The following is a 235949-nucleotide window of genomic DNA, read 5'->3' as shown; positions in this document are numbered from 1 at the left end:
TTGTCCAAATAGGTCTACTTTTTTAAAATAAGCCAATTTACATAGGCCTTCTTTTACTTAACACTTTTAAATGTAATGGAGTGTTATTACAGTGTGATATTGCCATTTCTACTTAAGTAAAATGATCTGGATGCTTCTACCACTACTTGCTTGCCATCTGTATGATTAGGAATCAGTCACCATAATGCAGCATTCACTTCAAGCAATAGGTTTAACTTGCTTTACTTTTTCTCACACATATTCACTAAAAACAGCTGAGGGTGTTGTAGTAAAACCCCCAGTTAGATGCAAACTGGTGTTATTCACAGAGAAGGTGTAAGTCAGTATTTGAATGAATGGAGCAGGAGCTAAAAAGTTGTGATATATTGGCATTTCCTAACACACTTCTTACAAAAAGCTGGAGGCATGCCACAATGTGCATGGCCCAAGATACATTTGAGCAAGTTACATAAAGCAGTCTCTATGATTGTCTTTCTGATTTCAAACTTAAAACTGTATATAATGCAATTACTTCCTGTAATATCTCCTGGTGGTAGTTAAAGGTTGATTCAAACATGTTGTAACAACAGGAGATTTGGAAAACTTGAGATCATTTGGTTTCTCCAATTACGTTAATTGGACCATTTGTGTCATTAGCGCCTCTATAAAGGCAAACAAATTATAATGATACAGAGAGTAAATTTATTTTCCAGTATTCAAACGCTCAGTTATGTCAGTTGTATTTATCTCAGAGAGCTATACAATCTGCAAAACAAACAACACCCTCTATCCTTAGACTGCTGATTTGGAGCTGGTTTGTTATAATGAAGATTTGCATAAAAGCATATGCAATTGCAAAATTGAGTCAAATACAAATAGGGCAGCAGCTGTTGGCTTTTACTTTGAAGCAGCTGCAGTACTGTGTGCTAAGGGCTTGCCAACATATGTTCTGGATGGATAGAAATGGATGGATTCAACAGCTCTGGCAGATAAGAAGAGTGCATGAGAAAATAATTGCCCACACCTATAGGTTACTTTTATACAACTTTATCTACAGTCAGGACTACATACAGTTTATGCAAACATAAATATATACATTGAGACAGATGTGAGTGTTCTTGTGGACAGCATTGGACACACAAATAAATTAATACTTTTGGCAAGTGTGGTGCCTTCACATACATGCCAAAAGTTCAGCTTTATTCCCAAAACAATAAAAGGACTAGTGAAAACCTGCTTATACAATGAGCTCAAACACAAAAAAAAATCCACAGATGACCAAATTACCAGCCTTGAGGTCAGCCTTCAAGATAATGAGCTGTGGCATTACTGCGTCCCCCTGTGAGAACACACAGCCCAGTCCAGGGACCCAACTGGTGCAATGGAGGGTGACTGTGACTGCTGTGCACTCCACCCTTCTTTTTTTACCAACAGAGTTTCTCAGGATAAAGGGAAGTGATTTTCTTCAACTTGTCAAAGAGAATTCATGCTGTACATGTCCTGTGTAAGAAGGACGACAACTGTAGTCTGAAGAGAAAGTGAGTCATAGTTGAATTCTGTTGCCTATTCAATAATCCTAGTCGTCATGGAAACTGCAGAGCTGACAAAAAGTGTTAAATGACTCCAGGGGTTGTTGGTGACAACATTAATTATTAGAAGAAATGCATCAGTTCAGCTCAGAACTCATTTTGCTGAAAACACAGTTCAGAATTATCCTACTTATCTATTTATTCAATTGTGTGGTAACTTCACTCTGGGAGGCGTTTCCTGGCATTTCTGCCAGTCACCTAAAATGACTACAATGTTGCTCTTTTCAATGACTCTGCAACTTCAGCTTATTGTTCAGGCCAGATCAGGTTCAGACCCGTTCATTAGCTGGTGTTACTAGCAAGTAGAGCGGACAGGAAGGTGTGAAATACTGCAGTAATGACACAAAAAGAGGAAGAGATCAGGGGACAAAATGCACCGCTATCTTTGTCTAGTACTCACACAACCACTTTGTTTCTTTGCTATGGCAGCATCTGGTTGAGATCAAATTCACAGAATCTGAGACAATACAGAGAATTACACACAGTGTTGGCTTTGCTCCCCTCCTCTTATTCCTGGTTTCTCTTCCTGTTATTCTCTCTCCTGTGAGCCTTTTCCTGTCACCTGATGGTCAGAGATAGAGCATAGAAAAATGGAAAAAAGGTTACGGGGATCAGTGAGGAATGCTGTTTTTCCCTCTGTCTGCACCTTTTATTCATGTTTTAAAAACAAACCCTCTATTACCTTACATAACGTGATACAGCATGATTTTATCAGTCACAAGCTGACCATCTGATTCTATAAAAATAAAACCACTTGCTCAAATGGAAGCTGACCTTGCAAAACCCACACATGTATCTCACTTTTCAAAGAGATCACATTCCTTCTTGTTCATTCAAACACTGATACCAGACAAAATCGGAGGCTTTTGTTAAGCAGCTACTGAAAATCTTGGTTTACAGGTGACGTGGGCACTGCGAGTGCTTGTACATATCAAATAAGTGCTTACTCACCAAACCTTTAAAGAAAGGCCAGTGGGTGTACACACATGGATACATTTCAGTGCTGCTGCTGCTCTGCCAAGACAGCGCTGATGGCTGAGTCATGTTAGCCCACTGCTGAGACAGAGACACCGAGTTGATGAATAGGCACAGTGCAGCAATGGACAACCATGATATGGTGGTAATTTGAAAAATCCCCAACCACATCAGGCTCTTCAGTGACCTCCAATAAACCTTTTGATGGCAACAGTGTTCACAGAGCACAGTGGCATGGCCAGAAGTCAAACGTGTATCCGTGTGTGGTGCAGAAGAGATCTGCAGCTAAAAGCAGCAGCAGAGATAGAGAAATACAATACAATAAGGCAGATCTAGACTGCGTTCAGCCGAGACGCCAAGCAGACAGGCAGATGGAGACGTGTGCAGTTGTGGTCCTGGCTGTGATGCTGAAAGTACTGATACGGGAGAAAATGGGAATCTGAAGGATGACTGGAATCTGAAGTGGTGTTTGTGCTCATGTGTGATTGTCAAGAGGCTCTAACTAAACGGGAGGATGATCTGAAACAGACAGAAATAGGTGCTAAATCTACCTTTTTTTTAAAGAGACTAGAAACCCAACTGCTTCTTGAATCTTTTATTAAAAAACAGGAATATATAAATAAAATATCTTTAGACATTTAAATTGACAGTAAACATACTTTTATCCCATCACTTTGTCTTAATTTATATAAAAGTCCACCTCTTTTGTCTCTCTCTCCGTGCTGAGTCACTGATTGACAGGCATTCACCATTGTCTAGCAGTTACGAAAGTAGCGGTGAATGCCCAAACATCACTCATCAATGAGGAAGTTGATGAGGGCGGTCCTGGGGGAGAGGATGGCTCTCTTGATGCTGCGCTCGCCAAGAAGCTTCTGTCCGAACGGGCTCTTCACAATGAACTGCTGCACCCGCTCCGGATCTTTGGACACCTGCAGTGGCACGTTCACTGTCCCACAGGCCTTGTTGTTTATCTGATGGTAAAAAGAATTAAGAAATAAATAGATGGGATAAGTTACTGTTCTGACAAATGTTGCCCATTCAACAAGTCTCCATCTGAAAGCAGTTCTGCCCTGGCAGACTGTACCCAAACTCTTCCTTCCTGGCATAAAAGGCCCAAAATAACAGACTCCACCTCTCTCCACATATACGGTGAACCCTTAAAACACATACTTAGTGGTAGGTATGGGAAGGGCACTCAGTCTTGTAATGTTTAGAAGCAAGTGCATGTGTACACACGGTGAATGTGATCATGTCTCTGGAAGTGGTTAAAAAATACTGTGCGTGTGTGTGTGTGTGTGTGTGTGTGTGTGTGTGTGTGTGTGTGTGTGTGTGTGTGTGTGTGTGTGTGTGTGTGTGTGTGTGTGCGCGTGCGTGTGTGCACGTATCTGAGGCCACTCAGCCATGGCCTCCATTCTGGGACAAACCCAAGTACGTGATTAGAGGACAGAGAGAGTGAGGTTGCCTCCACAGAGCTGAGGAAGCCCACAACAGAGAGCTAGGTCTGAAGTAAAACCAACAGAACATCATCATCGAGCTCTGGGAGCTCAATTATATGTACTGTGTGTGTTTAAAGGGAGATGGGGTGTATAGAATGTATGGCTTGTGTATGAGGGATGAACAGGAAGGGAACAAGGATGCAAAAATTAGTAACTGAGCATTATTTTCACTCCCAGACAGAGCAAATATGATTATGGAGAGAACAGAGTTGTACACACACACACACACACACACACACACACACACACACACACACACACACACACACACACACACACACACACACACACACACACACACACACACACACACACACACACACACACACACACACACACACACACACACACACACACACACGGTTTCTTTCATTTAGTGCTTTCTTGTCTCTATTTGTCAGAGCACAGAGGGAGAATCCAAACAGTAAAAGACAGGTGCTGTTAGTCAGCTGACTGTGTGCTATCATCACTTATCACGTGTGTGTGTGTGTGCGCATGAGGGGATTACCATTTTAGAGAGAAAACAGTCAGATTAAAGCAGTTTCAGCGTTGATCTATTAACGGAGTCAATATTCAGGACACTGTGAAGACTGACACGTGTGTTCATGTGTGTATGCGTGTTCATTCATGTGCCAGTGTTAGTTGTGAGGAACCTTCCCATCACAGCTGGATATTCTCTCTGATTGTCTTCATGCCTTTAAAAGTGCACACAAAAACACACACATTCCCAATGATGACATATGTTGCCAAACCGAGGGCTTTCGCTATTTGTGTGATTGAGCTCATGGGCAGAAAAAGGGCACAAGAAATGAGAGTGAGAGAGTAGCAGTGAGTCAGAAAAAAAGGTGGCTCTCTTGCTGGCTTTTAATTAACACACACACACACACACACACACACACACACACACACACACACACACACACACACACACACACACACACAGTAATCATAGGCTCTCTTGAAAATTACAGACTATGAATGTAATCATGGAACTTTAGATCTAAGTGTGGAGATTGAGTGAAAATGGTAGTGGATGCAAGAGCAAATGTGTGCGTATATACTGATTAATAAAGTTATGTATAAATGAGCAAAGGGCTGAGTGAAAACCATTTATGTTCAAAACCAAAAAATAAGACAACCATGTTTTTAGAGTTAGTTGAAAAAGTTGCATGAGCAAAACTGTGACAGAGTAAAAGTGATATTCCAGACAAGAAAAGGAAAAAAAAGAGATTGTGTGTGTGTGTGTGTGTGTGTGTGTGTGTGTGTGTGTGTGTGTGTGTGTGTGTGTGTGTGTGTGTGTGTGTGTGTACGTACCAAATTCGTGGGATTTTTCCCTTTAAGAAATTGTCCACATATTTCACCACCTTCCACTGCAAGGTAGGACTCTGCCGCTTTCTTCCGACTTTTGGTACCGCCACGATGCCAGGCGAGGGGCATGGACTATGTTGTGTTCAATTTAACATGGAATGTCGGAATTTCTGGGTTACCAGTCGGAAACTCTATGTCTATGGCATAGACTGTATAAAACAGCTCTATGGTCGTAAATGTCAACTCTGAAAGAGATAACGTTATTTGCTCTATGAAAGACATTGACAAAGACGAAAACTAAGGACATTTACTTGATTATTTTATTTTAGTTAGTTTTGCAAACAGACATTACAGTTTTAGTTAGTTATAATTTTTTTGTAATGCCTCATTTTCTATTTGTACTTAAGTTAACAACAATGTTTTTTTCCCCACCTAGTTTTCGTTAACGATTATAACCTTGGTGTGTGTGTGTGAGATCCTACCAGTACAGACAGCTCCACTAAGTCAGGGACTTTCAGGTACTCGGGGTCCACAGTCGGCCAGAACTGTTGCAGGACATCTCCGCCCCGCTGGAGGAGGGGGCTGAGGGGGTTTTTCACCTGGCAAAGACCTGGGAGAGGCCCGGGAGGAAACGCAGGAAAACAGAATTGAATGAAAATAGACCAGAACAAAGTAAATGGGTTATCTTTATTTGAACCGAGCCAGAGAAACTGCTGGGGATGACTTTTATGTTGCTTTTTTACCAGATTTGTTTTCCTGGTATGTAGAGAAAAAGTATTTTGTGAGGGGTCAAACAACAACCCACAACCCCTTGTCCTGACTCTTAATTAAACCAGCAAGAGTACACCTCCCTGGAGGCACAACGGAAGGATGTGAACTTTCCTCATCCTGAACTCTGTGTGTGAGACTTACAAACTACAAGCAAGAGTGAAAAATACAATGTGACTGAGTGCAGCAGGGGTTTCTCACTTGCATGTCCTGTTTATAAAACCACATACGTGAGCATAAACAAAATGCACACAGCCACTCATTAAAAACATACACGCCTCTTCCTCCCAGAGGTCATCTGACAGGTTTTCCTCACCGCGGCTATCAGCTGGACAATATGTTTTTTCCGGAACCTCTTTTCTCTCAGCTGTGTGCAGGGAGCTTGTGTACGTGTGTCATCGACAATAAGGGGATGTCCTCCAAGCCAGCGCGGGGGCAAGCTTTCACGAGGCCCGAAAAGTGGCACTAGACCTTCCCTTGTATCGTTTGGTTTCTACACTTGGCCAAGAGATCCCAGCACTGCTTTCAGTTATAATACATAGCAATACAGTATTTCAGGTGTTGTATGGCTTGGTTCGTCTAGGATGTATAACAGTAGTGTCACCGACTTAACAGTAGTTGATTACATCACTGCTGGGTGCTGGTATTAGATAAATAAATAGTACGTTTATCTGAGGCAACTTCTTCTTACAGACATTAGAATTAGTGACTAATTTGCATGCCACCAACCTGCCCAAAGTTCAGAAGCCAGGTGAGGGGCCATGGGTGCGGTCATCATAACCATCGCAGCCAGAGCTTCCTCAAACTCCACACTGTGCTGCACCACCCTGACCGTTGCACTCTGAACACACACACAGTGGTAAAAATGTAATTTTCCAAAGTGTTTCATTATAAACAATAAAATGTGACACCTTTACTTCAAGGTGCCAGAGGGAACACTCACACTTAGTGTATTGGTAAGTCCCATCAGCCGAGAAATGGCTGCGTTGAAGAGGAAGTCCTCTGTGAAGTGAGATGTCACCTGAAAATACCAAAAAAAAACAAAAAAACAAACAATAGGTCATCACATGACACAGTCAGTTAGTAACAACTATAAAGTCTGAGGCTTTACATTCTGTTTTGGTTACTGGACATGCGGTTGCTTCCAGATGGATTGAATATTTTTTGAATTTGACTTTAAAGAATTATGAGAAAACAATGATAAGCGGCCAAAAGAGGAGCCTCCTTCCCGGTATCACCATGTGAACTGGCTAAAGGCACACAGCATGTTAACATTGCCCTGCTTAGCCTTCTGGGAAGAAGAACCCATTTGGGAAGGGCCTCAGGGAAAAGGAGGTCGATCACCGAGGCTTTTCTGAGGGACAGATCAAAGGACAGCCTCGGCTTTGGGGGCTTATGGCAAACAGCCTGAGGTCCTTTAAAAGCACCAGCCCTGAGGGGTGGAAAGAGAGAATCAAACCTGGCAGCCGAAGGAGGCTATTTATAAAGTGTGAAAGGAGACAGATTGGATTTAAAATCAATTTCCATCCCCTTTTGCTTTTACACTTTACTCTGGGAGTTTCAGGTTGCGATGGATGTTCAGCATTGGATGGAAAGACTGGAACTCAGGACTATGTACTGTTGGCCTGTGTAATGACATGACATATTAACTTGGACCATGCCATGATACGGTACCCTGTAACTGAGAAAAGACAGCTTACCATGCCTTCTATTGCAGTGTAAAAAAGTCTAATGAAGTTAATGATTTATTTAATGCAGCACATTAAAAACAAAATCCACAGATAATATACAGAAACAAATGAATTAAAAATAGACCAATGTAACAATGTACAATCTTATTGAAGGAAGATTGGGAGGAACGTTGTGATTTCAAATGTGGGCCCATTACTGACCCCTACTGGTAACGACTGTAGCAATATCTAATTGTTGTCACCATGAGACATTTTCAGCCATTTATTCAAAACCATAGCCAGTCTGAGGCTATACCTCTTGAATAGCGTAGTTCTTGTTCTCCCAGATCTTCTTGGTCTCTGCTAGCTCTTTCTTTTTCAGCAGGGAGGGGCTGGGGACGTCTCCAAGTTGCCGAGCCCCCCTCAGCTTGGTCACCAGTTGCCAGAGCCGAGACTGCCATCGCAGAACACCAGGGAGGGCATCCGCTGACGTGGTGAACACACACAGAAACAGAAAAAAGGATATTACAATATGACATGCTTTGGAAAATGTATTCCATTTGAAATCAACTGATACAGTTTTCTTTGAGGCAACAATTTATGGCATATAGATAAAGCTAAATCTCATAAAACTAACGTGCTCTGGCATCATTCTGAATTCATAATGCTAAATAATAACTTTAAGGTCTCAGTGTAATTTTGCAGTGGCGTCACGGCTCACTCTTGACATTCCAGAGGATGTCCTGTTCAGGTGGTGCGGCGTAAAGGATGTAGAGTCGAACTGTGTCCACGCCGTACTGCTGCACCACCTCTTGGGGGTCCAGACCATTGTGTTTAGACTTGCTCATCTTCTCCCACGTCACCTCAATACGACCACCGCCACGCACCACCGGCTCCTTTTCTGGAAGAGGCAGTTTAGGAGTCAGAGAGGATATAGCTAGACAAAGTGACATACTCTTGCCAACCTTTTCTTTTACGTTAAGAACTTGCAAACCACATTTTTATCTCACTGTGTGTTTTTATTTTGTTTTACTTTTATTGTTTCCTACTGGCTCTTGCTCAATCACAAGTAGTAAAAGACAGAAGAAAGAAAAATATGTAAGGCCTACTTAATAATATATATCACCAGGATCTTCTATTTATACCGTTACCAAGCAATAGATAGAGGCTGAAGATCCTTGGGCGTGAAGCCAATTGTAAGAGACCTATTACATCTCTTCAAAGGATTTTGTCAAAAGTAGCTTGTTAACTTGTCATTCAATTGGGTAAATCTGTAAAGCACAAAACAGAGAGGGAGTGCTATTTGCAGCAGAAAAGGGTTATTGATGTCAATACATACTATGATAAAAAAAACGAAATTGCTTTTTGTTTTTTTTCCTGGCAGAGCGAGGAGAGCCCTCTCCTCTTCCATCTGTTAGAGATATGTCACACTGACAAACACCCTGCAAATTCAGGTAGTGTATACCTGAGAAGTCTATTTCTTCTCTCTTTAGGTACTGGCCACTGTCTGCCTGTTTGAAAGTCTGGCCCTTGATCAGACCCTGGACCAGCAGTTTCCAAAAAGGCTCCCTGAAAGACAGAAAGAGGATGGATTAACATACACACGTGTATGTGCACAGCAAAAGCAGATGTGCAGCACTGTGTACGGTACCTGTGAGCAACAAGACCTTGATCCTTGCAGAAGTGACAGAGGAAGCGAGCGTAGTACAAGTGCATGACAGCGTGCTCTTTCCCTCCGATGTACACATCCACAGGGAGCCAATGATCCGCTAGGCGGCGCTCAAAAGGCCTGGAGAGGAAGAGCAAGTTTGGGGGAGCTGTGTTATGAAGCTGTTTTTGAATTTATGGTATTAAGAGATATGTTAACAATAAAAACATGAAAAAAAAGGAACCCAGTCTAAATGTGCAAGACTACAAGTTATTTTTAAGATGGTTAATGCTTAGTTTAAATTGCCATTTCTGTAGTCTTGTTTTTTTGCACTACACTCCAATACATTGTTTTTCTTACTTGTCCTACTGTTGATGAAGTTTATGTAGAAGTATTCTCTTTTCTAATTTACTACTCCAACTTCTTGTTCCACGGAGAATCTTTTTCTTTCCAGGACACACAACACAACATGTTTAGAGCAGCGTATGTGAGAGCTTTGGTGACCTAAATATAATCTTGCTATATGGAGTGAGATTATTAGTCTTTCACTAATGTAGTTTTATTATTCCAGTTCTACTATGTTTTATTTGTTCATTTCACTCTTTTTTTAATCTTTATCTATTGTCGTGCATTTGATTTAATTTTTTTATTTAATTTGCCTGACCTTATCTGATTATGGTGCTAAAATGTTTAATATAGATTTTACAGCGTAAAGCTCTTTGTAACTTTGTTTTGAAAGGTGATGTACAGTATAAATAAAGTTTACTGTTAGATGAATCAGCAGTACAGTAGCAAAGCAGACTTTTGCCTATAGAAAATGTTCTTAGAAAACATGTCACATAGCACTGGTTGTTATGTACACTTCCTCCAGGGAGCAGGCTGAATCTGATACACAAGGATCCAGGGATGAAGTGAACAGAAGCCTCCTGAAGCCTCCTCTACTGTATCGCACTGGCTTCATGTGTTTCAAATTTGGCTCTGACGACTTCCTCTAAATTCAGCTTCTTATGTTAACAGTCAGGTATTTGTGGAGAAAAATCTATCTGAGATGAACTGAGACGGGGCTGTTCCTTTCAGATTTCGAGCTGCATGTGGTTAGCCTGACTAGCATGATGGTCAGCAGAGGCAGGGATTCCACCTAATGATGGTTTTTAGGGCAGACGGCTATCTCTGTGTGTTACCTTTCACACCAGTCATTACTCTCCTTGACTCTTCTCTGCCTCTCTCTCGCCCTCACTCTCTGGTTGATGGTGTCTCCGGATAATTGAACCAGGGAAAAAAGTTATGAACTCACAAGGCTGAAAATAATTTAGCCAGTTCGTTGGCATCCGTCCAGGGAACTCTAATACATAACCACACATACACATTTCTATATAACACCATTTTCCTATTTGCTCCATCTTATACTTGCTATTTTCAACATCTCTTGCTTCCTATTTTCATTATTTCCCCTAGTGCACATAAGGCTCAGCAGGCTAACTGTAATGCACAAATAGTGTAATTGCTTTTTCTGTTGTGCCATAATCTGTCCCGCTAAGAAAAGTGATGGGGAAAGCAGCCCCCTTCTTTTAAAGCAGCTTTACAGCTAGGTCAGGGCACTGGGAAATTAATCTCTTTTGTTGAGCTCAGGGTATCGCCACCATCCCAGCAGGTGACAGCAATAGCTCCATAATCTCTATCGGCAGGAAATACAACTTCTAGTCAAGTGTGTGAGAGTGTGTGTGTGTGTGTGTGTGTGTGTGTGTGTGTGTGTGTGTGTGTGTGTGTGAGAGGCAAGAGAGGAAATCAAGTTCTGTCTGACATAGCAGAGATTACAAAGTTTGTTTTTTAAATATCTAAAAACAGACAGATATGCTTATCCACCCACACAGCTTTCCCTTCTTTTCATTTGTAAGATGAGAGCATAAATAAGACCTGGACAATTTGTGCTAAAATCTATAAGAGCGTGAGAAAACAGATGCAAGAGGAACAAATACAAAGCTTGCATTTCGGTGCCTTGATTGATGGTCAAAAATGGTTGGAAAAACAGCTAATGTAATCTCAGGAGGAGGCGGTTTGTACCTGTCTGGGTTATGGGGGTCTGTGTATCTGAAGTAATACCAGGCGGAGTCCACAAATGTGTCCATGGTGTCAGTCTCCCTCCTCGCTGGGCCCTTACATCTGAATGAGGAGACACAGAGACAAAGAAAGTCAATATTAGGCTGACAAATTAGAACGCGAACAAATGAACAATCTCTGTTTGTATACTTAGTTAAATGGCACATCATGTGATTTGTGTGTGTGTGTGTGTGTGTGTGTGTGTGTGTGTGTGTGTGTGTGTGTGTGTGTGTGTGTGTGTGTGTGTGTATAAAGCTAGCTCCATCTGGCTGTGGGGGTCATGTCCCTGTAGAGAAGCACAGCTGAAGCCAGCCTGGCACCAGCGCTCTGATTCTGTGCCCTGACTAACAGGCTGTGCTAATAGGAAGCCAACTAGCAGGCCAAACACATGATCGTGTGTTTGTGTTGGAAATGCCACCTTGTGCCCCTTTCTATCCAAGCCAAACAGCACATGGGTATGTGATGCGAATCTGCCAACATCACTTTTACAGCGATGAGAGGACATTTGCAAAGACACAGGAAATAAGAGTTTTTTTGATTTAAAGCACTTAATGGAACAGTGAAAGCGTCTGCCTTTTACTTTATAATGAGTCTCAATAGAGTTAAAATCAGTGTGCCAGAAAGCTAAACAGAAGCAAAGCTCTGAGCTTTACTATGTGCAACAGAGCAGGTATAGTGTCCTGGATCTTATGGGATGTCTCGGTTTAGTCTAACCGTCTCTTTGTTGTCTACTCACCGTCAATATTTTTTTAATATCACACTCACTAACACAGACATGGAGAAACAAAACCCCTCAACCTCCTACCATACTGGTCTATAATAAGGCAGTGATGATAAAGGATGAGCTGAAGGTTGCCTAGCAACAATAATAAGGTGTAGCATAATATTTGGAAGTCAGGTGTTATTTCATATAATAAAAACCCAGCAGTACAACGAAGCACCTATCATCACAAAAGAATACAAAAATAGAAACTTCACAAAATAGAGAAAATTTGTACACATTTGCTTAAGCAAGTGAGATTTGTCACCGCCTCTGTCACACAAGACTGGCCAATCAGAGGCCAAATTGTGTTCATTTGACAGACAGCTGGAAGCGGCTACAGTCAGACCAGATTAGACAGCCCACAGAGGTAGTCTCTGGAGATGGCCCTTCTCTAAGCTATGAAAGGAGCCTAACAGCAGCAGTAGGTAACTAAATCTGAAGCCACCTGTATGCATGAGTGTTTAAAGTGTGTTTGCAGGATGAGCCAGAAAGAGCCAAAAGGCGCTCAAACAGATGAGGCAAGAGAGGCAGCTGCCCACTCCACGAAGGCTCTCTTCCCATTGAAAACAGCCCCCCATCTGCTGCCTGTCTGCCAATGTGCGTGTGCTGCGCTAACTAGGTGGTCTCTCTCTTTACCTGTGAATTCATGGAACAACACACACTTGCACGCACACCTTCCTAGCCAGGCTAAGCCGAGGAAAGGGTTCAGTTGGCAGGCCAATTTACAGTGCCGCAGAGGGTCGGAGACAAGATGAGCACACAGGAAATTACTTCCTCAAGGACAAATAAAACTCCATTTCTGCCGCCCATCTCTCATCACACTGCTTGACTGTGTTCTACTCAAACTTTAATTGGACATGGTCGACGAGTGAAGAGAACAAATTTCCACAGACACTTAACAACGGAGGGGAGATGGGAAGAGAGGAGATAACGGCGTCTTGGTGATTATAGCTATCAATCACCGCTGATGGGAGGAATTATAGTAGCTTTTTGGAAGTGACTGAACACAATCTGATGACTTGTGCCATCTGCGACTGAGTGAGCCATTGTTTTAATCAACATGGTGACGTGATGGTGAACTTGTTCACTGAGAAGACTTGCTGGAGAGTGGTGTTTGTGTGTGTGTGTGGTGTGTGTGTGTGTGTGTGTGTGTGTGTGTGTGTGTGTGTGTGTGTGTGTGATTACACCTGTGTACAAAAGGTTAATGTGTGTGCGTACATGTACAGTATTCGTGTGTCTCTCCAGGCACAGCTGGCTTATGCAACCTCCATCATCATCTCATGCTGCTCCTGTCACAGATGCCACTCATTACATAACCCAGTCAGAGCAAAAGTATTAATCACACAATTCACAAGCTCGCTCTCAATGCTCTGTGTTCTTGTAAAGCTGTCAATCCTCTCAGCCTGCGCTGACAACAGCAGGCTCATTTGTTCGGGGCTGGTCTCCCGAGGAAATACAGGAAGTACGGAGGAGAGGCGTCTCACTGGTGAAGGTTTACACATAATTCAATTCTCACTCCAGACACCATAATGAACAGGATGATTTCCACATCTTATGTCGTGTCAAAAAAACATTACCTGGGACATTTGCAGTTGACCCAGTCATGAGCAGCCTCCAGTGGCGACACACCCTTTCCTTTGAGAGACGGAAGCTTTGGTAATGTAACTGGTAACTGCTCCTCAGGGACAGCAACTGGACCACAAGACCCACAATGCACCACAGGGATGGGTGTGCCCCAGTACCGCTGCCTTGATATCAACCAGTCCCTGAGCTTGGAGCTGGTAAGGTGGCCGCCGATCTTCTGCTCTCTGGCCTTCTGGGTAATGGAGTCAAATGCCTGCTCTTTGGTGAGGCCTGAGAACTAGAGAGAGAAAAGGATTAAAAAAAAAATTTCTATAGAATTTAAAGAGAGTTGTGCTTGACTTATGCAGCAAAATAATTATTATAATTTAATAATCATCAGTCACTGAATTTTATCAACGCCATTGTCAACGGTGCGAACCTCCTCAGAGTTGATCAGAGTTTGTGTCCCGTCTTCGGCACTTTTAAGCACTGTGGTCCACCTCAGATTCAGAGCTTTGGCTACAGACAAATCCTCCACACTACAGTCTGGGATACCTGCGGAGCATGAACATTTAACACAGTGAATAAAAAAAACATGTTGTGACTAATGGTTAACAATCCCTTGGGTTCCACCTCCACACACTGTGAGACAAACACCCACTGGTTTTACATCATTACGACATCCACAATACGGCATGGCAAAGACATATATAGTAAAAGGGTCACTTTCAAAATGCAGCATTTTTTGCACAATCAAATCCACTAAAGTTGAATACTTTTTCCATTTCTCTTTTTTAATTACATCATTCACCTTATCAATTAGCCTTGTGTAGAGGACAAGTGTTCCTGTTTGTTCATAGATTCAACCTCTCTGTCTATTATATCGGCTCACAGATGAATACAAATTACCTTCTTACTCACCAGTTACGATTTCTAGGTGATTGCGAAAACCACCCACACATGAACACATCAATAACTCACCGATCACAGTATCCAGATAGCCATCAAACGCCTCCTTGTGTGAGATGACCAGGGGAACCTCGTGGCCGGTGAACAGGTTGCAAGCGGTGACCTTTGTAAGGGTGTCTGGAGAGCAAAGGGTAGGAGGTGTATCAACAATCATTCACCGCTGAGACAGAGAGGGAATCAAGAGAATCCCAATTAGCATATACTCAGTCCACTGCAGTGACTACATCCATAACTTGACAGGATTAAATAAACATAATAACATTAGTAAAGTTCCAAACATGCATCCATACTGGTGATATGAAATATATGTAGACAAATACAGTAAAAATCTTTAAGAAAAGGCCCGAAAGAAATTTTGTTCCTTCGTCATATGAGGATGAGGATTGTTTTTTCACTATTAGCACGTCATTTTCTTAATCGGGGCACTGCTCAATAAAGAACGCAAATAAGATGCAAAGAATCACAACCTTTTCAAGCGCTGACAGCATGCAGGTGTAGAGTAGTAATCTATCTTACAAAAAAGTAATGAATGATGAAACATTTAAATATGTCTTTCCTGGGCGCCTGGGTAGCTCACCTGATAGAGCAGGCGCCCATATATAGAGGTTTACTCCTTGACACAGCAGCTGTGGGTTCTACTCCGACCTGTGGCCCTTTGCTGCATGTCATTCCCCCTCTCTCTACTTTTTTATGTCTTCATCTGTCCTATGAAAATAAAGGCCTAAAATGCCCAAAAAAGAATCTAAGAAAGAAAAAAAAAAAACTTCTTTCCCCCACTTAGTGTATAAATAAAATCATGCACCTTGACAGACCCAACACAGACTGGGATCAGTGCGGAGATGCTCACCTCTGCCTGGCTGAAAGGCTTTCTCCAGGGCCGAGCGGACTGAGCTGCTCCCATGCAGCAGTCTGTGGGAGGGCAGAATGGCCAGGTAAGCCGCTCCGAACACCGTCTCTGGGGAGGAGCAGTAGGCTGACAGGGTCTCCCCTGTGTCCTCCCCGTCCACCTGGGAGATAAGACATAAGCATGTGAACTCCTGGAATTGTCCCTGGTGACAGGTTTAAGTCCAGTGCATGTAAGTCCAGCGCGGACGAGGAATGGTGTGTAGACTGCTAGCTGGAGAGGTGCCAGTTCAGCTCCTGGGCACTGCAGAGGTGCCCCAAACTGCCAACTCTCCACAACAACAATGCATGTTTATAGTGTGTGCATGGAGTGAAAAAACGGAATTTCCCCAGAGGGATTAATAAAGTATGTCATCTTCTTCCACCATGTAGGTCAAACACATTACAGGGTAAGACGTATTGTACTACACTTTTATGCACAGAAGCATCTTGGTTTTGTAATTGATTAATGCATTATAGTGCTGAAAAACTCCAATCATGAATTAGTCAGTGGAGAGAAAGTAACATTTTTAATAATTTATTAATAGTTTGATGTATTTATCAGTAAAAACCTCATATATTTGCCAAGCAGGTATACCATCATAAATTCAAGGACAAAATTTCAGCACCAATCTTAATAACTTTGTGAGCCCGTTTTCCTCTAGCGCCACCATGAGGTTCATATGTGCCGTTTTGAGTGAATTTTGGTGTTACAATGCTAACATGCTAAACTTAGATGTTGAACATGGTACATGGTGTCAGTTGGAGCATCAATTTAATACCTAGAGTCTTGGGACTGTGAGATGCAACATGTTCTGTCCATAGCTCTTTGATACATAATGAGGCTACAATGTCCCTTAATCCTATAATTATTTATAGATGACACACTCATTCTAGGGGGTTCTGGGATAATTAGTATATGTCATGTTGTAGAAGAGATACTAATACATATCTTCAGCCCCCTGGGGAGATAATTCAGTGAAGAGTTCCTGTGTATAATGATAAAATATAAGACAAGAAGCCATTCAATTAACTGACAGCCCCTGGTTTTAACTTTAATTATGCATTCTGCCAGAGAATCCCCTCCCATATGCAAACAAAAAGACACAAAAACACAAAAGCACTCTCACATCCTCTAACATCTTTCCTCTATAAAATCCAAAAACTTTTTAAATCAAGGGATTGACTTGAGTAAACATTTTTCTGATTCTTTTTCAAGAGAGCGGTTTAATAGGGGTGCTCATGGGGCTCCCAGTGGGCTTTTTGCCACCTCTCAGTTTGAACCGACAGACGCGTGAAAAACTGTAAATATGGCTTTTTGAAAACTCAATAGAAACTAATCTTTGAGATCATCTGTTTGGGTAAATTGCCACTTGCAGATGGAAGCACCCGCTGAACGCAAACAACAGAGTGAAGATTTTAATGTTTTGGTACATGGTTTTTAATAGAAATATATAAATAAAAAGAGGAATCCAAAATAAAGCAAGCAATCAGTGCTTGGGGAGAAAGAGATGAAAAAGCGAGGATGGAAAAGGGGGAGCAACAGGGAAACACTTGGTGGAAAAAGGCAGAGAAATTGAAAGGAAGTGAGAATGATGAATGAATAAAAAGTGAGCTAAGATTCACCTTGAGTTTAAAATCTAAGTAGCAGCCGGTGCACTCTCCAATCCAGTTTCCCTGCATGGCTTTGACACCATACCACTCTGGAAGGTCTTCCAGGGCGTCAAGGAGAGGCTGGAGGAGGGAGACAGAAAGAAAGACACAAGTTTACTACTTTGTACAAGTTTAAAAAAGGAGCTTATTTTCCACATCACTGTGAAAAATTGATAATTTTTAAAAGGAGGGGCAACCAGTTCCTCATAAATGTATGGCTGTCTATGGTAATGCAATTGACTTCAACTCAGTGTGGGTTCTTTCAAAGCCTAGCCAATTTATTTTTGACAAAGCAGCAGAGCAGCCCAGGTCACATTATGCAGACAAAGAGGGATTTTCAAAAATCCTGACCTCCACTCGCCCTACTTTCTTTGATATCACAAAGCAATCGCCTATAACACACACACACACACACACACACACACACACACACACACACACACACACACACACACACACACACACACACACACACACACACACACACACACACACACACACACACACACACACACACACACACACACACACACACACACACACACCACCACACCACACCACACACACACCACACACACACGTTATTCTGCATTATTAGAGGAAGCTATGCATATCAACGAGGCTCAGGCCAAAAAGCCACAGCTGGGCTGAGGCCAGAGATGTTCGAACTCTCCATTTCCTTTTCAGTCTGTCACAATCTATTACCCACAATCCTCCTCACTGTGCCGCTCAGCATGCAGTAGCTCATCACAGCGAAATCAATACAAACATAAACACTGGTAATAGTCATCACCAGCATGGCTGCAGAGTGTGTCAGTTATGGATTTGCTGCGGACAAGGAGAAAAGAGACATTAATCCAGCAAATCCGTATCAGCATGACGGAAAGACTCTTGGAGGAGACGCAGCAAACAGAGATGTTACCAGCAACATACATGGAGAAAAAAATCAGGAAAGTGATGAGAGACAACTAATGATGGCTTTAAAGAGAGAGGCAGTAAAAGCCTTTCATATAGTTTGGCACAGAAACAGGAGTAACGGAAATATGTACAGCAAGGACAGGAGTCTCCATGGCAACTAAGCAAAGCTTGAGAGAAAAAGAATGGTATAGCAATAACCAAAGATTGTAAGTGTGTCTGTGTGTGTCTCTGAGAAATAGGCATCAAGTCCACTTCTGATTAAAAAAAAGAAACGTGCTTGCTCAGGCAGCACACATGAAAAATTGGAATCAATACAGAGAAGATTAGCATGGCCCCTCTGAAAAAGAATACGACACACGCAAAATATTACGCAAAGCAGCAATACAAATGGTTCAGGGATTTGAACCAGCAACCTCCAAGTCACAAGTTGTTGACACACAACACCTCTAGAAGCTATGGTCATATTTGAGCAATATTATAGCTGAACGACACACTGAGCTTCAAGTCGTGAATAATCTAAATGTCAGTGCATGTCCGATAGGCAGGAAGCATGTGTGCTTGAGTGCAACAAGTGTGATTATGCATGAAATTGAAAACTCTGCTATAGCCACGTGCTCATTTTTCTATGCTGCATGCTCCACTTCTAAAAAATCCATCTTAGTAATAATATGCAGTGATCTGTGTCCTGGAACAAACAATATGGTTACGATTCATGAGGAAACTCTTTCAGTACAACGTGGAACAAACTCACAGCTAAACTGATGACTGCTGAATAAATATTGTCTGTAGCTAATGTTGTCTAACAGACTCGAACATGTGTACAGGCGTGCTGAGAAACACACAAGTGGGAAATCACAGTCCAATTACAGCACTTTGGATTTGGCAAGCTGCCGCATCACACGGTTCTCTTTCGCTCCATCTGTCTTTCTCACTTCTGTTCCTTAACACCTTCTTCCTTCCCACTTCTTTATTCATCAGAGAAAATTCAGGAACACATTGTCACAGTAAGCTGCTTCCACCTCCTCTCACACCTCTGACATGGACACGCATGGGCACCTTCAGCGCTGCGGCTAAAACTGGGCGACGCCTGACTGAGGACAAATTGATGTTTTAATCAAAATGACAAAATTGGCAAAGGAATTAACAAACCCTCAAAGGTCAAACTACTGTTTTTGCATGTTTTAACCCATTTATAAGAAATCATATGTAATTTCCATTATTGCCAAAGCATAGAGGACGTTTTTCACACTGATTTCACACCTCGCAGGCAGGCTTTGTTTTCCATTATATTTCAGTACGGTATGAAAATCCACTCACACAAATTTGCTAATGCCATACCTTACTCTGCCTTTCCTTCTCATTGCATCAGTTTGACTCACTATTTTGTGTTCTGCCCTGGCTTGTCTATATCCTTGATGTTCAACTTCCGGGATTGCTCTGTTGCCACCGGAAAATCCACCGGATTTCACTCATTTAGACCGGATATCCGTTGCCTTGGGCTTCCTACTATGGTTAACCTTTGCTCAGATCTCTGCAGGGTAAATCCATCTGTCCAATCTGAGTTTTCTGTTGCACGACTTAAACAACTTTTAAACGTACACATGTTCCACCAAAACAAGTTCCTTTCGAGCCTATTTTGCAGCGGCACCGCAGCTTTTCTCCGGTGCTTAGCACCGCCCAAGACAATTGTGATTGGTTTAAAGAAATGCCAATAAACCAGAGCACGTTTTCCTCCCATCCCCAAATGCAATGTGGAGTAGCCAGACTCTCCTCCAGCGCACTTTGGAGGAGGGTTTGGCAGAGCGAGACTATGCCCTGGCTGACACAGTAATCAGTGTCCTCTGAGTCAGAAGCCAGTGAAGCTCCGCTAAATTCTCCTGTCCTGTCTCATCTGGGCACAAATACTATGCCCATTAGTTAGCTAGACTGAAGATCGCTAAACTCCCTGGCTAGTATTGCTGAACCAGAGAGGAGGGGAACAACTTTGAATGTTGTGTTTACAAACCGCAAAGGACAAATCCTACTCATTCTGCCTTTAAATATCCACGTCTGCAAGTCAAGGGTCTGAGAAAATGTGCCAAAGATATGCTTTCCACATCCTCATAAAACAAAAGCACTTTTCTCCTCAAGGACTACTCTGTGCAGTGTGTGTGTGTGTGTTAGCACACGCACACCTAAATGTCTAACAATGCACATGTGTGTTCTGCACGTACAATGCACGGACTGTCTTTCCTGTGGGTAATTCACATCACAAGTCCCCGGCGGGTCATTTTGCCCTGCAGCAGGCCTGTGCTGTGCAGAAAAGGTGGAGGTTTCTCATCAGTCGGCCAGGCCGCCTGGGGGCATCACTCGGACTCGGCAGGGTCTCTCTCTACTTGGTCGGGAGACGCAAGGCTACAAATGAAGGTGTCCAGGGGTCTGATTGCACAACGAGAGAGGCAGGGCTGAAGCTGCTGCTACTGAAGTGTCAGCCATGATTGCTATCAGAGGGGTTCGCTGCTCATTTTGGTTCGCATGAAGCTGCTGGCCAGATGCCACTTGTCACGTACACACACACACCAAAGCCGTACCTTGGCATAGTTTGTAGTCTTGATGAACCATTGTGTGAGCAGCTTCTGCTCCACCAGGGCGCCAGACCTCCAGGAGCGACCATTTTCATCCACCTGCTCATCGGCCAGCACTGTCTGATCAACAGGGTCCCAGTTCACCACAGCCTGGAGAACACACACACACACACACACACACACACACACACACACACACACACACACACACACACACACACACACACACACACACACACACACACACACACACACACACACACACACACACACACACACACACACAAAGACAATATGGTTAAAATGAAAAAGCAGAGCTTAGGAAGTAACTTGGATTTAATAGAGAGACCAAAGGCTTATTTCAAGGTTGTCCCATTTCATTAAACATAATAAAAGGGCTTCTACCAAGCTCTCCTCCGAGTAATGGGTGAGCTGCTTCAATCAACCGCCAGCGACCTAAACCAATCATATTATTTCTTTCAAAAGAAAACCGGGATAAGCACTTCAGTGAAAAGGCCATTCCTACCTCTTTCTGATATGCCAGTCCTGCTTCAAAGAGCTTGATAAACAGATACTGCGTCCACCTGTAGTAGTCTGGAAGGCAAGTGGTTACTTCCTGTCAGGAAAAAGCCAGAGTAATGTCAGCAGTGTGCGGTGTGACGCACACACACACACACAAGAGGGCAAACAAGACCTAAAACCTGCCAAAGTCTCTGTTTGAAGATCAGTTCTTCTTCAGTTCCGACTCACCCGGTCCCAGTTGAAGCAAAGGCCGAGGCTGTCCAGCTGCTCCCGCATGGACTGGATATTACTGAGGAGACGACATCGAACAGCAACGTTAAAGTACAGTATGCATTAACAATGAACGCTCAGACGAAAAGATGCGATATATCAGGTACCTTTTAGTCCACTCCTCTGGGTCGAGACCTCTCTCAATGGCTGCATTTTCGGCTGGAAGTCCAAAAGCATCCCAACCCATCGGATTCAACACCTGTGGGTGCAGTTAGGAGCTCTGTATTAGTGGTTAAACCATTTGTGTTTAACAGCGATTTTGATGGATTCATTTTAAGTAACTTAACATGCAAAAATACCAAAGATTCTCTGTTTTCAGCTTCTTAAATGTGAAGATTTCCTGCTTTCCTGTTTTTCTTATAATTGCACATTAAATATGTTGGCAAAAAAGCTATTTCGACATTTCATAGACTAATGATCAAATGGAAAAATAACCTAAAGATTAACCCTGTTTCAAGTCAATTTTAAGTTCACAACAGTGTTTACAGCACCGTCTACTTAAATTTAAAGATCAGCTCCACGTTTCAAGACACTGTATGAAAATACTAAATAATAATTGAAAAAAGTACCTAAATATTGTTAAAATTACATCTACTCCTTCTCCCTCATTGAAAAGTCCAGAATCAATGAATATGCAAATATTTTTCTTTTCAGAAGTTTATCTGCTGGACACAAGATGTCTCCTTCTTCACTGAAAAGTCTGTGTATGTATGTACTTGAGGCTTAAAGTTGCCTGACGGACCATGACTGGCTGCCAAACTATTGTGATGTCACTAAATCAGACTGATACATAAACATATTAATGTGTAATGTCTCTGCTGTGATCTCGACTCCATTACATATCGTGGTTAATGCACGCAGACTAACCACAATTTTCAAGGGTTAGGCTTAGAATGGAAGATCAGGATGTGACAGCTTTATTCACGCAAGTACCTAGTATAATACCTAGTAAGCCATTTTACACACAACTTTCTAAACAACATCACAATCTACTGTCACCTGCCCACTCTGTCTGCTTTCTCCCTCTATCCTTTTGTACTTTGTATCCACGTCGCCATCTAGCATACGCCCTCCTTAAAGTAAATGCTTATCGACTAAAGACAAGGTCTCTTTCACCCATCTCTTTTTCCCTTTAGCGCTTCGGCTGTGATTTTCTGCTCACTGAGAGAGAAACGACATGAAAGCACAGGAGTGGAAGGCGTAAGTAAAGTAGAAGAGAAGCAGAGTGACAAGGAGTCGAGGACTGGAGAGGATCATCGCACGGCCTCTAACGGGTCTGATGTTTCACACAAATTGGTATCCTTGGTAACGGCATGGGCCTCATTTGTAAAGCCGAGTGCTGGATGGTATTAGGCTTTAAGAGCACTCAGCACAGCAGACCACTGAGACTGCTTAGGAGGAGAGTGAGGCACAAGCTAAAGATAACCAATGTAAATAACCAAGCAGAAAAAAAAACATGCACCTCATTAGGATGGATACGTTACTACGTTGTCTATTCAGTGTAAATACTATATATCTACACACACACACAAACACACACACACACACACACACACACACACACACACACACACACACACACACACATAAAGTGAGACAGTATTCATGAGGGGATGTTACAGGGACCGGCTGTGATGGACAGGCTACGTTAGTGAGCTCAATCCTCAAAGTTCAAAGACGGCGGCAAATAATCTTTTCACTGCTAATAGCTTCAGCTCCACTCCACTTATCATGTCCACACAAAGCGTGTGAATGCTAGTCCGACTCTTGACCAACTTGTTATCATTGAGACTCTCAGTACATTTCAGAGCTTGAGTAACAAGAGGCAGTAAAAGGCAGTGATTGGACGACACCCAATTATACTTATCAATCAAACCAGACGAAACAAGTCAGTTAGCTAAACTTCAAGCATGTATTAAAGATATAAAATCCTGGACGACCTATCATTTTCTGATGTTAAACTGTAACAAAACTGAAGTTATTGTGCTGGGCCCTAAACACCTCCGAACTTCATTATCTAAAGATATAGCTACTCTGGATGGTGTTGTCCTGGCCTCCAGCACTACTGTCAGAAATCTAGGAGTTATTTTTGATCAGGATATATCCTTTAACGCCCATCTAAAACAATCATCGAGAACAGCCTTTTTTCATCTTCATAACATTGCCAAAATTAGGAATATCATGTCTCAAAACGATGCTGAAAAACTAGTCCATGCATTCGTTACTTCCAGGCTGGACTATTGTAATTCCTTACTGTCAGGTTGCTCAAATAAGTCCCTTAAGACTTTCCAGCTGATCCAGAATGCTGCAGCACGTGTTCTGAAGAGAACTAAGAAAAGAGATCATATTTCTCCTGTTTTAGCTACTCTGCATTGGCTTCCTGTAAAATACAGGATTGACTTTAAAGTCCTTCTCCTGACCTACAAAGCCCTAAATGGTCAAGCACCATCCTATCTAGAACAGCTCTTAGTACCTTATTGTCCCACTAGAGCACTGCGCTCCCAGAAAGCAGAGTTACTTGTGGTTCCTAGAGTCTCCAAAAGTAGAATGGGAGCCAGAGCCTTCAGCTACCAGGCTCCTCTCCTGTGGAACCAGCTCCCAGTCTGGGTAAGGGGGGCAGACACCATCACCTCATTTAAGAATAAACTGAAAACTCTCCTCTTTGATAAAGCTTATAGTTAAGAAGTGAGGAGTTGCAGCGTCCGCCTAACCCGGCCCACCTGCTTCTCTTCGTAGTCATCAGATTTATTGATCATATAATCAATAATATAGTGAGAGTAGAGGGAGGCAGGCCAGTACAGCCTCTCATCAATGTTTTCATTTGTTTCCTTTTATATGCATCTTGTCCCAGAACTGCTTGTTACTAACCTAGCTCTGGGGCCCGGCCCGGCCGCGTCCTGCTGCGTCTGCTGCACCCACCCATGCTCTGCAGCGCCACGTTTCATCCCGCAACGTCCTGCTGTGACATGAACTACAACGATTACCTTCAAAGTCACTGTTCCACTATCTTTAATGCGACTATTATCATCATCACACCCCCAACCGGCCCCGTCAGACACCGCCTACCAAGAGTCTGGGTCTGCCGAGGTTTCTTCCTAAAAGGGAGTTTTTCCTCACCACTGTCTCAACAGCCACTGCTAATGCTTGCTCTTGAGGGAATTACTGTAATTGTTGGGGCTTTGTAAATTATAGAGTGTGGTCTAGACCTACTCTATCTGTAAAGTGTCTCGAGATAACTCTGTTATGATTTGATACTATAAATAAAATTGAATTGAATTGAATTGAAAGACAGATGTGGGAGTCAGTGTAGGCACATTTCAAGACTGTCCACTGTAATGTGGAGCAAGTCAGTGCTGAGCTGAGACAGATACACCGCAGCTCCAGGCCCCTCACGCCGACAACAACAGGGAGTGTTTGGTGACCGATTTTGTAAATAAGAGGCCACTCTGCAACAGCACATGCAAGTGTCCACCCACACAGTTCCAGCTAGAAGCTTTACTGCATCTGTGGTAGCTTTTGAAATGCAACTCCAGCCTTTGTCTTCTCATCACACTTATCGATTCTAACCAGACTCTGGGAATTGCTTCAATATTAAACTCTTATGTATTGTTATTTTACACAGGAGCCCATGTGCACAAGCAACTACAGAGCAAAGGACAATAAGTTAGAGAGCATGACAGTTATTATTTACATCTATATGTATATACTGTAAAGGTTTCTTTTACCTAAATTATGAAAATAGATTTTCTCATTTACTGCAGCTTTAGTGGTATCTAACCATGCAAATAGCTGTGGTTTAGAGGAATAGTTTGACATTTTGGGAAACGCACATTCACTTTTATGAGAAGATTGATACCACTCTCATGTCTGTACGGTAAATATTCAGCTACTGCTGGGAGGTGGTTAGCTTACCATAAAGACTGGAAACAGGGGGAAACAGTTAGCCTGACTATGCCAGATTATTTATACACAGTACTCTTTGGTTTTTTGCACCGATTAAACAAACCAGTTATTGGTGAGCTTTAGAGCTGCTGGTAGGTGGATTTAGTCATCTTTGGAAAAAGCCAAGCTAGCCGTTTCCCCTGTTTCCAGTCTTTATGATAGGCTAAGCTAACCGTCTCTTGGCTCCATCTTCATATTTACCGTAGAGACGTGACAGTACAATCTCTTCATATAACTCGCAGCAAGAAAGCTAATAAGCGTATTTCCCAACATTTACTTTTTCTTAAATTTCTTTCAAATTAAAGAAAAAGTAAATGGGATTCAGTTTGCTCTTTTCACATTGAAAAACAGGAACACCAATGTGTCTTTCTAGAATCAAAGTACCCATTCCTCTGGATAATCCACAGACCACGCTGTCATCGGCTTTCATAGGTACTACTTCAGTATAAAAATAAATAAATAATAAAAAATAGAGGACCTTTTGTGTTCATCCAGCCCTTGGCAGAGCCTTTGTGAGCCGTGGACACTTCTTTGGACTATTTATTCAGTAGAAAGTAGTCCCTTTCTCATTTTAGAGTGATCCAATTACAGAATGCACATTCTGCCAGTGAACTCATTAGAAACACTATCATTAAGACACTGATGAGTATTGACATGATCAACATGAACATTGAGTCTGGGTATAAAAAAATTGTATACAGGATTTCTTTTTTTTAAAGCAGTTTCACACTAAACTAGAAATCTAGACGCACCCTAGCGGCAGCAAATTTATTTTGCAGCCAGGGGGGTCTAGGCACTCTCTGTTGGCTTTCGAGCTAGAAAAACCAAACTCTGGTCAGGCCAATCACATCGTGTATAAAGTTGGTGGGCGGGCTTATGGCTGCTGGGAACAGTGGACTTCTGGAAGATTCGGAGTTAAGCTTTTCTTTGAGAAAAGAACGGCACTGAAGTCATTCTTAAAAAAAGGAAGATGTGTTTGGAGTTTTGCTGACCGGAAACTGCAAAAGTTTAATCTATCAACTAGCTTCGCTACCTTCTTCGTTGCTCTGCCTGGTTGTAGCGCTATCCTATTACGTGCAGAGGGAATTTGAAAGATAACCGTTTATCCCGCACCTCGGATTGAGCCCTGTCAATGGTGAGTTCCCAGACCCAACATCTTGATGTGGGTCTGGGTTTTCAGGCTAGTTTCACACATGAAATACCCATTACAAGCCAGAAAATAGCTTTAGGGTGTGACAATTGACACAATGTACCTTCCTTAATTAACTAGTGAATAGAGAAGATGTGTGCATGCAGCGGAACAAGGTTCGCTTTCTGACAGATGCTGAGGTAAAGTACACTACTGGGCAGGAAGGAGTTTCCAGTCATGTGAAACTAGGTTTCTTTTCGGGGAGAGACCAGACAGAAACACAAAGGAAAATCCAGCAGGAAAAGCAAAAGCAAAAGGAGGGGTTTGTGAGGCTAAGGACAGGGACGGATGACGTGGGGACAAAGACTTACCAAAGAACTGAACATAGGTTGTCACCGTCACGTCAGAAGGTGTGTGTAACTGCAGTCTGACAGAAACTAGTCACAGCTTCTTCAACAGCAGCTGTTTACTAGACCTAAACAGATTGCTGAATATCAACTGCAACGCTTTGATGTGAAACTGAGACAAGTATGGATTTGACCTTACCTTTATCGCAGCAGGTTTAAAAACTGCTATTTTCCCCAATTGTCAATTTAAAAGAACTAGGACAACTTGCTTTTAAGATTCCTTAATTTTCATATTTATCTGATAATTGTTTTTGAAAAAGGTAAATAGGTCCAAGTGTCATAAATATTTTCAGCTCACAGAGGATCATGGAATCATTCAATCTGAGTAAAAACACCCAAAATCAGTGGTTTCAATGTTTTCACCCAGCAACATAAAAGGATGACACATCTAATAATTATCTCTTTGTAGCAGAAAAACATGTTCATAAGAGGACAAATAGTGTCAGCTTTATAAAAACATTAATGAAAAATTACCAAAAACGTAAGTACAAATTACACAAATCATTTCTACTAAAGAAATGTACACAACATGCAAATGTGCACAGTATAGGTAGATATCAATAGAGCACAGTTGAAGTACAACGACCACAGAGAAATCTAATTACGTACTCCCAGGACAGTGTAAACCTTGTTGTGTAATTGAAAGATAGTGGTGCCAGGAGGTATTATTATGCTACTAATGGTACTTATGTTCTGCTTGCACAGTGCACATAATATAATGTACTAACTATAACATTAATATGAGTAAGGAGACATGTAGCATCACAGTTAAGTGCAAGTGTAAACAGAGGCTTCAGCAGGGTAAAGAGAGCTGGTATTAATGATATTCTTCATAAACGGTTGTATACACGGAGGGATGTAGAGCAGGAATAAACAGATGAGATTTGGGTAACAGTGCAAGTGTGTGAAAGCAGATATAACTACTGTATAATGTTATGTACCAAATACGGAGATCTCCATTATCTCTAAAGGAAACACTCTCCTGTTCCTGTACAGAAAGGTAGTTCGTGGAAACATGCCACAATCTAATCATTTGAAAACCATTTAACCCAGACAGGAAAGAAGATGTCTCACAATTATGGCAGTTTGCTACAATAAAATATGCTCCTTAAGTGCCTCTGAGGATGAAACATTCTTTGTGATTTTAGAAAGAAGAGTCAGTAGAGTATAATGTATGTCTGAACGAAAACAGGGACAGTTAAGCCACAGAAAAGGCCTTGTGGTGAGGGGCTGATAACGAACAATAGAGCAAACCCAGGCATACCTTAATATTTAAAAGCTTTGAGTCATAATTGGCTAAATCTCAAAGAGTAGCCACCTATTGTGAGACATACATGTTCAAGAACAGATGAGTCAATATGTGTGACTGTACACAACTCTTTGCTTAATTTAGAAACTGGAAAGGACTCTTACACTTGTGATATCACTGATTAGAAATCTCTATAGACAATAAATGGTAAATTAGATCTGTTGATCCATAATATATCTGTGAGTTTTTACATCCAAATAGGACCTCCACCTAGCAGCTGAATGCACCATTCATTAAACCAGCCCTTGGTTTTTCATGTTGCATTACAGTATTATCATACATTCCACATTTTTGACTGCAAAGTGAATTATTAAAATGCCTTTAACATTTAATCTCTTTTCTAATGAAAGGAGGCTATTGGTAACATTTGGACATTAACGATGGCTCTGTTGCATTCCAGTGTCCTAGTAGAAATAGGCCATGACAGTTACAGTGAGCCAGCATGCACAATACCAGGACCCTGAAACTGAAGCAGCTAAATGGAATTCAGCCATCATTCATTTTCTTATTTACACCTGTGCTTTTCCTACTGTGACATGTCAAAATGTCTTCCATCAAAAAGGCCTTTTGTACTTTCCGTTCTAAGCACTTGAGCCAAAATAATTAAACGTTCTCAACTTATTTTACATATAATGCCCGTGCATAGTGTGTTGACCTTGTTTGTAGCAGGGAGGATAGTAAGAAATGATAAAAACCCATTTACTAAAAACAGACATACCTGATGGCCTCTCATTCTCTGGAAGTGGCCGATGGTGTCACTGATGGTATACACTCGCACGTGGCCCATGTGCAGTCGCCCCGAGGGGTACGGAAACATGGAGAGGACATAAAACTTCTTCCTGTTGGAACTCTGGGGAAAACAACAGTCAACATAATGTACAGAGCTGTAAGAAAACCTTATGGGATGTGGAAAAGACCGTAAAACTTGACTTTAATCCTGAGAGACTATAACAACAGTGCACAGGTTCTTTCCTCCATCATCAGTCTGGCTTTTTGAGTGAGTCTTGTATTAAAGACTCTGCATTAACCTGACGAGGTCAAGGCAGGAATAATAACTCATCACATACAGAGCGCGAGCACTGACTGACTTCGGTATGAGGCTCTAACAGCGTCTGATTACAGTGTCAGAACACGAAATGCGGCAGCGTTGATTATGGATGGATTACACTCACAACACGGTTACTACGGCAACACAGTAAGTACTGGTTACACCCGGCTATACATGATTACAGGAAACCTGAGTCATGAATTTTGCAATAAATTAATTAGGGACCAGGGCTGTCATGAATGCACTTGATCACTGTCAGCCTGTCCCAGACAGCTGCACGGTCGGACCATTAGGGTAATAATCAGCCGGCGCTCCGGGACTCAAGGGCCAGTAATAGCTGGGAATCATGTACAAGGACGCTTAATGACCTATTAATCAATTAATCTTAAAGAAAAGTCTAAAGGGGTTTCCACTGTATACATATACAGATTTTTCAATTTCAATATTTATTTTCACCCATTCAACAGTATTGACAGCTGTGTGATGTTGAAAAAGGGGGCAGATCAAAAGGCCAGCACTTAAAAAAAAAAAACTTACTACACGCACATAAGGATCCTGGTTCTAATCATATTTGGGATATGATGTTTACATTGAAAAAAAAAAACTGGTTATTCATATCCCTATACACACGATCATAACAGTCCCCAGGTTTCTGATCGTCTGTGTGCAGGTGTGTCTTGATTCCTTAACATGTGTCAGCCACTGCTTTCTGTAATGAAGACATGTTTCGGTTCCTGGGTGCCTGACCTCTGATGCATGTAGCTCGACAAAAAAATTATCTACAACCATTTTGAAAACCTCATAATCGTTTAAGTCATTCTTTTTGGCAGTAATGCTTAACATTTGGTGATTCCAGCTCAAATATGAGGATTTTTTTTTTGCATGCCAGACAATGATCAAGAACTTGGATAAGGTGTACTGTTTACATGCAACAGTAGCCAGGTTTCTATCAGAGTATCTATCCAAGTTTCTCAAAACTGGGATAAGGGCTTATCCAGGTTTCTGAAACCAGTATATGATGTACACACACACACACACACACACACACACACACACACACACACACACACACACACACACACACACACACACACACACACACACACACACACACACACACACACACACACACACACACACATCATGATTTATTTGGATGATCATGATGTCACAAGGCTAAACACTGTAAGAAAAAGTAAAGGCCTCCTTACCTCCTCCAGTGCATCCTTCCGCCACTGTGCCATAATTCGTGGGTGCCACCATTCTTCCACTCTGCGTCGGGTCTCTGTTTTATAGTCCTTCTCCCATACTCCCGTCTCACTAAACAGGGTGCGGGTGCTGGGGGACCGGAGGCGGGCTCTTGGGTTCAGGAGAGCAGCATTGATTTGGCCAGAGCGGGCAACACCCAGTGGATACAAAGCCAGCCTTCTCACTGACACCTGCATGGTTCTGTCACCTAAAACAGGGACACACAGTAAACTGGCAGGCAGATGGACAGGGTGGTGGTGCTGTTGGTAAGTTAATATAATAATCTAGAGGTGGGTTATCTACTCTACACCATCAGATTCACTTGTAACTGCCTGGACAAAATGAACCAATCATTATAAAATAAATGGCCAACTGTTTAGATAATCAATTTATCGTTTATGTTGCAACATTTCAAAACATTATCTGATTTTAGCTTCTCAAATGTGAGGATTTGCTGCTTTTCTCCGTTTTTTTATATATATATATATATATATATATATATATATATATATATATATATATATATATATATATATCTGTAAATTGAATATTTTGGGATTTGGAGCGGTTAGTCCCAAAAAAATAAATAAACAAGTAATGTAGTCCCTTTGGACAGCACATTCTTTGCTGGCATCCTGGATTAAAAGATCAATTGATTAATTGTAAAAAGTATTCAGCAGACTGTCTCAGCACTAAATTAATTATCAAAGCAATGAACTGTGCTCCACTGTCATACATTACACACAAACCTAAACTTGATTTGATTACAACTTTCTAGGAATCAACAGAATTTTGTCAAATTGACATGATACAATTCCACTGAAAGTATAAAAAACAAAATGGAATTACAATAATACGGAATCATTGTCCACCACTAAGTTACTGTATTTTCAAGTTTGTTTTGCAGTGTCTCATCAGACATCAGGACCACTGTCATTCACCATTATCACTTTCAAGTTTCCATTCAGAATCTTTAAACTTGAGAGATACATTTTGCATCCATGTTTTTACAAGAGTCTCCACCCAAAGAAAACAACACACAGGCTAAAAAGGCTAAATGAAAACAAGATGACACTCCTTTAACATTCACCACAATACGGGTTCAGACGTTTATACTATGGAACTGAACAGAACATGTGATTCCACAGAGCGACTGATAGCTCTGCAGCTCTCCGCCTGATTTTCTCTCACATTCTGTGTTTTTAGCACCGCGTCACTCACACAACAGTCTGACTTTGTGAAATAAGAGGTTTATTCAGCGTGATGTGATTATGCTCTGCTCTGGATGGCCGTTCTCCGCCTGCCTGCTCAGATGTGAGAATTACATTTTCAATCAACTGATTTACAATAATTCACGATGCATCTGCTTCTTATCTGCCCTGCAGTTTGATACTTTTTTTTTTTTTTTGCATTGCAGGATGCTAACTGCTCTAACAGCCTTAGGACATCACCTGGATGGACGTTCCTGCTTCCAGAACATGTTTGTAATTACTTGTAGGTAGAAAGGATTAAATGCTGCATTACAGGAATTCAGAAGATTTCTGGATAATAAATGTCTCATTTTAGTACTACAATTAACAGCTAAAATTTGTTTACTGTGGGCTACTTTAAAAGTAGTTTTACTCTCTTATGCATGAGCACCGTAGTGTGGCTGGACTTCCCGATCTATGGCTTGATGTAGGTCAGACAGTCAACTGTATGTAAGAAAAAACAATTTGACCTACATTTGTCTTTTACGCAACACACACACACACACACACACACACACACACACACACACACACACACACACACACACACACACACACACACACACACACACACACACACACACACACACACACACACACACACACACACACACACACACACACAGTATCCAAGGTAACCTATAAGATATCATTACAGTCTCTGCCTCCTTGGCAGCAGAGGATAGCTGCTGCTAGCCTGACCCATCAAGAGAATATTTTCACAGCAATGACGCATCTGGATCTCAGACAGCGAGACCTTTATAGCTGCTGAGTGGAAGAAGTGATAACGCCTGACACCATAGATAAAAATGGAAATGAGGTAAATAAAAAATTAGGACTGTTTATCTAAAGCTGTGGGAGAGTCATCATCAAAAAGGTTATGTGATAATGTTATGAAAATACAAGATTGCTGTAGAGAATTAGCTCAGTGCAGAGGCTGGAAAGTAAATTTAATTAATTATTAAGAGAGTGGCCTGTGTGGTTAAATCAGTAAAAACTGAAATTAAATCATTTTCATGAGCAGATCAAAAGACACATCATGAAAGAGGATTCCAGCAACGAAACAGCACACGGTTTGAAAGAAAGGAGTGTCACTCAAATGCAAGAAACCTTCCACATCATTTAGTAAGAATCTGACCAGCCTGAAGGATTTAGTGTCCAGGTTGGACAAATCTTTTGGGGATAACTCTCCTCTCCTCTCCTCTCCTCTCCTCTCCTCTCCTCTCCTCTCCTCTCCTCTCCTCTCCTCTCCGACACCCACCTGCTGTGGTAATATGTTTTTTTCACTAAATTCTCTTGAGTATAACCTAAGCTTCGCAGCAGCCAACGCTTCTCCCTCAGGCTGCAGCTGGGAGAGCAGAGAACTCAAGGTTGTGTGCATCTCTGAAGGTGCAATTGAGTGGGCTGAGGCGAGAGACGGAGAAAATGTTTCTATGGTGACTAGGCTCAACCATTCTGGTGTCTCCTATAAAGAAAACTTCTGCAAACAACAAGCTGGTTCACTACAGCAGATGAAGGCACTGCTGAACCTCTGTATTATTAGCGGCCATGTCTAAAGCCTGGTATTGTACTTTAATACTTTTTGGTCACCAACTGAAATATGTCAAAAACTGTCATGTACTGACAGTTGGAATCGATATTCAGTCAAATTCTTGGTGTTGCTAAATTAACTTTAATATTATATAATATAATTTTGCTCATTTTAGACTGTATTCTATTCAGGCAAAAAATATTGTATGGCTGCTTTGTATTAAGACAACATTAAACACTAATGTATTTTGATAAATAGAAAGAGGGATTTGGAGAAAAACTTGTATTTTCCTCTACATTTTAAGTAAGTACAAGTATGGTTTTGGTATCAGTACAAAAAAGGTGATGACAAATGATATTTGTGCCGAGCTGGGCAATATAATGATGTAGGCCTACTGTGATATCCTAATATGTGACTAATGTAATTGTCTGGGATTTTGGTTATTGTCATTTTGTAAAAGAGCTAGACTGTTCTAGTTGAGTGAAAGTGAAATCAGTCATGAATGACTGTATGGCACATGGTCTCAAATTAAAAATATTAATTGTTTTAAAGAACAAATATGTTTACTTATATATTTATACTTCCTACAATTTTCTGACATTTTAAAGACCATATATAACATGTAACGAAAAGTAATCAACAGAAAGTGAAAATAATTGTTAGTTGCAGCCCTAATGAATACAACCTGAAGGCACCAATGGTTATCACGGCAATATCAATGTTGACATATTTAGTCCAAAATATTGGTATATTTGGTTTTCTCAAAATAGCCTAGCAGCTCCTCTTCCACAGCCCACGGTTAGGACTGGACACTAAGTTTATGTAATTGTTTACGGTTAATTAATTTACCTCTCACTCATGATAATACTGTAAATGCTGTGACCAAAACTGCAGTTTTAAATAAAACTGACCTGTTATCATGATAACAGTTTTATTTTAAATGAGGTGTAAAGTATTTAAGGGTAACTCACTTCTTGTTCACATCTTACCACGTGACCATCAATTAAATGCAAAGTAGATTTAACTTCTCAACACTTGATTTTAACGTTAGGTCCTCAACACGCTCTTTTGATTTACAGGGGAACCATTTTTTTTTAAATAGCCTTTATGCTAGCATGACATTGATTTAATTATAAATGTATACTGCAGGTCTCTCCACACAGCAGAGCAGCCGGTCTTATGTGAGCTACAAATAAAAGTTCCAGCTGCTGTTTTAAGACTTTAATATTCTGCGTGTTGTAACGTTATGTTGTAACGTTATGTTGTAACGTTATGCTGTAACGTTATGTTGTAACGTTATGCTGTAACGTTAGGTCGTGTTTCCTGGTGAACTCTCAGTCTGTCTGCTGCTTGCACTTACATGAAGATGAAACAGAGGGAGGCTACATTTTAGAAAAAACATCAGTTTAAAGGTTCTTACTGTTTTATTTCCAGGTCCTTTATTTCGGCGTTATGGTCGTAATGACATAATTCCAATATTCCATGTCATGAATGTCATAGCCAGCTTTTAAATACACTGTAAATGACCTGTTTCTCTGGATCACGACTTCGCCATAGGCGCCGCCATCTTGGATTCAAATCAACTTTATCAACACGGTGTACGTCGACAAAACCCATTTCGTTAAAAAAAAAAAAAATAGATGAGATGCGTTTTATGAAAACCTTGCTTATGTAACACTATTGTGTCTACTTTACCTCTAAATTTTCAACTTTTTGATTTTGTATACATAAACAGTGTGTGTGTGTGTGTGTGTGTGTGTGTGTGTGTGTGTGTGTGTGTGTGTGCGTGCGTGCGTGCATAAATGTTTGATTGCCAGAGCGTCATCATCATTAGCAACCCTGTAATCTCCCTCCTGTTATCTATTATTTTTCATTAAAATCCAATCTAATTTTGATTCCAGTAATTACTAGTATTACTGCCCCCCAGATATAGAGAATTGTTTTCCAGCTAAAACAACTTGAACTTGCAAATTTGACAGGACAAATTACATCTATTGTCAAGAGTCTCATTTTCATTTGTTATTCTGTTTAATGGTGCCATAACGAACCATTTATTAAAAGGTTAATGGGTTTAACTATTGCCTTTAATAATGATAAATAGATTATTTACTGATGATTTACAGATCAGTTATTAATACGAACTACATTTGGGTTGCCAGATTGTGAAGAATCTCTGTAGATGGTGTCCTTCCTATTAGGTAACATTGCAGCAGTTAAATGTTTTTTTTCTTATTGATGAACTTTAAAGCAGTAGTAAAAATCAATCATTAATAAAGCAATTTGTTTACACTTAACCCCTTTATAAAGGGTATCTTATAAGAAGCATTATTTAAAATGCAAAGTACACACCATGGATGTATTATATACACACTAGTTTCAATGACATTTTTTGTTTTACATTAAAAACCTTTACTTTATCTTTCATCTTGGGAAGTGGAAATAGATTTAAAACTATTTTTGCAACTTTCTTGTTTAACCACTGGTTTGTTATTTTAAAGTTTCTTTTATCGTTTGGGGTCAAATGTACATCATTTATTTTTGTATTTACCAATGTAAATCAATTCAAATCATAGTCCCACTGTAAGGAGAACATGACTGAAATAATTCCATGACACAAATTTACTGCCAGCAGCACTACAAAGGCTTTCAATATACGTGATTTTTGAGAGGAGCACTATTTCTTTGATGCCAACTTCCAGCGTAAAGTGATTGCTGACTGAGAGAGCACCACCACTCCCTTTCATCTTCATCACATAGCAGAGGGGTTCTGAAGAGGAAGATGAGGAGGAGGCAGTGTCTTATCAGAGCCTCTGTTCTACGAGCGCTCCCTGTGGCTCTCACCTTTGATCTGACGTGCAGAGAGAAGCAGTGAAGGAGGGAAGAAGCCAGAGCCGGCGAGGGAAGAGAAAAAGGAGGGTGGGGTATCATTAGCAGGAGAATAGAGTTCCTCAACCTGACGTCAGAGAGCTAAACCTTGGGCTCTGCTCTGGCCTGCTGCCGTCGTACGTCAGAGTTAAGTGGGCGCCTCTGCTCAGGGCACAACAGGATGTAGCTGAAGAGGAGGAATGAAGGAGGGAAATGGGTTTTTGACACAGTTGAGACACTAACTCTCATAGAGCTAAAGATCTGTCTGCAGATACAGAGGGTGGCTCCCGGATGAATTAATCTAATATTCACTTCCTCATCATTACACTATTTCACATGAGGACTGCAGATGCTGGTGAATGGTCTTTTATCATTTGTTCAGAATTGGACAAATTTGCTCCTCCAGCTCCGTTTCATTTTAATGCTCCATTCTAAAATGTATTGATAACTTTTTCTGTTTCACAAAGCAAGGAAATCCATTGTGCCCACATGACGGATGAAAAAGTTGTACTAAGGTTAGCTTGAAGGTCAGCTTAGATGTACACTAGACCAGATCTAAAGCAGTGGAAGACGTGAATATGACGGATGTTACCTTTACTCATTTGATAACACAGTGACATTTCAAAGCTTACAGATTTAATTTTATAGCAAGTATTCCGATGACCAATAGGAACAACATACATTCAGTCTCTTTGTGAATGAGGACTACATACATGAAAAACACAAAGAGTAGTTAACTGGGTCACACATCTTGGTAATTCAAGCCCATAGACTGTAAAAACTAGTTCAAAAACTTGGTTTTAAATCAAATGTTTTTCTCAATAAGGTGACATATTTATGACATCATAGTTAGCAACTAAAGTTAAAGATTGGGGTAAAAAAAGGTATTTTTTAACATTCAAGAATAGTAAAAAATGAATGAAAAAACAAATGTTTTCAGGGTAATCAACATAAACATACAGTAAGAACAAAAGTTATCTCCTCGTCAGATGCTGTGAGGTCTGTACTCAGTGAAATGTGTCCTCCGGTCAATATTCTTTTCAAAGTAATGATCCCCTGACAGCGCAACATATAAGGAAAAATGATAGGTATCATATAACTGGAGCAGATGGAGGCACAGTGTCCTCAGGGAGCGTCTGAGTGAGCAAAGCCAATTTATTGCTGGAAATCTGTGGAGAAAGAACACACTGAAACAAAACATGGAAGCAGTTCTGTGAAAGTCTCATCCTCTTTCCAGCTGCCAGCTTTGTCTGTGTTCCACTTCTTTGTATTTCGTTGTAATTAACAGTAGAAAAAAAAAACTATATGGCATCATTTCTCATGGCAAAGTCTATAGTTTAATGGCAAAGTATTTTAATCATTTATTTTTTCGTTGCATTAAAGTTGTGAATTTTTTGGACTGCTACATAGCCTTTGAGTCTCAGGTACAAGCAGCCTGTGTTGTTTTTCAAACAAATCACTTTTGAAAGCAACCAATCATCCTCCTTCTCCACCCACATCCGCCTCCCCGTTCCCACCATGACAAACAACCCATGGTAATCACCCCCTCTCTGCCGGTTTCGGAGGACGATTGCATTTCACCAGCAGAGAACCAGATGACAAACGACCACACAGAGCAGAATGCGTTAGGTAGAAAGCAGATGAGGGGAAATGGGGGCTGACTCACCTGTCCAAGATGACCTTTCGTGGACGTGTGTGTGTGATTCACAATCCACATCCGCTTCGATGAGAAGTAGGCTGTTGGTGCAAGAGAGAAGCAATCTCACACCATCTCAGCTCCCCGAGACCAGCAAGGAGCAGGCTGATGGGTCTCTGCATGCCTCTGACCGTGGTTCAGAGAGCCTGATAAGTATGTGATGTTATTTTCAGGGCCGGTTTCACAATGACGGCCCCTAGTGTCCTTCACATATCTGTTCTCATCGAGGGCTGAGGAAGTTTGGATCTGGAACAAGATCTTAAATAATCTGTTAAGAAGTGTCTGGCAGCCTCACTCTCCCTCCTGATCTTTCCTGTTCTCATTTTCTTGCACTGCTGCACGACTTCCACTCATTTAAGATGAAAAATGCAGATTCTGCAACAGACATTTGTTATGACTTCCCTCTGACTCCCCATCCACTTTGCCTGATGTCAGCTCCTTGGCAATTAATGTAGCTAATTAGTGTACAACTCCTCAGATCCCTCTGCACTCTCCTAGATGCAGTCACCCCGGCTGCAATAGAGGCTCTTATAAACGTTTCCAGTTTGTGCTATACTTTATATTTCTACTCCACTACATTTAACACTGTACTTTTTAATTCACTACATTTATTTGACATCTTGTTCAATTTCATACAATTTACCTTATTTCACAAAAATAATAATTGTGTTTTCTACTTTTGAAAAATAATACATCTGTATTTTTACTCAAGTATATTTTTATTGCAGGAGTTTAATTATGTAGTTTTACATTGTAAGATTGCTAATTTTCCACAGCGATTTAGCATTGCACTTCCATAAAGCTGGTACTCACAAAGAGAAAAAAAGACATCGCCATCGGAGCAGCAGAGGCCAATCCTGGCATTTTTTCCCCCAGTATGGGTAAAGCTCCAAAAATGCTGGATCCTACAAATAATGTACGGTAACTCAGTAGCATATTTCGTTAGACCCTCCATGGCTGGTAAACCCATCAATTTTGAACTCCATGTGCCAAGTCTGTAACAGGCTAACACAAGTCTCAAACCTGATCCAAGATAATCAGACTTTAGAAACCTCTCAACTGCCCAAGACAAATCTTTCCTATAGGAGACAATAAAGGCTTATTTTATTTTATCTCAAAACTCCTTTCTCCTCCTGATGAGTAAACTAAACCTAATGTGTAAAATAGGTAAAAGAAAGGATAAATACTCACTTTTTGTGAGTGGTATGATTTGATTTGCAGGTGTTGATGAGGCCCTTTTCAAAATGTTTGGTACACTTAGCTTTAAGGCCTGAATTTATTATCACATCTTCTATATTTTATGATCACTGTGTGCTACAGTGCTGCCTGGACTTGTTGGTCTCCAACTCTTTGCCAGCTGAGCGGGTCATACTCTGACTCAGCACAACATGGTTATGAATACATTGGGCCTGCAATATTCTTGGCACTGACACCAAACAACAATGACGTTGTTATTAGTTGTATTATTGTTCATCAACTAAACATAATACTTCCTCGACACCCCATTTCTCCTCCTTTTCTATAGAGACCAAACTGTTATGTTGCCGTGGCGATGAGTCCTGTCAGTGATTGGATATATGACAGGATGGAGACAGACAGGGGATTCACCAGGTTCAGATGTAAAAAGAGGAGCTTGAACATTGTGTCTCTGAGGATGTGTGTGTACCCGAATCCTCAACCTCTAATTATGTCAGTTGTCGGTGTGAGCCGGTGGGTCAGACTAATGGTGTCTGATCCGGCACAGAGTCAGCCAGGAGCCACTAACAGGTCTTCCTTTTGGTTTCCTGAATAAAGAGCCACATTTTGAGAAAATGAATCTTTCATACGTTCTCTTTTCTTTGGCACAAGAGACTTTTATCTTAATCCCATTTGCATTTCTGTCACCAAAGCAATTTACATTTTTATAGCATAATTAATGAACAAGAAAGTCATTTACATTTCCTTGCTCTGTTCACCAGTATGTTGTCTAGACTAGAGCATATCTGATGCGAGGAGACCAGCATTTTAAAAAAAAACAATAAGTGGGAGTGTTTGTAAGAGGGATGTCTGAGTGTGCAGAAAGAGAACGGCGACAAGGGGACGAGGGCTTTAAGGTGCAAATTGACACCACAGCTTCAGCTGGCCCTCACATCAAATACATGGAGGCAGGCTTCTGGAGCAAATCACAGTATTTAAACAGAACCGAAGAAAACAATTTATACAACTGGCATTCATATTTCCTAGCCTGCAAAGATGAAAGAGAATAATTCATCCCGATTTCGCTTCTGGTCAATGACCTAATTCTGTTAATAGCTTATTATCTTTCCTGATGCATTATGTATACAATGTTAGGAAGAGTATACTGGTTAAAGGCAGAACTGTTTCCTCATTGAAAGTCATATCAACCTTTAATAAGTGGTTACCAGAAACACGATGCATAAACAATGAATTGATTGACATCTTTTCTAAGAGGAGGGGATAGTTTTCAGGTGGGTGGACACGGTGAGAGCAACACCTATAAAATATAAAAATAGACTTGTTGTTTAAAAAATGCTGTTGTTGTATTGAATAGCACTATGTTCCATGGCATGCCTAATCCTGCAACACACAAGGTGAGGTCAAGAGAACATTTTGTGCAAAAATTGCAAATATTGGTTATCATAAAAAAGGCAGTAAAAAGTGAAACAACTCTGACACTGTAGATCACCACACACTCTTTACTGTACATGTGTATTATTATTCATACCTGTATGTTTTTAAAGATGATAATATAATAATAAAATTGTCACTGTGGGTAGTCCTGTCATGGCGAAAAGGTCAGTCCTACCTCGCAGTCATTTTTTCTAGCATCAGGTTATGTCAAATTCAACTCTAACGTAATTTTTTTAGGAGGCTGGGTTGACTCTGAGCTCAGTGTGATTCGGGCCAATGCTGGCTCACATGGTGACCGCAGCTTGAAACCTCTTCTTGCCAAAATGGACCAGGTGTTCAACCACTGGTCCTAATATTTAACTCTTATTACAACTCCACAAAACTGAGATTAACTACAGCTGTGTCCCCCTGTAAATGTAATCAGCTGTTTGTGATAATTTGTTGGGTCCAAAACACAAATAGGGGAAGATAAGGGACGGGAGGGATGGTGGTGAGTGTGTCCTCTTCGGCATCAGATACAGCAGCCAGGTGATACACACTGTGTGCAAAACCCCTGCTGCTGCAGCACAGTGGAGGCCCATGTTTATTGATGTGTCTGGCTGCCCCTAAGTTCACAATATGGCTTAGAGAAACAAACACCAATGTACAGAAAGCTCTCAGAGCAAAGAACAGATGAACAAACAAGCAAACAGATTACGGACTGTTGGGTTTACCCTCTCAGAGATGTTTTCCTACCAGCTAGGCACATACTGTATGTATATACAACACAGTCTGTTTACCTGCAGTTCGTCACTATGGGTAACCATAGTAACTAGTCATTTATTAGTAATGAATATACTTTATATATCTTTCCTTATATCTGGGGCTGTAGCACCCACTGTGGACACTGAGCTTTTGTCCTCTGCAGCAACATTGGGGGGTAGTTCATTATTTAATTGGATGATTCCAATTTAATAAATACATTTGACTCATTTTAAGCCAATAAATAAATAAATAAATAAATACACAGATGAAGGATCCACTGCTTTCCCACCAGACTTCTATTCCTGGCAGTGCAGAGATGGTTTGAAAGGGCATTTAGACCTTTATGAAGGTAGAACTTATTTACAGAAAATATAAGCTCAGATAGCCTAAATACATACATATGAAAAATACAAACTAATACTATTACAAACTATTAAACGTGTCGCAGGTTGTTCTCTACAGGCTGTCTGAATGCAGTGTACCACTTATGTTTGTTCACCTTATCCACAGTCTTTTTTTCTCATATTGCACAGTTGGAGAGAAGTCGCAGATCAACAGAGACAGCGAGAATAAGACAGGGTTGTGTTTTCAAATAATTTCATTTCATTGAGAAAGTTGCATTGAGCATAGGCTACGTGAGGACTGCTCTTTGGAAGATGTGTGTTGAACTTGGCGCGTCTGTCCCTGCGCACTGGAGGCTCTCCCCTCACCACTCCTCTGTGTCTCTGTGCTCAGCAGCAGCGCTCACACCTGAAGTGACAGAAGAGGGGGGGAGGAGGGGGGGTGACGCTCAGAGAAGCTCAGAGAAGCTGTGATGAAGGCAGCGCACGGTGCTGCTCAGCCTGCTTTCACTGTAAAGCGATTGCGGGGCACATTTGGGGAAAAAGTCAGAAGGAAAATATTCATAGGGCGTGCGTGTGACAGGCTGTGGACGTTTCCTTTTACACCAGTCGGGCAGGGAATTGAACCTCTCCATCGGGAGCTGCGTTATTAGAACAAAAATCACTGGCGAGTGGCATTTTCTAACATTGCACGCCTCGTCCGTCGCCTGCGGATCGCCACAGCACCATGCGAGCAGGAGAGACGCGCCCTAGTGTGCCATGCTGAACGACTCTCCGACGCTCCTGCTGGCTCTCACCGCGGTGGCCGGACTTCTCCAGCGATGCCAAGGCTGGAGCGACGAAGACCTCCTCCTGCCGCCCATCAACTCCTCCAACAGGTTCCTGGCCAATCTGGAGGTGGACGTGCGCTTCTCCAAGAGGTCTGTGGAGGAGAGCGAAGCCTCGCCCGACGCCTCCTCGCTGCAGACCCTGTCCCAGTGCAACGTGAGCGTCCAGAGACTCCTGCCCACCTCGCTGGTGGCCCGCTGGGACAGCACCTTCGGCTTCCAATGTGATGTGCTCATCTACACCACCAACAACCACGGAAGGGCTTTTTTCTCCGCGTCGATCAACAGGGCGATCTCGCCTGTCGTCATCGAGCACCTCGGGGTCGCCGGGGGTCAGCAGGAGTTGCGGCTGTGCGTGGGCTGCGGGATGTCCAGGTACCGGAGGTTTGGTCAGGGCAGGTCGAGGGGCCAGCAGACCGGGGATCAGGTCACTTTCTGCTGCGTGGATTTCAGCCTCGACGAGCTAAAGGGCGACAAAAGTTGGAGGCTGAACAGAAAGCCCATCGAGTCGACACTTGTGGCTTGTTTCATGACTTTGGTCATCATTGTGTGGAGTGTTGCTGCTCTCATATGGCCAGTCCCGATCATTGCAGGGTTTCTGCCGAATGGGATGGAGCAGAGGAGACCGAGATAATTGAAATTATCTTTATTATAATTAGCCTGTGCTGCCTATACTATAACTGTAGCCATCCAACTGTTTACCTGAATGAATGGTCGAGGAGCTTTGGAGACATTCTTGATCAAATGCTTTAGTTTTTGGGTGTTCTTTAACCCTTATTAGAGCTCCTCCTCATTAGGACAACCAAGGTAATGTATGATGGATTATACTATCCAATAGTAATCTATACACCAATGTGTTTTGTATTCCCTTGTAGGACTTCCCATAGATTATGTCAGCACAAACCGTGCAAACTTTTTCTCTTTAAACAGTGTTTGTATAGTTTTTAATCTTTCAAGTTGTTGCCTTATCCCATGTTTAGGACTTTTGCACTGAAAACTGAACTTTAAAGTGTGCCGTCGCATATGTAACCTAGTCATGTTCAAAGTAAATGTATTAGCATCCCCCCATACGTTCTGAAAAAAGATGTTGTTTCTGATTGACATAGAGAGGGTTTCAATAATTATATTGTTATAGATTTATAATGTCAAGTTCAATATGCGTGCTTATTTGTATTCATGTTCCAATGGTTTCAATGAAAAATAAAATTGATTATAGGCTATATCTCAGATTCTCTCTGACCTGCTCTCTAGCCTAAATCAATTTATCAAGTTATTTCAAGTGAACACAGCATGTGATCCAAATTTCACAGAAACAGACTTTAAGCTAACACTGTCAAAGATTTTGGAAAATATACACTCAGTTGCCAGTTTATTAGGTACACAAATCTAAATGCAGTCTGACACAACAGTCCTGCAATAAAATCTACCTCTATAATTGGTCATAATGTTCCGTTTTTATTGAAAATGTTTTAGAGAGGTGTTGTGTGATCATTTTGGAGGATGTAGTTTGTGGTGCTGTTGAGCTGTAGCTACTGTTGTTGTTGTTTCTGGTATGTAGCCTCATTTAAATAAATTGACAAAATAATAGAAACACCTGTCAGTATTCAATTCAATAGGACCACAAGCTGAACCCTTCAAAATGATCAAGTTCATCGTATGGTAACATGGATGAGGTGCAGCTGCCTAAACAAAGGAGCTATTGACACTGATATTTTATTATCTGAAATGTTTAAAGGTCCCATGGCATGAAAATTTCACTTTATGAGGTTTTTTAACATTAATATGCGTTCCCCCAGCCTGCCTATGGTCCCCCAGTGGCTAGAAATGGCGATAGGTGTAAACCGAGCCCTGGGTATCCTGCTCTGCCTTTGAGAAAATGAAAGCTCAGATGGGCCGATCTGGAATCTTGCTCCTTATGAGTTCACAAGGAGCAAGATTACCTCCCCTTTCTCTGTTTTGCCCACCCAGAGAATTTGGCCCACCCATGAGAGAGAGACATCATGGCTTTCAAACAAGCAAAGTGGCAGTTGGTCAAAGCCACACCCCCACCCTCTACCTTGCCCTCCCCCCCCCTGGCTGTAATTCTGCACCAAGGCTGAATTTCGGGAAAGAGACTTCAGATACAGTATTAGGGGACCACTAAGGTCTATATAAAAGCATCCAAAGAGCACCATGTCATGGGACCTTTAAAAAAGCTCTGGCAATATTACTTAATAGAACTTTAATTACACATTTAGCTAAATTTTGGGTGGTTTTTTTTTGTGTTAACTGTAGATGTGGAATCATAACCAGTAATTCAATATCAAACCTTTTGACAATGGCTCCTTTCAGAGTGTTAGATTATTAGCAGCATTTAAATTGTTTAGCTGGTTCAGGTAATGTAGTACTGTTTTGTATTTTAATCTACAGCTCATCATTCTGCAAAATGTGTACAATCTGCATAAGTAAAATATGTCAGGGTTAGGTCATCTCTCTGCCCTCCCCCCAAAACCAGTCATGGTCTGTGTAGATAAGGATTTGGAGACTTACCCTTTATCTATTACAAATGGTTGTTTTGGTGTATATGTTGACATTTTCAGACACAACAGAGTTGCTTTGCCCCCCAGAACTACAGTTCCACCACATATAACCTGGCCTTTTCTAATTTTTTAAAAGGAGTTTAAATGTGGTAATTTAACTCTTTCTGTGCATGTTATGCTGCCCAGTCAAAAGAGACTTCATAAGCCTGATCTAGCAACAAAACAGTTTGTATCCAGCTGAGCTGAAAAATGTAATCAAAATCTAGTTATTATTATTATCTAATACAACAGCCCTGAATAAAGCCTCCCTTCATTTGGGTTGTAGGCTAAGTGGCGCGGACAAAATAACAGAAACACGTCTCAGTATAGTTCAACAGCAGCACAAGTTAAAACCTCCAAAAGGATGACACAGTTGAAACAACATCTCTCTAAAACAGTTTCACAGTATAGGCTAACCGTCAATGATTTATTGCTGGACTGTTGTATTCTGCATTATTTTTAGCAGGATATTAGCCTGTAATAATCTGACTCTGAAATGGAGTGTATCATCTCGATAAAGAAACATTACAAAAACATGTCTTTAATATTTGTACGGGAATCTATTCAGCTATGAGTTCATGTTGACTTTGACTGGTACTGTATACCACTGGGCTATATAGGCTATAATAAAGTATAATATAATAGTAGTAGGCTATATATTTGTTTGGTCTTTCAAACTTTAATTGTATTTTTAATTGTAAATAATTATTTGTCGACATTAATTTGCAGAAATAACTTAACTCTAGAGATTTTTTTTTAATCATGGATGTTACAGCCAGTTTTATAATACATCCATAGTTACAACGCATTCCCGAGCTTTACCTGCCAAAATGGCCGATCCTCGGCCACGCCTTCACATTACCTGTGCCTGGCTGTACGCACGCACAAAAAGAGGAAGTGGGGAGATGTGTCTCATCAACAACTACGAGCTGAACTTCACGTCAACGAGAGAAAAATGTGGCGCATGAAGGTCGCAGCTCTGGACGAGAAGCAATGAAATATGCGCAGATCTCCACTGATTTCCCTGCGGATCAAGTAGAAGTTGACTGTAGCACAGCATGTCCTCATCAAGAGTCACGCTTCATCTTTTACTTCTTACATTCGTCCCCTTCACTGTCACACTATCAGGTAAGTTACAGCTTCATTATTAACCATGATGACGGACGGCATTATTACTAAGTATTTCAAGGCTGTTGGATGTTGAGAGTTGTTGGGACCTGAATGGCTTTAATGAGTGCATTGATTAGTTGGGTCAGAGTAAATAAAGTTAGGCAGGAGGATTAGGACGAGGACAAAATAATAATAAAAAGGCTCTGTGGTCAGTGTGGAGCTTTTGTTGTTGACTGAACTGTTGTTTATATATATATATATATATATATATATATATAAAGATAATTAATACAGTGTAAAGCAGGATATATGAAACAACAGAGGGTTGATTCAAGCTGCACATCAGTGGCTGTTGTGTGTGAACATGGCTCTGTTTGTACAGGCCTGGTTAGTCACAGAGAGGGAGTGAAGCTAAGTTGTAGGCCTCATCTGTCAACACAGTTGGTCAGTGGGACTTTGTTAACGATAAAAGAAGTAACTTACTTAGCAAGACTTCTTTATATTCTGATTTTCAGTGACCTGTAAGCGGTGATTATATTGTTATTTAGCACTGGACATCTGGTGTTTTTAATCACTATTTCTCTCTGTTTTGGTTTTCAAGCCCACAACTCTAATGTTTTCGTTCTCAGTCAGCTGTACACGACCTCCGGAAACAGCAGACAGACACAGTTTGAGACTAGCTGGTAAACATAGTGGAGCATTTAGCAGCTAAAGAGCCAGATATTTCCCTCAGGAGCTGGTAGAGACCAAAAACAGAGCTAAAAGAGAGTGAATATTAGATTCATCATGTGGCCATGAACTCGACTCCAAATGGATAGTTATGTTGCTTTCTGTCTGCTGGACGTATAATCGGGCAACTTTTTGCTAACATATTTGCCATATCAACTTTATAAGGTGATCATGTCAGTGTTTACAGCGTGTTCTGCTGTCGCCAAGTGGACAAGAAATCAAAAATTGCTTTAAAGTATCAAGTCAAATAAGTATTAGTTACCAACTACAGTTCAACCCACGAAACTGTTCAGTCTGTTAGTGCCAAATTATTTATTTCATAATGTTATGAAATGAAATAAGAAAGCTAATTGTATAATATTTTTAAAGCTGCAAATGTATCACGTTTGAAAAGTAAAATAGATAGAAATCTGTCTATCAAATATTCAATTTATTAATCTGTAAATGAAAGCAGTTTTGGGGCACAGGAGCAGCATGGAGTTCAGTGTTGGTGGAGGTTTTGCTGTTCAGAAAATAGTTAAGAGGATGAATGATGTCTCCTTTACATGTTGCAGCAGGCATGCAGTTACTAAATATAAGCAATCCTTATTTCCTAATTCTTTATTTCCAGTTTTCTTATCATGTTACAACTAGGGTGCAGTTTCATTAGTCAGGACTGTAACAGAAATGTCCCTGTTTTTTGAGACCGCTATTATAGCGGTCTCAAAATGAGTAATAAAACAGAGAGTGGACCGCATGGCGTTTTATCTGCACACTCAGGTCTGAGGTTAGGGGAACTCTGAGATGGCCTAATCGCTGGGTCATGAATGACAGCAGTGGCTCATTATTGGGAAACACTTCCTTCAATGATCAAGGAATCCCGTTCTGCTCTATCAGTCAAATCAAAATAAAATTTCCTGTTCAACATTGGTGTGATTTGAAATGCACGTGCCCACCCATTTATGTTCTTTAGTGTGAGAAAAGACGGTAAGCAGAAGAAATGCTAATATCTTATTGTACTGTGTTCTGTAGGGTCGTGTAAAGTGGATCCGAGCAAAATGGAGGGCCTTTCTCTTCACATCAAGAAGTTGAGGCCTGCCTCTGAGTGCAAGATGAAAATAAACTCTGTGCCGAAGGAGAAGATCACAGTCACATCAAGCAGTGAGCTGACTTTTCAGGACTGCCTTCCTGAAGACGTACAAGTCACCGCCACGAAAGTCATAGGTAAATCCAGATTTGATCGTTAAGTGCAAATAAGCCTTGAATCATTTGTATAACTCTCCATAATGGATTTATATATCCCATCCTAACAGTCAACATTGCTTTACGGAAACGGTGTCCCTCTTAATCTGGATAACTCAGTGTTAACAGTTCTCATAGATACTATTTCTTGCAAAAATGCTTTTTTTTTTTTTTTATTTTGGTGAGCTTACCCTTTCATGGCTGTAGCTCCGGAAGGCTAATTTCCCTTTTGATTCAAACTACCTGTACTTTTATGTCAGAGTGTAGTCAACTCAAAGACTGCCAGAAGACTCCGACTCCTCTGTCGGTGCCTGTTTTGCCGACCTGCCTCCCCGCCCCTCTGAGCAATGTGACCTGGACTCTCCGTCCTCCTCAGTCTGGTTCTGTGGAGCTGACCTCTCCCACTGGGCCCCTCAAGCAATCCCTACCTGGGCAGCAATGCAACGACAGCATCATTATCAAAGTGGTCGGAGACGATGGCTCTACTATCGGACACTTCTGCCATCAAGGAGCCATACAGAATGTCCAAATCCACACCAAGGTGTCTGTCACTGTGTCTGGCATGGGGGGTAAAGCACTAAAGGCGCCTTTCAAGCATGTGCTGAATGTTGTTTTAAAAGAGGAGATATCGGGTAAGAAGCAGCGTTAACTTTAGCTTTAAATATTTGAAATGCATGTATTTCAGTGATATTTAATATTCCTTTCTTTCTAATCATATTCAGAAAGATATATATTCACTGTATCTCCAATGAGAGACACTCCTGTCCTTTTGGCAACTCCTGGTTGGCCAATAGGAATGAAGGCTTACTCTACCGTCTCCTGGATCGTTTCTGTTCCCCCGAAGATGGAGGCTCAACTGATGTTTGTCAACCTCAGCCAGCCAAAGTGCAGCAACCGCCACACCGACATCAGGGTGCACAGAGTCGGCTGCCCAGAGGAGGACTACAGCCGCAGGGAGGACGAGGAGGCCAAGAGTGAGATCACCGTCTCCGATACCTTCTACCTCAACATGTCCAACTGTATGCCTGAACGAGGAGACTTCAGGGTCCTCACCAAGATCACCCTGCAGGAGAGCAAGAGTAAGAGTTCATGTTCCTCAGGATTAGTTGTAACAACTTAATTAGTCCTCAAATTAAAATTAATAATGTGTAATTGTCCAATACTCTGGTTGATGACCAGGAACACTTCAAAGTAATAGCATTCCCATCAGCCTTAGCTGAACTTTGTGTTCAGTGTCAATAAGCAAATATTAGCATTAGCACTAAACTAAGATTAAAGTAGCATTTGCAGCCTTATTTGCTAGCATGGCTTTAGAGTGTTCTTGTTCAATGACTGACATATGCCCAAATACAGTCTCGCATTGCCAGACCTTCCCCCACAGCGTGGCGGAGGAGGGTCTGGGGAGTCCACACAGCATTCCGGGATGGGAGAGAAACATGCTCTGGTTTATTGGCATTTCTTTAAACCAATCACAGTCGTCATGGGTCGTGCTAAGCGCCGTACGGAGCAAAATAGCCTCAGGGAGGAACTTGTTTTGGTGGAACATGTGTACGCTTAAAAGTTGTTTTAGTCGTGCAACAGAAAACTCTGATCGAACAGATATTCTAGCTAGCTGTCTGGATTTACCTTGCAGAGATCCGAGGAGCAGTTCACCATAGTCCTCATAAATCCATGCCAACACAAAGGAAGCCCAGGGCAATGGATATCTGGCCTAATTGTGTGAAATCTGGGGGAATTTCTGTCGGCAACGGAGCAATCCCGGAAGTGGAATGTTGTGGATATAGACTATCCCAAATATAACCAAGAAACAGAGCTATTACCCCCCCCTTTTTTTTTTTTGTGTGAATCATAAGAAGTTAATCAATATTTGTTAATCTTCAGGTTTCAGAAGCTTTTATTTTTGTATTTTAGAGACCATATCAAATTTTCATTACAATTGATTATACACTTAATTTAATGTAGCATACAGCAGGAAGTATTAATGAAGAATTGTATTTGTTTTCTTTCATTTAGACTTTCTACAGACTACAATCCTGAGTGTGGTGTCTGCTCTGTTGGTCATTTTTGCCGTTGTGCTGGTAGTGGTCTGTGTGGTGATTAGGTGAGTGCAACTGCTTCATGTTTTATTCTTCAATGTTATAATGTCTGGTATTTTTTAAATTGCTTACTTTAGGTAATATAGTAAAGAAGTGTCTTACTAAACCTCAAACTGCTCTTCATTTAAAATGTTCTTAGTTAACAGGTCAACTGATAGTTTGATGCTGTATATAACTCTAAAGCTCTCATCGTCTTGTCTCTCCTGCCAAACAGGAAGAAGAAGAAGAAACTGAATCCTGAAGTGTCCATCTACAATCCAAACGGCATCAGCTTCCTGCCACCACACAACGGCTTCCCCAAAACACGTGAGGATAACGAGTCCCATGTGTACGCCTCCATTGAGGACACGCTGGTCTACACAGACCTGCTGAGACAGGGGGCAGAGATAGGGGTCTACGGAGAGTTTGACACATACCGGCCCTTCACAGGGCAAACAGACTCAAATAATCCATTGGTCTCTGAAGACGCTGGTGCAGACAACATGCCAGTCGGGGCTTACCAGCAGTTTCAGGCTCCTCCGCTTCCCATCAGGCCCAAGAGCCACGTCCAACCCCTGGTGGACAATGAGATTTACCAGACTGATGACCAAAGTGAAGAGGAACACTCTCCGGATCTGGGGCCCCGGCTGGAGCCAGAGGGAGGGAACTGAGGAGAAGATTGGATTCAGCTTTGTGCTTTTCTCTTGACCTACTTGAACTTTGAGATATTCATTCCCTGGCATCTTTGTGATTACCAGCCTTGCAAGAAGCCTTTGTTTTTTCTCTTGAGTGTGGTTTTGCACCCAAGCCAGGCGCACAAAATAACCCTGTTGAAACCTGCCTGTAGCTGTTACCTTGTTTTATCTCAGATAAAGGCAGTACATAATCATCCTCTTTATACCAGGCTTGCAATTATAAAGAGATCCTGCAATGCTTTTAGGCAATGAAAAACATTTTTGTGCTTTTGTATTTTTGGACCCATACTTTTGTGATACTCAAGACTGGTCTGCTGCTGGTTAAGTGATCTGTTTTTCTGGTCATACAAGGACTTTTTTTTGTTTGTTTTCTATTTGTGTTTAATAATGAATGAAAATCACTAGTCAGAGGCCATATTTCCCTATTTGTTTTAAGGACCAGTCCTTATACACTTGATTGCAGTCTGTGAGCAAAAAGTTGCTCACCACCAAACAGTATCTTTGTCAGTATCTGTGTTGGTTGACTGAATTTAATATATTAATTATTAAGATATTAATAATGGGTAGTTTTTAAAAGAGAGACTTGAATGTAATTTAACATAAGATGAGTGTGATGAGTGTTCATGAGTTGTAAAGACAGACTCAGTTGTTTGATATGGGTCAATAAACCAATCTAAAAGGTCATGGTACAGACCAAGTCCTAACTAAGATGCAGTCAAGTACAGTTTTTTTGTTTTCTAAAATTCAACAGGTTATTCATTAACTGGGATAGAAAGCAATAACACAGCATATTAAAATCTTTATTCAGTGTTTTGATTTTGACATTAGGCTGACCTACATGAACATGCCAGAATATTAACTTGAATATTAAAATATGATTCCAGTTTTACAGTGAAACTGGTGAAAAAGATAGAATAAATTGTGTTGTATGTAAAGCCTCCTGCAGTCCAGAAAGTGAACAGCAGGAGGGAAACACATTTTAGAGTTGCCATAAATTTGTTCTCACTTCAGAGGAAATAAAGTGTCCGCTGTAAAACAATGCAAAAACTCTCTGAATATGAAGTTATTTTGGTTAAAAGCCATGTAAAATATAACCATAAACACTTTACAGTCTGATTGACTAAAGGGACATTCTCTCTACTAACATGCTGCTGCCGACATCAGTGGACGTCCAATGGAGACATCCACACATGTTGATCTGATGTAACCCTTCTTTGGGTGAGTAAACAAGTAAGAGTGCCAATACAGAAACTAGGTTTGCATGATGGAAAAAATTGTAGGTAGGGGTGGAGACACATTAAGAAACCTTTGGAAATTTGAAAAGGTTTCATGGTTTTTATGGGAGGGAACGTTGACATTTTCCATTGAAAATAATCCCTGCACACTTTTCCACCTGCACATCCTCCTCTCTGCTTATAATATATATCTTTCTGACTTTGAACATAGATTATTGAAAGTGGTGACAATGTCATCCTCATTGTACTCGTTATCTTAGTCCTGGCCGTCTTGTTGAAGTTCACCATTTCTTTTGTCCAGTGTTTTTGAGTCTTATTTTGAAAGGAAAACTTTGGCTGGGTGTGACCCTTTTAACCCATTTGGCCCTGTTGGAAAAAAGACCGCAACCTAAAACCAAGAGTTTGTTTTGTTATTATTACTTTTGGTTGAAACCTTCCTTTTTCATGTTGGTACATAAACATTTTTTAAGCAAGCATGTCTTCCTTCTGATAAGCAAATATTCCCTTTTATATCTACTGAATTTGTGAGCAAGAAGACAATGAGAAGGCTACAACAGAGAGGACACGTGTTGATTAACATTTTATAACGTAATATAAGCAGCATAACTTCAGAATAAAGAAAGTGCCTCATTAAAGGCACTCATGATGATTGCTCTTCAGTAAAAACGTGTTCTTGCATTGATTAGCAGATGACATAAAATACATGTAACAAATACAAGCCATCCAGTGGTGTTTACCTTGATGAATAACTAAAATGCTGAAGTGTTTGAGAACACAAGTTTATTGAATGTATGCAAAATGTGTAGCTTATACAATGACATACTGTATCCCAGACCACTGTTTGAGGTCAGTGCACATCTGAATGGCTTGGTCAAGAAAAGTGTGCTTAACAAAAAATGATGTACCTATGTTTCAATGCGTTGCATATCTGATACTCTACATGATTCATTCTTTTCTGCAAGCAGCATTTGATGTTTACATGCATGTTTTTCTGCCCAGATTGATGTTAATGTCAGACAGCAGCTCTCAGACGATATTGAACTCACACACAGAAGCCTTTTGAGCTCGGCAGCTCTCATCAAACCACTTCCCGTTGGCTGTGGTGGAGAGGATGCCACAGTTCTGGCTGCGCCCTCCGTCTGGCTGCAGGGTGATCTCTGTCTCCCAGTTCTTGAAGCGCACGCTGGAGCCTGATTGGTCCACCCACTGGCCTTCGGTCACCATGTCATTGATGCCCAGCCAGATGTGCTCCTCGGGGCTGATGCTCTGACGTACGTAGCTGTAGAGCTGGTCGTTCTCATCTCCTGTCAGAGGAGTGCTCAGACTGCCTCCCTTGGCGATGCAGTCATCACTGGCGGCGTGGAAGGTCTTCTTCACTGGGTCAGCCAGGAAACACTTGCCGAGGATCTTAGTGCCTCGCAGACAAACTTAGGTGGAAATTAGGAGAAGGTCAGTGTGGGTCAGGTGTTATTTTTGTCTATTTTTGGCTCTCCATCACTGGAAAGCTGTTCAATTCTGTTCTATGTTACACACAGCATGTTGGTACTTTAATGGATTATTGAGCTGTTGGACAGCATTCTATTGTGATCCATAAACTGAGCAACACATTCTTTAAAAAAAAATTATTTGTGTGGTATTTATGACACTTTTTGCAGTACAAACCTGTGTGTAAAGCTTGCTGCTCTTTCAGCACATTCAGCTCTTGAAAAATGTCAGTAATCTGTTTCTTCAGCTCCTCAATCGCAGCACTGTTTGCAGAGTCTGTTGAAAACAATGTTCAAAAAATGAAGAATTTATTCCAAAGCACAATGTATTCAGTCAGTATTATTGATGAACTCCCATACAGTAGTTCAGTGGTGTTATTCTCAACACAAATTTAACAACAAGACATTTCCAATGTCAAGTTACAGTAGCCTACCTTTCTTGCCATTTCTTTTCGGTGAGGAGGTCTGCTGTAACGTGCGGCGTGCCAGCAGGAGAAGGCAAAACATCAAAAAAACTCCTCGAGTATCCATGATACTTGGAGAAATACTTTAAATCCACCGCAAAGAAACTGTTTTGGTGCAACAGCACAAAAGAAGCTCCTCACAGCACTGAGTGACTGTTTTGTTTTACACGCCCAGGGTGGCGGCACAGAGTTGAATGAGGAAATCTTATGTGAGAGAGAACAAATGTTTTACAGATGTTTAACAGAGGTTTGTGGGACAAGCGTGACTTGAGTTCCATATGTTTTTAGGTTACTTATAAATTACAGCAGGGCCATGTGTGTGTGTGTGCGTGTGTGTGTGCGTGTGTGTGTGTGTGTGTCACATTTATTACATAAACTGAATTTTAATTATTTAATCTTTACGTCTGTGCTATCAAGAGCAACAAACATTAGGCTACAAACAGGTTTGCCTTTTCATAGTGGCTTGCTCATTGAATTATGGATGAAGGATCTGTTGTGTTTCTGTTTGCTGAGGGCTCCAACAGGCCAGAGGTTGGATGTATTCTTTTATTTATTTTTTATCCACAGCACTGCATCTGGATCTCCTCAGTGAGCTGGACGAGGTGCAGCTGACACGTGGCAGAGACTTATATAATGAAGAAAGAGTGTTATGAATTTAACATTTGTTAATATTCATCAATCTCTTTTCTGTAAGAGGCTGTTCTTCACCAGAGTTTCAGTGACCTCAGGCAGCAACAAGAAAGCTGAATGTCCACGCCTCTAAATGATGAATGGTCTTACATTTCACTCTCTGAATACACACACACGCACACACACCTCACAGCCAAATAACACATTAAAGTGATGCAATGAAAACTCTATTTCCAAACATGAGCAAATAAACCTGCAAATAACTATAAAAACTGGAGAATAATACACATTTCACCTTATAATATTCAAAGACAAACAGCTGATTATAAAGACCACCTCCATTTTTGTCATCAATATTTACAGTATTGATACATCTGAATTTAAACCTTGGGAGAAAGCTTTGTTGCTTGCTTTTTTTAAACATTTATATTGTTTGGTTGTAGAAAATGAAATATTATTATTAGGGATTATTATTATATGTTTCATTATTTCATTGTTTTACTTATCTATAAAATGGGGCTTAAAGTCACTTCTTGTATTCACTCATTTTGCATTTATATTACTTGATGTTTTGTATGAAATTAATAAAATACATTCAACAGAGGTTGTGATTTTTTTCGATATATTTGAAACAAAATATTTACAAAACAAATTAACAATGAAGCAGGTTCTAAAAGTAGTCCAGCAGTTTGACATTCATTGAAAATAAGTTATTTATAATGTACAAAAGTTCAGGCAAAGACCAAAAGGCATGTGTGTACATATACAAAAATACATACAGAGTAACAGGCTGCCCTGTGCGCAGCAGGCACGTCGACGCTCGCGATTCAAAGTTCCAGTCAGCGTCACAAAAGTACAGACAGTGCATGGGTCATAATTAAGTATTCAATCAAATGCATAGTTAGTAAATTGGTTCATTTCAACTCGACCATCAACACTTTATCTTCCACAGAATAATAATGATGTATGTATGCAGTGTGCTGCTGAGATGAAAGCAGATAACACACTTTGCTGCTACATGGAAGGCTGTGTTGAATTATATGATGGTTTTACAATATGTTTATGCACACAGGTTTAAGGTAACTAACTATATTATTTATTTTCATTACATTATGTCCTATGTGTCTGTATCCCATCCCTTTCTGCTTCTCTGATGTGCCTCATGTGCTGCTGTGATACATATTGATGTCTCTGTGTACGCTTTACAGTTTTGATGCTTGAAAAGCTCTTTTTATAATCCTCTATTACTGCAACTTTAACATGCTTTGTGAATTTGTTCATTGCTCAGTGAATAGTTAAGCACTTCAGATAAATACAAAGCCCTTTGCATTGTAGCTCAGCTATTACTTCTAACCAACAAGCAGAGCTCAGTTTCCAAACAGTTCAGCTTCTACGCTGGTAGTCTTATATCATTTATCATACTTAAGATACTTTTTCACAGTGCAGGGAAATTAAAAAACACTGAAAAGAAGTCGAAATTCACAGGAACACAGGGTTTGCAAAATCACAATGCTCAACACAAAATAAATACAATTAAATGAAGAAACGAACACAGAAAAAGATACATCTTGAGGTAAAAACATGCAGGAATAAATTAATTGTGCTTCATGTCTGCAAATAATACAATGAGTCCTCTTCATCTTGTTGCCATGGTAAACCATCTGAAGCCTCTGCAGAGTGTTGGGCACCGTCCCTCTGGTCTACGTTGGGCAAAGCACTGTAATAACAGTAGAGATGAATATGAGCAGAGTTGAGTGTGCAGGGATGAAGCCTCAGCATGAAGATCAGTACAAATTGCAAAGTAGGAGATAAAGAAAGGAAAAACAAATGGGGAAAAAAAATATCTAAATTTTGGCACAACAGTTAGTGCTGATGACGATAAAGTAGGGTGAGTCAGTGAGGATAAATACTTTCACTCTTAGCAGTGCTAGATGACTAATGATCATAAAACTGTGTTTAATGTTAACTGCAGGGTAAATAGTGCTTTAACATGTATGGCAGTGAGTCACTGTCAGTGAGAGGGATCAACCATGCTGCAGACAGTTACCGTGTGGGAGAGGGGGTGTAAAGTGAAAAGGAAAACATCAGGGTCAGACTGCACTACAGTTCAGTGGTAGAGAGGGGGCGCTCTCCCAGTTTGAATGGCCACAACCACAACAGTGCACATCACATGTGAAACAAACCTCTCTTTCCATCGCTCACACCAGAGCTAGTGAGCGCAAGGCAGCAACAAGTTAGATCATAAGAAGTAGAGAAAGAAGACGTGAAAGAATGAAAACAGAACATGTGTGAAAGGACACCAACGAGATCAAAGATAGAGCGCCAATGTTTTAGCAGGAGGCACTGCTATAATACAGACCATGCAATGCAGTGCCGAATTGTAATAACTGTTCTGAGAGCTCTTCTTGTTCATTCTTGATGCATTTAAAATACCTGCTCTCAACTGCAATACCAAGCAACGGCAATGTAACTTCACCAAATGTGACTTGATTGTTGATATCAAGAATGTTTCGAGATGTTTTTATTTTTTTATTTTTTAGAATGAACTGAAACTCTTGACTGAGATGTAGGAAACAAAATCTAAACAACTACATAATGTGATAAGATGGCCAACAGTAATGTGAAGCATAAATGAGTTAGAGTAAATGTAAAACCGCGGCTGTGGTTCTTTAACTTTACATCACCTGCGGCAGTCACAATTGATCAATCATTGATCCTTTGGTTTCTGTGAAACATAATTTACAGTGCAGACACACTACCAACATATCACACCAGCAACTTCTAGTGTGTTAACAAAAAAGACAAAGAAAAAAAAGAAAAAAAGAGAAAAGCTCACCTTTGAGAATATAGTCTGTTAAGAGACTGGGCACCTTTTCACTGTCGTCTCTCATAGCTTGTAGGACTGCAAGGCAGCAGAAACAGAGGAGTGAATGGATCAATCACAGCCACTAAAATTCAAGTGCTGCTGGTGCAGATGAAGAAACATACTCTTAGTCAGGATCTGGAGGTCCTCAAGCGACGGAGGGTGTCCCTTTTTCTCATAGGGGATGACTGTGGTTAAATACTGACATGAAGACAGGGAGAGAGAAAGATAGCTGAGATAAAAAGTTCTGTGGGATGATATTCCTGTAAAGGTGTGTATTTCCAGTGCAGAAAACAAGAAGATAAGGTTCAGCAGCGGAGAGAGAAATACAAAGTAAACCTGTCTTTCACTGCACCCGCTTCCAAAGGTTTGCCGGAAGCTGTTATGAATGACAGAGGAGATTCCCTCCATGCTGAAGCGCTGAGGAGGAAGGAAGTAAAGTGGAGAAGCATAAGACGAGAGGGGTGACCAAAGGTGGGAAAATATTCCAGGGAAATACAGTTTGTTGGAAAGCAAATACAGCAAGAAATGCAAACAAACAGCGGAAAAGAAAAATCTTAAAGGTCCCATGACATGGTGCTCTTTGGATGCTTTTTTATAGACCTTAGTGGTCACCTAATACTGTATCTGAAGTCTATTTCCCGAAATTCAGCCTTGGTGCAGAATTACAGCCACTAGAGCCAGTCCCACAATGAGCTTTCCTTAGGATGTGCCATTTCTGTGTCTGTAGCTATTGAGGAGGAGTGAGGGGGGGGGCAAGGTGGAGGGTGGGGGTGTGGCCTTGACCAACTGCTACTTTGCTTGTTTGAAAGCCATCATGTCTCTCTCTCTCATGGGTGGGTTAAATTCTCTGGGTGGGCAAAGCAGAGAAAGGGAATGTAACCTTGCTCCTTATGACCTCATAAGGAGCAAGATTCCAGATTGGCCCATCTGAGCTTTCATTTTCTCAAAGGAAGAGCAGGATACCCAGGGCTCGGTTTACACCTATTGCCATTTCTAGCCACTGGGGGACCATAGGCAGGCTGGGGGAACGCATATTAATGTTAAAAAACCTCATAAAGTGAAATTTTCATGCCATGGGACCTTTAAGATGTTAAAAAAAAAAGAAAAGTGAAACAATAAAGCACTCACTGATCCGAGCGTCTTCTCCGCGTGGCCCTGCGACGTCCCGGCTCCACCTTTAAGCTTCTTCTTCTTCTTCAGCAGCTCTCGGTGCTCCTTCTGTCGGTTCTGTACATCAATGAGCGCTGAGATGAAGCTGTTCTTCACCTCTTTCTCAAAGTCCAGCTCATCCCTGAGAGCCAGCTGCTGCACCAGCTCCTCTGAGAACCTCCTGATGATCGTCTCCGTCTCCTCCAGACGTTCATTCAGCTCGGCAACACTCAGGGTCCTCACCCCTGGACCACACACACACACACACACACACACACACACACACACACACACACACACACACACACACACAGCTGTTACTGATGTTATTGATCCTTAATTCATCAGTTATTACACATGGACCGATCAAGGGTTGCAGGGTAACTTATGACACCATACTATCATGAGTCCATTGCCCATTGATGTGATTTGAGATGTATTTATGTCAACAAATCCCATTAAAAGACCAAAGCCAGCGATGTGTTATTAGTCCTTCTCTCAATAATTTCCCTTCCTTGTCTGCTGCTCTCAGTCCATTCATTCCTACTGAAAACATAAACCGTCAAACACGGATCATGAATATTTAGTTTCATTAAAAAAAAAAACAGCTGGGCACTGTAGTTTTTATTAAACGTTATTTAAACAGAAGTAAATAGCGTATTTGTTGTGGACTATTTTTAGCCGTGGATTTATACACAAATGGTGCTCAAGTTAGTATTTATGTCAGCAGGATGGTATGTGTTTGTGTGGGATTGAGTCAAGACAATCTACAGTGGCCAGGCTCATTGTAATAAATGAACCTGTTCCCTGGTGCAATGGTGTGGCTCATTGTAACAATAAGAGCTATATTGTAGTAAATCACTGGGATTGGTTGCCAATAATAAAACTATAGAGTACCACTAGGGTTATGCTTTAAATTTAATGAACTTGTACTGAAGCTCACACTGGTTTGCACCTCACTTTTTATGCATTCTCAAAGTTACAAGACACATATAAGAGAATGCATCATGATATTGATACTGTACCACTGACAAATCCCAAGCAAAGAATCTTAAGAGAATGTATCGTAATTGCAAAAAGACTGCAATATACTGCTTATTTGTCCCACCCCAAATCCTTATTAGTGGACACTCACTCGACTCATAGCTGGGGCTCCGGGTGGACCGCTGGACGTCCAGGGAGAGCATCGAGAGGTCCGACTGAGAGGGATTGTGCCCTGCCTCCATGTCGGGGGAGTCCTGCATCATCTCCTCTATCTCCTCGATAACCTGTGCAGAGCACCAACACACACATCAGAGAGGCAGCACTCGAAATAACCCAGCACACATCAGTTATGTTGTGTGAAACACATAGTGATTTCAGCCCATGTTAAGCTGCTGCCCTGCATTCATAGACTTGACACTGTTTGGCTGCATCTGGGATTAACCACACCTGAGGTTGATGTTGACATGTCACTTACCTGCTCTGCTGTGAAAAGGGGCTCCTCTGCGAGGCAGGAGACGATGATGGAGTGCATGTCCAGCTGCTCCCTCAGCTCCTCATCGTCCGACAGCTCTGCCGTGACATCAGTCTTTCTCTAGCCAGGAACAGAGCAGGGGGAGGGAATTTAATCAAAGCTAAACCCTGGCACAATAAATATTTGAGATTTGCGAGATGAACGGAAAAGAGATTTGGGGAAGGAGGGGGGGGCGGGATTGAAGGGAAAGTGGGACAGAGAAGGGATGGGAGGGGTAGAGTCACGCACAGGCTTCTCCTCCAGGTTGAATGTGGGGATGTGGAGGGAGCACGTTCGAGACTGTTTCCAATCCACCGGCATCACACTGCCATAGTTACTGGTCAAAACCTTCCAGATTCTGTGGAGGACCAAACAACATTTCAGTCCAAAATATAAATGATCGTGGCATGATTTAAGTTTTGTTTACTCTTCATATTACTCAGCCTGTAAAGCAGTCTGGAGAGAGTCCAAGAAAAGAACCCAGAGACTTCAGAAACTAAAGGCATGCAGAGTTTGAGAGACATGGACATTTATCAGGCAGAGGAAGTCTAACAAAAGGTGCTATTTAATTGCATTATGGATTTATATCCATAATGCAATTATATTTTTTTTTTAATTTATTTTGACACATACTAGTCAGGATATCTTATTCAATAGCAACACTTAATATTCAGACCTGACATGACTGGGATCAACCCCCTAGAGTACGAGGGCACCTTTGAGCATCCTTTTCTTACAGCACTTTTCACTGGTTTAATAACAAAAATTTATGGAAAACAAACCTACATTCTAGCCAGGGCACTGGTAGTGACTGTATATACAAAGACACCAAAAAAATAGTTTCAGACATCACATCCACAAATGTCACAATCAGATTAAACTGTTTTGATGCAGAGGTTGAGTGTAATCCTCAACAGAATTTATCAAGTTGAAAATGCCATAGATGATGACATTTGAAGGAATCACAGAAGCCCAGAAGTGCAGCATGATGCCTCCTGATGGAAAACTGAACTTATATTTAGTGCCAGTTTTTTTCACACTGTTTATTACTAAAATGCATTAAATGTCTTTGGAATGGCAATGAGCTGATATGAAGGTTTATAAAAAAAAAAAAAAAAAAAATATATATATATATATATATATATATATATATATATATCATTACATTTTAATTTCCCACCACTTTCTTGATGACTGAAATGATTAATAGATTATAAAAAATAGTTGCAGATTAATTTCTTGTGATCAACTAATCGATTAATCTAGAGCTGCAAAGTCGATTAGTTGTCAACTTTTAAATTAATCGGCAACTATTTTTATAATCGATTAGTCGGTTTGAGTAATTTTTTTAAGACAAAAGTAAAAATTCTTTGATTGCAGCTTGTTAAATGTGAATATTTTCTAGTTTCTTCTCTCCTCTGTGACAGTAAACAGATCAATCGATTATGACAACAATTGTTTGTTGCAGCCCTAGATTAATCAACTTTAGCTCTAAATAATCATCATATAGGGTATTTTTGCAATACCAAGAGCCTATTCATAAAGATTTATGATACAATAAAACAAACACAAATACAGCCTACAATAAAAGTGATCATAGAAATCACAAGTGCAATCAAATAAGTAGCCTATCGGCTGCAAAAACAAAAACATAACTTTTCAGTCCACTCATATCGACCAATATCTGTTTTTAAAAGCCATTTAGGGGCAGATACCGATACTATGCCGATATAGTGCGCCTGTGTGTGTACATTTCCAGTCTTTTATTTTAGTGGCAAAGCAGATCTATGTTCTGAGTTTTGATGGCTTGACAAAAGATGGTGGCAGTGTCACTGTATAGCCCCATCACATCCTCAACATATACAACAATGATTTAACCATTTCGAAGAATCATTCCTGAATTAAATGTCCCATTTAAGATTACATTTGTAGGATTTTTTTTTTTAATTTTGTTAGTTAAATGTCATCTATAGGCTATATTATTAAAAACAACTAGCCTGCCTGCGGACAGGCCGGAAACAAAAACACTCACTCGTCTTTCTCCAGCAGCGAGTCCTCGTTTATCACATTCACAGGAGCGATGCTCTCCGTCTTGGCGTTGAAATTTCGGAAGCACACGGATAACTTCTCGTCAAAATCGTTCACCAGGTCCTCCGTGGACCTGAAAGCGCCGGTTCCCCCCAGGGAGGAGCTGCTGTCTCGCAGCTCCGGGATATCCTCATCATCATCGTCCAGGAGAAGCTGCGGTGCTGCTTCCCCCGCGGCGGAGGCTACAGCACGGCCCTTCTGCGGCAGCAGCCTCTGGCCTGAAACCATGCTCAAATCACCCAAGATCGGCCAGTCGTCGTCGAAATGTGCGATGGGTGCAGCCATAGCCCGGACTAGCCTAATAGCCCTGGGTTAATGGTGGATGTGTCGTGGGACTGGCAGGCCTCAGCATCCTCTCTGAATGCCCGCTCACTTCCCACAGCGAGCGAGGCTGACCCGGACAGTAGCCTAGGCTATGGCTGCACCGCAGCGGGCCGACTAGTGGCTACAAGTAACCAAACCAGAGCACCATGATAGCATGGTGACAGCTATATTCAGACCTAATGAGCGTTTGGATATCAAGATACGTTTTCAAAAGCACATAAAAACATACTACATTTAAACATTATTCCTTTCATCACTTGGTCCCATTATATTTAATACTTTTCTGATTGTTTTTTCTTGTTTCATGCAACAACAAAAAAACGAGCCAGCTAAAAACGCAAAATAAGTAGGCCTATGTGTGGTGTCGCCGGCCTGCAACCCATGTGTAGGCTGCATAACTGATGAATGAAGGATAATAAAAAAACATCAACAGCTTTGTTTTGTGTGTGTGTGTGTGTGTGTGTGCGTGTGCGTGTGTGAGACACAAACAAACCGAGTGATAACAGCGACCTCCTGCGGATGAAACAGGAAGTACCCAGCCATTACGTCATTCTAAAATATCAGCTGCACGCTCTGCGTTGCTAATAACAACGGACTCTAAACAAACTGGGAAAAAAAACTCGGGTCACCCTGTGAAGAGGCGCCTGTTAATACTCGAGCTAGTTTGGGATATTTATTCTTAGGAGTTTACTTGCAGTGCCTATCCTGACTCAGGTAAAATGAGCTCACCTTTGTCGATGCTGAAGAAAACGAGGCGCGCTCCACTGCAGGGCCCTCTGGATGACCAACGGTAGGTTATGGTTGTTATATTCACTGGGAACCATCCAAGTGCTATAGCTCATACAGGAAACATTCTATACATTCAACATGTCTTTGACCTGCAGGGGCAGACAAAGCGTGCCTTTCAGGAGGAATCTGTTCAAAGGTAGGTTTCTAGTCCACTCTTATACTAAACATAAAGCATATACTGCACTGACAAGTCACTGGAACTGCACTCATCACCAGTGGAGGAAGCTGATCCTTTACTTAAAGTTAAAGCACTAATAGCACTCACTGTGAAAAATTAAGTAAATTACAAGTATGTAATTCTAATAAAATAAAAATAAGGAAATATAAATAAGGAAACCGATGTAAGGTATCAAAAGTAAATTTGTGATACAGTATATCATCACATTATTATTCATGCATTTTACTGTTGTTGTTGGTTGAGGTGGAGCCATTTTTTACAATTTTATATGAACTGCAACTTATGATTATTTTAATTATATATATATATATATATATATATATATATATATATATATATATATATATATATATATATATAATGACAAGAAAAAAGCTCTTATTGCTGGATTGAATAAGGTCTTCATATGTTTTGTTTGTACCATGTTACATTCCACTACTGGTTATCACACTACTCTGACAAACTGACTTTCACATTTTGGGATATTTTTCTGCCAGAATTTCAGGCTACATTGGATGATGATGATAATGATAATGATGATGATGATGAATCCTCTGATCTAAATCCTCCCCTGACATTTCACACTCCAGCTAATGATGCCATCACTTCAAAGTCAAAAGCCCCTTTGAAGAAAGGTATGAGGAAATACAAAGTTTTTGTAAATTCCAAAGCCAAGTATATCTTCTTTTTATTTATTGGTACACAAACTGAATCTTTTAGCTTACTATATCATATATATACATATACATATACATAAATATATGTATATATATATATATATATATATATATATATATATATATATATATATATATATATATACATATATATATTTAAGAGGGGAATGTATGCTTTCACGTACTTTAAGACCCTGATATTTAGGTGCTCCACCAAGTGACTTTGAGCTAATGTCTGCCATGATGCAGCGATTGAGCCTGCTGGAGAAAACAGTGAAGAGCCAAGCGCAGGAGATCAAGCGCAAGGTGAAAATACAGCAAAATACAAAACAAACTTCTTTCAAACATGTCAAACTCACTTTAAATGTCTTCTTAAAGGATACAAGGATTTCTGTCTTGGAGAAAAAACTTCTGAATACATCAGGTAACATCTACAGATATTTGTTTTGGATTTAGATTTCATTTCTAAATAAAATGATTTTTGACTACATGTGGGCTGTGTGTGGATTTAGAGAGTGCCCATGATCTGAGTGGCAGAGACGGCCTTAAAAGAAGGTGCCAACAACTGCAGAATCAAGTGCGTGAAATGGATGTAAGTTGACTTAATAAAACATTTGATTAACATGTGATTACACCATACTGAATTCTACTGATCGCTACCTTGCAGAGCTTTCTGAATGACTATGGTTTGATCTGGGTGGGAGACGGGGAGAGCAGTGACTCTGCTGAAAGGGAGCAGCCACGTAACTTAGAGAGAGGCCTCTGGCAGCCAGGTAGTTTCCATCTGCCGTCATTTTTACAGGCTTCTGAAACATTTACCTTTACAAAGAGCAATAATATCACCATCTACCTAAAATGATACTTAACATGTTGGGTATCTTTATTTTGCAAGATGGCTCTGTGATCAGGAGCTTCCACATGAACTTTGACCTGGTGCTGCAGAAGATCAAGGAGCTGAACATCCTGGCAGGGGAGGGAGAGTGTTTTGTGCAGTCGACAGCCACTAGGGGACAGTTGTCAAAAAAGGATCCTATTCAACTGAGTCTCTATAGCAACGGCATTGTCATGTTTGACGGTCCTTTCCGCTCTTATCAGGAGCCCAGTACCCAGGTTAGCTTACTAACTAAAGTTGCACAGGAATGAATGTTATACTTGAACCATGAATTCTTTGGTGGCTCAAATCCTCTTTCTTTGGTCTTTGCAGCGGTGCATGCAAGATCTGATGGACGGGTATTTTCCATCTGAGCTTCAAGAAAGATTTCCAGATGGTGTGCCTTTTGAGGTGTGTGTCTATTTGTCTGTGAGCAAATGTATGTATGTGCAACTTTGCTAATTCATAGAATTTTTTTTGTGCAGGTTCATGACAGACGAGATGAGGACTTCATCGTACCGTGGAATAATTTTCCTGGCAAAGGACAGGCTGTTCGTGGGAAGAAAGATGAATCATTAAATGCCGTCAGCTCTCCATTACCTGGTCTGTTCTGCAAAACGTCACACCGATACAACCAGAAGTCGGACCTGAGGTGGAACTCCTCAGTCTTCATTGTTATTCTTGTGTTTTCTTTTGGTCATAGGCAAGAAGATGAGCATGGATCGGTTCCTAAGCAGGTTACCAAAGGTGGTGGTGAAGGCTGGTCGTGTGATTGATATCAGGGACTCAGTGAGGGCTGCCCTGCTGGTGAGCAGCAAGCAGAGAGGATCCACCTCATTCCAAGAATACCTACTTACCATAAGCATTTGTACCCACAGGTCTCGTGTGTTTAGCAGATGATCACTATAGTGCACTATCTCGTCTGTGCTTGTGCTGAATCTACACTTACCACTTACTTAAGTATGCTTATTATTAACTAACAAGTACTTTCACTAGGATTCATCTGATGCCCAGAGAAGCAACTCAGTGATCCTCATAGACACGCCAGCACTGCAAGTGATAAAAAAGAGGTATTACATTTTTTTGTCATCCATTATGCAATGCATTTTTTTTTTTTTTTTTTTTTTATACATACCATCAATTGTGATACACAATTTGTTGCCTAAACTGACGGAGGATACTTTAAAGATACAAAATAGGTCAGGATGAATTTTGCGTAAACTATCAAATGATGCACAGATCTAGAATATTTCCATTTGATCTAAAGGTAGGGCCATCATGCCAAAATATTGAATCTTGGGTTTTCACTCAGTGTAAGATACAAGACATTCAGTATATTTGGTGCTGTCAAACAGTGTTCAAATTACCATCCATCATGTAGAAATTACAAGGAAAACAGGGTTTATGGGGTTAAAGGAATTACTAAATCCAAGAACACACTACATGATGTAAAGGCTGATTAAATACTCATTTGGCCGCAGCGGCTGATTGTCAAGATTGTGGAGATTACTGTATGCACTGGTCAGAAAAAATAGGGCAGGTCACCATGGACAGTCAGCACTCGTTAGCTTGTGATAGGGATCTGGGATCTCCTAAAGGAGCAGTTATTATATTATGTTCTGAATGTTCGGCCTTTCCCACTGCAGCTGGGTTACACTCTATGTAATGAATATTATATTGGTTTACTGTCACTAGACTGCAGACGACCAGCCCTGACAGGCCTTCGTCTGCCCGTGATGTCATCACACTCAAGATGAAGTCAGAAGATGGGAATCATACTTACATTCTGAAAATGTGCTCCTCAGAAACAATCGGCCACCTGCGGCAACATCTGGACAAACACAGGTGAGACAACGTCCTCCTGCACTGACTAAGTATCTTTCGGTTAGCTTCGGTCTTTACAATACGTGACAATGCTTGCTTGCATTTCTTGCATTACAGAGGGGGTGGTCTCCCTGGTTACGACATCATCAGTGCTTACCCACGGTGCTGCTACGATGACGACCGCCAGACGCTCCAGTCATGTGGACTAACGACTAATGCTACTCTGCTGCTGCGAAAGAGGAAACAATAAAATGAACTTTTTATAAAAAAATGTTAGGCATCAGCCTTCTTCACCGCACACATTTTGATTCGTCATAGTAGGAAAAGCACAGCGGTTACTAATAACCGGCATGCACAATACCAGGACCCTGACCCCTGCATGGGATGATTTTTATGTTATGTAACATGAGGGCAGGGATTGCTGTGCCTCTAAAAAAAAAACGGAGTTGGTTGTCCACCGTGACTGAATGAATGTTAACTGATAGCGGAAACGCTACATTTTATAACAAGGGGGTCACGGGCATGGTCGATACCCGATCGGCTTAATAAGATACATTTTACGGCCGATACCAATCCGGCGTATCAAATTGCTACATCCCAAGCTATTGAAAGCTAGTACTTCTGCACAGAAAGGATGAATATACGGTCTATCAACATGAAATAAACAAATTAAAACAAAATTTTGAAAATCTTTATTTCTAAAATATGCAAATACAAACCATGACAAAAGTATGAAAATATAAACATCTTTTTCCCTTTCGCAAAACATTTGAGATGTTAAGGCATGCGGAGCTTGACTTTTCCAAAGATAAATCTTGTGCTATTTAATTTTTGAAAAAGGTCCCATGAAAGAAAAAAAATGGCTTCTGTGCCCCTGGGTGTGTTTTCTGTATACTTTGAAAAAAAAAAAAAAAACTAACAGACATTGTTGCATATATTTATATTAAAATCCCTTTTTCTTCCTATGTGTATCACCTATTTAATTTCTTTTTTTTTAAATGGCTTATCCTGCACTCGGGGCAAACATAAAACTCCATTCAGTACAATGTGATTGGGGATTTTGGGGTGATCCAGCCAACCCCTCCCATCGTCATCACGTCTGATTAAAACATGTTCCTCTTCTCCCTGAAGAAGGTGAATCTTTCCTATCACGTCCCATCAGCCCCAACATCTTATTGAATATGAAACACATCAAACCACAAGAGAAAATTACAATCTGAAAGCCACTTCATGGGACCTTTACACATTTACTCAAAACAAATTAGCACATTATTACAGCAAACCATTAGGAGGCTTTCCCAACGAGTTGTCAACGCAAACAATAAGAAATAAATAATACTAAAAGATTAATACTGTTTTTTAGTCTTAAATGTATCAAACAGTTAACCACTCTGTCGAATGAGAGTCTTCCGTTATCAACCTGAAACGTACAGTAAAACTGACGTTATTCATTGACACGGAGCAGATTCTACAAAGATCTCCCAGACTGAAGAGTTTCAACTCGCTTCATTAATCTACCAGGAACAAAAACAGTGTAGGGGCCTCCACACGCTCTGTGATGTGGCCCAAAGGTTTCTGTTACATTCAGAGTCAGGGAATGTATTGACTATCCCACTGGTTGATACGCTGAGAGAAAGGTCATATTGGAAGAGTCAGCTGCAAACAGCCCTTTGTGGTCGGTCTAAAAGTAATTTAGCATTGCGGTTGCAAACGTGACAGAAAGGCACATGTCGGTATTCATTCAGAACAAGGCCTGCAGCAGAGAGAAGCAGTCACAAACATTCACAGACCTGCACAACTGCTTCGACCAGAGTTTCTTTGGTAGTCAAACTGTTGTAGGCCTGTTGGTGTGTGTAGCTGATTTGGTATTGGAACCCTTCAGTATCAAGTCTTATACCTCACAGCAGAGTCTCATGTTACAGTGTTCACCATTTTAAATAATGGCATGTTAGTAACACAGGTTAAAATTTTTTCAGTTGATTGTCAACCACCTCTTGTATAATTCCCCTTGAGAGGGAAATTAAAAATGAAATAAATTATATTTGTGGGACTTCTACACAAATAGTTATTTAAAGTTGAACAAAAACTATAAGACTGTTTGGTAATTGACAGTATTCATGTCATTAATAAAAAAAATAAAAAACACACGCACACACACTTGTTGCTTAAGGATCAAGTATTAGAGGTAAGTTATTTTCCGTTAGCCCCTGGACTGAAATAAATGAACTCAGCGGGGGGGATGGGAGGGCTCTGAGCTACAGGCAGCCTCGAGAATCAACGTACAGTCAGTCGAGAGAAGTAGAAGCTAAACCATTTGGGCTTTCCGCTGTCCTCATTTTAAGAAAAATTGCCAGTCCTCTTTCTGACATTCAGTAACTAGTCATTTTAGATGCTGCAGAGGTGAAGTGGGGCTTTCACAAGGTTCCTCCATCACCTGGTTGGCAGGGTTACTGGGTGATGCAGTTTTCTCCCATGTCCTGCGCATACCGGTCCAGTATTACGTTGCGTAGTTCCTCGACATCCCGACGGAGCTGTTGAGCTTCAACCAGCTTCTTCTGCAGCACCTCTGGACTCATCCAGTCCTCATCCTGCTCTGCCACTGGTGGGGGAGCTGGAAAACCAAAAGGTGACATGACACCTTAATATCTCACAACACTATTACCTGAAGCCATTTATAACACTGAAAGAGTCAAATTGAGGCAGTGCTTACATGTGAGGCCAAGCAGCAGGGAGAGGTTGGGGTTCTGTCCCTGAGCTCTCTGGGTCAGAATGCTGCACAGGGAGCGCAGGTCACGGAGGCAGGAGGCGATCTCTACATGGAGGCTCTGTGTGAGACGAGCCCCAGCTGGCTGGAGGGTAGAGGAGGCCTGGGTAGTGCCCCTCTGCTCTGGATCACTCATTCGCTCCTGCAGGGTCAGATTCTGCTCCATCAGCTCCTGGTTCTGGGCCGACAGCTGAAACGCAGTAGTCAGGATCAGAATAATCCAGTCAAAGTATCAGGAACTTTGCGAACAGGTTTACTAATGATTCACCGGTTCCCTGCATACACACCACTTTAAGACACATTTGTTTGTGCTTTTTTTGGATTAGTTTTCTATCTCACCTCCTTCAAGGCTGTGTGGAGCTCTAACACGTTCTGCTCTTTGGCCAACACATCTTCTCTGAGAGCCTGAGAGCTGCTCTCTTCCTGAGATATCTGCTCCTCCAAAGCCTGCAGACACAAACAGTCAATAACTCACACATGTTAGGAGACTGTAAACAAATCCTTTAGAATCATTGCGAAGAGATAAAAACCTGGATCTGGGAGCCAAGCTGTTCCATCATTCGGTGCTGCTTCTCAATGACCTGCAAAGAGAAGAGCTAAAGTTTAAAACATAATGCAAAAGTCAACTCCTACTCCTTTCTTTTTTAAGATCAAATTACATCACTGCACGCTGAGCTTACTTAGCTAGACCGACTTTTTGAAGCAGAAGTCATGTGCTTTGGGGTCAAGCATATACACAGTAAAACTACGACAAATAATAGACCTTTTTGTGTCTCTGCTGCTCCTCTCTCAAGGCATTGTTCTCTATTCGGAGCTTCTCCATATCCAGGGAAGGCAGCCTTGCTCCATCCTCAAGCCCCTGCTGTACCCGCTGCTGCATACTGATGAAGACAAAACATAAGAAGACACATTTGCAGAGTTATTATTGTTTGAATTAACATGCCCACTGAAAAGATGTGACATTGCTGTCGGAGTGTGTGTACTCACTCAGTAATGGTGGTCAGCAGCTCTCTCTCCCTGTGTTTCTGATCTTCCAGCTGTGCGTCTTTTTCCCGTAGTTGTGAGCATGTCGTCTCTAGACGGACCTCCGCTTCTCGTACCTTCTCTTGTAGCTGAGCCGCCTGCTGTTCAGCCTCTACTAGCTGATACAAAAAAAAATAAACACATGTCCATGTAAAGCCGAACAGACCCAGTAAGAATGGATTAAACTTAAGCGGAACTGTCCTGACCTGCTTGTTCTGGCTCTGGTAGTCCTCCAAGGTGGGCAGGTCAGCTAGATAGCGCTCCAGAGTCTCAATGCGCTGCTGGTTCTCTCTCTTTAGCTCTGTCTCCTTCTGACACTTCTTCTTCAGGTTGTTGATGTGCTTGTCTCGACTGCGGATCTGCACAAATAGGCAAATGTGGCGAGTGGGATAACATGCTCAAAAAGTAACAAGTAATAGGCGAGGTATTAAACCCATTCATAACTCAAGGGGAGAATGTGTGGCAATCTGTTCCTGCAAACAGGAGTGAACTTGTGCTTCGCTTGCGGCACTGTACTGTATGTTAGGAAGATGTGAGTCAAGCACAAACCCTCTCTTCCTGTTTCTTCATCTCCTCGGCGTGTCTCTCACAGGCGTCCTTCAGGCTGTCAGTTAGTCGGCGTGTCTCAGCCTCGACTGCCCCCAGTCTGCGCTCTGCCTCCGCTTTCTCCATGACAACACAGTCAGTGCGCTCCGTAAACTGCGCCCTCAGGAACGCATTCTCCCTCTGAGCCTCCTGTAAAGCCACGGTGCGTTACTACAGTTTCAATGAAGGTTCTTGAGGGTAAATAGTTGGTAAGGAGGATGAGGGTATGACACAGGGATCTCAGCGTTTTGGTTGTGGGAGGAGCTAGCGCTGGTCTTCACTAACCTGTAGCCTCAGCATACACATGTCCCCATAAGAAGCTCCTCGACCCAGGAGGGCTCCATGGACTTGCAGCTCGCTTTCTCTCAGACGCTGCTCCAACTGGGTCATATGCTGCTTTTGCCTGCATCACGACCCGGTCCAACCATCGTCAACACAACAAAAACAATAAAGTCAGCAACATTGTGGGAAAAGCACTGTATAGCCCCTGGGGTTAGGGGACAAACATACATATTTAAATACTAAATTTATCTCCCACAATATTAAATCCTTTAAAAACAAACTAAAAATTGTACAATACCACAGTATCAAGTCACGATGAAGTGTTTCACAAAGCATCATTATTATCAAATAGTGATACAAATATTCCCTTATCCTTCCCTTCACAGAAGGTCAGAAACACTTGCCTCTCAATAATGAGCTCCTTCTCTTTTAGCAGACTCTCACTGGCTTTGACCAGAGTGTCCCATTTGCCAGAATCTGAGTGAACGGGTGTCGAGTATAGAGATGGGTACTGACCCACTCCTGCACTCATCAACTGTAACAAAAAGACAAACAGCATGTGACAGTTAGCGCTGCATCATGTGGTGGAGCTGACATGCAGCGGTGATGAGAGATGCAAAGATTTATATTGATTGTGTACTGCGGACACTTTATCTCAGCACAGTATAGATGTATAGAGAAATAGTGTATAGTGCACGTGATACATGTGTTGACACATAACTCTAAAAAAAACAGTCACAAAACATAATGCAAAATAGTTTAGGAATCACCGCTAGCTTCGCTTAGCCGGACACCAGATCAAATTATTCTCATACCACAACAGTCATCTGACAACAGGGTAACAGATGTTGTCAATAACAACAACATGGTCAATTTTAGGGCTGCAACTAACGATTATTTTCATAATCAATTTATCTGTTGATTATTTTCTCGATTAATCTATTAATTTATTTATATTAATATTAATCTAATTAAACAAATGCTGCTGTATTCGGGTGCCCTGTAGAATACATTCAGCACTAGGATTGATTAAATAAATGAATGCTCCCCTCAAATCTTTAACAGCCAATTTAGTTTATAAGACAATGTTTGAATAATCATGACTAAAATTTGCAAGAAGTTCCACAATTACTTCATACAGTAAAACCCCACATGGGTCCAATCAGATTTTGCATTAAAATATAGTATATATATATATATATATATATATATATATATATATATTTAAAGTGGTAAAGTGGTAAAGTGTCAGCACACAGCACAAGGAAGTCACTCCAGAGTGGTAGTCAGTCAGCATTTGCCACAGAGGGGGGGGGGGACATTGTAAACACTGGGAAATGGTAAAGAGCTGCCTGTTGTGCAACAGCTTTCTACCATCATCAAACCATTTTTTTTCCTCTTTTTGTTTTCTTTTTACAGACTGCAAAAGGAAAGCTGTGACAAGCTGTAGTACTGATCAAGCATAGGGTTTTCTAAATTAAAACATGAAATGTCACTTTTTTTTTTTTTTAAACCTGACAACACACACACCAGGAAACCCTGTGAAGTTCTTGTGATTTTGCTGATTGACTTGACTATTCCTGTCATAAAATAGGACAGGCCTTCCGTATGGCTTCAGGCTTTATTTAGTGGAACGTTATTTTTTTTCCCCCCAACGTTGACAGAAACTAGATTTCTGGCCAGATTCCAATGTCCACAAACAACCGACTGCCCCACATGTCCACCCCAATGGCGTTTACATCATCATGGTGTTTTCCTCAGAGAAAAACAAGTTTGTTTTGCCACCCAGTGGAGATAGTGAGAAAAGGTGACACTAACGTCTACTAAGATCCAAAAATAAACAAAAAAAAATCCCCAGGTTTGTGTTTCTTTACCTTTTTCTAAAATATAGAAATATTAAATGCCTACCTGCATTTGATCCAGTTGCAGGCGTAAACTCTCCAGTTGCTGCTTATGTTGCTGTTGCTGCCAACTGGACAGTTCACCACATCTGTCCTGCCGCAATGGCTCATAACCCTTGGAGCCTGCATGCTCCCTCAGCAGAGCTTGTGTCTGCAGGCTGAGAGGGTTTGCATAAACTCCAGAGGATGCGGCCGCACCAGGCTGACTGCCCCTCTGATTAGAGGTTTCTGCCGTGCCAGGAAACACAGGCCTAGCTTCAGGCAGAACCTTAAAGCTGTGCTCCATGCTTCCTCTGTAGGCCTCAGACACACAGTCTGGGGTGTCTCTAATCCCAGTCATTTGTAATCGGAGTCTGACATCAGGACATAACCCCCCCAACAGGGCTGACTGATTTAGCGTAGGCTCCACAGCGGGAGTGTCAAACCTCTGGCACTCATCCATCCGTGTGAGATCCGAGGGGAAAAGCGAGTGGTCCAGCCCATTGACAAGGCTGCGGTAGCGGCTCAGGCAGTCTGGCTTTGGCCCCACGTGATCGCCTCCCACACCAGCCTGAGCATCCAGGTTGGGCGAAGACGCAGATTTGGAGAGGGAGGAAGACTTGGACGTGGAGCCACTTGTGGTTCTAGAGCCAGAGGAAGACCTGTGACCCTCAACAGAGGACAGGGAGTCCTCCTGGACACATGACTGGGGCTTAGAGGCCGGGGCTCCGGCCGTGGATGGCATGACATGTGCAGTGGGTATGGGGATCTGACTGCGGATGGGCTGGAAAGGGGGGCTGCTGCTGGAACTGCAGAAATCTTTAAAGAGTAAAAAGAAGAGTCATTCGAAATTACATTGTTATTCTCGCATTGTTCAATATACAGATTGTTAAATTAGTGCAGAATAACTAGAGCACTACTGCAGGCCATTTTCTCTATTTTCAGTCAGTGATGTAAAGTAGATGCAGCAGGGTTTATGGGTGGCCTACTTTGATGATGAGGTGTCACCACTGAAAGAATTAACTGGCTCAGACTGACTCAACCCAGGGAATAGGCTTATAATAGACTTAAACCAACGCGCAGAATAAAAGCTCTGTATTACATGATTAACTAAAACATATGTTGCTGTAAAGCATTGATAAAGCTTGTGTTAGTTGACATGCCACCAAGTGTACATGTAACCAAGTGTACATGTAAAACAATAATAATCCAGTTAACTGAATATAGTCAAGTAAAGTAGCATAAACTCTTGTAATTATTCCCTTAACAACAAACAAAGAGAAGCACAAAATCCACTCCATTAAACATGCACAAACATGTTAACGGTTTTCATCTGGAAACCTCAGCGATCACATTATGCTTAAGAAGAACTTCAGGAACGCAGCTAAGATCACCACAACTAACCTACAGACATCTCCACAAGCCCCAACACACATCAAAGTTACAGAACTCGGATTTCAACAGCATTACAAACCTGAGAGACCTGTTGAAGTCTGGAAACCTGGCATTCACCTGAACGCAACAAACATGTTATTAGCTGTGGCATGTTTTCTACAGCTGAACTCAGGTGAGCTCAGCTGCAGAACGCTTTAAATCAGAACAAAAGTCCGTCCTCTGCATTTCTGGACAAATCAACCTATGAAGCCAAGACTGACAGCAGCGCAGCAGGCAGGCCCTTTGCCCAAAACCGTTTTGTCCTCGAACAGCCAAACTAGCCTGTACCAAGCTCTGAGCAAACGCACACAAACAGGCATACACAGGAAAGGTTAGGGGTATTTATAGGCCACCTCTCATGTTACAGGGTGAACTGTGGGTGCCGCTTATTTAAGCACCTTGCCTCCTCCCACTGTAACACACACACACACACACACACACACACACACACACACACACACACACACACACACACACACACACACACACACACACACACACACACACACACACACACACACACACACACACACACACACACACACACACACACACACACACACACACACACACACACACACACACACACACACACACACTCTACTAGAATATTCTAAAAACAACAACAACATGCTTTCAGAAGGTGAAACAAAATAAGCCTCCAGGCTCCACTGATTCACGACTGGCTACAACAAGTCAAAACTACTCTGTAAGAAGAACATTTGCTCGAGGTTTGCTGAACAGACATTGCTGCCTATAATTGTTATTTCTATGTATATAACATAACAAATACAGGCAGCTTTAAAAAAGAAAATGGTTTAAACACTCAGCAACTAAACTTAAAAAAAAAAAAAAACAATGTTCCATTCTTATTTTTTTAATAAAATGCATGGTTCTATTCTAATACTGTTTAAAAAACAACAAAAAAAAACAGTTTAATTTACACCCAAAATACAATATACACCATTATCTACAACAGGTCATTATTGTGTCTAAATGTGGGGCTAATTGTCATGTTGCTAGGCACGGCTGTCAGTTTAAGTGCCAGGACAAAGCTGTACAAGCAAGCACCAGCAGCATGCTCAACAGCGAGATGTATAGTTATATTAAAAAAAAAAAAAAGCTATAAAAAGGAAATGTATCCAAAAAAAAAAAAAAAAAAAACACGTACAGGGTCGGAAAGAAATCATGCAAACCTAAGAATTTATGAATATAAGGAATCTAATGAGGAGCTGGGCTACACTTGAACGCAGCTTCAATCCTTCTAGGAATGTTGTCTTACAAACTCAATGAGCAGTGTGCTCAGGGCTTGTAAAATAACACCTCAAGATTAAGCATGTTCAGTTATTTGGAAGATGTAGAAGAGGTGTGTCTACTAACCATACTAGCAGTTCTCTTCACCTTCCCTTTCAGGTTTAGACCTGGTAACTGGAAGCACTAAAATACAAATCAACGCATGCAGTGTGCATAAAATAGACTAATGAAAGTGTAGAAAATGGACCCATACACATTTTTTCAGAGGGATTATGGGTACTGCTGCTGACACCCACTACGATGTTTAACAATTGGCAAAAGACATTATGCGTTAAATGTATCCTTAGGACTACCTAAAGCTAGGTTTATGGTAGCCGGTGTTCCCAACGCAAATGTGCACGCCATAAGACGGTCGTTTCTAGCGCGAAGGCTCCGCAAGCTGTCGCGGCGCGTGGTTGTACACCTCTGAATTTTTTAACTACTACTTTTCTAACTATGCGCGCATGCGCTGCGCTTTCAGTTTAACATGGTCAGCTGGGAAGAGCAGGTTCGCCACTGCGAACATCTGTGCGATTCTTTATGTACACACCACAGAGTCAAACCGCCTTAAATATGTGGTCAAAGAGAAACACCACACTGGGAAAAGAAGAAACCTTTTGCTGCAGTGTGAAAAAAAAAAAAAAAAAAAAACAGCTTTATGGAAAGAGTGTTCTTAACAGTGTTACAGTCATAACAACAAAGACATTCATTTCGATTTGGAGATAAAGGACAGTCACGTTAATGATTAGAGTAGATAATTGTAATGTTTCACGGTACGTCGGTGTTGACATGGATGTTTACTACTGTTGCCAGGCAGCCTGCTTTCCTTAACTTCAGCTCTCTTTTTCTCTACTACTTCTTGCTTATTCAGATTATTTTGTTTGAGTGTACTACAACGAACAATGCGCTGAACATAAACATTTTTGTGCATGCTCGTAGCGTGCTCGCCATCTACGGAGTCCCGCGCGGGGTGTCGCACGCGAGTATATCTGACGCTTAAGGGAAGCAAACCCACATAGATGTAACTCGATGTAAGGAAACCATTGACCGGTTTGCAGTTTTTATGACTAGTTTCCAACTGGCAGCCCTGCCCTAAATACCAGCTTTGTGAAGTGCAAACCTTACAGTGTTGTTATACTTCTGATGTTTTTTCAGTCTATTATTTTGTAGTGTTTCCTGATGCACAGGGGACCAACCACCCCAGCTGACCAGCCATTACATGGAACCTTTGTGATGCTAGGTTGTTTTTTCCACTCAGTGTACATGTGTATAAATATAGTACATATACACACACCTTCCAGTGAGATTTCACATTTTCTCCAGTGGGATATTCCCATTTAAATCATGATAATATAAAAACAAAAACAACAAAAAAAACTTGTTGACTAGCCTGACATTTCATCCCACAGGCAAGGTCCAGTTTCCATTTAGCTGTCCAGTCGTGGCATCCCAACACCCCATCCTCCCAATTAGCCATAACACCAGAGTAGTGCAGCAGAGCCTTGGGGCACTTTTGGCTGGGACTTTAATCTACCTCTTCAAATCTCCTGAGCACCCACAGTGGATCATGAACATTTTTCTCACTCTATAAATAGCCTAAGAAACACCAACACAAACGTGAAGACAAAGTCTTTTCAGCCTCGGCACAAAGAAGGGGTTGTGGTTGAGTAAGGGTCTGTGTGGCTTCTCACCAAATTCTACATTATGACTTTCAATCTAACAACAACAAAAAAAGGTATAGAAGTTTAATGACAAACAACTATGCTGTAGAACATGGATATCCTGTAAAGTGCATGTATGCGGCTGACAAGAAGCACCCACCTCTGGCTGTATAGAGGGCAAACTAGAGCTCCATCACTGAGAGACAGACTTCAAAACAAAGTTACACAATACATGCTACAGGAAGAACAAGCAAACCTAATCACCTTCTGTGCTGTCAGATGCAGAGGTGCCAAGACCAGTGTCCCCGCTGTCCGATGTTCCAGGTCGGCAGCCAAACCGGCTTTGGAACTTCTCTGACACAGCTGGTGTCTGCCACTCCATGTCAGCAAACCGAGCTAATGTATATTTGTGAAACAGTACAATGGCAACAGAAGAGTAAGTCAACACATGCAGAACTGACTGACACACAGTATGCATTTTGACATCAGGGTGTCAACTTACCCGCTAGTTTGGATTCAATATATCTGTGTGAAGTTGTCATTCCATACAAGACAATGTCACCTGATTTAGATGAGGAAAAAAATGACACTCTCATACAGTACAGACACTTTAAAAATATATTTCAAGGTTGTTTACACAACTAACTTGAAAATGATCATGGGCCAAATTCTTGGAATATCTTAGTGTAGGTGAGTTATATAGTTATATAGCTGAAAACCTATTATTAAGGTTTAGTTAAGTTAACTGGGAAAACAGAGACAGAGGCTGGTAACTAGGGCTTTGTGATTAGACAGAGGCTGGTAACTAGGGCTTTGTGATGAACCAGAGACTGAGATATCCTCTAAACAAAAGCTCCTTTCTTGCATACTGTATCTACAGTACAGGCCAAAAGTTTGGACACACATTCTCATTCAAATGCGTTTTCTTTTATTTTCTTGACTATTTACATTGTAGATTCTCACTGAAGGAATCGAAACTATGAATGAACACATATGGAATTATGTACTTAACAAAAAAGTGTGAAATAACTGAAAACATGTCTTATATTTTAGATTCTTCAAAGTAGCCACCTTTTTCTTTTTTATTAATAAGAAAAAAAATTCCACTAATTAACCCTGACAAAGCACACCTGTGAAGTGAAAACCATTTCAGGTGACTACCTCATGAAGCTCACTGAGAGAACACCAAGGGTTTGCAGAGTTGTCAAAAAAAGCAAAGGGTGGCTACTTTGAGTAATCTATAATATAAAGACATGTTTTCAGTTATTTCACACTTTTTTGTTAAGTACATAATTGCATAGGTGTTCATTCATAGTTTTGATGCCTTCAGTGAGAATCTACAATGTAAATAGTCATGAAAATAAAGAAACACATTGAATGAGAAGGTGTGTCCAAACTTTTGGCCTGTACTGTATGTAGGGCTGTGCAATTAATCGAAATGTAATCGTGACTATGATTTTGGATCCCAATGATCACAAAAACAGAATAATCGAGAACAATTATTTAGTTCATTACGTTTTGCAAGTAAACTCTTATTTTCTCTTGTGTTCTGAATGAAAAAATAAAGTTTAAATAGGAAAAGTATTAAAGAAAAGTTCACAGTTCAGTGTTTTTTTTTATTTATTTTTTTACCGTTGATTCATTTAACTTTTTCCAATGTTTTTTAAGTTCAATAATTGCAACATATTTTCAGAAGTCAACCAGTAATCGTGTTAAATTATAGTGATTTCAATATTGACCGAAATAATTGTGATTATATTTTTTTCCATAATCGAGCAGCCCTATATGTATATTATGAACTGAACGTCCATAGCCTTAACAGCCGTTAGCTACTGACTGATTTCCTCACCTATCAAACTCATCTGCCCCTCAACAACCTGGACAGACTGTTCTGGGTAGCAACAAAAATAACATGAGCACATGTCTAGGTTTACATAATGTGTTACGCAAACATTTATATCCCTAAGAGGCTACAGGAAGGTGTACGCGTGGTAACGTTAAGCAAATATAATGCTTGCTGATGGATACAAGCAGCGAGAGGCAGCCTGGTTGCTGCAAACTAATCCTCTTAACTAGCTAATTCATAAAGGAAATGACTGCTAACACTTAACCAGCCAAGGCGGGCTATCAGCAAAACGTCTCTAATTGCTAAATTGAATACATTACAACGTTATACTAGCTAGCTAAATGCGAGAATCATAGCCGTCTACGCTGTTTTAAAGCGACAGCTTCTTTGTGATATCCTCGCCACAAAGTTAAATTGTATTATACTGTTAAGGTTACGCATTGCACCGTTGACAATTGTAACGTTAGCTAATCCATGACAAATCCGTTTCCGTCTAACAAGCTAGCTAGCAGCACAACGTTGCCGACTGCTTAGCTACTGAACATTAACGTTACAAATCTCTGTTAGCTTTCGTGCTTACATTACTGTAGCTGGGGTAGCTGTATGCGCTGAAAAAAAATGTTACTTTACCTTTTATTTCACATGAACACAGAACGCAGTAACAAATCTCGGTTTGAGGCTGGCAACCGAAGACGAATCTGTACCATCCGCTGCTGCTGCTGTTGTTCCAGTTCCGCTAGGCAACTGAACGGATCCCTCTGATGGCAGACGACCCATCAAAGTCACAATGGCAGCTTGTTTAACATCACAGCGCCGCCCGTTCAACAGTGACGCTTTATGTCTGAGAAACCGTTTGCGGATTTCCTGCCTTCAATATATATGCGCCCGCTCCGCAGTGGTTGAATTTGCAGACTACAAGCCCAAAAACTAGTGTAGTGGTGTTCGTTACTCTTCTTGAAATGTTGCTGCCGATGCATTAAAGATATGACTATGTTCATTCTGCCATAAGACAAAAAACACTACAGTAACACAAAACAAACGAACCTAACAAAGATGCATTGAGTTGGCTAGAATAACCTAGAAAATAAGGCTTTCGCAAGGGTTCAAATGTTTTAAAACATATTAAACTGTTTTAAATCAGACTACGAACGGGTAAATGGTATATAGGTAAATCATGTATGGTTAAATGCAAAAATATGTGTAATTTCTATTGCAGAGGCGAAGCAATACTACATACATGGTAAAACATATTCCAGTTACCGGTCATTTAAAACACTTCTGCTTTTCGATTCGAATGAAGTTATAACACCAAACAGAACAGTTTTGGATGACAAAGAAGTGAAAATACCACAAATGCTGACATCAGGTTGTAGTAGGAAGTTGGCACATCGATGAACATTTGAAACACCTACAGCGCTATTATGCCAGTCAGGATATTTTGCAGTTGAAGAAATACAATTAGGCTACTTGCAACATCTGTTTCATTCTGTCTTTTCTTGGTATAATGAAAATGAATTATGCACAACAATTAACTAAGAACGATCCATATGCTTGTAAAAAGGTTCTGCCTGTTTTTAGTAAAAGACTAAATCACCCTTGTAAGGCCATTTGATAGCCTAAGTGTGAGAATCCAACAGTTTCTGTACTGAGTAGTACTCTGAGTACTACGTATATGCAGGACACATTTAGTATTTAATATCACAGTAGTCCAAAATGTTTGCCTCATTCATGAGAAAAGGCACGCCTTAGAAAACTTGTGTAAAAAAAAACACACACACAAAATAACACAGTTGAAAAGAGCTGATCGCAGGCCGTTTTTCTTTTCTTTTCTTTTTTACAATAAGTAATAAAGAATATATGAATTCTGCCTGTTCTTATGATACATCTTTATCTGCCAAAACATTTACAATTCTTCATCAGTGCAACAATATACCCTCAGATATAATAACCTGGTCTTGTGTTTTAATTTGACTCAGCATATTCAATGCATCTTTACATAGCCTACTAATGCTGCCACTATGGTCGGATCAGACCTTTGATCTACATCCCTTGTTCATCTGTCTGGACGCATGTATGCCGTATTTCTTCTTTCTTATTCTCAGTTACCAGTAGGCCTAAAGCTAACTGTCTCACTTTATTCTTTATTAAAAGTTAAAGTAAAAAACAACAACTGGTAATTAGCATGTTTCTGTATGAGACAGATTAATTATTATTTATTATCACATTAAACACCGTTTGGACTGTAAAGTTATTTTTTGCTGCTGAATTGCTTTTTTGTGCTTTAGTATGATGTTTAACTCTGATTTACAGGGAGAATGCTTTTATTCTGAAATTAACATGGACCGGAAATGATTGATCTGTTTTCGCGAAACAAACATGCGTATGCTCAGTGGGAGGAGGATTGTGTTCATGTCAGAGAAGGTATTAGCGAGAATCCTGTCAACAAACTCAAAAAGAGTGTGATTTCTCACGTTTATTAAATGGACATTTCTTGACAGAAGCCTTTTTAGTTCAAGGAAACCGGTGAGATTTCTTAAGCAGTCCTGTATAAATATTAACGTTAACGTTACCTGAAGTGGACGTTTTGTTTAGCTAGCAAGGTAAGGCAAATACGCTAACCAGCTAACGTTACTTGGTAAACGGCAGGTCTCTTAAAAGGCCCGATGCATAATGTTAGGTGGCTAACGATTCTTGCAGGCTAACAATGCATTAATGTTTAAATAATTGTCAGTGTTTTTGCGAAACAGCCGATTATAATACTGACAGAGCTGCATAGCTAACATTTCATAGTTAGCTAATGCCTTGTTGCTCGTTGACGGAAGCAAACCCACTGTGGATGGCACTAAAGGCAGCAAAGTCTGTAGACCAGCAACTCTTTAATGACATTCTTATGTTTCAGAATATAATAAGTGAATAGTTAAAATTGCTGATCAATTGTCCTTACCGTTGCTCTATAACTGGCATTAAACCAACGTAAAATGTGATTTTGTCCTTCCTGTGTTTTCTACCATAGCTTAATGTTTACATCGTCTTTACAGCTTATTATCGGGGGAAACAGCGTAAATGTCATCTGAGCGCTGACTCCTCGAACCTCCAGCCCAGACCCTAATTTATGTTTCGTGGTGACGCCATGACTGCTGTCAACATCACCAGAGACATCCTGCACCGGCAGATCAGAGTGAGTATAAACAAATGGCAGAGCATCCTGTGAGCTATCTTGATAGGGCTAACCAGAAAAGATTCCTCAGCCAAATGTTATTTTAATTTTTTTTACATTTTGTTTTGATCCTTTCTTATGTACACAAATCTGATTCATGTCTTCAGGACAAGAGAGCATCAGGCTTCCAAAGGGTCTATCATGTGACTGACCCTTTCATCAAAAGACTTGGACTGGAGGCTGAGCTTCAGGTCAGTGACAGCAAGTGGGTGTGTGTGGGTGTGTGTGGGTGTGGGTGGGTGGGTGTGCATGTAGAAGGAAAGAGTTGGAGGAACAAAAGTGAAAGAGAAATATTTCTGTGTATTATCATATATTCTTACAGTTTATACTGTCTGTCTTAACAGGGCCATACTGGCTGTGTGAACTGTTTGGAATGGAATGAACGAGGAGAGTAAGTATTATATATTTCACTTTATGTACAATTATAGTCTCCGATCTGGGATCACTAGCTGCTTTACATCACCATATAACTATAGTCTTATCCTTAGGTACATTGTACACACAGTATGTACCATGAAGGCCTATTATGGCTGGGTTATATGTCCAAATAAAAATTTGTATGCTGTTCTACATGCCAAAAATGATACAACAGGCCCATCGTGTCTTACTACTCTGTTATGGGGTTGGTATGCCTCCAAAAATGGCTTTTTAAGCAATTATTTATTTGCCTCACACTTGACACCTTTAATGCTCAAGGAGGCATTGATTTAAATTACCAAAATAAAAAACTTCAGTTTGGGTTGAAATTGGCAAGAAAACCCCACCAGCAATGGATCCAGGACATTTAAAATCCTGTTGTATTAGGCTGAACGGCTAACCCCAAGGTCTATAGGTTGTAACTGTATACAGTGAGTCCTCTATTGCACATCTTAAAACGTTTCACAGTATACGATTTTAAATGGCATTAGTAGTAAAGGGCCTAAACAAATGTTGACTTGTCCTGGTAATTCTTTTTGTTGTCAGTTTACTGGCCTCTGGCTCAGATGATCAACATGCCATCATCTGGGATCCATTCAAACACAAGAAGCTTACAACTATGCACACAGGTCATGCAGCAAATATATTCTCTGTAAAGGTAAGGAGGACTGATTGTAAGATGGATGCATTAAATGGCAGGAGGGAAAGTGGGCTGATATCATTTACAGTGGCTTCATTTAAGTACACATTGAGAATCTAGTCATAATGCGCTTAAAATGTAAAATTCTGGAAGTCATATGCAAAAATGCACTGCTGGTAAGACACTTTGCTCTGCCTCACCTCACCCTTTATTTATTAACAAATGTCCTTGATTAAACAAAAACACTTCCAGTACATTAGGTGGCACTGTTGGCCATGTAATGAGTGACTTGTTTGATTGAAAACCATCTTTGTTCACGTTTGACTATGCTGAGGCTGTTCAAGGCACAGTTTTATTGCAGTTTCCACATAAAAATCACAACAGGGGCCAACTAATGTAGCTTCATGACTAAAAGCTTGGGAATGAGGTCTGATACTGTAGGGAGAATGTTACAGTGTAAGATCATGTAGAGGTGGAGTTTAAAGCCATGAATCGGACTGATTCATTGCATAGAAAGGGGCAGTGTTGTAGTCGAGGCCCCAACTGTTGAGTCTCGAGTCCCTAGTGTTCAAGTCCAAGTCACCAAAGAGTCAAGCCACCATTACCTGAGTCCAAGTCAAGTCTCGAGGTGTGTGTGTGTGTGTGTGTGTGTGTGTGTGTGTGTGTGTGTGTGTGTGTGTGGTTGTGTGTGTGGTTGTGTGTGTGGTTGTGTGTGTGGTTGTGTGTGTGGGTGTGTGTGTGGGTGTGTGTGTGGGTGTGTGTGGACTGCCTACATTTCTCCACTCTGACACCTTTAAAGAGCTGATATACTAATAAAAGAGGGTCTACATTAAACAAAAATGACACCACTGTCACGATTGCAAAGGGAGTTTATCTACTGACTTTTTCGAAACAACATTTAGCGGTGCTCTTTCCAGGCGAACTTCATGATCCGAGGTGCATCTCTTTGCATTTTCCAAATGTGAACTTGTAGTAAGGAGCCCGCGAATCATGCACTACAGTTGCATATATCAATATAAATTCCTTTGTTAAGAGAGTAGTGAAAGTAAGAGCGAGAATTTGCAGGGGTGGTGATGGCGCAGTGGATATAACACATACCTTTGGTGTGGGAGACCTGGTTTTGAATCCCACTGCGATCAATCAACCAATGTGTCCAAGCAAGCAAGACACTTAATCCCTAGTTGCTCCAGAGGCGTGCGACCTCTGACATATATAGCAATTGTAAGTCGCTTTGGATAAAAGCGTCAGGTAAATAACATGTAATGTAATTAATGTAAGTGTGTCAGCGAGTGTGTTGTCAAGCAAGGAGAGCAACATCAGTCCTGGATGGAACATCTCCCCAGCTGCTTCCCGGCTAGTTTTGGAGCCCGAAACAGGAAAAGTGTAACATCTTATATCAAATTTGTATAACCTATTTAGTCAGACACTTCATCCAACATCTGAATCCTTTTTCATGAATGCTTAAGTCCGATTTTATATATCCTCAAGTCCAAGTCCCAAGTACAAGTCATCAGTCCGTGAGTCCAAGTCAAGTCACAAGTCCAGAGAACAGAGACTTGAGTCGGACTCGAGTACTCCATCACTGGAAAAGAGAATATCAATGGATTATGGTTTAAGTACTCTCTGTCAACACTTTAGTAATCCCTTGATCTATTGGCAATAATCAGATCACAATGTGTTTGAAAAAGAAGCCATTGTAAAACATTGTGTCTATACTTAATCGATTAATTCTGGCGTTTTTGTGTGTCCATGCAGTTCCTCCCTCACTCCGGGGACAGAATTTTGATAACGGGTGCAGCCGACACAAAGGTCCATGTGCATGACCTGACGGTGAAGGAAACCATCCATATGTTTTCTGATCATACGAACAGAGTCAAACGCATTGCCACAGCACCCATGTGGCCCAACACCTTCTGGAGTGCTGCGGAGGATGGCATCATCAGGTTAGAATACAATCCCCTTCTCACCTCAATCCTTCTTTGTAGTCAAAAGTAGAGGTACAACGATGAATCGATTAGTTGTCAACCATTAAATTAATTGCCAACTATTTTGATAATCGATTATTCAGTTTGAGTCATTTTTTTTATATATATATATAATTTCTCTGATTCCAGGTTTTTAAATGTGAGTATTTTCTAGTTTCTTCTCTCCTCTGTGACAGTAAACTTAATATCTTTGAGTTTTGGACAAAACAAGACATTTGAGGACGTCAACTTAGGCTTTGGGAAACACTGCTCCACATTTTTCACCATGTTTTGACATTTTTATAGATCAAACAACTAATCGATTAATCGAGAAAATAATCAACGGATAAATCAACTATGAAAATAATCGTTAGTTGCAGCCCTAGTCAAAAGATACCCGACGCCTAATGTTGCTACAGGTGATGTGTCTATTTTTTCCTTGTTATTTGCAGACAGTATGACTTGAGGGAGAACAGTAAGCGCTCCGAGGTGCTTATTGACCTGACGGAGTTCTGTGGTCAGCTGGTTGAGGCCAAGTGTCTAGCTGTCAACCCACGGGACAACAACTACATGGCAGTGGGAGCCAACGGGCCTTTTGTTCGCCTCTATGACATCAGGATGATTAACAACTACAGGTTGGTTTAGTTTTTGATGTTATTCTATATAATAATTATTCCACAACCATTCAAAAGTAGTACATTCCCCATTCCAGGTTTTGATAATTTTTTTTTTTTCATTACACAGGAAATCTATGACTCAGAGCACATCAGCAGCTGTGCACACATTCTGTGAAAGACAGAAGCCCATCCCAGACGGAGCTGGGCAGTATTATGTCGCAGGTGCATATGTAGTTGAATTATCTGGTATCAAATTTATGTAATGGGCACATTTGTGTTGTAATGAAATGAAATGAAGTGACTGTGAAGGATGTGGTTGAATAACATTACCTTCTGTTTGAATGCTCCAGGGCACCTGCCAGTGAAACTCCCAGACTACAATAATCGCCTGAGGGTCCTGGTGGCCACCTATGTCACCTTCAGTCCTGATGGCACTGAACTACTAGTTAACATGGGTGGTGAACAGGTAATGCTTCCTAGAACCCAGGGAATGTTGAGAGAGTTATTCATTTGTTTCTGTGTTTAAACATTTACTTTATTTTTTTTTTATGATTATGGTTCTTCTAGGTATATCTGTTTGACTTGACATTTAAACAGAGGCCGTACACCTTCTTGCTGCCAAAAAAGTGCCAGTCAGCAATAGGTAGGTCTGACGACATATATTTTATTAACAAAAGATCTTGAATGATGCCTCATAAAGGTACATAAAGTACCATATCTCTAGATGTATTGGTGGTTTCTGAAACTTTGGCTTCCCAGGAGATGTACAGAACGGAAAGACAACCAATGGCGTCTCCAATGGAATTCACTTTCCGACCAGCCATATTCGATTTGCTGGAAGCAAGATGCGCTCTAGGTTTGTTTTCTCACCCTGTCAGTGATTGTTTTTTCCTACACAGACTTCTTAAAGGTCCCATATTGTAAAAACCAATATTTCCATGTCTTTTATATTTATAAAGCAGGTCAAGGTGCTAAATAAATACTGTGGAAGTATCAAAACGCTCAATCCACACAGCCCGCATTCAGAAACGGGGGTTTTAAACGAGCCATCAGGACATTGGTACGGTAGTGTTGTCAATGTCTCAATACCATACATAGGTAGAAAGTGCTGCTGCAGTGCTGTTACAGGCATTCCCCGGCTGCAGTGATGGTGCAGAGACTCCGAGAGCGCAGATTCAGAAGACCTGGAAACGCTGACCAATCAGAGCAGACTGGGGGAGGGGCCCTTAAAGAGATAGGCACCAAAACGGAGCGTTTCAGACAGAGAATGAATACATGGGTACGTTCAATTGCAAAATGGTGTGCTTCAGTTTGCGGGTTTAACGCCAGGTTTCCTGGGAATTGTGTGTGTGTGTGTGTGTGTGTGTGTGTGTGTGTGTGTGTGTGTGTGTGTGTGTGTGTGTGTGTGTGTGTGTGTGTGTGTGTGTGTGTGTGTGTGTGTGTGTGTGTGTGTGTGTGTGTGTGTGTGTGTGTGTGTGTGTGTGTGTGTGTGTGTGTGTGTGTGTGTGTTTGTGTGTGTGTGTGTGTGTGTGATGTTATCCAATCAGCAGCCTTGTTATCCAATCAGCAGCCTTGTGTATGAACTCGTAATAAAAAGGCAGTACGCTTGGGCACACAGCAGGGTGTTCAACGCATCCCTGTTTCAGTTCAAATAAATGTTTTGCTACGTTTTGTCAGGGCTGAACATGCACCTGGTATATTCAGACAGACCGTATGAGAAAAAGGAAGTAGTTTTTTGTATGAATGTGAAAAAGAGCATACTATGAGATCTTTAAAGGTTTGAGCATGTACACACTTGAGTTATGTTTTCCTTTGCTCTATTTGTTTTAGTTCTTCTGAGCTCCCTGCTCACTTGGAGATGTTAAAGCAACAAGCTAATGATGCATTTGCACGTCAGCAGTGGACGCAGGCTATTCAGCTGTACAGTTTAGGCATTCATCATGCCAGCTGCAACGCCATGCTGTATGGGAACCGGGCAGCAGCATACATGAAGCGCAAGTGGTAGGCCTCATTGTATCACTGCACAGACACCATCATCTTCTCCTGAATGCTATAAAAGCAGTCATCAAGTGGTAGTTAACATGTGTGATTCACAGGGATGGAGACCATTACGATGCTCTCAGGGACTGCCTGAAGGCTCTGACTCTAAACCCTGGTCATCTGAAGGCTCATTTTAGGCTGGCACGGTGTCTGTTTGAGCTGAAGTATGTGTCCGAAGCTCTGGAGTGTCTTGATGATTTCAAAGGAAAGTTTCCAGAGCAGGCGCACAGCAGTGCCTGCGATTCCTTGGATAAAGATATCAAGGCTGCACTCTTCACCAAGACAGAAACAGGTAGAAAAGAGTGAACTGGTACTTCTGATTTGCAGCAGCTCCCATTTGTTAAATAAGTATGTACACAGTTTGATCTTGAAATGAACACACAAACCACACTGCCACTGGATAATTCCTGTACTTACAAAGTATGTATATATTCAGTTGGGAGAATTTTATACAAGCTAAAACAAATCTGGCTTAGACACTGGTACTATATGTAAACAGCTGTGTTGAATATGTGTAACTATGCATATAAATGTTAGCTTTCCATTTCAAGAGTAAGTAAGACAGCCTTTGTTTATTTGTAAATGTATCCAAGTGACTCTGCATTAATACGTTTATTTTGTTCCCCTCACCAGCAGAAGATAAGAAGGCCAACAGCTCCATTCGATTCCACTCATTCAGTCGGAAGGAGTCCATCCCTGAAGATGAGTTGGTGCTGAGAGAGCGCAGCTTTGACTACAAGCACAGATACTGTGGTCACTGCAACACCACCACTGATATCAAAGAGGCCAACTTCTTTGGGAGGTCAGTAGATCTCACTCCCAGCCTGCCGAGGCCTCACTAGGGGGCAGTCACGAGCTGTGTAGCTCAAGACTAGGTTTTGTGATGGGGCAAAAGTCAAACATTTCTTATGAAGTTTAAAATATGTACTTTAAAATCATGAAGACAACGTAATACATTAATTGTATATCAGAATGCCCTGCTGAGTAACCTTTCACATCAGAAGTGGGAAATGTTTCACACATTAAACGGTCTTTTGTTCTGTGAAAGAAGTTCAATGTAAAACAGTTGCAAAATTTTGTGATAGATACTAAATATGCCATGTCCCAAGAACATGGTCTGAGTGGTTTCCTTTTCTCTACAGCAAAGGCCAATACATTGTCAGTGGCTCAGATGACGGCTCCTTCTTTATCTGGGAAAAGGAGACCACTAATCTGGTGAGGATCCTGCAGGGGGATGAGTCCATAGTCAACTGCCTGCAGCCACACCCCAGCTACTGCTTCTTGGCTACGAGTGGTATTGACCCTGTGGTTCGATTATGGAACCCCAGACCAGAGGTAAACAACTGAAAGTTCTGTGTATTAATATATACATTTTGTCATATTTTGACAGAAGTTGCGGTTAGTGTGTGTCATGGTTTCCAAAAGCTTACTGATTTTAAAATTGTATTGATTGGTCATATGGGAACAGTACAATATTTGTTTGTGTTTTTTTTATTTTATTTTACTGAGCCACTGTCACTCAAAATGTCAGCTCAGTTCATTTGATGTACAAAAAAAGAACCATTTCAGCTGATTGTGTAAATGATCCCTTTCTCGTGATACAGACGGAGACTGAGAACGGGCGAGTGGTGGAGGACATGGAGAGTGCTGCACAGGCGAACCAGCGGCGTATGAACGCTGATCCGCTGGAGGTAATGCTGCTCAACATGGGCTATCGCATCACAGGCCTGCGTGGCGTCGGCCTGCATGGCGTCGGCCCGGATGGCTCAGATGACGAAGACAGCTCAGAGGGACAAGTACAGTGTCGGCCAAGCTAAACAAACTGTCAGCCATTCTAGAGAATGGATGTAGGAAGCAAAGCACTCTCCCAGCTCCTGTTTGAATTTTAATTTCTCCCCCCCCCCCCTAATCTGACAGAAACATTGAGTGAATGTCTTGTCACATCTCTGCACTATGCATCGCCCTCCCCTGTCCAAAGAGAGGACTGGTGGAGACCACTTTGGGGAGAGGAATTCACGGAGGGTGGAGAAGACACCCATCTCGCCCCCTTCAAAGCACCAACCTCAGCCTCTCCCTCCACCCAGTGGTGACAGGGGGACATCTTTTGAGGAGAGCACCTTCCACATCACTCCCAAGTTTCTCACGAAGAAGGAGGAGTTCAGCACTTATCCTTCCTCAGGTTTATGTTAGAGAGACACACAACACGTAGAAGGAGAAGCCTGCGCTCTGATGACCTATTTTCAGGTCAGTCAGGTCACACAGTCGCAGTGACTTCCATGGAGGATCGGATCACAGACCAGAAGACGGTGCTTTGTTGCATCTCCTGTCTGCTCTACAGTTGGAGCTAAGAGTCTTAGTGTCCGCTCATCTCAGAAAGGCTGCACACCCAAGTCATTCATTCTGAGTTAGACTTTGTCATATTTTCAGTTGGGGTTTTGATCACAGGAAGCCTAGAATTAATTGTCACTCTCCAAGTTGTGAAAGTTGTACTGTTGCTCCAATGAAATGTATTTATAAGCTTCTTTTTTTTTTAAGTTTATAACTGTCAGAAAATAAAAAAACAAGTGGTTTCTTCTGCCAAAGGTTGTCATTTCAATGGCCTAGGATTAATGTCTGTTTTCTTTGTTTCATTGAAACATAATTTTGGCATACTGTTCTCAGTTTAGTTAAGAGGTTTTACTACAATAGATTGTTGACAAGATCAACAAGATATTAGAGAAACATTTGTGTTAAAAAATAAAATAAAAACGTAATTCAATCTTTGGATATAAATTAAATCCCATTGAATGCAAATGTCATTTGACGTGAAATGTCAGTGTGAAACTTTTGTTGGGTATAAGTGGGACACAGATGATAATATTTGGTTTTTGGCAACTGGGTGCTTTTGGTGGCGATAGGTTTCCTTCCTACTAGCCGAGTGGCTCTAGCACTATCTGCTGCAGTCAGGTGTTCAGTCCTGATTGCATGATGCATCTCTGACTATATTTGTGGGCAAAAAATGACAGAGCCATCCTATCTTTTGCTAAGAGAACAGCTCATTGGGTCTCCTATTCCCCCATATAGGGTAAATGTAAAGCAATCAGTCCTCATTAACAAAATGCAACACTCTGCTTCCATGTATTTTATTTTGTTCATTCATTTGAGATACTATGTTTTCTTTGAGGAATATATAATAACCCTTGTTGCAAACAAAGTAAAGAATAAAATTATTGAACATATCTGTATTCTCTTGTTTTTGTTCTTTAAATGGTAACACTAATGATGAATTGTTTGTCCTTTTAGTGTAACCGTTACACAACAGATACAGCTGTACTGACACTTACACATTACTAACTAGGCTGGGAAGATATACTGCAGGCGAGGCTAAGGTATGAACTCTGATATCCTGCTCATTCATCAGTGTCTGCTCTACTTCCTGCTTTTGCTGACTGTTGGGCAACACATATGAGGACAGTACATCACAAGCATGAGTAGTAGGGAGACTCTCATGCCCCATATACTGTAGAGTAATGAAAAAACTAGCAATTTGTAGATGTTGGAATAATGTTGATATAAACAGCAGATTCAACATTATAAAGTAGCCATTTATACTGTAAAATAGCACAAAATGTCTATCTTTCCTGTCTTATCTGTCTCTATTTTACCTTAACGCGCATCATGGAATATTATCCCTGTACATTGCACATATTCTATATACTGTGAGGTTTTGCACATCATATGTTGCACATTCTGCAATAAACTGTACAGCTTGCTCATTCTAAAACAGTTATATTGTACATATTTGTTACAGTATTTCTTTATAGTATCTTTTTTCACATTTTCATTTTAAGTTTCTATTCTATATTTATGTTCTTGACTGTTGCCTTTATTTTTGTAATTATCATCATCATCATACAACAAGCAGGCCTAATAAGAAATACTTGAAGACTAAATACAATTTACAAAAGTACTTCTTAAACCGGATTAAATCACGGTAAGCAAACACAGTCGACGCACAAATACAAATGAACGGTGTTGCGTTCACTGAACGACAGTCGGTTGGTTGGTTGACGACTGCGCGCTTCCGCTCCCACGTCGCCTGGCGCCTGTGCGTCACTGTCATCTCATGTCACTCCAGGCTGTGATGGCGGAGGTGGACGAAACCGACATAATTATGAACTACCACGGAGATTTCTTAAAAAGCGACAGAAAAAACAGCCGCTACCCGTACTGCATTGTCTGGACACCTATTCCAATTTTATCGTAAGAAGCTAACGCATGTCGTGTTTCTTGCTAGCTTAGCGTGCAATGTTACAGCAGGTTGTTATTTTGCTAACGTCAGATAAAATGATCGAAGCAGTTGTATGTTAGCTGCTGACTGTATAAAATAGGTTAAATCTCATGTCATTTATTTCCTTTTAGTAAATGACTGCGTTGAATGTACTCTATTGTATGTATTCTGATACTCAGTTAACGTATCGATGTAATGTTGTCTTCTGGGTGCATCCTGCAGGTGGGTGTTCCCCTTCATTGGTCACATGGGTATATGCACCTCTTCTGGAATCATACGAGATTTTGCAGGATCCTACTTTGTCTCGGTAAATATTACCTTAATTCCTTTTACTCAAAATATATGTATTTTTCATCTAGAAAAGGTAGTTTCACCTCCGTTTACTTCATTGTAATGGCTTGAATTGTTAATCAATGGGAGTTGCAAGCAGAGCTAAATTCCACAATAACTTCAAAAAGTATAACTTAATTTGTATGATTCATTAAATTGTTTAAAATTTGACTGATTTTTTCAGGAAGACAATATGGGCTTTGGTAGACCAACCAAGTAAGTTCATTAATCAAAATATTGTGTTTTAATAGTATTTCAGACTTAATCATACACACATTTAAATTAATACATTAATTGCTAACTAATATTGTAGGTATTGGAAGCTTGATGTGGATAAAGTGTGTGGCAATGGTGCTGCTACATGGGACAAAGCAGTGAATGACGCATCTGAGGAATACAAATGCAGGCCGGTAAGACAATGTTTTAGGATTTTTGATAAACATATTTCCACATTGTAATTCATATAGTACTAACTATTTTTTCTGTTTTGTTGAAGCACAATCTGTGCTTAGATAACTGCCATTCCCACGTCGCCATGGCCCTCAACCTTATGCACTACGACAACAGCACATCTTGGAACATGCTGAAACTTTGTGTGCTGTCTTTTGTTCGTGGGAAACATGTGAGGTAAATATTTTAGCCTCATTAGGGCCATTTGTGTTACCATGAAAATAACATGGTAAGACACAGAAACATATACTGTAGAACCAACCACACTTCCAGGTTAGCATCTTGGGTTAATACAATAATGATAGTGGGATCTTGTTTTCCCATTATAACTTAAATTAGCATGCAGTGCACCACTATTTGGGTTAAATGTCTTTGTCTAGGACACTTGTACGTGGACAGAAGCTGCCTGGGATTGAACTACCAACCCTGATGGTTAATCCACGCTGTGATCTAGTTACAGCTGAAAACATGTCTGTTTGTGCTGTTTGCTACATCACATGGGATAATTCAAATCAAATCAATTTTATTTATATTGTCCAAAATTACCAAATCACAAATTTGCCTCAAACTGCTTAACAATCTGTACAACCCTCGATCCTTAAAGCCCAGGATGGATAGGGACATTTTAATGGGAAAAAAAAGATACAGGCGGGATTATTTATCCAGAACAGACATGGTGTCATATATACTGAGAAGACAGAGGAGGCAGTAGTAGCATCACATGTTAGCAGTGGACAAATATGGTTGCTAACAGTACTGGGCTAAACACATCTGAAGCATGTTCATAACTAACGTGTACACAGACTTTTTAAATTGCTTTGCTGCTAGACGCTTGTGAGCATTAAGAGACATATGGCCCAGAGAACCCCCGTTGTTATTCTCCGCTGACCGACATAGAGACACCACAGTTTGTGCTGCTTCTGCACATACACTCCCATGGCACAGGAGTCTTTTAAATAGGAGGGGAGTCGTGTAATTCATCACTGGTGGCGGCGCTCCCCTCTGTGTCACCACTGAAGGTCACCTGCGCTGGCTGGGTGGAAAGGACAGTAGGACCCACGCTGGGCCGGGGTGTGTTCAGGAGGAGGGAGAGAGAGGCTGTGGGCCTCTGGGACACAGCACACCTCGCGCGTCTGTCTAAAATACACAAGAGAGGGTGTTTTACCCTCTCTGCCACACACACACTATATATCCAGGTGTTAAAGACTACTCTAACACACATTACCCTCTCTGTATCCTTCAGCTTTGCAGCTTTCCTCAAGACCTGGCTGCCGTTTTTTATGCTGTGCGGAGTCCTCGGCACGTTCATCCTAACATTCAACCTACATTAGTGGAGGGAGCAGTCCGACGGGATGACTCACAGACTCATGCTTATACTTTACACATTGTCATTGGCTGTTGACATGAATGACGGTGGTGTGTTTTGAAGGGACGTTTGTTTGTACAAAGAATTCCACATGAGGGATTTCATTGTGTGTTAGTGATCTAGTTTCTAGAAGGGTGTTTATGGGCAAAGCCTAGCTGTTTATGTGTAGTTTGGAAATCAATATTATGTTTTAACACTAAAGATATTTTTTTTTTCTTCTTTTTACAAAATATTTATGATTTAGTAAGGTTAGTAAGCTACGGTGTCTTCAAAATGATGAATGTGTTTCCGGACTGGCTAATGTACATTTCAGTGATGAATCACTACAAAAATGGATCACGTAATCTTAATGCTGAAAGTATTCATCAATTATTTGTCTAAGAGATATGAGCCGTTACCAAAGATAGAAATTATGTAGAACCCACGTGGGGGAAAAGAAGTGGTATTGTGGTGTAAAAAATGCCCTCCTCCCTTTTAATCCTCTTTCCTCTGTTATATAAAGACAATGTGTAAGGTGTTTTCTTTAACGTGAGTGTATTCTTTGCTTCTCTCCAGACAAAATGCTTTGTAACGGTTCATCCTCGTGCTGGAATGTTACATAAAATTATCTTTATTTTATTGATTTGTTTTGTTATGCTATGTACCCAAAAGAGTGTTCTTTATTATTGTATATTTCTATCAGTTTAATATTTCTGCTTCTGTAACTTACTTTTGGATGTGCTGTATACAAAGCCTTTTAAGTCTCCCCTGGCAGACTGCGGTGTAGGTCACTGGCTGTCGATGCCCTAACCGTCCTCTGTACCTTTAAGGGAACCACGTACCTTTTTCATCCAGCAGATTGTGCTGATATGAACTACCATCAACCTTTATATCCAGAGTGGAGCACATGAGGGGCTGATGCTGGAGCACACTTTGCCGCCTCTGCAGCATTTGATTAATTAGTAGAACAAAAGCTGTGTTTAGAATTTGATTCGTTAATTTTACGTGTAATTAAGTTGTTGTTTTTTTTCCTGCTTTTAATTCAATTCATATTTTTTTTATCTTTATTTTTAATTGACTATAATTTAGAGATGTGTGCTTTTGCAGTCCGTGTGTTTTTGGGAATCCTTCTCTGTGCACCGTACCAGTGCTTGGAGTGTCCTTTTGGCTGTGAGTGTTTTGCCGTCACTCGCACAGTAAAATGTGTTTCTAAGGATTTGCTCACGGTGCCTCAAAGTATTCCAGGATATGCAAAGACTGTCATCATCACAGGGAATAATATACACCGGATTGGACCACATTCCTTTACAGAGCTGGAGAATGTCACCAACATCATTTTAAGCAATAATAGGTGAGAATGTCAGTGTTTATTTATTTTTGTTTTATTCATGTATATTGAGCCATATTTGGATAATATGACTACCTTTCTTGAAGTGTATCTAATAAATAAATAATGTTAATAATGTGGTTTGTTTTGCTTTACTTTGACAGTTTTTTTTTTTTTAGATGTGAGTTGTCTCCAAGCATGAAAATAATACTAAATGTCTCAGGACAAATGTTACATTGTTAGTCATCTTCACAGGATTACAGAGATGTCATCTGACAGCTTCTCTGCTCTCATCAACCTGCGCTTTCTGGACCTCAGTGAGAACCAGCTGGCCCTCATCCATCCACAAGCTCTCAGCATACCTGGCAGTCCCCTTCAGGAGCTCAACCTCAGCCGCTCGCTGCACAATTTCACCGCCCTGACAGACCTTACCACGGCGCTGCGCTGGGGTGGCCTCAGTGGGCTCCTCCGCCTCGACCTCTCTGGGAACCAGCTCACCCTGCTGCCCCCTGGGATGTTCTCCCACCTTCCCGACCTGCAGCAGCTCTTCCTCGCCAACAACTCTCTGATGGCTGTCTACAGTGGAACCTTCTCTGGTATGAGCCATCTGGAGATGCTGGACCTTACACACAATGCCTTCATGACATTCAGTGCTGATGGTCTACAAGAGCTGAAGAAGCTCGGGAACATCCGGATCCTTCTTGGAGACAACCCTTACACCTGCTCCTGTGAGATCAGAAACTTTGTGGCCTGGCTGAATGAATCAAGAGCTCAGGTAGATGTGGATGCTGTAAAGTGTGCCTCACCAAGAGGGTTCAGTGACACCTGGCTGAGAGGGCTCGGTGTCCATGCCCTCGGATGCGTTGTTCCAGTCCAAGCAGAGGTGGCTGACCTCACCCTGCAGACATCCTATGTCTTCCTAGGGCTGGTGCTGGGGTTTGTGGGCATGGTCTTTCTCTTTGTGCTCTACCTGAATCGCAAAGGTATGAAGAAGTGGATCATTGAAATGAGAGATGCATGTCAGGACATTCTGGAGGGATATCACTACAGATATGAGATTGACTCAGACCCTCGGCTGGGGCACATCTCTGCAAATAACGGAGGCAGCATGGCACAAGGGCATTTAGGATTAGCTCTGTCACAGCAGCTGCAAAGTGACACCTGTATTGTGCAGCTTCCTACAGACACACAGGTCAAACAGCTGGCAACCTCTTCAACTGTGAACCTATGATCTTTTAATGAAGCTAGAATAATTTAAAGTAGATGTGAGATGCCCTAGATGTTTTTGAGCTTCCTGTACATACTGCAGTTATTACTTTTTAAATCTAACAAAGTGCTTTCGTGTTTTCGAGGCACTTCTATCTGTATATTGACCCTAATGTTGTGTGTTTGTAATACATTTTATAAAAACAATACAAAGGCTACATTGAAAACATATTCTCATTTTCTGTCAACTAAGTTTTTTGGTATTAGTAGCATGACTTTAAATATCTTAACATACTGCAAAAGACCAGAAAAATAAATTATATAGATGGTAGCTCAATGGCATGACAAATGTACTGTATATTGACTTAAGAAAGACACCCAGTAAATTGTACTGATTAATCCTTGGAGTTCAGTTAATCTTTATTGTGGTAGAATTCATAATGTGACCTATATTCCAACATTAAAAGGAATAGATATTCAATCTACTGTATGATATGAAATATTATTTGCATTAATTATAAATAAAATAAACTTTTGATGTACTTCATTTTTTTTGTGCCCCTGTTTTATTATGACTGCAGTGAGACCACTCTACACAGACTAATTTTTCTCCAGGTGAGGTGGCCCTACTATTTCAGTTCAAAGAGTGGGTGATTAAGTGTTTCCATAGAGGAAAAATAGGGCAGAATGAAAGATATTGCTTGGTAAAAACACCTGCTGGCTCTGCAGCTGTGCACCTCTGTGTGCATGTCAGACCTACCGTGTGTGTGTGTGTGGGAGTGCGCGCGCGCACGCGGGTGTGTTCACAGCATGTGTGTGCATATATGAAAAAGGCCATTTGTCACAATGTAAAGTGCAGAATTTCACCATCAGTTATGTTGCATCACATGGTACTCAATTACAATCTGACAAAAGATCTAAAGTTTCCCTTTTATATCAGATTTGCAACCATTTTCTTTTTCTTTTCCATCTTTTTCTTCACTGGTCCTCTTTTTGTTGTCTTTTATTGTCCTTCCCTCCTCTTTCCTTCTTCTGTGCTCTTATATCCGCCCTAAAATGACGTCACGACTCACCTGTGGGTGGGTGTAGGATCTGGGATTAGCTGTAGCCACAGTTAATAGCCAAACATTGGAAACTCACGGCAACACAATGCTAACAAGAGATAAGTTTTACAAAAAAAAGGAGACGACGCGAGTGAGCCGAGTTGCGTTGTTCGGTTGAGGCATCCGACTTCAGGTTGGCAAAGTTTGGTGTTTCTTGGAAGTCACCTGGTAATCTGTGGGCGGTCGAAATCCGTCTTTCTTTCTCTGTTTGAAGCGCTAGCAGAAGTTTTCTCTGTGAGACTTCCGCGGTTTGCTCGCCGAACAAGTTATCTGGGATAAAAGGCAACCACAAGCGTTTCCTCTTATGCGGTAAGTGAACGTTGTATAAGTCACCTTAAAAACGGTTAAATGTTGAATGGGTTTGCTCTGAACTGTTTTTCTGCCCATGTAGAACAAACATGCTCCAAGAGCGCGACGAAATGGGTCAAATTATTATCAGGCCAGCAATCAATGCACTCCGTTTTATTTACATTCTCAGAATTTCCGGGAGGTTGCTCTAACTGGCAGCTAGTGTTAACAACGTAACTCTTTAATTCAGGCTACTTTAATGTGTCATGGTGCGTTTAATGCTGCAAGCATGTGATGCAACACAAGAGGAGGTTTACACCTGGTTATTATTTCTAAACATGCTTCTCCCACACCAGGTCCCAGGTATTCTGAGCCATGCCTGGCCACAGCACAGGGGCTCCCCAGGCGTCCTGCCACCACAAACACCACAGCTCCAGAGCAGGAAAGTACAGACCTGCTCGGACTATATCCAAGGAGAGCGCGGCCAGCCAAGACTCCTACAAGGATCCTCGTGGGGAGCATTTACATGAGCACCACACTGACCACTTACGGTACTCGGAATGCAAGAATGGTCGCAGCAGAGGCCACCCACGTAATGGCACGGGTCGGGGCTCTGAGACTATAGGATTTATTCCTGGCTCCGCAGACAGTACGCCTACCAGCAGACATGCCTGTGGCTCCTGCGCCTCCGTGGGTTGGAGTGGCTGTAAGGCTCTAATCTGCTGTGTACTGACCTGTGGATTTTATGGCAGCCGAGAGCCCTGCCTGCCTGTTAATGAGAGCTCCACAGACCATCCTCCTAAAGCAGGCAGTGAGCCACACCCTCCTAATGGCATAGCTGTGACCAGCCCCACTTGTGGCATGCCTTTGGAGTCCAGCAAGTCTACCAAAGCCTCTAAGTTGACGAGTGACAGCTTCCGCTACCCAGATGTGCGCATCGCAGGTCAGACAGTAAGGTATACGGTTGCTGCCCCCAAACGAACCCGTACACCCGGCAAGGGGGAAAGCCAGCGGCCTGTCAGCAACACCAGCCTGTTATCCCGTGAGGACTATGACTTAGATGACCTGGGTGACACAGGCACAGACATTGACTCTCTTATCACCAAGAAGCTGCTGGAGCTTTACGCCCTGCACCAGATTGACCAGCTGGCCAAGTGCACCTCTGACTCCTCTTTCTCCCGCAAGACCAACGAGATCAGCGAGCTCATCTACAGCATTGCTCAGGACTACAACCTGGAGGAGCAGGAGGCAGAGTGCAAGCTGGTGCACGGAGTCATCCGCATCAGCACGCGAAAGGGCAAGAGAAATAAGAGCCATCAGTCTACAGGACAGCGTACTAATGGGAGGAGTGACGGGACTCTCCCTGACAGTGGCCACGAGACCATGACCAACACTTTGAGCAGTGACTGTAAGAATGTCATGCGACAATTATGTTAACGTTTACTGCTGTATAGATAATAATAATAATAATAATAATAATAATAATAATAATAATAATAATAATAATAATAAGATACCACATGACAACTTTTTTAACCACCATCTGGCTGCAGCATACCAAATATACCAATCATCTGACCTGTTTTCCCTGAATGACTCAGTGTCTGTTGGCACGCTTTTTTTGTTTGGCTCAAAGTTTTTAAGCCCTAATACACCAGGCAATGACGTCACAATAATTGGTTAATCTGAGACAAGTTGATACAGGTACATGCTGTCTCGTTAAACATATTGAACAATAGCCGAGATGACCGGATTAGTTCTATAATGAGAGTGCGTTAATGTCTGTCTGTTGAAGCTCCTTGTCTACCTTGCGCTCATTTTGTCTTTTTGTCCACCTCCACAGTTCCAGAGGTGAAAGTGTCGGAGCAAACGCCGTCTGATGAGCTGGCGAGGAAAATGAGACCTTACAGCGGGAGAAGTGAGTACATTGTGGGATACATTTACAGTATGTCTTGTTTTGGGTTGATGTAAATGCACGTGAGAGGAATTAAGAGTTGCATTAGATAGAGGACTAGAATCAGTCAGCACCAGAGTGTACAAGCGTGTGAGTAGTGGTTAGAAATATTGCACATTTTATTAATAATTGTACACATTGTGCTGATGGAGATACCGTCTTCATTTGTTCTGGTCATTGAGGTATAATTACTACCCCGGTGAATCAGTGTGTGGGACTCAGGTCTTTCCAGTCCATTGTACCTGCTGCAGCTGCAGGCATTTTCTCACATCCTCTCTACCTCTTTAACCAGTGAAAGCCCCACATTCCTGCCCTTTTCTTTGCATATTACAATCCCTCGCTCATTAGCTACCTCCTCCCCCTCTTCTGCCACCTTACACCCATTTATCAATCTGCCTCATTCTCCTCTCCAGCTCAGCGGTCATTCTACACCACCTGCCAGAGCAGCAGATCGAGTACCATTAAATATATGCCACATAATGTCCCATGGTTTATTAGGTAATTTTAGCGAACAACTTGGGTTACATATGGATTATTGAGCAGCAGCCTCTTTTCTGATGTTGTTCTGCAGAAAGCCAGTTAAAAGGATGGGGTGTCCTGTTGCATGTCTTTGAATGAGGGAACACCACATTGTGTGTCCACAACTTTCACTATGTGGCCTGTGAATGTGTCAGTGTCCCGGTTAAACTTTTGTGTCTCATTGGGTCAAATTTAATGGAACTATATGAACCTATAATGTATATTTTAAGATGTACATCAGTCTTAAAAAGTTTTCCCTTTAGACAACAGTGTGTGTCAAAGATGAAAAGAAATGTATTGTCCTCACCTTATAACCGCAGAGAATAAGACCGATAGCTGCACTAGCATCAAAAGAAGTATTCTAAATTCTGGAAACAATGTGATTTGTACTGAAAGGTTAAAGATTTCTTACTTATTTGTAGAAAATAAAATCTACTTAACAAAACCCAGTAAACTAGATACAAAGCAAGGAATCTGAATTATTCTGTCAAATGTTGAGCTTTTAGTGTTTGTGTTGCAGTTGTCCTGTTTAACCCCGTTTCCTCAGGCTGTCTGCCCCCGCCAACACATTCCTGTTTTACCTGTATGAGGTGTCATGCAAAAGCTCAATGTTTCTCAACTAGCATACCACAGGCTAGGGCAAATCAAGAGGGCTTGTTCTATATCAAATCTAGCCTTCAGATTAAAAGTAAACTCAGACATTTTTAGGATATCTTCCACTTACTTTTGTGCATGAAAAATGGCTCAGTTTAAGTTAACATTTTAATGCGTCTGTGTGATTTATAGTTTCTCAGATTAAACATGTAACTTGCACTATTTTCCATAAGAGGGAGACAAAGTACATAGTGTCATGCTTAGCATGTGTGGGCAAAAACATTAAGGGGGGGATTACTTTCCTAACCATATTCCTCAGTTTCTCTATCTTTGTGTAAAGTGGTAAATTTTTCACATGATTATGAAGCAATATGAAACACTGACAGTTAACTTAGGTTTCAACGCAATCTGGTAAAACAAGAAGAACAGTGTGTGCATGAATCAGATGTGGTTTCTTAGAAAGAGTTGTGTGTCCACTGAATGTTTCAGTGTCCCGATTAAACTTTTGTCTCTCACATTTACATTACATAGCTGACGCTTTTAGCCAAAGCGACTTACAATTGCTATATATGTCAGAGGCTGCACACCTCTGGAGCAACTATGGGTTAAGTGTCTTGCTCAGGGACTTATTGGTTGATGTATAGTAGTGGGAATTGAACCCAGATCTCCCACACCAAATGCATGTATCCTATCCACTGTGCCATCACCACCCCACATTTGTGCATGTAATGTGTTTTCAGTGCATTAAATAAAGTTCCTTCTCTCACAGCTTACTCCTCCAGCACCACCACACCCTACACGCCCTACCATGACACCGAAACGGACTCTTCAGGCGCTCCTCTTCTTCTCTGAAGGGAGACACAGACACACAAGTACCTGAACTGACAAGTGATGTAGCCAATGGACAATGTTACCCTCCTGCTGTCATTTTTGCTGTTGTTGCTGTTACTGAGTGGAGCACCTTTTACCCTGGGGTAGTGGAATTTCTGCTCTTAAGTGGTCTCGCTAATATTTGCTATTGGAGTGTCATTTATATTCATGGACCTTTTTTTTTTTTTTTTTTTTTTTTTTTTCTCTCTCTCTCCAGCAAATGACCGATAGCGGAAACAATTCTTTTTTTTACACAGGGAAAACCAATGCCATTTTTTATGTATTTGTATGCAGTGTTTCAAGTTGTTTTCAGAAAATAAAACATGACTATACTCCATACAATCTTAGCAGTCAGGCCAGAGGATAGAGACTAATGGTAGAACGTAACCGTCCAGATTCTTGTGTGATTGTTTATGCAAGCCATTGTGTGTGTACCGTATGTATGCATGGGCTTATTAACTCCTGCCAGTTAGATTCCTCTAAAGCATGTTTTTACCTGAAAGCTGCATTGTTAAGCCATATTTTGATGTACATATTTTTATGTCAATGTTACTGTGGTTCTTTTTAACCATGTTTGGCATCTGGCCACAGTTTTTTTTTATTCACAGATAAGTCTTATTTTTAACTAAATAAAAAATCTCCATGCTTGTTTATGCCTTTTCATGTGCATGCAAGAAAATATGTTTATGGTGTTTAAGTAATCTATTTCTCATTTTACCTTGCAGAAAATGGGTAATAATGCATGATGCTGGCAGAGCTTTGTGCCAACCATTTTGTTCTCTCCAGACAAGCCAATATAATCTATTCATGCAGCTCCATGTGTTTTGCAATTATTTTCTCTGATATATCAACAAGTCTGTCCTTTACAAGGTTTTCTAATGCTGTGTTTTTAGCCTGCTTTCTTCTTTATCTCTTTGGATTATTGTTGTCAAGCTCATCTCCCTGAGGTCACTGTGTTGTACCAGGCAGACTTTTTCCACCTTCAGCAAAAGAAAGAACTTGTTTGGCTGGTTCTGACAAAAAGGAAATAGAATCCTGGGCTTTGTCTTTGTCATGTATTGCAAAGGGAAGAAGCAGTGCACAAAATCAGTCTTATCCTGAACATTGGGTCAAATTAATGGAACTATATAAACTTATAATGTATATTTTAATTTGCCCTTTAGACAACAGTTCTGTTGTTGCAGCTGCCAACTATGAAATCTGTAATTATACGCTTATAATGTGCATCAAAGATGAAAAACAAATGTGAGCGCTTCACAAATGTATTGTCATCACCTTATAACAGCACAGAATAAGACCGATAGCTGCACTAGCATCAAAAGAAGTATTCTAAATTCTGGAAACAATGTGATTTGTACTGAAAACAATTTCTTACTTATTTGTAGAAAATAAAATCTACTCAACAAAGCCCAGTAAACTACATACAAAGCAAGGAATCTGAATTATTCTGTCAAATGTTGAGCTTTTAGTGTTTGTGTTGCAGTTGTCTGCCTGTTTTACCTGTATGAGGTGTCATGCAAAAGCTCAATGTTTCACAACTAGCATACACAGGCTAGGTCAAATCAAGAGGGCTTGTTCTATATCAAATCTAGCCTTCAGATTAAAAGTAAACTCAGACTTTTTTTTAGGATACTTGATTTCTTCCACTTTTGTGCATGAAAAATGGCTCAGTTTAAGTTAACATTTTAATGTGTCTGTGTGATTTATAGTTTCTCAGATTAAACATGTAACTTGCACTATTTTCCATAAGAGGGAGACAAAGTACATAGTTTCATGCTTAGCATGTGTGGGCATAATAAAAACATTAAGGGGGTGGGGGGGGGTTACTTTCCTAACCATATTCCTCAGTTTCTCTATCTTTGTGTAAAGTGGTACATTTTTCACATGATTATGAAGCAATATGAAACACTGACAGTTAACTTAGGTTTCAACGCAATCTGGTAAAACAAGAAGAACACAGTGTGCATGAATCAGATGTGGTTTCTTAAAAAGAGTTGTGTGCAATACTACGATGACTCGACAGACTGGTTGGTTACTGGGTTAAAACCCAGCATTTGCGGGTGCCTGGATAGCTCAGTTGGTAGAGCGGGCGCCCATGTCTGGAGGTTTACTTAAATGCTGTAGGCCCGGGTTTGACTCTGACCTGCTGCCCTTTGCTGTGTGTCATTCCCCCTCTCTCTCCCCTTTCTTGTCTTTAGCTGTCTTGTCAAATGAAGGCCTAAAAATGCCCAAAAAATAATCTTAAAAAAAACAGTGTTTGCCTTAAATTTTGAAGTTGCCTCAAAATTAGAGGAAGAAACTCACACTGTATTACAATATATTTTCAGTTTATGTATGCATTATTGAAGCTACACCACATATTCAGCTATTGAAAGAACTTTTGAAACCTATAATCACCAATATTTTTTGTGTTTTGAGATACCTCTTGATTCAGATTGTACACATTTCCAGAGAATTCACTCTGACACATTTGCTATCTTTGGAAACCCTGGCATCTTGACAAGAATTTAAAATAATGGGGCTTGAGCAATACTGGGCTGCACAACGTGTTAGTAATAATGGACCTGTCTGGGGCGACCTCTAGCTCACCCAGGTACAGTAGAGCACCCCTTTGCTGCCTATCATCCCCTCTCTCTCCTCACATTCCTGTCATCTATAGAGGCAATAAAACCCCTAAAAAATAAGCTTAAAAAAAAAGATGGACCTGTCAAATGTAGGAATGAGTGTCTGTCAGGTAATACCTGGTACATTAAAATTGTGGCTTACTGTAAGATTGAGACAGAACTTTACTATTACGTTCATGTACAAAAATATATTTATTTGAAATGTTCTGTCTTATTTGCAGCATTGAAGCAAACAGAAAAAGATCTCCAACATAAGCTACAACTGTGTGTACAGGCTGTCTTTATGTGGAAATTCAAATCTTTCCACTTCAGCAGATAAAAGATTTTCAGACCAGCCTAAAGCTGCCTGAGCTTCAGTGTAAATATAAGTAACTCATAGTCTCATGTTCACCAATTCACATTTTTTTTGTCGGCTATCGCAAGAGCAGTCCGCTGTCAGGAATTCCCTCATCTCATGAGGACACATTGCTTGGGTTGGCCAACAAAAAGGTCTGCATCACCACCATTGAAAACATTGGATTCAACTTTCTCCAGGACAGTTACATGAAGTCCTCCTAGCCTGTACTATCTGCAGAAGAGCATGTCAACCAACAGCTCCAGCAGATCTGCCTGGCCTATCACGGGCCGGAAGAAGAGTTCAGTGATGAGGCTAGGTGTGATGCTCTGCAGCATGGAGGCTGTGAGGAGGATTCGAGCAAAGCGCTCCTGGTGCCCTGGGTGAAGGAGCTGGACCACCTCGCTGAGGGCATGCTGAGCCTCCTGTTGCAAGCCTTCAACAAACAGAGCTGCCTTTAAATCTGGGACATCTGTTGAATGTAAAGACAAGAAATTAGATACTTTATGATGCTGTTTTTGCAGTGTTCTTTCAGCAGTGATTGAAAATGTACTCCTGAGAGTTAAGTGTTTTTATTTATTTATTTATAACAGACAACTCAGATAAGTCCATACCTGGATTAAATAGTGTGGTCCCTTTGAGATATGCATATTCCTTTGGACTCAAATCCAAACTCCAAAACTTTTTGAGGCAGGACTTGAGTTTGCTGGCACCGGCCATGGTGGGCTGCTCCCTCTCCATCTCAGGGCTCTGCTGACGATTTAGGAGAATCTTTTTCAGCATGCTGTCCGCAGGTGTGTCCATCACCTCAAAGTCCACATGCTCCTGGGCCAGACCCAAGATGAAGAGCGGTGCCCAGCAGCTTTTGAGAAGTGCGAACTGGTCATTTGGTGGCATCTGGTTAAACGCAGGTAAGTTCTTCATGAAATGGACAGTTTTAACCAGAACTGCTGACGCTTCTTTGCAGATCTCAGATGGCCTTTTCAAGCATACTGTCCGTCGCAGCTCACAGGTGCATCCATGAGTTACGGAATTGTAGTTGAAGCAGTTTTGGCTTGGTTTGCTGTTATCCATTTGGCTCAGGATGTTGTAGAGGATAGGATTCGAAAGCCTGTCGCTGTTAGCTGCACAATGACACCCGTTATCCATTTTTAAAGGTTGTAGAGATCTATGTAGTTAAATGTAAGAGACCTCTCACAGTATGGGCTCTGCAAGAGCTTGCGAATACTGCTGCTGCTTCCTCCAGTGTCCCCGTATTTATGAGGCCAACCCACCCATCTAAGTGGACCTTGATTTGTCAATACACTCTCTGTGAAAAACAACCATGAGCTCTGCCAGGTGACTGATGGAATAACCCTGGGAAACCGATAAGCTTTTCTCAATGAAAAGGAGCTGGAGGAGTAACGCCTTGATATCAAGAGGGTTGGGCCTTATCTTGTAGCTGGTGTCATTAACCCAGGCAGTACCAAGCTACCAAGGACTGCTGAGGTTATCAGCCCCACACCGTGTCCCTACACCTGGAGAACTACAAAAGAATGAAAGTAGATCAGGGTCATTGACCTATAAATTAAGTCCATGAGGTGTAGCAACTACATTTATCTCATTGTAATCCTGGAACAGGAATGGAATTTTTGAAACCTAATTTGGTGGTATAAAACTGCCCAACCAATGATTTTAGAAATGCTACTGATACTAACCTAATTGAAGATTTTACCTGATTTACAATAAAAAATAATGCATCAAGGTTATTACACTTTATCCTGAAGGGGACATGAGTGTGTGTCCCAAATTTAATGGCAGTTCACCCAATAGTATTTGAGACATTTCACAAAAAAACACAACCTCATTGTGGTACTAAAATAAATGTCAGTGGATCCCCAAAATGAGTAGGATTTATCCTCTGGGGAACATGAGTACAAAATCTCATGGAATCCATCCAATAGTTGTTGGGATATTTCCGATTGGACCAAAGTGGTAGAAACAAGTATGTACAGTATGCACTATAAAAACTAAAGTAAAAATGGAGTGGCTGGCTGGCTGATAAACAGATTGACATTACTGAAGATTGTCCGTTTAGTTATAAAAACCCAGTGCTTTGTCAGGTCCTCAGTTGCGTTTATGTTATATTTCTCACAGTGAGACAGATAGAGCTGTTTTTATTCTGAAACAATAAAAGTTGGCCAAGAAAATTTAAGGAAGTCCAGTTTATGGCATCTGTAACAGGCGGTACAATGTTCCACTTGGCATTGTGTTTACCCTAATTTTCCCCGTGCCTGGCACAGAGGCTGGAGACTGATAAGCTAATTGCTTTATTGTTGTCACAAATAAATAAACTTCTCATTTTCAATGACAGGCTCCTATGGATAATTAACCAAGTAACAATTATTATTATAATAATAATTATTATATCGTGAGCAAGGTGACATACACTAGGCTACTGGGCAAAAGTTTTAGAACACCCCAATTTTTCTAGGTTTTTTTATTGAAATTTTAGCAGTTCAAGTCCAACTAGAAAATGCATTTTCTGCAGAAAATGCGTGGGAATGCTTTATAGCTGAATTGCTAAAGCTAAACTGGATGAATAGCTTAAATACGTAAAAAGAAGATGAAGTAGTGAAAATAGTTGAATAGGTAGGAATGGTTTTAATTAACTTGAATTTCATATCATAGTACCACTAATGTACAAAAGATGTGGAATAATTCAAGTTTTTTTTGAAAAGCTTATGCTAAAGCTAAACTGGATTGCTGGTTAAAATGTGTAAGAAAAAGGTGAAGTTGTCAGACAGACGGACAGAGAAAGAGGACAGAGAACAGAGAACAGAACAGAAAGAGGACAGAGACAGAGGACAGAGAAAGAAGACAGACAACAGAGAAAGAGGACAGAGGACAGAGGAAAGAGGACGGAACAGAACAGAGGACAGAGAACAGAGAACAGAGAACAGAGAACAGAGAACAGAGAACAGAGAACAGAGAAAGAGGACAGAGAACAGAACAGAGGACAGAGAACAGAACAGAGGACAGAGAACAGAGAACACAGAACAGAGGACAGAGAACATAGAACAGGGGACAGAACAGAGGACAGAAAACAGAAAACAGAAAACAGAAAACAGAAAACAGAAAACAGAGAACAGAGGACAAAAGACAAAGGACAGAGGACAGAGAACAGAACAGAGAAGGCAGACAGACAGAACAGAGGACAGAGAACAGAGGACAGAGAACATAGAACAGGGGACAGAACAGAGGACAGAGAACAGAGGACAGAGGACAGAGGACAAAGGACAGAGGACAGAGAACAGAGAACAGAGAACAGAACAGAGAAGACAGACAGACAGAACAGAGGACAGAGGACAGAGGACAGAGGACAGAGGACAGAGGACAGAGGACAGAGAAAATAGAACAGAGGACAAAGGACAAAGGACAAAGGACAAAGGACAAAGGACAAAGGACAGAGAAGGCAGACAGACAGAACAGAGGACAGAGGACAGAAGACAGAGGACATAGAACAGAGGACAGAGGACAGAACAGAGGACAGAGAACAGAGGACAGAGAACATAGAACAGGGGACAGAACAGATGACAGAAAACAGAGAACAGAGGACAAAGGACAAAGGACAGAAGACAGAGGACAGAGGACAGAGGACAGAGGACAGAACAGAGAAGACAGACAGACAGACAGACAGACAGACAGACAGACAGGATAGAGGACAGAGGACAGAGGACAGAGGACAGAGGACAGGACAGAGGACAGAGAAAGAGAACAGAGAACAGAGAACAGAGAACAGAGAACAGAGAACAGAGAACAGAGAAAGAGGACAGAGGACAGAGGACAGAGAACAGAGAACAGAACAGAGGACAGAGGACAGAGAAAGATGACAGAGAACAGAGAACAGGACAGAGGACAGAGGACAGAGGACAGAGAACAGAACAGAGGACAGAGAACAGAACAGAGGACAGAGAACAGAGAACAGGGGACAGAACAGAGGACAGAAAACAGAACAGAGAACAGAACAGAGAACAGAAAACAGAGGACAAAGGACAAAGGACAAAGGACAGAGAACAGAACAGAGAAGGCAGACAGACAGAACAGAGGACAGAGGACAGAGGACAGAGGACAGAGGACATAGAACAGAGGACAGAGAACAGAACAGAGGACAGAACAGAGGACAGAAAACTGAGAACAGAGGACAAAGGACAAAGGACAAAGGACAAAGGACAGAGGACAGAGGACAGAGAACAGAACAGAGAAGGCAGACAGAAAACAGAACAGAGGACAGAGGACAGAGGACAGAGGACAGAGAACAGAGGACAGAGAACATAGAACAGGGGACAGAACAGAGGACAGAAAACAGAGAACAGAGGACAGAGAACATAGAACAGGGGACAGAACAGAGGACAGAGAACAGAGGACAGAGAACAGAACAGAGAACAGAACAGAGAAGACAGACAGACAGACAGACAGACAGACAGACAGACAGACAGACAGAACAGAGGACAGAGGACAGAGGACATTTATGGGAACTTATGCAACAGAGTTGGGAAGAACTTTCTGAAGAATATTTGATTTCCATTGTAGAAACAATGCCATGAGTCTGTTCAGCTGTTATATCTGCCAAAGGGGGCTACTTTGATGATTCAAAAATTTAGAATACATTTTGGTTTATAAATTGATTCCATGATTTATTTTTTAACTTAAACTGTTCATTTGTTCTATTCTTTCATTTCACAGTACAATAAGACATTGAACTGCATGAATTTCAATAAAAACCTGGAAAAATTGGCATGTTCTAAAACTTTTGACCAGTAGTGTATATGTGATGTCATATGTATATATTATGCTCTTTACTTCTGTGGGGACACCTGCTGCACAAGCCAAGAAGCCTGAAACCATCATCATGGAAGTTCTAGAGGAAGATCTGAACCACAGAGCACTGTGGTGCCAAGGTCAGTTCATACAGTGAATGACTGCAATATAAAGATTACAAGCCAGACACTACTGGCAGCACCAGTCACCGAGTGTTTGTTTTCCTTCATCAGTCTCTTTACTCATCCCTTCAAAGAATACTCCATAGGTTTCATAGCCTCATTTTCTTTCCTGGAGTGATCTCATTGTGATATACTACAGCAATTATTGATGTGAGGCGTGACACGTCTAAATCATAATGGGCCTCTCAGCTTCGAATACATGATGAAACACATTATGTTATCTTGGAGAATGTGATCCTTTCAGCAATATGACCTGTAATGCACTCAGAAAGCCCTCAGCCTGCTTCATGGACCAGCCTGACAGTTGTAAATGCTTGCGATAAGGCTTGTGTTTATAGAGGTTAGGAACAGGCAGAGACGGACACGGAGGACGGAGGACAGACGCTTATCTCCTCCAAGACAGTAAAAATAAAATGGCCTTCATATTCTTCTATAAGTGGAATAACTGCTGTATTCCGAGATCAAGCAAGTGAAACAGTCTGATGAAACATGATGTAAGGCCGGCTCCTAAAGAATGTCCAAGCCTTTTTTTTTAACTAAAATACAAAAATGTGTAAAGACACTTGACTGTAAGCATTAACAAGTTGAGACTATAATAACAAATAATAGGACAGCTATTTTGAAAGAGAATTGTGTCAACATATCCACCAAATACAGTTTGATTTTCTGGTAAGGTCTTGCCCTTAATTTTAACTTTTGCTTTTCCTCTGGCTTTAGTTTTCCCAGGTCATTGAACTCAGTGCGTGATGAACACCATGTCTGGACCATGACAACTGACCTTGACCTACTGCTAATACAGCAGAGGTTCATCTGCCAAGGTCATTAACCCAAAGGTGATGGTTATTCTTACACTGTGGGGGTCATTTCAATCCTCGGGAAAAATTATTTATCCTGGAATTTGAAATTGAGTGAATTCACTTCACATGTAAACATGTAAGCTAGTTCTTTCTTTTCTCTTCCCTCTCACAATGAAAATAATATAAACTTAGCACAAAAAGTAAGGAAATTTGTGTTTGGTAGATTATTTCTTTATATATGTCAATGGTCGTTTGATCATTTAAACGAGTTTTGTGACAAGGTCGGTGAGGATGGGAAAAATCGTACATTTCTGGCTTTCAAAAAGAAAATCCACACTTCAGTCACATCCACAGCAAACCTGAAACGGCACATTGAACTGATTGGATATGAAGCTGAAATCTGACGCATAGTTTCAGTGTTAAAACTGATAAAATAATTGCTGTCTGTAGTTCTCTATGGGCTATGGCAATAATTTTGAAAAATAATAGCTCGCAGCAACATATGGAAAAAAAGAACTATGAACCAGTTCATTTTTGGAACTGTGAACTTAGTTAAAAATTTTGAAGTAGCCTATGAACTATGAACTGAACTAGTTGATTTTAAAATTTGTGAACTGAACTTTGAACTAGTTCATGTAGAAAGTGAACTTTCCCAACACTGCCCACAGCAGTGTGTGACCAGGCTGGTGACCAGCATGAGGAGGAGGTGCCAGGCTGTTGTGGCTGTGTATGGGCTGTTGTGGCTGTGTATGGTTCTTCCGCACGCTACTGAGGCTTCTGTTTGTGAAATTAATAAATTGTTAAATTGCCAATATGTCTTGTTCCTTCAAACTCCAATCATCCAATCCACCAAACACCAAACGAGTCAGTGGCAGAATAAGCTGTTTGGCATTGGCAGAGAAGATTTGGCAAATTTTTCATGGGCGCAACCCACATACTCAGCGCTGCTGTTCATCCCACAAATGCATGTTCCTTACAAATGGGGCACCATTTGAAAGGGAACTAAACTGGCTTTCCAATGGTATAAGATTTATCATATATATACACCATATCTTTATCTTTATTTTATAAAAGTCCCAAAGGCCAAAAACTCTAGTGCAATAACCTGATTGGTGTCTTTTGTGACAAGGTGTCTTATTACTGGTATATCTACTTTTCAGGCTCTTATTATTCATTTTTATTTTATTTTCTAGCACAAAAGATATTTGGTGCATCTGTTTGTGAGACTCTGAGTGCCTATACACATCAGGGTGCTTGCATGCGTAAGAAAGTTTTATTCTTTCAGTGTAATATTATAAACCTAAAAGCAAATCGAATTTCTGACTCATCTCTAAACATGTCTGTGATCATCTGTAATTTCCAAACATATATGATGAGGATTAGCATTTCACAAGCCAGGATGGTCATGACTAATGCACAATAAGAGACAGACAGAACAGAGGACAGAGGTAATTCTGTGTGAAGTGATGTCAGAGTCCAGACACCCAGGTCTAGTTTTACTGCCTGCTACTATCAAAACACAATGATAAAAGCTGAGGTGAAGGCCAGAGCTAGAGTTAGCCTCTGGGTTAATGAACTCTGACTGAATGCCTTTCTTGGTTTACTCAAGGGTGAAACTTTGGTTTGAGAAGTGGGGGACACACAAAGAGGGGGTCTGGGGGTCCTCTTCCAGAAAAATGTTTTGGATTTGAATCCCATTTCCTGCATTTCTACATACATTTATAGGAACTATGGTGATACAGAATCTAGGAAATAATTAAGTTGACCAAAATGAAATTCTGGCAGAAAGAATAGTACCTAACTATGTATAAGACAAAGATGTCTTACTTTCTTTATTGCTTAAAGTAGTGGCCAATTACCAAGACTTATAAATAAAATAATATCAACATTTGAAATTTTAAAGTGTGGGGTGGGGGGAGACACAAACAGGATTTTGAAAAGTGGGGGGGACATGTCCCTCGTGTCCCCAGTGTAAATTACGCCCTAGGATTTACTCTCTGAAAGAGTTTAAAAAGAATGTAATGTAAAAGACTTTAATATTTTTTTTAAAAGACAACATTTTGTTGATTGCCCTATTCAGTAAGGTTAAACAGTTTCATTCTTATTGTTGCATTTTTGCATAAATCAAAAACAGATATGTCAAGTTAAAAATGGAGCCACAATGCTGTCTTTTAACCTTCATTTAAGTCACATGGCTTCATTCCGCCTTTTACCATTTTAATGTTATCAAGGATGCAGAAGTGATAACTATCAATGTTATGCTCCGTGCGCTAGTTATTATTTTATGTTAATTGTTTTGTAAATCCCCCTAGCTGTCTGAGAAGAGGGATCTCTCTTAAAATGCCTGTACTGAGCGTATTTATTTTTTAGCTTGGGTTGGCTCTGACACCACTGACTGTAAAGTTGTAAAGCCTACTGAGGCATGCCAAAGAGTATAGAGTACTTCTTTATTTTATTATTATTTTTTTTTATTTGCAAAACTTTACAAACATGTTATACAATATTTGAACAATTCGGCATCATATACATAAATAATCATTTCCATCCAGGGAACAAAACAACCTTATTGATAAAGTAAAAGATAAATAGCAATACAATTTAAAAAAAAAAAAAAAAAAAAAAAAATATATATATATATATATATATATATATATATATATAAAATGGTAAAATGGTCACTTAATACATAATGGAGAAACTACATAGAAAACAATATAAAGGCAATATGAAAAGGAATGAAGGCTATACAATCACATTTCCTTGAAAAAATCTTGCAGTAGATCAGCTATATAAATAGTTTTATTACTAGTACTTCTTTTGGGTATGCGTTTTATAACGTCTCAGGAAGCGGAACTGACGTAATTTCTGAAAGTCCTTCCGATGACGTTTTCTGTCCAGGAAAAAAAACACAATCATGGCGGACGCTGAAGCCGTAGCTTCGGTTTATTTGGTAATTAGTAACATTCCTGTTGTCTTTCACTCCGCTGACCTGAGAAATTATTTCAGTCAGTTCATAGAAAGTGGCGGGTTTCAGTGTTTTCACTACCGACATCGACCGGAGGTTCTTAGGGGGTCCGAAGTGTCCGAAAACACCGTGTGTGGTGACGGTGAGGAGGGTAGCTCCAAATCTTCGGAGACCGACCAAGGGACAGAAAAAAGCTCCGCGAAGAAGCAGCAAACGCTGAAGTCGTGCTGTTGTATCGCCTCACTTCATGCTAAAGATGCCGACAGATTCGTCAGGATGTATGCGGGGAATCACTGGATTGACTCGAAGGGGAACTGGCTGTCTAGACGTTGTGTTATTAAAAGAGTAAAGGTTTCACAAGACAAAGGTTGGTGAAACATTATATATGTGCTTCTCAAAATGTAGGCCTACTTGCTTTTAATTGAACTGTCAGTCGACCTAACGGGGATAGGAGGACGAAGAGGTCACTCCTGGTTTGGGCACTCCACCGATTTCATAATCGCGTCATATTAGGGTCCAAAGTTAACTTTTTTGTCCACCAGTCAAATGGATAGTGATCGTTCAAATTTGACCAGCCACTCAATATATTACCATTGTTTTTTGGCTGGTGAGTGAAGCAAATCTACCAGCCACTTACATATTTAACAGCGTGTGGCAAGTAGATGCTGCTAATTTTGGACCCTGCCTCATATTTTTCCTTGAAAACTTAAAGTGGCTTGAATTAATGATTACATTAATTATTAGGGTTGCAGTTGTGCAATTTTCAATCAGGACACAAACTGATTCATAGACAAATTTCTAGGGCTGTCCTTGATTGATTTAATCGACAGATCTGTTAATCTGAGTTTCTCCGCAAAGAGTCATGCAAAAGCACCACTTTAATTCTTGTGTTTACCAGAGATGTGCTTGTACGTTTCTAGGAAAGAAGTCATTCAGCATGAAAAAAGCATAAAACCTGACTAATCAACTAAAGAAATCTAAGTTGACTAAGACCAAAACGACCGATTAGTCGACTAATCAACTAAGAGGGAGCAACCCTACTAATTTCTAAGGCACAACTTTTGTCTAAATGAAAATGTCTCAGTTAGATAAAGAGTGTAGGAATGATGTCATCTATATCATGGCCTCTTCATGTAGCCCTAGGTGTTACTGCTGCTTATTACTGGAAATGTGTTTTCTTTGTATGTTGTTTAATTGGGACCTTAGGTTTTATTGCAGTTTGTACATCTAATTGCTATTTTTTTTATTATTCTTTCAGATGATGGGTCATTCCCCTATAAATCAAAGTACGAGCAACGGCACCGGGTGTCCTTAACAGAATGTTTCACAGAGGCTGACCTCAAAAGTTTATCCGAGCTGAATCCACCAGCTCTGATGCAGAATGGGAATGTGGGCACACCGGTGAAAGTGTTCCTACAGCTCATCCAATCCTGCCGACTGCCTCCGCGCCTCATCCGGAAGTTGGGCCTCACTTTCCCCAAGACCAGCTCGAATCGCCGTTACGGCAATGTACCTTTCCAGTATAAGGACAGTTGGACACTTCCAGCCACAGAGGAGACTATATTAACAGCTGCTGGACATGAAATATCAGGACCGGGAACTTTGGCTGCTCCACTTTGGCGGCTAGCTGATCACACAGAAACAACAGAGACTGATGAGCCACAGAAAGAAGAGGAGGAGGATGCACAGTCAAATGCAGATGATGTGGGTTTAAACGCATTCATATTCATTAGTATGTCAAATTATAAATGCACTTGCATCTGTAGGCTGTGATATAGGGCTGGCTGAATTGCCATCATCATCATCCCTTCACTGTGGTTTGACAATTATTCCTCCTGTTGGTTGTAGGATGATGACTACTGTGAGGAGTGGGAGCGCCATGAGGCTTTGCATGATGATGTAACGAGCCAGGAACGAAGCAAAGAGAGGCTGTTCGAAGAGGAGATTGAGTTGAAGTGGGAGAAGGGCGGCTCAGGCCTGGTGTTCTACACTGACGCCCAGTACTGGCACAAGGAAGAAGGAGGTATGCAACAAAAACATTAATTATACAGTTTTCAACACTTAACAGAAGAAGCTCTTCTGAAGTATTTAATCTTCTTTTTTTTACGTGAAAAATCACATATCACCATTAGAGCTGAAACTAACGATTATTTTCATTGTCGATTAATTAGTCGATTCTTTACTCGATTAATGGATTAGTTGTTTGGTTTATAAAATGTCCAAAATTGGTGACAAATGTCGATCAGTGTTTGCCAAAGCCCAAGATGACGTCCTCAAACGTCTTGTTTTGTCCACAGCTCAAACATATTCAGTTTACTGTCACAGAGGAGTGAAGAATCCAGAAAATATTCACATTTAAGAAGCTGTAATCAGAGAATGTTCTAAAGTTGACAGCTAATCGATTTAATTGATAAATCTTTGGAACTCTAATCATCATATCTAATTGATGATAGCCACATTAGCCAGCATGGTTATGGGAACTGAAATGATCATTTCTAGCTGGTGTTACTTGGAATCTGACAACGTGCTGTAATTGTTGTGTATTATTAAATTAAACAGCTAAATTCCACTCTGCAATTACAATTATAGGCATTAAAAGACAAATGTTGATTAGAATTAGTTTTGATCTAAATTGATTCAAAGCACATTTATATGCTTTTTTTATCACTACTATTACTTTAAATTAAGTGTATTTGCTTGATGAAATATCAATTGCATTTATGTCTCCTGTCTTTTTTTTTTAGATTTTGATGAACAAACGGCAGACGACTGGGATGTTGACATGAGCGTTTACTACGATAAAGGTATCTCAAGTTTGTTTTACATCCTTGATTGACGAAAGGGAACCAAACTGTGAACTATCTCTGCAAGATCAGTTTTTTTTTTTTTAACCCAACTTTTCCTCTCATAGATGGAGGTGACATGGATGCCCGTGACTATGTCCGAATGCGATATGAAAAAAGGCTGAGGGTGGGTCTTGAAGATAGATCTGGACACGGTCAGTCTATTGGCAGCTTTGAGAGGTTCACAAAGGTAAGGAGGTGGCCTATCATTTGACTCCTTCTTTTCTACCATAGCCTATATGAGCAATCTTCTAATGTTTTTTTCTTTTTAGGGTTTTGGTCGTCGTTTGATGGAAAAGCAGGGCTGGAAGGATGGTGAAGGGTTAGGACACAGTCAGATTGGGATTCCTGACGCCCTTGAGAGTGAGGGCCAACATCCCAATTGTAAAAGAGGCTTTGGGTACGTATGAACACGGAATCAACAAAATATATCTGCTTGCATGTTTTAGTATGCAAGTGAGTGGACACTGTTTTTAGTGCTCTCCTGATGCTAATGTATTTTGTTTCTGCAGGTATCATGGAGAGAAATTGCTCTTACATCCTGTAAAAAAGGCCAGGACAGATTTTCATATAACTACAGTGTATGATAAACCCAAAGACATCGATGGAGGTGACACCTTGCTGAGACGTCAACCAAACACTAGTATGAAGTACAGAGGCTGGCAGCCAGGTGGCAGCATTGGACCACGACGATGACTTCAAATTAAATGTTTCTTATTCATAGATTTTTTTTACTCACATATTTGTCCCACTGTGTTATTAAAACATTTTCAAACCATTCTTTCCACTTGTGCTGACTTGGTCTTTTTATATGATTATGTAATATCTTAAATTGCTGACTCACTATCACACAAAAACTTGTCTTCCTATGTTAAAGCAATGCATATTGTATGGGTACTGTAAGGAATGTCTTAATGACGTCACGTAAAATGAAATACTATATAAAGTACTATCAGAGATTATTGTAGTGCTCATAGAAATAAAATTCTATTTCGATGGTAGTGTCCCGTCAAATGAAAAGCACGCTTTTATTTTGACATCTCGGTAACGTGACCCGGATGTAATTTATAGTAGCTTTAGCCAGTTAGCTAGCAGAAACATGTACGCATGCGAACATAACAGCGGCAGACGGTAATTATTCATCAATACTTATTACATTTACAAATAAAGGTCCACAATGTCGTAAAAGAAAATGTAGCTAAATCAATTAGACGTATTGTATGGTTAGCTACAGATAAACTTTTAATTGACAGTTAACTGAAGTTTTATTTATTAACTTAACGTTAACGTTACCCGAGTGTATTGATCACTAACGTTATGTTTAGCTATAAGGTTGTACTTATCTACTCCTGCCTATTTAACTATTGAGGTTTTGGTGTAGTAGGAAATGAATTGTTGAAAAGGCTGAAGCTGCCTCCATCCTCTTACATGCTGATATCTGACACTGACTGACTAATGTGACCCTGCCAGGTATCAACCTGGATGCTGATGTGGCCCCTCTGACATCCTGGTCCCATCTAATCAGCTCTCCAGTCCCCGCGGCACTGAAACCATGTCCAGCCAGACCGGAGTGACGCCCTCCCTGCGCTTCGGCCAGGTGGTCATTGGACCCCCAGGCTCTGGAAAAACCACTTACTGTCAAGGAATGCAGGAGTTCCTTACTCGCATGGGGCGCAAGGTGGTCGTGGTGAACATGGACCCTGCCAACGAACACCTACCGTATTCCTGTGCGGTGGATATCTCAGAGCTGGTCACTCTGGACGATGTCATGGAGGGTTTGAAGCTTGGGCCCAACGGTGGGCTCCTCTACTGTATGGAGTATGTTGAAGCAAATCTGGACTGGTTAGAAAACAAGCTGAAACAGCACAGTGACTGTTATTTCTTGTTTGACTGTCCTGGACAAGTGGAGCTCTACACCCACCAAAGTTCAGTAAAGAATATATTCTCACAGCTGGCCAAGTGGAATTTCAGGGTGAGCTTCTTAAACATTCAGGGATGGGAGTGATATTATGTCCCCTGAGCCTTGATGCTTTGTCTATTCAGTCATCATTTATGTACACTATTAACATAATGTAGATCTTAGGTCTTATGGCACTATGACTGAGTGTTTCTTGCATCTTTAAGCTCACAGCAGTGCACCTTGTGGACTCGCACTACTGCGCTGACCCAGCCAAGTTCATCTCTGTGCTGTGTACCTCCCTGTCCACCATGCTGCACGTGGAGCTTCCACACGTCAACATCCTCTCCAAGATGGACTTGATTGAGCAGTATGGCAAACTGGGTAAGTTAAGAGCTGTCGGCTTTACCTCAAACAAATCAAATGATACTCCAGTCAAAAAAAATATTACATATAAAGACAGAGGATTTTTACTTCTGTTTCTCAGGAATACACTGTATATTAACTTATTCAGAAATTGATTTATGTATGTATTTTACTCATAATTTAATTTACCATGAAAAAAAAATAACATTTTATCCCTGTGTGTATTCTTGTACAGCCTTCAACCTTGACTTCTACACAGAAGTCATGGACCTGACCTATCTTCTCGATCATCTGGCTGCAGACCCCTTTTTTAAAAAATTCCACCGTCTAAATGTAAAGTTGGCAGAGGTCATACAAGATTACAGCCTCGTCTCCTTTGTGCCTCTCAATGTACAGGTATCACTGTTTGCGGTTTTTAAATCATTTCTTGTTACATATTTCAAAGAATGACCCTCAGGCTTAATATATTTTATAGTGATGGTGGTACATGCCAGCCAATAGGACCTAATGTTGCTATAATTCCACTGAAATATGCTGCAGTAAAATAAAGGGGAATTGCTGGTTTCCTGAAAAGGGATTAGGTGGCTTAAGCTAATATGGAGGCCACATGTACATGGCTGTCATCAACCTTCTGCATTTAAATGAATTAATGAAATATAATTAATATAAGTTGTATGGTGCACCAGTAGTTATTTCAGGTATGTAATGTAACATATTTTCACTAACAGCTCTGCAGCTATTTTGTAACACAGAAAAAGAAAAAACATTGCTCTCTATCTCACCAGGCTTTGGGTGTTGTTGCTACAGGAAAGTTAACACAGAGCTACTGTACTGTATATTGCAGTTAGTTACACACAAAGCTCACTTAAAAAATAAATAAATAGGTTATTGCTCAGTGAATACCAAATGTCAAGTCTGCTTTGAGCTTAATCCAAAATCAAACTTGGCATATATACAGAAATGAAGCCTTGAAGGCTCAGTTTCTGCATGGCACAGAATAACTGACTGAAAGATTATAAGTGCTTTTTCATAGCAGTAAGCAATACATTTTTACTTATAAAGACTAGAGATTAACCATGTATTGACTGAAAGCAATTTTGACACCAAATATAAATTTGTCTCATGCTATATATTTATTTTCTGTGGAATGATGTAAGGACACAGAGATGTTGAGTTGACAGCGTGATAAGAATTCCTTCATTTTATTCTTGTAGATGGGTCGTGAAAGGGTTTAGTACCTACAAAACATCCATAGAACTGGCCCAAACATGTTCAAATCCAACATTAATTCACCTGTGCAAAAATGGCTTCCTTCCAAGAATTTCAAAAAAATCACTCGTGGCATATTTCTTCGATCCAACAGGTAAATCATAAATCTTTTTTAGCATTTGAAATCGAGCACTGGATCAATTTTCTGCAGATGGATTGGACTGTTAAAATGGAGTGGGCTGTCTGCACACTATATTAGTTCCCTGGCATTATTTTTTCATGGAGACTGATGTGATCCTGTGTGTACAGAGACAGGAGTCTAGACCACTGTGCCATTACTGCATATGGGACTAGTCATTTCTACACATGGCAGGTTGGCACTCTTGTCTCCATCATGGTGACAAGTGCAGCCTTGATGCATGTCTGTGTTTTCTACCCCCTTCATGTTAAACAGCCACTGGTTACCATGGTTACCAGTGGTACTTAAACACAGCAAATTTCAAAGGCACAAAACACGTTTAAACCCTGAGAAGGACATCGGAGTAAGTTTGGGATTTGATGGCTTTGCATGTGTAGCTTATCTCGAAATACTAAACCTTGATAACCTCCAAGGCTGAACAGGCTGCACTGCCACATTTCCAAGAGAGTTTCAAAATCTTTGTGATTCTGCCTGTATGCTGCTCATGCAAAAAGATCTGCCCGGTAGGAAAAAATGAGTAGGAAAAGAGAATGAGGACATACGAAACAAATCAAATCTAACACTGCCTTGTGATGTGATTTTATGCGGATTCAGATCAGAAACCAGAAATACAATGACCTTTTTAAACAGCATATTATCGGGGTTTCAGTGAGAGTTTTTTTCAGCCAATATTTTGCAACTAAGTGGTTTTGAGTGAATTTCTACAGGGGAAACCACCTGATCTCAAATGCTTCTTTTTTCTGTGTCCAGGACAGAGAGAGCATGATTCAGGTCTTACGAGCAGTGGACAAAGCCAACGGCTACTGCTTTGGAGACCTAGAGGAGAGGAATCTGCAGGCCATGATGTCAGCTGCTGTGGGGGCAGACTTCCAGTTTGACTCGTATCCTTTTTCTAGTCACGATAGTGACTAACTGTGACTCATCTGGTTTGAAATCGAACCTTAAGATTTACTGGAGGTGGCTGAAGACTGAATACCCTGGTGTTTATGACTTTGGATGAATTATGTTAAAAGTAACCGGATTCTTGCAATATACAATTTTAAAATGTGTTTATTTTTACATGTTTTCCTTAACAGTACTCCAGTACTCTTGGAGTGCAAGAGCGGTATGTTGAAACCAGTGGAAAGACTGTGGAGGAGGAAATGCTGGATCTGTAAATTGAAAAGCCCAAATAACAGGACAAAACTGGTTGCCTTTTTAGCATCATTATACCAGGGGAGTCTTGGCAACATCCATCTCACTTGGCCTGAATTCTGAGCCTCTCTACAAACACAGTGGAGAGATAGGAACTAAATTTGGGTGCTGAAGATGCTTCAAGGTTGCACCACACCTCATAAAAATCACGATGAGGACGACTGAATGGAGTAAATGCAGAGCTTTTCTTCAGTTATTGTTGTGAGTGATGTGATTTATTGTATTTTTCGCAAGGAAATCTTCAATAAATGTCAATACATTTTCTAAAAATGTATCAAATGTAAGGGCCCTCATTTAGGTTTTGTTTTCTTAGATGTGGATTGTTCCATATTTTTGTGAATACTCAGGTAAAATTTCCATGGGTAAATCATATTCATACTGAAACAATAAAGTAACTGCAATTAATATAAACATTGTGTTGTGTCTTCTACGGGAAATAATTAACTGAAAATAAAAGGCTCATGATGGTACTCCCTGCTGCTGATTTTAGATTATTGGTGCAATACATTAAGTCACTAAAGAGTGTCCTGTGTTTTAATTGGAGAAGTGTGGCAAAGATTATACAGAAGACTTGGACTTTCCTCACTACCCTCCTGCCAATGTGCATATGTATATTAGTGAGGAGTACTTCTGACAAGAACATACAGAGAACAGACAGCGTATTTCCCATGAAATGCAGTGGACTATAATGGAAACTGACAATCGGCAGTCCCTTTAGAGATGCAAATGCATTTTTGAGTGTGTGTGTGTGTGTGTGTGTGCGCGTGTGCGCGCGCGCGGGCGGGCGTGCAGTGGATGGGTAAATATTAACATGAGCAATACATATTTTATGGTTAGAACACTGTAACATTCTTATCCGTTGGTCAAACAGAACCAACCAATTTGATTCCTAAGTTTTAAGAAGTATTTGGGTGTCTGAACAAATACTATGTATAGTATAGATGATACTGCTATGTTTTTATTATTATGACAGAATACATTTGCAGAGCTTTCTGTTAAGTACAAATGGGTATTGTGCAACATGCTGAGTCAAATCCAATAAATCTATAGAAATCATGGGATACTTAGTAATAACATAACTGCATAATGTCCATGAAGCAATTTTTAACAAAGACGAGGTGAATCAAAAACATCGCCAAGACATCAGAAGTAGTCATGACTTTGACCAAAAAGCGAGTCCTCGTATGTTAAGCCTTTTGTCCAGCAGATGGCACATGAGCTTGCAAATCCTCGTCCCAGATCCACAAAGGTCTGCTCCAATTTTTCCCCACAGCCAGAGCAGAAAAATTAAGTCAGGCGGGGAGAGGAAGCTACATTAAATCTGTTTCTGCACAACTGGCCCTGTGTCTGGTCTTTGGGATGGAAGACCCTCTGTCTTTCTAAAAGCAACTAAAACTCTCTTTTTAACTCGGAGGAGATGACTTGTCCCACCCCTGCTGTTGTACTATTTCATACTGTAAAACCCAGTTTAAAACCCAACATCCGCATTACAAATACATCCAACATTAAAACTTAAAGTCTAGACAGCCCTCATACACACATATTATTAAACACGAGGCTTCGTGTGACTGCATGTACTTCTCATGCATCGTTGTACTCAGTCTAAAATAAAATGTGATCCACTTTGCGAGCTCGCACTGATGTGGGAAATCACATTAACCCTATGTGGTATGATGTGGCTGTGAAATTATATGTGCCTGCAAAGCTCTCTGCTCTCCGTGCATTAGGGGGTGTGTCAGGCAGAATGTTAAATTGTGTTCCGATGTTTGTACATGTGATCAAGTATGCCTTTTCACTGGTACTTCCTGCTCCCCCCCATAAGCCCCCTAGAGGTAGATGTATGCGTATATGTGTGTGTGTGCATACGTGTGCAAGCGTATGTGAGAGGGAGAGACAGTTTCTGTGTGTGTGTGTGTGTGTGTGTGTGTGTGTCGAGGGAAAAGAAACCGAAAGGCAACCTCGTCCTACACCCTATACACCCACAATCTGAATTTTAATCAATACCCAATCGAACTATTAAACGCCTCGTAAACCTAAACATACATTTTCATTTCATTCTTTTAAATAAAATAAAACACTCCCTTATCCTAGCACATACACTTCTCATTTTCAACCCCTTCTCAATGCTGTGTGCATGCATCGCACACACCCTGTGCGTTTTGTTTATGCCAAATATGTCTGCTTCATTTGACCAATGAGAGGAGGGGGACACATGCTCCATTTTTCTAATTGTTGAGAGACTTTGAAACTGTTCATGCATCCTCTGTCTGGTAGATAAGGTTTGGGTTTTTTTTTTTCCTCTGTACGGCGTAGGGTGAGAGAGAGCTGGAGCCTGTGTGTGTGCACCCATCCCCCCACACTCAGCAGAGGAGTGTTTCTGCTGGAGTGAGAGACAGACAGAGAGGAGAGGGGGTGGTAGAGGAGAGCAGAGCAGGCAGGCAGGGGAGGGAATAAGAGGGAATGTGCATTGGTAGTCTCGTTTGCTGCAAGGCTTCCTCCTTCTACTCTGGAAAAACCTGTGTGTTGCCTTTGCTTGCCTAAATACCACTTAGAAACACTGGTGGGAATTAACTAAAAACAACTGTGTCCAAAGCCAGATTTCTGAGCTGAATATATGTATAAATATGACTATTACTACTCCTTTTTTTTTTTTTCCAAGTAAGTGTGAATGTGTGCAAGCTAGGCTAAATGTACTAGTTTCTGTATATCTTACAGTGTGTGCAGTACAGCTCTTTACACTTGCAGCTGTGACATTCACATCTGTGCAAACACGTATGTACTTGAAGAATTATATATTTCATCAATTACTTAGTCCCCCCCCCAGCACTGATCACTCATGAATATGTTTTGTAATACATAACCTCATCGTCAGTTGTTTAAAACTATACAGTACTTATATGTTGGTAACACAATATTAGTGAGTTGTGTGGACATTAGACTCTCATCACTCATGAGAAAATATTCCATCTATGGGGGGGAAAAGACAATGTGGCTGTAAGAAAAAGTCCAGTCCGCATTGGGGTTTACAGTCCATGTTTTGCAGCCATCTGTGCGGCTCAGTAAAATGGCTGTATCTAGCGGAGCCTCGTGTTGGTTGGGTTTGCTCCCTGCCTCTACCCGGGCTCAGTAACACAACTCCCACAACAATTTCTGTCGCTTTTTTAACGCATTGTATGGAGCTTCCATCATATTTCTAACCCATTTACGGAACCGGAACCGGGATGGCAGCCGGATTCGGTCCGGTATAAGGGGTGGGAATGAATCGGCACAAGGATAAATGGTTATAAACAATTATTTATATTCAATGCTAGCTTTTGATTGTGACTGACTCGCCGAGAGAGGGAGAGAGAGGTGGGGGGGTATATCATGGCCGCTCAGGTCGCCAGCGCCGCCACTCTTAACACTAGCCCGCCTTCCGAACTCAAAAAACCGGATCGAGACAACAAGGAGGAGTCGGTACCGGGGGAGAAGCAGTCCGACAAAAAGCAGCCGGGCTTGGACAGCGGATCGCCGGGCCGGGGAGATCTGCAGGACGGGGCCGACGGTGGAAATGCAGGGGGAGGAGGGGAACCTGAGATGAAGAACGGGAATGGGAACCCGCCCAGGGCTAACAATAATAACCAGAATGACTCTGTCGGACCGGAGGGAAATAACCATCCCGGGTTGGTGCATCACCACGGCACGGCGTTTCCTCCACCTTCGTACGGATATAGTCAGCACTACGGTCGGGCCCCTTTTCATCAACATGGCGGACAACAAAGCCCTGGCATGGCAGCTGCTGCGGGTCCGGTCGTGCAGTCGAGCAACATAATGGACCCATATCAACCTAATTCACACGAGCATGGCTTTTCAAACCACCAGTTTAACAATTACAACCCATTCCCGAACAGGACTCCCTATCCCGGCCAAGCATACGCCATGAACTCCCCTCGCAGTACCCAGGCGCCGACAGCTGGGGGACAGCCAGCTAACGTTAAGCAGCAGCCACCAGCGGGAGGACCCACGGCGATGGCTGGATCTTACAGTAACCAGAGATATAATATTGGAAACCCACAACCTACATCCACACCGACACTCAACAAGCTCCTAACCTCCCCCAGCGCAACGCGGGGTTATCCAAACTACCCGTCTAACGACTACAGTAGCCAAGAAGGAGCTAATAAGGGACCAGCAGACATGGGCAGTAGCGGTCTGTATGGAGGGAGCAATCCGGGTTGGCAACAAAGAGGCCATCACCCGTCGCCTATGAGCCCGGGAAGTGCCGGGCAGCCGCTAGTTAGGAACCAGGTAAAGTCACATTATTACAGGCACATGATGTGAGCTTTAGCACGTCTCCTTCCCTCCTCCTAGCTAGTTCACAACGTAGCAGGCCAGCCATTGTCTGCTACTAGTTCGCAAAGACTCTAAAATGGCTGCCTCTCATGTGTTTTTTCCTTTACACTAGGTCGTTAAGTAATTGTTTTTAATATATCGATACAGTTTTGTATCAATACAAGAGTGCCGCTTGAAGAAAATATAAGTTGTTGAAACGATGTAAGGACGTTGAGGGAGCCAAGAAGGCCCGACTTTGAAAAGGGGCGAAAATGCTCACCGAAGAGCAGCGGCTCGTTTTTTCTCTGATAGCTTCTCTACGCGTGTTATACTTTGAATTTACTATGTATTATGTTATAAAGGTGTCTAATTATGCGGGTTAATATAGAGTAACTTGTTCACACACACACATTAGTTTGTGATAGTTGCTTATACAGTCACGTTTAATGTTTTTCTGCCCAATAAGATGTAATTTTGTGGCTACGACGGAAGGAATGTGTTGCATGCCGAATCAGCCTTTCACGGTTTGTTAAATGGCTCGTGTAGGTTCAGTTTAAATCACTTACAATGTCATGTAAGATGTCGGGGGAGGATGTACATGATTACATTTTGATTATACATATTTTATAAAATGAATTTCCATGTGCTGAAAAGCTACTGAGCTTCCCATGCACGTTGTCTGTAAACAGTCAGCTCAGCCATATGAGCGAGTGCCTGCAGCCTGCAGATTGCAGTTTGCACTGGGATTTGAATTGTGGAGGTAAAATCCTGCTGTCAAAGCCAGGAGATAGTTGGTCTTTGGTTGACATGCTAGCTGAAATCTGATTGGCTGCTCATGGCCATTTCTAATTACATGTGCTGCAAGGCAACAGTTGCTGATAACACGCAGCATTTATTCATTACAGGGTCACCAGAGGTATTGCTGTTTCACTCCCCTTCTCTGTTCCACTTTTTTACAAGACGTGTAGTGTTGGAGCACTTGGGACATGGATATGGTTTTATATTTTTGTTTTTGATCTTTTGGCAAATATTTCCAAAAATGAGAAAATAAAACCGTATTAGCTGTTAGTTCTAACATGCATGCAGCATGGTTTATCATCAAAGGACCAGTCCTGTCCTATACTTTGTAGCTTGATTGCTAGTTTACAAACATGTATGTTCAACTGCACCCTGCTTTATTGTGTGATAGGTAGTGTCTATGTTTGCCTTTTTATCTATCATTACTGTTTTTTGATTTACATACCACCTTATTTGTAATCTTTGGTGTTACCTAGATAAACAAATTATTAACTGATAAACATCTCTGTATTATAACTCACTACACAGTAGCAAAAGGCAAATTTTGACCCGTGTGTGTGCGTGTTGCTGCTGTATCTGGCATGCTACAGAAGTTTGACTGTATGACTGCAAAGAATTCCCCCCAATCCTCCCCCCAAGCCAATCAGAAGGCAGTCCACCATCTCTCGCTGGCCAAGGGAGTTTCCTCTCGGTCTTATGCAGATTAGCCATGTGCTGCTCTTATTTATTTCACTTCATTATCTTGGATGGAAAAATGTCACATAAGGCATTTAGCATTCTATTTGTAAAGGACCATTGTTAAGCCGAGGACACTCCTCTCAGCAAAGTTCACATGTGGGAATTCACTTCATGTAATGGAAGGTGATACTTTCAGTTTTCTAGTGGATAATCTTTTGTTTAAATTTTCGATGCTAAATATTTTTGGTGGAGGTGAGATATTAATTGGATCATGTTGTGCTTTTTTTCACTCTCTCCTGCTGTTGTGAAGGTAGTACTTCGTTCATTTCTGGTGTCATTCATCCAGAGCCAAACTGCCTTCTCTGGGTGGGGGCGACTACTTGGACCAGGCTCAAAACAGGAGCACAGCTGGGATATGTTTAAGATTGGGCAGCCTGCCCTCCATTTGAAAGTAGATATATATAGCTCTGTTGACTTCCGAAACTATGGCAAACTGAGGTGAAAGAAAAATCTGGGTAATGACCGTGGGAAATAAGGTGAAAAAAGCACAATTTTCTCATTCATCGAAGTTTGTTTTTACACTTTTAGTTCTGCGAAAGTTACACATCGCAGCAATGTATTTTACGGACACACTGTGATGGTCAATTAACTTGTATAAGAATAAGGACGACAGCATGTAAGTTGTAGCACTTGCTGTTTAAATTTATCCTATGCGCTCGTTGACTTAATGTATTTTCTCGTGTTCTTACCATGCCCAGCCACCTGGTCCTATTGACCCAATGGCAAAAATGAGAGGTCAGCCATACGGAGCAGGCAGTCCATACAATCAGCAGGCGCCGCAGGGGCCTCCCACAGGTCCACAACAGGGGCCCGGTTACCCTGGCCAGGGTTATGGCCCTCCAGGTCCTCAGCGATTCCCAGTGGGAATGCAAGGACGTACCCCTGGAAGCATGGGTAGCATGTCGTATGGTCCACAGGTATTTCACATGATTTATGTTCTTCAGAAATATGTCCTCAGTATCTTAATTCTCTCAGTATCATTACTTCCCCCCGTTTTTCAAGTCTTATGTGTTTGTGTACTCTGTGTAGATGGGATCTTATGGACAGCAGGGACCAGGAGGCTATGGCTCTCAGGGCCAGGCACCATATTACAACCAGCCTGGCCAGGCTCCTCACCCAAGCCAGCAGCAAACCCCCTACTCCCAGCCCCCATCAGTGCAACCGGGTGGCCAGACACCTTACCCAGGGCAAACCCACCCTCCACCGACGTCTGCTCCACACAACCAGGGAGCACAACCCTATCCGCAGCCCCACATGCCCCCACAGTCCCAGGGGCAACTGCCAGGCCCATCCCAAGGGCCTCCACAGTCTCAGCCCCCTTATTCCCAAACCTCAGCCCCACAATCTGGCCAGTCTCTCTACGCCCAGCAGCAGGGTCCTCCCAATCAGGCCCCACAGCCGCCAAGTTCCCAGGAACCCGCTGGACCACAGGGCCAGTCCAACTACCCAGGATCCACACAGGGGCCTCAGCAGCCCCCCTCGCAGCAACAGCAGGCACAGACTCAGCCTCCACAGCAGCCACCGGGACACAGCCAACACCCACAGGGCCAGCCTGCAGCGTACACGCAGAACCCCCAGCAGCCGCAACAGCAGCAAGCACAACAGTCACCTTATCAGCGCTTTCCTCCTCCACAACAGCAGGTACTACCCTCGGTCTAGGACATAGTCATCATACTTAATTATCTTACTGTGTTCACATGCATGCTTTCCTGTAACTCTTGCAGTATACATACGCATGTGTTCTGATGTCTTTAAGGAGGTATCCCAGGACTCATTTCAGTCGAGCGCCCCTCCATCCACCCAGCCTAAAACTGGCCCAGAGGACAGTCAAGGCCGCCCCTCCAGCCTTCCGGTCAGTTTTGCTTTTCATCCTCGTGTAAGCAGGCTAGTTTCTATTTGTGTCTTGTAGTTTTTATTACACAGGACATATTCATTTTACTACTTAGAACTACAACTATATGACAATATGAGGCTTATTACATTTAATATTCCTGCATGTTGGTGTTTCTGTGCTTTCCGTCCCTTGATGATTTTAGACTGAGTGTAAATGGGTAAATCAAAGATGAATACAAGTGAGCTTGTTTGTGTATTGAAATCACATGGCAAGGCTGCTGCTACATGCTGACTCAGCTCACATCCTACAAACCTCAGTAACCATGACAACCCCTGGCACTAATGCACTTTTTTTTTTCTTTGAAAAAGATAAATAAGGACGTGTGTGTGTGTGCGCCAGGCGTAGCTATACAGAGAAGGAATTGCAACATGCTAATACAACAGTCGGCGTATGAAATAAACATTACAGTACTATAAAATCGTATACTTCATCTGTAAAAAAATAAAATACAGCCTGTGTCAAAATGGATAAGAGCTGAATTTTCTGAAGTTGTAAATTGTAATTTAAATTTTTTCTTTAATATACCATGTTTGTTGACTCTACTTCTGCTTTTCCTGTACGTGTTTTCAGGACCTGTCAGGGTCCATCGATGACCTGCCTACAGGTGCAGAGGGTGCCCTGAGTCCCGGTGTGAGCACGTCAGGTGTGTCGAGCAGCCAGGGTGAGCAGAGTAACCAGGCCCAGTCGCCCTTCTCTCCTCACACGTCTCCCCACCTGCCAGGCATCCGAGGGCCTTCACCTTCGCCAGCTGGCTCCCCTGCCAGCGCTAGCACACCCCGCACAGGACCGCTGTCACCCGCCAACATGCCAGGTAGGCTGATCCCTCACACACTGAAATGAGACATATGATCTGTAGCACAATTTTTTACAACTTTTATGTGTTGATTTTGCATTGCAAGAGACAAATGCACCTCATAGCAACCTTCTCAAATTCGGTCTACATATTTGATGGAGAGCACTAATAAGAACAAAACTTTTAAGTGTCTTTAAGTTAATAGTAGGGCTGCAACTAACGATTATTTTAATAATCGATTAATCTGTCGATTATTTTTTTGATTAATCTATGAATCGGATAAAAAAAAGCATTAATTTACATAAACTCAATACATACATACTTATTGTTTTAGTTAATAGTTGTGTAAAGGTAAGTAACCCAAATAGCAGATACAGACAGACAGACACACACTTATTCGTTAAATTATTACCATCTTTGTAGTAAGTGCAAGTTAAGTTCGTTTATACACCACACACTAATATATTTGTCAACAATAACTGATATGGGACAAAGCACATAATATACATAACAGATTGAAAAATGAATGGGCCAAAAAAGGCGAGTGAATAAAACCGTGTCTTTAGTCTTGCAAAGTATACCACCCCTGCTTTATTACTGTTATTACCGAGCTAACGCTAGCTTGTCATGCTAGTCAGCTGGATAACGAGTAAACAGCAGCACCAGAAGAGCTACTGGAGGGACGGTACGTTCCTCACTTCAGAACGGAACAGAAGTAGGATAGTGTAGTGACTTTACCCTGCTGTTGAACTCCCTTCCTCCTCATCAAGGACTCAAACATGTTTACGTTTTAGGTGCTGACTCATCACCGTGGTGCGCCCGTGCCATGCCGTGTCGCTTTTGCTTATCTTGCAATTAACACGTTTTTGATTTATTTAGTGTGAAATGCTCCCACACCTTGGATGACTTGGGTCGTACTAATTTCTCTGCCTCCGCCGAGTGTTTCAGAACAACGTTACGGGTCTCTCCGGTCTCTCTCCGTATTTTCTCTACCCCCACTCTGCTCTTTTTTCCTTTTCTTTCGCTCCGCGCTGCTCCTCTCTGCGCTCAACTCAATTTGTTTTTTTTATCTCCGCGACTAGGTTGCCTAATAGTTGCGCGACACAACGAATCGATAATTAAATTTGTTGCCAACTTTTTTAGTAATCGAATTTTATCGATTCGTTGTTGCAGCCCTAGTTAATAGAACATAGTTCCACACACTGTCACGAAAGTATACACTCTACTTTTTTTGAAGCTATAATGCAAATACCAAATTCCACATTTGTGTTGCTTGGTTTTGTTATTGGTGTAATTACATTTCTCAAATGGTATCTTGCCAAGGGTTGATATTGTGACATGCTTTCATGTTTCATGTCATGCGTTTTTGTCCACCCACAAAATTGATAGCCACTTTAAAAAAAAAAAAAACATCTTTAGAACAGAGAAATACTACTTAACTTCGTACTCAAAATGGTGCCTGATGAGGAGCTAATGGGATACACATTCTTTAGCGAGAATTTTAAGCCTTTTTTTTCTCAATTGGAATAACCATGGTAGTTACCAGTGTTGGGCAAGTTACTTCCAAAATGTAATACATTATAGAGTACTAGTTACTGTCATTTGAGAGTAATTAGTTATATTACAATATTACTGTCTCTGAATTGTAATGCGTTACACTACTTTTGCATTACTTTTGAGTTACTTTCACCAAAATAACAGCGGAAGTTTGACTTGGCAGCTAGCTTGTGAATTTCACAACGGATCAATAAAGTCTCATCTTTATCCACTTTGATACATCATAGATTATTCATAATATTTTGTATAATTAATATGGATATGCAAAGTAACTAAAGCTATAAAACTAGACAAGTAAAACATACAATAGGCAAGTAGGAGAAAATAAAAATACTCAATTAAAAGTAGGCTACCTTACAGTTGTATTGAAGTACAGCATTGTTGTAAAATGTTTGTTTAAAGCACTTGAATAAGAAATTCATGTTTAGTTTAAAATAGTCTAAAGGAAATGGTCAATAGTGTGATTAAAACTCACTATTTACATTATTTACAGTACTTGATTTACAGCTGATATGTGAAAAGCTCCACAACCTTATTTAACAGTTATTTAGTTTTACTGCGAATTGTCACAGGAAGTGCTTTTATTTTGAAGTAGCCTACACGGAAGTTGTCTGTTATGTACTCTTTCTAGCTTGTTTGAGATGAACGTGAGACCCTAGATGCAAACATGTCCGTCAAGTTAAGTTGATCACTTTCTGGTTTGTAAAACTGCAACGTATTGAACAGTAAATGGTCACAGTAAAAGACAAGCGTTTTTGGTCGACATTCAAAACCCTTCTACTACAGGCATAGTTACTCTCCACGGCTGATAAACTGCAATCATATTTACGTGTAAGCAAGCCTAAACATTAAACATTAATTCCCGACATGTTTAAATCTGTCAGCAGCTCGGACACACTGCTGTCCGCGTTGACGTACCCTACCGTCACCTGTTGTTGGGACACGATGTTATGAAATAATACTCACGCCTTTTTTTTCCTGTGATCAAATGTTTCGCGGTGTTCGGAAATTCTTAAATGTTGTGTTAAAATGCGTTGTAACTCGCGTTACTGAGATTGTAACGGGTATAATATTACCGAAATTTAATTAGTAATGCGTTACATTACTGCGTTACAGCAAAAAGGAATGCATTACTGTAATTGCGTTACTTTTGTAAGGCGTTACTCCCAACACGGGTAGTTACATTATAACCCCAATGGCTTTTTTTTATTAAGCTCACAGTAAATTAACTTAAATACTGTTGTTTAGTGACCCAGATGCCTCCCAGGCCATCAAGTGTGCAGTCAGATGGGAGTCTACACCCTGCAATGAGCCAGTCTCCTATGGCCCAGGACAGAGGTATGCTGCAGTCTAAACGCAAAGTGGTCATGGATTAATATGTAAAGAGTTTTTGCCTTAGCATCTGAGTCTGAGCACTGTCTCCTTCCTCTGCCCTCTTTCAGGGTTTATGCAGAGAAACCCTCAGATGCCTTATGGCTCCCCCCAGTCAGCCTCTGCACTGTCGCCACGCCAGTCTTCAGGGGGACAGATGCATCCTGGGATGGGCCCATATCAGCAGAACAACTCCATGGGTGGCTATGGACAGCAGGGAGGACAATATGGCCCCCAAGGTGTGAACTTTCAAATTCTCTTGATGGTTATACTTGAAGAAAGAGCTTTATTTAGTTTTGAAATTATGTCTTGATGTATTAAAAAGATCAATTGTGAAATGGCCTTTAGAGGTGGAATTTGAAAGGCTTAAGTTGTCATTTCTAAAGGTTTTCCACTTAATTTACCATCTATTCATGAAGTTTTCTCATGTGCATTTCCCATTAGACAAACCTATGGAATATATCTCCCCTTCCTCATAGGAATACCATGCTATCGTTGGTCCCTCCCTCTGACTCTGTTGCAGCTATTTATAGCTGTGAAGCAGAGAGTCAGCTGACTTAGCAGAGCCTCCTGTCAGTAGAGCTGAGACTGTGACGAAGGCTTGTTGCTCAGGGTGCATAGCTCTCTCTGCTAGCACACTGTAGGGAAAAATGTCTGCCTCACACAGCTCTTAAGGAAAATACTCTGTCATGGCTATAGCAATAAAATTTTAATGTCGAACACAAATAAACTTCTGAGCGATTTTTACAGACCAGTATACAGAAACGGCCAAGGGATTTCTTTACCTGATTGTTTCTTTACAATGTCATCCTTAGGTTATCCCCGTCAACCGGGCTACGGCAACATGCCCAACGCAAACTACACTGGGCCAGGCATAGGTCCAATGAACTCCATGGCAGGACAGGGTGCGGGGCCACCATATTCTGGCATGCCCCCAGGAAGGATGCCTCCTAATCAAATGGGGGCACGTCCCTACGGACCCAATATGGGTCCAAATATGGGGCCCAACATGGGTCCAAACATCCCCCCTAACATGGGCAACATGCCACCCCAGGTAGGCTCAGGAATGTGTCCTCCTCCAGGCATGAACAGAAAGCCCCAGGACCCCGCAGCCATGCAGCACCCTGCCACCAACTCCATGCACAACAGGTTGGTTATTGATCGATCCTCAAGTGCCAACCTTTTATTTCTTTCACACACGACTTCTGATTGTCTTCTCACTTATGCTTAAATATGAGGTACCTGTACCATACTTTGTCACTTTTATGAATACAAGATGCTCATTTATTTTCCGTTCTGTCCAGGATGCCTGGTTACCCCAACATGTCTCCAAGCATGATAGGCTCCGGCCCACCCTATGGCCCTCCCATGAACAACATGCCTGGAATGATGAACACTCAAGGTGGATCACCTTATCCTATGGGGCCAAACATGGCCAATAACTCAAGTGGTACGTTTACGTAGTGATGACTGCGCCTATTATTCTTTTTGGTGTCAGTTTTAACCGCCAATTGCAATCCCCATCATTGTGTCTAGGTATGGCCCCCAGTCCAGAGGTGAACAATAAGATGAATAACAAAGTAGATGGGAGTGCAACGCCCAAGCCAGAGCCCAAATCTAAGGTGACTTGTCTAGTACATATTACAGTACATTACATACAACAGTACTTTTGAAATACTTCGAAAGATAAGGTCTTCTGTTTGTGCATCTGTAAAAGTTGCACTCTGTTTAAAAAAAAATATATATATATATATCGTTTTCTCTTGCACAATACAGAAGTCCAACTCTTCCACCACAACCAATGAAAAGATAACCCGTCTGTATGAGTTAGGACCAGAGCCGGAAAGGAAGATGTGGGTGGACCGTTATTTGTCCTTCATTGAAGAGAAAGCCATGGGCATGACCAACCTGCCCGCTGTAGGACGCAAACCCCTCGACCTCTTCCGCCTGTATATGTCAGTCAAAGAGATCGGAAGCATGGCACAGGTTAATGTGGCATTTATATACAATAATAAAATGAGTTCATTTATTGCCTGCCCCCAATTGTAATCTCTATTCTAAATATTTCTTCTTTGTGCATCTCCCAGGTGAGTAAGAATAAGAAATGGCGTGATCTGGCCACTTCCCTGAATGTGGGCACATCCAGCAGTGCTGCCAGTTCTTTGAAGAAACAGTACATCCAGTGTCTGTATGCCTTTGAGTGCAAAATTGAGCGTGGTGAGGACCCTCCTCCTGAGATTTTTACAGACAACAAAAAGAACCAAGCTGCTAAGGTCCAGCCACCCTCTCCAGGTTAGAGCCGTAGTCAAGCAATCTTTTCAACTTAACATGTGTTTCAGTGCAGTTCCAATTCAGTAACCCACATTAATGCACTTTAAAACCAACCAACGTACATAACTTGCAGTGTTTGAGTGTCATTAAAGTCATGTACCGTGTCTGTCTGCTCCTCTCTTATTTCGAACTGAAGCGTCCCTCTGCTCCACAGCTGGGTCAGGCTCTCTGCAGGGTCCTCAGACACCCCAGTCCACCAGCAGCTCCATGGCTGAAGGGGGTGACCTGAAACCTCCCACCCCAGCCTCCACTCCTCATACCCAGATGCCCCCCATGCCACCGGGGTCCAGGTGACTCTTGTTAAACACCTCTGACCTTTTGGCCAATTGATTCTAGGCTGTAAAATACATTTTGATTAGAAAAACTAATTTATTTTTCTTTTCTTCTGTCCCTCCCACTCATCTCCTCATTTCCCCTCCCCCTTCACCCCTGCTTCTCTCTAGGAGCAGCGTTAACCTGCAGGACCCCTTCTCTGAAGGAAGTGACCCTGCTTTCCCCAGGAAGAACATGACGCCCAACTCTGCCTATCAAGCTGGCATGAACACACCAGACATGCAAGGGCGCATGGGCACCTACGAACCCAACAAGGACCCCTTTGGTAACATGCGGAAAGGTGGGCACACTGAATGGACAAGAGCGGAATGGATCATGTTATTCTGAAAACGAATGTACTTACGTAATTACCCGTTCAGTTAATCAGATTCTTAACGGGCTTTACTTCTGAATGCATTTCCAGTCGGGGAGCACTTTCTACCTGCTAACCAGGGCCCGAACAGCGGGGTGGGTGACCAGCAGCAGCAACCGCCGCAGCAGCAACAGCAGCAGCCTCCGTTTAACAGAGGACCGCCTGGGGCCATGGGCACAATGCCAATGGGGCCCAGACAGCAGTTTCCCTATGGACCAGGCTACGACAGGAGGTAAGAATCATTGAATGGAAGATGGCATTTTCAAGGTCATTGAACATTGCTGAAAATAACCGGCAGCTTTTTTTATGTTCAGTCACACCACATCAAGTTCCTGTGCAGGTCAAGAAAGGTATCTCTAAGGCTGAATTGGTTTATTTTAATGTCAAGAAATGCATTCAGGCTCTTACACATTCAACTGTGCTTTGAGTGGATGATGTACTGTCAGGCATGGACAAGGTTTTGTTAATGGAAACCAGAACCAAATACTAACTTCAAATTTAGTCAGGCACATCTGAAAAATGTTGCGATTTTGTGAAGAAAAGATGAGGCTGGACTGTGCATCATGTTGCTTTCATGTCTCTGCCCATCCTGTGAGTCCACTTTACTCTATATTGTTTGTATTGTTCCATTTAACTTTGTAATGTTGCTCACTGACATGAGGGCATTTATGTTTTTGTGATGGTGTCATGTGCTAAATTTGTGCTACTCAGAATTATAAATAAATCGCAGCCAAAGTATTTAGATTGTTGTTGTGATCGTAACCTTGTTTGTTTTTTATTTTTTGGAGCTTCTAACATAATTTGTATTCTGTGTGTAGCAAAATATGCAGAGGAAAACACTTAACATGTGTATTGTTCTGGTTTTCTCAGATCGGAGCAAGGAATGGGCCCAGAGGGCAACATGGGATCCGGTGCTCCTCAGCCAAACCCTATGATACCTGCCAATGCCGACACTGGGATGTATTCGCCAAACCGCTTCCCACCACAGCAGCCACGGTCAGTGCACTTATTTGCGAAGTTTCTTGGGTTTAAAGCTACAGTCAATGGAAACTACTAATTCTTCATATAAAAGAAACCCATTGCTTTCAGTTCTTCAGTGGCGTCAAAAGACAGCCATTTCATTCTGTTGTACAATGATGTTGGACACAATGTATTTTAACATTATTTCAATGTTATCTTGACAAATTAACATTCATTAATTAACATTAGAATTTTGTCTCTTTGAATCTTCACAGCTCTTTGGTTTGGGCTTGTTGTATATGATGTGAGCACAGTTACGTTGATTTGAAATGTGTGAATCCCTTTTTTAATTTAATATTTACCAACTAGTAAGCAGTACAGGTATTTATATTCAGCATTCACATTTTGCCTTTATATTTAATTTAATTATAGATTGAACAAAAAGTAACTTGTGATGTCTTGATCACAAATTCAAAACTGAGCCAAAATGTGTAGGACAGTGGTCCATGACTTAATCCAGTGAGTTAAGACATGCATAATATTTTCATGATCAAACTGAGGATGCATAATGTTTGCAGGCATGATTCCTATGGTAATCAGTATCCTGGACAGGGAACGCCCCCTACAGGCTCCTACCCCAATCAGCAGCCTGGAATGTACCCACAACAACAACAGGTCATTGATCCATCTGCACTACACTAACTTTAACTATGCTCAATACACTTTTTTTTTTTTTTTTTTTTTTTTTTGGTTTAGTGTATATTTTTATCTTTGAGTGAGCTGCTATCATATATTAGATTTTGTTTTGAAGAGGCAACTGTTCTGAACCCATGTTTTGAACTGAAATGGTGTGAAATAATTCTCTCTCTCTGAACTTTTTGATGTGTAGAGTTACAAGCGTCCTGTGGAAGGAGGTTATCCTCCATCAAAACGCCATGAGACAGAGTACAGTGGGCCCTTCCATGGTGGACAACAACAACCACCACCACCGCAGCAACAGCCAGGAGGTACCTCTGCACCCTCTTCAGGACAGCAGGAGTACAATCAGTACAGCGGCAGTGGACCCTACCCCGGCTCTGATCGCCGTCCACCTGGCACAGGCAATCAGTTTCCCTTTCCCTTTGGTCGTGAACGTATGCCGGTAGCGACGGGGCCCAACGCTCAGCCCAACATGCCCCCTCAGATGATGCAGTCAGGCCCTGAGGGACCTCAGGGAGGTATGTGGCAGGGACCGCGAGACATGAACTATCAGAACTACCCCAGCCGGCAGGGTGGCCCCGGGGGCCCACCCCAGGGACCCGGCTACCCTGGCATGAACCGCTCAGAGGAGATGATGTCATCAGAACAGCGCATGAATCATGATGGACAGTGGGGGGGTCAGATGGGCCCGCGGCAGCCTCCTTATGGTCCAGCAGGGCCTGGCCAATCTATGCCTCGTTCAGTACAGCCTAACTACCAGCCCCTTCAGGGTGTGCAGAACCACATTCCACAGGTGTCCAGCCCGGCCTCCATGCCCCGCCCCATGGATAGCAGGACATCGCCTAGTAAATCTCCCTATATGCACGGAGTAATAAAGATGCAGAAGGCTGGCCCTCCAGTGCCTGCGTCTCACATAGTGCCCCCTCCGGTGCAGTCGCCTTTAATAAGGCGAGACATGCCTTTTCCCCCGGGCTCTATTGAAGCTTCACATCCTGTCCTGAAACCACGTCGGAGACTCACGGTGAAAGATATTGGTATGACTAAAGATTCTGAATATTGAACTTCTTTGTTATTGACGGCACTGCCTAATGCTGCTTAGTCCAGCTATATTGTTCTCAGTTGTTTCTTACAGTGTACCAATTGTGTTTTTTGTCTTGGCTTTTTAGGAACCCCCGAGGCCTGGAGAGTTATGATGTCATTAAAGTCTGGTTTATTGGCTGAGAGTACGTGGGCCTTAGATACCATCAACATTCTCCTGTATGATGACAACAGTATTTCTACCTTTGATCTCAACACGGTGAGACACTGAGCCCTTAATGATGGTTCATAACTGCGTAGTGATCATGTCTAATATGTTCTATATCTATGTTCTTTCTTCAGTTGCCTGGCCTACTGGAGTTGGTGGTTGAGTATTTCAGACGCTGCCTCATTGAAATCTTTGGTATTCTTCGGGAGTATGAGGTGGGAGACCCTGGCCAGAGGACACTACTTGATCCTGATGCCTTGAAACAAGACTGGGACAGCGCAGAAGAAGAGGAACAACGGGCTGAGGACATGGAACAAGAGGAAGGAGAGGACGAAGAAGAGGAGGAACGAGAAACGGAGGGGCCAGCTCGTGTGAAGGAGGAGGAGGAGGAGCAGCAGCAGTGCTCGGAGTCTCGGGGTCGAGAGGAGAAAACCGAAGATGAGGAGCGGAAGAACAAGGGTTCTTCATCTGAACAGACGGGCTCATTGCAGTCCTTAGCTGCCAATGAGAGACCCAAACAGGCCAGCAAGTTTGACAAGTTTCCTCTAAAGGTGGTACGGAAGAAAGATCCATTTGCGACTGGCAAGTCAAATAATCACGGCAAACTGCAAGAGTTTGACAGTGGGTTACTTCATTGGAGCGCTGGAGGCGGAGACTCAACAGACCACATCCAGACTCACTTTGAACCACGCAAAGACTTCTTGGAACCACGAGTACGAGTATATGTGCCCTCAAATTTGCTGAAGCGAAGAGTCCCAGAAGAAGTGCCACTGGAAAATTGTTTGCCAGCTGAGGAAGATAAAAGCAAGAATCAAGATGAAGAAGAAAGGCCAAAGGAGACCGCTTTCTCAGAGAAGGCCAGCTCCTCACTCAGCATTGAGGAGGAGAGGAAAATGGATTCTGAGACAAAGACAGTTGAGAAAGTTGCTAAAAGTCACCAGGAGAATAATAGACCTATTCCTTTCCCCAGGAGTGTTTTAACACAGCAGACTGGCACCATCCTGGAGGATGAGCCTCACAGTAAAGACGAGGGGCCGCTCGTTGCACTGGCTAACTGGCAGGATTCTTTAGCCCGCCGCTGCATTTGCGTCTCCAATATAATCCGCAGCCTCTCCTTTGTGCCAGGCAATGACCACGAGATGTCCAAACATCCAGGGCTACTACTGCTACTGGGACGCCTGATCCTGCTCCACCACAGGCACCCTGAGCGCAAACAAGCTCCGCTCACCTACGAGAAAGATGAGGACTCGGACGAGGGAATGGGCCAAAGGGATGAATGGTGGTGGGATTGCTTGGAGCTTCTGAGGGAGAACACACTGGTCACTTTGGCAAACATCTCAGGCCAACTGGACCTCTCCATTTACCCAGAGAGCATCTGCTTGCCTCTGTTGGATGGTCTTCTGCACTGGGCTGTCTGCCCATCAGCAGAGGCCCAGGACCCTTTCCCCACCCTCGGCCCCCACAGTGCTTTGTCACCTCAGAGACTGGTCCTGGAGACGCTAAGCAAGCTAAGCATTCAAGATAACAATGTGGACCTCATCTTGGCCACTCCGCCATTCAGTCGGTTGGAGAAGCTATATGGGAACCTTGTGCGACTAATCGGAGACAGGAAGGTTGCGGTCTGCAGGGAGATGGCCGTGGTCCTACTGGCCAACCTGGCCCAGGGTGATACTGTGGCAGCCAGAGCAATCGCTGTTCAGAAAGGCAGTGTGGGCAACCTGCTGGGCTTCCTAGAGGATAGTCTGGCTGCCACACAGCTTCAGCAGAGCCAGAGCTCTCTACTACACCTACAGGGGATGCACTTCGAGCCCACAAGCCCGGACATGATGCGGCGAGCTGCCCGGGCTCTGCACGCCTTAGCCAAGGTGGAGGAGAACCACTCAGAGTTCACACTACAAGAGTCCCGACTCCTCGACCTTTCAGTGTCTCCCCTAATGAACTCGCTGGTTTCTCATGTTATCTGTGATGTACTCTTTTTGATTGGCCAGTCATGACAGCTGTAGGGAGCCGTGGCTCCACTTTTTCGGGGTTTTATCCCTAATCCCCTCATCCCTGGAAACCTGGCTTGTGTGTGTAACAGGGCAAGGAAAGTTCAAGTGACTGTCTTTTAATTTATGAAAATCCTTCGGACTCCATTCTCTGAGCCCTCTCCAGGCCGTCCTTGCTCGAGGAGGGTCATCACTGAGCTGTGGTGGATTACAAACCAGAGAGAGGCCCACAAAGTGACACTACTTGCACCATGAATGGCAACTGGATGACACAGAGCAGAGCACCACGGTTGGGAAACTGTTCTGCACTTGGGGGGGGAAAGTACTTTTTAATAAAGATAAATAAATGAATAAATAAATAAATAGCTGAAAAACAAAAACTGTAACCAAAGTTGCTGTCTCGTTTACAGTGAGTTTGGGAGACAGTGTGCCCTAGCTCTCCCCTCGAGGGCACAATGAGTCTGTAACTGGTTGACGTTCAGAGGTGAAGCAGACTGACAAGTGGCCTACTGGTTATAGTTGCTGTAGTTGGATTTTCACCAGTCAGCCCGACAGTAGACTAAGTGCTGTCAATAGACACCTTCACCGGGGAGGCCTGTGCAGTGTGCAGTAGATTGTAGGACATTTTCTGTACCGTACTGCTCTTGAGTGTAAGCATTCTGTAACACACGGTTCACACAGAAGCAGAAGATGCAGCTCTTTAGAGTTTTGAGGTCATTTTAGTTTGGTGTTAAACAAAATGGCTTTCTTCCCCAAAGTATCAAGAACCTACAACACCCTTACCTCCTCTTATCCCTTGATTGTATGAATACCCTTATGAAAAGAAATCGCCTCTTAGGACTGGTTTTCAACTTCAAATACAGCTTTGCTGTGGTGTATATATAATGTTGTACATTACACTTCCTTTCTCTGTGTGTCTCTGTCTGTGTCACTATTCTCACACTTGTTCTTGGTGAGGGATTGAGGCTGACATGAGTTTGGTCTGTGACCTCCAGTCCCTGCTGATTTAGACCCACGCCTCTGGTCTCTCCACAGCTCCGTAGTACAGCAGACACGACTCAAATCTGTTATATCCTGGTACAACAAAATAAACTAGATGAAGTACACATTTGACAATTTTTCTTCAGTCATGGATTCTGCATATTTGTATTTCAGACTATGTAGCTAAGACAACATGTAAATTCCTCCCTTCCCCTTTTTTGGCTCAATGAATATCATTTATTCAGTATGAAATCTTTATACTATATGTTCCACGTGGTAAGAATAAATGTACATTAAATCTTCGTAAGCTGTTTGATGGTTTTGTTCTTTTGGATTAGTGACCTCTTCTGGATAAACGATTCAAACTAATGTGTGAATTCACACAAAATTGGGTTCAAAAGAATTTCTGAAATGCACGCTTCTGCACTTCATTGCTCAGGAAACCTGGTCTTAATTGGTTGACTCAACTGTTGGCATGGAAATGCATTAGCTATATTACTATTTAGTGAGTCATTAACATTATATGACAAAGCCTGAAGGAGGGACCGCACACAGGCTCTCTCTGAATGAACTTAATATTTATCCAAACAGCATTATGCTAGATTAAATCAACATTTTAGCTTATACCTTCATCAGGAGCCAAACAGAAACCATGGGTAAGAAACCACTTAGTGTTCATTTTAATATACATCAGATATCAGAGAAACAAGAAAATCACTATTATAAACATTTTATGAGCGTACTTAAAGTGATGGTTTGGAGTAATTTACCCTAGGGTCCTTTGCACCATGACCTCGAGCCAAACACCCCCCCCAGAAGCTTTTTTCACCTGGGTCTAACATTGGGCGAGTTAGCGTAGAGTAGCGTTAGCAGCTGAATAGTTTAGCGCAGGGGCTAATGGACCCACGTTTGTATCTCGTAAATAACTCCACTAATAATGCCCGAAATGATACCAAACTTCTACACTAGTACAAATAGGTTATGCACTCATAAAACGATGGATTGGAAAGTTTGTAAGTACACCAGAAGTTTATGAACACTTGCCTGCTCTCTTCTGCTCTCTGTTGCTGCTGCTGCTACCTGCAGTTAGATGAGTGCTTAGGGCTGTCTACAAATTACTACACCGAAAAGAGATACAACAAAAATATTTATTAATTTAATGATTAAATAAGGTAATGTCTCCAAACTTACCTCAATTATTACTTGTCTCCTGCTAGTTATATTACAGCACTTACTTTAAAAAATAAGTTAAATTAAAAAATATTGTTGTTGCATCTCTTGTCGGTGTTGTAATTTGTAGACGTCCCAAAGCACTCTTCTCACAGCAGCAACAACGACACCAGAGAGCAGAAGCCAGCAGCCAAGTGTTATTCACATAAACTTCTGGTGTACTTACAAACTTTCCAATCCATCGTTTTATGAGTGCATAACCTATATATACTAGTGTAGACCTTTGGTATCATTTCGGGCATTATTAGTGGAGTCATTTAAGAGATACAAACGTGGGTCCATTAGCCCCTGCACTAAGCTATTCAGCGGCTAACGCTACTCTACGCTAACTCGCCCAATGTTAGACCCAGGTGAAAAAAGCTTCTGGTGGGGTGTTTGGCTCGAGCTCATGGTGCAAAGGACCCTAGGGTAAATTACTCCGAACCATCACTTTAAAAGGCATGTGTAAAAAGATGTACCATACATTCAAGCCAATCAAATGTATTACACTACAAAGACGGGAAACAATCTCACATGTTTTGAATGACGGATAACCTACTTGCACCACTTGAAAAACCAGTCCATTAGGCGGTTTCGCGCTCCGCCTGCTGGAGAGAATACATGTTTCACTCTTCACGTGACCAAAAGAGAGCAAGAGACACGACCGTAGACTATAAAAGGACACGACCTTATTTTTTTTAAAGTCTCATGGACACGACGTTACCAAAAAGCTGATTATAACTGGTTATAAAACGTAAGTCAATAAAGGCTAAACTATCATTGGTATTATTTTTGCTACACTTATGCTATTAAAACATAAATCATTGTTCATTTAGCACAATGATGTGGGTTCTCCTCATCTGGGCTCGTGAACCTTTATTTTGAAATGAGTTCGGTTACACCGGAAGTGAAAAGTCCCATTCGAAACGAAGCAGAGCTGCTGCAGTATTGAGGATGTGAGGACAAAGATTGCACCTGAGAAACCCCGAAAACAAACGCTGACTGACGACGGGTATCGGTCTAATAAAATTAGTGTTTACCTTCACCTAAATTTATAAAACCAATGAAAACGCGAAACTTCCAGAATCTCGTTCGCCGAGTTATTTTGTCCTAAACTAGCTATGTTTTATAGACAATATGACGAATCCAGCAGTGACTGTCTCGTAGCAGCGACAATGCTCAGGCCTGTCATAACCGGCTTTTTCAGATTTTCTCCGTCACATCAATGACTATGGATGTCAGAGCTGTTCTGGAGTTTGCCACAGTTACCAGGGGTCTGTCGTTGTTTTTGCAGGTACGTTTTTGCCAAGTTGGACGTGAATGTTACAATATGCTAATCTCGTTTCCCCATTTTATAGCCGTAATGTTTATCAACACTTAACCCTCATTTCCTCTGATGTTGAAGTCACCTTGGCAATTGTGTTTCTGTGGGGTAAAGTTAGCTAATGAGTGGTGCTCAGGGAAGTACTGTACACCTGTGTGCTTTGTTTCTCTGTACAGCAAAACCGTTCGTGATGGCATGATTTATTTTAATGTTAAATATGTCTCCTCAGGCTGTCTTCAATGCTGTCATCCCTGACCATGATGCTGATGCGTTCAGACCCCCACGGACAGAGGAGCCTCTGTACTTGGACTCCGCAGTGGAGTGGTTGCTGGGTGGCCTCTCTCACTGGGATGCCGAGCACTTCCTCTTCATTGCCGAGAGAGGATACCTTTATGAGCACAACTTTGCTTTCTTCCCCCTCTTTCCCGTCATCCTCCGAGGGCTGGCCGAGACGCTGCTGTGGCCCCTGAGCAGCTGGCTGAGTGTGCGGGGGCGTTTGCTGGTGGCTGCGGCTCTGGGGAACAGTGCCCTCTTCCTGCTGAGTGTGGTCGCCTTGTACGCGCTCAGTAGGATAGTTCTTCAGGACAGGCGTCTTGCTCTGCTCTCCAGCCTGCTGTACTGCATCACGCCTGCCAATGTTTTCATGACTGCTGGATACTCCGAGAGCCTGTTTGCTGCGCTCACATTTGGTGGTCTGTTCCTCCTGGAGAAAGGATTCACCTTCCGAGCCTGCCTGGCTCTCAGTATAGCCACTGCAGCACGATCTAATGGACTTGTTAACATAGGGTTTCTACTCTATCTTCCATCACTGCACGCTATTTCCCAAATTCGTGTATATCGAACCACTACAAAAGGCCACAGTAAAGTCTTCCATTATATCTGGGCCATCATCCGTCTCCTGCTTACCTCCCTCTTGGGAACTGCAATTATTGCCCTTCCCTTCTTTGCTTTCCAGTACTATGGGTATAGGACGTTTTGCACACCATCGGTCTCCTTGGAACGGATCCCCCCTGCTCTTCTGTCGCTGGCTGAACTGAAGGGCTACCGGGTTCCAGATGAAAATGGTCCACCGCCCCTCTGGTGCATGAGACCTCTCCCACTGCTTTATTCTCATATCCAGGATGTTTATTGGGATGTGGGCTTCCTCCGCTACTTTGAGCTAAAGCAGATACCAAACTTTATTCTGGCTCTACCTATGGCTACCCTCGGCATAATGGCAGCATATGCATATTTTCAAGCCAATCCAGAACTGTGTCTGAGACTCGGGCTTTGGGAGACAGATGCAAATAAACGATTTGACAAACCTACACCAGGATTGTTCAATCCCAGAGTGTTCGTGTATGTTGTACATTCAACAGTACTTCTGGTGTTTGGAACATTGTGCATGCATGTGCAGGTAAGTCAGTGATATAATCACCTTCTTGTAGAATTTTTAATATGTCTGGGTGTGAGGAACAACTGTTGATTTCCACTCATTTCCATTTTTAATCTGCATTTCTAGGTTCTAACCAGATTCATGGCCTCCTCGTCTCCCGTGCCCTTCTGGATAAGTGCACACCTGCTTCTCCTCAATGAACCACTTCTTCATCGAAGAAAGACCTCAAATCCCAATGTACAGCTACAGACACATTCCAGGAATGGATGCAAGCACACACCTCAAAACCCCATCATTGCACTTCTGCCACACTTTAAAACCTGTTCTCCTACCACACAGAGCATCCTGGGATACTTCCTCTCTTACTGGGTGCTGGGCCTGGCACTGCATTGTAACTTCTTGCCATGGACATGACTTAAGCTTTAAATGCAATATCTCTATTAAGGACTGGGCTATACATCATGTTTACATCACACACACACACACACACACACACACACACACACACACACACACACACACACACACACACACACACACACACACACACACACACACACACACACACACACACGTTTTACAGTACATCAACAGACCATTTTTGTTTTGGCACTAATTGTTGAAAATGAACTCATTGACTTCAATTTGGGTAAATAAATGCAATGCAAAAAAAGTAAAAGTACTTGTATTTATGTCGCCCTGTCCTACATTGAACTTACTGACATGCCTACATTTTTTATGCAGATTTACTCATGCAATAGTCAACTAATTTGACTTGGATTTTTAACAGTTAGAGAACAAACTCAAATGTACAATACTCCTTGAAACTTTATTGAACACTGTTTAGCTGTAAATATTGGGGAAGACTATGCTTGTACTTGAAAATGAAAACATTTTTTGTTTCTTGCTGAGGTCCTGCTGAAGAATAACATTTTATTTACTCTACTTTAATATTGCATGTTTCGAAGAATTATTCCAAGTTATAGTTTGGGATTTTTGAATGTGAATGAACAAAAAATAAAAATGTTGTTGCTGTTTAAGGGTCCTAAATTTAGTTTTATTTTCATGTAGAAGTAATCCTTTTTTTGAGGCATTAATGTAAAACTGCTATATTAAGTTTTGTTGTAAAGAACATTGGCCACCAAAGTTACACTGGCAAGTTTACCCTTGAATTAAATATTAAACTAAATGTGATAAATCTAAACAACACGTGTATGTATGTAAGCTGTTTTTGTTATCTTCCTTCATGGTTTATTTTACTGCACAGACATGTCTCAAGTTATCTCTGATGCTTGCAGACATATCTTTAAAACCACTAGAGGTTGCTGTTACTCTTAAAACTATTGAGTGCACCATCTAACCTCATCCAAAAAACACAAAATTTAACTGAAGCCCTCTGTGATTAGCAGTTTCCATGTAGTCAAAGCAAGAGTTTTGACAAAAACTGATACAATATGTGTATTCTTTGTCAATGACAAAGAAAAAATAACTGGAATAGTTACCACTCAGGGTGTTTCTCTGGGGAACAATGCAATACATTTAAGATTTTATAGCATTATAATGTTTGGCCTGTATAAAATGTTTTGAATATTAACAATTATCCCTGGGTCATAGGCTAAAAAGAAATAAGAGCCTAAGTGGTGGCTATAATTGCACGTCCATTACACATAAAAATATCAACTCAAGTTTTCTTAGCAGAACAATGTTGGAAACACACTGAATAATATCACCGCTATGAACACAGAACACTGGCCTTGGAGTCAAACAGTGAGAATATCACCTGTTAATTATCACAGGTCCAGAAAGCACTCAACATGATAACAAGGGCAATGTTGCCCCTTAAGTCATCATTCTCAGCAGCTAATGTTTGCTTGATAGAAAGTTGGGCTTATTAAAAGGCTCTGGAGAATTAATCCATGCAGAGACACAAACGTTCAGACTGTACATCTCACTTTACAGTTATGAAAAAAGATGACAAGAGTATTTAAATATCTAAAACACATTTTGACTAGCACCCTACAAATGTAATTATAGATATCCAAAATTGGCTTTATGACTAGTAAAAAAGCAATTTCAGATATCTACAATTATAATTAGGACCAGAAACAATGCAATTGCAGACATCCATAAACGTATTGTGGATATCTGGGTAGATGGAACATAAAAAGGTGTCCTTATCCATAATAGCATTTCTCCTATAGTCAAAATTATATTATCACTAGTCAGAATGGCAAATAGAGATATCTGCAATTCTTACTAGTAGAAAATGTATTTCAAGATATCTACAACTATATTTATTCTAGTCAAAATTCAACTTAATACATGAAATGAAATATGGATATCTGGAATTAAAATTAGGACTAGTAACAATTGGACTGTAGATATTGAAATTATAAGAATTCTATTGCAGATATATTGATTTTGGATAGGAATAATGTTATTGTGGGTATCTGAAATGTACTAGGAAAAATTTTATTAGGGGTTTCTGCAATAGCATACATATCCAGTCTAGCTTTACATGTTAAAATGGCCACTTGCACTTTTTAAGGATTTAAAATAGGCCTATCTAACATTTAGTTTTGACTTATACAATCAAAGTTATAGATAGCCTATCTTGAAATACAATTACTACAGTAAGATTTGTATTGTGGATATATTTAATTCCGATTATTGAGAATATAATTTTGACTAAGAAAAGTGCTATTATGGATATCTAAATTGTGATTACAGATAAAAGTGTGGTTCGATTAAGTGTTAAAACCATATAAAACATAGATATAAAGAGGTTAAAACGGCTTGCTGTTAGGCAGCATACGTCAATATCCACCTCGTGACGTACATTGGCTGACAGCAACAAAAAAAGGAAATGTGTAGCTAACGTTACTGCCGCAAGGAGCTTGAGCCGACGCTCGTCCGTTGGTGTTGGATATTTGATAATAGGCTATTAATATAACCAACAGAGTATTAATATTTATGAATGGCTTTAATTTAACTAGCTACCAAAGATGGTAGTTAACCTTGAGTCTACTCGGGAACTGATTCAGCTCGTAAAACAGTGCTAAAGAGAAGAATGCCTTTGCTGGTTCGCTAGCTAGCTAGCTAGCGTTAGCTAGCTTTCAGGATGTGCAGCTGAACGCTAACCGAACAGGCTAAATATCAACGTACAATGACTGCTTCTTGAGAGTACAGTCTCCCGAAAACGCTGCGAGAAAGGAGTGTTTTCTGTGTGCCTTTAGCTACCTCCGAACAGCGTCGATACTGTTTACATGATGAAGAACTGCGAGTACCAGCAGATTGACCCGCGGGCGCTGTCTGTGTCGCCCTCGTCCGCACAGAACCACACCGAGAAGAAAGTGCAGCGGTCGCGGAGGAAATGGGAAGTGTTCCCAGGAAAGAACAGGTTTTACTGCGATGGACGGATCATCCTGGCCAGACAGAGCGGTGTCCTTCCTCTGACACTGGGGCTTATTGTTGTCACGTGTGGCCTTTTCTTTGCATTCGAGTGAGTAACTAGAAATGGCCTTATTGCCCTGAATGCAATATGAAAGGTCTTTTCTGATGTGCACATTTGTTTCTTGTATTATACAGTGTTTTGTGACAACATACGTAGGGATTCAAGTGTTTTTAAATACAGGTCAGACTGGAACAAACGTATCGTTTTCTTTTACAGTTGCCCATTCCTGGTAGAGCATCTGACCGTCTTTATACCTGTGATTGGTGGGGTGCTTTGTGTGTTTGTGCTCATCTCTCTGCTGAGAACCAGCTTTACAGACCCAGGCATCTTACCTAGGGCCACCCCAGATGAAGCAGCAGACATTGAGAAGCAGATAGGTAAGACACACCCTGGAGTTGTGTACTTGCTGTGGGACAGATGGGGTAAAAGAGCTTTGCCATATGGGTTTGTTGTTGAACTACATAACAAGACCTAAGCAGCTTACTATATCATGGCTGAAGAGTACAAAAGCCTGACATAGCTTTATTTGTGTTTTATTTATTCCTTATTATACAATTTGAGTGCTTATTGGGTGAACTACTTTGATCAAATGTGCAAGTCTCATTAAATCTCCCCCCTTGTACATTTCTATTTCAAGATACCTCAGGATCCTCTACGTATCGCCCCCCTCCGCGAACCAAGGAGATCCTCATCAACCAGCAGGTGGTAAAGCTCAAATACTGCTTCACTTGTAAAATGTTCCGCCCTCCTCGGACCTCCCACTGCAGCCTGTGTGACAACTGTGTGGGTAAGGATGTGGTGGGAAGTTACCACATATTCCAGCTGCACTAATTAAACTTAACAACTTAATGTCATTGCCAAGAAGAACATACCATACTGCTTGTCTGGCAGGTTTCCATTAGTTTTCTTCATGCAGCGCACCTTCCAATGTTAATCCACTGATCTGTGTCTTGAATGTACAATGCTGAAATATAATTAAATCAAAAAGATACAACTAGAAAACCATACTCTTACCTCTCTTAGACATAAAGTGGGTGGCCTTAAAAGCATTAGGTCATCATTTGGCAAGACGGAGTAAACTGGTCTTTGCAGGTTGAGACTTCAGAGAGCCTCTTTTGGCAACCTGAAAGGTCTGTCCTGTTAATGGATAGGTTCACTTTTTTTTTTTTTTTTTTTTTATGTTTGGAAACATTCCTCTCATGTATGTAAATATGTATGTTTGTCCTTGCTGTAATAATTTCTCCTATCTATGTTGGCTGTTTAAAAGATCTCTTCCTAACCTGCTTCCAATGGAACAAATGCATGACAAAATCCACAGACCTCGTTCAGTGCAAACAAATCTGAAGCCAGTATGATGCTTCAGCACTCACAGTTAATCAAACCCAGCATGTTTCTTACAAAATTAAAGTAGTTTTAGTACAAAGTTCCATCTTTGTGTTTCCACCGATAGTGTTTACTTGCTGGCCTGTGGTGGAGGGATAATAACACAGAGAGAATTTCGTACTTAAGTTCTTTAACTTTGGAAGATGCCCACTTTTAGTCAAACTCTGACTCGTGAAGCCTCACTGGTAATATTAGCTATACTGTGGAATCTGTTTTTGCACAGAACGAGAACTGTGGATTTTGTCCCCCAATCGCTTACATTAGAAATGCATTAGGAAGGAATCCTTTTTATTATTATTTTTTTTTTTTTATGGGCCAGTATGAACAGGAGGAACGATTACAGCAAGAACAAACTGTTTCAATAATCACATGGACACCTGTGTTTGTGAACAAGTTCTTTAACTGCAACAGGACAAACCTAATTTAATGAAATGGCCATATTAATTCCAGTTTAGGAGTGATTGTGTTTTATAATTAATTGAATATAGGTTAGCCTTACTACTATTATACTTTACAACTACTATAAACATGCCTCTCTAATCTTTATGTATACTGTTTTTTCACCCTCAGAACGATTTGATCACCACTGCCCGTGGGTGGGGAACTGTGTGGGCAAACGCAATTACCGTTTTTTCTACAGCTTCATCATCTCTCTGTCTTTTCTGACATCTTTTATATTTGGCTGTGTCATCACGCACCTTACCCTGCGTAAGTATTCTCTCAACGTATAAAGACACAAATGCTCTCCGTAGTTGTGTGACATCCCTGTCATGTTATCAAGAACCACTTTAAGATTTCTTTTGTTTCTTTTCAGGTTCTCAAGAAGGTAAAAACCTTGTTCAAGCCATTCAAGAGAGCCCTGCCAGATATCCTTTTGTACATCCCAAATGTTCACACAATTAACATGTTTATGAGATCTTTTTAAATTTGCTACTCTTTTGTGTCAAGAAATAACACAAGTTGACTGTTGACAAGGCATTTCCTGCTGCTCCTCAGCCTAAGCCCACGTCTAATAGGATCAGAGAGTTAACATCCAGCAAAACAGTACTTTTAAGCAGATGGCTTTCCAGGAAAGGGTTTGCTGCCTCATGTTCTCATGAGATGATTTTAGTGGCTGGACAAATATAGACAGCATGATTACAAAGTGGTTTGATTTGTTATTCACTGACAGGGTGTGGGTTAATATTCTGAAGATGTGCAGGATTTGCATGACATTATGTAATCTTATTGGAGTCTGTGTATGTGTGTGTTTTCTTTCTGAATTCAGACAGTACTATTGTAGAGGTACTTGTAACTTGAGTAATTCCATTTTCTTTTACATCTGATATTCTAATATCGGAAAAATGAACTGCAGTGATTATGAAGTGGTTGTAGGGCTTGGGCAGTATATCGATATTATATCGACATCCATATATGAGACTAGATATTGTCTTAAATTTTGGATATTGTAATATGGTGATATGACACAAGTGTTGTCTTTTCATGGTTTATAGGCTGCATTACTGTAAAGTGGTGTAATGTTCTGTTATTTGCCTTTTCCCACTTAGTTGTTATATCCACATTATTGATGATTATTTATCTAAAATCTCATTGTGTACATTTTTTGTGAAAGCACCAAAAGTCAACCCAACAATATCGACGTTGATGTATTTGGTCCAAAATATCGTGATATTTGATTTTCGGTTGTGTTATTTGTAGTACGATGGCTTCAGAGTTCATATTAATATCGCCCATGTGTTATGTGAAGTTTGTTTATATAGAAATATTTGAAACTAATTGATTCTATGCTACATCTTAATATTGACAATTACATAACTAGTTTTATATCAATAAGGCATGACATTGAGACATAATATGTTGTGCTTTTTGCAGAAAGAAAACATTCCACAGTCTGTTGACAGATTTGCAGACAGATTTTAATCATTAGCTTTAATTGTCTAATCTAACTGTTTAATTGCCATCTGTCTTAAATAATTATTGGTAATTGTGATATTATCATGCCTTGACTCGTCCTTGTGCACTGTGGTGGAGTTGGTGATTTGTTTCTTCTCCATCTGGTCTATTATGGGCCTCTCAGGCTTCCATACATACTTAGTAGCCTCCAACCTCACAACAAATGAAGACGTAAGTACTCGTGCCCGTATATGGTATGATTCAGTTCTTGATTGTTAAAATTGACTTTATGCACCACTGACAGCTTACTTTATGTATTCACTGTGCAGATAAAGGGCTCCTGGTCAAGTAAAAGGTGTGCAGAGGATTCTGGGAACCCGTACAGTTACAACAGTATTATAACCAACTGCTGTGCGACGTTATGTGGCCCCATGCCCCCAAGGTGAGTAAAGATGTGCCCATCCCACAAGCCAGTCTTTCTCAAATGGGGGTACGTGTACCCCTAGGGGTACTTTAGAGTACTGCAGGGGGTATGTGAGATTTTTGCAAAATACTAATTAAATAAATATGTGATGCATATTTCATAAAATTATTATAATGCATACCTGCAAACTAGTCGCTTTTCTGTTTTGAATGGGAAAATGTCATCCAACTGAATCGTGTAGATCTGTTATCTACCGGACCGAATAGCAACGCGGATTTCTGTGCCTTATTTAGGTGCCACTTAAATGCCTGCACTTTCTCTCTGATGCTCCGAAAACTGACGTTAGAAGCAACTGAAACATCGTTGCACGGGACGCTAGTTAACACTACACCTGACAGCAGGTAACATTGGCCTACCGTTAGCTAGCAGCTGAAGTAAACACGGTTAAAATGCTGACAGCTAAACGGTGTAAAAGTGTGACTGTATTTTACTGGAGAGGATTCTAACACCAGACTGTAGCTGCTGTTGTCTGAAGAACAATACAGACTCAGCCTCGCCTCGCCAGCCTCGTGGTGCATTCAAAGATGTGTCACCTTTTTCAGCCCTTCTGAATTTGCAGGTATGAAAATACAATAACTAATACCTTTTTTTTTTTAGTGATGATTCTAAACATTTGAAATATAGCATTCTAATTTTATTTTATTTTTTTTGTTAAACGGCTGTTGATGAGTAAATATATCGCTGACATCGCTGTATTGTTCCGCTTTATATTGACTTTTTTTTTCTTCTACCTGACCTGGTCAGGGGGTACCTAGCTTGAAAATAAAACAATTCAAAGGGGATACATTACTGAAAAAAGTTTGAGAACCACTGCCATAAGCTGAGCCACACACTTTTTTTTTCCATCAGTGAAAATGCTTCATGTACATTGATGACAGTTACAGTGACAATACATGTGCAGTCCATGTTAGTGCATCCTAACACAATCCTCTCTTCTCTAGTCTGATTGACAGAAGAGGTTTCCTGCCTTTTGATGAGGCAATCCCTGCTGCTTCGGCCTCGGAGATGGAGCTGCCTCGCTTCGCAGCCAAGAATGACGCACACATGGTAGGATGAACCAGCGTGTGGTCCCTCCCAAGTCCTGACTGTCCCATAGCTCCTGTGTTGTTGTTGTTGTTGTTGTTGTTGTTGTTGTTGTTGTTAGGCTGACCCTGTGTGCCTTCTCCACTCTGTGTCCACTCCTTCATCCTCCAGACTTCCAGCCTTACTCCCACAAGTAGAGTTGCCAACAAGCAGTACTTTTAATCTGTGCCCAGTGTTATAAAAGTTGTGCATTTATTACGTAATGTTTAATTGTGAATGGACTTTTGGGTAGTCTCTGATTGGACTTGAACAACATTACTAGGGCTCAGCTTACGATGGCTTGGAACTGACACGCAATATAAAGCCAAATATCCACCGTAGAAATGACTAAGCTAGCTCAATTCATACAACTGAAGTATCACCATGCAGCATGCTGAACTAACACTGCTGTGTCACTTGTTTGAGCTTGAGAACAAATTGTCTCTGAAGCCACTTGTAAAACAGTTTGGCATCATTGAGTAGTTAAAAATGCGAGAAAGTTAGTTGGGAGTTTTAAGAGTATATATATATATATATATATATATATATATATATATATATATATACACACACACACACGTCAGTCTGTGCTGTGGGACAGTGAATACGTTCATTGTTGCACCTTTTTGATATTTGACTTGTATTTATGTTTGCTTACACTTTCAATTCAACATGTTGCTGTATCTACCTCCTTTGTTACTGTACTACTGGGTTTGCTTGTATGTTGTTGTGAAGGTGTATTTACACAAAGGACTTTGTTTCTGCTTTTTACTATAACATGCAGATGGTTTTAGATCATATTTTGTATTTGGTTTATCAGCACTTTATCCCAATTCATTTGTCATTCAATATGGTCAGCATATCAAAGGTCTTAGATATATTATTAGCTATATTACTTTAATTTACCAAATCCACTTTTACTTTCTCTATTTTTACGTACATATTTTATTTACCCTAAGTGTTCTTTTTATGTGTTAAATAAACATTATTTTTCTATTTTGAGATTTTGGTCTCTGTTTTGAATTTACTTTGCCTCTTCATTTTTTTTTTGCTGAATGCAGATTTTAAGATGTTTTGGGAAAAGTTATTTTTGTTTCATTTTTTTATTTTTATTTCCGTAGGTATTGATACATATGGGTTTCATTATGAACATTTGTTTCATATGCCTGTAACGTCATTGCTACATGAAAGATCTGACACTCAGTGTTGTACTATATCCATTCCACCCTGCTAGGAGGAGAACTGTCAGGATTTTGCTTTGTCCTGCACAGCCTGAAGGGCACTGCTGCATGTAGACGGTTGATGGTAAGAGTAGGGGTGAACGTTAAACCAATCACAACATCTCGCTTGCCATTCACTGTCTTTTTTCATAACCTAGTTTGTGTTAAGGTTTTCACAGATCCTGTGATTGTGTAGTGATGGTGTGGACGGGTGCACTGCCTCACTTGTGAATGGGCATGCTTCACTACCATTCATTTTCATCTTAACATTTGCGCACTCACTCGGTATGGGATGGAGGTTGTGTTTGAAGTCTAATGGACTTACTCTTGTCCTCTCCGTAGTTAGATAAGAGTTCTTTTACTCGTGCGTCCAGCGTTATTGTGCATGCATGGTGTCTCAAGCAAATACAAGTGTGCATAAACTTTATCTCCCTTTCTACTTTTATCAGAGCCTGAAGAAACTGAGAGAAGCAGCTTCTACACAGCATTTCTGTCTTTACCTGTGTCTGCATCTAACTCACTTCTTTCATGCTTCTCCATTGACAATGCTGCCATCAGTGCTATCATCTCTTTCACTGTGCTTGATCTAACTAATCATTTGAAACACTTTGCTAGAATTTTCTATATTATGTGTTTGTGCTGCAGCTCAGCCTTTCATAACACAAACTGACGATGTGGCTCATTTTCCCTTTTCCTCTCCACACAGTGCACGCAGAGCACCAAGGATGTGTTGGAGAGGGTGGTTAACTCTTTCGACTCTCATGGCCTGTGCCCCCCTGGAACCCCTAAGACCACCCCTCTGGGCCTGGAGGTTTCCAGCATGGCAGCACCTTCCACGGAACCTTCACCCTCCGTTGGCTGCTCAGGCCAGCACGCCCTCCAGCCTGTGGCCGCTCCTTGCCCCCCATTCAGCAGGAGCAGCAAAAGGAGAGACTCGCTGCACTCCTTCAACCCAGCCTTCCGCCTGGCTTCTCCCTCCCCACCGCTGAGCCGCACCACATTGATCTTAGACGATGCAACCGACGTGGGCTTCATCCCGCTACCCTGAGTCCACCCAGTAACCAGAAGGAAACAGGAGGAGTCGTAGTGCACTCAACGCCACTCCGTATCACTGGCTACAAAGGACCTTTTCATAGTGGTGGTCACGCTGTGTGTTGCTGTTTGGTATCTCAAGATGTCATTCTGATAAGTTGATTAAGCGTTACCTGGAGGGTTTTTATGTTCTGTGAGTTTTATCAACATTGTCCTACAATACTACACGTATGTGTCCTTCAGGATGAAGGTAAATCTTAGTAATACCTGGAAGCACAAAAGAGAGATATTTTTTTAACACCTTTTTACTAAGACACCCAGAACATGCCTCCACACCTTCCACAGAACCTCAAGCCATGCGTCACAGCCGCAGCGTTTAAGTTCCTGCTAATATATTATGCAACCAAGTCTTCAAATCTGGGAATAATTACCATATGAGTGTGGATGCAGGAAGCACAGAAATAGATTTACTGAACTGGCATGCACTGAATAGTGAGCCATTTCAGGGTTATCAACTCAAAAGTTGGCCTTACATCATATCCCGTCACTTCCTGTCATACATCATCTAGTGTCATCAGGTGGATCAGTTTGACAGGATTCAGATGAATGAGCAATCAGAGTTTAAGGAAGGCGCAGTTTTTAAATGTTTGCGTATCGAGGTCTTTGCTGTATTTTGTAATCGGTTGTGCATGTCTTGTGTATCAGATGCTCTTCTAGGCTAAATGGCAAACTTCTTTTTGTGAGGTGTATCACTTGGATACTAAGAGACTGTCCCTGAAAGACGTAACACTGAGTGAATTTGTTCATGTATGGCTGGATACTGATGATGAAATAGCTCCTCCACATAGTTTATAATAACTCCATGTTGTTTAATCTAATTTGTTGGATGTCAAAACAAAGTATTTACTGTTCTACAAAATCAAATTTGCTGTTGCCCACCAAGACTTGGGTTGCAGTATTGTTCTCTGACGCACTGTCTCCTATTAATGTAATCTACTGGGATGCTTTCAGTACGAGGGAGCATCTGTTTTTTCTTTGCCTCAGGGCACATCGACCATACGTTGCCTGTCATGAGTGTGTTGGTGGTTACAGCACAGACTCGACGTATGGACTGTTTCAGTGAGAGTAATGTTTCAGGAATGTTGATGAGGTCTCTTCATGCTCCTTGTCATGGCTGTGACCTTTTGCTCTTTTTACAGCATGACACTTAATCTATGATGGAGTATACTGTAAAAACAGTAAATAGCAGGGGGTAGTTTGTGCCACTAGGGGGCAGCATGTGAATGAGGATTACAGCCCAGTCAAAGGACAATTTAGTAACATGAAAACCACTAGAAGAAAGGCCTTTTGATGTTTGTATTTATTTTTTGAAATTGAGCATTGAAGCTAGTTATAGTTGTGAAGATTCACGTTGCCATAGTCAGTGGGTCGTTCATCTATCAGTCTGCATCGAGACCCATAGGTTTGTGTAGACGTTTACAAGCAGTGCTTGTATGAACAAACTTGTTTGTATTTTGTAGGATGTAACAGTGGAACTGTAACATTTGGTCAATAAAAAAAGTGATCACATTTTGTTGATGTGGGTTTTTTTTGGCTTTTTTTTCTTTTTGGATTTCCGCAAATAAAAACACTTACCATGCAACAGCTTACTTATCGCATAGCAAAACCTTTATTTTAACTACAAATTTAAACAGATTTATGTGTCAAACAAAATAATGTAGTACAACCGGTGATATTTGGCTTCATCCATTCTGACAGCCTCTTCATGGAAACAATGAAGAGATGCGTGTTGATAGATGATCAGACAAGCAACAATCCAGCAATGAAAAGGGTCTGCAGTGAGGACAGCAGCTGGCAGACCTGAATTTGTTCATGATAAAGCTACATTTAGATGATGGGGTAACCAAACTTTTAGTTCCATGTACTGTCTATGTACAGTATATTATTCACCAAAAGGCAATAAAACAAAATAAGAGTCTGTAAAAAGAAATCCGCCCCGAGAAATCTTTCGGACTGTGACTTGGAGATTTTTTTTCCCCTTGAAGGTAGCAACACAAAATAAAATATCATCACAGTGTGGTGAATCGTTTCCTTGGCATTGCTGTCGACATGATGTTTATTCTGTGGTCAGGGTTATACTTTTTAGGAAGCTGTTCTGCCTGTAATTATTGAAATTGAAAAATGGAGAAAAATAGCCTGAAGGCCAGTGATCACAACGGATGGACCATGGCAGCTGAGGTTAGAGTCTGACTGCACACAGCTGTCACTTCAGTGTGCAGAAAAGTGAGAAAAGGTCCTCCAGAATCACTTTTTTTTCCGAAGGGGTGTCTGTATGTGGCAGCTGGTGTCTCCTGTATGCTGGATTCACCTTCCAAGTAGGATGCCTTGAATGTACAAGTACAATTGTATGTTTTGTTATTATCTTCTAAATGCAAAACAAGAAACTTAAAATAAAGAATAACTGTATTTGGATTGGATGCAATTTCAGTGTATTTATTTAACTTTATAATACTTAAAAAAATAATCTTATTACAATTTTGACAGTTTTTAGAAGGGTCGACAGATGAGACATGTAGTAAATACAGGAAGAAAAAGATGTGTGAATAAACTAGTGCTAAAGCTCGGGCTGGATTCAGACAAAGGATGCCCTGGTTGCACAACAAAACAACGTATGTGTCGTAAGATATGGTTTTCTTAATGGATTTCTTAAGATTTGTATGTATCTATTACATCATTTCACTTCAAAATACTCTTTGCTGCTGAGGCAAGTCAGTATAGCAACCTGTATATCTTAAGCTAACATAAAACAGATGGTCAGACCTTTGGCTCAATCTCGCAGAAGGGAAAAGCCAAAGCATCACTGCCTCAGCAGCTGGGTTGCATTTTGACCCCATCCCTCCATTGCCAAGACAAAAAATTGATTGTGGAAGAAGAGCAATCTGAAGATGAATTTAAGTTAAGGTCATCAGTGTGTAGTGGGTTTGTTTCTCAGCAGTGTTGACATATGGATTCATTGAGTCCTTGCTGGCTGCAGGTGATTATCCGCTCGCTGGAGTGTATCATGCTCTTTAAACCCAACTGGTGTGGCTCAGAGACACAGAAGGCCACCCAGTCAGATTTCAGAATAAGAGGATGTATTTACAATAAATCAAAAAGTGACTATATTTTACATCATAGAAGGGGCAGACAAACTCCTCAATATAAGTGGATTTTTTTTATGTATGAGGGCTAAGCTTCTCTTTTTAGTAGATACGTGCCATTATATAGACTCGGCCCAGACTTTATTGTCTAATGGGACACTTTTACTTGGCTGCTTCCTTCTCTTTTCTTGAAATGCATGAGCAGCAAAGTGACTGAACAGCTGGGAAAGCCACCTCTTTCACTTAAAACTAATACATTCCAGCTCTTCTTAGAAATAATGCACAACCAATTTACCCTCTGGCTGTAATCCACTCAGTGATTCATTGTGCTTGTTCCTCTTCAGCCAGCCACGTTTGGGCTTGCTGTCATGTGTGCAGTCCATGGGGTGCAGCCGTGTGTCACACTCTCACAAGTCTTTTCCTCATCGCTCGCTGAGTCTGACCAGAGCTGAAGTGAAGCACCTCTGTGAACAAAACAGGTGACTCACAGTCAGGGCTGCTGTCAACATCACTTGCTGCTGTGAATTTGAGAGCTAAAAGTGTGTCTCTGTGCTGGGCAGTGAAGCTGGATATAATTAACCCTGTACTGAGCAGAACCAACCAGCTGCCAGCAGGGATAGTTTGTTGCCACTGCCAGTGAAACATGAAACAAGTGGATCCTCTGGGCGACTTAACATTTCTCAATCCTAGATGTTGAATTGTAACAAAACTAAACTACATACTTGTGTTTTCCTAAAAGTGGATTTATGCAACAAAGGATGTCTTTGACATCCTAACAAGGCAGATCCACAGTTTGCAACTCATGCATCCTTGCTGAGACTAAATGCAATATAGATTTCCTCGTGGGCACGCCTGTGTGTGGAGTTTGGTCAGTACTTAACCATATGCTTGTGTACTGCTTTTCCGGGAAAGTCTCTGGGTGTAACAGTGTCTGTTTGAACACATGAAAAAGCCCTGAAAGCATTTCAGCACATTAGGCTTATGTAGATCAGTGCAGTCATTCATTGGTTGGTTTGTGTATTAAGTTTGTTGACCGATCCAATTTGTTTAAAGATCGCAGAAGAGTCGGTGCACGGTTACAGAACTGACTGTACAGCTAACCGTACATAGGTTATCAAAGGTCAGTGAGATAATTGTTTTGCAACTACAGTATTACTATTGTTGTACATAAGAGTCTTGATCTTGATATGTACTGTAGGTCTTGATTAAGACCCTTTATCTTCCAAATAATAATAAAAAACAATTTCCACTTTTCCAAGATACAATATCTGCAATATTTTTAATTCAGCGTGCAGATTAGATAAGTAAAAAGACGTGACATATCCCCGGTTCTTGCAGTGGAAAAACGCCGGCTGTGTGTGGTGAGGTGGAAAGAGCTCCCCATGGAAACCTGAATATGTGGCATGGAGCTGGATTAGTGTACCAGGGTACCACAGGGTGAGACCTTATCACAGCAGCCGTTATCATGCCGACTGTTGGATAAGGCCTCAATCAATCAGCTGATAAATGCCTTGGTTGCTGAAGGATCATTTGCCAGCATATAAATCATCACTGTTTTTGTTTTCAAAGCAACAGTATCTTGAGTCCAGAATGATTTTAAAAATAAATATTCCGATGATCGCTTATCATGTCCACACATCACCTTAACTGTAAAACATGAAAGAAACATCCGTTAGAAAGAAACATCTTCTGCAACAGACAGAAATGCATCAATGTTCACATTTCTCTGTAACATTAACCATGTCAACATTCACCAGTATCTATCACTCACACTCACACCATGACAGTTTGATAGCATAGGAATCATATTAAGCACAATTTTATCATTTTTAAACGTGGAAATGTGTAATCCTTAGTAGAATTGTTGGAGAAAAACTACTACAAGAGTCAGTGAAAATGACTCTTGAAAAGAAATACAACTTTAAATACCTTTTGATTAAAATTGATCACTTTTTATGTTACTTATGATGATTTTAGAAAATATACAATAAGCACATAGGATACAATGCATTGTTATATGGTAAAAGAAACCACCCAAAAGTATGTAAACATTTCAAATTAACTCTACTGCAGCTATCTGCTGATAATACTTCTGTACTTTTACTGAAGTTAACTTTTAATGCTGGATGTTACTTCTGTAATATTTATAGTGTAGTATTAACTTAAGTAAAATATCAGAATATTTATTCCCCTACTGGCTTTAATATTATTAGGTATCATGTTAGTGTATGGATCTTTAGGCAACCATACTGTAGAAACACATACATTGTAGTAATAGGGTTATGTACAGATGATTGTTGTGCAATATAGGCCGCTGATATTCATGTCCTTGGTCTATTTTATGAAGCAACGACAATAAAGTGACAGGTAGATTTTGAATGCTGAGTAACTGAAAGGGCATGACCAGACATATTCCCAGCATGCTTGACTTACAGCAAAGGCCACAGTGCAGCTTTACGAGGAAATAACGGGTTAAATGCTCACATCACTTATCTTGTTTACCTATGTTACTTAAAAGGACGTTATGTAAAGGGGAGAAAGATAGCAAAGAAAGACACAGAGAGAGAAATGTGTTTTATATTATTAAAAGACAAGTTTTTTTAATTGCACAGTAAAATGTTTGACACTGTGGGGTGTATGTCGAGTGGCCTGTTGAGCCCCTCTTGCTGCAGTATGTAACTCAGAGAAGCTTTTGGCCATGTGTGCAACATGCCTGCCTCGTGCCTGCTTTCAGTTACAGCACTACATAAATCTCGACCCTTCGCCAGAAAACCCCTCCTGGATCTTTCAGAACTATGGAAACCAAGACTGGTTTGTTTTTGTTCAACAGCTTTTTTTGTTATCGACATACCACCTGCCATTTGGAACTCTGATCATGATTAATCTGATAAGTGTACTTTGTTCTTTTGATATCATAAAGTTGTTTTGTAGCTCTTGGAACATCCAGCTGGCTCTCTCTGACCTGCTGCATGATGGGATGCACTTTTGACCGATCCCATAATCCTTCCAAGAGGAGTATTTAAGAAATCTGGAGGATGATCTGAGAAATGTGCTGCTAACATATTTTTTTTTATTAGGGGCTTATTTGGACAAAGGTTTTAACCTAACTGACGGAGTCTGCTGTTTTCAGAGCAGTATCAGTTACATGGTTTGATCATGACCTGTTTACCAGACATCGCCTGAGGGAACTGCTCCATATCACTGCTGTGAACCCCTAAGGTGTCCACTGAATCGACACAATCGCTCACGACATGTTACACTCTTTATCGCCCCTCGGGCTGAGTTATTCTCTCAGCTACTGGATGGGGGGCGAGGAGCAGAATTTCTGGGAATGAAATCAGAGCACGCTGCTAAATAGGGGATCCCTCTCACTTCTGGTAAATGCTCCAGAGAGGGAAAAGAGCCAGTTCTATTCTCTGTTAACATTAAAAAAAAAAAAAAAAAACGTCCACACCAGGCACGTGTTGAGAAAATTACAGAACATGTTTATTTTATAAGCTTTTATGGTTACATTTTGTTGACTCAGCAGTATCTGCACATTGTAGGCAGCTGTCAGCTTGTTTCTATGTCCCTGTAGTGTAGTTGGTAGCATTTGATCAGGGGAGAATAATACAAGAGTGAAAACCCACAGGGAACCATTCATCTATCAACAGCAACGCTGAGAAGTGAAGCAAACTGGGATTTATTTTCTTTTTGCGTAGTATTTGACATTGTAATATGCAACAGGGACCCTACATGTCCTATTGGAGTGAGTGTTGGACTGTTGCACAACATGATTGAAGCTCCAGTTAAGGAAGCTTATCCAAGTTAGGACGTCCCAGACACCGAGGAGGTAATGGTGTGTTATTACCAGGGCCATACCTTCCTCTCTTCTACACATGCTCCTCTACAGTATAAGCAGGAATAGGTCACATGTGAGATATTCATTGCTTATGTGAGTTTGAGGAAAAGAAAGAAAAATATATTCAGTATAGATGCAGGAGAAAATGTGTGCACGACTTCCCCAGTTCTCAGTTCCACATCACATGAGCTGAGAATTTATTGGGGAAATAAAAAGATTGAATCGCACTTCTTATCTTTCCTTGTTGTGAACCTTTGTAGTTTATATATCCATGTTTCTAAACACTCAGCCACTTAAATTTTTTCTCTTTCTATAATGTATTTTGTGTTCTTTCACGCAGCTTCTGTCTCAAACCTTTTTTTATTTCCCTATTCACCGATTCAAAGAGTAAAGTGAGCAGAGCCTTACATAGTACGTAGCCTTTCACTGTATTTGACCGTTGAGCTTCAGAGTGCTTCAACTATAAAATAACCTCTCTTAATTAGAGATACTGCCACAGCTGTGGCATAACTATGGGCCTGGGATCCTGTAGAAAATGCTAGAAAATAATGCCACAGCTTTCAGTGTTGAGTAAATTAATAAAAAAAAAAAACTCATCCTATAACATAAAACCATTTCCAAAATGACTCATTGTATCATGTTTATTATCAAAACCAGTCCGAACATACCAGCAATCTTTGGGAAATACTGTATAATCACTAATCACACATCTAAAATCAGGTTTGGGCCACAACAAAGCAACATAAGTCATAATTTGATTTCAGTCCATCGATAGGAACAGAGATTACAACAGATCAACATAAAATAATGTGTCTGTATTTGAATAATGTATATAAATATAATATCATGTATATAAATAAGTATTTTTTTTCATTTCAGTGTGCAGGTGTGGACAGAACAGAGAGCTGATGTATAATGCCACTTGAATCTTTAGTGTATTTTGGTGTGTGTGTGTGTTTTTCTCCAGCAGCACTACTGTAATCAATCAAGCAGGCAGCGGAGGGAGTCTGACGTCAGAAGCGCAGCTGCTTGCGTAACCTCGCTCCGCTGTCCCATAGATTTGTCTTCCGAAACAATCTGGAAAAGTAAACCCAACCACTCTTGTCATCACACGCTCTCTCTGGCAGGTATAGCCCCTGGGGCTCAGCCTGACTGGTCAACTCAACCTGGTTGTATATAGACAGGTTATCTGCTGCCATGGCAGACTGAGCCTAAAAGCAACCCTGATAGAATCTTATAGAATCTGCTTATTCATTCACAAAATGAAAGTAGATTTTCAAAATTAAACATGCAGTGTAATGTCTGGCATGCAATGGAATAGCAGCAGCTGCATCACTGTTTTAGCGTTGACAATACTGTCTACAGTTAGATATGGTGCCCACTCTAATAATAGCAAACAGTTGGTCTTTTAGTATAACATGTCCGCAGAAGAAAGATGAGGGAAGTCTTCTTGGAGAAATAATTCACTTAGATTGTGTTGGGCCCTGACAGACTAGTAAGAAAAGAGCTTCACAAGTCATCCTGTGTGACAGACGGAGCGTTATCTGTCTTCCCACGATTGATCATTGTGACACTTCACTGCTTGCTGTTTGCCAACATCGATTTTCAGCTAAGTTTTTACAACACGATGTCACAGCACTTGAGAGAAAAGCCTGTTCCCCTGCATTGTTCCTCTTCCTGTTGCTGCCACTGAGGCAAAGACAGATAGAGATATCTGACAACAACCGAAATGATCTGCCTTTGAGCTAAAGTCTTCAACGGATTTTCATTGATGGTCTTCTATATCATGTACTCAAGGCCAGATTGTTTTGTAATGTTTGATCATGGTGGAACATACACCTGTCTAATGCATTATTTGTTAAAGGTGTGTTTAAATACTGGCTATCTCACCACGCCTACTAGAATCACAGTCTCAGTTGTCATGGCTTCAGCAGGATGTCAATTTAGGGATAAACAGAAGATCCAGTGGGACTGACATGAATTAACAAAATGTGAAATACACAAAGCAGAGAAGAATTTTTCTGAAAGTTGTGTTTTGTTTTTGCATGAATGAATTGACTTCAGATCCGATTGACTCCCTCTGACATGAGGCTCTCAGGGAACCTGAGAATGTCAAGTGGCCTGACATTTTATCTCCTGTCATTGTTCTCTCATTCCCAAGTGTTTCACATTCAGGTAAATGCTGGTTCTGCTCCCAGGATGCACAGCTGCCACATAGGGGGTTATTTATAGTCAGATGACGCACACATCACACCGGCACCAGGCAGGATCCTCAGCTGGAGAGGTCTCTGCCCAGCTGCCCGACAACCGCTGATGCGGTTTCCGGGGAAACAGGATTATGTTGACATCATAGCATTTAAAGTGATCTTCTGTGTTGACCAAATCCACGGTACGTCCACGACCCCGACCTCTCAAAGCTTTGTGAGACTCTGTCAACTTCCAGCTGTGTGTTGTGGACAACAGTGTGAACTAAATACCCACACACACGTGTAGGGAGAATGACGTGCGTGCCTGAGTGCGTAAGGGTGTGTCCGCCTATCTGTTTTATTGTATGCATCACTAAAACCTCACACAGATCAATCATGAAATGAACTTTACTCACTTGTAAACATTTAACATGCGCACTAACATGCTGCTTAGACATGTATGAGTTGTTAGGGATCTTATAAAAGATGACATATGTGGGTCATTTTAAAAGAGGAAATTACTGAATTGTATTGTTCCCTGGCAAATTACATACTGGCAGAATCTTCTGAAAGAGTCATGTCTGTTATTGTGAGTAATGTTGATGTGACCACAGTCCATTCCTGTAAGAATGATGCAGAGAAGACTGAGAGATTTGGGAAATTCAGAAGTGTCAAATAAACTGAAGGACACTTAATGGACCATTACATACAGTATTAGGCATATAAACTGACATATATTCTGTTAAGACTAGAGGAATGTGTCTGTATCTGCACCAAAACCAATAAAAAAACACTGCTCCAAAGGCAGAGTGGAAAGAAGTGGCAGTATGTTATCTAATAGTGTAAATGGAAAGCTTAAAGGGCATCACAGGTTATCAAAGCCTTTTCATAAACCCCAGCATAATCATGAGCAAATTGAAATTATAATTGTTCGTGTGGTTGTAGCCTTTAATTTTCCAATGGCTGAATAAACAAGAAAGTCAAAGGTAAGGCCGCTCCACTTTGAATATGGGCATCTATAAAATGATAAGGAACTGTTAAGATGTATGATCAGCAAGCAACATTTTAAAGGTCAAATAGCCTCCTATCATCGTTTAAATACTCTGTGGTTATCAAACAGCTTTTGGATTTCAGTAAAATAGATGATAGATTTACAGAAAGTTTTATGAAGTCTGTTTTATGTATTCTTTTAAATTATGAACATAACAGTGAAACTAGAAAATCCCATGCATTTGTAATGTCTTGTTTATTTTACAGTATGTTTTATTGGGTATAATTATGGATCAGAAGCCTATACTGCCCTATAAAGCCAAAATGTAGGCTGGTTAGGCTAACTAGCCTACATATTTTGTCAAAATTGAGGTAAGACCAGAAAAGGACTTTTGATATGTGTTTTACATATAAACATACTATGCTATAAAAAAAGATGCAAAACAGCATGTTAAATGTGCAAGAACTACAAAACAGATGTAAAAAACAAACTGAAGGGACTCCCCCTAGGCTAATGCTAGCTGGCGAGATAGCCTTTGGTAAAGATAGTTTACCCACTTTTTCCTGTTTCATGCAAAAATAGATACATTTTGAAGCTCCAACATATTAAGTTGAGTGTTTTATACCACATGAAGAATACAGTAGATAAATCTAATCATATTGGAGACAAAAAAGTAGCACGAGATAAGCTAGTCCTGCTAACAGCTAACTAGCTTATCAGGCTAACAGTAACTGTTGTCGCTGCAGCTTTTGACTCTTGTGGAATTCATGTGATTTCATGTGGTTAAGCTAGTTTTAATCACATATTTAAACATATTTGATGAACGATTAATTAGTTCAAAGCTGAAAGCTGACGAGACTTTAGATTGTTCACTATCTACAGCAAATTTATGTTAAGTCTGTGATAGTAATTAATAATCAGCATAAAAGGGAATACAATTTACAATTTTCTATACAGTTTGGCTAAGAGCCTTCAAACTTTGTCTCTTAGACAAAAGCAGTGATAGGGACTGTACACAGACTGAATATAGGAGGTACGCCTATGTGCTATAGTTTTCTTTTAAATATTAAATTGGGTTTTGCACATAATCTATCTCTATTCTCATTCCTTTTAAACATCATATATAGATTTTAAAATTATTAATGTATGTACAGTATTAATGAAATGAATGTTCATCATGTAATGTGTTATTTACTGTAACTATGTCAGTTGTGGACCCCAGGAAGATTAGCTGATTGCCATGGCATCCTCTAATGGGGGTCAGATAAATACACTTAAGGAAAGGGCTATGTATGCATTATGCTCTGTTTATGATGATATTGTATAAAGGGGAAACAGGAAAATAAGTTAGAAAAGTAAGTTGACACAACAAATAAGGAAATAGGAAATGCAGAAAAAAACATACTTCTGCTAAACAAAATTATAATACTGGTGGCAAGTAGACAATGGTTTGTTTAATTAGTTAGTAAATTTGGCTTGTCACTGGAAAGTTACTAGGTTGAGTTTTCTGGATAATCTTGCTTAGACAAAGTAACTTGTAGCTGCTGTTGAAGTGCCCTCCAGCAAGGCCTTTTTCCCCTGCTTTGGTTTGTCTCTGTGTTTCTATCTATGCTCATGGAGTGTGGGATCTTAAAGCAGGGCGTTGCAGGAAAAAAAAACATCCTGCATGCTCTGCAAACGTTCCCTGGTCAAATAAAGAAATACATTAGGAGGGAAAGTAGGCTATTGTGTTTGCGCAGCTGTAATCTGGTCCGTCATTTTTACTTACCTGACATAAATCACCAAATAAACGAACCATTAATAAACGCTCATTTCTAATGGTGTTGCAGCTTTAAATCAAAAGATCATTATATTATAAGGCTTGTTTGAGGGAAAACCCTGTCAGCATGCAGCCTGCACCATGAGAAGAGCAGAGGGGGAGGAGGCTGTCAAATGCGTCACATGAAGGCTGTTCTCTGCAGACAGGGCGTCCATAATCAATGGCCAAACACAGCAGCCAATCACAGGGCGCATGCTAATAAGGAGGTTTTAAACCATAGTTTTAAACCCTCTGATGAATAGGCTCTTTGCAGACTGACCGGACTTTAGCAGCACACACCGGAGGAAACGGCTGAACCCACTCTCTGACTCAACTAAGTTTTTCTACTCTTCACCACTACATTACTACTACGGAACTCCTCACCGCTGACATCCACAGGAATATCTCTCTTGTGTTGAAGAGATAAGAGCTCAGTTGAGAGAAAGCGCTGATTCACATTCTGCAGATTTTTTTTTTTTTTTTTTGTGCAAGTTAACATCGCCATGTCTTGCGGTGATGTGTCGGATCAGAGTCGGCGGTTCTGTGTGTTGTCTTGGGATCAGGTGCAGCGCTTAGACTCGATCCTGGGGGAGGCTGTCCCCATCCACGGCCGAGGAAACTTCCCGACTCTGTCCGTGCAACCACGGCAGATTGTTCAGGTAGGCTACTAATAACACATTCACCTACACACTTGTGCATTCCAACATGTTTACTTATTTATTAGTTGCAGATTTAAGTTTGATCATGTGGATCCATCTTTTTTTTTTTTGAGAGTTGATTAGAATCACATATTGTGCATAAAATGAAATTGAATAGGCATTAGGCTGCAGCTGGCTATCCTTCAGGTGGGTAGTTAACTCCTATATCATCTCAATGTGAGATGTCTCACCAGGGGAATGGAATATTAAAATAAATCTGTACTTTATTTGTCTCGAACGCCCTTGTAAACCTCTCTAGGTCTCCAAACCTAAAAACACATCTTTCCTTGCTTAATTATATTCCCATGACCCATTAGGCTACATCATCATTTTGTCTGGTCAGTTTCCTCTTTTTGGGGCAAGCTTGATTTTTAACAACTAATTTCTTCCCAGCACTGCTGTGTATTCCTTTAGTGATTATTCTCTCAAAAATATCTGCAGGCAAACTATTCTGTATATCTTAATGACTAAAGTGAAATAGTTAAACATTTTATTACAGACAGCAGAATGAAAAAATTAAAGGTATTCTTCCTTCAGATTTGACAAACAGACTGGAGGAAAACGGTGAGGAATATGTGGTTACAACTCCCCTGGTTTGATGGAAAATGTATACAGATACGTGCCAAAGTCCCTCCACATTTCCAGCCACATATAGGCTACATTGTGGCTGGATCACATTTCACTTCTCCTGAGGTGTCCCTACATAGTTGGCTATGCATTAAAGTGCAAGTTAAATGCCATGATAGAATTTCAGAATGAACATAGTGGATTCCTAAGTTGAGTCAAGAAATGTCTTGTAAAATCCCTTTTTCCCTATTTCATTTCATTTACACATTGACATATTTAAGATGAGCTCAACAAGCCTGTGAAGCCCAGGGCTTCATGCTTGTGGTTGGAGAAAGATGAATGCTCCATTGAGCGTACAGGAGGCTTAAATGCAGGTTTGAGCCCCAAATGTGGGGACTGTGTTTCCCCTGGATTTGTGGAAACCCCATATAATTTTATATAGCTCAAATCTGCCATCTGCCACATAAATTTATTTAGTGGTTGGCTGAACATCGATCACCAGTGAATCTCCTGTCATAACAACCGAAAACGAAGCTATTTAGCCTAAATGTTTATTTAATGGGTTTTGTGCGTCTTCTGTTATGCACTACAGGAGGCATGACTGAGAGTGTAGAACTTTGTCCTGCTGCAGTTTTTAGAGAGATAGACAGGCCGCTAACGTCCACTGCAGCATCATGAAGCTAGAGTCCAAGGAGTTACAGGGCTGTAACTGTAGATCTAAGATAACAACTCTCTCTGTTCTTAACAGCTTGACAGTTTATGAGTGAGACACTGTACTTTACAGCTCCTTGCACTTTTGCAACTTTTATTAATTTTAAAGCGAGACAGACTTGACAAGATTTGTAAAGCCAGCAGAGGCTTAACCACTCTCTTTCAGTCAAGTATGTATGACTACCTGTAATCGGAGGGCAGAGGAAGGAAAGGTGTCAAGTGTAGAGCTGACCCTGAATTTGGCTCTGACTGCGCTGACATACCAGGCCGACCACAGAAGCACACAACTATCACAATATTATTGCTTCTGATTAGATTTTGATTACAACACAATAACTGCCAAGTTATGCAATTATCATTTTGTTCCTTTACACACTACTGTCTGCCTTCAAATGTTTGTTTGTCTGTAATCTGACCCAGTATGTATAAATAGAGCCAGCTTGTTATCTGACCACCATGGGAGAGAGAGTTACCAGACACTAATCTGACAGGTCAGTGCCACTAGGGAGATTTAGGATTGTGCGTGAGTGTGTAACACCCCATTTGTGCTGCAGGTTTTACTGTTTGAATTGTAAGCAATTATTATTTTCTCAGTGGAAATGCTTGTGGAGTCAGAGTGTGCGGTCAGTGAAACGTTTATTGGTTTTGTTTGGAGAACAGTGGTTTTATGGCACAAGTGGATTGTCATTTCCCTTCAGGCAAAGAAGCTGAATCTATGTTTGATGTCTTATTTCAGACATAATTTGCTCGCGGTGATGTTGACACACCCTGTCCAGCTGTAGATCATCCTTCTCCAATGTGGCCGCACTGAGGCGAGACAGTTTAGACATCTCGCAGGTCACTGGGACAGAGGAAGGGAAAAGCTGCTGACCCTTAATGACCTGAGGTTGTGACGTTTAGCCTGAAGCAACACACTTTGCACACTGGTGTTCACTCTCATGGTTGCAGTTCATGATTCTAAATCTTATCACTGTGTTTGTGATCAGATAAGATAATCTGACCCAGTGGGAGATGAATCTGGAGCACAGACTCCATAGCTCTGTTGCTCATTGTTTGTGCTCTTCAGGTTTCATTCAGACTAAGGCTGATGATGATGATGATGATGATGATGATGATGATGAAATGGACTTATGTGAGCAGCGGTATTGATCTTGCCTTCACAAGCTATTGATTTCCACTAGGCCCATGTGTAGCTTATTTGGACATATTCCAAGTCTTTTTATGTGTGTGTTATTTCTTTCATAATTTCTGAAAATTTCTTTGACTCCTTTTATAAAAGAGAACCTGTATAAATGAATGTATATCATTAATGACATGCTGTGTCTCTGTCTCGTCCCTGTCCTGTCCAGGTGGTGCGGGCGAGGCTGGAGGAGAGGGGTGTGTGCGTTAAGGACGTGAGGCTGAACGGCTCGGCTGCCAGCTATGTGCTCCATCAGGATACTGGGTTGGGCTATAAGGATCTTGACCTGATCTTTGGCGTATCCCTGAAAGATGATCAGGCTTTCCGTCTGGTGAAGGACGTCGTGCTGGACTGCCTGTTTGACTTCTTGCCAGCCGGGGTCTCTAGGGAGCGCATCACAGCACTGACTCTCAAAGAGGCCTATGTACAGAAACTGGTGAAAGTCTGTAATGACACGGACCGCTGGAGCCTCATCTCGCTGTCCAACAACACAGGAAAGAATGTGGAGTTAAAATTTGTGGACTCTTTACGGCGGCAGTTCGAATTCAGCGTGGACTCCTTCCAGATTTGCCTCGATTCTCTGCTCTTATTTGACCGCTGCTCAGAGACGCCCATGTCCGAGAGCTTTCACCCCACTGTGATTGGAGAGAGTGTGTATGGGGACTTCAAGGAGGCCATGGAGCACCTGTGCCAGAGGACCATAGCTACACGCAGCCCGGAAGAAATCAGAGGGGGCGGCTTATTGAAGTACTGCCACCTGCTGGTGCGAGGGTTCACACCCTCCTCTGAAGCAGACATGAAGCACATGCAGCGCTACATGTGCTCGCGTTTCTTCATTGACTTCTCTGACATAAGAGAACAGCAGAGGAAACTGGAAGCCTACCTGCAAAACCACTTTGCTGGCATGGAGCACAAACGGTACGAGTGCCTGATGACTCTTCACGAAGTAGTGAACGAGAGCACGGTGTGTCTGATGGGCCATGAGCGGCGCCAGACGCTCAGCCTCATCTCCATGCTGGCGCTGAAGGTGCTGGCTGAGCAGAACGCCATCCCCACTGTAACTAATGTCACGTGTTACTACCAGCCAGCTCCGTACGTGCAGGACATCAACTTCAGTAATTACTATATTGCACATGTGCAGGCGCCGCAGGTTTCACCGTGCAGTAATTCATATCGGACGTGGCTGCCCTGTAGCTGAACTGGCTGTGGGAAGAGCAGAAGTGTCTCAACCGTTCTTTATCTTTCAAAGGAAGGGGACTGGAAAAAAGAAAAGAAAAAAAGAAACTTATTTTTGCCAAATGTGACTTGACTAAAACAATCCTGTGCTGCTGTACATCTGATTGAGCCAACGCATACATTTTTCTCACTTGTATTCTCTTGCAAAACATCTGTAAGATTGCTGGTCATTTCTGAGATGTAGTAGTATTAAAATCTTTATTAAGCTTTATATATGTCAAAAATACCTTTTTATGGAAAAACACATTGAAGCTGGTGTTATTTTCATACTCTGGCTTTATTTTCTTTTTTAATTACATACTGGACCAAAGATGTATTTGTTGTTCAGAAAGGGAATGTTGTTATGATTCCAAGTGCCTAAAATGAACCATGAAAAACCTCTGTAAAATGAGAACTGTGCATTCAGTGTTTTCTAGATTACTCGGTCTCTCTTTTCAGGAACAGAAGCATTCATTTTTGTGAGATTAAAAAAAGGAAAAACTACAGTTTTTTTTGTATGGTGGTTATTTTATTTTAACCGTTGCCTACAATGATTGGTGATCTTTTAATCTTCGGTTCTAAGGGCTGCAGTTAGTTTAAACTGGTAATTATCGGAACTGCTTCCCCATTCACACAGTCGACTTGTATGTTCTAACATGGCCGTCATAAACAGCAGGTTTTTTGTAGCTTTGACTCACACTTTTGTCCTATCTTGCTATGGATGAGAGGTAGTTTATCCTACACTTGATAAGCTGATGACAACAAGGTGGCCCATTTCCAGTAACGAGGCCCATTGAAATGCATATACTGACGGCCGGAGTGAGTTGCATTTGTTAAACTGGGGCTGAGGATCCATTACAATCTGAGGACATGAACCATAAGGAGGCTTTTCTAAAGCACAATAGCTTCTCTCTCCTCTGTGATACTAAATCTTTTTAACAAAGACTGGCCTGTTCTCCCACCCATGTGACCACTGGAAACCCAGCCCTGTTTGCTTGACTTGATTCCATATCCATGTCATTTCGTCTGAGTCAAAATCAAAAATCTTTACAGGCATAGCTAGAATGGTAAAGTTTGTTAAAAGACTGGGATGGTTGAAACGACACAGCTCAGATTATTAGCAGACCTCGGATCTTCACAAGCCTTGCTAGTCACATTTGGGCCAATATTTACATCCGCTGTACAAAGTGAGAATAAAAAGAAATACTTTTCCACATTGAACTCTAACTAGTTATTTAAGTTGGGTGTGAAACACCGTATTAGAAATGCGGTGTAATTGAAGCCTTTTATATACACTGCGTTATCTTTTGTATAAATCTGTTAAATACAGAGTTAGTGGGAACAGTCAGTAATGTAGGACTGTCAATGTTTCTAATATGACATTCTTTCACTCTGTTATATTATCTTGCACTTGCATTCCTATGGAATAATACTTATTTTGTGGTAATGTGATTAAACAAAGCTTTATTTGGAATATGCATAACCTCTCTCTCTCTCTCTCTCTCTCTCTCTCTCTCTCTCTCTCTCTCTCTCTCTCTCTCTCTCTCTCTCTCTCTCTCTCTCTCTCTCTCTCTCTCTCTCTCTCTCTCTCTCTCTCTCTCTCTGTACACCTGCCGGTCATCAAGCCATTACCTGCTCCCTACAAGAACCTGCACCGACATCCACTCCCTTCTGGATTGTTGTGCCATTCACGGTTTGTCAATGTGCCCACTTCCAGCTCAACTCAGTCACTTTGCTTGCCTGTCTAGTTATAGTCCAGTTAGCTTGTTTGCCTGCCTAACACCTGTTCTCCTTGTCTCGAGGATTACCTGCCTGCTTGGCCACCTCACCAGTCCACCAAGCTCGCCAGCCACCTTGGGATTCCTTTAGCCAAGCCTACTCCTGGATTACTTCCCCTCTGCCAGCCAACATATCACCTGCTTAACACAATAAAAGACTTTGTGACAAATTAAAGGAGCACTCCACCAATTGTACATACAAATATTTAGTTTAATTGCCATATGGAGTGCTACTCGGTTTACAGAAACAGTTGTGTGATGTCCTCTGTGGCTCTAAAGGAACTTTCTTAAGTCTAAGATAATTTGTTTAAAATTTTTAATCTCAGTTTCAGACAAAAAATTCTTAACAAGATGCTTTTGTTGCAAACTGATGGCATTATTTTCTTTATACGACTCCTGTGAGTCCCCAACTTCACGAGAGTGCAATGCTAAATCAGTGGAGCAACTTTTTAATCAATTTACCAAACCCACCCAACAGTAAACATGAGGTTTTTGGAGCACCTCGGCGTCCACTTGCACAGCTTGTTTACGTTTACAAGTTGAAGCAACTTTTTAATCTACAGTACACATTATAGTTAGTGCTCTAATGGTCCCAGGGAGTCTTCTATATTTGTTTTGAGTGTATAATTGATAAGTCATGACCTATATGCTGCTTAATTTTTTTCTGCTGAACGACAGCATATTTCCTAATGGGCTTTTCCAATTGACTGGCCTCCACTGAGCCTTATAGTTTATGGAAACTTACAGCAATTATTATCTTTTATTCATTGACTACATCTGCGGTTATACCTGAACATTATCACATGATCCTACTACTTCCACTATATGGAATAAGAGGATGTTGCTTCAACAAATGATAAAAAATGTTTGGAGAACATTGAAATATTATGTGAGCTGTGGGGCACAATTCAGCATTAAACATACTGGAAATGATTTCTTGCTGGGTTGAGGCCAACATTTTAAATCCAACATCCTGTTAATCATGATCCATGGCTCTGCTTGTTTTGGCACAAAAGTGTTATGTGCCGTCGTTCCTTTTGTGCTGTGTGTGTTTGTCAAGTGTTGTCATCTCAGGGTGTTCTTGTATAGTCTTCTTATAATGTTTACACATAATTTGAGTTGAAATATAATATTTTTATGGTCAATATTAATTCTTAGGACTGGTGCATTTAAGAGATACATGATAGCTTTACTGCAACCCTGATTTCATATTTAAAAACACCAGTATGAATAAAGAAATGTTTTCACTTCATTGCTGATAGATTTAACAGAAAAACAAGTAGAAGTAGAACAGATACAGTTGATTACATTTTTTTTATCAACTACCATGTCTAGGTAGGACAGGTAGGAATTGTATCCCTGGGATGATAGTGTAAGATTTCTCAGACATCTAATTTGGGCTTTAATTTGGAGAGTGTGTGTGGGCTGAGGTTCTGTGCACACGTCTGTGTGAAAACAGAGTGATGACAGGACAGAGACGCAGTAATGACAGAGATTTTACAATTTCTTGCCACAACACAAATCAAACTCACCCTGGCCTGGTATCTGTGCTATTACCTCTCTTGGAAAAAGGGTTTATTCACCCAAGGGAGCGATTATGATGTCCCACTTACCCATTATCCATGGGGAGCTTGTCACTTTGCGCCTCTGTTTGGTGCATACTTTCTATCTATGTTGTCTCCCTTGATGTAAGACCAACTTTTAAGACTCAATACAGCTCACACTGTTCTGAGTCAGGAAATGGAGATGTTTTAAATTAAGCTGTACTTGGGGAGCACATGACTTTGTGGATGTGACATCATCCTGAGGGTGCAAAGGGAAAACACATGTCTTAGCTGGACTAAATGATTGGAGCAAGCTGACATTGCAGCTACAGCTGGAGGTGTGTCGTCGTCTGTGTGTTGCTGTGTTGCCAGGGTACGGCACTGAGAAATGTCCACACGTTCTTCATGAGGGAAAAGAGTCCAAACAACTGTGGCATAGCTATCTCCTGGTGTATTATGGTATATAGAGGAAACCCACACTTATAAACCATGAAGCCTGCAGCCATGAGTGCTATAAATCACAAGTTGCTGTTGTCAGGTAAAAACCTTGTATCTCACAAATGTAAACTTTTAGGCTTTTTGACATAATTTAAAAGGGGTTGAAAGGGTTGTGAGCATACAGAGAGGCAAGGTTTTCCCATGATAGTATTGAAACCATGACAGCAATAAAGTAATACATGTTTTTTGGCCTGGATACACTAAATCTTTGTTCCATTAAGTAAGAGGTCATAGAATCCATGGAAGGGCTCTTGGTTGGATAAAAAGACAATATAGCCTACATGTACCAGTGGTGGAATGTAAACAAACTACATTACAATCACTCTGGCTTATTAGACCTCAAATCTGTAAGTTGGGTGCAGCTATGCTGAGTTTTACATGATGTCGTGTCACCAAACTCTAAGATTGATGATGATGATAAATAAGATTGAAAACGGGGTAAGTTGTCCCACCCTGCAGGTACAACAAAACAACTGACATTTGCAAAAAAAGTCAATCAAGTGCATTTTGTGCACACAAACATGCACAGGGACATGTACACACAGATAGAGGAACAAATACATAAAGACTATGTGCGCACACACACACAGGTGTTTTCACTTAGGCAACATAAGTGAAAACACCTGTGTGGGTGGACTGTGGGTGTGCATGGGCTTTAAGATTTTACATACAAAATGTATAATCATTTTGTCAAAATGTGATGCATTATTATTATTATTATTATTATTATTATTATTATTATTATTATTATTATCATCATTATTATTATTATTATTATTATAAATTAAACTATGACACACTATAACACAGTGAAATAACTAGATAGAATTACAACATATATTTTAATGCATCAGAAGTAATACCAGTAACAAATATAATAGTGACAGGGTTCACTCTGTTTGACTCTGTTTGATTCATTTGAGAATACTTATGCCCTTTTACGTAAGTAATAAATAAAATGAATACATTTAAATGTATGACTTTTACTTGTAACAAAGTACTTGGTATACTGTGGTATTGTTACACTGACTTAATTAAGTCATGTAATATTTCTTCTATAATTTACATCACATCAGAATCTTTCACTTAAAGGAATAGTTACAGCACATATCTCTTAACAAAACCCCATCTTCTGTTTCAAGCTTTAAATGTGATGGTAGGAAACAGAACGTTAGAGAGACCCAGGCTAGCTGTTTCCCCTGCCTCTAGCTGTTTCCCCTGCCTCCAGTCTTTGTGCTAAGTTAAGTTAGGTTAATCAACTTTTGGCACTAGTGTCATTTTAGTGTCAGTAAATCACATTTTAATGAGAAATACATTTGTTAAGATGAAACATAATTTCAACCCCAAACAGCAGACTTGAGTTGAGCAGAGAGTTAAACAGAACAGAAGAAGATGCAGCTGGACACTAGTTTGACTCAAGCTGTGAATCACCAGACCAATGTGTGTGTGTGTGTGTGTGTGTGTGTGTGTGTGTGTGTATGTGTGTGTGTGTGTGTTGTTTGTTTGTTCATGTCCATGTGTCTGCTAATTTAGAAAGTGATGTCATGATGGCCGAATGGAACATGCTAGAAAAATCCAGCACAAAGTATGGACAGGACTGTCTCTACTGGGGCGGTGGAGGCAACGGGTGGGGTAATTTGAGGTGGTGGATGGGTATGTGTGTGTGTGTGTGTGTGTGTGTGTTGGGGTACCAAAATAGCCTGCAGGAGAGAAATAGAATCTGTTATTTTACTTCAGAGTTCAGGGAGCATGGGGGTGTTACCGCAGATCCAAACTGCTGCTGGAGAGGCAAAAAAAAGTGTGAGAGACACGCACACACACACACACACACACACACACACACACACACACACACACACACACACACACACACACACACACACACACACACACACACACATGGGGAGCCAGCACTGAGCATTCCTGGCATTACAGCCCCCTGACAAACAATCCTAACTTTATCCAGTGAGCCTCGCCAACTGAATGGCTGCAGTGTGTAGAGTATACCCACTGAGGGGGGCAGTGCCCAGCCCAATCCTGTCCCCATCCAAACACTGTAATGTCTGAGGTGCAACTGTCAACTCAGTGTCTGCAATCCTATAATCTTTAGTGTTTGCAAGTACACAAATAGCTGAATTATTTTTGTACTTTTCATTTAATAGTTATTCTTATTATTAAAGTACCAGATGGCCTTTTCATGGTCCTTAGATTTATACATCAAAACATGTTCATAAATTCTGCCAGATACATAAGCACACATAAAAATGTTCTGTTAGCTGGGATTAGAAAGATTCAAAATCAGAAAATAACATCCGCCTTGTTCGACTATAAAAGATTTTATGGGAACACTACAGCTCAACACCCTCCACTCTGTGGCAACTACAATTACTAACTATTGCCTGTTTTGTTTTTTTTACCATTATACACCCACACAGACACACATGTATAAACTCTGCATTAGGCTACAGCCATGCCACATGATTAAAAAAGTAAAATATTTTTATCATTACTAATATCATTATTACTTATCATTACTAACATGAAGGTAATGTAGCAGAGATTAAAGTTCATTTTTGAACTGGCAAAACAATCACATCAAAATTTCAAGGGCAGAAGTGTTTAAATTAATTAAACAGTGTGTTTATTTTTAACGTAAGCTGCAAACATTAGCGTGTTTGGCTAACTAGGTAACTGCACCACAGTAGTAACAATGCGTTTTTTTCCAGTGTCAAAGAGCATGTTATTAGCTAACTTGATTATTTTGTGGGGTTACAGGTGACGTGAGAAGCCAAGACACTACTATTTCAGAGTTTGGAGCAAGGGTGTGACTTTGGGTTCAACATTGGGGGAGTTGAGAGCTCCACTTGTGAGCAAAATTTTAATTTTGAGCATATCAAAGACCTGGTGATTGTTTCTGCAACAATTTGTGCCTTTTCTGCATCATGGTGCAATTTATTTTTTTGGAGGGGGGGGGTTGCACTGGCCAGTTTCGATAATTGTGGGGGGTTGAAGCCCCTCCATCCCCCCTGTAAATTGCGCCTATGGTTTGGAGTTACGATAGCAGCCCTCATTCTCAAATTCTGTTCTGTTGTTAAAGGAAAGCTATACTGTTTGAAAATACAAACATTAAAGCATACATCTAATCACTGGGTTGCTTTGGCATAAGCTAGCTAATTACAGCTGAAAATCCATTGTCAGTGAAGGCTAAAAATTAAAAGATTGCTTTTATTTACTGCTGTGTGAAATTTAACATCCATTGTTTCATAAATTCCTGAGGATTTGAGATGGTAAATCTGCCACTGTTATTGTAAACTGTATTGTTTGCTGTGCCAGATGGGAAAGAAAGCTTGACAGACGTATCGTCAGTAACTAAGGGGGTTTATGTAGAGCTAACAGGTTAGCTTTTTCTGAGCTTTATAAGGACAAGCAGAGATTAGTGGAATCTTGATCCTCTGTTTTCAAGACCAAGAATTATTTACATGACAATTTCATATTTTACATGCCACTAAATATACCTTGTGGTGACATTGTTTTAGTCAATAGTAATGTTCCCTTCCAGGACATATCCTGAAAAGTAATCTGGTTTTCTTTCTCACCAATGTGGATCCCATCCCCAAGGCCCTTTTCACTGATGTCCCCCTTCCTGCATTCCTGCAGCAGGACAGGAAGTGTAATGTTGAGAAAAGGGCTTAGTTGTGCTCTTCATCAACACTGCTAGAGAGTGGATTGTTGAAGATGGTAGGGTGATGGAATTGAGTCAAGTTTGAGGACTTAGGGCCAATCTGATGTGGGTTTGTTTACTCAGAGCCCAGTAAAAGTCACTGTTCCACATTTGGAGCTTTCCACATGTTTTAGAGCTGCTCTTCACCCCCGCCGTCAGCTGGCTGCTCAACCCCCCACAATCTACCTCCTGCTGCGAGTGACCGGGGTTGTTGGCTACCAACTCACTGAACACATAGCTCAATCTGGTTATAATAACTCCATGGCTTTGTGTTGATATTAATCCTAGCTAAATCATTAAACGCTCCATGTCTTGATGTTGCTCCAAGGTAATTGGAGAGCTTTTGAGGATGGCAATTTCCCTACTCAAAACCAACAACTTCTGTCAAACTGCATTTCTTCTCCATCTGCAACTGAGAGCAAATGGAAAATCAGGCCTCATAAAAGCACATAAATCAATGATTTGTTTTGCCAATGTAAATTTCATAAACTTTTGCTCCTAAATATGTCCTCCAACATCAGCTATCAGGGAACTACAAAACATTTGTGACTTTGACTTTTTCCCCTCTATTTCAGATCTCAACTGTAAACAAAATATCAGTGCTGTTATGACATTCAAAGTCACACAGCCCTCCCTGCTAACAGATTTTGACACTTCATTGTATAGACTGCTGATGGACTATCTTTTGTGTGGGAATTCAGTAGCATTTTTTAAATTAGAATATAAAAAGGCAAGGTGCCTGGGTAGCTCACCTGGTAGAGCGTGCGCCCCCCATGTACAGAGGCTTGGTCCTCACCACAGGTCACGGGTTCAATTCTGGCCTGAAACCCTTTGCTGCATGTCATTCCCCATCTCTCCCCCCTTTCAGTCTAAGCTGTCCTGTCAAATAAAGACCTAAAAATGCCACATAAAAAAAAAGAATATAAAAATGCATCCATGTTCACTACAGGCCATACATTTTACAACTGGCAGTGAACATTGAAAGAATAATTGATTCCAGGTGCATTTAACAATCATATAATTCACTTGAATCAAATTTAAAAACAAACAATAAGATAACTGAACCAAACCAAATGTTTAACCTGGGTGAAATATATACCGGATGGCATAAAATAATCCAATTCCCAAGATAAAAGCCTTTCTGGTCCCTAGCATGAACACAATGGGTTTTACTATTAATTACTTGAATGCATTTCCAAGCATTAAACCATGCTTGTTAAACAGACAGAGGGATGGAAATATGAGCACGTAATCACCATGGTGTGTTCCAGCTGTTCTGTTGATCATTTTTATTCTTGTACTTTCAGGCAGCTTTTATAGTAAGATATAAAACTGAGCAGCTTCCTTTTCTCATGAAATAATTTTTTCTGTCTACCAAAAGATTTCAAGTTTATAGTTAATAGATGTGGCGTAGGCAGGACGACCCCAGGAATAATATTCAAAAGAACAATTTTCCTTCATGTGATAGGCCCCGTAACTTATGATTAACTTTTTTTTTCAAATACCCAACTGAGGCGGTATTTTCTTAATAATAAAACAATTATACACTTCATATCTTCAGCATGGCGTGTTTCCTTCGGTCAGTCTGCTCTATGCTTTAGGCTCTATATTTTCCAGTCACTGGTTTTATCCTGACCGGCTGGAAGTGTAGCACCAGAATGTGCGGATTTGGAACAACCAGCTTCTACTTTCCCTGACAATAAAATTATCAAATTTGGGCATCTTACAGTAAGATACAGAGTACTTGAGGCTTCAGTGTGCTCCAGCCTGGTCAGCCTGTTTCCACTGAGCTCTCAAATTTTTCTCCTGCAATGTTTTCACTAATAGTTGACATGATTTTAATCAAAAAAGAACAGAATAAGGCAGAAATGGAAAATGTAAAGTATACATTGTTCTCATGTGATCTGCTGTAGAATTAAGGCATCCTGTCCTCAACTGAGACACCTCCTCTGCTCTGAGACTTTTTAACTTCCTGGACCCCACATAGACAGAGAGGATCTGTGTGCTGACAGTCAAATGAACCAGAAACAAATACACACAGCATCCTTTTCCCACCTCCTCCACAAGGCACATTAAACACACCCACAGCATGCACAATGCATTAGTGTACCTATATCCTGACATCATCACTGGAGCCCACTTGGTGATGACATCACCCATGCATTAACAAGTCTGCTTGTGTTGACCTTGGCGTGACCTCCAAGGCCATCAGGAGGACTTTTTTCTCTGCAGCTCTTGGACAGAATTCCCTGTTTCCTTTGGGCTGTTGCAGTCTCATATGGTAGTAATAAATCCTCCACAACCTTAAAACGGACACTGCAGAAAGATGTTTGGATAGATGTTTGAAGGCTTCTTTTTATCTTTAGTTTCCCATAAGTTGTGTTTTCTCTTTTGGATGTTTATTTTTTAGTTTTTGTGCCTAATCTCACATTTGTTTCAGTTACTCCCATGGATCCAGTCAGAGAAAGAAATGTACAGTACATCAGTAAATGGACAAAGTAGAGAAAATGTACCTTGAATTTTCTTTTTTTGGCCAGAATCCAGAGCTATAAAGACAAATAGTAATTTGCTCCCCAAATTGTTTTATTCACTACTGCTGTGCGACATTTAAATCAAATAAACCTTCATCAGGAACAAAAAACAACAAAAATGACATCTGCAACAGGTGACCAGACATACAGTTAAAGCCATTGGCTGCAGCTCAAGGAAACCATGTATGCTTATTCAGTCAAAGTAAATGTGATCATTGGTCAGGTGACAACAACTGGAGCACAAAGCAATATGTCAGTCAGACAAACCCTGAAGAGAGAAGAAAATGCAATGCCTGGAGCTACACATAAGCTGTCTAGTCTTCAGCATATTGCACATAACACACCTAAGCCCAAAGCTACATCTGAAGGCAGATTCACAGAGCTTCTTTTAGAGGAAAAGTACATTTTCTTGTTTCTTGAAAAGTTGACAAAAACATCTAAAAACCTTTTTTCATATTCTGCTACAGAAAACATAGTTTAGTTATTCTTAGAGGGCAGCATTGGTTTCTATGTTTTCCTCTTTAATATATGGCTCTTTAAAAGGCATTACCTGTAATGAAATACATTTTTAAAACCTCTCAAAATACATGTTTAGTCCTTTTAAGCTGTTCAAATATTGTTTGGTTGGTAGACTAAGCAACAGAGTATTTGAATAGTGGTAAAATGTTAGCCAGTGGGACTAAAACCAGTAATCCATTGATTCAATATTGCACTTACATAAGGTTGGGAGAGTCATACTGAAAAAAGGGTCCAAATTGATGCAGCAGAGGCCGAAATACACTCACACATTTTATTCCTGGATCCTACAATTCCCATAAGGCAACTTGACTAGTGCTTTTTGACAGATACTACTTGCATGGTAAAGGCCCATGAGAGCTGACCCTGATGACAGCACTAGGGTTATATATACCCAGACTTGAGAAAGCTCCATGTGAGCAACAGAAGACATTATACAGCTGTTTTGAGTATAAATACTCATGATCAGTAAACTGATTTTAAAGAATTATAACAAAAAAAGGCACATATGCATTCATTGACAGTACCCGATAAGTCATAAAGCCATATGGATTACAGCAAATCTTTAATAGAGCTAATGAGACATCATATTATCTTCTCACAGGTCTGTTAACGCACTCTTGATTGTCAGTTTAACATGAAAGCTCAGAGGAAGTGTTACGGTCCTGACAGCAGTGAATTTGCCCAGGTTATTGCTGAGATTTTCGTCTAGCCATGTGGATCAGGTGCTAAAGCTGTATCCTCTCACAAGACATATCTGAATATGCTGCTTTATGGATGTTCGAAACCTGTAAAAGTGCCTTTCTGCATGCCAGAAAAGGGTGCTATAAATCAAATTTTCCATGTACTGACATGTTGTTGTCCTTAAATTGCAAGAACCATACCGGTGACTCATATTTCAGAGCTCACTGGTATTCAGGGACACACATTTCCAACAGAGCCCAAACAAAGTTAATTTAATCTAAAACTAAGCTTACAAGTGTGGCACTTCTGTGGATTTAGATGTCTACAACTAACTGGGTCATTTAGCATTGAGTGCAATTCCTACTTCTCTTAGATTACTCTAGTCCCTGTACATAAACATCTCACCTGTGCAGAATCAAATCCAACAGAAAGCAGTACAAAAGCTGCTAATACAGAGGTGTTGCGGGTTTTGAACTGTGGAGCTCTAATTGGATTGCTGGGCAGTTGAAATGGAAATGAGAGTAAGAGGGGATTTACACACTAACACTATCTGGGCTGCTGGCGTAGGAACTCTGCTTTCATTTAGCACAGCTTGATCTAAAGGCTTTGTGCGATGTGATGTTTGTAAACAGCTAGATTATAATGCAATGAGTGCAATTGTTGAATTCAATTTTTTTATTATCAGTTGTCCGGCTCGATCAAAGCACAACATTTTAGCATTCTTTCGACCTGCGCTTGCATTCACAACGTTCTCATTGGGTTCTTCTTTTTGAAGGATTTTTTCTCCTTTTCAGTCTCAAGCCAAAGGGGTTATGCACTTGTTTGTCAGCATAAAGCTGAAGCTCAAGCACAAACGAAGAGAGCTCAAAGATCAAATCGCAGCCTTGGGAAGAACCACAGGATCTTTTTGCAGACACACTACACAAATGACTCAGTGTCTGTCCAGTGTGCCAATGTGCAATTGACGGTTGTGGATAAGTTATGGTACATATTTTACATATCACTTTCTGGCTTTTTTCTGCCTTTACATGCATCGTTGTGCTATTCACTGTATAGCTATAGGGTGAATCATTTTCTTCATAATCTGCAGTTCAGGTGACTAGACACTAAATGTACCTTTTGTAATTTTGGAATGGGGTAAAACATCTCTTGCTCAGGGCATAATTCAGATTTAGTTTGGTTAGTCATTTAGTTATTTTGGTTAGATTGTGTCTAACAGTGGCACCACCAGTTATTTTGGTCAAAGGTAGCTTAAAATAGTGGCACCACCAAAACAGTTTTGGATATGGCAAATTTGGTGTGTGTGTGTGTGTGTGGCAGTAAATAAAGACTTACAGTAGAGACAGCTGAAGACACAAGGATGTTCTTAAAGTCTTTGGGTGGTCCAATCTCTCTGGGAGATTCAGCCTACTTTTTGCGAACGCCAACGCCAAACAGTGGTCATTATTAGCACACAAACCAACCCCACCAGGCTGGGATTACCTTGCAGCCAACTGCAGATGTGAACGTCTAAACAATTCTCCCACTCTGTTTTGACATGCTCTATTACAGGTTCTGCATTCTGCACCGGATCCAGGAAAAAAGATTGACAGCAAAATGAAATCATTCATTTTCTGGTCTGATGTCATCCAAAATTTGCCATAATTGCCCAGGCCTGGCGTCTCTGGTCTGTGACTGGCAAGGACACCAGTGCTGGGCGAGGTGCACGGAGAGGAAAGTAGACCGGTGGATGTTCCCTGTTGGATCTGTGTTAACTCTTTGTCTGTTACAAAGCATGTGGGATGTACAATTCAGTACAGTAAGCGATGCGGGACCACTTTCTTCTGTCAGCTTGGAAAGCTTGACCAACAAGTCAGCCTTTAACTTTCTACAGCACTCACAATCAAAGACAAGATATGACTTGATGTGGTCAGACCCCAGAGGCTAATGATAGACTCTCAAACCCAGCAGCAGAGGCTCAGGGTACTTCAGTGCAGTGTGTGGGAATGCACACAGATGCAGTTATGTAACCACGTAGAGCCTGAGAGCCACCAGGAATTCAGAAAGAGGGAAGATCCACCGACTGCACAAAACGTCAGGGGGGCCTATTCTTTCAGCTGTCTCAAGGAATAACACTTTTTCTTTTATGTGTATGGCTTTCTAATATATGTACATCCCTTTAAAAGTAGCAAAGCCACAATGCAAAAATACTTGGTTACAAGTAAAAGTCCTACATTCACAACTTTAAAAAAGTAAAGGTACATTATTTTTAGTAGAAAAAAATGTATTTAAAGCTGCACTAATCAATATTTTAATATCAACAATGGATCAAATGTCTGTGTGTAGCCTAAAGGGAAAGGAATCACTCGTAGTGACGAACCTACATATATAATTAATATCAGCAACCGTTGCTCTCCCAGTCCTCAGCACTACTTTTAGTGTCTTTCAGCTTGTTTTGGCTCCAATTTTTGGCTCCAATATACCAACCCACTGTACACCACCCGCTCAGCACCAAACAGCAGCCAACAGCCACAGTTAGGGACGGGCTGGTGAACATCTAGAGAGCAAAAAATGAGCTAAAAGAGAGGGGATATTGGATGTACATTCATCAGGTTGACATTAATCTCTATAAACAGATATCTGAATATGTAGGCAACGGTACAAGACTTAGGTATCATAAGTTTTCTGGTTTCTGTTTGTAGTCCCTTTGTAGTCCGAGTAGGACTGACCAATCATGCTTGAGCGGGCTTTGGTTGCATGCAGGTAAACGTCTGTGTGAAGCGCAAAAGAGGTAGAACACATCGGCTTTCATCTGACGTTGCTTTAGCTTTTTATGTGCTTTTAATGTATTTATCTGCATTCATATGTAGAGGCTAAATTGTCATCAGACCGATAGCCGATGGGTTCCAAGATTGGGTGGACACAAACACTACACCAAATGACAGCTAATCTTGCTCCCAGCTGCTGAGTGTGTAAATAAGCAACTGTTTGCTAACAAGTGTCAAGTCAATAAATAAAGTGTACTGTAAGAAGAGATCAGACAGTTCAGAGGTTGCAGAAGGGGAAGCAGTTCTTTTTTGTCATCCACTGCTTTTTCTGTTCACAGCCCCAAGCCCAAGGGTTTAGTACACTAAATGTTAAGGATCTTGCGGGTTGATCTTGATCACTGGTTCTTCCTCTCTTACCTCACGGGTAGCTTTTCCACTTCTCTAGTTGGCTGGCTCTATCTCTACACAGCCAGACACTCTGCCGTCCTCAGGCGGAGGCAGCGGATGGGTTATAACCTCAGCCTGTTGTGTAAGAGCGTTGTAAAGAGATAATACTCTTTGCTCAAGACAAGCTTTCAGAGTGTACTTTCACCTGCCATCATGAACAAAGCTATCTTCAAATCCATGCACCACAAACAAGAGCATCACAGGACATGCTTCATATTTTAGGGTTTTAACTGTTGTATAAAAAAATCCACACACTTACACTTTACCTTTAGGGCAGACTTTTAAGTTCTCCAGCCAATACTGTTCTGTAATGATATACAATTATGTTAGAGAGCATTTCTGTCTACATAAACCATCCGTATAAACGGTTGCTGTATGTGTACGTTTCTAGACAGAGAAATCCGAACCAATTAAAACCTCAAACCCTTCATCCCACTGATATTTGATCTAACTTCCAAAACAGACAGTTGCGACTGGCATCTCTCATGTCCTTCGCTTGCCACAACTGGGGAGACATCCCGCAGTAGGGATGTCTCTAAGATCTGAATTGTGGTGGGGCTCCGTTCCCAGTTGACTGTGGGAGTAAGCCTTAATGCTTTTCAGGAGTGGGAGTGTGTTTCCCCTGGAAGATATGAAAACTGTCTGTAAGTGGTAGCTTCCAAGAAGTTGTCAGAGGCTATAGATAAACACTTTTTTTTTACAAGGACACAAAGGACCTTGTAGAAAGCACTTGCTCAAGTAATCTCAAGTAATTTCATCCTCTGAATGTTTGTTTAACCGACCTTAACTAACTCACTGTGTACACTACGAGACTCAAAAGAAGACTGTAAGCAGCACAGACTTGTGCAATTACAGGCTCAAGTCATTTTAAATAATATCATTCCAGTTCAATATGATCATTTAGTATCACTTCAAATGCTGGGTGTCTCTGCATTCTTTTTGAAAACAGCTCCTACAGTCTCAACAGTCATACTTTAACAAAAATACCACTGAAAAAGCTCAATCTTTATACAATCTCAGTGTGAGGTCAGATAGCCTGGACTGAGAGAGAGAGAGAGAGAGAGAGAGAGAGAGAGAGAGAGAGAGAGAGAGAGAGAGAGAGAGAGAGAGAGAGAGAGAGAGAGAGAGAGAGAGAGAGAGAGAGAGAGAGGTGAATAGGAGCAAATAAAAGCAAACGTGATGGTTGGTGAAGGAATCTTAAAAGTGAATTCTCATGAAAGGATCTGATCAGTTGGGCTGTGAAGTTGTGTGAAGTTATAAACTTGTATCACAGCACCCTCTGGTGGCAAACACATATTAACAAATATAGGAATTGTTTTTGTTTTTTTTAACATTAACAAAAGTGAAAATGTTGCTTGATGCTTTCCACACATCTGCACACAGACTACAAACTTCAATGGCTTAACAAGAGATTTGATACGTCTTTGTTATCTAGTGCTGAAGCTGTGCGTGAGGTACTAAACATGTAGTAGACAGTGATCAAGTGTCAGGCTGAACTTTGGCACAGCTGCAACTGGCACTGGTGTGCTAACTGGTAGCCAAAACAGAGCAATACATACGACAGAATATAGAGCCAATACAAATTAGAAGTACAAACGAGGAAGTACTGAAATAGTCTGACACTTTGAAATAACTTTAAACGAATCACCTTGAGAATTAGATATTTGTGCTGTGCCATAGTGTCCACTTCACCCCCTATATTTAGTTGTTGTCATGTGTCGTGCAGGTCAGCTGGGATCCTGCTGCAGGACACGCCTCTGGGCTGAATGGAGCTCGCGCCGTGCGAGAAGTCCGACTTGCAGTGGATCCAAAATTGTTTTGACCAGATTTCACGGATTTTAACAAGGATCTATAATCGATATTATTGAGTCTTTATAGTCGAGTAAATGCAGCGATGACGCGGGAGGAAGATCTCATTCGGATTGCAAAAAAATTGGACAAGATGGTGTCTCGAAATAACATGGTGAGACCGTATTTTGACACCCGCAGGTGGCGCGTCGTCCTGCCACATCGTGCAGTGTGTGCAGAAGGCCCGTAAATGTCTCTTCTTAAAAAGATCCTCCAGCTTTACGATGACAACAAGTTTGATTTCGTCTGAAAGGGTGTATTGGAAAAGCTTGCACATTTGTAATATGAACATGACTGTACTGTTAACAAATGGTCAACAGGTGTTTGGAGCGGGTTTCCAGACATTTCGCTCGCAGTCGACCCAGAGTGTGCAGCGCTATATGGGTCAACTTTAGTCAACTCGTTGGCAAGTTTTTGCAAAGTTTTTTGCTGGTTTTGTTATTGAACGGGGACTCATACAGGACGTAGTTTCATGGCGCTCTTGCACAGCTGTAAACGACAATACAGTAGCCTAGTAGAATAAAACTGAAAAACTATAATTTCTAGAATAAAGCAAACAATCAGAAATTCTTATGTAGGCTAAAGCCTGTTCTGAGATAATTATTTTTTAAATTTATGGAATCAATATATTTGTCTAAAACAATGACGGAAACTTAAAAATACAGAAGTGAAACTGTAACTGCTCACTTATCAGTTTGTGGTTTCTTTTTTGAAATATTCTCATTTGCGATCAAATCTGCATTTGTCAATATATTTCTAAACAAACATTCAAGATTTATAAGTTAAAAGTCTAAATGAAGTTAACTCTGTTGTGTGTGCAGGAGGGCGCCATGGACCTGCTGAGGGAACTGAAAGGTTTCAATATGACACTCAAACTTCTCCAGGTAGGTATTGTCCAGTGTATAGTTTATACTGGAGTACAATTAACTCATTCTTAGTCATACACCAACATGCCAAATGAGATAACAGCATGGTTTTTAAAAGCTCACAGTGTACATTTTTAATTGTTTTAGGAAACGAGGATCGGCATGTCTGTAAACGGTATCAGGAAGCACTGCACAGACGAGGAAGTCATTGCCTTGGCAAAGATCCTCATTAAAGACTGGAAAAGACTTCTGGGTACTTGATTTTGATACATGATTCACTGAGCAGTTAAATAGTTGTTTGTGCAATAAACACATCCATCAAGTGAATGATTTGCTGATATGATTCCCCCTTCCATGCAAACACTCACACAGACTCTGAGAAACCATCTGAAATGAAGAACGGTTTGGATTCCAGTAAAACAGCCGTGTCTCCACACAGCTCCCCCTCTGAGACACAAAGCAGGTCAGTACTTTAACAGCTGCTCCACAGAAACTCCACAGCTGACATGATGTTTAACACAGAAGCAGACAGAAACAAACAAGAGTGGTGAATGTGACCTAGCTGCTTTTAATATTAATCTAAAATGACATGGAATTGTGATGGAAATACAGATGTTCAGTGAAATGATGAGATGTTTGTCATATACACGCCACATCGCACCACACCAGACCTATATTTTTTGTACATGTTTATGTATTATGACCGTTAAATCAGAATGTAAAGACATTTGTTGTTTGTTTGCCATGGAAGCTTTTAAATGACTCTATTTACCAGTAGAATTTTCAACCCTCTGACAGCTGTAAGTGAATTTACGTCATTTAAGTGTCCAAAGAAAGACAGTATTCAGCACCAAGGACAGTGCTTTAGAATTAGAAATGAAAAGAATAAAAATAAAACGATAAAAGAAGCCTCATTTCATGTCAGAATTTCTAGCAACACATATCAAATGTATCCATCTGTTCTAACAGGTAAGGGATAATGTAGAGCGAGCCAGTCATTATTGAGAATTGAAGGGGTTCAATTTGCAATAATGACCTGCCTGCTCTGCTGCTTAGTACATGGCTACTTACTAAAGATATCAATAATTTGACACAAAAATGTTAATTTAAAAATGATTTTATTGATTTAAAAATGGTTTGAAAAAGTGATGATGGATGCTTCTGTTACTGAGGCTGTAATTTGGTAATTTTTCAAGCTAGTCCTGTTTCGAAGTGCAAATGTAGGACATTTCTAAAAAGGCTTTGAAAGTAGTGTATGTCCTATTTGTTTTTGTGTGAAGTTTTCATCTAAAGCAGTGGATTCTCTTCTAATGCCCCATTCTGACTGGAATATGTTCTGTTGGGTAGGTGGGGGGGATTGCAGTATTACTTGTGCTGGTCAGAGATTTTAATGCCACACATTTTTTGTTTGCTTATCCTGTGATTTAAGTTATTTCTGTGGAGGCATTAGCATTTTTACACACAAAGTTTGTGCGCGTTAACTTTCATCAGCTCAGTGAACAGTGTGACAAGAAAGAAGTAAAGATGAACTTTACAAGACACAAAACCCTGCCAGCTCATGATATAGGCTCTTGGATTTATTTTTAATTCTGTCCGAATGGGGCCTAAATTGCATTACAGCGACAAACCTGACGTAAGTGAAATGTTTGCTGGCTCTTGAACAGAGGTAAAGATGATACTTCCTTTGTTTCTGTTAGTCACAGGAGACTTGACGTCAAACCGAAACACGACTCAGATCCTGACAAAAAACACCCCGATAAAAACCGGAAAGAAAAACATAATATTGAACACTTAAACAAAAAGAGACACACGGATGACCCAAGTGATGAAAAGCAACCGGAGGAGCCCCAAAATGAGAAACATCTCCAAGAAATCAGAAAAGAGGAACATTTAGAAGAAACCAAAAAACAACACGTGGAGGACGCCCAAGTGGAATTGAATAAGAAACAGAAGCATTTACAAGACCTGCAGAGTGAGAAACACAGGCCAGAACCGAGAAAAGAAAGACCGTTAGGAGAGCCAAAGAAGATGAGACACATGGAAGAAGTCAAAAAGGAAAAAAAAACATCGGAGCCTAAGAAGCACAGCTACACAGATGACATGAAGAAGGATAAACAGAGAGAAGAAAGCAGACATGAGAGGTCGATAAAATCACCGCAACGAGAGAGACCGCCGACTGAACCCCAGAGAGAGAAACCTGCCTTTCACAAATCAATATTTGAAAGGTGAGACGGAGGTGGCTGAAAACTGATTACTACACATCAAAACATGCAACAGAGCTTCAGATTGAATTATTTATTTCAGGAAAGGAGTGATGGACAGCAGTGTTCTGTATCCCACCCGGTTCCCCTCTCCTCCTCGACATGCTCGGCCTCCTCTCTCGGTCAAACGCCCCTCTGTGGACCTGAAAAAAGAAAGGTCAGGACCGTTACATTGCCTGAGCTGAAGAGCATGATGGACTGAAATATTACTGCATGACCTAACCGTTTCTGATTCACTCATTAGCCGTGACATCTGTTCCTACAGTTTTATAACCAGACTCATGGCCTTACAGGATCCCCGCTGTGCATGGTGCATGCTGTGATGGGTCAGCCAGGTGTGGCTTTATTAAAAGGATTTTTTCTCACCGTTCTGACATGTACTGTTGTGACATTTGTTCAGAAAGGACAGTAAAGACTCTTCCTCCCGACATCCTCTTCCTCATGCTCCTCAACCGGCCTCTCTGCCGGCTAGGCGACATTCACTGGAAGTAAAGAAAGAGAGGTCAGGCGTGCTTCGGTGCATGTTTGAGTTTGTTTAGTGAGATTTTTGTGGAAACTTAAAAAAAATGTTCATTTTTTACATTAGGAAACTTACACCGGACCCAAATGCTCCATTTGCTCCTCTTCCTCTTCATCTTCATCCTCCTCCACCTAGGTCAGGGTCTGCATGCCAACTGCAATGCCTCACATTCATATTTGCTGATAATAATCCACTCTCATCATAAAGTGACTCAGATCAGCTCAAAAAGGTTTTGTTTCATTTAGAAAAGAGCCTCCTGACCCCAACGCTCCTCTTCCTCCACTTCCTCTTCACCTGCATCCCCCACCTCCTCAACCGAAGCGTCCCTCACTGGACGGGAAAAAAGAGAGGTCTGGATCCGATGAGTTCTCATTACAGGCCGCATGTAGTCACTGCCTTGAAGTATCTGGGAGGATTATTTTGAAGTAATAACCTGTGATTTCATTTGGAGTTTTCTTCTCTGCATTAAATCCTTGTGTTGTTTGCTACAGCAAAAAGGAGTCGTCAGACTATAAACCTCTTCCGCAGAAGAAGACGTCAGATCACATGAAGAAAGACAGGTCCGGGATCTGGGAATTATTCTGTCTCTCATTCATCCTTGACAAAAATACTTTGCTGTTGTATCTGGAGGAGCAGTAACCTCAAACTGTAATCTCTGTTTTTCCTTAGTTTTAGACGAAATATTGACACAATATAGTACATGACGGTAATGCAGTGTGTAGTGCTGTTATGAGAGTTGTATCGGTGATAAAGCCTTTTCTTTTTATGTGGCTACAAAGGAAATAAAGAATAAAAAATGTTGTGAAGTCAATTGAATACGTTTGTCCATATAACCAGTAGATTGATGGCATTTCAAAGGATATACTACTGTAAGCTTTACAGATTTAAGGTTTATACTTTTCCACTATTTTACTATTATTCTCCCATCCTGATATACTAGGAAATCATTCCCATCTTTATTTAAAGCTGGTGTACAGTGACTTACTGTAAAAAAGAACTTTGTTGTTGGTACAAAGACTGTTTTCTTTTTGCAGGAAAGACTCATCGGACAGCAAAGTGTCTAAAAAACACTCTGATGAAGCCAAGAGAGAAAGGTTGGCCAGTCATGAGTGTGAAAATGCTTGTTAAGCTGCGAAACATTGTGGTTGTGTGTTTTGACTTGAGCTTCTTCGAACAGTTTTTTTTTCTTACACCAACATACTGCATACTTTTACTGTCTGCGAGTGGATTTGTTCGAGACTCAAACAAATGTTTCCTTTTGTCAGGAAAGATTCATCTGACTCTAAACCACCACTTCCCAAAAGTCCCAGTTTGGATGTCAAAAAGGAAAAACACAGGTGTGCAGGAGCAGGAAAATAAATTTCCCCAGACGTTGCATCTGAATTTATGCTGCTTCCGACATAATGTGTATTTTATTGGCGTCGGTGTCACAACTTTCTCTTTTGTTTTCAGGAAGGACTCCTGCGACTCAAAGCCTGGCCAACCTGTTAAACGTCAATCAGCTGACTTCAAACCTGACAGGTAGGACTGGTATCCACGTCTCATACTTGGAAATGAAAGAGAACTAAACATTGTCAATAAATCCAAATTTAATGAAAGTGCATTACTCACTGTAGGCGGGAATCCATCGATTCAAAGAAAAGCAGCCCACCCCCAGCAAAGAAGCTCACAGTTGAAAGGTAAATTATTTGTTTAGTTTCACAAGTTTGTTTCAATGGAAAGCATGAAGATGATGCTGTTGACTTTATATTACAGAAGAGAGTCTCACGGCTCTAAGACTTCTCAGCCTGGACCTCCACAGAGGAAGCCCTCTACTGATAGTATTGAAAGGTATTTCTTTATTTAAACAATATTCAAGTCATTGTAGTTTGAGTATTACAATGTATTCTGATGATACTTATGATTATTTTATATTCAATCTAGTTTAAGTACACTCATTTTAAGTAAGGAGGGCCATTTTATGAAATATAAGATCAATGATAATAAACTGGATGTTGCTATTTGGCACAGAGAATTATCACGCCACTCTGCAGGTTCCCCTCAGCTTGGGGAACGTTTCAGCATTTCAGTTATTCTTTTGGTTTTACAGCCTGCAGCTGTACTGTTTGGTTTAGTCTCATGGCTCTCATCAGCCTGATTTCCAGCAGCATCCGGATGTTTTTGGTGATAAACTCACCAAAAAATTCACAGCACACTGCAATATGTTTTAGAAGAAGAAAACAGATCTAAAACACAAAATCCAAGTCAATGCTTTTGTTATTCCTGCTAGATGTGTAAATCTGCAATTGTTTGCTAACATGTTAGCCATGCCCTCTTTATAAGGTGATAATACGTCAGTGTGTTCCGCTTTCCCCAAATGGACAAAAATAATAATTATGGCTGCTTGCCGGTGATGAACGGGATTCAGTTGACATGTGGAAAGGGCCTCAGTTTTGTCCTTTACATATATTTAGTAAGGTTTAAAAAAATGAAATGCTTCAGAAAAAAAAGATCAGTCGTTCAAATCCCAGGCTCAGTTTGGACGCCTCTCTTTCCATTCTAATCAGGCCAAATACACCAGATGTGATGTCACACACTTTGCTTTGATGTGTCCTTTTCTGCAGGAAGGGCAAAATTGATACCCCTAAAACTCCCACCACCCCGACCAGCCCCATGTCACCCAGCTTCAGTTCTGCCGGGGGTCCGCTATCACCTCACCTCGCTACCGGAGACTCCGTCAGGGACAAGTGCATTGAGATGCTGGCAGCTGCCCTGCGCACAAACAGTGAGGCTGATAGTACACTTAACCACAGAGAGTACACACTACAGCAGCTCATGTGCTCTAAATATGCTGACAAAGTAGCATACAAATCAAGCTCTGGATAGTGGAACTTAGCAGCCATATACGGCATAAGGAACACACACAAATCTCACTATAGTGTGCAGTTTATTAACATGATTTCTTTTTTACTGGTCTTCACAGACGACTTCAAGGATTTTGGAACTAACTGTGACAGCATGGCTGCAGAGATCGAAGATCATATCCTTCAATTTAGCTGATTATTTGCTGTCGTGATTGGTTTGACTAATCAGCAGTTAATTCACTGATTATCCAAATGGAAGGTATCCCATTTGACATCCTTACTATGTCCCTTAACTCTACGGTCGCACATATCTACCAGGAGACAAAGGCTACTGATATGAAATACAAAAACAGAGTCCGCAGTCGCATCAGCAACCTGAAGGACCCGAAGAACCCTGGGCTACGCAGAAACGTCCTCGCAGGAAGCATTGACTTGAGCCGCATCGCAAGCATGTCTGCTGAGGTACAGAACGCTGCAACGGCACACTACACCATTGATGAACTCCTTTCATGGTGAATAGATTTGCTTTTATGTCCCTCTGCTCCATTTTGTCACATTTCTGTCTTTATGCAGGAGATGGCCAGTGACGAGTTGAGAAAGCTGAGGAACGTTCTCACCCAGGAGGCTATCAGGGAGCACCAAATGGCCAAAACTGGTGGCACCACCACCGACCTGCTGCAGTGCGGCAAGTGCAGGAAGAAGAACTGCACCTACAACCAGGTAAACAGGCACTCTACTCTACTTCTACCTACTTATTTCACATGCACAACCTCTTGCTACGTTGTTACAGTAAACCTCACTTTAAAGCGACTTTATGTAACTTTTAGCCCTACAGGTTGTCTCTTGGAACTACCCGCCGCGAGTTGTAGTTCCAATGAGACAACCTGTAGGGGGACCGTCCCCCTCCTCTCATTGTCTCATATGTCTCATTGGAACTACAGCTGCAGCTAAAAGTTACATAGTGTTGCTTTAAGGTGTATTTTAGCTCTAATGGGACTTTTAGAGGCAGAGACAGGTGTGTGTGTGTGTGTGTGTGTGTGTGTGTGTGTGTGTGTGTGTGTGTGTGTGTGTGTGTATGTGTGTGTCTTGCAACTTAGGGTTGATGTGGAGTTTTAACAAAGAAAAATAAATCGTTAGAGAAAGAAAAAGTATGTTTAAAGTATTTAACATAAAGTAGTAAGAAGGGTTGTGTGCAGAAGTCAATGAAGGGGGAAGAAAACCAAAGGAAGGTTACATTGTGGGGTGTATGAAATAAACATGTATTTATTTTGAATTTCCCTTGTAAAACCGTATGATTCCCTGACCTTTTCATTGGGAGAGCATGCTATAATACAGAGTATATAAACAGAGTTTTTTTTCCCCAGTGATATTTTGCGTGTATGTTCAGTTATGAGAAGCAGGTGGATGCAGTAATTATCTCTTTGTCTGAGTTCAAAAGCTGTTTTTATGAATATTTTAGTATCAGATATCAAAGGAATGGATGTCTGGAAACCTGTCTGTAACGTTGATTTTGTAATTGATTGATGACATGTGATGTGTGTGTGTGTGTGTGTGTGTGTTTTAGGTGCAGACACGCAGTGCTGATGAGCCAATGACCACATTTGTACTGTGTAATGAGTGTGGTAACCGATGGAAGGTAAGTTTTTTTCCCCCAACCTTTATTTTAATTACTCATATCTTTTGTACTTACAATTATTTTATAAAAACTATATATTTTTTTTCTTCTTCTAAATTTCAGTTCTGCTGATGCCTTCCAGATGACACCAGGTTTTTTAGTCCCAGCATAATGTACTGCATTTCTTTTTCTATAATGGGGGGTTATAAATTATTGCAGCTAATAAGGTTAACAAATAATAGTGTTCTTACAATTTTTACTTGACATTTTGAGATTTGTAAGCATGAGCTAATAATCAGGGTTTGCTTTATGTGGAATTGAAGACTGAGCATGATTGTCAGACTGATGACTGTTAACACATCAATAATGATCAGGGTGCTGTCATGATGGAAAGACCATCCAGTTAATATGCTTTGCATACTACAGCAGTTCACTTTGTATATATCTAATAAAACTGCATAAATCATTAGTACAATGGCTTTTTAAACTCCCGTTTTAATAAAGAATTTTGACAATCAGTCTTACTCAGTCACTTCCCACATCATCATCATCATCATCATCATCAATGTCTTGTGTCACAGAATATACTGTTTGCCTTCACGTATGGTTTAGATTGTTTTGCCATACTAGCTGAGGTTTACTACAGTTTACATTTTTATCAGTATCTAGTTTTTTTTTCATCATTTCAATAAACTCGTAGAGACTGACTAAACTGAAGAAATAAATAAAAACTGAGCATTGGATTTACAATTTGCATTACACAGTACATTACTAATATTCTAAGAGAGCCAAGTTTAAACATACAATTGACATGCTAATAGTTATGAAAACAATCCATAAAGCATTGCACAGATAAGTATTCTTTCAAAGAAAGATTTTATTAATGAAAAAGGTGCAATTGCATTTGTAAATTATTTTCTGTTGCACCGCTGAAAACATACAGTAGATGGCAACAATAATAACTTAAAACACAGGCAGCATCATTTCTGAATATTGAATCTTTTCTTTCAGGTTACTGATCACAAGCAAATTAGATGCTTGTTTGTTACTGCCAGTTCAGCTGTCTGGTAAAGCCAGAGGAAAGTGCTGCTGAAGATTAACGGGACAATATTAAAGCCAAACAAAACAAAACAAATTCCTAAACATTACTGAATTTGACATACTTGATGAGAAATATGTTTGTGCCTTGAGCAATGTGCAAATTATACTCCATCAATTCTGTGTTTCTGAAGATACTGGACTGCATGCAGTACATCTGATATATAAATAATATAAAATGTGGTGGTAATGTGAGAAATATGGTCTGTAGAAATTATAGAAAGGAAAAGCTTCTCGGCCACCCTCTGGCTAAGTATCCACCATCTGGTTTCCTGTGAGTTGAAGCCACATTCATTTATTTCTTCTGCATCATTTCACCATTATACGTCCTCTTCTGTTTTGCATGTAAAACTCAGAAAGCATCAACACTGATTTTCTACACTGGTGCACTGGTGTTATAATCATCATCCCTGTTTTATCTTGGAATCTAAAAGTAAGCAGAAAAATATCACCTGAAATTCAATTTCAAAGCGACACCTAAAAAAACAAATTCGATTAACTAGGACTTCTAATTGTTAATTTCAAACAAGCAAGTATAAATGAATATATTACTTGCTGTAACAATTTGTTCATGGTTCCTGCAACATAATTCACCATATTTCTCACTTAGTGGCAGATGCTCTGCTCTGTGACATCTGTGTCCCCAACAGTTGGTGAGAAGAGATATGAGAAAATAAAAGCTGTTGAAACAATAACACTTCATACTATTCCCAAAGTGAATAATTCTCTCAAATAATGGCAACATACAAATAAAAAATAATTTATACAATCATAGCAAATTGTCTTTAAATAAAAGTAAATAGATTTAGATAGGTAGTTTTGCACATGTTTTATTACTAGCCACTCTAGGCTGATTATTATAGCCTTAGCTTTTCCAATACACTTGTTTACTTTTATGCCAAAGTTGGACCTTGTAGCTTGGGGGAAATCAATCGGATGGGGTCACTGCAATGAGAGATGACATTTTGAAGACCAGTTACAGAAAAAAAACAAGTCTGCATATTTGTTAAATTCTGGATATAAATGGACTGGATATGATGTGAAAGTCTTTTAATTGTGTTTCTTTGCCACATTCCACTTTTACAAAACTTTTTCAAAAACTGTCTGGTATTTGGGAATGAAGATGCAGTTTTGACTCCATCGTAAATCAAAATAATGAATTATGTTATAAGAACGTATACTAAATTACGAGGTTATGTTCAGATGCTCCAGAAGTTTTAATTTAGCTCCCCTGTTTATTTTTGACGCAATACTTTAAAGTGATGTGTTGGATTTGCAAGGTATGTCTGCATCAGGACTGGGTCATTGATGGTTTGCTTTCTGTTTTTCTGACAAGACCTATAAATCTATACAGTAAATATGTGGCTTGACATGCCATGTCAAGTTGATCAAAGACACACTGTGATGTGAACTCAGTATAGATGTTACAGTCGCTCTCTCTTGAGCACATGTGTGCCACTCCATCACTGACAGCCACATACAGGCACTGTCCAATCACGTAACTCCATCTGCTTCAAAACAAACAGACCTCAGGAGTTTAAGTGACTGTCAGTATGAATTCCTTTCACTACACGGCAGAACATTTGGACATAATTACATCTCTGTCAGGCATTGCCGGAATCTTTCCATTAAGTTCACACCGAATTCAGTAGTGTGTTAATGGCAGGTTAAATGCTGCTATAATTTTGTCTACTTTGTCTTGAAAACCTAAAAAATTGAAAGTCTTAACAGGCAAGACTCTTCACTCTGCACTCCACACAGCTCATACTGTTAGTATTCATAAAAGCTCATTGCATTGTTGACTTGTGGAAGTCTTCTTTGTCTAAAATGTTTTTCTGCAGTGTTATGATGAGTATGTACCCTCTCAGCCTCCTTTTGTTGTTGCAGCTGCATGCAGCCTCTCTATAAATGTAAATGAATCTGACTTGCATACAGTATAATCGGTCAGGCAATTAAAAATACTAAACACTTGAACGATAGATGTATAGCTGAATGTGCTTTGAACAGTATACAGGTGTATTGCTGAATATATTTTCTAAAATGAACACACTTTCATGAACAATGGTGAGATCATTTATCTGATATTTACTTAAATCAAATTCAGTCACACCCATGTTTTACAATTTGATAGCCGTGCTGGATGCATGTATGTCCATTTCCTTCCGCTTTCTTTGTGTTGGAATTTTAAACTCCAGTGGATTTATGAGGACTCTGGTTAACTGCTGCTCAGATCGCTGCATGGTAAATTGAGACAGCTAGCCAGACTATCTGTCCAATCTGAGTTTTTGAGAATCTTTTTGAGAATCCCTTTCTAACAATGTGCTTAGGGAGGCAATCTGACTTTCACACGAGGCACACTGAGCTTCCAAGTGAAGCCATGTCCACCAACTGCTGCACTGCCTCCTGTACTAAATCATACCAGACATACCAGGAGAAGAACAGAAACAGGCCCTTTTTGGACAGCTACTGTCCTCACATTTCTTGCACAGCACACACCATTCTTACACAGGATGTTCAGCAGGGTGTTATATCTCTCACAGTATTAAACATTAAGCGATAGGAGTTAGGGTTTTTGAGGTAGGAGCAAGACTATCAAAGGTGTGCCAGAGCCTCGTTTCTGTGAGAAGAACTCTGAGACAGAAGTTGTCATGGCAACCTTTTACTGCAGTTGATCACAGATGATCTGATCCCTGACGTCCTTCGTCCTTCTCTCAAAAATCACGTCAGGGGTCACCAATTGTTGGCGTATTCTTTGAGTTTTTGAGAAAGCAGAGAGGCTTGGGTCCAATGAAGATTTAACAAAAATATTTAATAATGAAATGACATGACAGAACAGGATTTTACGCTGCAGCGGACTGAAAAGATGCTCCTCCCTTGTGGATTCACATTCAACAGTCCCAAACTGGCATGACAGCAGGGATAGACAAAAGGTTTCTTCCTGCCGTGTGACAAAAGAAGGGCTGCCCCCTCGATCATTTGGAACAAAGACCGTCATGATCTAATTATCTTGAGAAAATTAGGAATCAGTATGAAACCGAAAGATATTGATTGGGTCTAACAGTATTGATACAATCCTTCAGCCTTAACGCAGCTGCAGCGTATATATTGTGAATACATTGAAACATAAAAGTACATAGACATCAAAGATCAGCATTGTTTTAACTTTTTTAAACTCAACAATCCCTACTTTCACAACATGTATTGGTGTGAAATCACTATAAATGTCACTGAAAATAAAGTCATTACATAAACTAATGTAAAAATATAACAAAAAATGTAAACATTAGCAAACAAAAGTTGCAAAAAATAAATCATGATTTATACAAGGAATTAATGTTCTTCTCTGACCTCACTATCTGACTCCTCATCTAGTTTCAATAGGTGCTATTTCTCTTAGCACAAACTTCCCCTCTTAAGGAACAAATGGTGTAGGTGTTATCCTTCTATTAACTTCTGGCATGGTCCCTAATTGGGGGCACAAGTAATACAGTCTTACATGTGTGTTTTTGCTGAATATCGAACCCAATCAAGCTAAGTATTTATGTGTTTCAGTGTTTCTGTTGCGATTGCTGGATTATTATCAAAATAGGTAACTAGCTGTGGGTTCTTTCTACCGAGTGGAGTGGTTTTGGTTGTGGTAAACGGTGGGCGGCTTGAACTCAAAAAATGGCGTTATTTTGTGTTTGATGTAACAGCCGGTTTCACTCACAGTGATGAAATGTTTTGTTTTAACACTAAACTGAAGCAAAAGCAGACATAGGCCTACTTAATTAAATCAGGAGACACTTTGTTGATCAGGTAAAAAACACAATGGGAACTTAAATCAGTCAACAGGAAAAGATTCTGCGCCAACTCCCCAGATTCCGCGACTAAGCAGACATGTCCACGCCTGCAGTGCTACTGACTGCATTCACTGGTACTGCGCCTTTCAACATCGCTGGAAAAACCCTACATTTTAAAATAAGACTAACTCACAACTACATGCTTGGCATTTCACTTTTAAAATTTAACAATTACCATAGGTAAAATGAGGTTACTATTTTGATGAGTGCATGGATAAATGTATACAAAACTAAGCAGCTTTTTTGAGTTCTTGACTGAATTAAAATACAATTGATTCTCGCTGCTTTAATATTGTCATTACTGATGTCTTTCCTTTTGTTTACTTTCAGAGATAGAAGATAACTGCCTGTCTCTAACATTTTTCCCACATCATCCCTGGTTTTTAGTAGCCTTTTGCCCAACCTAGACCAATTTTTTACATTACTTTAGGTGGTACAGTATGGAGTATACATTGTATGAAATAAAAAATCTAAAGAAATGGTAAGTGGTACTACGCTGTATTCTGGTCCTGACCTGTATGCATTTGTGGTGTCTTGTAATCCCATCCATCCATTCCCTATTGCTATTGTTAAACAATTGATATTATCTCTCTCTCAGTGACAGTGTGACCTATGTATGTCAATACAGCTACTGCTATTAATACTTATCTAGTGTTATACGGATGTGCACCAAGTATTAGGCACACTGTGCAAATTCCTTGCGGAATTTTCTAGTTTGCTCTTACCATTGTATGTGTGTACTTTGTCCATAGCAAGGCAAGGCAAGGCAAGGCAGCTTTATTTATATAGCACATTTCAGCAACAGGGCAATTCAAAGTGCTTTACATAAAACATTAAAGAGCAGTTAGAAAACAAGTAAAAAACAATAATAAACAAATTAAAAACATTAAAAGACAAGAATAAAATTGATAGTGCAGTATAAGAATAAAAGTTACAGTGCAGTATAAGAAATTAAAGTTAATAAAATAGATTATTTAAAGAAAAGCCACATCAAAAAGATAGGTCTTTAGCTTAGATTTAAAAGAACTGAGAGTTGCAGCGGACCTACAGGTTTCTGGGAGTTTGTTCCAGATATGTGGAGCATAAAAACTGAACGCTGCTTCCCCCTGTTTAGTTCTGACTCTGGCGACAACAAGTAGACCTGTCCCAGACGACCTGAGAGGTCTGGGTGGGTCATAATGTAGTAACAGATCAGAAATGTATTTTGGCCCTAAACCGTTTAGTGATTTATAAACCAGTAAAAGTATTTTGAAATCAATTCTTTGAGGCACTGGAAGCCAGTGTAGAGACTTCAGTACTGGAGTGATGTGATCCACTTTCTTGGTTTTAGTGAGGACTTGAGCAGCAGCGTTTTGAATCAGCCGCAGCTGTCTGATTGATTTTTTAGGGAGACCTGTAAAGACACCGTTACAGTAGTCAAGTCTACTGAAGATAAAAGCATGGACAAGTTTTTCCAGATCCTGCTGAGACATAAGCCCTTTAACCCTTGATATATTTTTAAGGTGATAATAGGCTGATTTTTTTAATTATGTTAATGTGCTTTTTAAAATTTAGGTCTGAGTCCATGACTACACCAAGATTTCTTGCTTTGTCTGTTGTTTTTAACATTGTCGTTTTGAAGCTGAGCGCTGACTTTCAATCGTTCCTCTTTTGCTCCAAAAACAACCACCTCCGTTTTTCTTCATTTAATTTAAGAAAGTTCTGGCACATCCAATCATTAATCTGTTCAATGCACATATTTAATTGTTGTATTGGGCTATAGTTCCCTGGCGATAAGGTTATGTAAATTTGTGTGTCATCCGCATAACTATGGTAACTTATTTTGTTGTTTTCCATAATCTGAGCCAGTGGAAGCATGTAGATGTTGAACAGAAGAGGCCCCAGAACTGAGCCTTGGGGAACTCCGCATGTCATATTTGTATGCTCAGATGTATAATTACCTATAGACACAAAGTAGTCCCTATTCTTTAAATAGGATTCAAACCACTTTAGTACTGAGCCAGAAAGACCAACCCAGTTTTCCAATCGGTCAAGCAATATGTCATGGTCTACCGTATCAAATGCTGCACTGAGATCAAGTAATACTAAGACTGAAATTTTGCCACTATCTGTGTTTAAGTGGATGTCATTAAAGACTTTAACAAGAGCTGTCTCAGTGCTGTGGTGTGGTCGAAAACCTGACTGGAAGGCATCAAAACTGTTGTTTAGCGATAAGAAAAGGTTGAGTTGTTGAAAAACCACTTTTTCTATGATTTTACTTAAAAATGGAAGGTTTGATATTGGCCTATAGTTGCTCATTAGTGTCATGTCTAGATTGTTCTTTTTTAGGAGTGGCTTGATGACTGCCGTTTTCAGGGCCTGTGGGAAGATACCTGAGAGCAGAGATGTGTTTACAATCTGTAGAAGATCAGAAGCCAAACAATTCTAAACATTTTTGAAAACACCCGTTGGTAGAATATCAATGCAACAGGAGGAGGTTTTCAGATGTTGTATTATGTCCTCCAGGTTTTTAAGGTTGATCGTATGAAATTGTGTCATGTTGGAATTTGTTTTGCGTGCACACTGTGACAACACATATTCTGTACTTGATATGGAAGCACTGACTGTTTGTCTAATTTTCTGAATTTTGTCTGTGAAGAAGGAGGCAAAGTCATTGCAAGCCTTGGTAGACAACAGTTCAGATGCTATTGGTACTGGAGGGTTTGTTAATCTACAACAACAGTAGCAAACAAAGCACGTGAATTATTATTGTTTCTGGCAATAATGTCAGAGAAAAAGGACCGCCTTGCATTCCTTAGTTCCAGATTATGAATGCGAAGTCTCTCTTTATAAGTGTTATAATGGACCTCGAGATTAGATTTTCGCCAACTGCGTTCAGCTTTTCGACACTCTCTTTTTTCTGTTCTCACAACTATAAAATTTCTCCATGGAGATCTTTCCTTACCAGAGACTGAAATTATCTACAAGCTCAGTGACTGAGGCCCCAGTGAGGGTGGGTGTAGAGGAGAAAAGCTGAATGAATGATTCACTGGTGTTTTCAGTGATATACCGTTTTCTGATTAACTTTGTTTGAGCACTTTTGGGCAGAGAGATAATGCCGTTAAAGAAAACACAGGAATAATCAGAGAGAGCAACATCAGTCACCACAACCTTGGAAATGTTCAGACCCTTGGAGATAATCAAGTCCAGAGTGTGCCCCTTATTGTGCGTGGGCTGTGTCACTTGCTGAGTCAGTCCATAGCTCTCAAAAACACAACACAGTTCTTTGGTCCCTCGGTCCTGGGGGTTGTCAACATGAATGTTGAAATCACCAGCAATAATTACACGGTCAAAGTTAATACAGATTATAGACAACAGTTCAGTAAAGTCGTCAAAGAAGGTTGCACAGTATTTAGGTGGCCTGTAGATATTTAGAAGTAGAGCTTGAGGGGAGGATCTTAGCTGAGGAGCCACATATTCAAAAGAAGCAAAATTTCCGTAAGATATTTGCGTACATTGGAATGAGACATTAAACAAAATGGCGACTCCACCTCCTTTCTTATTCACTCTATTCTCACTCATAAAACTGAAGTTAGGGGGGGCTGACTCAATGAGAACAGCAGCACTGTTATTATGGTCCAACCAGGTTTCAGTTAAAAACATAAAATCAAGATTGTGGTTGATAATAAAATCATTGATTAAAAATGATTTTCCAGCCAAAGACCTAACGTTTAGTAGTGCTAGTGTTAGAGCGTTTTCATTTTTTGGGACAGACTGTGGCTGACGAGGAATGGATGCTAAATTTGCAAAGTTTGCAGTTCCGTGCTTATTCACCATTCTTTTTCTATTACCTATCACAACATAAATTGTGGAAGAATCTAATACGTAGGGCCCAGGCTTGTCTTGGAAAAAGTAATGAGTGCTACTAGGCATGCAGCCTGGACCCGGCACATATCAGTTAATGCTTGCTGCATTTTGCACACAAGCATCCTTATCAGTTTGGGGAGAAGGAATTAACTGCCGTCCTTGAGGGGGCAGAGGTGCCTGGCGTTTTACGATGGGAGAAGGAAGGGGGGCATACTTGGTTCCAGCATTTACCAGCTGCTTCATCTGGTCAGTGAACTCCAACATGGGGATGGGGGAAAGAGGGGAGAGCGACGTATCCTTAAAGAGGTCCTCAAAGCTTTCGTGGTTGTCAAAGGGGTTTGAGGAGTGTTGGACGGGTGAGAAGGGGGGTTGAGATTTCTCATCTCCGCTCTGTGGTCTCCCATGGTCAAATCTTTGCTCAGGTGGGGGCTGTGGTGGCTCACTGCCGCACTTTGTTGTGTCTTCCTCTTGTTTTGGTTCATCTTGTCTCGTGTCCTTGGCCAAGGGAGCAGATGTGTGGTGCAGAAAGTAAAGTAGGCTAGAGGTGAACAGCTTTACTCCTGGCTTGTTAAGGAATAGTCCATCTGCTTTAAAAAGATGTCTGCAGCCACAGAAAATGTTAAAATTGTCACTGAACTGCATAGAATGGTTGTTGGTACATGCAGTTGAAAGCCATCTGTTCAGTGCCAACAGTCTGCCGAAACTCTCAGCTCCTCCTCTGACTGGCGGTATAGGGCCACTGACAAACACCTTTGCGTTTAGGAAGCTGACTGTGTTCAGCAGATTCATAAAGTCACGATTCAGCACTTCAGACTTTTGCTTTACAACATCATTTGACCCTATATGCAGTATAATGTTCTTCACAGTAGCAATCCCACCAATCGGTCCCAAAACGTCCCAGTTAGATAGAAAATGCCGTAAACATCTTTGTAAATCTTTATAATCATTCACCGAAAGAACCAAGCAGGCCTGCCTTGTTGCATTTTCCAAATTTTCTTCAAAACGTAAAATTTTCAGCATGTGGCTTTCAAGCTCAAAGTTTGTTGTCGTTTCCTGAAGCATAGAGATCGTGAGAACGACAACACACAGAAAGGAGAAGTGTAGGGACATTAGGGAAATAATACTGGAAATGTACTTCCAGATCCAGACTGAGTGCAGGCCATTATTGACATTGAATCACTTGCATCCTCAGCCTTGCTCTTTTAAAAAGAAAAATGAAATCTTCTCGTCTTTGTTCAATCTGTATTTCATTGTAGCAGCCGAAGTAAGACCATCTTCAATCATCGTTTTGAGACCTCTTCAATAACCTTGTGTGTTAGTGTGAAATGCTAATTGTTAAACCTTTACTGCTGCTGTGTCTGATGAAAGCGTCACGGTTGAGACTTTTTAAATTGCAAGGAAAATGTACTGAGGAAGAGAAGGGGATGGATGATCTATAAACTCTGGACTCCTGTGGAGTTGACTGCCTCCTGCTCTGTCTCCTGACTTTCACTTTCAAAGTAGCAAAAGCCATTTCACCACTTTCACTCAAGAGTGGGATGAAATGCATTTGATGTTCAGAGCTATCAGGCTGTGGAGGAATATTCACATCCTGGATATGCACCTGTCTCCACTTTAGAATTTAATCACTTAGTGAATGCAAATACTCCAAACTGAGCAATTTTCTTTTAATCTGCTGTATAGGAGATAAATAATACTGTAGAGGGAAAACTTTAGTGGTTATTATCCAGGAGCTGTGGCAGCTCCTAAATCTGTGGAGAACTATCTGGCTGAGAACTATCTAGCCTGTATCCTACCTCCTTTCCACCTGCTCAGCTGTTGTTTTATTTTTAATGGTGTGTAGTATTAGTGTGCTGTATGTTCAATGTTTGATAACATCCAATGTCATGGTTGTGTTTTAATGTTTTAGAGAAGCCTATAACAAATTTCCACCAAAGTGGACAATAAAGTCTAATCTAAAAAATCTATCCTCCGCAGGGCAGCGGAGGAAGTTCTGGCAATGCGAGGCTAGTTGAGAACTAACTTTTGAATGTGGTATGACAGTTGTTTGTTTGATTCTCACACCCACTTTTGGAGATCTTGACTTAAAATAAACAGTGGACTGAAGAATAAACAGTGGACTAGCAGGAAAATCTCTGACTCTTTAAAACAAACTGTGAGGACCTGCAACTTGTCAGGAGCAAGTCATGTTTGTCAGGAGCCAGGGGAGTGGCGTTCAAATAGTACCATATATCATATGCATGGTTGCGTAATGTTGGGTGAAATGACCTGGACTAGAGAAGGGCACAGTGGTGTGCACTGAATGGAGCATGGGAGGATAAGCTACCGGACTCCATTTGGTCCTGTAGAGACTGATTATTGATAATGCCATTGTGTGCAGCAGCACACATTCTGCTTTATATTGGTAGTTTTACACACTGAACCCACAGAGACACTGACAATGAGATATCTTTGCACCTTACAAAACTCATTAGTTTTCCCTCTGCTTTCTCTACTGTGCAGGTAGGATGTGGGAAAAAACTCATTTCCACTTCATCAAAAAGATCCGTGCCTTCAAGGCAAGGCAAGGCAAGGCAGCTTTATTTGTATAGCACATTCATTCAAGGACACTTTCTGTAGTCATCGTCGAAAATGTGCAGAGCTTAAAGTTGTTAATACAGAGATATCTGACGACTAAAAACAGAGACACAATCAGCTACTGTCTGAAAGGAACACATAAAGAAGTAAATCATTAAAGCATTCTCCAGACTGCTTTAAAACATTTACTGTAACTTGCTGGACAACAGGTTGTCTATAGACGGGGGTAATTAAATACAGTATGTAATGTATAGCTAGGCATGAACAACAATAGTCTACAGCCATGCCACTGTGGCTCTGTAAGGCTAAAGTTCCAAATTTAAAACTATTAAATTAAATTAAGACAGGTGCAGCTGTTTGAGTCAAAACTTAAATCAGACCAAATCATAAAAACAACCTTTATAAGCAATATGCAAATGCTCCTGATTGATGCCCAAAATGTCATGTCCATTTCATAGTCCTTATCAAAACCATTATCATGTGTAATGAGGCTGAAGCCATTCTCATGGAAATTCTGCTCTGCTCTCATCATCTGCTGGAAATTATTCAATGAGCCTCGTAGAGACTTAAGAGGGTGAACAACTGAGACCTGTCTTCAGTGTAGCAGGAGGAAGGATGCATTAAAAAGCTATTTCTATTATTTAAAGGTTTGTGAAAGTACGTAGTAGTGCACTTTTGTCTCAGGAACATGTTCTCACGACTTGCTTGTACCTCAGGAAAAGGTTATTGCAATTATATTTTCTTTTGTGTTTCTCTCCTTTTATCATGAATTCACAAATGTACTTTTCTTTCTCTATGAATGTGACTTGTAAAAGTCACATTCATCAGAAACCTTGGGAAGTCCTTGTCTCTGCACACTTTCACAGCCCACTGAGGACAAGAGAATCTCTAAATGTGATGTGCTTTCTAATGATACAAGATATCCCTACTACGTGTGTGTAGTTGATGCCACCACTATTTCAAGAGAATTCATCTCGGCAAAACAGTTAGTGATACAACCCTATTTAAAGCAACACTAACTTTAGTTACTTTTAGCTGCAGCTGTAGTTCCAATGAGACAACCTGTAGGGAGACGGTCCCCCTACAGGTTGTCTCATTTGAACTACAACTTGCGTCGGGTAGCGCGAGTTGTAGTTCCAATGAGACAACCTGTAGGGCTAAAAGTGACATAAACTACGTTCACACAAGTCTGCCTAATTCAGATTATTTGCTCAGATCCGATTTTTTTTGGGCTGTTCACATTACCTTTTAAAATTTGGCCTATATCAGATTCCAGTGTGAACTGTTTGCGGTTTCGAACTGAACCGCATGCGCAAAAGAACAAAAACAATGACATCAGACGCAGCACGCTGTTGCATTAAAAGTTAGGGAGGTTATGGAGGAAGTAACCATTTTCACTTTTATTTCAAAATATTTGTGTAATGGCAGCCATAACATTAATTAGAAGGTGCTGAGGAGGAGAAGAATGAAGAGAAAGAGAGAAAAAATTGGCTATTTTGGCCTTTTGCGGGGTTATGGCTGCAAATTCACTACAGAGGTCTGTGTGACCTGACGACCGATTTGCACTTCAGGACTGCTACGGACCTCCACCAGAGTTATGTCAGAGTTTAGCCCAGTTATATGTCACTCCATCCTGGGAATTGCTTCCTGCATCTGACATGGGAATTGCTTCCTGCATCTGACATAAAATTATATACGTCGGCCTGCTCTGCTGAGCCTGAAGTCCATTCAGTCATTCAGGCTCTCTAATTGAGATACAGATGACTCTTGAACCAGGACTATTCTTCATAAAGTGATCTTAAAAAGTGGTTAAATTATTGAAGTGAGCTAATGTTGTATTGGTGCCGAGCACTAAAGATGGAGACAGAATGTGGGCTGCAGACGAACCTGTGCAATGCCTGTCAATAACCTGTTAGTGCGTGGGCATTAAGCCAAGCTATTGCCTGCTCAGTCTTAGCAGAGAGAAGTCAAGGTTGAATGGCGCCGTGGCCTTTAGACAGCCACAAATGTCAGTGGCCATCAGAAGCTCAGACGCTATCATGCAGTGACGATCATAGACACTGAGGAATGAAACTTTCAGCATTATTAGCGAAGGCCGGAATGGCATTTACTCTCAATGAGAAATCTGAATATTTGAATATGTAATGCATGGGCTTCAGACTCCACTGTCTTCTTCGCATTTATCTTTTTCTACTCTCTGACTTTCTAGACCTCACCTTAAGCTGCCCTCCTGACTGCTTAAGGTCACTGACTCCACTTCAGTTTATTAGCTCGGTTTCTGTCGGAGCGAGCGGTGACTTTGTTTTAGATCTGTCCTCCTCTTTTTTACACCTATGTATTAACACATACACATAGGAGCTGCTGTAACACCCTTTCAGGTCATCAATAATCAATAAAATAACCATTATCAATGCTACAGTGCCTCTCCGCCATCTTTATTTTTTTTTTTTTTTTTTTTTATTGAATCCTCTGAAACTCAGTAGACTTTTTACTCACAAATGATAGACAGTGTAGCCGTATCATCATTATTATAGTGATTTTAGAAATGTATGTAAGTTGCACCTTTTCTCCTCGAGACACCAACAATACACTAACATTGTCTTTCAATTCAGTGCTTTTTAACATCTCTTTAGACACTACAGAATTGGGTACCACTCTCTAAAAAGGCATGGAAAACCCTTTCTGCAATTATACTAAAACTTTCACAGAGATTTTAACAGAGACCAGGTGATTGTATAAAATTGCAGGGAATGTAATGTTTTATTTTGTAATCTTATTTTGCACAGAGAACAAAAGACCAGACACAGATAAATAATACAATATTTATATTTTAAATGCAATCTGCATGAAACTCTGCAGCTTCTCCTTCACCACTAAGGGGATTAAATAGCTTTTCACCCAACTAAAATGAAGGGTTAACAGTCTGGCTGGAGAGCATCCCAGTGGTCGTAACTGTAACACAAATCGGCATCTATCCCCTAACACATTAGCTTCTCCTACTGACAGACCGACATCATCACCCAAAAGCAGCCTCGCTCACTGCTCTCACTTTATTACCTTGTTTCAAAAGCAAAGTGTCCTCCTGGGTTACAGACAACTTTGTATTTCCTTTCATCATTTGGTTAAGAAGGCTCTCATGTGGGTTCCTGCTAAAGTGCAGTTTCCCTCGTATTCATCATGCGGTGTGCTGTAATGTGAACATGTCAGTACAGTATGTGTCGCTGTCCTGCAGGTGTCACAGGGAGGGCCGCAGACCTCCCAGAGAATGGCAAATGGCAGAATTACATGAGTGGTGTCCTCTGCTCTTTCAGGGAAAATTCATGTGGAGATTAGGTGGCTGTTTCCTTGACAACCACATTTTACCAATTTACCACCGATTTCCCCCCTTGTTTGCTCATGCAACTGTCTGTTTAGGTAATAACCGTAAATTTACATTATCGAGTCTCTTCTCTCTGGTACGTTTCACTCTCTTCCATGTCATTTCACACCTTTCTGACACCCACCCCCACATTACAGCTTCACTATGCATTAGTATCCGGACCCTGAAGAAGATTGTGCAGTGACAGTAACAATAAGTGCGTCAGTGAGTTGTGTGTGTGTGTGTGTGTGTGTGTGTGTGTGTGTGTGTGTGTGTGCGTGTGTGTGTGCGTGTGTGTGTGCGTGTGTGTGTGTTTGCGTGTGTGCGTGTGTTTGTGTGTGGCTAGCATGTCGAGGCCAGCCATCCTGTAAAAAACTTTGATTTAGGTAAATACATGCAGAGGAAAGCTCTGATATATATTATTTATATAAATATTTTTTATTTTCTCTGTCATTCTGTATTTCTGTACCTGCACAACATGCCTAATGTCTTGCAGACTGATTCCCTGCAATTGCTGGGGAAAAAAACATGTACAGTCAATTTATGAATACTATTATCAATACCCTAAGTTTAGGGTAATGATTTAGGGCCTAAACAGTTGACCAATTAGACAACCAGTTCAAACTAGTGCTACTCTGTTGATAGTCCAATAGTACTGTTTGTGCTTCAGTCAGTTTGAGTTTTAACCTCCTCTTGTGCAAAACATCAAAACCATAATTCTTCTGACACCCACTCTTTTTCATTGTTTCCTCCTCAAACATTATTAAATCAATAATACAAGCAGATTGAATATGAATATTGTCTTGCTGCATCGGATGTGCAATTCTTTTCACAACATTGTTAGAATGTATAACTGGCACCCTTGGCAGTAATGGAAAGCAACAGTATGACACATGAATTGGCTTTGTTTGGGTCAAGGAGCAGCTCTGCCATCGCACACAACCCACAGTGGATGACGGCGATGACTAACTCTGCTTTTTCAAAAGGGGAGCTGCCTCAGACTTTGATGTGAAGGAGAACCATTAAAAACTAATTTAAAAAAAGTAGACTTTCCATACTGAGAGCTGTGAACCTTGTCTGCCTTTTGCATGCTTAGTTTTGATGCCTTCATTCAGTTATATTATAAGACATCATTGCCACTTGAACAGAAACAACGAATCAGCCTCACATCTAAGGGCACTCTGGTATTGTCTGCAGAAGTAACTCTGTGTTTAATCAATGACTGACACAATGTGTGGCACACAAACATTTTCAATTAGTGCATGCTGTCTTTCTCTCTTGTCATATCTAAACTGTGCTGGCTGCCTCCGTCAGACGGAAATCAGAAATCAAATCAAGTCCTAGACCCAGACAAATCACTGTTGCATAACTAATTGTCAGACAAAAAAAGAAGAAACAAAACAAAAACAGATGCGATAACATCTTGAGAGGGGGACTGTGAGATTTTCATTTTGCAGCTATGGCCACTGAGTGTAAATATCTGTCAATCACAGCTATCATGCATGTGGAGGTCTAATGTTTTTAAATGATTATCACTGTAATCAGGGAGAACTCTTCACAGTTTTCATTAGGAATAATTTATGACCTCTCTAATGATGTTAAGAAAGAAAACAATTTTTGGCAAGCTTCAGTAACTTTGCAATCAGAGGCACTGATGCTACGAGTATTGTTTGAAGTGATAAACTATTAGTGTGACTAATTAATTTCCTTTTATAAGATGTTATTTTTGATTCATTTCATGAGGTGTTGTATTCTGTGTGCAGTTATAAAGAAAAATATCCCAAAGTGCAGTAACTACATGGATGCTACAGCACTACACAAATAACAATGTTCCAATTTCCTCTAAGTGATTGCCCAGTTGTGCAGACAACTCAGTAGTTTACAGACTCATAAAAGCCTAAGTACCTAATTTTTGCAGTTGCCAATTTACACTTTTACACTCTCTATCCAACCCTTCCACTGTGCAATTAGAATCACAAACACATACAGAGGAAAAAGGAATGTAACAAAAAAAGTATGAATTTTATCCTCAAATAAGAGACTGTATGAAAATGATTGTGGTGGGAAGGGGGGCTGAATCATAGATTTTATTTGATAAAAAACACAATCCTGTCGCATATAAAATACATTCATCTACAGCATATTTGCAACAGAAAATGTGTTTTGAAGGAAATGGCTTAGACTTGCCATTAACATAATGAGGAAATGTTAATTATCCAAATTATGCAAAATGATAATACTAACATATCAGTAAAATGTTCACTGACAATGTATTTCATTTGTTTTTCACCAAATAAACAATCCTGCAATTCTGATCGTAGTGATGATAGCATGTAAACAAGTTTATGGTTATATTTAGGAAGAAAATAAACGTAATTTCTAAGAGACAGGGTTGCAAAACAATACATTTATGGCAAACATAACAAATAATAAAAATACAGCCACCAAAGCCCAGGTACTAACTCTTTTGATGCTGATGGATATGAGCAATATTTTCGCATCCAAAATGAAGGGAAAAAAAATCTAATGGTGGGATGAGAAAAAGTTGAAATATTAAAATATAGACCACCCTTAAAAAATACATAAACCTCCCCATTTTCTGACATCTCTCCCTGATAATAATTTGCATACAGTCCCTAAATCCTAAAATGTATACATATCTGTAACCAGCCCTTATAGATTTGCAGACCACAGCAAGGCTCATTCTGTACTGCATGATACCAAGGCCTCTGTGACTTTGCCACATATTGATCACACATAAACATATTTTATAAAGGAAAATATTGTTTTTTTATTGACAGATGTAAAAATAAATGAAGCTGCAAAAACATGCTGTTTCAAAGCTTGTGTTCTTGTTCATCTCTATGTGCCTCTGTCACCTCTGCAATTGATGTATTCACTGACACTGCTCACACACACTTTTCATTTGCCACAAAGCGACACCCCATTGAATTTCACAAAAGTTTGACTTTAACACAAAGTCTAAAATGAGTCAGGTTGCTGGCTGCACAAGCTTTCCGTGCTGTGTAGGACAGGAAGCCTGCTGTTTTCTTCTGCTCCAGTCTTTTTCTTGTTGTGACTGACTTTTTTTACTGGTTTATTTTGCTGCTCATTCAACCACAGGTATGCCTACAGAAATTAGCTATTGATTAAAAACAGACATGCATACATGAAGAATGTGACATGTAAATAAAACGGATGTCCACTGAGGATTACCGGCGAAAGCTGGTGTCAGGTTGTCAGATTAGATTTTATGGTTTCATGGTGTGTCACAGTGACAAGTGACTTGTTTTGTGACCTTTTGTATAGATAATAAAGAGCATAAATAACAGTGAATGATCACCCTCACACAGCTATTGACCAAAACGTGTCATTGCTGCGGTGAAACGATAATATGTTAAACATGTGATGGCAAAATGACATAACCACATAGAAATTGCTCTAATTTTTTGTGTCTTTATAGAAACTAATAATAGTCCTTGCATATCTAGGAGTCAGAACACAAGTTTACACTTACAGGTTGAACAGGTCAGACATATGTACTATACATGACTTGGTGTGTGATTGTAAGATAGCGATGCAATGTGACAGCCAGCAGAAGCCCAGTCCTTCACTGTGCTTCAGCTCTGAAAGCTGCAAAACAAACATGTAACTTTAATCCAAAGTCTCAGCTCATGTGTTTACTTGCAGTTTCTTTCCTATTTGCATCCACAGAAAATACCAGCAATGTGGAAAGATAAAATGAAAAGAAATAATAAGGTATGTATTGTTTTTTTTCTCTGACCTTTCAGAAGCATACCAGCTCATATCAGAACCACTGTTGTGCACAAGATATTGTAACCCAATAGCAGCAATAAAACACATCCGTTCACAACAACAACACGTAAAATGTGAAATGACCACGAGTGCAACAAGTATCACAGCTCAATCGATACAAGATGATGGGTACGTTAATCAAGCAGCTGATAGGAGCCTTTTTCTGTTGTCTTTTATAAATCAGACATGCATTATCATCACTCCATCCTAATGCAAATCCCAACATGAAGCCCATTTTAAATTATCTGCACTCTGTTTTCCCTGCCATGAATGTGATGGGTTCGGAGAGGCAGCGTAATGCTTCCCAAGGTTTCCATTGGGCTGATGAGTGATGCGAGTAATCATACTGCCTGTACAGAAGAATCATGAGTGATTGTGTCCCAGGGGAGAACATAAACACCATAAAAATAGCATTTTGTTTGTGTCATCTACGACCCATTTCTCTCTCTTTTACAACACATTTCGACCACATCTCAAAATTGTGTACAGAAAAATGTATGGCTCATGATGTGCACTCAGTCTGCTGCTGTTTGCAGAGAGCACCTACCCTGCACTCATACATTAGATTATTTTTAGCCCTCTTCATTAGGGGGATAGATAACCCTCTAATCTAACCCTGCATGTCATCATAGCTCCTGCAGTAGGAGGTGTCATATACAATCTTCCCCCCACACAGCTATAACTGAAATTACACTTAGTGATTTACTTCCTGAACGGCTGTGTAAGTCATTTAATGCCGCCAAGGTGGGCCGTTGACCCACTTGGACTATTGTTGTTGAGATTAAGCATGGTGATCAGGGCTTCAGTGTCAGAGTTGTGTCGGTGTACAGGCGATATAATGGTTGAGACCAGAATGTATTGACGAGCCCTCTGGAGGTGCAGTGGGCTGAATTCAATGAAACATATGTAAAGGGAGGTGTCTGTGTGATAACTCATGCGACCTCTCCACCCCCACTGCCTCACTCCCTTCATCTCACACTCACTAAAAGGCACTCACCCTTAAATATCTTAACTGGGTTTTTTGTAAACATCTCTTAGACTTTGTGTAACAGAAAAGCCTATAGCTCTACATTTTACAGTCAAACCACAGACTGTAACAATAATGGACATAGTGATGTCACCCATTGGTTTGTGGACTGCTGTTTTGAAGCCAGGAGTTTGCATTTTGTCCGTTGCCATCTTGGTATTTTGGAGCCAGAAGTGACCATATTTGGACGAGAGGGCGTCATCTAGTGGAGTTTTGCCAAAAGGGAAAACGGGGAACTCCAGCAACTGGCGCTGTTCATCTGCATGGACAGCAGTACACAGAGCTGGTTGCTACCAGCTAACGCCAGCGCTATGGTTGGCAAGGTGCTATTAAACACTGAACAAGACATTTTTAGGCAACCAAATTGTTCCACTAACTTTCATGAAGTGACAGTTTACACCGTGCCATGGATACACATTGCTAAGCCTCTGTCCTGGTTGACAGGTCAGTGTGTAGCCACACCTCTAAGGCATGTCCTGCATTATTGTCTATTTTAAAATAAATGGGACCATAATTTGCTAAATAAACATCATGCCTATTAAAGAAGAATTGAAACTATTGAGACCATAAACTCATTATTAAAATGTTCAGTGAGGTTATAAATGAAGTGAGAAGTAGGGTCATTTTTCATAGACTTCTATAGAAACTTCTTTTTGGAGCCAGTGGCGTCGCCCCCTGCTGGAAATTAGATAGAAAGCAGGGTTAAGGCACTTAGGCCTCATTCACACTGCCTGTGTCGCATGTCAGATGGTCCAGCAAAAACACAGGTCTTTTCATTCATTTTGAATGGGGGTAGTGCGTTTAGGGGGGAGACCGACTTAATTTTTGGAGAAACACCAGATGCACATTGCGGTGTTCAATCATGTAACCCTGGTGCAACTTGTCACTGTGTTTTGAACTATGGTTTGAGGCGGTGTGAGAATCCCATATAGTAAACAGGAAACATTTATCGCTGCCACAAGAAAGTTTAAAAACACTATTATTCTCTTTGACCTGTGAAATGAAGCTGCCTTCAAGTGCGGTCGGAAACGTTGAGATATATAAACAATCTGAAGGAAAACAGTAATTGTGAAATATAAAGTCTACTTGTGCTACATTGGGGGGCCATTTGTGACACTCCCACACTGCCGGACTACCCTCCGGCAAACTGCTGGATCACTGTTTTCCTGTCTGAACGCAGCCTTACGCATTTAGAGTCATAGTAGAGGAAGTCAAAAATAGACATAGTTTAGTATATAGAAAAAAGTGACAATTCGGCATAGTATAGTATGTGATAAAAAAGTCATAGCATAGTATGTCTAAAAAAAGTGATAAAAAGTCATAGTATTGCATAAAGAAAAAAGTGATAAAAAAGTCATAGTATAGTATGTCAAAAGAAGTCATGGTATAGTATGATGAAAAAGTGATAACAAAGTCATGGTATAGCATGTCGAAAAAAGTGATTAAAAAGTCATTAGTATAATTTATTGAAAAAAGGTATAAAAAAGTAATGGTATAGTATGTTGAAAAAGGTGATTAAAAGTCATAGTTTAGTAAGTCGACAAAAGTGATAAAAAGTCAGTGTAGTAGGTCAAAAAAGTCATAGTTTAGTATGTTGAAAAAAAGTGATAACTTAGTCATGGTATAGCATGTCAGAGTATAGTATGGTGAATAAAGTGATAAAAAAGTAATAGTTATAGTATGTCAAATAACTTTATAAAAAATCATGGTTAGCTTGTCGAAAAAAGTAATAAAAAGTCATAGTATAGTATGTCAAAATTATCATAGTAGAGTTTGTTGAAAAAAAAGAAATAAAAAAGTCACAGTATAGTATGTCAAAAACAGTGATAAAAAAGTCATAGTATAGTATGTCAAAAATAGTCATAGTATAGTATGATGAAAAAATTATAAAAACGTCATAGAAGATAAAGTATGAAATACATAAAAGATAAAGAAAAAGTGACAATACAGCATATTATGTGTATATACGTCAAAAAAAGGGATAAAAAAGTCATAGTAAAGTATGGTGAAAAAAGTAATAAAAAGTCATGGTATAGTATGTTAAATAAAGTGATAAAAGCATCAAAGCATAGTAAGTCAAAGTTGTCATAGTATAGTATGTTGAAAAAAGTGATATAAAAAGTTATAATATAGTATGTCAAAAATAGTGATACAAATATCATAATATAGTATATCGAAAAAAAGTCATTGTATAGTATATCGCAAGAACACATAGTATAGTATGTCGAACAAAAGGAATAAAAAAGTCATAATGTAGTATGTTGAAAAAAGTCCTAAGCTGTGTTCAAAACTGTTCCCTCATTCACTCACTCACTATAACCTATATAGTGTTTATTAAATAGTGAACTAAAGAGGGAGTGACCAAACGAGATTTCAGAATCTTACTGAAAGTATCGTTGCACCAGTAGATGCGCCGGTTACATGTGTGATGTAGGCGGGCGTGCCCAGCATCATGTGTACAAACCAAAACGAAAATACTTCTTTTTTTGTATGTAATAGTATTTTTTTTGCATTTTTGCCTTTAATTACCGGGGCAGCATGAAAGTGGAGACAGAGGGGGGAAGACAAGCATTAACTTGCCACAGGTCAGATTCTAACCCCAGACCTCTGCATTGAGGAATAAACCTCTTTGTACGGGTGTGATCTACCAACTCAGCTACCCAGGTACCACATTTTCTTTTCTGTTTCGTAGGTCCTTCTGCTTCTTCTTCTCCTCTGGGAGAAAATGACTGCGTTGCATTGTGGTATACGGGAGTAAAATGTAGGGTACATCATATGTACACTCAAATTAGCTGTGATTGTGGGTATTTTATAGTGGAATATATAGTGAATGAAATTAACCGCAGAGATACACCCCTACAAAATGGCAAACACACTATATAGTGCCCTATTTCCGTGATAGGAAACGGTTTTGAACATAGCTATAGTTTGTGTCATAAAAAAGTCACAGAAACGTCATAAAATAGTCATAGCATAGTATGTTGAATAAAATGATAAAAAAAACTTGTAGTATAGTATGTCCAAAAAGGTGACAAAAAGTCATAGTATAGTATGTCGAAAAAAGTGATAAAAAGTAATTATATGAATAAATTATGTTTTCTTCATTCCTGTAATGTATAGTATATCTTGAAATTAACTGCACTTTACGGTATTTGAAGACTCAACCTTCTGTCTTCCATCACTCTAAGCTATCTGACCTGACACAGCAGCTTATGTTTTCATCATCTGCATCTTTCACTTAGTATATTAAACCTCAAAACTTCCTCAAACATGTAAGAGTTGAACATTGAACCTTCTGTCTTCCAATAATAACCTTATCACCTTGAGCTATCTGACCTGACATAAAGGTTCTGGTTTCGTAAAAAAATCATAGTATAGCATGTTGAAAAAAGTGATAAAAAAGTAATATTATAGCACGTCGATAAAAGTGATTTACATAGTATAGTATGTCAAAAATGTTTTTTAAAAAGTAACGGTATATCATGTTGGAAAAAGTCATTGTATAGCATGTCAAAAAAGTGATTTAAAAGTCATAGAATAGCATGTCAAAAAAAGTGATGAGAGAGGCTTTGTCTCTTTCATAGTATATTGGACCTCAAAACTTAATGAAACATGTAAAATTCAAACACTTAAACATTTGTCTTTCAATCACTCTCTTATCCCTCTAAGCTATCTGACCTGGTACAAAAAGCTATGTTTTGGGCATATTTGTCTCTTTCACTTAGTGTATCGGACCTCAAAACATACTGAAACACTCAACCTTCTGTCTTCCAATCATTCTCTTATCACCCTAAGGTATCTGACCTGACACACATGTGCATTTATGTTTTCATCTTTTGCCTCTTTCACTTAGTATATGGAACCTCAAAACTTGATGAAACGTGTAAGATTCAAAAACCAAACCTCCTGTCTTTCAATCCTCTTATCACTCTGTCTGATCTGACAGAAGAGTTTGTGATTTTGGCATATTCGTCTCTTTGATTTAGTATATTTGACCTCAAAACTTCCTCAAACGTATAAGATTTGAACATTCAACCTTCTGATCATAATCTCATCACTCTAAGCTATCTGACCATACACAAAGTTAATGTTTTCGTAAAAATGTCATAGTATAGTATGTCAAAACAGTCATAGTATAGTATGTAGAAAAAAGTGATAAATAAATCATGGTATAGTATGTCAAAAAAAGTGATAAAAAAGTCATAGTATAGCATGTCAAAAAAACGTCTGAAAATAGTCATAGTATAGTATGTTAAAAATAGTCATAATATAGTATGACAATAAAGCACGTAGGAAAAAATTCATAAAAAAGTCACAGTATATTATGTTGAATAAAATGATAAAAAACGTTTAGTACAGTATGTTGAAAAAAGTCTGTAAATACATGCAAGCTCCACACAAAAAGGACCAACCCAGTCCAGGAATTGATCCAAGGGTCAGAGTAGTGTCTAGTTGGAGGTATTAGCTGTAGCAGTGCTAACCACTGAGCCACCATACCAACAACTAAAGAAACCAGAAAAAAAGCCATTAAATAGTCATAGTAAGGTATGTCTAAAAACTCATAGTATAGCACAAAAAAAAGACATTAAAAGTCATACTATACAATGTTAAAAAAGGGATAAAAAAGTAATATATAGTATGCCAAAAAAGTCAGAGTTTAGTATGCTGAAAAAAGTGACACGTGCTCAGGTGTATGGCCATACATCTACACAGAAGCTGCAAAGAAACATCCCTCCTCATTTATGAAAGACAAATGAGCTTGCTGAACTTCCAAAATGAGCCAGATTATTAACTGCTCTTCATTTTAGGAAGACATGGTCTATCTTTTAAAATAGAGAGGGAGCTTGTCATAGCTTATGTTCAGCATTCTAGTCCTATTCTTCTGACTGTCCTTCTGATGGCAGTTGCTTAAAGGTGGATTTTGTAAAGGTGACTTAGCAGAGTGCGTAAAGACTGCCACAGTTACTGTGCGACCACTACAGACAGCCGCATGAGGATTTTGATCTGTCTGTGTTAAAATAAACAAGTACCCCTGAGAAACGCTCTCAAATACACATGGATGAGCCAATTTCACCAAATGCACAAGATCACATGCTGCTGCATGTTCCTAATGGTTTCTGATTTTCTCAGTAATGGGCTGCACACTGAAAAAGACAGGATTTACGTGACATGATGTTGGCTGAACAGGTCAAGCAAAATGCCCTATGAGAAATAAACATTGACTAATGCCCCAAAAACATGCATGTGTTTTACAAGCCATCTGTGAAACTCTTTAATTCAGGGACAGGACATTTTCCAGATGCATTAAGAAATATCACAGACAGGAAAATAATGTTTAATCCGGTTAGACATGAGCAGCATTCGTTAAACATTGACCCACAACAAATAAAGAGTTCTCAAATGGATATGCCTGCATGTTTGCATGCCTGCAATAATGTGTTTGCTCATGCAGATGTAGTTGATACCAACAGGCAACAGATAGAGAGGGTAACGTGACAACTTGTAGTATTAACTTCAACGTCCGCACACTTGAATTGCTGCTATAGGCTATCAAAACCATCTCAAATATGTAATTAGCCTTGGTAGCCTAGGTAATTGCGTCACTCCTGTTGTTTAGAAGGGTAATTTCATGGAGGTGAATCTCTGGTGAAAACAGTTAGTCCTCTAATGGAGCTACCCTAATACGGGCCACAGGCCATGGAGAGTGGGAGAAGTACCTCGAGGTTGAAGGCAGGCAGCAATAAGAGGGATGGCTCAATAAAGACTAATTGAGCTGCAACAATGAGAGATGTTCGGATTGGGTTAGACGGACATTGTTTGACAGCTAAGAAGGGGAATTAAAAATGGATGTGATAAAGCAACATTGTATTCTAGAGCTAATTAAGGCTCTTTGATAAATGGTATTTCTTTGGGCAGGGTAAGAAATGGACATGAAAACACATCTTGCTTTTTTGCACCAGTGCACTTTGCCAAAGGGAGAGCGCACTCACACGTAGGATAGCAGACAGAGAGAGAGAGAGAGCAAGAGAGAGAGAGAGAGAGAGAGAGAGAAAGAGAGAGAGAGAGAGAGAGAGAGAGAGAGAGAGAGAGAGAGAGAGAGAGAGAGAAAGAGAAAGAGAGAGAGAGAGAGAGAGAGAGAGAGAGAGAGAGCATCCTACTCTGGGCGCCTCATTACTAATTTGCCGGTCAGTTGTCGTGCGCTCCTGTACCTGCTCTCCATGCGCTACAATCTCACCTGAATTGTTTTAGAAATGGCTTTTCCTCCCTACTACTCTTTCGGTGATTTTAACGACTCGGTCTCCATAACTCCTTTCAATATAACGTTTACCGAGGATCCGCTGCGCAATTTGACCAACGAGGATACAGCCAGGAACACTACAAGTCTCATCATCGCTGTCTGTATCACAGCTCTCTACTCTCTCATCTGTGTGGGGGGACTGCTTGGAAACGTGCTTGTAATGTACGGGGTGGTCAGGTAAGAAATAAACAAAGACTCATAACTATTAACTAAAGGCAAAAAAAGATACACAGAAACACAGGTTATTTGTGACTAAGTGGATATTTACAATTATAATTTGCTGCTTACATGCGGATCAATAAAAAAGCAACACACACACACACACACACACAGAACTATAATAGTGATTTTAAAGAATGAAATATGTCTAGAAAACTGCTATATTACATCACGTATGATGGTCTTTTGTAATTGCCCACACTTCCAATGTGTCTGAGAGCCACTCTCCACACCCACACACAAACACACTCACGCCTCCTACACACACAAGAGGGAGGGCGGTGTGATCTACAGCTAGTGTTGGAATTACTTCATTGCACCAATTACTTTTGTCAGGAACAATGCAAATGAATGTTCAAAACTCTGATGATTAATGTGCATGGACAATAAGCAGCATGTTGAACCATAACCTGCACATCAGAAGCCATGACTGTGGTAATTCATGTAGATTCTGAGGATTCATGGCACTGTATTTCTTGTTGAACTAATGCAGCTTAAATGAGGAAGCAATGAGTTGACGGTTGGACCTCCGATGTCAATCAGTCATCTCACTGAACGGCTTCCTGTGTGGAAGATGAAATATCAGTTTCTGTCCTTTTGTTTTTCAATGTCAGAATGAGCAAACACAAAAGAGAATATAAAATAAAGTGTGGCCAATCTCTCCCTGGCAAAGCAAGAGTGTGATATTAGTGTGTAATGTAATACATCTCTTAATGAGGGGGGCTTAAGATAATGTAAGTTGTCCCTTTGTCTTCCCTTCTCCTTGTGAAGCTTGCAATTTCATTAAATGTGACGAACTGTTGTCGTATGGTGAACTCATGAATACATCTTTAAACAGCCAGACAACTGCTCAGCTGGCATTCAGACAAGACTGGTCACCGGTAAAAGAAGGAAACAAGCTACTCTGAATCGGAAATCAAGGAGTAGGAATTGATTCATTACATAATGCAGAAGTGCAGTTTAATGGAGGCTTACAGCCACTTTGGCTCTAATGCATTTAGTGTTGTGCCATAAAAACATTGTGCATGTAAAAAGCTCTTTTATTAGTTCGATATTATTGGAGAGGAAATCAGAGATCGTCTGTTTGAGGGAGGAAATGGATTAGATCAAACAATAAATTGGTTTCTAACCTTGAACGATTTTAATGGAAATTGTGAGTCAACCCCACTCTACGTCTTCTTTGCAGCCCAGCAGTAGGCAGACCTTGAACACAAATTCAATCTCCTCCAACTAACAATAGTCCCCTCGACTGTGTGTCAGAATCAGTAAAAAGAGCCCCGTGCTTTTCTTCCAACCAACCAGGTACACCAAGATGAAGACCGCCACCAACATCTACATCTTCAACCTGGCTCTCGCTGACGCTCTCGCCACCAGCACCCTCCCCTTCCAGAGCGCCAAGTACCTGATGAGGACATGGCCCTTTGGGGAGGTGTTGTGTAAAGTGGTCATCGCCATCGACTACTACAACATGTTCACCAGCATCTTCACGCTCACCATGATGAGCGTGGACCGCTACATCGCCGTTTGTCATCCGGTGAGGGCTCTGGACTTCCGCACGCCTGCCAAAGCCAAGCTCATCAACGTCTGCATCTGGATCCTCTCCTCAGCCATCGGAGTCCCTGTGATGATCATGGCTGTTACCGTGGTGAAAGAGGAAGGTGGGAGATTTCTATTGTTGAAGAAAAAAAATTACCATCACTGTGTAAAAACACTTATCAGCACAAGCTTTTTAGCGCCTTTAGTGACAAGTGTTGATCTCGGGGAGTAATTAAGCCGTAAAAGACAACATTTGAGCTGGGTTATTAACTTAAATTAGCTTCTCCACATGGCCCTCTAATAAACATGTAATTGTTTTAACTCCTCAGGAAACACTGCCTGCGAACTCAGTTTCCCCAAACCTGAGTCGTACTGGGACACAGTGATGAAAATCTGCGTGTTCATCTTCGCCTTCGTGGTCCCCGTCCTGGTCATCACCGTCTGCTACGGTCTGATGATCCTGCGGCTCAAGAGTGTCCGTCTGCTCTCCGGCTCCAAAGAGAAAGATAGGAACCTGCGACGGATCACCCGCATGGTCCTGGTGATCGTGGGGGCCTTCATCATCTGCTGGACTCCCATCCACATCTTCATCATTCTCATGACCATGGTGCATATCGACCGCAAGAACCTCCTGGTGATGGCCTGCTGGCATCTGTGCATCGCGCTGGGCTACACCAACAGCAGTCTCAACCCTGTGCTGTACGCCTTCTTGGATGAGAACTTCAAAAGGTGCTTCAGGGATTTCTGCCTGCCCTATCGCTCCCGCCTGGAGCAGAACAGCTTCTCCAGAGCACGCAATAGCAAAAAGGAGCCCGTGTCTGTTTGCGCTCCTGTGACCTCACAGAGACCAACGGCCTGACTAGGCATGGATCAGTTGGGGGGAAGAACAGATCAGGGGGACCTCCAGACTGAGGTCACACAGTTCTCCAGCACAGGAGTCTGAGTCTGCAGATGTCTGCTTTTGTTTTTTGCATTTATGTAAATTATCAATTGTGTTTTTGGTCTCATATAATGAAACTTGTGAGACACAATTCTTTAACAAACATGCCTGTGTGTGCCTGTGCATAAGGAAATGGAATCCAGATGTTCATCCTTGGAGTGTACAAGGCACATGCATAATCCAAAAACACATACAGTTCAGTCGCAAAGTATTGGGATAGTGATGTGTTTTTCATTGTTTTGGCTCTGCACAACAACAAAAAAATAGGAGGTTAAAGTGCTGACTCTAAGCTTTGTTTGTAGGTCTTCACATCCATATTAGGTGAACAATGTAGGACTCTAAACACACAGACAGGGCCACTAAGAGGAGTCTTTTTATGGCCGAGCAGTGGCAGATGTATGATTGGGCGAGTTAGGCATGTGACCTCAATCCAACAGATAATGTGTTTCACTTGATGAAGACCAGACTGACTATGTAAATCAAAGTACAACGTAAGGTCCCGTGTAACAGCAAGAAGTGATGACGGCTGCAGTACAGAGCCGGCCGAGGGTCAAGAGGGAAGATACTGCTGGCTGCTGATGACTGTGGGTCACGGACTTCAGCCAATCATTATTTTCAGCTAAATATTACATATGATGACTTAATTCAGATTTTTGTTAGCTTGTAAAATTACTTTTTATTCCTTAAAATTAGGATAGCATTTATAAAGGACTACAATTTGTTGATGACACCTTTAAACCTGAGATATTTACTTTCTTAACCGCTTGTGGGCAGAGGGAATAGCTGTAAAACACAAAAATCACCTTTGTATATGGATATGACAAACTTGCCTATTTACACATCCAGCAGTTACAGAGCAACATTAGAATTCATTTTAATTCGTGTTTCTTGCTCTTTAGCTGCTAAAAGCTCACCACCAGTAATTGGCTAACTGTTTCTGTTTGCGTTTTGGTGTTGTGTACAGTCGTTTTTTGGAGCCTTTCTTCTGAAAATGACACTATGAGTAGAGTGAGAGTGAACCAGAAAAATAAAGTGGGCCCTAAACACCAAAACACTAAGCTGAAAGATGCTATAATGCTTTGTAGAGCTGAAGGCAACAGCAGAGTCTAGTGATAATTATCTGTGGGTTTGTCATTATGAGTGACTCATTTTACATTACACATAATCATTTCACCCATTTTTAATATAAATTGTGCTTTTATAGCGTCTTTAAAGCTGCATTTCTGTTTAATTTCACGTCCAAATGAGTACAGAGCCAATGCAATGAAAAATATGTCTCCATCCTAACACTGTCTAAATGCAGTTGCCATGCTGTTTATCTAGACTGGTAATAGTATCGTCACTCAACCTCATTAGGGAGGTAATGCGAATCCAATAGCATGAATGTTTAGCTGAGACTATATTTGCTTTGTCTGTGTTATATTTAAATTGAAGGATTTATCTAATTTCATGCTCGTTCTTGTGATCGAAAGAAGAGAAACCATTTTTAAAAGACGGGATTTCATTCTACATGACCACAGCACCATATTTCAGTGTCATTCCCCCCCCCCCCTCCCCCCACTCCCACATCAGATACATCATTAAAGATCTTTTTGAAAGAAACCTTTAATAACTTGAAAATACGGCCTTCATGATTAAGCAGAGATGACTGACACTTCCAGTGTATATTCACCATGAACATCAGTGTTCAGCTGACTTTATTTCCACTACTCAACTGAAAGTTAACTGAGGAGCTACAGGCAAACGTGTTACTGCTGTTTTAATAGTTGTGACTAAATGACCTCAAACTGGCACGGAGGCAAGTCTGAATCGGATCAAACGCATTAGCAGAGAAGAAGCTTCCTACACATATTACAGCTAATGGAAAAGTTTCCACTGAGGATCTTTGTGCACTTGCAGGAAGAGATTATGACAATGAGAAGATATCTGTTTTGCAGATTTTGGAGAAGAATCAAACCAATGCCTTGCTAATGCAGCAGTGCAGTTTTGTTTAAAAAGGTTTCTATATATCAAATGTAACGATAATATTGTTCTGTCACAGCATATTAAGTGATACAGTGATTCATTTTGTTTCAATGTGCTGTCAAGCTGTTGTACCATTAAGCTTAATTTGAAACCAGTTAGTAAAATCAAATATTAAATGACTATGTATTTACACTAAGTGCTATAAATATGTTTGTTAAAGCTTTCAAAATCGTCAAAAATAATAATTTTTTCGTGTCGCCTATCACCATCACTGAAGAGCATTTGTAAATGTTTTCTGTAGTGGGCAATATGTTCAGCTGATTGAAAATATGTACCGTAATGCCTTATTCAGCATTATGTTCTTTTTGCAAAAAGTGAATTGTTCTGTTGAGAAAAGCAGCAGATACATTATATAAAGACATTATATATATATGTCTTTTGGACACAAGTTGTATCTTGTGTTTTAATTTGAAATATTCTTGTAAATAACTTTCAGTTTTATTCCAATATTTTGTGTTTTCTGTGGTTGTTATTACATATGTTGTTAACATTTATACTCTTTGTAAATGCCAGTGAGGCCTCATGGGAGTTAGACATGTGATTTGTTGGTAGAATCAAGAATGGATTATTATTCGGGGGCAATGTTGTTGACAGGGACAAATACGACACATATAAAGTGCATATTTAAATGAAAGCATATTATGAAATAAGTCAGGGATGATATGAGGTTTCTGGCCACCAGATGCATTGGAGAGTTAACTATGTGTACAATCTATCAATACAAAAAATAGGGTCTGATATTATAAATATATATATATATATATGCCACACTTTTGTATGTTTTTTTTTTTTTTTTTGGAAAGCTTGGTATTTTCTGAAAATTGCAGTTTTTACTGAAACTGAGCATTTCTTGGGGATTATTTACAGCAGCAGGACAATGTATGTGGCATCAACTCAAACTTAACTACAGTGCCCATGATTATTAGAATGAAGGAACATGTCACCCAGTGCATCATCGTGGATTATTTTAATGTTTTTAAATTGTTTTTGGATAACAATGGAGCTCTATGGCACAGAATACTAAGATATATCAGGATTTAGTAAGATCAATTCATCGTTGTCTTCTTGTCTTTTCACACGATCTGTTGACAATAAGACAAATACACAGTTGCATCCTTTTAACTGTTGTTAAAGTGACACAGGCACAAAGCCCTGAATGACAAATTCACACTACCACTACATCAATGTTTTTGGTATACTCATCTTGGAGGGAAAAAAAGGAATAAAATAAACCACTGAACTATCTTTTTTTAAATAATTCAGATTCTCACTAAATTCGGATTATGTACTCTCGACTGCACGGGTCACACTGTAGCCTAGAAATCTAGACGCACCCAGCAGCTCAGTCTAGCAACACTCCATTGGCTTGCGAGCTGGAAAAAACAAATTCTGGTCAGGCCAATCACATCGTGTATAGAGTCGGTGGGCGGGCTTAAAATTATTAAAGGTTTATTTAGATAAGGACAGATACAAAAAAACATAGATAAATGAAGCAGTCATTGTGTGTATGTATCATAGTGTTTTTAGCCGAAGCTAATTCTCGACACTTAGTAGGGCTTTTGGTTACAAATAAAAATACTGATTTACATTATTATTAAAAATACAATATAAATGAAATAAAAATAAATGAAATGAAAATGGAAGGAAAGTATACAATGAAAGCACAATGTAAAAACTATATATGAGAGCAAGATTGTTCCCGAATTAGCCACAATCTGGTATTTTTCTTAAAAGTGGCTAATGTTGGGATACATTTCAAGTGGTCTGGCAGAAAGTTCCATAATTTTGCCCCTTTTACTGAAAATGCAGTTTGGGCAAATGATGTTCTACGGAAAGGGATGCTACAATTGCCTTTTAACGCTGCTCGGGTGATGGTTCTAGTAACACTTTGCTGTTTTATTATTGTTCTGCAAAGGGGAAGGGGAGCAGCGTTATTTAGGCATTTGAAGACCAATTTAACAAAATGCAGGGAGATAGAATTAGCAAAGCTTAAAATCTTATGTTTGGCAGTGATGGTACCTTATTCTCTTCTTGTCTAGGACTTTCAAAGCTTGGTTATATAGACACTCTATGGTCTTAACTGATGTTTGTTGAGCTTGGGACCATGTGGTCAAGCCATACGATATGTGTGAGAATCATAGACTTTGAAAAAATAAAAGCACCGTCAAGAGTCAGGCAGTTTCTTATCATCCTAAAGCAGCCCAAGTTGGCCTTAACGGTTTTACAGATTTTCTTGATATGACTTTTGAAGTTCAAATCATATATCTATAATTATTCCCAGATACTTCACTTCAGGTACTTGTTCAATAAGCTCCCCATTAATTTGTACATTCAAGAGCTGTGTTAGAGGTAGTTTTTTAATGGCAAAGCAGACAGAATTTGTTTTTTTAGTGTTTAAAGTTAAAGATGATGAAGCCAGCCAAGATTATATTTTATCTAAGTTGACATTTAGTTTGTCAGCCACAGAAGTACAGGTATTACCAGATGCATACACCAACGTGTCATCTGCAAACCTATATCTGGACATACATCTGGCAAATCATTAATGTAAAGGCTGAAAAGTATGGGTCCCAAAACAGTGCCCTGAGGGATCCCTGTTTCAATTTGGAGAAAGGTGGATCTCACATTATTAATTATAACACACCATTCACGGCCTTTTAAATATGTTTCAAACCAGGACAATGACCATTTGGATAAATTGAACTTGGCTAATTTTGAAATTAAGGTGTTGTGATTTACCGTATCAAATGCCTTTTTTAGATCTACAAATACTGCACCAACTACATTTCCCTTATCAAGTGATTGTTTAATATTTTCAATTAATAAACAAATAGCAGATTCTGTTGAATGATTGTGCCTAAATCCAAATTGCAGAGGACTCAGATAATGGTTTGTCTCAAGTTAGTGCATCAATTGTTCTGAGACAATCTTCTCCAGGACTTTAGACAAAACTGGAAGAAGACTAATAGGTCTATAATTACAAGACATTTTATCATCTCCAGATTTAAAAAGAGGTATTACCAAAGCATTTTTCCACCCATCTGGGAATTGCCCGGATTTAATGGAAATATTAATAAGATTGGTGAGTGCTGAACCAGAATATATATATATTTTTTTAAGAAGGGCTGTATCTAAATTATAAATATCTGAGCCCTGCCAATGGTAAGTTCCCAGACTCAACATCTTGATGTGGGTCTGGCTTGTCAGGCTAGTCACACTGCAGTGCAAGTCGAGTACAAACAGTCATGATTGGCCGATACTGAGACATTATTACAGAGGCAGTTAACACTTAAATGACTCCAGCCAGTGAGGCCCACAGAAGATGTGTTGAAAAAGACAAATGATTGTGCTAATTTTGCATCATGGTCCATGGACTATATGTTGGACTGTTCTTTCATTTAATTTCTGGCACACATTAAAGGGCTGAAATCATTCTCTGCTGAACGACTGATGATGTTGATCTCAGAGAATAGAAACCTTAGGGAAGGCATCAGTAAACCTAATTTCTCTTTCAGAAGTGTGTGGATGTTGAAAGATCACTGAAATGATTGAGAAACATTCAGTCTGAAGACATCATAGTGGCACAGTGGCATTGAAGATTATCTCTATGCTAGAAAATACTGTATAGAGCATACGGTATGTTCTCTATGAAATGACTTTGACCAAATGTTCACTGTGTAAAAGACAAATGAAACTGCAACTAAATGAATAATTTAGTCAAACACCATGAGCTTTATTCATCAGAGCAGTTAGATCCACAGCGCAGTTCTGTGACGTCTAAAAACTAAAGTGTAACTGTGATCTTTGCCTCTACAGAAACACTTTTGTTTTGTTGTTTTCTCTGAGAGCTTCAGTGCACATACAACAGGCGTTTGCTATCAAACGTGTATATGCTACAGTTACACGCAAAATACTGTAGACCAGTTTCACACAGATAATTAAATGCTCTCATCTACTGACCTAAACTAATGGTAGCTCGTACACTCGAACAAATTAACAGATGGAAACGAGAACAGAGAGGTAATCTTGCTGAAGTGTTCATAACAGCTCTCATTGTTGTAGTGCTACTATTCCCTAAAAGCTCAAAGCATCCAACAGGTTGGTTTCTGTTTCATCTGGATAATACTTGTCACGTGACTTCCCCTGCTTGTTTGTCTGTGCGGGAGATTTTGTGAGATTTTTTTTGCTTGGCCTAATGGAACACAATTATCTTGTTTGCCAGCTTGAATAAAAACCACGTCTTGAGTTCCATTACACCACAATATTGCAACCCAAAAAATCTTTCAACATAACAGACATTTCATTCATTTCATTCATCAGCAGACACCTATCCTACATACTGTAAGTCAGGCTTTTCAAACAATACAATACAACCTGCCAGTGCTGAGTCTAAACCATACAATCCAAAACTGAAGAAAGACACCTAAAAGGGATTAGCTCTTGAGAGGATCATTATGCCGAGATTTTGGTAATGGGTTTGGCAATTTGGCTCCGCTGCTTTGTGTGACAGGCGCCTGCTGTAACACAGATAATCAGACCTCCTGGTCGCCTGAGGTGCAAAAAGCTCTTAAGTATGTTTACTGGATGTTTCACAAGGCGGCAAATGCTCTGGTATTCCCTGCTGAGGAGCAGAAAGGATTCAAACTGGGTGCAATCTGCCAGCTGAGAGTCATAGGGACTGGGGTGCTGAAGGAGGCTGAACCTTACTGTATATTTCACTTTAAATTATATTATGTCTTGACTTAGCCTTAAATTGGTACAACCAATTTAAATGTGTAACCCAGTTTAAATCTTAATATTTTGATGGAACTTCTAATGTGCACATTGAAGGGGAACTCAACCGATTTTACACATCTAAGTACAGTTTAGTTTACATATTGAAATCTGATAAATTGCCTCAAGTGGGGACGTAGAGTTAGAAAGAAGTCAGGTTACCAGACCTCTGTAGCCCGCTCCTCATCTCTGCTTGAGATTACATGAAACATTTCATTTTTCTGTCCTGAGTTTGACAATGTTATCGGGCTGCAATGCTAAATCAGTGGAGTACTCTTTCGATAAAACCCTGATGCAGATTTATAAACCATGGCACTGGTGAAAACTGCCTTTTGTTGTATCTACTGATGTAACTATTTACTACATTGCAAAGCTGAAATAGAATAAATTAAATTAATACATTTAGACTGAGTAAAACAAAAGGCCCTCCTCTGCTATACCAAAAACATCATAATAAAAATAATAATAACCTCTCCTTTTTCTGACCCCCCTCTCCTCCACTAATACTTTATATATATATATATATATATATATATATATATATATATATATATATATATACGGATATGAATACATTACAACACAGATCCATTTTTGAGTCACACACCAGGGCGATCCTTAATGGGATTTAATACTTGTTGTTTTATGGTCAATGCAACAGAAATATAACCATGCATCAGATCAAGAGATTGCCACTTCTTATAAGCCCCTTCACAGCTGTTGGTTCTCCACTGTGCGGGACCACAAGAAGCCCTCAACCCACTGGACGAGGAGTCCAATCTATCAAGGCAATCTCAGTAATTACAGATGATGTCCGCAGACGATGGACTACCAGCCGCTTAACAGCAAGAGAGGTACTCATTTGCTAATAATACCATATTTGGGTTCCTGTGTCTGCTCACAGAATCTATTATTAGATGTCAAAACAACAATTACTCTGCCATGGCAACAATTAAGTGTTTAATACATTTAGTACTTCATGCATCACTTATTAATAACAGCCGGGGGCATTTGTTGTTGTAATTCTAGTACAACTGGGGGCAGCAGCAACTCCTCATCAAATGTATCCAGATTCTAAGACACAGGAAGGGTGACAGTATTGATAATGTGCTTTTTTTGAAGATCACGTTTTACAAATGTGTCTAAGGGGTTTCTAATATTCTCTGAAGGCACAGAAAAGCAGATATAACAGATTAGCCTTCATATGGTGTATGGTAATTTCCAACAGAAAAATGCAAACTATTAAACAATGCCTTCGAAGTGCTTTATAATCTATATGGTGGAGAAAAAAAAAAGTGTAGATAGAAGGCAGACAGAAAATTGTTAAGCGTTGTTTTTTGTTTTGTTTTGTTTTTCTTTATTGAACAGCTAATTTACAAGTAACAAGGCAGGTTAAACAAGTATTAAAATCCATGTGTCATAGTAATAAAAATAAAGTACATGAATTGTAAATAATAAAAACATAAACAATATAATTAAATCAGGAGAGACTTTGTTGCAGATATGCAAAGATTTACTGTACATATGCATGATATGACATGTACAGTCTTCAGAGATTAGACGCCATCGTTATGAAATGATATTTTTTAGAGCGGTAGAAAGCCAGAAGATGATCCGCTGATGGAGCCTAGACACTGATGGTGGTGTGAGGAGCCCGAAGATGTGCATGATGAAGAACGTGGGAGCAAGGGGAGGAGGAGGGTTGTGCTCTTAGCCTGAAATGACAACTGAGCAGCAGAGAGACATGTTTAAAACAGGGATGTCATGCTGTGATTGGCTCGTGAAATTCAAGGTTGCTTCTGATTGGTTAAAATAAAAGTGAACGCCTCTAGAAGTCATTAAAGGAACACGCCGACTTATTGGGAATTTAGCTTATTCACCGTAACCCCCAGAGTAAGACAAGTGGATACATACCCTTCTCATCTCCATGCGTGCTGTAACGCTGCCTGACGGTTCCAGCATTAGCTTAGCCCAGCACAGATCCGGCAGGTAAATGGTTCCAACTAGCCTACTGCTATCACTCCGCCCAAGTACTATATTCTTCCGCCTGAGAATATAGTTCCCGGTTTGTTTACAGTTACAAGACGGCTGTGTTTCATGTTACGTTGTTTTTTGTACACGCTGTGACTCTATAAATCACAACATGTAAATAGGAACATGTTGGCGTTATTTTGTCACTTATTCGGAGCAGTAGGATTACTGGAACCATTACCTGCATGTTCTGTGCTGGCCTGATGCCGCTGGAGCCGTCAGGCAGCGTTACAGCACGCACGGAGATGAGAAGCATATGTATCAACTTGTCTAACTCTGGGGGTTATGGTGAATAAGCTAAATTCCCAATAAGTCGGCGTGTTCCTTTAAGTTTAGAAGTCTTCTTGCAAGAATTTAAGCTGAACTCCATTAAATAAATTAAGTTGAAAGGTCAGTACATTCAAGCTCTAGTAATTTATACAATCTTACACCTCCAACCACATTTTAAACTCAAATATTTTAGGGATTTACAATATAATAAAATTCATTAGAAAAAGCATGAAAAATGGATGGGGTTTTCATACATTTGGCTTTGTGTAGGCTATGTAATATTTTGCCACAATGAGAATAGTGTTAATCAGCAGATTGTCTGGTCTCTCTTTCTTAACCAGTCCATTCATTACATCTACATGTGAT

At 40.6% G+C, this 235949-nt stretch overlaps 20 protein-coding genes and 1 pseudogene across 36 annotated transcripts; 16 read left to right on the top strand and 5 right to left on the bottom strand.

Moving 5' to 3' along the window:
• Positions 1-3123: 3123 nt before the first annotated feature.
• Positions 3124-35071, bottom strand: lars2 (leucyl-tRNA synthetase 2, mitochondrial). Its single transcript, XM_028581419.1, has 21 exons — positions 34919-35071; positions 30681-30925; positions 29140-29271; positions 21742-21833; positions 21593-21653; positions 21369-21458; positions 20849-20992; positions 17334-17441; positions 15673-15832; positions 14838-14942; positions 14296-14411; positions 13871-14154; positions 11495-11593; positions 9437-9574; positions 9251-9354; positions 8507-8686; positions 8102-8271; positions 7059-7136; positions 6845-6956; positions 5830-5957; positions 3124-3514 (listed from the first exon to the last, which is right to left on the bottom strand). Exons 2-21 carry the CDS (start codon positions 30912-30914, stop codon positions 3335-3337), a joined length of 2715 nt encoding a protein of 904 aa, XP_028437220.1. The 5' UTR covers positions 30915-30925; positions 34919-35071; the 3' UTR covers positions 3124-3334.
• On the top strand, positions 18552-18647 carry LOC114558002 (uncharacterized; annotated as a pseudogene).
• A 7092-nt stretch (positions 35072-42163) lies between the features above and the next one.
• Positions 42164-43760, top strand: tmem158 (transmembrane protein 158). Its single transcript, XM_028581763.1, has one exon. It carries the CDS (start codon positions 42535-42537, stop codon positions 43234-43236), a length of 702 nt encoding a protein of 233 aa, XP_028437564.1. The 5' UTR covers positions 42164-42534; the 3' UTR covers positions 43237-43760.
• A 2241-nt stretch (positions 43761-46001) lies between these two features.
• cdcp1a (CUB domain containing protein 1a) lies at positions 46002-52031 on the top strand. The gene is made up of 6 exons (XM_028581762.1): positions 46002-46288; positions 48011-48202; positions 48481-48852; positions 48943-49299; positions 50234-50321; positions 50531-52031. Exons 1-6 carry the CDS (start codon positions 46219-46221, stop codon positions 50964-50966), a joined length of 1515 nt encoding a protein of 504 aa, XP_028437563.1. The 5' UTR covers positions 46002-46218; the 3' UTR covers positions 50967-52031.
• clec3ba (C-type lectin domain family 3, member Ba) lies at positions 51808-54328 on the bottom strand. Its single transcript, XM_028581764.1, has 3 exons — positions 54144-54328; positions 53888-53986; positions 51808-53652 (listed from the first exon to the last, which is right to left on the bottom strand). The coding sequence occupies exons 1-3, from the start codon at positions 54238-54240 to the stop codon at positions 53252-53254; spliced, it is 597 nt and encodes a 198-aa protein (XP_028437565.1). The 5' UTR covers positions 54241-54328; the 3' UTR covers positions 51808-53251.
• A 1144-nt stretch (positions 54329-55472) lies between these two features.
• fez2a (fasciculation and elongation protein zeta 2a) lies at positions 55473-63111 on the bottom strand. 2 transcript variants are annotated; one of them, XM_028580828.1, is made up of 9 exons: positions 62346-63111; positions 60563-60671; positions 60278-60394; positions 59954-60086; positions 58798-59063; positions 58006-58086; positions 57792-57867; positions 57640-57705; positions 55473-56520 (listed from the first exon to the last, which is right to left on the bottom strand). In XM_028580828.1, exons 1-9 carry the CDS (start codon positions 62684-62686, stop codon positions 56504-56506), a joined length of 1206 nt encoding a protein of 401 aa, XP_028436629.1. In that variant the 5' UTR covers positions 62687-63111; the 3' UTR covers positions 55473-56503. The 2 variants fall into 2 exon arrangements, with proteins under 2 accessions (XP_028436629.1, XP_028436630.1); XM_028580829.1 differs by lacking the exon at positions 58006-58086.
• A 217-nt stretch (positions 63112-63328) lies between these two features.
• Positions 63329-67422, top strand: ubxn11 (UBX domain protein 11). Of its 2 annotated transcripts, none has more exons than XM_028581434.1 (14): positions 63329-63515; positions 63610-63650; positions 64190-64327; positions 64575-64675; positions 64748-64793; positions 64882-64946; positions 65037-65142; positions 65262-65479; positions 65574-65651; positions 65726-65843; positions 65944-66047; positions 66237-66310; positions 66936-67085; positions 67182-67422. In XM_028581434.1, the coding sequence occupies exons 1-14, from the start codon at positions 63445-63447 to the stop codon at positions 67312-67314; spliced, it is 1443 nt and encodes a 480-aa protein (XP_028437235.1). In that variant the 5' UTR covers positions 63329-63444; the 3' UTR covers positions 67315-67422. The 2 variants fall into 2 exon arrangements, with proteins under 2 accessions (XP_028437235.1, XP_028437234.1); XM_028581433.1 differs by having other exon boundaries at positions 64882-64961.
• A 633-nt stretch (positions 67423-68055) lies between these two features.
• On the bottom strand, positions 68056-80662 carry cep85 (centrosomal protein 85). 2 transcript variants are annotated; one of them, XM_028581285.1, is made up of 14 exons: positions 80463-80662; positions 78489-78548; positions 78251-78382; positions 73627-74417; positions 72123-72253; positions 71722-71839; positions 71401-71586; positions 71058-71210; positions 70816-70970; positions 70592-70709; positions 70359-70409; positions 70168-70275; positions 69775-70018; positions 68056-69675 (listed from the first exon to the last, which is right to left on the bottom strand). In XM_028581285.1, exons 2-14 carry the CDS (start codon positions 78526-78528, stop codon positions 69512-69514), a joined length of 2391 nt encoding a protein of 796 aa, XP_028437086.1. In that variant the 5' UTR covers positions 78529-78548; positions 80463-80662; the 3' UTR covers positions 68056-69511. The 2 variants fall into 2 exon arrangements, with proteins under 2 accessions (XP_028437086.1, XP_028437087.1); XM_028581286.1 differs by lacking the exons at positions 78251-78382; positions 78489-78548; positions 80463-80662 and adding an exon at positions 75073-75350.
• A 1512-nt stretch (positions 80663-82174) lies between these two features.
• wdtc1 (WD and tetratricopeptide repeats 1) lies at positions 82175-91945 on the top strand. 4 transcript variants are annotated; one of them, XM_028581539.1, is made up of 16 exons: positions 82175-82253; positions 82871-83010; positions 83157-83240; positions 83394-83440; positions 84013-84124; positions 85862-86049; positions 86523-86705; positions 86815-86909; positions 87038-87153; positions 87255-87330; positions 87447-87543; positions 88518-88688; positions 88784-89019; positions 89361-89529; positions 89870-90062; positions 90332-91945. In XM_028581539.1, the coding sequence occupies exons 2-16, from the start codon at positions 82945-82947 to the stop codon at positions 90542-90544; spliced, it is 2046 nt and encodes a 681-aa protein (XP_028437340.1). In that variant the 5' UTR covers positions 82175-82253; positions 82871-82944; the 3' UTR covers positions 90545-91945. The 4 variants fall into 4 exon arrangements, with proteins under 4 accessions (XP_028437340.1, XP_028437341.1, XP_028437338.1 ...); XM_028581540.1 differs by having other exon boundaries at positions 82195-82355; positions 89364-89529; XM_028581537.1 differs by having other exon boundaries at positions 82195-82355.
• Positions 91946-92743: 798 nt separating this feature from the next.
• On the top strand, positions 92744-95761 carry LOC114557070 (transmembrane protein 222). The gene is made up of 6 exons (XM_028580343.1): positions 92744-92969; positions 93220-93304; positions 93512-93543; positions 93641-93737; positions 93824-93954; positions 95021-95761. The coding sequence occupies exons 1-6, from the start codon at positions 92833-92835 to the stop codon at positions 95106-95108; spliced, it is 570 nt and encodes a 189-aa protein (XP_028436144.1). The 5' UTR covers positions 92744-92832; the 3' UTR covers positions 95109-95761.
• A 92-nt stretch (positions 95762-95853) lies between these two features.
• LOC114557069 (trophoblast glycoprotein) lies at positions 95854-98022 on the top strand. 3 transcript variants are annotated; one of them, XM_028580341.1, is made up of 3 exons: positions 95854-96473; positions 96693-97537; positions 97628-98022. In XM_028580341.1, exons 1-3 carry the CDS (start codon positions 96214-96216, stop codon positions 97678-97680), a joined length of 1158 nt encoding a protein of 385 aa, XP_028436142.1. In that variant the 5' UTR covers positions 95854-96213; the 3' UTR covers positions 97681-98022. The 3 variants fall into 3 exon arrangements, with proteins under 3 accessions (XP_028436142.1, XP_028436141.1, XP_028436140.1); XM_028580340.1 differs by having other exon boundaries at positions 96705-98022; XM_028580339.1 differs by having other exon boundaries at positions 96693-98022.
• A 689-nt stretch (positions 98023-98711) lies between these two features.
• kdf1a (keratinocyte differentiation factor 1a) lies at positions 98712-103170 on the top strand. Its single transcript, XM_028581234.1, has 4 exons — positions 98712-99067; positions 99403-100454; positions 100890-100964; positions 102883-103170. Exons 2-4 carry the CDS (start codon positions 99422-99424, stop codon positions 102963-102965), a joined length of 1191 nt encoding a protein of 396 aa, XP_028437035.1. The 5' UTR covers positions 98712-99067; positions 99403-99421; the 3' UTR covers positions 102966-103170.
• A 2833-nt stretch (positions 103171-106003) lies between these two features.
• Positions 106004-107173, bottom strand: nr0b2a (nuclear receptor subfamily 0, group B, member 2a). Its single transcript, XM_028581456.1, has 2 exons — positions 106556-107173; positions 106004-106413 (listed from the first exon to the last, which is right to left on the bottom strand). The coding sequence occupies exons 1-2, from the start codon at positions 107088-107090 to the stop codon at positions 106172-106174; spliced, it is 777 nt and encodes a 258-aa protein (XP_028437257.1). The 5' UTR covers positions 107091-107173; the 3' UTR covers positions 106004-106171.
• Positions 107174-114568: 7395 nt separating this feature from the next.
• Positions 114569-118308, top strand: gpatch3 (G patch domain containing 3). The gene is made up of 7 exons (XM_028580834.1): positions 114569-115052; positions 115944-116389; positions 116534-116708; positions 117430-117489; positions 117597-117718; positions 117801-117928; positions 118041-118308. Exons 1-7 carry the CDS (start codon positions 114635-114637, stop codon positions 118222-118224), a joined length of 1533 nt encoding a protein of 510 aa, XP_028436635.1. The 5' UTR covers positions 114569-114634; the 3' UTR covers positions 118225-118308.
• A 262-nt stretch (positions 118309-118570) lies between these two features.
• On the top strand, positions 118571-122804 carry gpn2 (GPN-loop GTPase 2). Its single transcript, XM_028580438.1, has 6 exons — positions 118571-118659; positions 118999-119500; positions 119653-119809; positions 120027-120187; positions 121950-122080; positions 122284-122804. The coding sequence occupies exons 2-6, from the start codon at positions 119081-119083 to the stop codon at positions 122354-122356; spliced, it is 942 nt and encodes a 313-aa protein (XP_028436239.1). The 5' UTR covers positions 118571-118659; positions 118999-119080; the 3' UTR covers positions 122357-122804.
• Positions 122805-125420: 2616 nt separating this feature from the next.
• Positions 125421-143058, top strand: arid1aa (AT-rich interaction domain 1Aa). Of its 5 annotated transcripts, none has more exons than XM_028579500.1 (20): positions 125421-126680; positions 128939-129157; positions 129270-129881; positions 129997-130092; positions 130705-130945; positions 133733-133822; positions 133927-134094; positions 134671-135004; positions 135160-135257; positions 135392-135477; positions 135632-135841; positions 135943-136147; positions 136323-136476; positions 136630-136799; positions 136923-137103; positions 137742-137867; positions 138410-138506; positions 138721-139564; positions 139697-139827; positions 139911-143058. In XM_028579500.1, exons 1-20 carry the CDS (start codon positions 125760-125762, stop codon positions 141768-141770), a joined length of 6843 nt encoding a protein of 2280 aa, XP_028435301.1. In that variant the 5' UTR covers positions 125421-125759; the 3' UTR covers positions 141771-143058. The 5 variants fall into 5 exon arrangements, with proteins under 5 accessions (XP_028435301.1, XP_028435300.1, XP_028435299.1 ...); XM_028579499.1 differs by having other exon boundaries at positions 135160-135305; positions 136341-136476; XM_028579498.1 differs by having other exon boundaries at positions 135160-135305; positions 136636-136799.
• Positions 143059-143334: 276 nt separating this feature from the next.
• Positions 143335-147832, top strand: pigv (phosphatidylinositol glycan anchor biosynthesis, class V). 2 transcript variants are annotated; one of them, XM_028580639.1, is made up of 4 exons: positions 143335-143401; positions 145162-145248; positions 145508-146674; positions 146780-147832. In XM_028580639.1, exons 2-4 carry the CDS (start codon positions 145180-145182, stop codon positions 147065-147067), a joined length of 1524 nt encoding a protein of 507 aa, XP_028436440.1. In that variant the 5' UTR covers positions 143335-143401; positions 145162-145179; the 3' UTR covers positions 147068-147832. The 2 variants fall into 2 exon arrangements, with proteins under 2 accessions (XP_028436440.1, XP_028436439.1); XM_028580638.1 differs by lacking the exon at positions 143335-143401 and adding an exon at positions 144521-144708.
• A 1641-nt stretch (positions 147833-149473) lies between these two features.
• Positions 149474-158754, top strand: zdhhc18a (zDHHC palmitoyltransferase 18a). Of its 2 annotated transcripts, XM_028581143.1 has the most exons (10): positions 149474-150155; positions 150324-150484; positions 150745-150894; positions 152061-152198; positions 152305-152356; positions 153512-153614; positions 153713-153825; positions 154809-154914; positions 156164-156234; positions 156856-156943. In XM_028581143.1, the coding sequence occupies exons 1-9, from the start codon at positions 149920-149922 to the stop codon at positions 156203-156205; spliced, it is 1101 nt and encodes a 366-aa protein (XP_028436944.1). In that variant the 5' UTR covers positions 149474-149919; the 3' UTR covers positions 156206-156234; positions 156856-156943. The 2 variants fall into 2 exon arrangements, with proteins under 2 accessions (XP_028436944.1, XP_028436943.1); XM_028581142.1 differs by lacking the exon at positions 156164-156234 and having other exon boundaries at positions 156856-158754.
• Positions 158755-169364: 10610 nt separating this feature from the next.
• tent5ba (terminal nucleotidyltransferase 5ba) lies at positions 169365-174014 on the top strand. The gene is made up of 2 exons (XM_028581638.1): positions 169365-169796; positions 172463-174014. The coding sequence occupies exons 1-2, from the start codon at positions 169641-169643 to the stop codon at positions 173489-173491; spliced, it is 1185 nt and encodes a 394-aa protein (XP_028437439.1). The 5' UTR covers positions 169365-169640; the 3' UTR covers positions 173492-174014.
• Positions 174015-189710: 15696 nt separating this feature from the next.
• Positions 189711-198445, top strand: tcea3 (transcription elongation factor A (SII), 3). Of its 3 annotated transcripts, XM_028581559.1 has the most exons (21): positions 189711-189937; positions 190644-190706; positions 190836-190941; positions 191061-191151; positions 192386-192913; positions 192993-193106; positions 193350-193451; positions 193536-193604; positions 193715-193819; positions 193961-194029; positions 194504-194563; positions 194735-194806; positions 194922-194990; positions 195086-195148; positions 195225-195299; positions 196073-196233; positions 196432-196488; positions 196620-196774; positions 196886-197032; positions 197877-197948; positions 198051-198445. In XM_028581559.1, the coding sequence occupies exons 1-21, from the start codon at positions 189869-189871 to the stop codon at positions 198057-198059; spliced, it is 2256 nt and encodes a 751-aa protein (XP_028437360.1). In that variant the 5' UTR covers positions 189711-189868; the 3' UTR covers positions 198060-198445. The 3 variants fall into 3 exon arrangements, with proteins under 3 accessions (XP_028437360.1, XP_028437361.1, XP_028437363.1); XM_028581560.1 differs by lacking the exons at positions 192386-192913; positions 192993-193106; positions 193350-193451; positions 193536-193604; positions 193715-193819; XM_028581562.1 differs by lacking the exons at positions 192386-192913; positions 192993-193106; positions 193350-193451; ... (1 more) ...; positions 193715-193819; positions 193961-194029.
• Positions 198446-223871: 25426 nt separating this feature from the next.
• Positions 223872-226435, top strand: oprd1b (opioid receptor, delta 1b). Its single transcript, XM_028580633.1, has 3 exons — positions 223872-223966; positions 225311-225666; positions 225874-226435. The coding sequence occupies exons 1-3, from the start codon at positions 223950-223952 to the stop codon at positions 226401-226403; spliced, it is 903 nt and encodes a 300-aa protein (XP_028436434.1). The 5' UTR covers positions 223872-223949; the 3' UTR covers positions 226404-226435.
• The last annotated feature ends 9514 nt before the right edge of the window (positions 226436-235949 follow it).

This window comes from Perca flavescens, chromosome 6 (assembly GCF_004354835.1).
Source record: "Perca flavescens isolate YP-PL-M2 chromosome 6, PFLA_1.0, whole genome shotgun sequence".
Taxonomy (NCBI): domain Eukaryota; kingdom Metazoa; phylum Chordata; class Actinopteri; order Perciformes; family Percidae; genus Perca; species Perca flavescens.
This window is presented reverse-complemented; position numbering and strand designations above follow the sequence as displayed.

Coding starts and splice junctions, on each gene's coding strand:
- cdcp1a (XM_028581762.1), top strand. CDS start 46,219: ATGTCCTCATCAAGAGTCACGCTTCATCTTTTACTTCTTACATTCGTC. Junction 48,203..48,480: donor CACCGCCACGAAAGTCATAG/GTAAATCCAGAT, acceptor CTTTTATGTCAG/AGTGTAGTCAACTCAAAGAC. Junction 50,322..50,530: donor GTGGTCTGTGTGGTGATTAG/GTGAGTGCAACT, acceptor CCTGCCAAACAG/GAAGAAGAAGAAGAAACTGA.
- kdf1a (XM_028581234.1), top strand. CDS start 99,422: ATGCCTGGCCACAGCACAGGGGCTCCCCAGGCGTCCTGCCACCACAAA. Junction 100,455..100,889: donor CAACACTTTGAGCAGTGACT/GTAAGAATGTCA, acceptor CCACCTCCACAG/TTCCAGAGGTGAAAGTGTCG. Junction 100,965..102,882: donor GAGACCTTACAGCGGGAGAA/GTGAGTACATTG, acceptor CTTCTCTCACAG/CTTACTCCTCCAGCACCACC.
- wdtc1 (XM_028581539.1), top strand. CDS start 82,945: ATGTTTCGTGGTGACGCCATGACTGCTGTCAACATCACCAGAGACATC. Junction 86,050..86,522: donor GCGGAGGATGGCATCATCAG/GTTAGAATACAA, acceptor TGTTATTTGCAG/ACAGTATGACTTGAGGGAGA. Junction 87,544..88,517: donor GGAAGCAAGATGCGCTCTAG/GTTTGTTTTCTC, acceptor TATTTGTTTTAG/TTCTTCTGAGCTCCCTGCTC.
- tcea3 (XM_028581559.1), top strand. CDS start 189,869: ATGACGCGGGAGGAAGATCTCATTCGGATTGCAAAAAAATTGGACAAG. Junction 193,107..193,349: donor GTGGACCTGAAAAAAGAAAG/GTCAGGACCGTT, acceptor ACATTTGTTCAG/AAAGGACAGTAAAGACTCTT. Junction 194,807..194,921: donor GTCAAAAAGGAAAAACACAG/GTGTGCAGGAGC, acceptor TTTTGTTTTCAG/GAAGGACTCCTGCGACTCAA.
- zdhhc18a (XM_028581142.1), top strand. CDS start 149,920: ATGATGAAGAACTGCGAGTACCAGCAGATTGACCCGCGGGCGCTGTCT. Junction 150,485..150,744: donor AGACATTGAGAAGCAGATAG/GTAAGACACACC, acceptor TTCTATTTCAAG/ATACCTCAGGATCCTCTACG. Junction 154,915..156,855: donor CCAAGAATGACGCACACATG/GTAGGATGAACC, acceptor CTCTCCACACAG/TGCACGCAGAGCACCAAGGA.
- gpatch3 (XM_028580834.1), top strand. CDS start 114,635: ATGGCGGACGCTGAAGCCGTAGCTTCGGTTTATTTGGTAATTAGTAAC. Junction 115,053..115,943: donor AAAGGTTTCACAAGACAAAG/GTTGGTGAAACA, acceptor TTATTCTTTCAG/ATGATGGGTCATTCCCCTAT. Junction 116,709..117,429: donor CTGGCACAAGGAAGAAGGAG/GTATGCAACAAA, acceptor TTTTTTTTTTAG/ATTTTGATGAACAAACGGCA.
- tent5ba (XM_028581638.1), top strand. CDS start 169,641: ATGTCTTGCGGTGATGTGTCGGATCAGAGTCGGCGGTTCTGTGTGTTG. Junction 169,797..172,462: donor AACCACGGCAGATTGTTCAG/GTAGGCTACTAA, acceptor TGTCCTGTCCAG/GTGGTGCGGGCGAGGCTGGA.
- ubxn11 (XM_028581433.1), top strand. CDS start 63,445: ATGAGCTCACCTTTGTCGATGCTGAAGAAAACGAGGCGCGCTCCACTG. Junction 64,328..64,574: donor AAAAGCCCCTTTGAAGAAAG/GTATGAGGAAAT, acceptor CCTGATATTTAG/GTGCTCCACCAAGTGACTTT. Junction 65,480..65,573: donor ATCAGGAGCCCAGTACCCAG/GTTAGCTTACTA, acceptor TGGTCTTTGCAG/CGGTGCATGCAAGATCTGAT.
- pigv (XM_028580639.1), top strand. CDS start 145,180: ATGACTATGGATGTCAGAGCTGTTCTGGAGTTTGCCACAGTTACCAGG. Junction 145,249..145,507: donor GTCTGTCGTTGTTTTTGCAG/GTACGTTTTTGC, acceptor ATGTCTCCTCAG/GCTGTCTTCAATGCTGTCAT. Junction 146,675..146,779: donor CATTGTGCATGCATGTGCAG/GTAAGTCAGTGA, acceptor CTGCATTTCTAG/GTTCTAACCAGATTCATGGC.
- nr0b2a (XM_028581456.1), bottom strand. CDS start 107,090: ATGGATAACGGGTGTCATTGTGCAGCTAACAGCGACAGGCTTTCGAAT. Junction 106,414..106,555: donor GACCACACTATTTAATCCAG/GTATGGACTTAT, acceptor TACATTCAACAG/ATGTCCCAGATTTAAAGGCA.
- fez2a (XM_028580828.1), bottom strand. CDS start 62,686: ATGGCTGCACCCATCGCACATTTCGACGACGACTGGCCGATCTTGGGT. Junction 58,087..58,797: donor CGGAGAAGACGCTCGGATCA/GTGAGTGCTTTA, acceptor CTTCCTCCTCAG/CGCTTCAGCATGGAGGGAAT. Junction 57,706..57,791: donor CCTCCAGATCCTGACTAAGA/GTATGTTTCTTC, acceptor GCTGCCTTGCAG/TCCTACAAGCTATGAGAGAC.
- tmem158 (XM_028581763.1), top strand. CDS start 42,535: ATGCTGAACGACTCTCCGACGCTCCTGCTGGCTCTCACCGCGGTGGCC.
- cep85 (XM_028581285.1), bottom strand. CDS start 78,528: ATGACAACTTCACACAGATATATTGAATCCAAACTAGCGG. Junction 78,383..78,488: donor TATTGAATCCAAACTAGCGG/GTAAGTTGACAC, acceptor AATATACATTAG/CTCGGTTTGCTGACATGGAG. Junction 70,710..70,815: donor CTGCTGACCACCATTACTGA/GTGAGTACACAC, acceptor TGTCTTCATCAG/TATGCAGCAGCGGGTACAGC.
- arid1aa (XM_028579496.1), top strand. CDS start 125,760: ATGGCCGCTCAGGTCGCCAGCGCCGCCACTCTTAACACTAGCCCGCCT. Junction 135,306..135,391: donor CATGGCCAATAACTCAAGTG/GTACGTTTACGT, acceptor CATTGTGTCTAG/GTATGGCCCCCAGTCCAGAG. Junction 139,828..139,910: donor CTACCTTTGATCTCAACACG/GTGAGACACTGA, acceptor TTCTTTCTTCAG/TTGCCTGGCCTACTGGAGTT.
- clec3ba (XM_028581764.1), bottom strand. CDS start 54,240: ATGGATACTCGAGGAGTTTTTTTGATGTTTTGCCTTCTCCTGCTGGCA. Junction 53,987..54,143: donor GAAAAGAAATGGCAAGAAAG/GTAGGCTACTGT, acceptor TGTTTTCAACAG/ACTCTGCAAACAGTGCTGCG. Junction 53,653..53,887: donor GCAGCAAGCTTTACACACAG/GTTTGTACTGCA, acceptor TTTCCACCTAAG/TTTGTCTGCGAGGCACTAAG.
- gpn2 (XM_028580438.1), top strand. CDS start 119,081: ATGTCCAGCCAGACCGGAGTGACGCCCTCCCTGCGCTTCGGCCAGGTG. Junction 119,810..120,026: donor TGAGCAGTATGGCAAACTGG/GTAAGTTAAGAG, acceptor ATTCTTGTACAG/CCTTCAACCTTGACTTCTAC. Junction 122,081..122,283: donor GCAGACTTCCAGTTTGACTC/GTATCCTTTTTC, acceptor ACAGTACTCCAG/TACTCTTGGAGTGCAAGAGC.
- LOC114557069 (XM_028580339.1), top strand. CDS start 96,214: ATGTGTGCTTTTGCAGTCCGTGTGTTTTTGGGAATCCTTCTCTGTGCA. Junction 96,474..96,692: donor ATCATTTTAAGCAATAATAG/GTGAGAATGTCA, acceptor TTACATTGTTAG/TCATCTTCACAGGATTACAG.
- oprd1b (XM_028580633.1), top strand. Junction 225,667..225,873: donor TACCGTGGTGAAAGAGGAAG/GTGGGAGATTTC, acceptor TTAACTCCTCAG/GAAACACTGCCTGCGAACTC.
- lars2 (XM_028581419.1), bottom strand. CDS start 30,914: ATGCAGGTGTCAGTGAGAAGGCTGGCTTTGTATCCACTGGGTGTTGCC. Junction 5,958..6,844: donor GGCTTCTGAACTTTGGGCAG/GTTGGTGGCATG, acceptor GGCCTCTCCCAG/GTCTTTGCCAGGTGAAAAAC. Junction 3,515..5,829: donor TAGTGGAGCTGTCTGTACTG/GTAGGATCTCAC, acceptor TTTTACCATCAG/ATAAACAACAAGGCCTGTGG.
- LOC114557070 (XM_028580343.1), top strand. CDS start 92,833: ATGTCACTCCAGGCTGTGATGGCGGAGGTGGACGAAACCGACATAATT. Junction 93,738..93,823: donor AGGAATACAAATGCAGGCCG/GTAAGACAATGT, acceptor GTTTTGTTGAAG/CACAATCTGTGCTTAGATAA. Junction 93,955..95,020: donor GTTCGTGGGAAACATGTGAG/GTAAATATTTTA, acceptor TGTATCCTTCAG/CTTTGCAGCTTTCCTCAAGA.